This window comes from Pomacea canaliculata, linkage group LG8 (genome assembly GCF_003073045.1).
Source record: "Pomacea canaliculata isolate SZHN2017 linkage group LG8, ASM307304v1, whole genome shotgun sequence".
Classification (NCBI taxonomy): Eukaryota; Metazoa; Mollusca; class Gastropoda; order Architaenioglossa; family Ampullariidae; genus Pomacea; species Pomacea canaliculata.
The window spans coordinates 17,685,670-17,961,542 of record NC_037597.1 but is presented as its reverse complement, the minus strand read 5'-3'; the positions used below and the strand labels follow the sequence as shown (position 1 = coordinate 17,961,542).

The window sequence follows — 275,873 nt, the reverse complement described above, 5'->3', positions numbered from 1 at the left end:
TAGGCTTGATTATTCTAAAAGGTTGTGATTTCTCGTTTGTAATGCCAGTTTCTGTTGAGGCAATGTACACTAAACATACGAACAGCAACAATGTCTTATCTCTATGGCGGACGCTTGTCGGTTAGAACACCACGCTGTGCAAGTTTCAAGACTTATCAGCTATCTCGGACTCTGTCCCCTGAAAGCTTTTGTGATGAACTCGAGACTTGAACCAGTTGTGTCAGCGACAACATGTTTTAAAGTCTTTGGCCCACACGAGGCAGAGTCTGTCTCATAAAGAACATCTACATTATATTTAAAAACTTGTAACTGAAATATATGTGTTGTGCCGTGAACAATAGAGACTGTGGCTGTTACTGTTGGTAACAATACCCAGCATTTGCTAAAAACCTTAACTTTGAAAATTGACACATAACAAGCCTCCCACAGCACTTACAGAAAAGAAAAGAGCAGTAGCATATATTCATTTTTCATTCAGTCATGGATGCTACAAAGACGCAAGCGAGTGCAGAGATGATGGACGGCTGCTGCACTAGTCACCATGCAGCAAGCAGAGCCTGTGTTTGTTTACTTGTTAACAGATTCAGAACAAGTAATCGTCGTGGGAAATAGAAACTTACAAAGAACAGTAGAAGCCGGAACATGCAGTCAGTCGGGGCTGGAGGAGGTCTGTAGTCTTGTTTCATGTTAGCCTTGTATTGTTTTACCACGCTGTTGTCAAACATAATCAAGATCAACTTCATAATATGGCCAAAATGTGCTTCCGTGTTCTCTCTCTCTCTCTCTCACACACACACACCCCATCCTCCACAGAGAGAGAGGAAGAGAGAAGAAATATACACATAATTGTGTGTGTGTCCCAGTTATGGGTGAGAAGACAATGAACACCAGCGCCCTGACCTAAAAGAAAGAGAGTGTAACGTCTCTATTGCGGGAATTCCTGTTGCTAGGAAACAATGTCGCAGTTGTTCGTTCACATGACGGACCTCTAGCCAGCTGCTCCTGTTTTGAGACCAGATGGAATGACTTTTATCGGCTGAGCACATCTTTGGTAAAACCCAGTTTTTAGGAAATGGGTAATCTGAGTGCAACTGCCCACAGGGGTTAATAAAGTTGGTCATTGTCATTAAACAAGCAACTCTGGAATAAATTATTATTTCTGCCACTCCCACCTTTGACATAACGGTCTTCTGCAATATTTGCTCCCACAGTTTGGAATTCCCAGGCCTACACCATACACAGACATGTGGGACTTTCAAAAAATACCTTTAAGGGCATATTTTCTAAAAATACTCAACAGATGGACTCCTTTGAGTGAGCGTTCATATGTGTGCATATGAGTAGCTTCGAGTTAGAACCTGTCGCTGAACACTATTATTAAAACAAAGAAAAAAATCTGCGATAAACATTTCCACTCAATTTAAATTCATTTTCATAACAATCTTCTTGTTTACAATGATCTTAGAACATACTGTATTTACGGGTTTGTTTTGTTTTGACAATATGCGTAAAACAACTATAAAAAAGCAATTTCAACATTCACACAGCATTAACATGTGAGTAATTTACACAAGTATAATTATACTGCATAAATTTAAATGTTTACAGCTATAATTCTAACATGTTTTTATTAAGTTTGAATCGTGTACTTTCTAGGTCACAAATTTGTTTTTCCAAATGTTTCATTCAGTGAAGGACTGGGAACAAAAACAACCCGTTCTACAAGAGGTATACATGCTTTCTTGCCACATTTCAAGCATTTTTGTGAAGGAAATTTAGCTGAGATACGAAAGAAAGATTGAAGAAAAAGCAAAGAAAATCTATCCAGTTACTCGTGGGAAAAACATTTACAACGAAGCAGGCCTCCCCCCCTTTCTTCCTCCCTTCTTTGTGGCGACTGAGGGAAAGGATGGGATGGGTGGTGTAGGGGGATGGTGTACAGCATCGTGGTGCCAAACAGTGGCTTCTGCAACAGCAGCCACACGTGCACGCACACACAGACACGACGAGCTGGCAACATCTGAGCGCGGAGCTGACAAAGTCGACCATTCGCAGGTTTGGAGGAGCAGCCGACTGTTTGTCCTCCGCCATGGCAGCTGTAGTGCTGGTCCTGATGCTGCATGCCCTGTCCCTGGCCCTCGTTTCATCCGTGCCCGGGGGCATCTATGACATCACGCTGAACACAACGTCCGAGGAGGTGCAGTCCGCCGTGCAGAGGATCAACGATGTGTTTGCCGGTGTGGGCGACTCGGCGCCGAGGACAGTAGTTGAGGTCGTAAGGGCTCGCCAACAGGTAGGCAAGGCAACGGGCACAAGCTTTTCTTACAACTCTTTTCCTCTTTCGTGCCTCCCTACTACGCCGGTTTGATATTGTTTTCTATTTTTTTTTAAATCTGGACATGTATGCCTCGTTTTGAGATTTTTGCAAAAAAGGACAGCTGTTAGTCATAACATATCTTTGCTGTCAACGACGGCAGTCTATTGTTGGAGGAAAAAAAAAAAAGGAAAGAGATGATTTCTGAGGAAACATCATATCGTTTTCAACACTGAGGCCACCATGGTGAAGTCGTCTTTTATCAAAGTTATCGTTTTTATCTTCTCTGACAATTCACTTGTCATCGACGAATGCTGAGAATTGAAGGGACACTGCCAGGATCACGTTTACAGCCTCGCAGCTCATTGATGATTGATGATTGATATTGATGATTGATTGATGTTAATGAATCAGTTTTTTGTAAACTAACTTTTTTATGTTAGTGTTGTCTAACTAGAGTTTTTCCTTCATTTTAGATTGTTGCCGGCAGAAAGCTGTATCTTGACCTGCGCGTAACCGGTGGAGCCCAGGTAATGTTGCAAAATGTAATTTTGTACTTACCTTACCTGAGATGACGCTCAGGTAAACATGGTCGAATAGATCTCTTTGTCGGCAGCTGAAATTTATTTATGAAGTGGCTCCTCTCCATAAACATTTTAAAACTTCAAATATTACGCTCGAAAGAAGCTTAATCTTTATATTCCCGTCTTCTTCTGGAGGAAGCGTGTAAAGTTGAAAAAATACAAAAATAAAAGGCATTTAATGGGCAGACGACAATCAACGTCTGCTCCTTTGCATAAAACGAACATTTGGATGTTGCGCAGGACGAGATATGCAATGTTACCTTCGTGCTGCAACCGTGGGTTTCTCCTGCCCCGATCTTCACCCAGAGGCCCACCTGCTCTCCCATCCGGAGGTCCAACAGCCGGCCTCCTGTAGTCACCAGCAGACCGAGGCCACTGCGGCGAGTCTCGAACCGGAGGGTTCAGGACGCCCTCCTCTTTGCCGTCTGCGCCTCCGACTCGAACGCTTATGCACAGCTGGGGGACCTGGCTGGTGCAACCTATACTCGACAGGTACTGTCACTGTGAAAATATTTTCTGTATTTTGTGTTATTTGTGTGACGGGGTTTTGCTTCAGTCATGCTGTCATGAAGCGTAGCGATAATTTGACAAATTCCCTCACGTGTCGGGCATGTGGCGCAACCTACACGGAACAGCTCACCAAACACCTGGAAGTTTGTCACATACAGGGATATATACAGGTCAATAAACACCTGGATGTTTGTCATATATAGGTTTACTAGAGGAGAGAAAATTGAAAGACTCAGATTGCTTCATCTGTGGACACAGGTATCGGCTGGCATCACGTTTCGCTTTTTCAACGTGAAGGTTGTGACCACCTCCTGTCCTAAAACAAACGACCCTACCTGCAGGCGGCAACCACAATCGTCACTCTGCACACCCAGTGGACAGGTGAGTTGTAGTTCAATCTCCTTTCTTTGGGAGCACAACTTCAGGGAAGTATACACTTTGAACATTACTTGCTTCGTTAAAGACCCACCCGAAGGAAAAAATATTTTCACATAACTGAGTTGTCTTCATTATGTGAATTTCCATGTGACTAGCCCCCAGTCTCTAAGCTCCACTGTACAAACCTCCATACATTGACATCAGACCCTGTGCACAGACTAAATCACGTGATGTCAGGGAACAGGGCGACAGGGAACACAGGCTCTCACCTGTAGTTACTGACACTCGTACTTTAAACGAGTTTGGCCTCTTTTTTAATGTTTTGAATAATTGCTTGTCATAAGTAGAATGAGTTATCTGTTAAATAAATAAATAAATAAATAAATAAAATAAATAAATAAATGAATTCCAATTCTAACAAAGAATCGTAGAAAGCACATTTATTTGTTAAATTGCCTTCAGGTAGCTCTTTAAACTTGGAATATGTTGCAGTCAGTGATCTCTCTTGCTCTTAGTTTGGAATGGTCGTATACTAGTAAGCATTTCGTAAAGGACGATAGAAAGGACTATACCCTACTTCCGATTCATCTGCAACCAGGAAATGTTTACATTGATTTACACTTGCTATTATAGCAATTATATCAGATTGTGAGGCTGGAGGCTAGTAAAAAACAAACTGGGTTCATTTTTCAAGCGGTCTTTCTGATTACACACCCTCCCTTTTACCCCCGTGTTTGCCTTTCCACTCCGTGCGTGTGTTGCACGAGCGACAAGGTGCTTGAATACCTGTGTGAATCTTGTATGAGTTGCATGAACGAGAGAAAGAGAGGCGAGATAAGTAGACTATTGTCCTTGTTTATGTTTAACTAAACCTTCTCTTTCACTTTTATTTCACTCAGAAACTCTGCAACTTCGTGATTCAGTGGAGACCGTTGCAACTGCCAGGTTACACCGCCACCAGCATAGAGTGCTAGCCGGACACAGCCTTGACTTTTGTTTGTTTGTTTACCATTTGAGCGCGAGACCGAACAAACAGTGAATCAGGAACTGCACTGTCTTCACCTCAAGATGACTCCTTGCTTGCTAAATACTTGTTAAGACTGTCGTAGTATCTTGTTTCCCCTTCATCGACAGGTTAACTATTTCAAATGACATTTTTTTAAGTAAGCACAAAGAAATAAAAAGTCTTGAGCAGCTAGACGAATTTTTAAATTTCTATGTGCGTTCATAGTTGTTCAGTTTTCAGAAATTAGAAAGGACACTTTTTAGCTAAAGATATGATCTCCTCGTGACTGTGCAAAATTTATCTTGCAATAATAAACTTCCCCTTCAAGAACTTTACGACCCACGCCTTGTTTACATCACAGCAGCTGAAAAAAAAATGCTTAGCAATATCTCGGAGATGTCCTCTTTTTTCATTGTCATAACATCTAGCGGTTTTCTGTTATCTACTTTGGAGAAAAAACCATTTCGCTGAAATGTGTTCTTATCATTCCAGTTACAGTGGAAGTGAACTTTAAGAGTGACAAGAAAGGATCATTCTTGTCTTACAGGCAGCCATTGATACATTTTATTTTTTTTAATTTTGTGTGTGTGTTTTGTTTTGCACTGAAGAGTTGGAATTTCTCCACTGACTTTCTCGTTTTGTAGGTTTCTGTAGTGAACCAGGCACTTGATCTGTTCCACTATTTCTGACTGATTAATTTTTGTCATAAGGTTAGCGTTTGACCATTCAGATTATGGCATAGAACTCATACAAAACTAATTAGGATTTGGTTGAAATGTTTATCTGCCTACCGCAGTGGCGTAGGAAGATGTTCGGCTTGGGGGGCAATCCCTGCTGACAGTGAAGGTTCGCGCTCGCACTCGCACATTTCGTAAAAAAGGATTGGGGGGGGGTACTGCACGCACGCCGATCCTGTCGTCAGAGGTTAGAGCCTCCACTTGCCAGGGCCCGCTTTTGTGACGTGATGACCGTTCCTCTCTACCGTTCCCCTTTTTCTTCAGTCTTTGCTCTTTGTGAGGAATTACGTCTCAATATTGGGGGGGCAAAAGGATATTCCTGCCCCTGCTATTTTCCTTGGGGGCGGCTGCCGCTGCCCCCGGTTCCTACGCCACTGTACCGTGTATACCCTCACTGATCTCGGTAGACTAGCAGTGCAGTCGAAGGTTTGAAAGGGGGGTGAGTCAATATACTAAACAGTTCACTACACTTCCCCACAGTCCCTACAGTACAATAACGCTCAACTTTATTTATCCTGGAGGGCAGCAGGTCTGTAAGGAAACATGCAAGAACCACACAACACAGCATCACAACAACAAACAATCAACAATCAACAATCCGATGCCACATTCTTACCCATGTCACACCAGCCTGACTGCCGCTAGTCACGAGACAACCTCCGTCAGAAAGATTTTTGTTGACATCAGGTATCTGAGTAGCTAGAAACCCTGTGATGTCAACATTACTACAATGTACACACAGGTAACCCGTCATTGAGAGACCCACCACCAACAATATGTTACCTCAAATAACAGCAGCAGCATCAGCAGCAAGAACAACAGCAATTTTATAGCCGACAGCATAACATAAACATAAACATAAACAATTTAACAATTGGCTTAACAAAATCTCTGATACACAATCACGACAACAATGCAGTATCATTTTGTTGACATCAACACCCTATAGTAGCTTTTATGGCACAGAGAGATAAAGAAAGAGACAGAGAGAAAGAACAAACAAGAGACAACTAGCAAAGTTGTTTCTATGCTGACACCTGCCACTCACGGTCACTAAAGTCGTCCAACACACGTGGCTGCTAACCAAGGTAAACTCAGGTATCCACCTGTGTTAATGACAGGCTGTCGTCAGCAGGTGGTCAACTCGCGGGTTGCCGACAGGATGGGCGGAGGATTGGGGAGGGTCAGGTGCAGCCTTTACTCCGTGCGTTTTTGTGGACGGTGCTCACCACGTGGTCGTGGCGGTTAGGACAGGTCGCAGTGTTTACACAAGAGTTAAGATGAAAGCTTCAAAGTCCGACCTCAAAATCCACTTCTTTAAGAAATATCTTCACAATCAAGCAGACTATTTCTCACACTCCTGAGATGTTAATCTTCATGCATGAAGGCTCGCATCTACAAGGGGAAACACGCTCTGCAAATTCTGTCATCGTCGTCGTCATCATCATCATCTGCATCATCATCATCACCATCATCCATCAATCATTACCATACATTAGTAATCCCGGTAAGTAATTCAGCCATTATTATTTTGAATATATTGTTGTGACAAAAGTAGTCTTTGCCAATATGGAAACTTGATAATTTCCCCTATTTATTATTTCTTTTCTTTTCCTGTTTGATTAATCAAGAAAACTCAATCCTAAATTGTTTCCTCACTTGTTTAGTCATTTCCGGAGACTCAAAACCGAAACTGTCTGTCCTCTCCCTGCAACGGTCACAAAAGTTTTATGATATTATTTTTTTTCATAAAATATCTCTTCCACATGTGCATCATTTGAGATTGTCAAACCCAAAACTAAAGTGCAGAAGACGCAAACTGTCTTGTGGAGGGAAGTGCAAAAGGTTGAGTGAAAGGTTAGTCTTCGAAGAAGGAAAGGGGGATCACAAGAAGATAAAAAAATGAATACGTTGTACTCCTCAGATAACTTTGTTAACCGGGAAGAAAAATGCTTCGTGATCAGGTAAAAATACTGGGAAACAGAAATAAACAATGACATTAACCATATCAGGAAAAACAATCCTTACAAGGAAATAACTAGGGGCTGCCCTACAACCACTTCATGCCTGCCGGAACTTGACGCCATTGTTGTCAGACGTTAGTGACGTGCGCCTATAAATAAAGCGTCCTCGTTGTACACGGGCAGTGAGCTGAAGACAAACACCATCATTTACCAGCTGACATCAGTACAACACAGAACACAGAGAAAAATGACAGGACTGTTGTTGCTGAGTTTGTTGCCAGCCTTGGCAAGTGCGCGGTTTGGGGTAGCGGGTGGTAGAGTGGACGTCACCCCGGACTTCGACTACGCACCGGTGGCCTTTGCTGTGCAGGCTATCAACGACAAGTTCCTTCGTGATGGAGACACAGCCCCCCGCCAGCTGGCAGAGATCGTCAGTGCCCAGTCACAGGTACAGTACCACCCAGGGAACAAATATGGCTGCCGTGTAGTCTCCTCCCTTTCCCGACGTTGACCGTTAATGTGTGTGTGTGGGGTGGGGGGGGCACAGTGAGGACTGACTGCCTCCTTTACTTCGATGTGGTTTCATCTACATTCTCCTTCCTGTGATCCTAGATAATCCACAAATCAACATTTTGTCCTCTATCGTTACCTCTCCCATTTGAACCTTAGGGTATGGCACCAAAAGTCTTAACATCTCGACTTTCGAAAGCTGGGTGTTTGTTTTCTTAGTTTTTAAATCTGAACTTAATGTTGTCAGGACACTGTGACATGATTTCTATTCTTGTTAGCAGAAAAATATTGTTTGCTGCAGGTTGTTGCTGGACAGAAGCTGTATCTTACCTTGCGTCTCACAGGAGCTGAACTGGTATGTGGTTTGTTTATTTATTACACTCTCCAGTACTCTCCCGTAAGATGTATCTACTAATAGGGTGCATTGTCGATCAGTTTCTTTGTCTTGTGTCTGAGAATTTAGTGAAGTCTGATCTTGGTAACATAACTAATATTTTGTGGGGAATATCATCAATAGAGAGTTGTGGCCAGACTTTGTAATGGTAATGGCGATCGCCTCGGTAGTGCTCCACTGTTCCACACCCTAGGGAAACCTAAAAGTAGCCGTTCAACCAGGCAACTTTAAATGTGCATTGAAAACAAATATCTTCCTTAAAATTACTTCTATCCAACAGTCCACACAATGCTAATTTTTTCTTCACACCCTTCCCCTCATTTCCGCTTATTGCTACTGTCCTACTCTTCCTTTTGCAAGATCATGATACTGTACTCTGTCCGTGTTACTTGGTTCCTCATACATGCACCAAATTGATGAATATAATATAATACGATATGTATACATCAAAATATACAAATAGTCAACCAGAAAAAACACAAAGCTTTGTCACATACTTAATCAACCTATAAAAAATCCCTTTTTCTCATTTCTTTATTTCTCATTAAACCCAAACTCTCGAGATTAATATCCAACACCAGGTCGAGGACTACAAAAGACCTTTTGCTGTCACCAGGCGTCATAATATGCATATCATTATTCATCACAAATGAGACTTTTCTCATGCCTCTGACCTCCGACGACGAAACTGCGAATACAAGCGTGACGTCACCAACTGGAAGTTTCGGACTGAGTGTCAGTCTGTCTAGAACAGGGAAGAAGTCAGACACTGAACGAAAAGATAGCAAGATGTCGTAGTGGCAGTAAAGATAAAATGAAGAGCTAAAAAAAGGTGACAGGAAGCTGGCTGGCTGATAATAAAAAGCTAGGACCACTTTCTATGATTTCGGGGAAAAACCGTTCTACTTCCGGCTGTAAACAAAGCGCGTGCTGCTGAACTGAACACTACAGTCACAACTACATTGTATTTTGTTGATGTTTATTTGTACATTTGAGGCTGCCACCACTGGATACTGTAAACTCTCGCAGACTAGTAGTTCACAATAATGTTTATAACATCTATTATTCAGTAATCTAATTATATTCGTAATCTAAAGAACTGCATGTCACTGTTATTACTTCAAATACATTGGCTACAGCAATGTGTGAGTATCATGTAGGTCGTGTGGTGTGACTTACCAGCATTACACAATAATGACACATTATTGTAGGACGACTACTGTAAGGTTGACGTGTGGTTCCGCGCGTGGCTGAACAACACCGACCGCCTCATCATCACCAGCGGCCCCACGTGCTCCAAGACTCGAAGCAGACGAGAATTACTCGGCGGCATCAGCAACCCTAATTATCTGAAGAACAGTCTCGACAAGGAGGTGTTCGATGCCCTCAACTTCGCTGTCTGCGCCATTAACGACGCCAGCAACGACCTGTTCTTCTCAAAACTTGGAGACACGTCCGGTGTGACGTACACACAACAGGTAACGGATGTCGCCCTGTGTGACGTACAGACAGCGGCTAACTGTTGTCGTCTAGTGTGTGTGATGTATGCGGCGATGTTGTCTTTAAAACACTACCAGGGTGAAAAATTATTTTTTAATAATTAGGTGAAACTCATTGCAGCATACTCTCTCCTTAAATCTGGGTGAATACATACTTTCTGGAGATAAACTTCTACAAACAACACCAACCACAGAAGACTGTCACAATGGTCACGTGACACGTGTACTCGGATTCGTCTTTTTAATAAGTCGCAGCTTCTTATTGGCTGAGGCCTTCATGTCTTAGTTTCTGACCTAGTCTGTGTATGGTGATGTTTGTAGGCCTTTCTCTCAAAAACGAAAGGAAGGTATTCATCCTTTTATGGGGAAAAAGTATCTTGCACCAAACTTTACATAATCATTAAAAAAACGAGCATCACACTAGTTCATTGACTGCAACTGAGGGAAAAGAACTTGATATTGGGGCGACATTTTGCTACATCAACCATCAAACTTGTTTTGATTAAATTTTTACCAGGTCTCGATCGAATAAGATGGAATGATTGACACTGAAAATGTGAATGCTTAATGTAATGTCCATACACGTCATGCAGGAGAGATAACGCAGTCAAACTGCGGGGGTTCAGGTATGATTATCTGCCCATACCTGTGTAACTACTTATAAACGTCCAACAGTTATGTAGTCAATAACATATGAGAGCAAAATGAAAAAATGATGAATACAACTCTGTTGGCTACAGGTGACTTCAGGGATGACCTACCGCTTTTACAAGGTGCCCCTTCTGACGTCATCATGCAGGAAGCAAGCCAACAGTTGCCAAGAGACCGACCTCTCGACCTGTGAGGTTTCTGATAACGCCAGGGTTAGTGACGTCAGCTCCTGATGTTTTATTCTGACAATAGACAGCAACACCTACACAATGTCTTTGACATTCACACTAGAAGTGCCGGGATGTATTAATATACGATGAGGACCATTTTGTTTATTTAGATAATTGACTTTATGTTAACGGATGTGGATGATACCTTCTGACAAAATTTCGTATCTATGTCTAGCATTTATGAATAAGGATAGTGATGTTTCGTTTAAGAAATTTGCGAAACATTTTATTTTCTGAGTATTTGTATCTTTTCAGACCACAGTCTGCACGTTGACTGTCCAGTCTCAGCCATGGCTGACTCCTGCTTACACCTTATCGGAAAATAATTGCAAGAAAATGCGATTCCCAAACAAGGGAATGTAGTCAGAGAGTGGTGGACACCAATGAAGTCAACAAGATCAGCATTCACTTTTGCTCTATTTTTTTCTTCACCACAGTTGTAAGAAGAAGACATAAATGGCTGGTCTTTTGATAATGATGATATTGTTGATTTAAGTATGTCTTCAGCTTTATTTTGCGAGGCCATGTTGACGCATGTCGGTACTGTCTTGTCACGAGGTGATCTTAGGAATAAAGAAAAGAAGAAAAAATGGTATTTTGTAAACGTGTTTGTGTGTGTGAGTGATAGAGAATTTGAAGAGGCCTTCGGTCCATTTCCAGGGGTACAAACAGTACAACAATAGGATATAAAACAATGCAAAAAGCTATGCAAAATAAATTATACAAATTTAATATTCTTTGCTAAAGTGTCGCGTCTGGCGAAACAGTTTTACACACATCACACAACGTTTGACTCCCACGATAGACTGTATATACTGGCACAATGGCACAATGTCACAGCTCGACTCTCGTCCTGATGCTGCCAGCAACATTCATCGCAACTGTTCTGGCTCCAGCCTCAAGACATGACAACCCGCTACATGATGTGCAGTGGTCGTAGATATACTTGTAATGTTGTGTAGCTCTCGTGTTGTTGTGTGTACGAATGGTGTCTTGTGTCTGACGTCTTGTGTACGTCATTTGTTTCACGTCACTTGAGGCACAAAAAGACGTCATTTATGAAAAATGGAGTTGCTCTAAAAATGACGAAGTGAGCGGGAAAACAATGGTCTTGGTCCGCCATCTTTATGACTCTCTCAGTGACATTCTCTGAACTTGTGTCTCTTCGATTCACCTACAAATCTCTTCATCCTCATCGTCATCTGCGGGGGCTCGGTGTGTGTGTGTTAGTGAATGTCTGTGTGTGTTAGTGAATGTGTGTGTGTGTAATACGTCATGCGTATGCAAGGTAAGTGTACTTTCATTATATTACAATAATATAATGTGACGGCACCCAAAACTTAAAAATTAAACAATATTGTGAGGTAATTTTGAAGTTAAACATAATGACATTATTGTCTCGTTCGATCACGCCGCATGCTTGTTGCCGGTGGGGATCCTGGTGACGTCAAATCGTGGCGTCCATGTTTGATACAAAGTCACTGGTCTTCCGTGCTCCGTGCGAGATCGGAAGTAGCGTCCTCAGCCATCTGCTGTATCTCTGTGTCCATTGTCTCTCTGTATCCGCGAGCAGAGTCCGGGTTTCACATCCGTAAAGCAGGGTCAGTGCCATGAATGTTCAATGTGACGTTCGACCTCAGTGATCTGAATACATCACAACTGATCCCGGGTCCGATTTCTGCAAACTCTTCATCTGCTGTTTTCTTCACGCCAGAAGGTGTTCCAGCAAGTAAAACGAGTGGTCGTAGTTATGAAGTCTTTTCCCCAGGGCAAAACATAGATTTCAAGGAAAAGCGTCTTGTTTCAGAAGTCATAAAGCGATGTTCAGGTCCCGTAGACATTATTTCATGCTTCTTTATACTAGAGGACCTTTGCCGCCGTTTTTAAAATACTGTCCTGGGTTAAAACATCATCTTGGGGTCTAGAAACCAAACGCTTGGTATTTGGGTTTCCCATGTTGCCCCCAGGCAACGCCTTACCTTTGTGTAATAAATAAGGTCCCTGGTCTTGCACAATAAAATTGAGTTTTGCTTTATATTTTGACACCTGCTCCTGTCACAAGACACGTCTACGACAGGGTTGGTACTAATCGCAGGTAAACCCACACATGTTGACGTAGCGACCGCCTACGACCATTGGCCATTGTGTACCTAGTACTGCCAGTAGGATGGGACGGAGATGTGATGGGTCAGGTGCAGTCCTTATCTTTATGTTTGTGTAGGTGCTCATGGCAAGGTTGTGGTGGCGAGGACAAGTTGCCGAAGATAGTATATCCTAACTCTTAGTGTCATTGGTAACATTCATTCCCTCCCCCCATTTCTCCCTTTCTGTACTCTTCATATCTAGGGTACAGGGCACAGATGAAAACAATGTGTTAAAAGATAAAAGTTTTAAAATCTATGTTTGATGTAGGTTGATAAAAATTAAGTCTTATTTTCGAAGTCGTTAAAATTTACGATTTTATTTAGAACCCATTTTAATGTTAAAGGTCAGTGGTTATAAATAATGTCATATTTTACACATTATAGTGACATTTTATGAAAAATAATTATTGGGGTTTCTAATTATTACCTTATTTACTTGAAAACTACAAAATGTCGCTTTAGAACCCGTTCACACAAAAAGAAAGAGTTTTGTTCTTAATTTAAGTGCAGAAAGTTATCACTTATGGCCTGTTTTGTGATGCGGATATCATGTCATGTACACAGCAGGTCGTAAAAAGAGCAACAATGAAGGTTTCAAGTCTTTCTGTAAAATCAACATCTCACTGACCAGAAAGACAAAGGAGGAAGCCAGACTACAACAAAAAGCAAGTAAGAAAAAAAATCTATTTGGAAGCCACGACCTGAACCACAGTCTGGCCAAAGAAAGTTTGCAACATACAATCACTTCATGCCTGTGGCAACATGTCCAGTCGCTATCTGTAAGTCGGCGATAAGTGGCGTGTGGCTATAAATACAGGGTCCTAGTGGTGAAGGGACAGTAAACCCAAGACAAACGTCATCATCTAGCAGCTGACAAGTACATCACCCACACAACAAGAAATGACAACGCTGTTGTTGTTGAGTATTCTCGCAGCCCTGGCAAGTGCTCAGCTGGGGTTACCCGGAGGAAAAGTGACCGTCACAGTGGAACCTACCGCCGAACCTGTTGTCTTTGCTGTGCAGGCGATAAACAACCAGTTCAAAACCAACGGGGACGCAACTCCACGCGAGCTAGCGGAGATAATCAGCGCCCAGTCACAGGTACAGTCCACCTCGGGGCCCTGATATGGGGCACCTGTATCCTGTAGTTTCTCCTTCCTTTCAATGATCGCGACTGTTGGCGAGTGACACATATTGAGGACTGAACGCACTCTAAAACTCATTTAAAAATATTCATTTCACTAATTTAACAGCTGTGGCTAGCAATCCTAAATAATGTGAATAAAAACTTTGTCCCATATGGTTACCTATGGCAGTTGAGAACATCTGGTTAAAACTATAAATAACTATTTCCTCTTCCTCAGCGACAAGGACCATTGATGTGAAATCAACGAACAGTTTTACAAATAAATGTAAAGTAAATGGAATGAAAAAAGTAATTATATAAGAAGCAGTTTAGCATCATATAATCTTTTGTAACATTGATTAGCTATTTTTTAAAAACTTACATTTCTAAGTTTCATAGACTCTAGTTATAAGGAAGCATTCATGTGTATTTTGTTGAAGTATGATACCCGATAATTCTACAAATCTTATTTCTCGTAATGTCATCTCGCTAGTCGCATAGTAGCAAGAGGCATGTTGCTAGTAAATGTCACACATACTACATGTTACTCTTGTTCTAATTCACCTTCGTTTGGTACACGTGGAATAACATTCAAATGCCATGAAAAACATCGAACCTACATTGCTAACTTTGAAATAGTAAATTCACAACAAACTCTAAAGAACTGAAAGAGAACAGGACGCAAATCTCGTGTTCTGTCATCAACAGCCTCCCGTCGTGGTCTGCTAACATCAAGCTGCGGATGTTACAATTCCGACTTCAGATTTCCTCTAACAGAAAAATATTGTCTGTTCCAGGTTGTGGCCGGACAGTTGCTCTATCTCAACCTTCGTCTCACAGGAGCCCAATCGGTATGTTATTTACTTTTTATTTATGACAATCTCCAATAACAACTTACTTTCTTAGATTATGTTCCAGGAATTCATGATCCGAACTCTTTCTAGAGTCTGAGTGTTTATTTAATAACTCTAATATTGTCCACATTATAAACATTTCTAACTTCGTTACGTGAATATAAGTAAATAGATTAGGCCTAATCTCGCAATCGTAATCAAGGACCGATACCCTAGCGAAACCTAAAAATAGCCGCCAGGCCAGGAGCCTGATGACTGCTCATCTGTGTAATGTACAGAATAATCAGTCAGTCAACGAAAAGACGGTGAAACATCTCGGTTACAGTAAAGAGAAAGGGAACACGAAAAGAGAATAAAACTGAGGGGACAGGAAGACCGTTAGCTGATAAAAAGAAAATATGCTTGAAACACTTTTGGTGAATTCTGCAAAAACGAACTGTTTGACGACATTGTCAAGGTATAGGCTATTAGAAAGAATACAATCCGTTTGTCCTCGACTTAATTACAGTGAGGGCGATTCAAAAGTAGCCGGTGTCGTCCGAGAGAAATGGAAGGGCTACTTGTGTCCCCCAACACCTGTAGCTTGCATTTTCTTGTCTTTTTTATCTTGATTCTATTACCACTTCGCTTTCATATGTATTTGTTATTTATAATCTATAGAGACAAGTAATAATTTAATTGATTCAAACATACTGCGTACAGAAAGGTGTCTGAATCCTAATGTGACAGTATCTACGTCCTGCAATGTGGCTTGACAGCAATACAGATTTTTAACGAAAAGAATATTTGTCTAAACTGTGCACACCATATTGCAAAATAAGTCAAAGTATATCTATATAGTCATCTATATACTTGCGTGTTCAAATGCAACACACACACACACACTGCCAGCACACACAATATATATATAATGCTATCTTTCAGGACGACTACTGTAAGGTTGACGTGTGGTTCCGCGCCTGGCTGCATGATGCCGACCGCCTCATCATCACCAACGGCCCCACGTGCGCCAAGTCTCTCAGCAGACGACAGATGGCCGGTGGCATCAGCGACCCCATAGCTCTTGGGACAAATCCCGCTAAGGAGGTGGCCGATGCCCTCAGCTTCGCCGTCTGCGCAGTCAACGACGCCAGCAACGACATGTTCTTCTCAGTCCTAGGCGACACGTCTAGTGTGACGTACACACAGCAGGTAACTACGTCAGTCAGACAAGACTTGCAGACAGCACGTAACTGGTGTCGTCTAGTGTGACGTACACACAACAGGTAACTTTAGACATCCCCACTTACCTACATACCCAAGAAGTAACTATTATTATTATTACACAACTGTAAAGTCCACTGGACGATGAAAGATGTTGTAGATAACATACGAGGCCAAAATGAAATATATTTTAATGAAACTGTTGGTAACAGGTGACTGCCGGCATGACCTACCGCTTTCACAAGGTGCCCCTTCAGACGTCATCATGCAGGAAGCAAGTCAACAGTTGCCAGCAGACCGACCTCTCGACCTGTGCGGTTTGCTGCTAACGCCAGGGTCAGTGACCTCAGCTCCAACTTCTGCTTTCTTCTGACAATAGACTGCAACAACTATACAATGTCTTTAACATTCACGCTAGAAGTGTCGGGATGTATAAAGATATTCTGAGAACCATTTAATTTATTCACACGTTCAGCTGTTAGCGGATGTATACATTGCTCTCTGATAAATTTCATGTCTTTGTACAATGTCTATGAATAACAAAATTGTTTCTCGGCTTATAAAAGTGATATCCTAACAAGTCATTTTTCTAACTTTATTTTGTTTCAGACCACAACTTGTGATTTGACTGTCCAGTCTCAGCCATGGCTGACTCCTGCTTACACCTTACTGACTATGAGCTGCCACTAGATGCGCTCGCAACTCGGAGACCAGGGGTCCACTAGCCCCGGTCACCTGCCGGGACTGTAGTTAAGGGAAGGTGGTCACACGGAGGTCAACAAAAAACAGTCCGCAACTTTCTAAGGGCACTGCTCTGCTTTCCTTTTTTTTTTTTTTAGGTCACAATTATCTAGATAACAGTTGTGGTCGAGGATAAAGCCTCAAAAACCTGATCTGTTGGTGTCCCTGTAAGTGACGTCATCAACGGTACTACAGTACGTCTTCAGCTTTGTATTGTGAGGCCATTTTGAACCTCAATCCTCTCGGTCATGTTATTACATTATGAATAAAGAAACATAAGAAAAAATACTTTATAAGCATATGTGTTTCTGCTCGTCCTTTTGTCTGTCTGTGGGGGAATGAGAGAGAGAGAAACTAGAAAAATAGAATTCTGTAGACCGTTGCGAGATAAATGAATGAATACTCTTAATGATCTGAATAATGGCGTTGGTGTTGGTAGTGGTAGTAGTAATAATAATAATGCAAAATTTGTAAAGCTCATGCTCACACTCCTAAGGAGTATGCTTAAGAACAAGGACGAAACATGGACACCACCAAGGAACAGGAAAACAAACAAATAATACCTGACCTACAAAAGAATAAACAACAGTACTAATGAAGATAAAAATCAAATAGACGAAGAGGCACCACATAACAAGAACAAGAACTGAGAGTAACATGATATTGCAAAAGGAAGTGTGTGAAAAAGCACTAGCATTATGGGAAAGGTTGTGAGTACTGTTTACGGAAGAGATGAGTTTTCAGTGCTCGTTTAAAGGATTCAATAGTGGGTAGGTGGCGGATATGGAAAGGGAAAGAGTTCCTTAGTCTCTCTGCAGAAAAACTGAGCATCCGGTGTCCATATGTTGTTGTTTTGGTGACAGGAAGAGTAAGGAGACGATCATCAGACGAGCAGCGGAGTTGTCTGGCTCTGACGTAAGGGAAAAGAATTCAGAGAAATAATCAGGGCAGGTGCCACGTGCCAGCAAAGACATTAAAACACAGCACGGACAGTTTGTACTGAGTGCCAGAACAGATGGGAAGCCAGTGTAGACAAGGAGAGGGGTGGCGTGGTCCCGTTATACACTCTAAGCACCAGACGCGCAGCAGAGCTCTGTAGTTCAGGTAGTTCTGTAGTTCAGATGATGTCTTTGCTGACTGTAATCAGTCCAGAGATATAGGTCGGGATCTTTCTGTCTTGACATCAAAGTGTATTTTTCTAAGTTTGTCTTCATGAACTGAAAGGCAAGACTTTTTGCCGGAGCCACGATTCATATCTCGAAATATTTTGTTCCAAACTTGTCTATGGCAGCTGAGAAAACGCCATCATCATAGATGAAAAAAAAACTACATGGGTTGTTGGCCATGAACTTTCTTTGCTATAACATCTGGCTGTTCGTAGTCACAGTTCTTTCATAAAGCTGACATAAAGATTTGAAACTTCTTTCTTTAAAAATCGCTTATGTTCATTATTTTGATGTGTATCAACTGCAAAGACGCCATGTGGTCTTAAATACATGCACAAAACGATAGAAGAAAGTAAAGATAAAGCTGTTGTAAATAGGTAGTACTCGGGAACTAGAAATTTTTTTAAAAGAGGTCGCTTGTGGCACTACTGTAACCAAAGTGCTGATACTTTCAAACACGCGGCAGACAAGTGTCTGATAAGGACAGGGAGAGTTGTAGTCTCTCTCCCCCTCCAATAACAGGGAAACAATAAGATGAAAAGGAAAATACGAGGATAGAGATTACTTTATCGGATATCTCAGTCATCGTGGGCACAAGCCTGAGATTATTATTTTTTCCTCCTAAACTGGTAACCAAGCGATGACGTGTGCAGTGCCACTTCTTCATTGACTGGATGCCTGACGAAGCTTTTGCACTCTTCACCTGTTGTTTCCTTCGTGCCAGATGTTTGAGTTTAAAAAAATTATGTCAACTTCAGGGCTTGCACGCCTACCACTCTCTGTCACTTGATGCGTTTAAGATCAAGTGGCTCCTACTCCGTAGCGACGCGAGAAGGTCATCTGCACTGGAGGTAACCGTGTACTGCCGGAAGTACGATAAGACGGGTGCAGTCCTCATCCTGCACCTTTGTGGACGTCCTCATCGCAAGGTTGCAGTGGCTAAGACAAGTTGCCAAACTTAGCACAACCTCGCTCACTTTCCTAGTGAACGTTCATCCCCAACCCTTCTCCCAACAAAAAATGCTGCACGTGAATACGATGTACTTAAACAAAAAAGTAATGAAATTGTTGTTTATTGCCGTCTAATAAACGTGAGATCGTTAACTCCAATGTTCTTGAAAAAGTTTATGACAAAGTCGCTATTTTATTTGATACGTGTTGGTTGTGACCTACCCCTGTGCTAATATAATCTACGCACAGCGGAGTTGGTGCAGGGCTCGCAAGTTGTGGCTGATGTCCACCCAGCAATTCCCTCCTCTGTCTTCACGCACTCTGGGGTCACTCGTTCCATTTGAGAAATAGTTTCTTGGCTGAAGCGATTGCCTTCTTGAACTCCTCCGTCTGTCGTGTCAGGAACAATACTAGTTGAATGTCTTTAGACCTGTGGGTGAGCAAGCATCCATGTGTTCCTGCTCGCATCTGACTTTCGGTATCTATGGTAGCCTTGCAATACGAGGGTCATGTCCAGTCAGTGTGGGCAGTGTCTGTGTTTGTGCTAGAAAGGGAGTAAAGAAGAGACAGCTAGCGAGAAAGAGGAGTATATATGTATGTACGTACGTAATGAAATATCTGTAGTGTGTACAGAGGCTTTACGAACATGTCATTTATTCCGCCTTCAGAAGTATTGCCGGACGAAAAAAACAAGGGAGGACGTCGAGAAAATGACGAGAGCAAAGGACGACGGATGAGAGAAGGAGCACAGACATGCGACGCAGCCGAGTCCATAGTGAAAGCATTAAAGGGTTGCGCACCTGCTGACTGTTCCTGCCTTTTGTTCGAGTGTTGGGTGTTTGTTGTCGCCACTCCGTAAACCCCACCGCTCTGCCACACCTATTGTTTGTTCAAAGAACTTTCACGACGTTAGCGTACAACCACTTCATGCTTACTGGCACTTATACGGCCGTTATCTTGTAAGTAGGCGGTGGTGGCGTGCGCCTATAAATAAAGCATCCTCGTGGTGTACAGACACTGAGTCCAAGACAAGCGCCATCATTGACCATCTGACATCAGGACAACACCCAACACAACGAGAAATGACAGGTCTGTTGTTGATTCTTCTGCCAGCCATGGCGGCGCCTTTGTTTCTGGGAGGTGGAGTTGCTTACACTTATCTAAGACTTACTGATGAGCCAGTGGTCTTTGCTGTTCAGGCAATTAATGAGCAGTTCAAAGCAAAGGGGGACACAACTCCACGCCAACTTGCGGAGATCGTCGACGCCAACGAACAGGTAAAGTACGGCTTTGGGCGCAATGCATACCGGGTGATCGGCGACTAAGCCATGGATAAATTGTCCTAACTCGGGTAATATGTCATCGGGTAAAGTAAATCTTAGATAAGAACTGACTCTCGATTCGATTCAAAAGTAGAACAATAGAAAAGGAACACATAATAACATCAGTGTTGTCGCATGGTTATTATACTCACGCTGTTCTCATGGTCCTTCTCGTGCAAATATTAGATAATAAAAATATTATTTTGTCTTTAGCTAGTAACAACTGACCATCGGACTTAAAAGGCTACCATTCTGATTTTACTTAACCTTTTATAGCATCCTGTAGTCTAAGATTTAATTCCATAAAAAAGTATTAATATTCACCCAGTCTGTGTAAATGTGATTCAAGAAAACAATGTTTGGTCTCAATGTCCCATATCACTTTGTCCCTCATAGTGAGCACTCGTCAGCGATGTCAGGTTCTCTGTCTCGGACAAATGCCGATAATTTCCCAAGGCTAATAGATATAATGGTTTGAAATGGAAAAACCTACTCCATATGTTCTGTACCGAGCCCAGGGCAGTTTCTACCTGTGAGGTCCAAATGAGGGCAACCGCCCCAAACCACACAAAGATTATTTTTTTCTCAACGGCAAAAGTTGGTTTTGTGACATTACATTAATAAACAAATTTAGAAACGAATAATAAGTCAGACTTCTGACATGTGTTAACACGGTCTCTACGTGACAAGACAGAAATGTTTTGTGAATAGAAATTTAATGGCGTGTCTGCTGCAGGTTGTTGCGGGAGAAAAATTTTACCTCACTCTTCGGCTGACTGGAGATGAGCAGGTAGGTCTGGGTACTTGGTGTGTGATTATCTTTCACATGGAGTGAGAGAAAAAACAGTGGGAAAGATAGAAGAAAAGAGAGACAAACTTATTGGATTTACGTCCTTCTGTATGATGCGAAGGACAGTAGTCACAGTGGTGGTTGGTATGATGATAATAGAAATAATGATGATGAATGATGATGATAAACGATGATGATAATATTTTTACTATTACTACAGAAATTATAGACAAACAAAAATAAAATAAAATAAAACAAAAAACGCAGAGACTTTTAAGGTTTTCAAAGCTGAAGGGTTATGGGATATTTCATTAGGGCTATTGTCAAATGACTTGACGCCTATGAACTTTGAACTTTAGCTTCTTACTTTATGATTATGAAAATAATGCCCCATACATCTACCCGGGGAACCATTCAGGACGACTACTGTAAAGTTGAAGTGTGGTTCAGCGAGTGGCTCACCGGCGCCGACCGCCTCGTCATCGTCGACGGCCCCTCGTGCTCCAAGTCTCTCAGCAGACGACAGCTTGACGGCGGCATCAGCGACCCCATCGTCCTGGGGACCAGTCCCGACAGGGAGGTGACCGCAGCCCTCAACTTCGCTGTCTGCGCCTTCAACGACCGATGCAACTGTGCGTCCCTGTCGGTGCTGGGCGACACGTCACGTGTGACGTACACACAACAGGTAACTTTAGACATCCCCACGTACATTGGAGAAGTAAAGCAACGTGCGTTTATTGCAGGTATGAGTCCAGATGTAGTCGATACCATATGAGTTCAAGCTAAAATATGTTTGAATATAATGTTGGCAACAGGTGACTTCTGGGACGACCTACCGCTTTTACAAGGTGCCTCTCCTGACGTCATCATGTACAAAGCAAGCCAACAGTTGCAGAGACACCGACCTCTCGACCTGTGCGGTTTCTTCTGACGCCACGGTTAGTGACGTCAGTTCCTCCTGATGTTTTCTTCTGACAACAGACCGCAACACCTGCACAATGTCTTTGATAATAACCATAGCAGTGTCTGAATGTATCAAGATACGCCGAGAACCATTTTATTTATTTATAAATACAATGAAAGTTAAGCTGTTACTGGAAGTGGATAATACCTTCTGATAAAATTTCACTTCTATGAATAACATCTATAAATAACATTTCTAAGTACGTGGTTTGTACAAATAATTTTCGAAACGACTCGTTTTTTTCTGAACCTCTCTGTTTCAGACCACAACTTGTGATTTGACTGTCCAGTACCAGCCATGGCGGACTCTTGCTTACACCTTACCGACGATGACCTGCCACTAGATGGCTGGCATCTTGGAGACCAGAAGTCCATTAGGTCTTGTCAAGACTGTAGTTAAGGCAAAGTGGAATCAAGTGAAGTCAACAAGAAGACCCTACAACTTTTAACAGCTTTCTTCATCTTAAGGTCAAGATTAACTGGACCAGAGTTGTGGCCGAGGATAAACCCTGAAAAACCTGATCTTTTGATGTTGTTAACAGTCCTGCTGTAGTCTTCAGCTTTGTATTGTGAGGAAGCTTTGATCCTCAATCCTCTTGTTATCACCTTATGAATAAAGAAACAGAGAAAACAGTATTTTCTGCGCATTTGTCAGTGTGTCGGTCTGATTGTCTGTTTGTTTGTCTGTCTGACTGCCTGTCTGTGAATGAATGAGGGAGCAAGATATATATAGCTCGTTGTCCAAACAGTTTTGGGAAATGATTTTCTCCTTAGGGATGAGAGCAGACGATAGAACTCACATACCGAAGACAATCGAATGACCACGTTGAATCTTGTTAAAACCTTCAGATGGCAGATGGCAGATGGCAGACGTGTTTCTATGACAATAATGCCAATACTCAGCCCTAGCTGCCCTTACAAATTTGGTCACATTAAATCATACATATTACAGAATGTATCAGAAGACACCATAGGGTCAAGAATATTTACAAAAATAAGACAACGAGAAGTCCTGGAGAAGGTGGCGACTGCTTGGTCTATCCAGTTGTTCTTCCCGACGACCAGTTCCATCACAACATTTCGTCAGCTGGTACTAAATGAACGAGGTCGACTTGATTAGTAGTTCTGTCATCTTTTCTATATTTATATAGTTACATCACGATATTTGTGATTTGTCAATTTTTTTCTTTGGGGTCTTTGCTGACGTCGTGTCAGGCTGATCCAAACGTCAACTTTTCTTAAAATAATCAAGAATCATTAGCATGAAATGCTGCTACCCCAGTGGCTGCAACCCGCCGGTGCACGCCACCTGTGTTGACGCAAGGCTGTAGCCTCCACCCGAGGTACTGCGGTCGTGAGTGGTCCAGACACGATCGGTCAGGGGATGCAAGGGAATGAGGGGAAGCAAGGGGAGGAGCTGCAGTCTGTGGACGGTGCTCTACATGTGGCTGTAGTGGTTAAGAAAAGTTGTCACAGATAACAGACCTTTGCTTAATTTCTTAGTGAAAATTCACTAAACCTTTGAAAAGTGTCGCAGGTCCATACTATCAGCTTTGGAAAAAAAGCTTTTTAAAAAATATTTGACTGTTATTGTCCAAGAAATGAAAAGTCGTTACCTAAAGTTTTTTTTTGTGTGTCAAAATAACAGTTTTCAATCAGTCCAAAGTGAGAATAGCAACCATAGACAACTTCTTATTTACCAAGGTGAAATAGGTCTGGTAAAAATGTCAAAAGTAATGTAAACAAAAAACAACAACAAAATAAATAAATAAATGTGCCGGGAAGCAATGCAACTCGTCAAAGAAGCAAAGTAAGACTGTCCTACAATCACTTCATGCTAACCCGAAACTTGTTGCTGTCGTCAGTCTCAGACAGTTGCTTGCTCCTATAAATAAAGCGTCCTCGTTGTACACGGACAGTGAGCGCGAGACTAACGCCATCGTCTACCGACATCATCTACCGACATCATCTACTGACATCAGTACAGCATCTAACACAGAGAGAAATGAACGTTCTCTTGCTGCTGAGTCTTCTGCCAGCTTTGGCAAGTGGTCGAGTGGGACTAGTTGGGGGTAAAACTGATGTGACGGTGGAGCCTACCTACCAACCTGTTGTCTTTGCTGTGCAGGCGATAAACAACCTGTTCCGAGCTAAAGGGGACACAACTCTACGCCAGCTAGCGGAGATAATCAGCGCCCAGTCACAGGTACAGCTTCTGTGTAACCAGTAGTTTTCTCTTAGTCGCTTTGTAGATCGTTATGAAGGGATTGGAATTGGTGTTTTACGCCGTGCCAGCAACTAAAGCAAGCCACCCAGCCCTGTAAACAGATGTCACGTGCAGATAAAGAACAGCGTGCCCGAGACGAGAGTCGAACCCAGGACAGCCAACCTTCACTGTATCGGTGACAGGCGATAACCGTTGCGCCACCGGACCGCCTGTAGATCGTCATGAAGACTGACTGATGTAAAATGTTCTAAAATGGTCTCAACAGTTTGTCTCCAGTGACATGGCCTCTCTCTCTCTCTCAGCAACTCTACAGCAACACTAAAGCTACACTTTCTCACTAGCATCTCGCTGCTCTTAAATGTGCTTACAAGAAATTTTAAACATTATGTGTTATGTCACTCGTATACCATTAAGTACATTATAGGATTCAAAGGATTTAGTCTCGTTAGTAGTTAACTGAAAACTACTCTACACGTCTGCTGCAGGTTGTTGAAGGAGAAAAGCTCTACCTCACCCTTCGTCTCGTCGGAGCTCCACAGGTATTTTCTGTATTTGTTTCTTGTTGCCTACACTGCCTGGTCAGTCATACTCTACAGATTCGCCTTTCAGTTGATGAGAGTTCGCTTTTTCTGTATGTTTCGTAACGGAAAACTGATGAAGACTGATTTGATAACCATAAAGTCATTTAAAATCAAAAGAAGGTGTGTGTAAGAGGGAGAGATGATGTGAGTGAAGATAATCAGCTGCTAAAGGTATTCAAGAAAGAGGTGGATCTTACAGTGTGTGAGTCCTGCTCAAAGGTATGAACTTTGTCATTTGTCCACCCTGCGCTCTTCACCCGGGGTGTCATTTAGGACGACTACTGCACGGTTGACGTGTGGTATCGCGTGTGGCTGCGAGACGCGAACCGCCTGATCGTCACCGGCGGCCCCACGTGCTCCACCCGCGGCAGCAGACGACGGACACCCGGTGGAGTCAGCAGTCGACAGATACCCGGTGGAGTCAGCAGGCCTGTAGCTCTGGGTAGCAATCCTGACAGGGAGGTGCTCAATGCCCTTAACTTCGCCGTCTGCGCCGTCAATGACGCAAGCAACGACGTGGTTTTCTCGGTGCTGGGCGACACGTCACGTGTGACGTATACGCAGCAGGTAACTGTTGATAAACGAACAGCAGGTAACCGTTGGTTATCAATGTGGGATACTCACTATAGGTAAAGTTAGTTTCTGGTGTGGTAAGTATTAAAGCAGGTTATTGTTATGTCAGTTGTGACGCACACGCATCTGTTAATGAGATCACGGCTGTGATTGGTTAGAAGGCTTTAAAACACGGTGTCTTGACGTCATATTGGTGCTACATGTTGACTGAGAAATGAAGCAGAAAATGATGCCGAATCGGCATGGACAAGGGCAAATATACGTTTCAGCCTTCTTTAATTCAGACTTGACAGTTTACATGTCTGACTGATGTTGATAATGACAGATTTAGATGACAAGGCGCATGGACATTTTTATTGAAAAGTGATTAAATGATTGCTGGTGAAATCTATTTTGTTGGCTACAGGTGACTTCTGGGCTGACCTACCGGTTTTACAACGTGCCCCTTGTGACGTCATCATGCTGGAAGGAGGCCAACAGTTGCCAAAGGACCAACCTGTGGGCATGTACGGTGTCTGCTAATCCCAGGGTTAGTCAACTCCTCTTCTGTTAGTTTAGTCTGACAACAGACACAGAACACCTATACAATGTCTTTGACATTAATGCCGATAGATAAAGAATGTGTTGGGCTGGACTTTAACGAAACGAAAATAAAGTTCCTGCTACTTCAACGGTTTTGTTCCAGACCACAACCTGCGACTTGACTGTCCAGTCCCAGCCATGGCTGACCCCTGCTTACACTTTGACAGACAAGAGATGCATCGCGACCAGTGTGTCTCCAGGCTGGTGAGAGTTCTGAAAGAGCAGATGGCCTCGGAAACATGGCGTCTGGTCCTCATTGGTGTCAGGTCATCGACACCATGGATACAACTGTGTCTTCAGCTTTGTCTTGAAGACCTTTTTCCCGCGTGTCAGTGTTCTCTGATAAGCTTATGAATTAAAATAAAAAGAAGCATGACGATTACAACATTTTCTTAAATTGAGACAAAAATTTGAGAATGAGAAATTGAATGAATAGGTTAGCAGCTGGGGACAGCCCTCCTGTACGCAACATGAAAAATAAAATGGGGAACATTACAAACAACACAAATACATTCAACAGATGCTATGACCTTTACATTACATCTCTTGTACACACAGCAAACTTCGTAATATTTGGAACATAATAGCTGAAGTGCATGTAGCAGGTACAATAATATCTAGAACACTACACACACGTAACAGGTACAAAAACATCTGATGTATCACTGACAACTCTAAGATACACAAGTACAGTAATAAACGATGGTGGTGGTGACTACCATCTTTGCACATCATCTTTGACTCTCAACCAAAAAGCCTTCAACATTTCACAAATTTACAACGCTCACATTTAAAGGCTGGTGGAAGCTTCGAGCAATAGCATCCTCCTGTATGTGCAACCTAAGTATATGGGAGGATTCATGTTTCTAGATGAGGGGGAGAGAGGAGAGGGCAACCCAACTTTCAAATTCGTGATGAGCGCGCTGTCGTGTGCTTAACGGGATGAAACGTAGAGTTGGCCAAACGGCTCACGCAAACCACGCGACATAAATATTCATGAAGGGGGCACTAAGGGTATTCAGTTGGCGTCAACTGTTAGTCCCCAGGAGTGACAATCCCTCATCGGTTTTTTTAAAACAAATTCCCCGACGAACATTTAGTAAGAAAGGGTGTCCTAAACAGAAACATAAACTCCATCAGATCAGTCAACGTCAACTACTTACTCTATAAGTCTTCTGAGTTGCGAGGTCAAGAGTCCTCTTCACATCATTGGCACATCATTGGTACAGATGCTTTAGGACACTAACAGCGTTACTGACAGTTTACGTCAACCAGTTATATCCTTGCTCTGGTTGTTTTTTTTTAATAATAATAACAACAATAACAACAAAAACAAAAACAACAACAAAATAATTTAAATCATTTTTCCTTGGTAAGGGTAGAAGTACTCGACATCTTAGCAAGGGAAATAACTCCTTAGTGTGTAAATGGTGAGGGTCTCAGTGCTCTCCCATTATACCAACAGTGAAGGATGTGTTCAAACTGTTCCTGTTCGATTAAGTCTTTCAAATTCCCGTTTTGATGTGACACATCATCATTCTTTTGTCTAAAAACTGTAAGCTTGTAAACAACAACTGGGTAAGTAGTGAAAGACCGACTACCACACTCAATACCACAAATCTCTCTTTGTTAACGCTGTGCTCAATATCAACACCATCAAAAAGAAATCTCCGGGCTGCTCATATGAATATGTATTGCCATCAGACGACAAAAGCAGTTATAAGAAAGCACGTCACATGGTACACTTGTAAGAAGTGGGAAAACCGTTTTGATATAAATGGTTATAGTTATCCATGCACTCGTTACACAGAACGTCCGAGCGTGACCGTGTGTTGACGTCACGCAGCCCCGAGTGCGTGTCCAATGTCCTCTGCATTGTCTGCCCTCCATCGGAAGTAGATTTCCGCTCAGCACGTGTGCTGACAAAAGACGTCTACTGTATCATCAACGATGCACCTAGAAGACATTAGGTTTAATCCCACCGGACGGATATTTCCGCTCAACAGTGAATCTTTTTCCGAAAGCAGTAATATGATATGAAAAATACCCGGTCAGTCACGTCTGATTTTTTTTTAATTTAATTTTATTTTGTGGGTAGGGGTAGATCTAGCGGAGGGCTTAAGTATCACCGGCACATCTAATTGTTTGACTTCAGATGCACACCCTAGACGTACCTGAGTCATTGCTGCTGACGTCAACCGACACTTTAAAGTCGTGCGGCGAGGACATTGGAAATAGTTGTGGTGGCTGATCAACAACAATAATAATAATAAATTTACAAAGTCTTTCTCTTCAGTGAAGGCCAACTTATGCGTAGGCTTCAAATGCGTTTTACAAATTCATTCGCCATCACTTATCTCTCTCTTTGCCATTCGCTCTCGCGCGCACGCACACACATACACGCAGGCCCGTTCTTACCCCCCGCGGGGCCCGAGGCATAGGGTATGTGCGGGGCCCTTGACACCACGATCGCCACGGTTGTTATTTAATGAAATGTGCGGGGCCCTAGGCAGATGCCTCGTCTGCCTGCCCCTAAGCACGGCCCTGGCTGCAGTCATTGCCCGCTTCTGGACAATACTCTGAAGTCAAAGACGGCCCGTTGACAGTTTCATTCTTCTATATTTAAAATAATGGCTTTAAAGTGCGAGAGAGATAAAAATTAAAAAAAAAAATAACTTGTACATTAAATGTTGCAATCCATCGACTGTTCTCTCACTGTCTGTCGCCAATATAAAGCTGAGAACATTTCGATTGATGTTTTCTTCCCTGACTATCACCCACAGATGAATAAACTGCACCCATAAACTTATTTTTATATACAGAGGAGAGAACACTCCACAAAATGCGCTTCATGGGAAAATTTGGAATCTCTGTCCAGCTGTTATTATCGACTGACCCTGCATTTCAAGTATTACGATAAGTAGTTATGATAATAGTCAGTTAATGAATATATAGCTAATATAAATAAGGTTGAAACTGTTAATTAAGATCAATTATTGAATGACTCATTTTCTTATTGGTAATTTACTTTATTGACGATTTCATTATGAGTTTGTTACTTAACAATTGGCTAATAAACAGTTTCCTTATTAATATTTTTATAGTTTATAATTGAATTAACTTCACTGAAACAGACTTCAATGCTGCACGATGAGAAAATCTTTGTTGTTGTTGTTGTTATTTTTTGGCATTCTTCACATCCTTGACATTCTTCGCGTCACTAACGGTCGCAATGGGAAGATCATAGCATGACGACAGTAGATGCTTTCAAATAAACAGTAAATGATAGAATAAATACATTATTAAATAAATACATGTTAAAAGACAGGAGAAATTTAGTTGTGAAGACTTGTCCAGCGAAAGGAACACGAATTGTGTAGGAGAGAAATGCCAATACACATGTTGGTGACATATAACACCTGGTGTCCTACGTCTCGACCGTTTCATGGGGACATCTAGTATACCTCCATGATCATATCTGCCATCTTGTCCGTAATTGTCTTTCACAACTGTCATCGTGATAGTCATGATGCCTGTCATCTCAACGTTCATGTGGATTGTGTATGTAAGTTGCGAGGTAGATACTATTGTCTATGTATGTTGCTCGGTATCTAATATTTGTTATCAACAGGGGGAGGTCGTCAGCATGACAGTGTCGGCTGTCTCTTATTAATTAGTCATGCTAGTGTATCAGACAAAAGCGCAGAATCACAGCTGTCTGCAGGACAGAGATCCTTGTGTTCAGGCCTTGTCGATGATCAGCTGTATTGTACACGTGTTCAGAGTGTGAGGTGCAGTGTACGAGAGAGAGACCGTGTATGTTTATGTGTTAGAGAGACCGTGTATGTATGTGTATGTGTATGTGTTAGAGAGAAAGAACACAATTCTCGTGTCGTGAGTGCCCCATTGTCGGCATGTAACCTCCCGATTATTAAGCCTTCCGACACAAAATTGATGTGCCATAGGGGACATAACGGGAGCAGGAGAAGGGCCTGGTAAGGTCTCGAGATGAATCACAGGTGTCTAATCAAATCTCCTCCACAAATAATAACCCAACACCGCGCCTGACCACCTCCACAAGTTTCCACCATCGCATTGCGGAATAAACAAAGCCCTTGTCGCCACATCACTCACCAGTCCCCCACTCATACTCTTCACCCGAATAAAAGTCCTGACGTGCGAGACAAAGTACAGCAAGAAACAAATTTAATAAATATACAAGAGATGTGAAACACATACACACAACAATCTGGCTCATCGGTGGTATCCGTATTTCCAAATGTTTCTACTACTTAAGATGTCTTCAGCATGTTTTTATTAATTACCGTTTCCCAAATAAAAAAAAAATCATTCACATTGCATTTGATATTTTATTTAATGAGCACCAGCCCAACATATTCATTGCAAAATATCTCAAAAAGAAAGCTTGCAAATTCATGCTCTAATAAACTAGAACTGAGAATGTCATGTTTTTATCATAAAAGTCAAACAGACAAAGCAAAACAATGTATCTGCTGAAAACTGCATGTTTCATTTTATGAACACTGCAAACATAAATTTTCTCAATTAATTCAGAATAAGAAATTCTTACTTGCAGATATAAATTATTCAGTCATTTGGAGCAATTTATCCTCCAGTAGGAACAAGATCTTTATATGCATATCAAGCGTTACACAATGTAATAAAACTCATTAAAAAAAAAAAACAGATTGCAATTATCGTGCCATCAATTGCAATAAGCAAAAAGAATCAGGAAGCCAAAAAACATTTTATACAAAAACATTTTGCCTTTATTAGGTCTATGTCAATCGCACTACTCTGCAAACATTAACATTTTTTAAAAATCAGTAAAACAGTTTCCATTCAATAAATGTAAATCACTATATCTAAAACCCACTGTTTTAGATACTTTAAATAAAAAGTAATACTTTCTGTTTCAACAAATGTTATAAGGAGAACTTTATTTTGCAGCAAAACAAATAATTTGAAAAAGAAATAAAGACAGAACAATCAAGAAGAAAATAAATACAAGGAAAATTCAACAAGAGAAAACCAAGAGGAGTGCCTCAATGTCTACAACATAAATTATTATTTGCCCCCTTTAACTCTTTGACTTCCTTTCCATCAATTACTATTTTCTTCTCACCCACACACACAACCCCAGCTCCCATTCTTTAATTTTAGCACATTAGCTGTGATTAAATAATACAAAAAAGTTGAATATACCTGTATGTGTCAATATGATATACTTTAAACAGCTACAAATTTTAATCATTGCTGAATTTCTTACAGCCAGGGGATACCTGTATCTGATGGAGGACAAGTCCCTTAAAGCAGCTTTACACACACTGCAGATAAGGTTTAACCTCTCTCATCTCTGTAGCTTATTTTATGCATTTCCAAATACTCTGCTCCCAAATGGTCTCTTGAAGTGAACTGAGGAGGCTTGGGATCACAGGGAATCACAATGTCATATTTTAAGCCAAAGAAATGACCGGAAACAGCTTTACACAAACTGCACTGGTGAGGTGTAACACAGCAACAAATGAGAATGTGTTGTTTGACATTGCATGACCTAACTGCATTACAAATATGGCACTAGGAAGGTTAACACCTCTAGGGATCAGCCTTCCTCTTTTCAAAATAGATCATCTAAATTCAGCTTTTCAAAATTTGCAAGGATGATGACTTGATAAGAACTTCAAAGCAGCTTTACCTAGCATGCACGGGTAACAGTAAACACCATCATAGGTCATCATCTGTGTTTTTAAAGTAAATGCACTCCTAAAAGAAGCTTTACACACAATGCACATGACACATCGCTGTAGATAAGCATGTGCATTTTCTAAGAAGGTGAGGACTTCAAAGCAACTTTAGAAACTTCACAAACTGGTGAGGTTTCAAATCATTGTGACTCACCTTGTGTGTTTTGAAAGTAGAAAAAGGTCTACAAAAAGCTGTACATACATGTGCACTGGTAAGATTCAACATAATTATGAATTAGATTGTGTCTTTTCAAACCAATTAAAGAAGTTAAAAGCAGATTAACACACACTTCAATGGTAAGATTTGTTATTTCTGTGGACCTGCATATGCTGTTTCAAATGAAATAAACTTTTGAAGGCAATGTTACACACACTGCACTTGTGAGGCTTATCAATGTGAACCTGCATGTGTTGTTTCAAAGCATCCGATTTTTTTAAGGCAGCTTTACATATGATGCACTGGTAAGGTTTCTTGTTTCTGTGGATTTGCCTTTGTTGTTTCAAATAGGATAATGTTTCAAATACAGCCTTACAAACCCTGCACTGGTGAGCTTCTCATCCCTAAGAACCTGCATATGTCGTTTCAAAGTGTATGATCTTTTAAATGCACTTTTGAGGCTTCTGATCACTGTGAACCAGCATATGATTTTTCAATTCTGATAATCTTTTAAATGCAGCTTTACACACACTGCACTTTTGAGGCTTCTGATCACTGTGAACCAGCATATGACTTTTCAATTCTGATAATCTTTTAAATGCAGCTTTACACACACTGCACTTTTGAGGCTTCTGATCAGTGTGAACAAACATATGATTTTTAACTTCTGATAATTTTTTAAATGCAGCTTTACACACACTGCACTTTTGAGGCTTCTGATCACTGTGAACCAGCATATGACTTTTCAAATGTGATAATCTTTTAAATGCAGCTTTACACACACTGCACTTTTGAGGCTTCTGATCACTGTGAACCACCATATGAATTTTAACTTCTGATAATCTTTTAAATGCAGCTTTACACACACTGCACTTATGAGGCTTCTGATCACTGTGAACCACCATATGACTTTTAACTTCTGATAATCTTTTAAATGCAGCTTTACACACACTGCACTTATGAGGCTTCTGATCACTGTGAACCAGCATATGACTTTTCAATTCTGATAATCTTTTAAATGCAGCTTTACACACACTGCACTGGTGAGATTTCTTGTTACTGCGAACCAGCATATGACTTTTCAAATTGGATGATGTTTTGAAGGCGGCTTTACATAAACTGCACTGAGGAGATCTCTCTGATCTTTTGAAAGCAGCTTTACATACTCTGCACTTTTGAGTTTTACCAGTGTGGTGTGACATGTGTTTTTTGTGCAAGCATGAGAAATGGAATGAAGACATACACACTTTGCACTTTTCAGATTCAATATCCCTAGGATGGTGTTTTTCTGACTCAGTACTGATGCTAGCTTCTGTCAAATCTACATTTCTCTCATGCTGAGGACTTTCAGTCACAATATCCGTCACCTGTGTATTTTTACATCCAGCAACATCCACATCTTGAAGTTCAGGTGATGATATGCATGCTGATATATCTTTATTTTTTCTGCAATTCCACTCCACCTGCTGTGATACACTCTGTGCCTTCAAGTGCTCCATTATTGTGGACTGAGTGTGTGATTTTGTCTGCTCTGACTTTACTGCAGAAACAACGCCTTGACCAGAGTGATCTTCATGCTTGACCTCAGAAGTGACTGGTCCTTTTGCATCCTGTGTCTTCACTTCATAAGTATCGCCTTGGCAGTTCCAATAAAATTCATTATCACTCTCAAGTTGAGAAACTGCATCCTGGCCAGGCCATGATCTCTCAGTCTTTACTATATGATTATGCTCAGTCATATGTGGCCATTCTATCTTCACAATGTGAGTGTGCTGCTGTTCAATTTTAATGAAAGAAGTGGAATCTTGACAATTCATCTCCACTTTCAGAACATTCTCACACCTCAAGTTTGTCTGTGCAGCTGGATCAATTTTTATATTTGGGAGTTCTTGGCCAAAGATACTGTCATGCTGCATGAAATCATTCTGTAAACATTTTGTCTCATTATAATCAGAGCAAAATGAACTTTCTGCTTTAGGTATTACATTATTGCTTAAGTTTTCTTGTGCCTCAGCGATATATTTCGTTTCAGTCTTTATGAGTGTACATGGGACCTGCATCTCGCTCTTTATAGCAAACATATCTTTGTGCTCTCCAAGAATTACTGATTATATTTATTGTCTTTTGGGGAAAAGTACTTTTACTCTTACTGTTGACTAACTTTCCATGAAGCTCAAGACCTCAGCTTCATCAACTCTAATGTTTCTAGTGACAATAGAAGACCTTCTGAAGTCTGTTGTAATATTATCAGACCTGAAACATGACAATTGTAATGATTCAGTTGTCATGGAAATTAAAAGCAAACATTTAAAAGCAAGGGGGATTTCACTTAGCCGCTCTCTCTGTTAAAATGAAAGAAGAAAACTTTTACTGCTGCGGCTTTTTTGAAACACGTATATTGTAACTCAGTAGGAAATTCAGTAGAATTACTGTAGAATTACTGAATTTTACGCTATTTTTATCTAAAATTATGTGGTACTGGCTATATTGAATAAAACCGTCGCCATCTTTAGAGATCTAAAGAGGGTTGGACAAACTGCTGAAAATCAAGGCATTTAACCTCTCAGAACAGAAACAAGAAAGTAAAATAAATAAATCATGTCTGTCCGTGCTCAGAAGAAGAATGAGGCATACCGTGTAGTCAAGGTAGAACTTGGGGACGTAGAAGTGAAGTCACACCATGAAACGATGTCGCTTGAAGTTTGAAATAAGTTTCAAATCACTAAGAACAGCAACTCCGTATTTTCTTTTCACGAGAGTTACCGCCCTTGTGTAGAGATTTGTATAGAGCTCCGCGACGATGCGTATCACGTGGTACACAATTTAAAATGGCCGTGACTCGGGTGGAGGACAAAAAAGTCTCCTTGCCATTGTCGGAAGTATTGAGAGCTCTCGGCATTCGCGCTAATAGCTCGACAGTATTGACAAGAAAATAACTTCGTCTGTCCCACAACAATCAGTGTCGTATACGAATTAAAAATAAATGCGATCGACAGTGGTGACCCATACCACCTGCCAAAGCACCTTTTTTCCATCGACCACGACGATTTGCCGTGCACCAGAAATGAAGATATTGTGGAGAACCTTGGTTTTTCCAGAAATACTTGATGCTGTATCAAGTGTAGAGAAATCTTCGCAAAAACAGAATATTTCATGGTCAAACTAATTCCATCGATTCATAGGATGATTTAGTCCTCTATCGACGATTAAGATTTCGATATACTGACATCCTGGCGATCGTCGATGACATACAAGGAGACTTAGTAATTACAAATCGGGGGCGCAATGTCACACCTACATTGCAAGTGTGTCTTGCTCTTTGTTTTTATGCAACGGTTGATTTCAGAATATGTGTGTGCGTGGTCTGTGTGTGTGTGGTCTGTGTGTGTGTGTGGTCTGTGTGTGTGCAGGCGTCTCCCAAAGAACGGTTGGCCGCATTACTAACCGAGAAACTGAAAATAATACAAACTTCTTGTGTATCATATACAGTTCTTAATTCACTCTTAAATGTAATTGACAGCACATGGGACCTGTGCCTCCATCTTCATGGAAGACTTTGTGATGTCCTAGAGATGTTTGATTAAACCCATTGACAATTTGTTCAAGTACTTTCTCTCTTACTTCTGGTTTACTTCTCATGAAGCTGTACACAGGACCTCAGCTACTTCCAGTCTAGTTTCTTAAATGATATTAAAATGCCCTCTGAAGTCTGCTGCACTCACTCCGGTAGAGATATTCCTGCCAAAGTTGCTGAAGAGTTGGCAGAGTGTGGATGTCACAGACATTCTTCATACAAGATTTACTTCACTACTTAGTCCGGACGCACTAACCTATCTTCTCTTTGTCAAACTTTGAGAACTTCATCATACACGCCATCTCTCTCTTACACTTAAACAGGCCGGAAGAAAATCGGAATAACCAATAGATAGTTCATATGTGTGACAGAGACATAGGTAAAAAGTCAAGGTAAGCCCGTAACCTTATGAAGGTATGGATGTGAGGTGTTCAAGACTTCGCTTGTGGAAGCCCTCTAGGGAGTCAGGTACACACACCTCAGCTGGTCACTTGAAGTAAGCTCGCTGCATCACACGGGTATCGAACCGACATGGTTTGAGCATCTTTGGGTTTGGACATCGCTGCTGTCATCACCAGGCTACCTGCATTCCCCGAGACTGCACGCAGTACCTGCTGGCGGAGAATTCCGCACGAGCATTCACCGCCTATAGAAAAGCTAGGCGTGACAAAAGCGTGACTGCTTCAGAAATACAGGAGATGCTCTGACTGAGCCTCTTCCCATCTCTCTCTTTATCGTTATCCATCTATCTGGCTATCTGTCTTTGTGTGTGTGAGAGAGAGAGGGAGGGAGGGAAAGAGCCAGACAACCAGATAAAGAGGATGTAGGTGTGGAAGCAGGGTGGGGGCAGTGTATGTAGATTCTGACCTTGAAAGAATTCTACCCGACGCTCCTTAAGCCGGAGATATGCAGTTAGCAGCCTCACATGCTCTGTACCTGTCGACTGCCTTCTACCTCACCTGTGGGGCTGATGGGTGCTCAGCACTGATCATTCCCCCCAACCACCACCATCACCTTCTGTCATTAAAAACTGCGGGCGTAGAAGGGAAGGAGAGAGAGACAGAGGAAGGGATGAGTAGTAGTTCACTAGCGCTCCCCTTCCCCCCACAAAACCCTCCCAGGCAGGCGTTTTCGTTCATTAGAATCTTTCTACTGAAAAAGCGCCATCTATCTGACGCCGATAACTGTTATTGCAACTCACATCGCCGTCCGCCAGGGCTCGCTCACAGACAAGTGCATGCAAACACACAGCCAGACCGCGCCACGACTGTCCTGCACGTGCTTCCGACACAAACCAGACCTTCGGCCGACCTTGACATGGTTAGGGGGGCGGTCAGCGGCCTCGTTAGGGGGGAGGACCACCCAGAATGCGCTGAATGGGCCGCAGGCAAAGAACAAGATTCTTCGGGAGGGAGGAAGAGAAGGACCATTACTAATCGTTCTTCATTAACACAGGTAGAATCCTCTTTTTTTTTTCATGCGTTTAGTATAGCACAGTGAGAGAGAGAGAGAATGGAAAAGGAAGAACAATATATATTTAGCATCAACACAGGAACAAGAAAGGGTATGACCAAACAGATGTTACCTGTTTGACGAATAAATCTCAACAGACAATAAAATGGAGGACTAAGTGACAGTGAGCGGATGGGTGGAGCAGATGATGGAGGGATGAAGAGACACAAGAGCGAGCACTTGCATTCCGAAGACTAATGAGTTACATCCCTTTGGTAACTCATGGTGGAACATTCTGCTTGCTCGCCTGCGACCTGTGGTAGCATCGCGCACCTGGACAAAGGACATCGATGCGCAGGAGCATGAAAACATGGCCGACACGTTGGGCATGCGACTTTGATGACATCTCTGATGATTGATGCTGACAATCAACAACATGAGGTGTTGGGTTCTTTGCTGAAAGTTGGAAGATTCTTGAGTCCGCCATGTTTCATAAACAAATTGACCCTTCGGGACGCAGGTCACAGACATTCATTAAATGAAGTCAATGATTATTCCATGATTTTAAGCAAAACAATTCAAAAAATCAATTTCTATCATTTAACTTCATTTACTCTTCCGTTGATTCTCAACATAAAATAAATTCCCAATTCAGCTTTCTACAGCACCCTATGGAGCAAAGACTTTACATTATCGTAATGCTTCATGCTTCATCACTACAAAAACGGACATTCCCACCCCCAAAAAAATCTCCTATTATATCGTTTAGTCAAAATATTAATCAGACAGATATTGTAAATGTGTTTTTACAGATGCTGAATATATTTGTATGTAATTTTGATGCTACATTTGATTATGCTTTAATACAGCTCTATTGATATGATTAATTGTCGAGCACATGTCCACTAGAGTTAGTTACGCGCGTGTTCATCAATTTCTCAATAACTCTCAAGCGAAAAATATAAAGGGGGAATAATGTGAAACTATAAAATATTCGCACTAGGAACACTCGTAAAAACTGCCCACCGCCACCCGACGGGTACCGACCGATAAAAGATTGAACAGCAGGTGGCGTTAGCACATCAACAAGGAAGACTGACAAAAAGAAAACAAAGGTGGGAGGAGAAAGAAAAGGAAAAAGCCAGCAAAGGCCAGCAGCTTCTGTCATCCACAAATAATGTCCCCTCAGCCTGGCCCGGAGTTTGTTTTGCTCTCATCAGCTCGGAAATCGCTCATGAATGCAAGAATTGGTTGCAGTCGAAAACATGGGAGGTAGAGCCACACTAGAGTCGGAAGTGACCTGCGTGACCTGCTCAATGCCTCACTTGTTCTCGTCAATGTGCGTGTTTCATTCACAGGAGCATAAATCAGGAGGTCAAGATGTTGGCGACGGGGGGAAAATCCCTTTAACGGAACCACGCATGTTGGGAATATAATAGAGACTGACCAAAAAAGGAGCTGAACACATTTATGCCCTTCCTTCCATAACTAGCAAAAAGTACATATTTTGGTTACTTCGAATTATTGTTCCTTAAATAGGTCACACATGTGAATGTCATGTACAAATTCAAAATTGTTAAACCTGCGGCATACATAGAGTTAGTGGTGAGTGGGTGGGTTTCAGTCCAGGCTTAAACGCTCGGAAAAGGAAACAACAATCTGGACAATAAGAAGCTTCTAGAGCTGATGATGGAATGCTTTCATCTCATCATTCTTCTCTTGTTTTCCTAACAATCGTGCGAGCGGCTGAGAAGGAGAACTGCGGCACTTGTCGGACCATTACCACGTGAGGGAAATAACACTTTGTATTAGCTCCAATGGCGAGATTAATCTGCCAGGCGTGTAAACAGCCTGGACTCCAACACGAGTAGGTGACAGCGATTTCGGTTGAGCAAACACTGTCGGAAGTCGGTCCCCTCCAGCCATTTAGTCACGCGCTTCATAAGAAAACACGTTGGGAGGCGGCGAGCAAAGAGACGGGAGGGTCGGGACAAGAGCGAGCCGGACAACCAGGCGCCGCTGAGAGAGGGGTAGAGGGTGGCCTTGTAGTGGGGTACTTACCTTGCGGAACCCAGAGACTGAGAAGGAGGGGCAATAAACAAGATGAAGTGGGCCCCCCACCCGACAGCTATCGACAGAGAAATATTGAGCAGCAGGTGAGGTGAGAAGAGTGAGGCAAGAACTGGCACCACAGCTTGGTCATAAACCACGTCCACTCAGTCAAATTTTGTGGCCGCTGACGATGCATTTTGATATTTTCAAATTTCTTTCTTTTCTTGTGTGTATTTATCTAGTTGTCAAACCTATTTCTTATCTACCCCTCTATAGACACCTCTTGAACTAAAAGCCAAATTCAGTTGATGCCGTTTCTCACCAACTAAAATTCCTTTCCCAGCGAAACATATCTAACAGCCGGATGGCTTGCTTTGCTGTCGCAGGTTCCCAATGACGATGACGACGACGACGACGATGACAAGTGTGCTTGCTGAACCCTGCCTGGGCGCTTCTTCTGTTGTGATGGTCTCAGAGACCTCCATCTGGATGATCCCTCCCCATCCCACGTGAACCTACCATGTAGATGAACTCTCCCCTTCTTGACGGTCTACTGGCGGTAAGCAACTGGCAACTGTTGTTGCTTGAACATCAGCAACACCTGTCAGACTCGTCTGTGGATGTTTTGATATCCGCACTGTTTGTTGCTTGTCTGGACATCATCGCTATCTGTTGCTGTTTGGATGTCAGATCTGTTGGCATAATGTACATCTGTGGTATTGTAGTGGATGAAAAATCATGGACAGGAGCAGACTGCCGCCCTTAGAACCCTGTTTGGATGGTAATATTACTGGTATCACCTATTATAAACGATAGCGGCAGGACTCGGAGACACGTGACTAGGTGCGATACCACGTGTCGGGAGGAAACAGGATGCGCACGCACTACCTCCAGAACACATCACAACACACCCGGGATGTGTGTGAGGGGTGGAGGGTAGGGAGGCGAGTGGAAAATCCCGCAAAAAACTGAGTTGACAGGTGTACTGTTGCTCCACTAGCGAAGGAGACTGGGTGGTTTAATTGTCATAAAGTCGGCAAGATGTCAGGTAGGGTAGGGGGAAGTTACGCAATAGCTCTCAGTAAACAACTCTAATCAACCAACCACGGAGATGGGAGAGAGAGAGAGGGTATGTGCGTGAGAGAGATAGAGACGTCTACAGACACAAGAATAAAAAGAAAACAGGTAAGGCGAGTAAACATTACAGGTAATTACACAAAAACATCGACGCAATAGCTCTGAAGCAAAAGCGAAAAAAAAAAAAATCACAACGTGCAAAACAAACAACACCCCTCCCTATCAAACGGCTCTGGAAGTAATAGTCTGTCGTGTAAATAACTGGTCTGAATGTTATGTTGGGCCCAACCTGCTTTAATTCACTGGCCTTAAACTGGAATGGTGAGCGCCAGCCCTCACAGTGACAGCGCCCCTTCATCTCGTCACAGGTGTGCAGCACGAAGGGGGCACAGGTGCGGCACCCACAAGCTCACCTCCAGCAGCAACCGCCTCGTCAGACGACGACTGGAATGGCCGCGGTCGTAAACGAGATTTAAAACGTCACTAAAGAATTCTCGTAGAGATCTTTCCCTTTTCTATCGTCTTCTTCTCGTCCTTCTCTCGCGGCTTCCTGTGGAGGGATGGGAAGAGAAGACAGAGAGAACAACTCAACTGGTTCGACTTCTGCATGACCTTTATTCTTCTTTTTTCGTTCCCAAATTACAAAGTTGCATTCAGAGAGTTCTCGACTTTATTAAATAAAAAATGAAAAATTTTTGCATCAACCAGACATTTTATTTAACATCTCTAGATGGAGTCATCCTCGAGTTCAATGCATTTCTTAAGGCGCTTAATCCACTTGTTAACGCAGTCAACAAAATCTGAGCAGCCTACATTTCATCCTCGGCATCAATAAACATTTATAAGACACCATACAAAAAACTGATCAATTTAACATTAGAAGGTTAGACAAGTACAAGAATTTTATGAAAACAAATATGGTGTTAAGTATACCTGACTTATCACCATATTCGCCTACAGACACATCCTCAACATATGTAATAGCAATTTTACTACACTCTTAGAGCATGTCTGAGTAATTACTTATCTAAATGATATATTAGAATGAGAAAGTTGATTATATTTTATCAAAGCACCGCAGCAGACTCACGACAGACACTCACACACAGGTGTGTAATCACTGCCGCTACCTGCTGCAGGTGCGAGCATCACTTCACATTAAATGATGACGCCATGCAGGCCATGTACTGTCTCAAACTCTCCATCCCAGAAGTTCAATTAAATTACATTCGCTGCTCATACCGTTACAAACACTTTGTCTTAGAGTAGGAGCAGGTTCGCGCGCACTAACGCCTCCAGCGGAGGCCGCAAGAGGGCGCGCAGACCTGGACCCAGATCAACAGAATCCCGACAGCATCGCCACAATATTTTCACCTCCGTACTGCGCACAAAGCAAACTGCGAGTTCGCTATTTTTTTTTTTTTTTTCAGTTTTCCATGCAGTGTACATCATCACACCGGCGCGATATTCGCCGGCACCAGTTCGCTTCCATTTGGTGATGGCAGGCCGTTTGCCACTTTCTCACGAACGGTGTAGGTAGCATTTAGCGGGTAGAGTGCTGCACCACCCGCACTATGTACACCCATGGACGTGTATAGCTGGATTGCTGTCTGTCTGCCAAGACCAACGTTTAGCCTCCTTGCGAAGTTCTCCACTGTTAGTCTCGGGGAACCTAAACAAAGAATGTGACTAAACCGGAAGATTTGTAGTATCCTGCCTCGTTTTAGTAGTTAAGTGGAAAAAAAATCGTCTGCCGGTAGTCCAGTAATATAAGTTCGTGGTACACAACTCGGACTATGTACACACGAGTCGTATTTCCTACATCACTACACCAGTAGTACTTCTACAGCTCTACACCACACCGCACCATTCGTACTACAAACAGCTTTCCAGTATTTGCACAGCGCTAAACCATTCATGCTGTGTGTAGCTCTATGCCATCTTGCAACACTACAACAATCGTGTTTCGCACTAGTTCACTGGTTCAACACTACACCACTTGTACTTTGTACATCACTACATCACTCGTCGTTCCTACAGAACTGCACCACCCGTACATCCTCCCATCTTTGCCACTAGCTACCCGGGTGCAGACAGGCAGACCAACAGATGGCCGCACGGACACCAGTCCATGAATGTCTTGCATTTGATGCACGCTGCTCAAGGATGCAATTTGTGTATTGTGTAGTCTGGTGGCGGAGAGAACTGTGTAAACACTGCAGCTTTTATTGATCTACCAACTGGATTATTTACCCGCCATCACAAATAACTGTTGCGTCAGCCGGCACTTGGACTGGCGGAGTTCTTCAAACTGTGCCAGTCGGCCGCGCTTTCTTGTAACTCACCTTGTCTCCGAAAAAAATAGTGCAGATTCCAGAGTCTGTTTAATTGCACCGACCATCAGCATCGGTCATTTCTAAAATAAAACTAGACAAGACACAACAAAGAGAAACCAATTACTCTAGTTTTTTCTGGATTAAAAGCTTCGTACCTCTGTGTACCAGTGCACTGCAGGCATTTTTCTCTCTCAAAATTTAAGGTCTGCACGAGTTTTTAACCTGGACGGAATGCATTTTTTTCTGTGTCAGCAAGTCTGAAACGTTCGGGGAGGGGTTGCGGTGGGTTCTGTCTTTCGTCTTCTTCTCCAGGTTTCTCTCTTGGACGGTGACACGTTGTTCGTCTTCGATCTAAACTCTCTCACTTCGCCAGTTCAGCCTGTGCGCCTGTCTTTCCAAAGTGGCTGGGCCAAAAGTATAAAGGACGAAAGAGGACAGGTTAAGATGCAGGTGTTGGCAGAGACAGGACAGGTAAGATGCAGGTGCTGGCAGAACATTAGCTTAAAAGCAGGCAGTGGAGGGCATGATCTGCCTGCTACACTGCTTCTTGCGAACGAACTCCCCCAGAAAAAAAAAATCTCTGAGGAATAATTTTCTACGGGACACAGGAAAGAAAGTGAGCAGCTCTTACGGGTAAAGCAACACTTGTCTGAGCTCGTGAAATGAGCCACCCCCCATCTCTAACTCTCACCCTCCCCACAACCTCTGCGCACGCGCTGACCTACTTCTGCAACTCCTCTTATTAGCGGATGAAGTTTTTACAAGTTATTAGAATTGTGCGGGCTGACGGCAGTCTGAAGCGGATTTGGCGTGGGATTAACGGATGCAAGATGCACATGTCATCGGTTGAAAAGACACAAGCACTTACTTTCAGCCAGCTGACCTTTTTCAGCGCAGTTACCGCCCCTCCCACTACTTCCGCAAATCCTCCCCCCGCTTGTTAGCCTGAAGTAGAGGTCTGTGGGGCTGGCGGCGGTCTCAAGCAGATTTTGCGAGGGATTAACGGATGCGAGACGCACACGTCATCGGTGGAGAAGACAAAGACCTTTCTTCGAGATAACCTTTTCGACGTAATTACTGCCCTTTCCTCTACACCACCATTATCACCCCACCCTAACCACTCCCCAGTAGAAATCAGTCCTGGTCACGGATGTCTGGGTCCCGTGACTCCCACGTGACAAAAGCTGCCCTGAATTGTCATGGTGGGGGGGGTGGAGGCTACTCCTGGTGCACCCCATGACGTCATCTGACGGATGGAGTAGTTTACCTTTTCTTCTGTGTCGCAGATAAGCTCGAGGAAATAAACACACACGCTGATTTGTTTACTCGCCAACAGGAGGTGCACCAACAACATACCTTCATTACACAGATTATGAACAAAACAGCCAAGCTTTTTTTTTTCACTCTGCGGGGTTCCCACCCACCACCCCACCCCACCCCCACCCCAGAAAAAAACCCAGAGCACTGTTCTTAACGAATGTGAACGTTTGATCAGAGGGTGAGCAGTATGTAGGTCTCGAGCTGATGGGCTCGCTGGAAGCACAACAGTGGATGCGCCTGGTTCCACGCATCAGTGCTTTGGAAGTAGCTAAGTGGGATGATTAAAAGGCTGAAATGTTTGAGAGGGTGCAGATACCCACCCTGCTGTTAACTGTCAACAGTGTGAAGAATGAGGCGACATAACAGGAAGTGACATCCTTACCCCTGAAGGTCTGTCAAGGTGCCAGGCCCATGACGTACTTCAGTTCGAGCCCAGGTGACCTAGTCTCATGACTGTGTGGGTGTCGATCACAGATTACTTTAAAGGTTTAGTGAGGTGGAATTTTTGTTTTTTCAGCTCAAGATCTAGTTCCCCAACTCTCAGCAAAGAACCCCGTCCCCAGCTTTGTTGGCGAGATGTATCTACAAACATCTACATCATCATGCAGAGAAAGAGGTCAACAATGAGTAGAGTAGGTGTCCTACATTTCGAGAAATGGTATCTTACATCAAGCTTTATTTTAAAAATTGCACCGACTAGATCTTTAAGCCAGTAGTTGAGACAGTAATGTTACACTAGTCCATAGCCTGCCAAATGTTTTCTTTCCACTCACTCCTACTCACTCGCTCACTCACTCCTACTCACCCGCTCACTCGCTCACTCGCACTCGGACACAGAAACTCACGCTCACACAAAGTGCACCCAAAGCTCGTGTCAGTAGGTCAGAGCTGCTGACATTATATAACTCCCACACATATACACGCACACACCACCCAAGAAGGGTACACCCAGACCCGTGCGTCCTTCTTCACATCCGTCACGTCATCAAGTGGTCGCAGATCGGAAACATCAGGGTAGATCATAACGTCACCTGATGACTGTCGGTTCCGGGTAGGTCGCACTCCATTTCCAAGGGTGTGCGTCTGCGTGATTGGGAAGTGTTTTTTTTTTTTTTGCAGGATAAACGTTAAAATTCCCACGTGGAACCTTTTAACGAGATGCTTATTGAAGACCTCCATCTGTTGTGGCGAGGCCGCAGGTACTGGCGTTGTTTGGACGGAGAACTTTCTGGCAGCGTGATGACGACTTGCTCGCATTCCGGCCTTGTGTACAGACATTCCTCGCTAACCAGGTTCTGACGAAGCACGTCAGGTAGGCGTCAATAAAACAATCACAGGGCTGACCAATCCAACAAATTGGGGCACAGACAGTGTCCTGGATTCTAGACTCACCTTTTCCACCTTTCTTTCCGTAGAAGGTGCACGCAGTCTGCTGCCGCTGTGTTTATACTCCACCTAAAGAAGACGAACAGTGAAGACAACGGGTAAGTTAGTCTGTACGATCGGCCAGGTAGATAGAATGAACGGTAGAGTGATGGGTTAGGTGAAAGGTATAACAGGTAGAAGATGAGTGGCGTGCAATGAACCGTGATCAGACCAGACACCCTACTTTCAGTTCTGTTGTTGTTGTTGTTGTTGTTGTTGTTGTTGTTGTTGTTGTTGTTGTTGTTGTTGTTATAATAGCAAAGAGGATAATGATAATAGTGGAGACATCAGCATGAGTACACAGACTCCAGACCACAGGGGCCAGCAGACGCAAAATCGCCACGTACCTCTACTCAGGGTACAAACAAAGGACAGAGAATCCACGTTGATATTTAAAAGCGAACATTATAAAAATATATATTCTAATGTACAAACCTGTGCAACACTCCAGACAAATGTACACAGTACTACAATACTAACCTGTTTTATATATATATGTGAGAGAGAGAGAGACAGAAAGAGAATGATAACAGGGAATGGTGCAGGCGCTCACTCTTCCTCCAACAACCAGCCAAAAAACAAAAACAAAGAAAAAAAAAAAAGAAAATCCCAAAGGCACTCCATCCGTATCAGCTTCAGTTAATTTTTGAAAATATGGTGACACAAAGAAACGCAGGTGACCCCTTGCAGCAGGTGCAGGGCGCTGCGTCCAAAGCCTCGCACGTCTAACACATCCTGCACTCTGCCGGCACGTGCAGACGAGACTGAGACACCTTGGGCGTCTGGACTTGCTTGAAGTGCAGCTCCTCTCAGCCGCTTTCTCGCCTCCAGTTCTCCTCCCTCACTCTCAATGCATCCCCCTCCCCATCCTACCAGCAGCCTGGTAAAGCTTGGTACAAATCCTGCGCGATGCCATGAGGCTCAGCGAACCTGTGCAACCTGTTCTGAGCACCGAGCTCAGACAAAGAGAGATTGGCTACCCCCGAGGTAACACCAGAATACAGTTCATAGGCGGGACGCGGATACAGCGAAGGCTACAAAAACAAAAGCAAAACAAAACAAAACAAATACACATCCTGAGTACAAAGTTTCATTGTTTACAAGAGTTTAAGGTTTGGATTGCTGCCTGGTAAAGAACTTTCTCGAATACATTTTACGTCCTACCTTCAACAAGAACAAAACATTATCTGAGCCCCTGAAACTGTTTGACTTGGTATTCAGCCATGAAATCGTAGAGAATTATATAGAAAACAAATTAAAAAAAAGATTAAATAAAAGAAAACTAGTTACTCTTGAGCTCGCGGACTTGTTACCATGACATCACTCTGGCAGCGAGTTATCTGACCCCAGACAAGCATGGGAGGGTCAGACAAGCCTTGAACACGTGATGTCTCTATTTCCCAGTGACCTACAGAGACAAGTAGAAGAGATGGGAGGAGCAGGCCGGTGTATTCCTTCTGCCACTTCGGTCTGTAATCAAGTGCGACCTTTGCCCTCAGTCAAGTGCGTGGCCTAATTTTACATCTTGTCTGCCGCACCGCCAGGGTGGGAGGAGGGGAGGTTAATGTTCTGGAATCTTAAACCCCGCGGGCGGAAGTGCAATCGCAAACTGTAATCTTCAAATCCTTGCCCTGTGCACAATTGTTATCGACTGCAGATGAACAAAATGAAGAGAGAGGGAGAGGGACGGCTTGCAAGGTATACGACAGTTCGGAACGAACAGGTAGGATGCTAGCAAACTGATTTGTTGGACGATGGGGGCTGTGAGAATGAAAATCGCGGAAGAAGAGAGAAAAGTCAGGTGGTGGTGGTTGGAGGGAGGGAGAGAGGAACAAAAACATAAACATCGACACATACATATTAAACATAGACATCGATATAGGTGTAGACATAAACATAAACACTCATATCTACGTAGACATATACATAAACATAGACACAGACAACTGCCAACAAACACACACGCTTGCGTGCACTGAGAGAGAGAAGGAGGTGAGACCGGGTGTGTGTGTGTTGGGGTGGGGGGTTGGGGTTGGGGGGCGGGATGAGGGCGGTGGCAATGAAGTTCTTGCGGTGAACAATCTGTGAGGAAAGTTGTAACGGCCGAAAAATAAAATGAGTATCAGAAAGACTACCTTGACAACAGTGGGAACACAAAAAGTCAGTCATCCCAAGATCCAGTCTGGCAACACCCTAGCGGCGCACACTTTGTCCGGTTTGGCCACGTGACCCGGCTCGATGCTGCGACCATCCTTCAGGGCACCTTCGAGGACACCGACAGCCGAGGTTGCCAATGAAGGAATCTGTGTCTGTGGTAAGGGGAGGGGGGGGATGCTGACCTTCCCACGCCGGACTTGCCTGCTGCCCCTGGGGTGTAGAGTGAGAGTGTATATCGGCTTACACCCCAGGGGCAGACGGCTTTACGTCAATACAACATGTGCACTGACACATGCACAGTTTGTACACCGACTCATCAACAACGTGTCGGACACGCCAACAATATATACAGTGATACTTGAGCAATGTGTACATTTAATTGAACTGTCTCTTTTGTTTGTCTTTTGTAAAAAAAAAAAAAAAAAAAAAATCAGCCGAGACATCATTACAGTTATAGCCTATTAGTTTAAATCTTTATTCAGATTCAGTTGTGTTCTTCTTAAATAAACTTTTTCCTACATCCTGTGTTGGGTGCCGGCCATCCGACTTCCGCCAAAAACTGTCGCTGAAAGTGTTAAGCGTTGGTCCCTGATTCCACGCCCCTACCAAGTTAACGAATTTTTCATTGTCCCCATTCGTTATCTAGATCAAGAGACATCATCATCATTATCATTTTTTGTTCTCTCAGGAATGTCCATGATACGCATAAAATTCAGACGCCAGAAAGTATCTGTATTCATTGCTTGATGTACCCGTCTTGGAAAACCAAACATCCCCGTTTTCAAAAGCTGGCACCGCGGAGAACGGAGCGGATATGAAGGACGGGTGAACGACGGGGAGTGTTCTCTACAGTGACGTCATAAAATCCTTGTCAGGTGCGAATTCATGCACACGCCCAGTACATACTAGAGGTAACGATATGAACATACCAGGGTTCATAGGCATGCCTACACGCTGCGAGAGAAAGAAGACAGGTAGGGGGGAGAGATAAAGGTAGAAAAAAGCGAGTGAGAGCCAAAGCATGAAGGAAAAAAAAGCAGTAAAAAGAAATGAATAAGAAAACGTTTTTAAAACAAAATGAGTGTTGAGGGGCAAGGGTTGGGGTTGAGGAGGCAACATAAGCGCAAGCAGCGCGTGCTCGCTAGCAAGCAAGGGCATTAATTCGAACGCAAAAATTGTCACTGCGGATTTACGTCCCCTGAAGGCGCTGCCATGATCCTCTGCTACAGGTGTCCTGACTCTGATCCTGCTTTCATGATGTAAAGATGATCCTTCTTTTATACCCCTTTCCACATCTCTATCTTTCTTTTTTCTTCTTTCCCTTTTCACTCCGAATTCAACGTCTGTGAGGGTAAGTAAGAGACAGAGAGAGAGAGTGTCGCTGGGTGCGTGCGTAGGTCTATGGCTGTTCCTGCCTGTGCGCGTACTGACCAATCGGAGAACCTTTGTGTGGCCTCTCCCCTCGCACAGCCCCTCTTACTACCGCTAAACACCCTACGACGTGCAAAGTGGGAGTGGGGGGATAGCGGGAGAACCCAGGTAGCTGGCTGCAGCTAGGTGGAGGGGAGCTAAAGGGTGCGTTCAGCGTATAAAGGGTCCGAGCAGCCGACATTTCGTTAGATGCCGGTTCGGCTGACGGATGCAAAGTGTGGGAAATAGCTGCCATCAGAAAGATCATTTTAAAGCTTTATTCATTCAAGTATTCCAAAAAGTAATCTTTTAGGATTAAAAAACAAACTCAGAAAGCCAAAAGGGCAGTGCTTATACTGGCCCGTAGTCGTTCGATTCTGACCGAAAAGGAACGGGCAAGCGTGTGAAGCAGACGACATCCTGTGACGCAAGCGACTGCGAGGCTAGCCGAGACTACCTGGTGCCGAGCGCTGGACTCGCGGCACGTTCACCACCTCCATCACCTCTTCACTGATTTCGTGTCCACGGACTTTGAGTCTGAGTCATCAGTCCGAAAGCGTTTTTTTTTTTCTAACCCCCTTTTCTTTCTTCGTGAATTATCTCTAACGACCTCATCACTGAAGTATAGCCTTATCATCTTTTGTGAAAAGGGGAAGGGAACCTCTACAAAGTTTTCTTTTCACAACAGGGCAGAACACTTAGAGATCGACATTGACAAACGTTTTTGTCACTGTGACTTTTGTAGCGATTTCTGCCCTCTCCCCACCCCATGAACACTTGTCACACGTCGACTAGTGAGCCAAACAAAGGGCAGGTGAACCGGCAGTCAAGCAAATAGTGCTGCTACTCTCCGCCGCAGAGACTCCCCTCCGTGTGCATCTGGCAGACGACTACCGTCGCAAGGGACGCTACAATGCTTAGACTGATGCTGATGATGTTCCTCCCTGTGTCGCTACGAGCCATGGTCCTCCTGCCGCCACCTGGTAAGACAACTGAATTTTCTTTAAAAGAAACGGCGTCAGAATTGTTTGACACACATGCTATTGAACTTACAAAAATTTTTGACACAATATATCCTTTACTTCAATGAGTGATAATTGTTTAAAACTGTTTTGTTTGGGAGTGGGAAGGGAGATGAGAAGGAAGCAGTTGGTTGGTCCAAAATAATGCCACACTGTAAGTACAATCACACAACTTTACAATACACTTACATTTTTTAAAGTTTAATTACAGCTGTAATTTCCGATCTCTTATTTTGCAGACAGAAAAGATTTTGCTGCGGAAGCTCGGGTAATGACAAAAGTACAAAACTTGGCCACAGGGCTTAAAGGCCATGAAGGCCTTCACACGAGGGTAGCCGATGCGTGGGACCTGTCCTCACTGGACAGCCTGCTGTCCTCGCAGCTCGTGCAGCTCAACCTTGACCCGTACAATGACGTCATGGATGATATCGGGGTGTCTGCCTCTATCGGCGAGGATGCGGCTGTGCTGCTGTGTCTGAAAGCAACGCCTCTGACGACGGTGTCAAGCACAAAGGTCATGTAGACATTTCTGACAGTTTGGGAGGAGAGTCTGCAGAAAATGACGAACTGTTCAGGTTGATTCCTGGAATACACGTCCAGACTAGAGACTTGGGCGGTGTGAATGACGAACTGAACGACCTCTCCGCCACATCCCCAGTGACCAGTGAGCTGCCGCAGAAAATAAACAGCCAGAACAAAGCTCGTGGGGAGGACGCTGCGACTGAGACTAGCTCTTGGGCTGGTGTCAACCGCGAAAGGACAGAGAAACGAAAATGATGAGGACGATGGTGACGTCACTATAGAAGAGTTCGTTCGTCTCACGGAGGAGGCAGAAGACAGCTCTGAGGTATGTCCGCATCCTTTTCTCCACACTTATCTTTCGCGTTAATTAAATTAATGAAAGCCTTGCTGGTTATCACAGTTCGCCATGTTGGACAAATTTTTGATTTCATGCTCTAGCTTATCTTTCTTAGGAACTTGGATCTTGGCAACTTTGAGCACGGCCTCTCTCTCTCTCTATTTCTTTCTATCATATATATATAATACTCACTCACACACCCATATATATATATGCGGTAATCGAGTGGCTCAACATGCATAGGAAGAAAAACAATCCTCTGCGTGGCAACCTAGCTAACATAGTTGAGACTTAATGTAGCAGATAGGCAAACAGATAGGATACATCGAGTTAGCGAGTTAATGTGTAGCTAACGCGTAGATAGGACGTGAAAATAACTAGACCGCATGTAAACATGAAACGTAACACTGTTCGGGCGGTAGCCAAAACGGACATAAGTGTAATCTGACGCAGCGACAATACGCAAAGTTTAAAAACAAAAAATGAAAATAAAAAGCGCGATGCTTTGTGCACATTGTGGCACTGGCATGTGCAGAGTTCAAGTTTATCCCGTCCTGGACACCAGGTTACTCGTTGTTATTTGGGTAAACTTTTATCTGTAACTGTCATTTTCTGCCTCTTCTCTCTTTCTTTCTCGCTCACGTGCACACGCACGCACACACATACACACACCGACTGCGGGCTGCCGTCAGGGTAACCCAAACTACGAGAGATAACCGTCCGCTCGCCGAGTGTTCCCTCATCCCTTCCCCTAACCACCACCACCATCACCCAGGCTTGCCCCCTCCCGTCTCACCTAGATTCGCTTGCTTCCACTCTTGTTGAGTCTGCGCTTCTCCCAGCCGCGTGCACTTTCATCTTCCCTCCCACAACGCCGCTCGGGAGAGCATCCACTGCCACTCGCACAGACCTGGGGAGGTAAAATATTCCCCCAACTCCAGGGACAGGTGGTCCCTGGGTCTGCTGCAAGGGGGCCACATCAGCCAAAACGTACCTCTCCAGGTCTGCGCTCTCAGTCCTGTCTACGGGAATGTAGGAATCAAGGAGAATGATTAAGAAAAAAAAAAACGGTAGTGTACGATGCTAGATAAATTCCGGTAACGGCAACTGTAGCGAGGAGATCTCCTTGCCTGAGTGGGTGGGAGTCGGGGAGGGAGAGCTGTCTGTTTATGATCAATTATCGCCAGTCCTTCTTTGCATAGGCAGATGCGCTGTCCACTTGAAGTCATCTAAACATTAAGTTCCACAAGGTTAGGAGAAGAGAGGATGGAACAGAGGGGTGAGGTACATGAGGTTCTGGTCCAGATGAAACTAAAAACCAACAGACTTGCTGGAACCAGTGCATGCAGAACGCAAGCCACCAGTCGCCAGTCTGAGAGGTGCGAGCGCGCGCTTCCAAGTATCAGGTCTTACCTGTCTCTACGTGTGTCAAGGTGTGCGTGCGTGCGCGCGTGCGTGCGAGATGGAAAGAAGAGATAGAAAGATAAAGTGCACGTGTTGTTTTCAAAATAAAATCTTCCTGGATTCCTGTTTTTGGCTAGACAGGGTTTACTATCGTTGAAAACCGACTTTTATCGGCATCCGTCATTTTCTCCTTTAATCTTCCCTACCCACATCCTGGATCTTACATCATCTCTCTTTTTCTTTTGTCTCTCCCTAAGAGTAAATGACAATAATACCGTACTCCCTTTTCGTTTCCTGGGTAGTGCACCTGATAACCTCTTGTCGGTGCCAGAATATTGTCTTCCGTACCCATCAATGAGCAATGATCAAACAAACAAACAAATAAAACTGTCTACTTTGTTACTGACGTAAGCGCATGCGTGTCACTATAAACTCCTCTGATACACTAAGCAGCAGCGTATCATTGGAAACCATCTCCGTGAGTCGATGGAAAAAAAAAAACTGGGGCAAAAGCAGATGAAAACTGAAGGAAACAGAAGATGATTCCGAGCTGCTCCGACAAGCAGGAAGAAAAAGGAGGGTGGGGGCCATCCAGCGATAAGGTGTGCCACGAAAGACAAACAACCCGCTCAGAAAGTACAACACACCATTCCCTGCAAGAAAGCTGGCATCCTGGAACTTTTGTGACGCAGCGGTGACGTCACTGGTCCGTGCTGTGTACAGCCTTTGTGGCAGACCTGACAATGCTGACGTCATCTGGTCGACTGTCTATACAGCCTTGACATTATCCTGACGCACGCTCTAACTGGTTGTTGATATAGAGCTCGAGGAAGCCTGGGTAGTAGGTGTGGTGGGTGTGGGAGGCGGATGGTGGGGACAGCGCTGTCATTTATCACGTGGCAGGCATGGAACGGTGGTTGTTGGCTGCATTCAAATTTTCTTTCGTCTGTTCTTCCTGGAGCATGACTTCACACAAACAATTTTTTATATTTTTTATCCTTTATTCTTCCTTAACACACGTACGCACGCACGCGCGGGCACAAACACACACATACACAAATTTTATCTGACCCACGACGGTCTGGTGTGCAAGATGCAATCTGTCTTCCCCATAAGAGTAGATGAGAGATATGGAATTTTTTAGTTAATCTCACAGGCTGCTGTATAGTGCAGAGCGCCGTGAGAAGGAGCTGGCATGGTGGCGTCAACTGTACACACCGACGTATTCCTTAGACCAGAAATATATACGAGTATATTTACGAACATGAAATCCAAAGTCACCTCAATCCAGAGGCGTGTGTACACCAAATATTTAAAGATTCCTTAGGCTGTGAATATCTTTCTATTTAAAAGCGAAGTCAGTATTGAAGACTTGTTGATCTGGCGAGTACCAAAATGTATAAATAAATGGTACTGCCTTTGAAGAAATTGTACATTGTGGACCCGGTTTACAGGCATTCTGGGTAGGGGTAGGGGGTACTAGGGTGATACGGCAAAAATATTGCTCGCCAGAGGGCGTGCGTTGTGCCTGTAATTACGCTTGCCTGATAAACAAGCCCATAAACCTCACTCTATGATTAATCAAGATGCCTGAGCCGCCGATGAGGTTCACCAGTGTCCATGAAGCAGAGCAAGGTTCGCCTGGATGTTGTGCAGCTCTGAGAAGCGACAACGTGCAGCATGACAAACAAACAAACCAACAAACAAACAAAAGTAAAATATTCAGCACTTTTCCCTCCGCCACACTCCCACCCACTCAGTCCTACACTGGCACAATTTTGAGCCACAGCAGTGGCGCAGAAACTCTAATGATCCAAGACAGTCGCAATGCATGTATTCATTCATTCAGTCGTGAGTCGCAGAAGAGGAAGACAAGAAATCGGCGATTTAACCGGCTAATAGTGACGTCACTGGGGTGGGATTGGATGCCCGGGGCTGCCTCTGACTAACCCTTTTGCGGACGTCAATCCGTGGTGCACCTGCCGGCCGCGGACCTGGTGCTGGTGCTGTGGTGATGCTAACCTGCTGCACCTGCACACCTCGCCAAATCCTTAACTACGTGTTTGCGACTCTTTTGAAAGAGAGCTTCGGTGCACTCAGCGACCCTCGGGGACTACGTGACTCCGTATGTGGCGTTACACTTGGACGTACCCGTCGTGACAACATGATACGAAAGGTATCAAGCTGTCAACCATAACAGCAGGTGAATATTATATTAGCCTCCACCGAGTGAGACAAGGTGTCGCGGGACAAAGACGAACGAGACGCAGTGACAATGCGAGGCTGAGGTCAAGGCACCGAACCGCGCGTCCTGTCGACCAATCAGGATCGATAAAGCTTTTCATTTCTTCTGAAAGAAGAAAGAATGGGAATCTCATGTCAGATGATAGATTTAATTATTCGTCATTGGAAGACTGAAGGTATCTCTTGCATTACATGTTCGTTTGCGAGCTAGATTCACTACATCCTCACCACAAGCAGCTTCGACGACGGCACCTGTAGCCAGCAAGGTCAGCAAGACACGAACGTTAGTGTATTTTTATTTTTTCGTGATCGGAGGGCAGTGATAGTTTACACTAACACGTGAAATAGTAGCTACAGCCAAGTTAAGATTTTACCTTCGCTGATGCCCCCTTCACCTCCCCTCCCTTGTTCTTCCCAGTCCAACCCTCTCAAACGCAGTCACACGCATGCGCATACACACACACATGCATGCATGCGAACTGCCCACACACACGCACGCATGCACACTTCTCACACACGCGTCACGCACATGCACGGTGTGTGCTCGTGAAGGAAACCGCCTTGACGAGAAGCACGTAGGCGAGTGATAGTCGCGATGATTCAGTCGACGAGAATGAGATCATTGGCGGCATCGCGTGCTGGAGGCGACACAGGACTTCACCTGCTTCCTTTAAACTCCTCAGCTCGCCGGCACTCGACCCCCGGTCGGTACAAAGTCAAGTGTCCTCTCTGACAGTCGAGTACCTATACGCAGTGAGTGAACAGATTATAGACGAAAGATGAATGAAGTGTAGGGGTCGGGGTGGTAGTCTCTGGATACAATATGTGTGAAGCCTGCGGCCATTTTCTAGAACGGATACTCGGCGACAACAGTTCAAACTGTTTACAGAAATCAGAGAAATAACAAGTGTGAGAGATTATCCCCGCCACTCACAGCACAGTAGTTAGTGTAGACGGCGGGGAGGACGCCAGTCACTCTCCCTTCTACGGTCTTGGTTCGCCAGACAGCGGCTAATATACATCTGATCGAACTAATCATTCCCATCCGACCCCAAAATAAAGAAAATTATGCTGAATTAATAGAATAATGGTACTATATAGCTCGAAACATTTCTGGAAAATGTCAGTAAAAATGTCAAAATTCGTCAAAAAAGACCCCAAAAGAAAAATTAAATCTCCTTTTTGCGATATCATGTCAGCACTCTGCTACCTGGCTTGTCTCTGTTCTCTTCCTAGTCTCTACATACCCACGAGCATCAACTCCAAGCAGATTCACACATCCCAACACACACACACGCGCTCCTCGTTTAAAACTATTGCTCAGTCGTTCTTTTTCCCTTTATGATGCATCTTATCTGATCTGGTTGAGAAACTAGACTAAATAACTCGCTGGCATTGCAGAGCCAGCGGCCAAAACAAAGATTTACACACCAAGCTCTCGCTCGTCACCACACTGCCTTGTGAAAACAGTCTTGTAGACGGCTCACAACACAACACAGACTGCAGGTGTGGGGCCAGCCATCCAGACACACAGGCGGCGAGCTGACCCACAGTGTTGGCAACTTGAAGCTCTCAAAGACTAACCACAGATTATAGAGCTCAGCATCATCTATCGTGTTATCTGCGGTTGTAGCATCCGTTAAGCGCGCCACTCTAGCCTCGTTACTATCAGAGAACTGCGACGTCGCAGAGGAAAGACAGAAGATTGAAATCACACAGCTTGCCCGTTAGTCTCTCGTGACGTGTGTGGGTAAGGACACTTAACGCACTTCATTTGAACCCTTTTGGGGGAGAGGGTGACACCGAAAAATGAGTCATATCCGTCAATTTTTTTCCTTTGTTGAGAATGAATTAGATAATCTTGTTCTCCCCACCACCGCCCCTCACACCACCACCTTTATTGTTATACTGTTTTGTTATCACATGTCCGATCTTACAGTATCTGACTCCATTTTTAATACTTAAAGAACGCGTTCACAGACGTGCGCTCATATTTAGTGACGATACAGGTGCGCTAGATGTACATCATGGACGCATCAGAGTTTTCTTTATCTTCTGTGATTAGGTTTAACGACGGCACTTAGATAGTACAAGCGTACATCTACAGGAGAAGAAAGGATAAATAAGATCTTGATAATCTCGATAACTAGAGACAGTAAATACACCAAAATGACGCGACAGTAACTCACTTCCATTTTAGACGATTCCTAAGCTCACCAGCCTTGCGTGTCGTTAATTAGCCTCGGAACCATGATGATCGCATTTCCGCCGTGTGAATGAAACTTTTCTAAAGCATTTTTTAAGTATCTAGTGGTATAAACTTTTAAACATCTTTATCGGCAATAAAAGAGCTGTACATTTTTGCTGATTTTAGAATGATAATGTAAACTTTTCTTCCCATGCTCTCGACATCACTTTTTGATAATCAAAGACTCAGGGACTAGGAGAAGCCAAGTGAGGTCAGAAATAATGCTAATGACCCTTCCAGTCTGGGTCAAAGGTCGCTGACAGGTACTAAGTGTCGAGTGCTACCCTCTAAGAATTACAACCTGTACTTGGAGAAAATCGTAGCAAGGGACTCTGCCAGTTCATTCCAGTTCCATTCCAACGGTATGTAGGTCGGGGTGGTATCGAGTACACTGAGTAAATTGCGGGTGTCGGCCTGGACGCCATGATGCTGGCTCTTCATTACGAAAGCGAGGCGCCATCACGGTCATACGATCTGACCAGGCGTGGTGCGCAGCGCCGCCCATGATGATAGGGGAGGTAACAATGGGATTATTAGGCTTGATGACGTCTTCTGTCGCACCCACCATGCACTCTGAGAGTTATCTTGTGTGTAGACGTGCTGGGCTCGGATGGCCTTTACGCACAGGTGTAGGCGAAACAGAAGCCGAACTCACAGATCTTAAACTAACGGCTGACAATTTTTAATTTCTTATTTGCGTGTTCGTTCACTTTTCGACTTCTATATGATTGTTAAGCAACAAATAGCTGGGTGAGTTCTGTCCATTAAAAGGTCCCGACTGCACATGCAACACAAATGTCAAATGAGAGGCGAGTCGGTCAGTATTACACCCTAACCCTAACTTACACTAGGTCAAACCGCTGACCCTACAAAAGAAACTCTAAACAAATGTTTAGGGCTAAGGTGTGAGGTGGAGGGAAATAAAAAAAAAGGGAAAGAAAATAGGAACAAAGAGTCTCCGATGAGTGATGAGAGGAGAGAGAAAAGTTGGGATAAACCAAGAAGACGTTTACGTGCCAGAGAACAATAAATTCATCGTTGATCATATATTATTTATATTTCTTATGCTATACATTTGCTTAGCAAATTTTTTGCTTGCTCATAACTTTGATAAGAGTACACCTGAGCCTAGACAAAAAAGCGAGGCGAATGCGTTTGTACCATAGCCGCTGGCAACAGGATATCTTCAACCTGTAAAAACCCCGCGGCTCGTATTTTTTAATTTTTTTTTTTATTATTAATTTCTTTTTCGGCGGTGGAGGGGGAACGGGGGTCTAGCCGAGACTGGAATTCCGGGGAACCATGCATCACGGATGGAATCAAAATCGCTGTCTGTTGCAGATACCAGATCCCCTTCATACGACTACGATGACTGAGCCAACCCTGGAAGGTCAGGACACAGCTCTATACCCTTCTGTCGGTGAGTGGTTTTTGTTTTTTTTTTCTAATCTTGCTGCGTACTCAAGTCTGTCGCAGCATCTGTCTGTGCATATCACACCTTTGTACCTGTCACTTTCTCCCTGTTGTAGATTGTTTATAGCTGAGTGTTTAGTGCTCTTTTCTCAATCTAATTTCATATTCCTGTTTGCCTGCGCGCGCGCGTGTGTGTGTGTGTTTGTTCTTATGCGTATTAGAGCATTTGCGCGTGTATGTATATATTGAGATGCAAATAAATTTGTATAGGGTGCACGAAATTGTCCCTTGCTGATAAAGATTATCATAATCTACAAATGAAGGATGCTCTTTATGTGTAAAACTTTTCCATGAAAGTAAAATCTTTATGACTGTAGGGCGATCTACACATGGACGCACAGAATCCCGAACGTTTGTGATTATTAAAGTGTTTCGTAAGAACGATATACAAAGATGATGACACAGTAGTGATCACCAAGAGGCCATCACGTGGAGAGTATCACACAAGACGTAAAGACGAGTGACGCCTCGAACGTCACCATCACAGTGCGGTGTCTGTTATTTCTAAAACTGGTCAACAGCGCATTGAGCAGATGAAAATTTAGTTTCCAGATTTAACTGTTGAGTGAACCAGTGTATCCATATGCCTCGGTGTTCTTCAAACTCCGCCTATGTAGGTGTGACTAGACACAGGTATCCCTGTGCGCCACGACAACCCACTCCTACGTCTGGACGTAGTACTTACTCCATCACGGCAGCAGTTGTTGCGATGGCCATTACGAAGAGAAGACAGCGGCTGCCTGCTTAACGATCTCCAGTAACCCTCTATTTTCCAAGTTCTCCGTCAAGCCGGGACTGGGCCTCTCTACGGCGCAGGTACTTGACCGTCAGAGCCAATCAGCGTATCGGGGCACCAAGGGATGAGTCGAGCTGCAGTCAGGGCACAAAAAAAGGAGAAAACCTCTACTAAACGTAGACCACGTAGCATGCTGCAGGACGGGAGCGGAGCGTGTGACGTCACTTCCGTTACTGTCATAGGCCAGATCGAAAGAGATGACGCGCGCATTTTGTAGCTTAACATGTAGGTAAAGCGAAATAAGTCAACAATAGGAAAAAACAACAACAAAATCAAAGGGCGAGATGACACGAGATGTAATGTCTAAGAAGCGGTTACTGTAATGTCATCCATTACCTTTCCTCATTCTGGGTGTAGTTAACGAAGTATGACTGCAAGATTGCAAGAACACACTTTGAAGTCACTGAGGGTGGGGTGAGGCTTTCATGATATCCAGATGCGAGGCACCTGTCATGATGGCCAGGTGATCGTCAGGCCCTTCCACTTACCTTGCGACTGAGTCATTTCGCGGCAATAGCACAGTCTGGAGTTTAGGGTGATGCAGTGCTTTGCAAATAACAGTCTGGATTTTAGGGTGATATAGTGTTGTGCCAGTAACACAGTTCGGAGTTTAGGGTGGCGCAGTGCTTTGCAAATAACACTGATCGTGTTTTTTAGGGGGATTCGGTTGTTGTGTCCAAACTCCGCAGCCGGACTTTGAATGCGATGCAAAGTTCTAGCTGCATAGAGGTCTCTTCTTGGCCACATGAAGTTACTCGCAGTGTTTTAAATTCGGTCTGTCTACCTGTCTTCTTACATGTCTACCAGAGACTTCCAAACAGGTCAGTAATGCTGCACACACACGACGTAGGAGGTTTGGGAGCGGGGGAGACGAGAACGATGAGAGTTTGTTGTGACGCACATGAACACTTACTTCTTGCAAATGACCGAAACTAATGGCCGCTCGCTGCCTGCCTCTTGTGGTAGACTAATTACACTCATCACCAGCTTGTGCGAGCTGAGGGTAGGAAGGCGATGGGGTAAAGGCTAGGTAAAGGGGAGCTTCTCCAAGAGCAATGTTAATGACCCATCAAGGGAAGAACACAGAGCCAGCTGTTGGTGGAAGAGGAAGGGGTGACGGGAAAACACAGTAACCTGAAAGAAGAAAAACTAGAGAATGCAAGGGGGTGGTAAAGCATTAATGACAAAAGATAGCATAACTCTTTCAGAAGAAACTTAAGAATGGGTTACAGACACTGATGCTCACATCGTGCTTCTTCGTTTTAATACAAGAAAATTGCACAGGTCTTTTTTTGTTGCAACATCAATTTTAATTTTAAACTAGCGCCCACGTTTCAGAATTTTATTTAAAATATCAAGGATATCAAAGAACCTGAAAACAAACATTTGCCAGAGATCATCACCGGATACACTGCCGTGTCGTCCCAGGGGTTCTCGACCCTTAAACATTATATACGCTGCAGATGGCGTCTACTAGCTTCCTCATCCTGCTTGCGATAAATCTCTTGACAGGGACAACAGAACATTGCTAGGCACAAGCTGGCCAAAGTCATTTCTAATCTCATGCAATAACAGCAAGATTACTTGCAGTTCAGCAGTAGGTCGTTCACCTCGTGGCGTGCAGATTAGAGAGTTCCTCGCTGCCAACGTTCGCCTGCCCTGTTTGATCCTCCAGCGTGTCTGTAGAGGCTTCTGTTCTTCCAGTCCGTCACTACAGGTTGTAGTTCTTGTTGTCACTAGAAGCCTCCATTGTCACTAGAGGCAACCGGTCTTACGGCCGCTGCTTCATACAATATAATCGCAATATCCGTTTACAGTTTGGTGCCTATCGACAGCTCCCCTCATCATCCGCACTCTCTGTCGTTAATATACCCCGGTGGTAAGCACTGCTCTTAGGCAAGCCAGTCAAGCGCTACACTCTCTGTAGCTATCCGTCCGCAGTTTATACATATATGCAATTCCGAGTGGTACCCCCAGAAGCAAGAATAATCAGACGTTTGAAAATTATAATAATAAAAGTAGAGTATCTTCTAAGAAAAAAGAGCGAAGCTTTGTCCCCTGAACGAATCATTAACCTGCATTACTGACGTCCATCTTACTTTGTACCAGCCTTCAGCATCTCTTTTCTCTCCTTAGGAAACTCGCACTGCAGGCCGGTAGTGACGACCCCCCTAAAGGTCAAATGTACTTTTGTCTACCCAAGCAGTCCTCCGTGTTAAGAAGACTCGGTCTCTCTCTTTTCTTCTCTTTCTCTCTCACCAAATTAAAACCCCCTGCCTGCCCACACTTCTCACATATTAGTAATCGCAGGATTTAAGTGGAACCGAGGCCAAGAGGGTCAAGTGGGTCGAGTGCAGAAAACGTGGACCTGCTGATCGAGCATCCTTGGTCTGGCCCACAGCTTCCTGAAGACTCGCGGCCCTTCCGTCATGGGCGACAGTGCGACTCACGGGCAGATAAATTTACGCCTGAGGTCGATAAGCCGAGAGCTCGGGTGGTAAGGATCTCGCAACCTTAGGTTGAGACCTTGATAACAAGGCCAAAAGACGCACTAAAACGATCTTTGATGCTTCTATTCTGGGCCCACTCGTTACCACGTGACTAACAGGCGTAGCATTTGAAGGAGACGAAACGACTTACTTTTGCCTCGTCTGCGGCCTCTTCCCTCCTGAAGGTCGGGTCAAAAAACTGTGTCAGTGTGATCCACTGAGACAATGACCCCTTTCCTGGTACCCTGACCTCCTCCTGCTGTGCCACTAATTTATTTCTTCTCGCGCCCTGCTGCTATTTGTCTGCCACGGATAACTGATACCTTAGTTCTCGAAACCCGTGCTGTATCTCTGGCGCAAGAATTTTCCGTGCCAAGTTGTTTTATTCTGGCTTGAGTCACCGTCATGTTCATCAATTCACTCCGCCAGCTTACGAAACAGTTAATTAGAAGTGCAGAATAATGGCATAGACACGACAGTTCAAAGTTGCAAATTCCAGCAGATTTTTAGTTTGCGCAATCATTTTCAAAAGAGTGTATATAATTCACTGCCATTTTCTGTCTGAGAGCAACTCACTTTACAGCCAACCAGCAGGGGAAACTTTATCCCCCAGAACAAAGAACAAAATTAGATTATTAAAACATTCAGGGCACGTACTACAGAATATGTCGGATGGAACTCACATACCTTCTGAATATTTGCCATAGCAACAGCGACATGTTGTAATCACAGCCCGGATGTGGCCGCGCGCTACCCTGGTCATCAGCAACATTTCTGACGTGCGACCGGCCAGACGAGCCTTCAAACGTCGTTTCAAGATGGCTTGCTAGTCTTCTTGCTTCGTCGCGCACTGATGAAGCTTGAAATTCGGGTATCTCCCGCTTTTCATCAGATGCTGTAGCAGACATGATCTCTTCTCCACTCGCAGTCCGAGCAGAAGGTAGCATGCGTCATAAGGACGTCATTAAATGACGTCACTTCTACTGAGGTCACGTCTCGCTGACGTCAAGGCTCTTAGGGGCGAGCACTCCAGACTCATGGGGCATGACGCCGCAATCTAGGAGTTGTCCACCTTAGATATGGTAACTTCGTTCTCAAGTTGTGGTAACCCTCTCAAGTTACTCACATCTCATCATTGAATTAACAGAATTTTTTTCTTAACTGGCATTTTTTTACCCGAACCCTCTTTTAAAGAAAAAAAAAGTCATTTAGGGTGATGACTTATTCAGGAGTGTACCGAGGACCTAGTGCATGGAGAAAGGAATTTCTCTTCGTTCTTTAAAACCGTCGCATTAACACCCACGCTTGTAACGGGGGTATGATGACACTAAAACTTTGTATAAACTGAACGATTTAAAAAAAAAACTAAAACTAAGTTTTTCTAAAAACATTTTCTAAACGGGTCCTACAGAAGCGTTATGAGCGGTGCACGAAAGGCTGTGTGGTGGAACCCTTGCAGGGTGGAAGAAGGAAGGGGGCCGGTGAGAATGTTAGAAGGGGAGGTGAAAGGGAGGGAGACCGAAGAAAAACGCGGGTGGGCACGTGCTGGCGATCTACCGCACGTCGGCGTCTTATCGCCAGGCATGACGCGCGCATCAAAAGAATCTCATTAACTTCCGGAACGACACGACTGGTGATAAATCGGGACAGCCGCAGCCGGCCTGCACGTGCGGGGACGCGTGGCGCCGGCACAGGTGCCTTGTGCCGCCCAGTATTATAGCAATGAATTTCATTCAGACCACTGATCAAGTACTGGTGGATAGACAAACTTTCTGGAGCTGCCAGGCAGCCACCTTACCATTTTAAATGTCGTTTAAACCAGATGCTGTAATCAGCATAATCAAGTCTTTTTTAAAATCTGTCATCCATTACTTCTAGACCTACTTTTGTCTTTGTGTATTTTATTAATCCTTGAAGATGACTGAAGCGAGAAATGTATCTGCAGAAGTGAAGCTATAGAGAATAATGAATATTTCTGTTCCGAAAAGTGACAATTAAAAATAGTCATTCAATTTAGACTTGAACGAAACAAAAGCAAAAAAACAGAAAGAAGATTTTATGTATAGTATCCAGTACAAAATCCACCTCCCAACTCTTCTTAAATTTTCCTTACTAAATTTTATCCTAACATTATATTGCTACTGTTGTTAGTTGTCGCTTGGTCTCTGACAAAAGAGCAGCACCTGATGTACAGGCAGAAAGGCAGGCAAACTCCCAGAGTGAATCAAGGGAGGAGGGAAGGGATAAAGAGATGTGGCTAAGAAAGGAATGAGGTTTGTCGGAGAATGTCCAGACAGGGTTGGTGAGAGTGGCTCGTCTAAACCCACATCGCTGGTTGCACCTTTCACCACGTGACGAGACTGAGTACGTGGCGCTGCCACACCTGTCAATTTAGTGGCCATCCTCTGAGGGGTGACGTGTGAAGACAGCAGACGAGAGAACCGTAAAGGCAGCAGCTGGGACCACCAACGCCAGTAACGGTTTAGGCGGATGAGGGAGGGACAGGGGAGCCAGCAGGGTGAGGCCAGCGCCTCATTGTAATTTAACGAGTCTGTGATGTCTGAGGAATTTGGAAATGACTTGACCTCGTGCTCCAAAAGCTAAGACAAGGATGGCGCTCACGTACCTAAACACACACGCGAACGCACGCATGTGTAGAAAGTCTACAACTATAATCACTGAATAATATGTTTATGCAAGAAGCGCGTGAACAGTGATAGCAGAGGAAATGAATAAATAAGTTAATGATTTTTTAATAAATCACGTGACGTATATTCGCTTCCGTTGCAGACGACGAGGACCAAAACTGGAGGCTGGAGAGGTCAGCAACGAGCGTAGACCTTGACCCGCTCTCGCCGACGACCCGACTTCCAGGAAAGAGGCGGAAGCGGTCTGTGGCAGTCAGACGAGGGCTGCGGCAGCAGAGTGCTCCCCTCGCATCCTCCAGTGCACGTGTGGGCAAGGTCGGCAATCCCGCGGTGAAGGCCAACGTGGAAGTGCTGGCGGTGGTGGATAACTCCATCTACCGGAAGTTCCTGGCCAAGGACTCCAACAACCGCGAAGCTGCTTTGGCCAGAATGAGGCGCTACTACGGAATCGTCTTCGCTATGGTCAGTTTGAGCCTCGACACCTTTTTTTTTTTTAACTAAATGCGGTCTTCCACATCCAGTCAGCCAACTGCTTATATCGCATACACTTAGCAGCGCCACCACGCACTCTTCTTTCCACAATTAGGCTTTTGCTTCAGTCACTCTCGTCTCCATCTTCGACTCTAAGAGACCAGTCAAATATCCTTTTCAACGAGCTACATCACTGGTGTGCAATCATTATGGTGTCCTTAAGTTCATTAAGAAATGATAGCAAAGTCCTCATTTCTTACATTTTTTGCCAGCCACTAAAATATCAATTGTTTTTGTCTCCTCTGTTTGTCTGAATATTAATATTTATTTTGTTTTTCTACACATAATCTGGAGTCTGTCTTCATCAATGTCGATGTTATGTCAGTAGGGATTCCTAGTTCTAAGAAACTGCTGGTTCTGTAGTACTTCAGGACAGACTCTAGTCAAACTTTCAAGACCTCAATCTTACGTTCTTGCCCACCCAGGTGAACCAACGCTTTCAAACGATCGACAGCCCTGACCTGTCCATCACAGTGACGATGTCCGGCCTGCTAATTGCTGAGGTGAGTGAATACAAGGGTCAGGTTAATAGGACTTCCCAGTTACCTTCTTGTTGCTTTCGCTCCAGGAAGAGCAAAGAGAAGCTTTTGTTTCCGTGCCACAGATGAAACCATTTAATTGTCATTGTTATCGTCCTTGTTAAGAATCGTGTGGTAAGCAAACTGTAGTGATAATATTATACAAAGAAACCCACTTTCGTGTCCCGCAGTATCAAACACAATTTTTTTTTAAAGAAAACGCTGAAGGCCACTGGTTCTAACGGCAAATTATTTCACTGTAAATTTTGTGAGACCTGTAAACTTTCTGAAAAAAAAACCTGAAGAATAAATTCCAGCAAGCAACAGTCAGGTATTTGATATACATGGAAGAAAACTGATATTTTCTTACAAAAAGACTTGCTCAGCTTGAAAAGTCAGCTAATTATCTGTGACACGCTGGGAAGTTAATGGCTTGGGCATGCGCAGGTGACTCGAGAGGTCGTTTCTCGCTGGCTTTGAGGTGCGCCCTCTCCAAGTTTCGATTCTCCATGAATCGAAGTTGGCTCGCCTCCAAGCACATTATTTTCAGATTTCCAGTAAAACAAATCTGCTCAACTCACGTTCGTGCTTTAACTCAGACTGTGAGATTTAAGGCCCTTGCTCTTGTGAGTTCTAGTTTTCTTAACTAAAGCACTTAATGATTACCGTGCTACACGCAGGCAGAGGCTGGAGAGACCGAGAAAGGGTGTGTAAGAGGAGGAAGATAAAGAACCAGAAAGCAGGCAGAATTTGGTCTTTGTTACCACAAACCTTGGTCTATATTCCAACAAGCCTTTGTCTGCATTTTGTATTCTGTATTCTGTATTCTGTACTTCTTCTAGTCAAAGCTGAATCTCTACTCCTTCAAACTTTAGTCTTTAATCTGTACACCCACAAACCTTTGTCCGTATTCCAGTCATCCTGCATTCCCCATGTCAAATGTCAGCCTGTTTGCTTGGGTGGGCGCCACAGAAACAAATACTTAATGCCTTGCCATGTAAACAAACAAGTTTATTTTTCAAGAAAGCTGTTTATGACTGCATGCGGACTTGAAAAAAACATTCAGCACTGATGTCTTGTAGTAAACGGGTGCAGTTTCCAAATAAAACGGGGATGTGCATCGATAGATAGGTGGGAAGGCAGAAATAGTGTTAAGTCTTTGGAAGGACAAAGAGAAGTAAAACAAAACAGTCGAAAGCAGAGAAAACTGAAGAATTGGATGAAACTGAAACCAAAGAGAGAGACCAGACCTGCACTGATAGCGGACAACGTAACGGGCAAAATGGCGAAGATGCAATAAGTTGTTTGTTGGATAATTACGCAGACACCATCCCTTCTATCTAAACTGCCATTGGCAGCATGCCGGGTGCATTCTGCGCCTACGATTTATCTCCCTTATCTGTTTACGACAGCATCACGTCACGTAACAAACTCCTCATGGGCGTCATCTCTGCGCTCCTAGGAGTTCAGCGGGTAGCAACCTTTTTGTTTAATGCTGCAGGTCAGAGTTCACGTCTAGCTCCGCTTGAACCGACCTTGGCATTTTGCATACCGTTCTCGTGGAAAACGAAAAGCAAACTTTGCGTCCATGTCGTTTGAGATCTTTCCTGAAGCTGGCATCTGCGATTCTGACTAGTTGTCTGACTAACTGTTAGTGATTATTCGTTATTCTTCATTAGTGGACGACCTGGGTATGAAGTGTGCAAACGCACATCACGTTGGCTTTTTCTTAAGACTTTAGAACGCGTCCTACCGATGGAATGATTTTTTAAAAATCTGAATGTGGTAATGAAGTGAAACAGTCATAATTGTTCTTAAGAATTTTTTCAGTCATTTTCTACCTTGAACCCGAGATCGGGTCACTTTCTGTCTCACACTTGCCACTGACAGGAGTATCTATTGCAGACCCGGGAGGACTCCCTCTGGCTGGAGCAGCTGGTGGACTGGAGCACGGTCAAGGAGCGCGGGCGAGCGTCAGTCAACACAGACAAGGCCCTCAACAGCTTCCGGGCCTGGACAAAGACACAGTTGTCTTTCCTGCCCAAGTTTGACCACGCCATGGTTTTCTCAGGGTAAGGCGCATTCTATCCAATCTGTCCATTTTGGGGAATTTCTGAAAGAGGAGTGTAGTTCCCTGCAGACTGTAACTGGTTTGTCTGTATGAGACGCTTCCTCCTAGCGGTGATTTCGCTCTGGAGGATGGGCGGTGCGGGAGGATGGGAGAATAGCCACCGTCTGTAATCCCATCTCCCTCCTTTTGCTCAAATGACTTAGAAAGGTGAAAGGTCAAGGAGTTTCAATGTTTCTGGCTGATGCTGCAGTTTGTCTTCTGCGATTTTCTCCTTTCTTTACATCCGCTTTCACTCCCACTCCCCAACCCAACGCTCTCTCCTCCTCCTCCTCCTGCCACATTCCATTATTTCAGCGCAAGACACGCGGCCAGTAAACAGCGTCATTGCCCAGGTAGCAAGCGGCGCGGATGCTGGCGGGCAGCCAGCATGGCCGTGACGTAGACAGCACCCACCAATGACGTCAATATAAACATAGAGCAGTTAAAGACGTCATGGTCTCGCGTCGCCGTCACTACGCATGCGCTATCAGAGTGGATCTCTCATTCCCGACCCCTCACCCACGTTCCACTAGCTTGCAACTGTAGGAACCAATAGAAGCTCTCTGGCCGTTTGTTTGTAATGTACCCGTCTACTACCTTCACTCCTCTTGGCTCCACAGGATTTCCTCCCTTGACTGTTGCTGCCTCACTGAGCTGTCTCCTTGTTTGTACTATACGTTGCCGTTATGCTCTCAATAATACATAGCGCCCTAAGGACAAACTCGCTGCGCTTTACATATCTCAGAATCCACAAAAACTGTCATTAATTAATAAATATAAACAAACCTCCACAAAAAGACAGCATCATATCAAGTCATGGGAAGTTTATTTTACGGTTGTGTGGTGAATGTGTCTTCTACAAACATTTTCGATTTCTGACAGCGACATTCTTGTATTTCAGATACCGGTTGACCAACAAAGAGGGACGAGTGACCTTGGGTGGTGAGTATCGAACCTGTTGCAGTCCTTTCTTCTTTCTGTCGTAGAGTGACGTTTCCTGACTCAAAGATACCCAAATTCGAAATACGTTTAGATGGAAGCACATTCCCGCCAAAGCAAGCAAGCAACCAGTCAACCAAAAAGAGTTGTGTTCCTTACATGTAACTCATTTCATGCAATCTACTAACGAGTCAACAAACCCTCAAACTCTTGCTACCTTCATCCCCTACCTCACCCACAAGACAGAGGCAAAGCATGACGTCACCGTCACGAGATCACATGATATAAAATTACTTTCTAACACTCTTTCAGGCTGTAGCTATGTCAATATGACCAGACAATTAACCGTAAAATGAATAATATTTGAATTCAAGTATTGGGGAGTGGGGTTTAATTCTTGTTTGATTCTGCTCAGGTAAAAATTAAGAATAAGAATATTTGAAATGAAACATTAGTTGTTATTTTTTTTTAAATTCATGTTTGACTTTGCGCAGGTAAAGCCTACATGGCAAGCATCTGTGACATTCAGAACGGATTTTCTATCTCCATCGTCGCCGACGAAGGTGACTTTCAGTGCATCAAGATCGCAGCGCACGAGCTAGGTCATAGGTTAGTAATCTTCGCTAAACTTTACAAAGTGAACCTTTACAGTAAAATGTCACAATCATAAACACAAAACCAGATTTTTAAAAAATCGCTCAATGCGAAATGTCAGATAAATAAAAAGAGGATGATCGAGCGGATGGTTGAAACAATAAATGTGAAGGGTAAGGGAAAGTAAGGTCAGGGATCGATGATGGGGAGGTGCGTGTGGATTTTGTAGATTCTTCTGTATCTTGTTGTACATTATCCCCTACCATCACACCTCTAAAGTCTTAATTAACAAAAAACTTAGCTTCTAGCCAACCGGCAAACTCGTTCTTAATCTACAACCGCACTTCTGGCTGCAGCCTCGGGGCTTTACATGACGGGGACCCCGGGGCCGATGCCTGCAGCCCCCAGGGCAACTACATCATGGCGCCCTACTCTGGTAACTCGCCGGACAAACTCAGAAACGCGTTCCGGTTCTCGCCGTGCTCCATCAGTTGGATGTACACGACATTGAGGTAAGCTTTCATTCCATCTCTGTAGCATACTTCCATTCCTTCTTTTTTTTCCCTTCCGTGCTTTTTCCCCTCATCAGCAACTCGACGCTACATTAGCACGCACAAATCGTGTCGATTACACAAGCTCTGAAAAAGACCTTTGTATGAGTTCTTCCTCTAATGGTTGGAGGGGTTTATCAGCGAGATTGGCAAATTACTCTAGAAAACTACAACAATAAACACCACACACGCGCGCGCGCACGGGCAAAGGCACACGCCAAAACAGACAAACTTGATACACAGAATGCAATCTGAGGAACAATCTGCAGAGAGCTTGTTAAAGTGCAAAGTGTCAAACAAATAATTTCTACTATTGTGAAAAGAAAGTGACATCATGTGTGTGAAAGTCAGTCAGAGATAAGTTCTCTGATTCTTCGTGCCACTCAGTCTCAACAGAACGATGGAACCAATGTCTGTTGCAGATCCGAGAAAGCTGACTGTGTCCGAGACAAGGCCAACGTGTTCTACAGTTATGACCTCGCCAAAGCTCCGCCTGGGCTTATCATCTCTCTTGACCAACACTGCCAGATGGTCTACGGTCCCAAAGCCACCTTTTGTCGAGTACGAAACATTGTCATTGAGGCGAGATGTAATGGTGGCACGACACATCGTAACACGGTGTCATGTTGGCACACACACATATATATAAATTTTAATGCACACAAGTAGTGCTACCGATTCGCTCATCTTAATAATGTCACAAAAGAGCAGTAACAGCCTAACGTGGCTGAAAAAAGTTTGTAAAAATTAGGATTTCGTTGTTTCATTTCACACTTGCTTGTCGCCTTATCTTTCGCGTGTACGAGGCACATGCTTGCATCATTTTTTCTGTTTTATTTCTGCAGCATGATGCGAAAGTAAAAGAAGTGGTGTGCGGTCAGCTGTGGTGCCGACATCCCGATATGTCCAACGCATGTCGTACCAACTCCTACTTGAGTGCCTTACCCGGCACACGATGCGGCGATGGCAAGGTACGTAACTCGCGTATGAGCGGCATGAAGGCGTCATGGGTTTGCTCCCTTTAGTCTTTTCTTCCGCGCTAACGCCCTTCTTCCTGGCTTACAGTCTATCTTTTCCATTTGTTTTTATGGCGACTCCTTTTCTACCAAAAATGAATCTAGAAACTTTAAAGATTCTATTTTTCTCGGCAGCCAATCGTTTCTAGTTTTAATTTATTTTACTTAATTTAAACCCTGCTGCATAGACATACCAACACTTTCACATATGAAAGAAAATTATCTTCTGTAATATTCCCACATTTCTGGGTTTTAAAAAAATACAACAGTTTTGTCTCGTCACTTTTTTTGCAGTCCTGTCATCTTGGGGAATGCCTTCCAGATGCAATAATTCGACAAGCAAACAACGAAAGACGCGACTTTTCCGGCATGTCTACAGAGACCTTTGACTCCATTCCCCGAACTTTGCACTCGTCTGCTCCTACTCAGCACCAGACCTCAGAAAGAGGACGAGGTAGTGTGGCTACAGATCCGTTGCTAGGCAACGCCAACGTGATCCCGTCCCTGCCGCAGCCCGTGATTTCGGGGAGGGTGGGCAGGCCGATACGGCCGGAGATCATTCAAGCGAGGCGGCGGCACACTCCTGTGCGCACAGAACGGCGGCGACCAGGGAAATCACGACGCAAAGGTACGAGCTGCACGTGCACCACGCGGTGACTGATACAGCCACGCGTGCTTAAAGATTATTTAAACACACACACAAACATGCGGTCAACCACAATCCCCTGATCTCGAATACCACAGACTCTACTACCCATACCATTCTTGCATACTACAATGAACATACCATACAATCCTCCCTTTTCGTGCGGTAATCTCTGGTTGTATGCTGTCGTTGTAGGACGATGCAGAGGTGAGCAAGCAGACGCCAACATGGTCTACTGTCGAGGTCTTGTCACCTTGAACCCCGGTGCTTGCAAGAGGCGTGACGTCAGAAATTACTGCTGTCGCACGTGCTCCACGCTAACCGCTAGCGGCATCTAGTGGCACAGCGATGAGGCCACAACAAGCAACAACCAGTACCAAAGAGATGATTTTGATGTCAAGGGCGTGTTTGGGAGCGGCAGAGGAGACACTTTATAACAATGGACACGAAAAACAGCCACGAGTTGCGTGTTTACCTGCTAATTATCTACGCAGCTGATTTGCGTAGCATAAACACTCCCTTTGTTCTGGGTGGCCACATGGGCTGCTTTAAACATGACGCAAACTTTTTATTGTTTGTCTCGTGACTGCACCCTTGCAGAAAAAAATGGAACTTTAAGAAAAACAGAGAACTCTTTTAGGGACTGGTCCCACAGCGGTAAGCTGGTGCCGACTCACAGACCTGCTGACAACCATATGCGCCAAAGATCGCCAACATCTGGTAGCGAACCGGGAGCCTTTAGCCAACGACCAGAGAGAGCGGGTTGAGAAGTTGTTATCGGGTGCCACGTGGAACAAGAGCACTTTTACTGGTAAAAAATGATAACGGACAAGCGTAGTTTTTAGATTTCAGAAATTTCTAGCCTACAGGTTTAAGAATGGCTGTGGCTACTGTATTCATAACAAGACTGAAGTAGCCCCATCTTCATTTCCCTCATTCGCCTCTAACAACCTTCCCTTCTTTTCTTGGGTTAGATTATCTGCTGCATGCTCGTGTGGTCGTGGGTGAGGGTGGAAGTGTCGTGTGTGTGCTTGTGTGCCAACCAGTGACTTCTTTTACTTTCGTCGATTTCAAAATGTACCCATACTTGTCCCGTGGACAGTAATCGTACATCGCGAAGTGACATATAGTAGCCACGCGAATGGGATTGTCTCACTATTGTGATGATTTGAAGTGTATGGGCATTTGTTGCTTCTTGAGTGAGCTTGTAATAATTCAGGTTCGAGCAACGTCCGGTGTTTTCCGCACAATCACCAACACCACCTCACTCTGAGGGAAATCGGTCTAGTGTGGTCTACAAATGTCTGCAACCTCGAATAAAGCTGCGGAGGGTTTGGTAGCGGCCTTTACTGTCGTCCTTCTCATCATTTTCTCTCTCTCCACACCCCACCACCAATCCTGACCACCTGACCGATATTCCCTTCTCATCTTGTCCCCTCTGGCTGCTGGCACCATCGAGGCCAACTCTCCGTCTGTTGTCTCCTAAAGTCAGCATGTAGTCACACGATCACACAGTCAGTCCATGATCTCTTACCGCCACAATCAACCTATGGCGCGGGCTGTCACACACCACTACACAATCACACACAACGAGGTGAAAATTGTGACGTCAGGTTTGCTTAAAGATTATTTAAATTAACACGTGATCACAGTTCTCCCATTGGCTGAGGCCTTCACAGCGTAAATATATCGACGTACAAACCTGACGTCAGCATTGTTGACCTTGTACCGTGATTGGTGATGTTTGTATGTGTGTATCTCAAAAACTGAAGGAAGAAAATTCACCAGGTTTGGGGAAGAAGTATTTTACACTAAGTAAGACACGACATTTGCTTTGTGTTAAATAATCAGAAAAGCGAATGCTGCGTTTTGATGAAAAAACAGACTATGAAGGAACTTCGAAAAGTTAAAGCACGAAGGTGGAATGAAATTTGAAAAACAGAAATTTTAAGCAATTGATGATACTTTTGTAACAGTATTCTTGTAACTTTTAAGCAGCCTGGTTTCTGGCTTTGATGTTTTAAATGATGTGTGTTCGGTTGATTTGTGACTTTTTAATTTGGATTAATTGTATAAATGCCATGATGCGCGAGTACTCGGGAATGCTTGTGCCCGCTTGCACTAGTTCCTGACATTCGTTTTTATATCTCCGTTTTTCCCTCATTCACTGCCATGGAAGACTTAATTACTGAAACTATGTACTAGAGTTCTGTAAAATATGTGTTTGATGGTATTCTACACTATTATATATTGCAAACATATGTACATCTTAGCATTATTTTGTACAGATGAATTTTTTGTGCATAATAAGGTGAAAATAATGTATCTACGTTGATAAGTTTGCTGGAAATTAGGAACTGGCGTCACACATTCCTTTTCTGTTCATATAATTAAATCTGTTGATCGCGTGCATGGGTGCCATTGTGCTCATGTGTGCCAGCTCTGTCTCCGTACCCAAACTGTCATTTAACCCCTTTGTGACGTGTGTGTGGGGGTGTGAATCGGGGGGTTGGGGGTTGGGGGAGGTTTATATGTGCGTGAGAGAGAGTGTCTGCCGGGTGAAAGAACTGATTAACGATACAAATATTTTGTAGTTAGCTCAGTTTAAAGATGCGCTTGTGGAACAGTATCAGTTCGTGTGTGTGTCCGCGTGCGTCTGAATGTGCACCCCAGTGCTGTCATTGATATACTTGTATACATAATTGCATATAACTGCCACTTATTTTGACTTTACCTGTCTCGAACACGCGCACACACACACACAAACACACTTTCTAAGATGATAATAATCCTGTAAAAATGCCGTCCATGTTACTTTACATGTGAATGTTTATCTGAGATATATATATATATGTATTTCAACTAACAGTTATTCATTTTGATACCTTTTTATATTTTTATAGTAGAATACTCGTGAAGGAGTGCAATCGTGACTGTCCGTGTGATGTCGTGAACAATGAACATTTAGTGTCTGTGTGATGTTTGTGCATTAAATTTTCTGAAAAGCTCCATGGTCTTTGTTTGTGCTTTGGAATGTTTCCAAGTTTGCTTGGTGGGCTGACTGTCGTGTTGGAGGCAGTAGGAAGTGAATATTATCTAGAGTGTTCTCCGCAGATAAAAAAAAAAAAAAAAAAACTGTGTCAGATGCGAGAGCAATGAACTCTAACTTCCAAAGCTCAGGTGTTGTTGATGAATGGGAAAACATTTGCAGGACGTGTGCATGCATATTTGTAAGTATTTATTTGACATTTACATAGAACAAGTGAAATGAAAAGTGGGAATGTAAACATCTTCATGACATTCCCCGTTCAAGTTAATATCACATTTAATACATACAGATAATGTCACGTGACGTCTATGGTCAGAGGAGATACACAGAAATCTCAGGTATACTTAGGCTTACGTGCTGTAGCAAAGGGCTGTAGGATGCAATCCATGTTATCTTCAGAATAACACTTCTGGTGTAGACATTAAAGCTTTAGAAGGAATACAGCTTTTAAAGTAGTTGAAGGTAGTCTCCTAATCAGTCACCAAATTGACCCCAAACCATATCCAACCGTTTTGAGGTTTGGGACCGGTTCTGTTCTTCTTGTAAACGTCATTGCTGTCCTCAGTCATTGATCTTCACCATTGTAGTCCAGCATCTTCGAATCAAGCTACCCCACGTCGAATTTTGCGTGCAAAATTCGACGTGGGGTAGCTTGATTCAGTGTACGGTTTGTTTCCAGACACAGGATGGACGGCACTTGGAACGTTTTATTTCCTCCATTGCATGCATGACACTAAATATGACACACATATAACGGAACGCTGTCAAACGATATTTCAGCTGACAACTGTATGTAACGGTTTTCCCTCTCGTCTTCTCGCGACCCTCCGCCGACATCGTGACTCTCACGGTGTTGCCCACATTCCACGCAGGTCCAGGTGTTGACCAGGAGAGAAATGTTTATAACACAATATCTCCCTTCTCTCCCTCCCAACGCACCCCACCTCCTACCCCGCGCTTATCTCTCAAGAGAAGTACTCACGTGGTAACTTATTTTTCGCCTGGTGTTGGTGCTTGATCACACCTCTTGTTTTTTCTTTCATAGTCGGTGACCGAGAAATAACAGGATAAGATGTTTGTTATGAAGATGATAACACTACCACTAAATCTCTTCCGCACTCCACCTGTTTGTTGTTGCTGTTAACTCCCCAATGTCCGGGATGTACGTTCACAAGTCAGTCGGATATATTCTGTGTTTGTTGGGACTTCTATTCGTAGACAGTCACTGCTTGTAATATAGATATTGTTAAATTTTATTTATCAAACAACTGAAATTGTCGATAAGCACGCTATTTATGAACTTCTGAGGAGCTTTGTAGAAGGTTTGTTGTACATTTGTAATTTATGTCTCTTTTAATGTTTGGTGCTCTCAGTGTTTCATGCAAAAGACTTTCTTGCTGACCTTGTGATCACGTGACTCCCCCTCCACGTGACTGCGGACTGAAACTATTAAGAGGCCGGACCCGACGGGTGGGAGACAACTTGCGGCGAGAATCCAGTCTGTCATGTGACTGCAAGTATTATGTCTGTTGTTTATTGTGCATGGTCGCCTAGGACTCTTTCTCACATTTCATTTTCTCTTGAATGTGTCTTCTTCGTAGTCTGTATGGACAGTCGGGTGTATAGATGTGTATATCTGCTGCACGTTGCTGGATTTAAGTTATGCATGACATTTCACATGGTGTGATGTTCAGTGCGTTTGATGTGCGGTGTGGTGTTGAGGTGGCGCTGCTGCATGCTCTTTGTGCGCCTGCGTGTGTGTGTTAGTTCGTCATCTTCACACGACCTGTGTGTCTGTGATCTACCAGCATCACGTGACTTGTACGTCATACTAGCCAGTGGCCACAACCACGGACGTGTATAGGTGAACTGCTGTCTGTCTGCCGAGACCAACGCTTAGCCTCTTGCGAAGTTCTTCTGTCTCGGTGAGCCTTAACAATGAATGTGACTAAACCGGAAGCTTTGTAGTCTCATGCCTAGTCTTAGTAGTTAATCTGAAATGTCAATAAACCGGAAGCTTTGTACACACCTGCCTCGTTTTAGTAGTTAACTGGAAAAAAATCGTCTGTCAGCAGTCCAGTGATACAAGTTCGTGCTACATCTCTCGAGCCTGCATGACCACTGCAGTTCACAATGGCTTCCACGAAATATAATGAACTCATCTTCTTCGTCAACGGAAAAAAGGTATCTGACTTGTTTCCACATGCAAATGTAAATCACACAGTCGGCAAGTATGTCCGCCTGTCTCTCCACTCATTTCACAACGGAAAGAGGATGACTGCAGCGGTAATTACATTTCAAACCTACATCAGTAAAGTGAGCCGGAGCTTTGCTCATTTTTAGTGCTCATTCAAATAGATTATTTGCATTTTACAGGGCAAAATGTTTCTTTTGGTTCTCACGAAACTGAAGAGATGTTGTTGATGTTACCTGCTTTTCTAAACGCAATCACGATAGGTAGACATGTGACATAATCACAATAACTAGACGTGTGTCTATCCGCGTTACCTTCTTCCTTTAGGACATAAAAATGCAATAATTTTACTCTCACAAAGTTGTTCCAATTTATTTCAGAATATTGTCTGCAATCCAGATCCGGAAGTGACTTTGCTTCAGTATCTACGAACAGAGCGTATCCCTTCTGTGTAATTACCCATTAGTCCTTTTGGTAGCAGGGTTACCTGTGTAGGGTGGCTTGGTCACGTGATGCTACTTGCTCTTCCGACGTGTGCTGCACATCACATCTAGAGCCATCCCATTGCATATTCAAAGTAATAGCGTCCCTTAATGTCAGTTGTCGCCATTTTATGCTTAATTTAAGAGTTTATTCAATGGAAGTAGTAGTAAAAGTACAATTCACATTTTTGTCTGTCTGTTGCTATTATTAGTGCGATCTGTAAGTGGAGATGTGAAAAATGCGATGTTATCATGTCCCTCAACTCATGATCAGTACAGTTAACCGGAAGCAAGCTGGGCTGTGGTGAAGGTGGCTGTGGTGCCTGCACAGTCATGGTGTCCGTGTGTCCACCAGACGGCAACAGGATACAGTATCCTTTTTATCTTCCACCCGCTCTCCACGACTGCGTACTTCCTTCGTCAGAACAGACCAAACTCGACCAGAACACTCTGCGCATGTATCTATCTAAAGAGGAATACTTTGTGAAAATTTTTACAAAGTTAAGATCGTTTAGTGAATGATTAATGATAGTTTAAATAAACCGACGCGTTCTTCTTTAAAGTAGCAGCCAGTAACGGTTACATCTTTGAAAATAATGGCTTGATAAGACATCAGATGGTCTTTGACCAAACAGCTTCAGTGCAATGTGATTACTCAACCAGACTCTATTTTTTCGAAGACAAATTTGAGTCGACAATGCCACGTTGCACTCTGTGTCCAAGCTTTGCCTAACAGCTCGGGAAAAGAACAAAGAAGTAAACCACAATTACACACACACCTATCACACACTTATCAGCTGCATGAGATAATGCATGTTTTTGATGAATGGCACTCGTTTTCCTCGCTCAGTCTCTCAGTCATTACAGTGCCAACGCTTGTCTGTTGCCCGTATGTTCCCTCCATGGCGCGGCTGTCACCACAGTGGAGGGAATCGGAAGTCTGAGAACGAAGCTTCATCCTGTGCAGGTGAGATTCATCCTGATTGGTCAGTTACAAAACTGGATTGCTTGAAAGACGTCGTGATTAAAGGTAGTTTAGGTGCATGTTAATTATGCGTACACTGAGAGGAGTTGTTAGTATTAAATCGAAAAATTTTTCTTTAACTTTTATAGTTTTAAAAGAACTTGGTGTTTCAGGAGAGGATAGCATCAGCTCACGGAACACAGTGTGGCTTCTGTACACCAGGCTTCGTCATGTCCATGTACACGCTGCTGCGGAACTCATCCACACCTTCTCTCCATCAGCTGCACACAGCCTTCGATGGTATGATGGTGTGATGGATGGTATAACGAACGGCACGAAAGATGGTAGGAGAGATGATGGTGGTAGAGGCAAGAGACTGGCATGTTATGTGGCATGAGTGTGGCATGATAGATGGAACGATGGATCACGTGACAGATGGCATGATCGGTGGGTTGGTAGAGGCATACTAGCCTGTGTGCAAAGGGTCATCTAGGTGCACATGGCGTCATTAAGGCACAGCTATTTAACAATCAATATTTCATTAATTAATTATTAATTAATTAGTATTTTATTAGGTAATTTTTTTCATTTTATGTCACAGGAAATCTCTGTAGGTGCACCGGGTACAGACCGATACTTCAGGGTTTTAAATGCTTCACAAAGGTCTGTTCCCTTATTTTGCACGAATATTCATTGCTCTTTTATACTTTTTTAAATTAATTTAACTCGGTTTTCTTGAAGTGCTACTATTTTTTCTGTTTCTTCCGCATAAGGCACTATTTGATTATCTTTTCGAATATTTGCCTCTTGAAATGGACTATTTACATTGACAGTAAAAGATGTTGCTTTATCATACTGTTACTTTGCTACTCAGTGCTGTCGACAATTGTCTGTCCCTTTAACCAAAAAGAACAAGTTACCCAGTTTAATTTTTTTAAATTTCTCTTCCAGGAAGGATGTGGCAAAGGAGCGAACTGCTGCATGAATAAAAGTTCGTGTAACATCTCGGAGAAGAACTCACGCCTGAGTGAAGTTTACCAAAATGGAATCCAAAATGGGATTTTAAATAATGTAATAATAATAGTAAATAAAGTTATTTTCCCCAGTACGAGGAATTTTTATGAAATGTTAAATTAATCACAAAAAAACTTCTATAAGTAAATTTTTTTTTAATTATGTGTTATTTTTAGCGTCATTCTCTTATCATCCTAGAAATTCTGTCACTTCAGTGGTTATATTTCTAGTGTAACGATGTTGTACTCCACCCGTTTAAATTTCAATAGTTCACTACAGTGTCCTCGTTTTCAAAATCACGTGGTGTTTTTTTTTTTTTTACAGGAAGATGACCATGTTGAGAATTCCTACGATCCTACCCAAGAACCTATCTTTCCTCCGTTTCTCAAGGTGAGTTGTAAATAAATTCTATCACAGCAAAATACATTCTCACCTGTGTCTCCATTGCCTACACAGACTTGCAAACAATACACGAGCATCTTATGTTATTAAAATACTTTGTGAAAACTGGGCAAAATATTAACCTCTGACACTCTGTAGTGCTATGTACTGCTGTATACAAACAAATGTCTCTCCATGTTACCTGTCCACCAGCTACAAGGGAGGAAACTGCACAACCAGTTCCTGCAGTTCGTGGGGCCACGCGTCACGTGGTATCGTCCCACTTCTCTCGCGGAACTTCTCGAGATCAAAAGGAAAAATCCTAACTGCAAAATTGTTGTCGGAAACACGGAAATTGGTAAAACTTCATCGACATATTCAATCATATTTTATCTGCTCCCTTATACCTCGAGATTCCCACAATTTTTCTTCTTCAAACACCAACATTTTACATTAATAAATATTTCATTGCATATTACAGAGTACCAGAAATAGTAATGTGATCATTTAAGACCTGAGGTGAAATAACATATTCTGTACATTCAGGGTATACACACCCTGTACATTCAGGGTATGTAATGCATGTAATGTATGTAATGCAGGGCGGCTCACGTATCATTTTTGAAGGTGGATCTGCTTCACGCGAACCGCACTGAAACTCCAGAAAACCTGAAAAAAAAACCAAGACCAGAATAGTTTCAGGACTTATTATTTTAAAGGTAAATACAGTAATCAGAACTCATTGTTGGAACACTTTTACAGGCATTGAAACACGGTTTAAGAAGCAGCTGTACCCAGTGCTGGTGAGCACTACTCATGTCAAGGAACTCAACTGTATCGAGCAGGTTGATGAAGGCATCAAAGTAGGAGCTTCAGTGACACTAGCAGCACTTGACAACGCCCTTAAGGACGCCATCACTTCTCTCCCAGGTGAGAAAACATTCACCTTTTATTCTCACCTTTATGTGTTGTTACGTCACCGTCTTTTGTTTGCCACGTTCACGTCACCGTCATATTTGTCCTTTCTGACCTCCCCTTGCTTGACCTCCTTCACATCATCGTCACCATTATCGTCATTACTGTCACCTTTTTTTTATACTGTCATCGCGATATTTTTATTAATACTTGAGAATTATTTCAGGTTAATAAAGTAAGAGTGGGCTCATCGAGCAAGTGCTGCTTTATTTTCAGAGGAGACAACCCGTGTGTTTACAGCTTTTGTGGAGATGCTGCGATGGTTTGCTGGAAATCAAATACGAAATGTGGCGGTGAGTTATTAGCTCTGACGATTCCAGGATGGTTGTACCTATAGTGTGTCTTGTCTTGTCTAGCTCGCTGATATAAAGTTGCGGCACGCTGTAATAAAGCTTGTTACAGTCACTCATCTTTAAGTCATAGAAAACCATCAGGAGTTATCAACTGATTGACGCCGCCCTCCTCAGTTTTAAACCAAACAACTAAAACAATTCATGACAATAAAAAAAACGTGCAGATTTGAGAGCTTATGAAAAAAAAAATCGAAAATACATTCAAAATACGTATACGGGATCGCCTCAAGAGTACCAATATGGCGGCTTGTTGACTTCAAGCAGAGCCATCTACAGTCTATCCATTATTTTCAGAAGAGGAGCCTAGTCTTTAGCTGCACATTTCGTTTGACATTGCACATTATTTATAAACTTACTTCTTGACACTCCTACATATTATTTCAGAAAGACAACAAAACAGACATTATAGTTACGTGTTTGTGCAAATGAAGATCATGGACATCTTGCAGTCTTGATATTCTGGCATTTTCTGAAATGTATTGTTCTGGTTTGGGTACATAAAGTGCAAACATAGAAGTAGTCTTGAGATTTCTTACAGTTCCACTGTTTTGATTGTTAATGCGACCTTTTTTCACATCGGTGGCTGAAGTCCCTAGGTGGCAACATCATGACCGCGAGTCCAATCTCAGACCTCAACCCACTTCTGCTGGCGTGTGGCGCTGTCCTGCAGCTGGTGTCTCAAGGTAAACACTCGCAACACTCGCCCTTTGTGTGTTTCTTGTGTAATGGATGTTGTGTCATTCCTTGTTGCCTGCAAAGTGAGTAATTTTTTTGTTTACATACTCTGCCGTCAAACAGTTCTGTAAACAGACGTATGCCACGTGACAGATGACCTCACAAATATTACAATAAAGAACATGAGTCATGTCATGAAAATGTAAACAAAGTAAACACAGGGTTCTAGGTTCTTTTTAAATGCTTGTGTACATGATGGATAGATTCTCGTTATCTCGCCATCAAATGTTGGGCTAAAGTGGAGAATGGCAACAGAAAGTGGGTATCTGATCCCCAACTGGAGGAGACATCTGCTCTTTCGCGAAGTGTAGCGAGATGGGAGGCTGGCGAGCAAATGAGATCATGATCTTCCATTTCAGATGGCACGCTTCGCACGCGAAAAATGGACCCGTCCTTCTTTGTATCATACAGACAGACAGGGGTCCTCCCGACAGAGATTCTACTTTCTGTTTTAATACCTTTCTCCAAAAAGGCAAGATCTGTCTGTCTGTCTGTCTGCCTGCCTGCCTGCCTGCCTGCCTGTCTGTCTGTCTGTCCTTCTGTCTGTCCTTCTGTCTGTCTGTCTGTCTGTCTGTCTGAGCTTTAAGACTGTTAGAAAGGTCAGTGTAAAATTAGTTTTTATGCAGATTTTGTAGATTTTATCTTCCTCTTTCGTAAAATACAACAGGTATAAATGTGTTGCAGAACGAATATTTCTTTGGGTACAAACAATCCACCCGCAAGGAGGACGACATCGCCATCGTGAACGCTGGGATGCGGGTGGAGCTGGATACCCTCGGCACAGTGAAAGACCTCGCGCTGGCTTTTGGTGGGATGGCTGCCACCACCGTCATGGCAACGAAGACTATGAAGCAGCTGATTGGCTGGTTAGCATTTCATTCCTCCTTTTACTGTGACACAGCGAAAACGTCTGCTGCTGAAACGTCATCAGTGACGTAAGCAATTGCAGGTACAATCGCGGTCCACGAATAAATCAACGATCAAAACTTTCTGTAATTTCCAGTACCTGGAGCGACGATCTGCTTAGAAGGGCCTGCGAACTGTTGACCTCTGACCTACCACTCCCGCCGGATTCCCCTGGAGGTGTGGTCGAGTACAGGCGAACCCTGACTCTAAGTTTTTTCTTCAAGTTTTATACCGCGGTGCTACAACGACTGCATCAAGAGGTCAGAACCCACGAGGTCATTACCATCCCTCGAACACGTGACAGACCTTCGTCATCAACTTATCCCACACGTTGTGCAGACAATCGCTAATTTCGAAAAATGTTTCATGCTAAATGTTAAATATTAAATCACTAAATTTTATTGTAATCTAAACGTAAAGTAATTAATATTTTCTATAATTTAATAAATTAACTTAATGCGTAATCTCATTCTTATGATGTAATTCTTCACAACCCTCTGAAAGGACTGTTAAAAACTGTCATGCCAAATCACGCTGACTACATCCATAAAAACGAGACGATGATTCGGTTGACAAAGGGTGTGATGACAAAGGTTGCTGTAAGCTGTGCCGATGCCAGCGCTACTAAACCTTTGGAAAGGGAGCCTTTGGAGGCAGTGCAGTGGTTCGAGGCTGGTTCAGACGCCCAGTGGCCAGAGGATGCTCTGAGGCTGCCGGTGGTTCATCAGTCCGCCTACAAGCACGCCACCGGCGAGGCTGTGTACGTGGACGACATGGCGCCACGGCGAGGTGAGGGCTGCTACTCTACATTTTTCCCCCGTTTAAAAAAATTATTTCACTGGCAAGATTTGATCTCATTGTCACAGTAACTATAATTGGTGACGCGGTGAATTTTTGACAGGTGAGCTGTACCTAGCTTTAGTTCTGAGCACCAAGGCAAGAGCAAAGTTGGAAAGTGTGAACCCAGAGGAAGCTCTGGGTATTCCGGGTGTCGTGGATTTTGTGACTCACAAGGATGTCCCAGGCGAAAAGTTTTTTGGAAAGGACCCCACCCTACCACAGGTTGTGGGCGAAGGGTTGGATGAAGTCTTCGCATCGACAGAGGTGAGAGAGAGAATATTTTATGGACGAAAAATAAATTTCGGTTGTTTTGTTATGTTTTGTTTTCTTTTGTTTTCTTTTGTTTTCTTTTGTTTTGTCTGTTTTGTTTTGTTTGTTTGTTTGTTTGTTTGTTTTTTTGCCGGCAAGTTAATAATTCTTTGTGAGACTTCGTAATGACAAATCTCCATTTTCTTCTGGAGCCGTTCTTTGGTCTACTGATTCTCGAATGAGACAGTCAGTACAGTTAGACAACCTGCTGATCGACATCTGTGCTTTTTTCTGTTATGGGGATTGAGAGTCGGTTCAGTATTTTGTGTTTTTGTTGTTGTTGTTTTTTTTATGTGCACAGTGTTTACTTAAATTTGAAAGTCCAAGAATGTTTTAGCGTTGTTTCTACTAGTGTACACCTTTCAGGTGCTGCACCAAGGCCAGGTGATAGGAGCTGTAGTGGCCGAGACACAGGTGCAGGCTCAGCGAGCGGCGCAGGCTGTGAAGGTGAAATACATTGAACTGGAGCCAGTCATCACCATACAGGTACGTCTAACAGCATCATCATACAGGTACACTGACATTCAAACCAAACAGGCATTCACACAGCACTACCATGCAGGTATCGCTTACACTATTATACAGGTACGTCTAATGTCATCATCAAACAGGTATTCGCACGTCATCCCCATACAGGTACATCTTGTCTAGTAGCCATACAGGTATATTTAACATCAATGCCATAAAGACATTTTTTTTTGTAAAATTTGGTTTACACTGTTTGAAACTGTTGCTCGGTAGATCGGAACCACTTTGATGAATTACCACTCTTTCTCCCAACACAGGATGCCATCCAGAAAAATTCATTCTTCCCGTTCCACCCCACCATTTGCAGGGGGGACGTGGAGGTGGCGCTGTCGGCGGCGGCTCACACATTAGAGGGAGAGATGAGGGTCGGCGCTCAAGAACATTTTTACCTGGAGACGCAGGTAACGCGAGCGTGTCCAGGTGAGGACGGGGAACTGGAGGTCTTCTGCAGCACCCAGGCTCTGACTCAGCTCCAGGTAGGCTTCCTGGAAACTCTGTTCGTTGGCTTGTTTCACAACATGTCACATGACTCTTTGCTTATTATTGAGTAATAATAATGACAATTAAATATGTTTGCCTTTTTTCAGACCTCCATTGGTGCAGTGCTTAAATTGCCGTTAAGCAAAATAACTTGCCGTGCTAAAAGGCTGGGTAAGATATTACCTTCCTTTTTTAATGATGTAGGGTTTAATGACAGTTCCGTTTAAATGTTCAATATGAGGTTCAATAACGCCATCAGTCAGACTGTTAATATTTTTATTTTTCGGAAGCTAGTTTGTCCACTCGGTAATAACCATGAAAAATACACACTTGAAGATATCAAAAGCCCTAGAAATTTTACTTGAGATTTGCACAAAGAAAATAGTTAACGCGCATGCGAGAGAGAGAGAAAGAGAGGGAGAGGGAGAGAGAGAGAGAATGAATGTGTGCGCGCGCGTTATTTCATGTAGGTACATGTTTATGTATGTCATAGTAACTATTATCTCCGACGAAAGCTTGTTCATTCGCTTGTTTTCAATGACAATACCATGCACATTATTCAGGAGGAGGTTTTGGGGGCAAAGAGACACGTCCCAATGCTCTAGCATTGCCAGTTGCAGTTGCAGCCATGAAGTAAGTTCAGGATCTGTGTGACTAATTGTTGTCCTTCACAAAATTGAACTGATTAGTCCTTAATTATATCCGAAGCATGTTCAGACTTCATTTTCATAACTTGAACTGGGCAAACTTCCCGAGTAATAATTGTCCCCTGTGATTATTAAAGTTGGTCGTTTGTCATTTATCTCAACTGTGTGGTGTGTAGGCTCGGCCGACCTGTGCGCTGCTCCCTCAGTCGTGATGAGGACATGATGATGACGGGTACACGCCACCCGCTACTCGGCAGATACAAGGTGGTTCTTCACCTGGCAGTTTACTTTTAAAATGCTTCTTACATTTATGTGCCTTGCTGTTATTATTTTTGTACGAGTGTCAATATGTACAGAGAGATGTGCGTGCGTACGTATCATGAAGGTTACGTCACAGTGATAGCCGAGTGGTTGAGTGCCGCCATGTCATAAGCATGGTGACGTATGTTGCGTACGTTACGTAAGCACTGTACGAGCACTGCGCGCGCACGCTTGTCTTATTCAGACACTGGCCTTGATTTTTATCCCATTGTAACCCAAGCGGTAAACCTTTCTTCACTCGTTCTGCAGGTGGGCTTCACATCCAAAGGTATTCTTCAAGCTTTGGACGTTGAATACTTCTTAAATGCCGGGGCTTCCGTTGATCTCTCCTACGACGTACGTCAGATAATACTGTTGTTGTTGTTTGTTGTTGTTGTTGTTGTTGTTGTTCAGAAACTCATACCACAAGTAACAAATGTCACTAAAATGCAGATAATATGTCTAAGTAAGTCGTATATTGTGTAATTCACATAATGTGAAACAGAGTATGATTAAATATATACATATGAGAGAAAGAGAACTTGCAATGATGTACATGTGCATGTCTGTGTGCATGTGCGCTTTCATGAATATGCAAATGCAGACTTCTATTGAGACCGGTTAAACATGGCTGTAACTTGTCCACTGACCATAACTTGTTGATTGTGATGGGTTAAACATGGCTCTAGCTCGTCTGTTGACCACAACTTGTCGACTGAAGCTGCTTAAATATTATAGTGACTTGTTACATTTTATTGCTTTCAGGTATTGGGAAGGGTTGTTCTAGATACAGACGCCGCCTATCTGATACCTAACTTGCGTGTCAAGGGTCACGTCTGCAAAACAAACCTCCCTTCCAACACTGCCTTCCGTGGCTTTGGCCACCCTCAGATGCTTGCTGTTGTGGAGACCGTTGTCAGCCAGGTGGCTGCCTACCTCAATCTTCCCGCAGAACAGGTGACTGATCGTCTGTCCCAAGTTTCTAGGGTAGTTCTTTCTTCATCTGGCACCTTTTTTTATTATTATTTAATCTACCTGTAATCAGAGTAGTCTGTGTGTTGTCATGTACAGATGTTTGTATATTCACACTCTCCACGACACACAAAGATCTACACTCCATGGACAACACACACACACACACACACACACACACACACACACACACACACACACACACACACACACACACACACACACACACACACACACACACACACACACACACACACACACACACACACACACACACACACACACACACACACACACACACACACACACACAACACACACACACACACACACACACACACACACACACACACACACACACACACACACACACACACACACACACACACACACACACACACACACACACACACACACACACACACACACACACACACACACTACACACACACACACACACACACACACACACACACACACACACACACACACACACACACACACACACACACACACACACACACACACACACACACACACACACACACACACACACACACACACACACACACACACACACACACACACACACACACACACACACACACACACACACACACACACACACACACACACACACACACACACACACACACACACACACACACACACACACACACACACACACACACACACACACACACACACACACACACACACACACACACACACACACACACACACACACACACACACACACACACACACACACACACACACACACACACACACACACACACACACACACACACACACACACACACACACACACACACACACACACACACACACACACACACACACACACACACACACACACACACACACACACACACACACACACACACACACACACACACACACACACACACACACACACACACACACACACACACACACACACACACACACACACACACACACACACACACACACACACACACACACACACACACACACACACACACACACACACACACACACACACACACACACACACACACACACACACACACACACACACACACACACACACACACACACACACACACACACACACACACACACACACACACACACACACACACACACACACACACACACACACACACACACACACACACACACAGCACACACACACACACACACACACACACACACACACACACACACACACACACACACACACACACACACCACACACACACACACACACACACACACACACACACACACACACACACACACACACACCACACACACACACACACACACACACACACACACACACACACACACACACACACACACACACACACACACACACACACACACACACACACACACACACACACACACACACACACACACACACACACACACACACACACACACACACACACACACACACACACACACACACACACACACACACACACACACACACACACACACACACACACACACACACACACACACACACACACACACACACACACACACACACACACACACACACCACACACACACACACACACACACACACACACACACACACACACACACACACACACACACACACACACACACACACACACACACACACACACACACACACACACACACACACACACACACACACACACACACACACACACACACACACACACACACACACACACACACACACACACACACACACACACACACACACACACACACACACACACACACACACACACACACACACACACACACACACACACACACACACACACACACACACACACACACACACACACACACACACACACACACACACACACACACACACACACACACACACACACACACACACACACACACACACACACACACACACACACACACACACACACACACACACACACACACACACACACACACACACACACACACACACACACACACACCACACACACACACACACACACACACACACACACACACACACACACACACACACACACACACACACACACACACACACACACACACACACACACACACACACACACACACACACACACACACACACACACACACACACACACACACACCACACACACACACACACACACACACACACACACACACACACACACACACACACACACACACACACACACACACACACACACACACACACACACACACACACAACACACACACACACACACACACACACACACACACACACACACACACACACACACACACACACACACACACACACACACACACACACACACACACACACACACACACACACACACACACACACACACACACACACACACACACCACACACACACACACACACACACACACACACACACACACACACACACACACACACACACACACACACACACACACACACACACACACACACACACACACACACACACACACACACACACACACACACACACACACACACACACACACACACACACACACACACACACACACACACACACACACACACACACACACACACACACACACACACACACACACACACACACACACACACACACACACACACACACACACACACACACACACACACACACACACACACACACACACACACACACACACACACACACACACACACACACACACACACACACACACACACACACACACACACACACACACACACACACACACACACACACACACACACACACACACACACACACACACACACACACACACACACCACACACACACACACACACACACACACACACACACACACACACACACACACACACACACACACACACACACACACACACACACACACACACACACACACACACACACACACACACACACACACACACACACACACACACACACACACACACACACACACACACACACACACACACACACACACACACACACACACACACACACACACACACACACACACACACACACACACACACACACACACACACACACACACACACACACACACACACACACACACACACACACACACACACACACACACACACACACACACACACACACACACACACACACACACACACACACACACACACACACACACACACACACACACACACACACACACACACACACACACACACACACACACACACACACACACACACACACACACACACACACACACACACACACACCACACACACACACACACACACACACACACACACACACACACACACACACACACACACACACACACACACACACACACACACACACACACACACACACACACACACACACACACACACACACACACACACACACACACACACACACACACACACACACACACACACACACACACACACACACACACACACACACACACACACACACACACACACACACACACACACACACACACACACACACACACACACACACACACACACACACACACACACACACACACACACACACACACACACACACACACACACACACACACACACACACACACACACACACACACACACACACACACACACACACACACACACACACACACACACACACACACACACACACACACACACACACACACACACACACACACACACACACACACACACACACACACACACACACACACACACACACACACACACACACACACACACACACACACACACACACACACACACACACACACACACACACACACACACACACACACACACACACACACACACACACACACACACACACACACACACACACACACACACACACACACACACACACACACACACACACACACACACACACACACACACACACACACACACACACACACACACACACACACACACACACACACACACACACACACACACACACACACACACACACACACACACACACACACACACACACACACACACACACACACACACACACACACACACACACACACACACACACACACACACACACACACACACACACACACACACACACACACACACACACACACACACACACACACACACACACACACACACACACACACACACACACACACACACACACACACACACACACACACACACACACACACACACACACACACACACACACACACACACACACACACACACACACACACACACACACACACACACACACACACACACACACACACACACACACACACACACACACACACACACACACACACACACACACACACACACACACACACACACACACACACACACACACACACACACACACACACACACACACACACACACACACACACACACACACACACACACACACACACACACACACACACACACACACACACACACACACACACACACACACACACACACACACACACACACACACACACACACACACACACACACACACACACACACACACACACACACACACACACACACACACACACACACACACACACACACACACACACACACACACACACACACACACACACACACACACACACACACACACACACACACACACACACACACACACACACACACACACACACACACACACACACACACACACACACACACACACACACACACACACACACACACACACACACACACACACACACACACACACACACACACACACACACACACACACACACACACACACACACACACACACACACACACACACACACACACACACACACACACACACACACACACACACACACACACACACACACACACACACACACACACACACACACACACACACACACACACACACACACACACACACACACACACACACACACACACACACACACACACACACACACACACACACACACACACACACACACACACACACACACACACACACACACACACACACACACACACACACACACACACACACACACACACACACACACACACACACACACACACACACACACACACACACACACACACACACACACACACACACACACACACACACACACACACACACACACACACACACACACACACACACACACACACACACACACACACACACACACACACACACACACACACACACACACACACACACACACACACACACACACACACACACACACACACACACACACACACACACACACACACACACACACACACACACACACACACACACACACACACACACACACACACACACACACACACACACACACACACACACACACACACACACACACACACACACACACACACACACACACACACACACACACACACACACACACACACACACACACACACACACACACACACACACACACACACACACACACACACACACACACACACACACACACACACACACACACACACACACACACACACACACACACACACACACACACACACACACACACACACACACACACACACACACACACACACACACACACACACACACACACACACACACACACACACACACACACACACACACACACAACACACACACACACACACACACACACACACACACACACACACACACACACACACACACACACACACACACACACACACACACACACACACACACACACACACACACACACACACACACACACACACACACACACACACACACACACACACACACACACACACACACACACACACACACACACACACACACACACACACACACACACACACACACACACACACACACACACACACACACCACACACACACACACACACACACACACACACACACACACACACACACACACACACACACACACACACACACACACACACACACACACACACACACACACACACACACACACACACACACACACACACACACACACACACACACACACACACACACACACACACACACACACACACACACACACACACACACACACACACACACACACACACACCACACACACACCACACACACACACACCACACACACACACACACACACACACACACACACACACACACACACACACACACACACACACACACACACACACACACACACACACACACACACACACACACACACACACACACACACACACACACACACACACACACACACACACACACACACACACACACACACACACACACACACACACACACACACACACACACACACACACACACACACACACACACACACACACACACACACACACACACACACACACACACACACACACACACACACACACACACACACACACACACACACACACACACACACACACACACACACACACACACACACACACACACACACACACACACACACACACACACACACACACACACACACACACACACACACACACACACACACACACACACACACACACACACACACACACACACACACACACACACACACACACACACACACACACACACACACACACACACACACACACACACACACACACACACACACACACACACACACACACACACACACACACACACACACACACACACACACACACACACACACACACACACACACACACACACACACACACACACACACACACACACACACACACACACACACACACACACACACACACACACACACACACACACACACACACACACACACACACACACACACACACACACACACACACACACACACACACACACACACACACACACACACACACACACACACACACACACACACACACACACACACACACACACACACACACACACACACACACACACACACACACACACACACACACACACACACACACACACACACACACACACACACACACACACACACACACACACACACACACACACACACACACACACACACACACACACACACACACACACACACACACACACACACACACACACACACACACACACACACACACACACACACACACACACACACACACACACACACACACACACACACACACACACACACACACACACACACACACACACACACACACACACACACACACACACACACACACACACACACACACACACACACACACACACACACACACACACACACACACACACACACACACACACACACACACACACACACACACACACACACACACACACACACACACACACACACACACACACACACACACACACACACACACACACACACACACACACACACACACACACACACACACACACACACACACACACACACACACACACACACACACACACACACACACACACACACACACACACACACACACACACACACACACACACCACACACACACACACACACACACACACACACACACACACACACACACACACACACACACACACACACACACACACACACACACACACACACACACACACACACACACACACACACACACACACACACACACACACACACACACACACACACACACACACACACACACACACACACACACACACACACACACACACACACACACACACACACACACACACACACACACACACACACACACACACACACACACACACACACACACACACACACACACACACACACACACACACACACACACACACACACACACACACACACACACACACACACACACACACACACACACACACACACACACACACACACACACACACACACACACACACACACACACACACACACACACACACACACACACACACACACACACACACACACACACACACACACACACACACACACACACACACACACACACACACACACACACACACACACACACACACACACACACACACACACACACACACACACACACACACACACACACACACACACACACACACACACACACACACACACACACACACACACACACACACACACACACACACACACACACACACACACACACACACACACACACACACACACACACACACACACACACACACACACACACACACACACACACACACACACACACACACACACACACACACACACACACACACACACACACACACACACACACACACACACACACACACACACACACACACACACACACACACACACACACAACACACACACACACACACACACACACACACACACACACACACACACACACACACACCCACTTTATTCTCAGAGATAAAAAAGCCTCAGAAAAAAACATTATTCACAGCTAATACATGCTACTCACTTTTTTTTAAAGGTGAGGCTACTTAATATGTACAAGAAAGGGGACATCACACATTACAATCAACGGCTGGAAGAGTGTAATCTCAGAAGGTGTTGGGACGACGTGGTGCAACAGAGTGATTATCAACAGAGACGCAGAGAGGTCGAGCAGTTCAATAAGTAAGTTTTTTTTTAAAGAGAATATTGTTTTGATATTATTATTATGACAATTTTCTTAGTGTAGTCTTATTGAATGAGATATATATTCTATTTTATCTACATGTCCACAACACGGGACATTAATTCTGTGTATTCTATTTCGTACGTCCAAACTCAGATTTATTGTTCCTGCAGACATGACCCTTGATAGACAAGTTGTAGCTGTCAGTCTGCCTAGTATTAGCTCTGTAAAGACGGAGCCATCGTTCACATGTTCTTCTGTCCTTCCTATGTTACCCATGCCTTGTTCTTTAGTGCTAAGAACATGCTACTTAGGAGTGTGAGTATGCGCTATACAAATTCTGAGTTTATTATTATGAAAATAAATGGCCGAGAACATACAGACATTAACCTTCTTGTCACTATAATAAATGTTTCAGAGAAAACCGCTGGAAGAAACGGGGTATTGCCGTAACACCCGTCAAGTTTGCACCAGGGACCAATTCATCTTTCTTCTACCAGGTAAAATTATTTCTAGTAATGACTAGCATCTTGAAACGCACACAGCTTAACTTCGCTTCAAAGAATGTCTATGGTCCTTGTGCCTTACTTTGGTTCTGTTCATGACAGGGAGGCGCCTTGGTCAACATTTACTTGGATGGTACAGTGACGGTGGCTCACGGAGGTGTGGAAATGGGGCAAGGACTACATACAAAGACCATACAGGTTAGCGAGGGACAGAGGGAAACACTGGAGAGGAGAGAGAGAAAATATTGTTCTGTGATATTTCCATTGTTTTGTTGAGCGCATACCAATATTCAGCGTGGGGTATAGATTATTCAACATTCTGTTTTTCCCAGACCGAGTTTTAAAGGCATCTGCAGTTGGTGCTTCCTCGCTACACTATGCATAAATGATTCATTAAGCTCAAGTTCCCTTGTGCTTTGTTTTTTCATCTTCTTAACACACTACAAAATGGAACGGAATATAAATTATACTAAATGACTTTCAAAAAGTGCTGACTTTATTATAAAAATGAGTGGGTTTTAACCAAAGTTGGGTTTTACTGAAATGTGAGCTCTGTAATCAGGTTGCTAGCCGAGTACTTCAAGTACCAATATCGAAGATCAGAGTGGATGAAACATCAACAGCAACTGTTCCAAACGCTTTTGCAAGCAATGCCAGTGTGTCTTCAGACTTGTATGCGGCTGCTGTCATGGTGAGTGGTGAGACTGTACAAATAGCCTAAAGTCATCCGAAAAATTATCAGCATTCTCCATTATCTGGACATGGCAGTGATCCAGCATAAGTTTCCAACCTCTGAAAGGAAAAGTTCACCAAGAAATTACAGAATTTCTTTGTTCAGTGTTCATTCCCACCTGATCCATGTCTCAGAAACATATTAGGTGGACTGTAACAAAAACTAATCCATGTCAACAGCAAACATGCTTATGTAAAGACGGACGCCACCAGCTCCTGACCACCCGTGTTAATAGTGTAACAGACTTCCTTCTTACTACTAACATATCAGTAACAACTCCACACACGTGGATATTTAGACACAAAATGTCATATTCCTGTAACATTAGTCTAGTTTGTGTTTTCATTGTGTAGGATGCCTGCAACAAACTAGTTGAACAACTGAGACCTGTCAAGACTCAGATGCCAAAGGTTACCTGGGAGGAACTGGTGAACACTTTTTTTAAACACATATCACCCAATATCAATTCAGACTAAAAATAAACTGTTATATGAAGTGTACATTCAGTTAGAGGCAAGTATTATCAGTTTAATGTCAGCTCACTGCATTAGCTAAAAGATTCATTCTGGAAAAGACCTGTCTGAAATCATTTTCAGGCTGCTTAAATGTTGGAAAGATTGTTCTAGTACCATTAGACCTTTTGCTATGACCAAGCTTAAAGCTCTACCATACTAACAAACACAAATATTAATAATTGCTTTATTCCAAAAGAGATCTATGTGATTCTATGTCATAAATAGCCTTGTTCTAATTCATTCATCATACTCATCTTTTGAATTTTCTCTTCCAACATTACAGATCAAAGCAGCACACCAGGCAAAGATTAGTCTTTCTGCGACTGGACATTTTGTGTAAGTATAAGCAATACAGCTATCATGAGTTAGCCATCAGTAGGCTTTTTAATGTTTTTGTTTGTGATATCTCATGGTTTACAACAAGAACTGTAAGGATTATTTTTATTTTAATTGAAAGAATTATCTTCCTGTTTTCTTCTTCTGTATGTACATGGACAGACTATTGGACACTTGTTTCACGTACTTTCAGTGCTTGCATAGTTTGGAAAAAGAAATTAAATAACTTTATAGGTAAAATACACATAAGTAGTCATACACATAAATTAACAAAGTTTGAAGCCTCCATTATAAAACAAAATTAAAAAAACCATGTGAAGTATGAAACAAAATCAACGACTAAAACACCTCAAAGTTACGTGTTTGTGTAGAAGTTCTAAGATTAAACTTGTAAAAATGACCAAGTCTGTATATGTGTTAAAAAAAGGAAAGACACCGCTTTATGAATTTGAAAAAAAATTTTACTCAGAATAAATCTCTCTATGCTGAGAGCTTCAGGATAAAAACCAGTAAATATTAAAAGACCCACAAAACATGCTGCCTCATAGTGTCCTCTGATATGAGGTACAAGAGTATATTTGATATAATGATAAAAAGCAAGCAGCACTTTTCCATTGGTATTTTGTGAAGAAGTGTGTTTTGACAATGATGGCTGTTCCAGGAGCAACTCTGATCTCGACTATGACATTCTGACCAACACAGGTCGTCCCTACAGCTACTTCACCTTTGGCGCTGCTTGCTCTGTGGTGGAGATCGACTGTCTTACTGGTGATCACCAAGTGAGCATATCTTATCCATCATCAAGCGTAAAAAAATAAACTAATTTATACATCTTGGTGACTTCGCATTACATGTAGGTAGACTGCTTCTTATAGCATCAATATATTAGACGACAGTTCACCAAATAAATCACGATTCCTATAGCAATCCATTTATTAGATGACAGTTCACCAAATAGATCATAGTTAAAATGATTCTTTTTGGAAAACCTCATTTCAGGTGTTGTCCACAGACATTGTGATGGATGTAGGGAAAAGTCTTAGCCCTGCCATCGACATTGGTCAGATAGAGGGAGCTTTTGTGCAGGTCAGCTGCCTCGTGTCTTTTTAGTTCTGTGTATTTTTAATGGTATGTAAAGAAAAAGATATTTGTCTTATCAGGAAATGGACTGGTCTGAGCACGAAAGCATAAAGACAATGGTGACACGTTTTGGCTAAACACAAAGGTGTTTGCAAACAACAGCTTTTGGTATTTACAGGGTTATGGGTTGCTAATGTTGGAGCAATACATGGTACAGCCAAATGGAACTCTACTCACTCGAGGACCAGGCACCTACAAGATCCCTAGCGCAGGAAACATTCCTCAGCGTTTTAATGTGACTCTCTTGAGGGAAAGCGGCAATCCAAGAGCCCTCTATTCCTCCAAGGTGGGCATATAAATACTTGGGCACTAACCACAAAAATCTAATGATGTTAAATGTCGAAATTTGTGAAATCCTTGAAGTACTACTAACCCAAGTTTGTCTTATTTATGCCTTGGGTATTACAGGGTGTTGGTGAGCCCCCACTTCTGTTGGCCATGTCTGTGCTGATGGCTGTGCGCCATGCAATCACAGCAGCCCGCATGGATGCTGGTCTGTCCCCTCTTTTCCCTCTGGATACCCCAGCCACACCAGCACGCATTCGTATGGCTTGTGCTGACCACTTCACAAGAATGGTTAGTAAAAGCTGGAATTTTTCTGTAAAACTGAAAAAGCAATTTTTGTAGTGCAAATACTTGTCAGGATCAAAATATCTCTCTTGTCTGCATCCTTTCAAGTTGCAACGTGTGCACCAAAAGTTTAACCAGATGATGCATCATTATATTTTTTAAAAGCAACAATGATAATAGCACATAATGCAACCTAGTCTTATAATGCATTAAGAAAACACAAAATGGTATATTACTTACCAAAAAGATAATTTAAAAGTGGTTGCTTGGACCAAGAAGGAACAGTCTTTTTGGAAAAAAAACCCTTTAGATACTGACAAGTGTTTGACCTTTGAAAATGGTTAGTTTAGAAGGGATAACATAATTTTGTAGACATTTCTTATCTTTACTACCTGTGCTTACTGTGCGTTTCCTTGGGATTTCAGATTGAAACTACCAAAACAGAGAACAATATCAAGCCATGGTTTGTTGACTTGTAAACCCTTCACCTGATAAGTTACTGGATGAAGTACCTTGGACATCACAAAGTATACCTAGGTTTCGTAGTGTGACTTCTCCGAAACACTTTCTGACTGTCCAGCAGTATGATGAAATACACAACTCTGGCAGCCAACTAAGTGTTTCATGACACCCCACTACAGACTTGCTAAAAACCACTACAAAATCTTAGCAGAAGTCAATGAATCTACTGTCAACAGCCCATCAAAGATTCAAACAATACCATTGTCAGCAGTTGCAACTGTAAAAGCCACAATGGTAAAAATGCAAGTTAAATATAATTATTTTGTTGTTAGAACAACAAAACACATTTACCTCTACCCCTACTCCCTTTCAAACTATAATTAACTTGGTCTAAGCACTAGTCCAATAATCTGTAGCAAAACTGTGCTGATCTTTGATTAAATCTTTTTGTTAATTTCCCAACAGAAGTTATGAGGAACTGTATTTTGTCAAACATGGTCAAACCTTGTTAGTAATCATTATTTTCATTCAATTTAGGTGAACCATGGAAAACCAGATTTGATTTTGACTGTCATATTTTGTAGAATCTAACTTTACTTATTTTGATTCTTCCTTTTACTGCTTTCACCTTCCTATGTTTTGCTTCTTCCCCCAAAACCAATTCATTTTTAAAAAGTACATAAAGAAGTATCCTCACACTTGTTTGGAATGCACATAGTAAGACACTAATTTGAACAGCAAACCTTTAACATAAAAACGTTTTCCAAATTGTACTGTTTGGGTTCACTTGATTGAAAAACTTTGTATTAGCACCCTTCACAAGGACTACATGGACAACACTAAAGGCAACTGAGAATACTTTTCCTCCTATACTACTCCCTCCTGTATGTTGGGGCATGCTGCCTTAACTTAAGCTAAGGTAACCAATTCTACCTCAAGTATCTATAGATACGCTCACAGATCTAAAAAAATCTGCAAGAAAAATGTGCTAAAAATACAAGAACAACTAAGAACAGAATTTATGTAATATTTATATTAAATCCCTGGCAACTATTTGTTTGCTTGAAATAATCCAGCTAAAGTAGATGTAAGCAATTTTCTCAAATAAACCATAATCATAAGCCCAATGCTACAAAACACCATGTGACTTCAGAAACTAACTAAATTCCTCATGTCTTCACCAGTGACAGCAAATTGAATCCAGTGTTTCTGTGATGGAACACAAAATGTAAAAAAATAATTCATGTTTAAAATAATTTGTGTCATCTAATTTGTAGGGGCAGGGTTCTTGAGGGAGGTTTAGAGGAATGTGTTTGTCCAAGCAAAGGTTCGTGTCTGTGTATGGACAGACACATGAAAAGTCACATAAGGAAAATGCACGGCACCCAAAATACATGTTTAACATGCACAAAAAAGCAGTATCCTGTAGTGAAGGACAAAAAATATTGTTTGAGTCTAATTTTAATGACCACATTTTAAGAAACAATCATCCACCATATCACAGATCTGATTCCAAACAGACTGCAACAGATACAGAATAACAATAAAGCACATAATTATATTTCGATTGATGGAATTAACTGACAATATTTCCAAAAGGGGAAAATAAAATATCATGTGAGGCTTTATAGATGGTGTTCACAGAAATTGCATTTTCAATGCTAGCTCAGTAATACACAACAGAAGTCTACCTAATGATCACATTACCACATTTTTTGTTTGTCCTAAGGCAATGAGAATATGCAAGATTAGTCACAGGTAATAATCACAATTATAAAAATAGATGAATTATAAAAAAATTTATTATTTCCAAACAAATCTGACTTAAAGTGCTGAGCAATAAGAAAAGCAATCCATGTAAACACCACACATGTAAATACACACACACACAATCAGAACTTCGTGGTCTAGCTACTTTGAGATTCATCCTCAATAAGAAGAAAAGCCAAGACCATATTCCCCATCCGTCTGCCTTTTGGCAATAAGTTATTACATAAACCAAACATCAATCCCTCCAAACACATATAATTTTATAACCACAAATATTCAGCTTTGTACCCTGTAACAATCTGCATGGTCCAAGAATGCTGACAGCTCCAAATGTGAGCTTGATAAGCATTTGCAGTTTGTTTATGTGCCCTCTAATGTTTATGGCATGTTTATGTATGAAATGATGTGCAAGTATTATATAACAACCCCAAAGAATCCTGTTTCCAGAAGCCTAGGCATAACAGCTCCAAATACATGTACATGATATGTTGGATTCGTGGCTTCCCTGGTGTTAGCTAAAAGCTCTCTCTTCCTGTCACATTTATGACCTTCCTCATATTATGTCCTTTTCTCTATATCCTATTAATTCCTTAACACACAGATCTGTCAAAATTCTATACTTTGTATAAATTAAACAATGGTATTGACAAAAAAAAGAAAGAAACAGAATGCAATGTTCTATGGTTATTTGGAAATGTTAATGTCAATGTGTTTCAAAACTCTGTTGTGGCGACGGACCAAACACTGGACTTTTCTCACATTAACTGTACCAGATCAAAATTATGAGGCAGCACATGACAAAAGATGCAATAATTTACACAACATAGAAAATATCACTTCAGATAAATTTTCGTGCTGGGAAGGACAAGGTATGGGAAATTTTAAAGATGATAAATCTTATGAAAGTCAGAGATGGGAGGAGTGGAACAAATCACAAAATGCACAGTTCAGACTGAGGCTAACGATTATGACTCTTGTAGACTGTGGGCTGGTGTGAACATCTCCACTAGCTGTTGTTTCAGCTGCTCATAGTGACCATGGGGCAGCTGGGAGTCAGCAATAATGGCATCGACACATTCTTCTGTCAAAGTCTCATATCCTTTCTCCTCTGGAATCAAGCAGCCAATCAGTGAATCAAGTCATTTATTATTATTTTGTTTCCTCCTTCTGTAAGTTTTTATTTATAACTAATCAGAAGTTTTATCTCAACAAGCTACAAACAAATAATAATATCATCATAAAACCATCAAATACAAAAATCACATGCATCTATTTTACAAGGCCATGAATCACATTGACTTGTGCTGTTCAGGAGTTTCTATGACCTAAAATCACCTACAAAAGATTCCACGACAATAAACCCTTCTTTGAAGCACTCTTGAAATGCATGCGCACCTGTCAAAAAATGCCAAATTTCCCATCTAAACCAATTAGTGGCTAACATAGCAATGCTCCTATGCTTTTGCCATGTTAAGAACAATCTCCCTTTGTCGCTACCAGAAGAACTCACAATAGAAAAGTGGAGTCCTCGTGGGTGCTATAGCAGTTACAGGAAAAGAACACGCTATGAAATGTGCTTTTATAACAATTAAGGTTTGATGAGATTTATACTTCTTCACAACACTTAAAAGTAAGTTTTATTGTGCACCTGATCATGCATTAAGCTTACCTCTAATAGGCAGATGACCAGCAAGCTCTATAGAAGCCACGTTAAATTCTTCTGCTGACTTGGTGCCTAAAACATAGGAAGATTGGTACAAAACTGTATCAACTGTTTTATGCTGGTCACAATCATATTTTAAATAATTTTTTTCAAAATGCAATCATTGGCCTTTTAAAATCCCACTGAAAAAAAAAATTGTATTGAATGAGGATACTTGTTTTATTGTCTAAATACACACATAACCACGCCACTGACTATTCAAAATGTCGTATGCAGTTTATACTTAATGCTCATGAAAATATTTATCAAATTTAAGAGAAAATATATACTTTTTCACTGACAGTTTTCCAATTTGCAATTTCCATTTTCAAGTTATCCATAAGATTTAAAATAACTAATAAGCCTGAAGACTGCATCAGATGTCATTCAAAGATCTTAAATTCATCAAAAATAGACCTAAATTTGAACATGCTAATAGACTATATTCCTTGCCCACCAATAAATTTGCGACGAGGCCAGATAAACACACGAACTGTAGTGTTGACAGAATGTCGCTCCTCCCCAAACACCACTCCTCTATTAATGAAGAGGTTATGCGCAATATCAGCCTTATGGAAGAAACTGCTTACTTTGTACACATGTCTGAATGAATATAAAAAACAAATTTTATGAATCCTCTTATTTATTACATCTGATATGCCAAGCCATCTTTTTCATGATAACATAGACATTTGTGGGTGAAAACTTAAATTCAGTCTATCTGCATAGTTCTAAAACTATTAAGAGAACAAACTTTCTTATGTGCACCACACAAATAATCACTCTTATTTTGAAACTGTACAAAAAAGCAAAGATTGGGTGAAGAAACTTTTCAGAAATAATTTGTCTAAAATCACCATATGAGGAACAAAAGAAGTATTTCCAATACCTGTTCTCTTTCACACAAGCCTAGAAAAAAGCAGCTAAACTCACAAGAAATCTGGTACCCAAGTCTACCTGCTGAGGTCTTTAACAGTTGAATTATGCAGCTGGAAAGCAAATCCAGGAACAGGGATGGCCGTCATCTCATGCAAGCCTCCCACAAGATGTTGTGCAGGCTATTCAAATTTTCAAGGAAGGAATACTTGTTTTCACATTGTATAATGCATAAATATCACATTTGTATGTCACACCACACTTTCATCACTTCTAGTCCTTACGGCTCATGTTAGTAATTATATCAAGCTGTGTTTCCAGTAATACTTACCTATCATGTTATTTATAACTTACTTGAAGTATAAAACAAATTTAATAGGCTTTTTGTAAACACTGCTTGCTTTTTTTATAATGTTCTTCTCAAAGATGACATTCTTTCAAATAAGTAAACTGTACTAAAATTTCTATAAACAAAACAATGGACTGCAAAGAATTTTGATCTTTATTAAGAACTTTGAGCACAACTGTCAGAATTTAATCTTTTCTTTAGTACTGAAGAGGGGTAAAAAAGAACTACCAATAATAAAGAAAAGAACCCTTCCCCATGCTCATGTTCACAGTTTTCTTTCTCATTGTGATTGACACATTTATCAAGAGGTCTGTTAAAGCTGCTTATATGTTAATTTAAATCTGTGCAAAATAAAATGAGAAAAAACAAAAAAGCCTTAACAAATCAGATCGTGCTTACACAGTGATCAATTATCAACTCATGTTCCAGATAATAAGCATGAAAATGGAGGTGGTTGACAGAAGCAAAGGCACACAGACTGTTGAAGCCAATCCGGAATCCCCTAAAAAGTTGAATAACATAAAAATTTCACTTCAGCTGCCAAAAAATCTGATTGTAAAAAGAATGATTATTTTCCTCATTAATGTGTTTTTCTTGGAATTTCTACCTTCTTGTATTCCGAGATAAGTCTCTGAGAAGACCAGAGAAGCTAATAGTTAACACTGAATGAAATCTTCTTTAAGTTATATTACTCTGCTACTGTGCAGACTTCCTCAAAATGTTGCTTATAATTTTACTTAACAAAAGTCAAATAAATAAGGGTATGATCTAATGCTAGTTTAAACAAATTCACATGAAAGATATAGAAAATATGCATTTTCTGCATAGCAGTAACTACCACAAGAGACAATAACTGTAAACACTTGTTAATACCTGTGTTTACTAAGCAAAATCATTTCCAGACATGCTTGTATAGAGGACTCTGTCAACATCTGGAAGGACAAAACAAGCTTACAATATTAAATAAAAAGAATTATTCCCAAAGTACTCTAACAAATATGAAATCCATCTTTCTTCCTAATCAAGCACCATCTTCTTTTGTGCACTGTAATGACTTTATTCAATAATATTCAAATCAACTAGGCAGGGTCTATGACCTGAAGGTTAATGCACTTAAAACTTGCAGCAAATGGTTTAAGGCATGCTGGGCTTTTACTGGCCAGTACTCCCCCCACCTTCTATCCCTACAGAACACATCTGATTTGTCAAAACTAAAAGCAGTGAAACAGAAAGGTCAAAGTTACACTGTTCTACGACTCATTTATAGTTCACTGTCCCTATGGGCACTTGGCAATGGGATATTCAACTTTAAGCATGTCAATATGAGTATCACTTACTTGAGTTAAACAAGCATCTATATGTGGCACAAGCAGTACATGTCCATACTCCATAGGGCTGACATTGATGATGACAGCATTTCTGTTACAATCTGTTTTACTTAAAATCTGTAAACAGATCATGCTAGAAAGAATGTAAAGTTATGGGATAAAATATTTCTTGTATTTTCATCTGTATGTTTCTTCCTTCAATCTTTAAGTACAACAATTTTCAGAATGTTAGACAGTAAAATCACCAAAAGGGGAAAACAACATTTTGGGGTTTTCAGTCACATCGCCAAACTTAATAATCATATGTTTATTCATATAGCGCTTTTCACCACCATTAAAGGTAGGCTCAAAGCACTTTACTAAAAAGAAAAACACACAAACATAATAATAATGGATGCTGGTCTCAAAAAACAATCACTGAAAAATAGCCTAATTCTAGCAGTAAGATCACAGCTTAGTTTTACAATCACTGGGAAATAGCCAGATTCTGATCAAGAATTTCCGAACCGAAATACAGGAGGCAACCATCAGCATGTTGGGGTAGTTAGAGACTGTTCACAATCGCTGGCCTCCTACGATTGAGGAGAGAGAGTTGTGGAGGTCAGTGAGACATACCTGTCCACTAGCTGATATTAAAGCATGGCTAGCCTTCACGCTCCTATGTATGACACCTTTGCTATGCAAGTATTCAAGAGCATGCAGTACACCAAGCAAGATATATGTGATCGCTAGCTCTGGCAGATCGCTGTCAAATCAGCCATGCAGCAGGTGACGATAAGAACCATAGCCCATAACAGGCATGACTGTCCACAGTAATGTGGGAGAACAGTCTCATAATGTTGCTGCTTGGTTAATACAACTTCTTTCTGTACATAAAAGTACTCCCAATCAGAGTTTTCTAGATCAATCCATTTCACAGCCACCTGCAGTTCTGCTGGCGAGTGTTGAGCTAGATGCACTTGTCAGTGGTTTAAAGATAAATCATTAATGGCTCCTACATCTCTCTTGCTGTTAACTCCCAGCTGTTACTAGCTCATCTCCAAGTAAGCTAAGTAAATTCTTATAGATACAGACCTAATCGAAAATTTCATCACAAAGTATATTTAATAGTCTAAAGTACAGTAGGTACCTGTGAATCAGACATGCCATTGTACATGACCTGTTTTGCCTCAAAACCATCTTCACTGTCCACTTGCTGGGCTCCATCATGAATTCCATCTTCAACAGTCTGCAACAAGATTCATAACGTAAAATCTACTAGCACCAATCAATTTACTTACTGCATCAATCTAAAACAACTGAAACAGAGATTAAGAAAGACAGGAGGGTAAATATCTAAATTCCAACATACAGCTGTATTTTAACTCTAAAGATTTAACTCATTGTAAATAAGCATGTTGCTACTGTCAGCATACAGGGGATGGAAAATGGGTTATAGGCATTTAAAAGGCTATACATTGGTGATTTTGCATCACTTTATTTCTATATCATTCCACCAATGTCTTTCTCTTTGTCTGAGAGTATATGGGTCTGTTTTGGTGTGATGTGAAAGTTATTTGTGTACTGTATGCCAGACAGAGCTTGTGCAAGTTATATGCTCTATAACTGTACTCATTTCACATTGTACACTTTGTCACTTTGTTCTCTCCTCACTTTTATTCCACTATTTTCACATACTCTGTTATTTTAGTTTGAACAAAGGACCAAAACATAAAATTGTGTTATTTTAGTTTGAATGAATGACTCAAAACATAAATAATTGATGTCAATGATTAATGACATGGATGGGTGTGAATGAACAACATGATGACCATTTACAAGATATAGAGTTTCTAGCACATTATCATGTTTTGGTAAAAAATAATAATTAGCTTGTTTTATATATTTCAAACAATGTTTTAGTCATTAGCAATAGATGTTTATAGCATCTGATATCTCAGAACTGAAAATAACATATGCTAGGTTCTTTTAATTTTTTTCCAACAACACATAATAGATTTCAAAGGAAACCCTACACAAAACTGATTTAGCTCTTGAATGTAGCTGTTCCTTTTTTTCATGATCAACTGTTCTCCAGTGAAAAATGTGTAAGTCACTATAAAAACATCAATAATGTGCACTGATTTTAAAATCAGTATTTCAGACTGGCACCATGATGTATGTAATGGGAGACTGAAGAAAAAAAAAAAAGCCTGAAAAAAAGAGACTAGATACCAAAATCACTGGAGGAAATCTACAAAACTGATATGTGCACTGACCAAAGACAATGCAATCATAACGCGAACCCTGTGTCATTATATCTTGTGAGCATCCTCCCTCTCATCCCATTAAGAAATGATGGTCTCATAACTCACTGACCATACTTTGGGTTTTCTTCCTTGAATTGTCTACAGACCATCTGCACCACTCACAATGATTTAGATAAAGTCTTTTTCCTAAAATAAAACCAAAAAAGCATTAAGTATTTTGTCTATGGTCTTGAAGTAAATATTTGGGAAATCTTGACTTACTTGGACATTGTTTTTTCTCAATCTATCTATTGTGTAAATCTATTAGAAATTCTTATACTTAAAATGGTTAGGGTTATGGTTAGAATAGCTTGAATAATTAAACACAACAAAGAACCTGTCTCTTCCTCAGTTAATTAAAAAAATCTTTTTCATTTATGTGGTAAAAGGGAGCATTAACATATAATAGTCTTAAAGACCAACCTGAAGCTGAAATTTACAGGTTAGGTTTATATCACCTATATCTACCGATATCTGCAAAAAATGCAAACCATTCAGGTTGGTCTTTAAATTAATCATATAGCAATTTCATGCCAATAATCACTCAGGGATTCTATTTGTGTAAAACAAATATGTTACAGAGATGGCAAAAACATGAAAGCCAAAACAGCTTTTCTTTAAAACAGAGTACATCTTTAAGCAGTAACAATACAATTAACAACAACCAAATTTTAAAACTCATATATAGCTTCCCATACTTTTTCCCCAAGAATATTTTAATCAACCCATGTTGCATTCTGACACATTAACTTCCATAGAGTGCGTTATTTGCTGCCTATCAACAGCTGGGCTTGGAATCCTAAGGAACGAGACTGTGGATCAGCCAAACATGGGTCAACCTAGAAGACTAAATGTCAAAGCACATCCTTCAAATATGCCCATGTGGCAACAACCTAGAGAGAATAATGTGATATGGCCAATGGGTTATCCTCTTTAAATAAAGCTATATATAAAACAGCAAAAGAGACCAGAATGAAACTGAAATTCATAATGGCTAGCCTGAGAGTACAGGTGGCCTTCCAGCTATTTTGAAAATATTATTCAAGAACAGTTACTCAAGGGAAGGAACAGCTACATTCAGCTGTAGAATCAATTAACATGTTATGATCTTTCTCAGACATGACACCAAAATTGTGTTAACAAAGGTCAAAATATGCAATGCTTACCTCACACTTCCTCAGTGCTGACTGACAGTTTTTACGCTTTAAGTAGAAGACAACTTCTTTTTGATCTACCCATGTAAAGTTGAACTCTGAACCATTAAATGGTTGATTGATGCTGCGTATGTCTTGAGGCTTGCGGCGTTCTTTTGCTCTTGGCAAGTTAAGCTTTTTGTAATTTACAAAAAAATGTTTATAAAACATATTTATTGTACTTTACCTATTCTAGCAAATATTTTAACACAGCAGTTGCATTCCAATAATTTTTCTCAAAATGAAACATTATTTTTCATCAAAAGGAATAGCTAACCACAACAAATCTTGATGTCATTGCAAAACTTGTGCATACGACTGTTACCAATTTTTTTATGGCAAGGGTGCAGAAAATCTGATTCGGTTTGTCATACTATTAACATGGATCTCAGACAAATATCACCTACCTGAGCAACATAATGTTTGGGTCCAGGAATAATACGAGTAGTGATATGGTCAATATCATAACGGAAAACTCCATTTTTCATAGCCGCTTCCCATCTCTTCCGCAATTCTTCATCAAACTGAATTTTCAAAGGTTTTTTAAAAAAACAAGAAAATCAATACACTCTTTACTCTGAAGCTGAACCCTCACTTGGATAAAGTAGAAGGAAAAGTCATTATATATTTCAAATCTTTAACATAAGAAATCACATATTCACTGAAGCTTGACAACAGAATAAATAAGCTCATGACCTGTATTTGCACTCAAAGCACCCTTAGAATTAAATATTAAAATTACTTTAAAATCCCTCATACTTTCTGCACAAACAATTCTCTCAGGACATTTTTCATTGTGCATCATACCTGGCTCAGTTCAAAGGGCTCATCTTGACTCCAGCTGTTTGTAAGATGGATCAGATCTTTTGTGCTGTATTCAAATACATTACTCATCTGCAATGTAATTAATTTACATTACAGATTCTTGTCAAACTCACAAATTTAACAAATTATACATTGGCATACTTTAAAAGCGTGGCAAATCATGAATGTACTGTGATGTATGCCTATGAATCTTATATTCACAAGTCTTCTTTACAAAACAGGTTTACAGACCTTTGCTGCAGTTAACACAATTTTTCTAAGCAACATTAATTCAGGTGAGAGCAAAAGCTTGTTACACTATTTGAAACAATAGCTTAATGCTTCAAAACTATTCTGCCCATGCAGGAATGTTTTGTTGAAAGCATCTGTCATCACATGACACCAGGCTTGTCACCCAGTTAGGGAAAATATGCAACTATAAATTGTACAATGGAATATTTATAACTTGGGTGGTAATAAATATATTAATAGGTGTGGATATTGACCGTATAAAACAAAACTACAAAACTATTCAAACCAATAAAATTGCTAAATAGCCTCTTAGCTTGCATAGCAAATAATAATAATAAATGCAACATTTTTAAAGCGCATACTCACACTACTAAGGAGCATGCTCTTAGCGCTTAAAAACAAGAATGAAGCATAGCATACAAGGGACAGGAAAACAAGCAAATAACATATGAACTATAAAAGAATCAACAACCGTACTAAACGAAGAATAAAATCAAATGCAGAAAACAGAAAGAGGAACCAAATAACAAGAACAAGAGCTGAGAGTAACATGATATTGCAAAAGGAAGGGTGTGAAAAAAGACTAGAATTATGGGAAAGGTTGTTAGGAGAAATGTTTACGGAAGAGGTGCACATTTCAGGGATTTAATAGTGGGTAGGTGGCGGATATGGAAAGGGACAGAGTAAAATAGTAAAATGATGGTACATTAAAAGGTTATCTGATGCTTTCCTACTTTCATTACATTTGAAAAACTAAAGAGGATTTATAACTATAAATTTTTTTGTAGGGGGGTAGGTGGGTGTTAATATTTGCTGTTTCCTCTTGTATACACTCATTTCTACAAATTGATATTCCTGTAGTAAATCTCTAAACTTTACAGCATGTACACAGCATGTCAACCAACACCTAAAACTACTCACGTTCAGGTTGTGTGTTCGCTGCACTGCTTACTTCTGTTAATCTGAGGTTGACTCATCAAAACAAATGGTATATCGAATATCGATATAACTTCAATGTTATTGCTAATTCATCAACAGATGTCCACAGCGTAGCATTCATGACGAAGCAATTTGTTCTTATCTAGCGTAGCTCATTTGTCTACGCAGAATTTATATATTTGGTTAACAATGAGCAAAGGGAGAAAAAAAATTAAGAATTGACAGGACCTCCTGACAGAAAAAAAAATTTTTTGTTTGACAACAAACTGAACAGTTGTGCGACCGGAAACGCGTGGTGTGTCTGCCATTGCGCATGCGCCAGTCTTCAAAAGAGTTTGTAGCGATAGAGCCTATCATACGTCTGTGGATAGAGTGAGTGTGTAAAGCTTTACTATTTTGTCAAATAATATTTCCGTGCTCATATTATATTACACAATCCAGCTGCCAGATTTCTCGTATGCCGACAGTAATATCCTATTATTTGTCAGTCGATCAGTGCGCTTCTTTCATTTTGGTATCTGTGCTGGTCAACCACCTAAAAGCAGTGGTCACGGAATTCATTTTAAATATTTTAAATGCCAGCTACAAAGAAGAGACAGTGGCAATGGCCAGACTGAAAATAGCATCTGGGCAGCAGCACTACCGAAGAGGCCCAACCCTGTAAACATACATCCAGAGGGGTAAGAAGTGGGGTAGGGGAGGGCTTGTGCCGAATTCGAGATTTGAACCCAAATCCACGATCCACGGTGTTTTGTGTCATCTGATCGCGCAAAGTTCATTTGAATAAATTTAATATGAGCACACGCACATGTCCAGAAACACATACAACTACACACGCGCCCACGTATGCATACACGTTCAACTAACTCGGATTGGACTATTTGTATTCCGGACTTGCAAGGGAAGCAACTGGTGTAGAAGCCGTTGATCTATTATATCTAGTACATTCCCCTTAACCATGTACATGTACAGTGTAGTATCCGTTTGTAATTATCAAAAACGTGTCAGCTTGACTGTTTTTTAAAATCTAATAAATACGACTTGCTGACCGAACGTTGTACCATCAAAGAATCCCCAAAACGTGTTGACCTTACACTAAACAAACTTGGCTACGAAAACGTTTGTTTATAACAACGAACAGTGAAATCAGAACTATTTGTGAAAGTAAAAGGCTGTTAAAAGATCATGACCGTCATCTAAAATGCTTAGTAATATTTATCAGCAGGTTTTTGTTACAAGCGAATAATTCTTTGAAGCAACATAATTTTAATTTAAACAACGAATTTCCGGCGTTGCGAAGATAACGATCACACGAAACCCGATAAGTGATGTGGGTCAGTAGGCTGCTTAAGTGTGAGCGTTTTGGCGAGGTCAGGTCTTATAAAAAAAAAAAAAACTCTGTCTGTATGCCCTTATTCTCTTTAGTTTAACTGACTCGGGATTGCTTCATTTATGTTGTAGTTGTCAGGGTATCAGTTGCGCCGAATCGTCGACAAGGACATCGCAGCTTTGCTGAAATGACATCTCCGGGTACGACGCGACTTCTGAACGCTGGAAATGAGGGTACCCTGGCTTTGGCACTAGCACTCGGACATGAACTGGGCATTTGGGATCTCCTCGGTTCGTCAACTCATCCCATGACCTCAGCTGAAATAGCCGAAAAGGGAAAACTTAAGGAAAGGTAATCTGTTTGATGAAGACCATGATATTGTTGCCCATTTTTAAATTATAATGTTCTCTTCTAATGTACTATTCTTTCTACGGCAAAACAAGAATCGTATTCATTTCCTAATTATTAGTTAAATATAAGTAATTAGAAAATTGCCAGTCAAGTTTCCCTGTATAGAAAACATATGATTGTGCGGGTGGGGTTGATAGTTAAGCAGATGTACAACTGATCGAACAGTGCTCCGCTATTTAACACGTGAACGAATTCAAAACAGAAACAGATAAAACTTCACAATACACATGAGGGGGAAACAAATCGAAAATTTGGTAGAGAGAGAGGGAATGCTAGGCCACATGACCTCTCTCACCCATCCCTGCTTCATGGTTCATGTACGGACTGCCTCTGCGAACATGCGTTCGCGTGCGTGCAGGCCAGTGGGTATTCACGCTGGACGGGGTTTTCGTGCCCTCGGTGACCCGCCGTGTGTGGTGTTGCGTCAGTCCGCACTCTTCCTCCGAAGTCGCACCTTTGCAGCGGAACTAGCATTTTCCCTTTCTTACTATGATAGATATGTAGAGCCTGTCTTACTGTAATCTATAATCAGCCGTCAAAATGCGCATTCTAGAATGTGGTATAGTGCCGATCGTGCATATACGCTCAAAGGTACCATCCTCATTTTGTATTTGCGCTCGATTTTCTTCGTAAGTGCGCATTCAGTTCATCCCAACAGGACTCAGTTGGACTCAGTACGGCGCTACCTTAGACGCCATCATGTACTTAACACCACGTGATCATACTTATCTATACTTTGTTAGACATGTCAGTGGCAGGATCTAGGCGACCGAGAAGTCAGCCGCACTACTCACAAGCATATATTGTGGCCCGATGACACTTTACGATGGACAACCGAAACTGGTCTGATGGTAGCCCTGCCGACGGGTATTCTCAAAAAAAAAAAAGCCTTTCTTATTGGTACACCTGCGAAGCCCGGATGCAGTACGCTAAAGATATTCTGTTTAAAAAAAATTAGGAATTATTTTATAGTCTTACACCCCGTGGGATTCTCAAAAAAATGTTTTATTTATGGATTTGTCATTTACTTGGACTGCATGTTCTTACCAGCTAACCCCTTTGCATTTTATAGACTCAGATGACGGATGTTGAAAGTATACACGACCAAGAAAATTTCAGAGTATTGAACTGAAATGGCGTACAGTTTTACGCCAAGTAATAGCAGAGTATTTTTTTTTAAAAACCTGAACAAGACAAAAATGAAAGAATCTGTGACAATCGAGGAATTTTTAATTCAATAAATAGACAGGTTTTTGTTGAGGCAGAAGTTTGAGAATAATCAGAACCACCGAACTCGAGTTCTCCAGTCTGTATTTCACAGGTGTTCGAACTTCCAGTTTCTCTGACAAAAAGAGAATTGTACTGTGCGGTATCGAGCTCAACTTTCTTAACCGATTTTCAGTAAGCTCACCACGCAGACGCGACCAGATGGTAAACAACAATAAAATGTTTATTGCGTCTTTTCGTTGTGTTACCACCGTCACAGTGTTATGATAATCATCACGATGACGCGGCTATATCTGAGACAGACTTGCTGGACGAGCAGATGAGTGGATGGACTTTTTCAGTGCCAGCAAGCAACAAAGCCAAACTAATGTCTACCCAAACAAGGTCATAGTAGACCTCAGCCATGCCGTCTACATGTTCTTCGATCCTTGCTGGTCTTCCTTCTTCCTGCTTTTCAACTGATTGCCGGTAACAAAAGGCGGGTATGCTGATGTTATTCGAGGAGGTCCGCGGGGTTTTTCCCAAGCGTGTACATGGCTGACTTACCGTGGGACGAGGTCGTTGCACATGTGTACTTGCAGTCTAGTGAAGCTGATCCACAGCTTTGCCGCATGCCGTCACACTTCGGTTAGCAGCTGGAGCAACCTACCCGGGTTGCATTCATAGACATCGGACTAGGCTTCTCCCTTTCTTCGCCCCACCCCATTCCGTGTGGGAGAGGGAAGGTGGAATGGGAGAAATGGGATTGAGAGGCTGTCTGTTTACTACCGCTTAATTCTGCGCATGGCAGATCATCAAACATCCATCAAAATGAAGATAAATAAAATGGATAAAAGATGAGGAAGCGAGGCTATCAACGCGTCTCCCGTTTCAAGTCTTTCGCCATGGCAAACCCTTTCTTGTCTTTGCAGGTAAGTATCTGAGAAGCCATGTCAGGAAATGAGCTTTGCAACGATGGTGGGTTCCCATCACCTGCCTCTAAGCTCCTGGCTCTTGGGAACTGGCATTATGTCTACACGGACTAAACTGATGTAGGATGAGAGTCGCACCTGGAAATCCTAAACGCACCAACCACACCTGCGCGCTATCCTTGTTTGTGTGGGTCTTTTTGGTGACCTGAATAGCCCACATGCAGTATTTTTTTCATTTGATAGGTGTGAAAGCTTATTGTTTATTGATTTGTAGGCCTGTTCATTGACCTAAACTGTGCAGCCTGTTTAGTGATATGGACTGTATAGTGTAAGCTTGTTTGATGCGTTGTAGAGGCTTTCATGCTCGATATTTTCATGTCGTCTGGGGGCGGATGGGCAGCTGTTTATGACTGCGGGGCCCATCTCTTCTCTCTCACTGCCCTACCTTTCCCAGCCTTCTATGGAGTCAGGTACCCCTTCCAGACAGCTGGGTTGACTGGGGGAAATTTTGTTCCGCTACACGGGTATCGAACAGCCACGCCTCTCCATTCAAACGACAATGGTCTAAGCACTCGACTTAGACACTTACTCCTCTGTCTGGTATACGTGCACACAATATCTGGTTCGATACCCACAGCGTATTTCCTTCAGCTGTAGGATGGGTACCTGACATCCTTGGAGGGTTGGAGAAGGTAGGGCAACTATGGAGAGGAGACGGGCACCGCATCTCATTATTGCTATATTACGTTGGTCAATGCACAAGTATTGTATATTCTAATTAAAGAGGGATTTAGCCTCTCTTACACACGTTCAATGGGCACCTTATCTTCCCTGAATCTTATTTTTCTTATATTGTGTGGTCTTCCAGACACAAGCCTATCATCCTCAAAATCACAATAAACAGCGCTTCCTTTCAAATTCATTCTTATTTTAGCTTTTTTTTTTAACAGAAAAAAATCCCTCTTTAGTTACAACGTTAAAGTGCAAGCAGATTGCCAAAACAAATATACGAAAGTGAGGAAGGTTTCGTGAGTTTAGGTCTGTTCCCTTATGGGAAAAGTAGATCAGACGGGATCTCAATAATAAAATAACTTTTTCTTAGAATGTCCTGAGCTTTTAAATGTTACTCGTCAGATGATCGAATGTTCTCCCGAAACTCTCTGTGCTTTGAAACTCCCTACTGCAGCCCACAAGGAAGCTGCGCCGTTGTGTATAGTACAGTTAGGAAATAAAGAAAGAAGAACAAAGACGTTTCAGAGGTCCACTCACGGAAAAGTTAACGATCTTCCTTAACCTGCTTTGACCCCTGGCTATCAATTCGTTCTTTATCTTCAGCGTTCGATCCACAGTTGGTCTGCTATGTTGTCTATAGTGGCATCCAAGAAATCCACTTTTCTGAAACATAGATATTCACTCACTCTTAAGAGAAAGACAGCTACAATTCTGGATATTTTTAGTCATTACAGCCTGGTCTATCACCGCTATCACATATATATATAATCTATATCAGCGGACATTGCATCTTTGAATTTTTTATATAATAAACTCCCATTGTTATTTGCGGCATGAAACATTTTAGTCAAAATATGCTCAGAATATAAAGGAGCAGGCCAAGGGCAAGTTGGCTTTTTGTGGGTATTTTTGTGTACAGATAATGTGATATCAAAGCTCATGAGACATGGCCACTAAGGACCTCACGTGAGGGTGGTGTTTGTTGCTGTTAAACTTATCAGGTGTTAGAGACGAACAGAAATAGTTGATTACCACCCCCCGAGCTTAATATAACTCTTCTTTTTTTTTTTTCCACCGTCGAAATGTACCCCCTGTCTGGAGGTCTATGTAAGTGAACCATGATAAACGTTCCGGCTTATGTTGTAAATCCCTGCTGAATACGACTGGGGGGAACCCCCTAGATTTTACATAACTTATCTATGGTGGGATCATGTATCAGGTTCTCGTGCCCGCTGTAGGTAAGCCGTACAATGGGCAAGAGAAACGCAGAATGTGTGAATCACATCGATAAGCAAAAGGAAAGGAAGAGTGATTGGAGAAGAGGAAAGGAAAGAAAGGAAAACAAGAAGAAAGCATAGTTCGTCGCTAAGAGAGTTGGGCCTGCGATAGCTTTCAGACAACAATGTACAACACATCACATGTGCAATACGCAGAAATCAAAACCTAAGTTTATTTATTGGTAGAAACATTAACATATTCTTGATATTTGACTCAAACATTGTATGTAAGAATAAGCGTGTGAGAAAGAAGAAGAGAGAAAGTGTGTGTGTGTGCGCTCGCGCACGTATGTGTGTGTGAGAGAGAGAGAATCAGATATCGACCAAAATATCTCGAGAAGTATTTTACCCAATTATATTTCCCATCATGTGACGCCTCAGCATGTCATGTCAAGATAATTTCAAGAAAAAGGAAAGAGGAGCTGTGACATTTGTGTTATCAGGTGGAGCCACTGTCGACTCAGAACAACAAGCAAGCCAACATGAGTGAGGAAAATGAGTCGAACTGCTTAAATGACTTGTCATCATTAGAACATGTATGACTGGAATATGAACAGGGGACGTGCAGAGATCCGCTTTACCCTTCCACATACCGAGAAGTGTAAACAGAAGTCGGTGGGTACGTCAGTACTCTGTGCTGACCTGACTTGGCGCGGAGCGACCGTAAGCTGAGTATTTAGCTACCTTGTCGGGTGTCGCGTACCCTGAACCAGCAAGGCAGGGTTTTCCAAAGGCTTAGTTACCATCCTCCTACCTTCTTATCTTCCCCCCACCAACACACACAACAACCTTTCTTACCTGGTTTAAACCCACTGCATGCACCCATGCATAAAGTTTTTTTTTTTTTAAAGTTTAACTATATATATCATGCAGTATTGCTGGCCTCCTGCTTGTCGACCTTACAGATTTGCATACGGGGGTTATTTCACGCTGTAGGTAGAGGATCCAGTTTGTCAGGTGTGCCAGGTGTGTTATCGCGATGTTGACATGCTGGGCCTTTCTGGCTTATCCGGTAACTGAGAACAGTTATGTGGGAGTCGCCAGGAGAGCTCAGTGGGTTGTCCTGTGGTCTGTTACACATCCACGTAGAAAAATTTGCATCACTTTCCACTGTGCAACAGACCATAGAAATCAACAAGCACAAACTGATCTGTTTGACCCACCGTCTTGACACAGCTAAACTTACAAGGCAACAACACCTCGTGACCTGAATTAAATTTTCCATGAGCTGACAGGATCCTTGAAACAGATACAAGATTCTCTCCATAACATAGGGACACCATGGTTTCTCCTGTCCCCGCCTCCACTGACTACATCCAACTCGTCATTGGCTTTCCGCATTGACTAGATGGCTGATCATCTGGATGAAAGGACCTCCTGTGTCTAGCATTGTGCCAAGAAGTATGAAGTCGTTTGTAGACAGGATCCACTGACTTATTCTCTATTCCAAACGTTTACACAGGAAACGCCTTTTCATAACGAAATCCTGTCAACAAACCGAGATCCGTTAACAAAATGTTAGTTTTCAAATTCTAAACGGAAGTAGTCAATAGTCTGATGATGTGAGACATTTGACTCATCGTGCCTCACCAGACGTTTCTCCATCGGATGTTCCTGTCTGCCGGAAGTGACGTTTTCCGCTGACTCGTAATGGACAACCTTGGCGCAGAAAATGTGATCGCGGTGTACAGTCCTGCAGACATGGTTTTTTTCGCATTTTGTTACGTGTCTCACAAAGAGTTTTCGCAGGAATCGATTACTCACCCTCAACCCGATCCCCCTTCCCATGAGACATTCCCATCTGTCTACCTTCATGAGGAACGAAGGGAAGGGTTGAAGGCATTATCGTCAGATAATTCACAACCTTGCGTCCGCTCTATTGGTTGCTTATTAATTTGAGAGGTATAGGAGTGGTGGAAGATTTTATCACTTTTCATTTATGTTGTATATAAATATAAATAGATAAAATCGATGCCAATTGCCTCGTATCACTGAAAGTTTTAAAGGACAGAGATATGTTTAGGGCGGCCGTGATTCCCTGGCAGTAGCAAGAACACCAACTCCTGCAAATATATTTAGTTATATAGTTCAGAAAAAGCTTTCTCCAAAGACATGAAATATGTTTGTTTTTGTTTTGTTTTTGTTTTTTTGTTTTGTTGTTTCTATTTTCATTGCTTTCTTTAGGATACAACAGAAACAAATCCTGTCAGTCTATTAAATCCTGCAGTGCTAGTTTCGTAGAAGTCGCTTACAAAATAAACTGCATGCTAATGTTGCTTTGACATTTTCCTTAAGCAAGAAAGGAACTTGACCAAAATAAAGTGACGCCTGGACATCATAGGTTATTATTTCGGATATGCCACTTGCATTTTATGGATTACTGCCGAAAAAAAAACTTTTTTTTTTTTTTACGAGATCGGCTTCGGTTGAATGGCGCGTTTGTTTCGAAGTATTATCCCCACCACCACCACCACCACAAAAAAAACTATAATATGTATATGGTGCTAAACATCTCCAAAAACAAACCTAGTTGATTATTATTTTCATGGTCCTTCTGTCTGGAATTTTTGTTTTTAAAACTTCCAGTTTCTTTCGGTGAATTCTTACGTGTGAAGAAGATTCTGATGTCAGTTGATTTTTAAAACAAAGCAACAGCAAAAGCAAAAATAATCATTCCACGTGCATGAGCATGTGCAGGCGCGTGCATGTGTGGAATGTGTACTGTGACAGTTTGCTTTTGCTTTGCCTAATTTTAGATAACCTACTTTCATCTACAGAAAAGGAATGCGCTGAGTCGCACGGAGCATCGCATTAGTGTTAGAAGCAGCTCGGGTCAAAGGTTAGCAGTAAGTCACGTGTGAAGTGATGTCGGTAAGCCCTAACCTTATGGGCTTAATATTTCCTCAAGTCACGCGAGCGAGGGGAAAACCCTAGCCCTTGACATTCCGGAAATTAGTATTTGAAGAAAAAAAAAAGAAAAAGAAGAAGAGGAAAGAAAAGTCGTTAGAAAACGTCGTCCGCCACATCACGCTTAGCGACAAGCGATGTGAAGGACATCCTCAAGAACACATGCCTGACATAAAGCAGGACCGTTTCCTGATAGGCGTGGTTACCATGGCGGCGGGTTAAGGGAAGACTTTGCGCGAAAGCCCTCCACATCCAGGTCTAAGAATTTCGAGAACTTCTTCATCGTGTCATCACGTGGTTTAGAGCCGTGACGCTTGAGCCTCAAATTACCCTCGTTGTGAAGCTGTCAAAGAGTAGAGAGAGGGGGGGGGAAGGTGATGATGAGGGAGGATTAAGGGAAGGGGGTCGCAGACGGAGGGCAGGAGGTGTATGCTCAACACGCCAGATTAACGAAAGGAATAAAATGTTGCTAGCTAAAGATGCTCTCCCAGCCAGTCTGTCTTCCATAATGTTCCGTTATCTTTCAGTTTCACTTAACGCACATTTACAAAGATCGTTTACTTTTCCAGGATTTGTTCATCTCTCTCTCTCTCCATAATATTGCACTACGAGCGTTAATATTTGTCCATGGCACATTCTCTCACCCTCTCCTCACACACACTCAATCATCCACGTACACTCGCGAGTCTCTTTTCATTTTCAATTCTAATACACTGATACTTGCGAGAGATTTTGCGGACAAGCGTGCAAAAGAAGAGGAAAGAGGAAATTCAATCTAAACAGTTCACTGCGAATCACTGATACTTATTACCAGAAGGGGTTTTCGAGAGGACTTCAAAAGAAAATCAGCAGGAAACGGATGGCTAGTGACGGGCTTTGAAATTGTCCCTTTCTTCGTCAGACGAGAGATCAACTGCTTGACATCGCATAAAAGGACCTAATTACAGGGAGCAATCCTCCCCCTTTGGTGGGCTTGAAGGGGAAAAAATAACAAATGAAACTCATTTGTAGATAAGTGGCCTAAAGTCTTTATTTCTTTCGGTTTTTTATCTTTCGTTTTTTTCTTTCGTTTTTTTCTTTCGTTTTTTTTTTTTCTTTAATTTTTTCTTTTGTTTTATTTTTCTTTCTTTGTTCCTTTTTTGATACCTCTATCTTTACAGAGCATTGCACGAAGTGAACTTCCCACATGCAAAGTCCTGTTCCCCACCTAGTTCGCAAATGCCAATCACATGGCATATTTTAGGAAAGGGTAATAGCTTAACTAATCTTCATTAAAAAAAAATATATGTGAGGAGACAGTCTACTTTCAGATAATAAAAAAAACTCCTGATAATATGGAAGTGCACTTGCATACAATTATTGCTCAGCACTGTATGGATGGACCCGTGCAGAGGCCAAACAAGAAAGTTTGTCGTGTGTGAGTTCCGCATGTAAATAACCGGGGCTTTCTTCTAAAATATATTCTCAAAGAACGCACTGATTATTCTTGATTTTACTCCCACGAGGAGTGGGTCGTGTGTGTACAGTACACTTCGTGCTAGATAACTAGTATATTGAAAACAATTCCCCAGCCCCGGCTACAAAAGCCTATTTACAAGTAGTGCAGGCAGTGCTGGGTTTTTCCGCCCTTTCTCGTGATTATCACTGCAGCTTTTGTGTTTTGCTGGTTTTTTCTTAATTTCTCCAACAGTTTACCGTGCATAATAGTGAACTGTTTGCCCAGCAGAGAAAGTTCAGAGGAATGAATTGGGGCGAATAGCGTCCATAATAAGCGAGCAAATTAATGGAAGTAGAAATATTAACGATAGTAGTAGTAGTAGCTTCAATAGTAGTAGAATAGTAACAGTAGTCATAATAGTAACAGTAGCAATTAGTATTAATAGAAGTAGTACACATTTTATGTATATTTTGTTGAGTCTGTTTATAATGCTACTTAATCAAACAATCTGTGAATTGATTCAATTTTTGTTCCAATGCGGATTTACCTGGTTATTTTGATATCAAATTTTTTTTGAATTGACAACATTTTATTGTGTAGTAAAAATACTCTATTTTCAATTTTAAAGGTAAATAACTGTGTTTCATTCTTTAGAAGATAGTGAATAAAGCTGGTTTTTATTTTCAAACTATGAATCACCGAAGAGAGATTTTAAGAGTAGAATGTGGTTTCATGGATTTTTGTGTAAATACGAACGACCAGATGCAATTTTGAAAAAAAAAGTGTTGTATAAAGTACTGGTGTCCTACACAAGGAGGAAGTAGTGAAGCAGTGATACAACTAATGTAGCTTTTCCTGGCTTACCGGTAGCTCGAGCGTCCATGGCTCATTATCCTGCTTCACTTCCTGTCGTCAGCAGCACACCACCGGCGAATTTTGAGAAAGTTTTCGGGACATTGAAAAACCTGTGGATTTTTTACATTTCTTTCCTTACTTTTTTTTAATTGACTCTTGTGCTTTGCAAGAGGACAATTGCTTAGCTAACATTACTAGGGATTTTTATGTTATATTTATGTTTTCTTTAAAATAATCAGTATGATTGTGTTGTCGGATGGTGTCAAGATGGATGAAAATAGGTGTTCGAAGAAATAATTTTTTGTTCGTTAGTCCCATACGACTTAGGGAAGAAATAATTACATTATACGAAATCTCCATAACTCTGTGTGTGAGTGTGTGAGGGGGGAGAGAAAGAGAGACGATATATCTGTCTTTGAAAAAAAATTATAAAAAGCAATGTTCACAACAGGACAACACATACAAACTTAATTTGTGTGTTGTAGATAATAATGAATTATCTTCATATCAAACTAAAATGTCACTGTGCATGCTAGTCCGCGAAATATGCTTTGGGAAAAACTAAGGACATTTTTCTTCCCACGTCAATGAGAATAATTCATTATCACGAGAAAAAATATCACAGGCACGAGACAGACACACGTGACCCAGCACAGTACAGCCCCAACTGGAACGTGAGAAGATCAAGTGTCGTCGTGCTAGTAACCATGAATGAATTTACTCGTTTGGAAATTTTGTATTTACGATATTAAAGCTCACGTTCCATTCAGTTTAATAATATAATATGGAATTACTACTGTCAGCGCCGCACGCTTCAGTCGCCGTTGTAACCTGACGTCATTTCCGCATTAGCATGCGCGACGCCGTTTCATTCATGACCGTCAATTCAATGAAAGCGGCGTAACTCGAGATCCTGTCTGGACTTCGATTACCGTTCCAAAGAAAGGTGCCACAAACTTGGGCTTCTGGGCACATACGCCGTTGGGAAAACCCACCCTACCACCACCACAACCCCACCCACGCCCCCACCACACACACACTTGAATCACGCCTACATCTCGCGCCTATCACGAGCTCCTTTTCCTGCTGCCGCCGCCAGGGCTTAAGGGGCTTGTGTCTTGTGGGCGATATCTGTGGAAAGATAGAAAAAAAACCGCTGACGGGATATAGTGGAGAAATGTCCGACATGGCGTGCAGTCGACAGAAGTCACGACAAGCTGTTTGGGATCTCTCGTCTCTGACAGACACGGGTTGAGAGGGCTGTTGGGCTCATTAAGGAAGTCAATCAAACTTTTCCTCTGGCTTCCACCAAACCTAGCTTGATGAGCGCATTTTGTTTTGACAGTTTTTAAATTTCTGTAGAAAAGGAATGTGTATCACTTCAGCAAGAATGGATGTCTTGGCGTCTGGGGTCGTTTGCTGATCGGAGCATGTAGCCAAAGGGATGTCAGACTTGACTAGCTTTTTGAACAAGTATTATCATATAGCCTATGCAAACCAGAAAATCCGAACTACACAAACCGTCAAAAAAAAAAAAAAAAAAGGAAACACTAGCTGTGGTGAGAAATGACACGGAAAGTTCTCAACAAGTGTCGGCTGATGGATAGAGATGTAAGTCACGCGAGCATCTACAGTCCAAAGTACATTGGGGGACAGAGAAATCGGAAAGATGTTGAGCTAGTGATACTAAGAAGATGGGTAAAAAAAATCCGATTTTAATTCTTTCTACCCAGATTGGAAGCCAGGCTGTACTCCCCTTTTGGGAAGGTACGCAAGCCATAAATCTGGACAAGATAGTGTACGAGGAACAACATCAGGTGTTATATTGGTGTTAACATTTGCTTAAAGCCTCCTATTCATAGAAACCATTCATATGAATGTTTTATGCTGACTAAATATCAGGTAACTGCTGTTTTGAGGCTTCGTTCACCTGTCCATCTAAACGACGTGTACATGAGTGATCAGGGGAGGCGATGAGAACGGAAGTAAAGGGTTGGGCGCCGTGCATTACATGCCGCGCCCTCGAAACGGTTCACCGCTTCTATGGCAGAAAAACATTAATTGAGCCTTTCCCTTTCGCTCTGTTCATCTTTTTTTTTTCTTACTTACACACGATTTGCCTGCTTTGTCAACGACGAGTCTCTTGCTGATGAAGTCAGCATAACGGTCAAGTACGAGACCTGTATTGTTTGACCTCACCTACAGATGACAATACACAGCAACTCCTGTCGAAGGAGGGTGCCCCATATTTATCACTTGTTTGTGAACTCAAAAGTAGAAAGCGGGCAAAGTCACAGCTGTGCATAACTCAACTATTCTGTAGTTAATCGGAGGAAAAGGGTTGGGAGGGGAGAATTCGTATCATTTCCGGCTTTTCCTCTTTTTTTTTTGAAATGGCGCTGGCTGCAAACATTATCTACTAGTGAAACAGAACTGATCAGGTTTTTCCCAGGGAGGCTGAAGGATGTGTGTGGCGCTGAAACTGTTTCCTCTTATCAGAACAAAAGCTTGGCTCGAGATGCGGTGTCTCGTTTACCCCGAGAACCCACTTTTTTTTTTGCCGTCAATCGAACTCAGTACATGTACTCAACTCGATGTGTGCAGTTCGTTAGGCAAGGAAGTCTTTTTTATTTACTTATACTAAGTTTCATTTTCAAACACGTCGCCTTACGTTGCTGTTTGTAGACATGGGCAAATGCTCTTCAACGCGAACATCGATGATTTGTTTTTATTCTCTGCCTCAAAGGAAGAAATTGGACAGCAAGAAGAGGAAGAAGGGGGAGAAAATGAAACAGAGGAAAAGGGTGGGGAGAGAAAGCACGCGTCTTCTTTATCTGAAGTTTGTTAGTCTAAATATTCACATCCACTTCTTCCATCTGTACTTATTTATCACACTGTGTAATATTACATCACATATTGTGTCACTTTACTCAAATTATAACCAGTCAAAAAAGTCCCCACTTTTCTTTAGTGTTTGGCTGTTGTTCTCCGTTTTTTGTTTGTTGGGATTTTTTTGTTTGTTGGTTTTTTTTTGTTTTTTTTTTTTTTTTGTTTGTTTTTGGGGTTTTTTTTTGTTTGTTGGTTGTTGGTTTGTTTGTTTGTTTGTTTGTTTTGTTGTTTGTTTGTTTGTTTGTTTTTTTTTTTGTTTTGTTTTTTTGTTTTGTTTTTTGTTGTTTTTTTTTTTTTTTTTTTAACAGATACGTGCGCGAATGGCTTGGCTGCATGGTTGCAGGGGAGGTGATCCAAGTCACGCGGGATAACCCCCTGCGCTACTCCATCCGGGAGGATCATAAGCCAGTGCTCAGCGACATCAGCATCGGTTCCCGCCTTTTTGCGTCATATGCCGTTAGATATGACGCCGTCAAGGATTGCTTTCGTCAGGATGGTCCGAGCGGTCAGTGAGCATTAGTGTTAGTGAGTATTAGAGCAGCATTAGTAACCGGATAAGGTATCGCTAACATGATGGCAGAAGTTTGGTATTACCTCCTTGTATCAAATATTAGATGGTCACAAAGTCGAGAAAAAGACAGTAGACAGTGTCGGAGACTGAACATACACAGTGAAGATTTACATTGCGAACTTAATATTTGATTCGTAGACCACAAGCACATGGAAAATTATTACCGCACCTTCATAATGTCCTCCTTCACTTAAAATCAGCTGGTATTCGATAAAAGTTGAGCGTAAAAATATTAAAGGTGATTTAATTTTTAATTACACGTTATGGAATGCAAATAAGACTTGATAATTCTTTTAGTAAATTTACAGACGAAGTGCACATTGCCAGGGATATTGCAGTGTTTTGTACGTCTGCAGCACTTCTATTTGTCAAATAAATTAATAACATCATTAGAATCTTCAAAAACAAAACTGGATTTTTCAGTCCCATTGAATTGTTTGTCATTCTGCTCCAGGAGTGAGTCACACTCAGTTTCCTGGCGTCTTCAACGTGTTTCATGCCATGCGCACGAGTACCTCCACCTCAACTGTGAATGAGATGGTCGCTGTGCAGGACGGACTGTCGAAATTACTTGGCATGTCGAAATTTTACTTTGGCATGATTAACATTCTGCTATTGTTAAATGAGTTCTTGGGGAGGTTGAGTCAGACCATTGATTTCTCCAACCAGACCCTTACTTCGACGCCAACATTGTGATTTTATATAGTTGGCCATCATCCAGTCATAGCTTCTGACAGAGATTTATACATTTACCAATAATGCACGTGTTGTATCCTCTAAGGATCGGTATTTCTTACACAGAATACTTCCCAAAAAGTCCACTCTGAGAAAATAAAAGATCATCATAAATGTTACTGTTTCTCTTTCCCAAAAATGAGGTATTAACTATTGTTGAAGTTATTTTTTTATGTATGTATTAAAAACGTCTTTTTCTTCCATCCCAGACCAAGGAATCGAAGTGGCTGAATTCGGGTGTGGCACGGGGTGCTGATTCTTGAACTGGCTGGCCGCTACCCAAACAGCCGTTTCCATGGCAGCGATATATCCCCGCATGGTCTGGCTATCGCCCGAGAAAAACTTGCTGAGAGTGGACTAAGTAATGTCACGTTGTCCCTCGCTGATCTTCACAGCCTGCCTGGGCGATATGCACGGCAAGTTCGACTGGGCCTTCACTTTTGATGTAATTCACGATTTGCCGCATCCTCTGAAGGCGCTGAATGAAATCCACAAGGCGCTCAAAGACGGAGGCTGGTTCGTGATGGGAGACGTCCACAGCCCCGGGGACAGGTGCGCCGTCGCGGGGGATGATGGGTCCATGGTGTTGTACGGGATCAGCACGTTCCTATGTCTGCCAGCGAGTGCTGCTCCAGATGGCGCTTTGGGGCCAGGGGCGGCGTGGAGCGTCCAGGAAGCCCAGGAGCTAATTGCTCAGTCGAACCTGACTTTACAGGAAACGGTTAGCAACCAACCCTACTTTGCCTTTCATGTGTGCCGAAAAGTTGTCTCGGACTAGTCTTGCGGAAACCACGAGGCGAAAATTCGCAACTATTTGGTTTGACTTACAACATCCAGCAAAAGCATCTTATATGATTTTTGGAGCTGCTGGTCGAGGAGAAGTGAGGAGTATGAAACCTTGTTCAGTCTCAATAATCAGTTCACGCAAAATGTCAAAGGGATCTTTCTTAAAAGTGATCTAAAATCGTTGGCGTTTACTGATTCGTCTAAGTCGATTTGCTTTTTTTATAAATAATTATTATTCATGATTTTTTTCCCGACCTTACCCTTTCATAGTCAACTCTGCTTTAATCAGGTCTGTGAACAACACTGCTAGGGATAGACCTATTGGTCTATGTTGTTATCACACAATTCAAACTCAGGAAATGAAGCATTATAAGCATACCCCTGATAGGAACTGTTACCTGTTCCTGCTCCGTCAGTCCTTGTAATAGCTTTGCTTTCGATGGCAACTGTACTTTTCCAAATTTTAACTCTACTTGATCATGTCATTCTCTGACACAATTTATGGATATGTTTGGTGGAATTGACACTAACAAGGAGAAAAAATAAGTAAAACACTTGTTCATATTTAATTACCATTTAACCTAGATTTTACATACTCTTTTATCTCGCATATTTGCAAATAAGGTATTTTGTCTTTCTACATATTTATGCACTTATACAATTTTGCGTAGAGTACTTTGGCATGAAGTACACCGACACCAAATTAAATGACAATGTTTTCTAAACTTGAAGCCTGTTGTCTGCGTATTTTTCGAACTGGAGAGTTGTTTCATATATACACAAGAGCTGCATGTTGGAAAGGTTAGGTGTATGTTTGTCGAACGCGTCAAACCGTTTGTCAGTAAACATTGTCTGATTGAGCGAGTAAAACATCTGTAAGCCTTGTCTTCCATGGTGTTGTGCGTGCATCTGAGAATGATCATCGCCATATTTTCATGACAAGCTTCGGGGGAAAAATGATTAGCAGGGGTAGGGGATTAAACAAGGAAAATCTTGGCAACGACTTTTCTACAGATCTTTTGAGTTCTCTCTCTATGCATAAAAATTTATAACAGCAGAGCACACAGTCCAGCAAACACTTCAACAACTGGGAAACATTCTACGCTGTAGTAGTATCCGTACACCCCAACAGTCGTAAACCATTGGTCGCAATATAAGTCCACACCAACACTTGGAAAAACTTGGGATTTTCCTTCCGTGCTGTTGTCTTCTTCATCTTCGCTTCAACCGAATTTTAACATGGTGTGTGTTTTGAATACGCGCCTGTCGCATTCAGTAGTAAACAAGTCTGACCCTGGTCATGAGAACTCTACGCCGTCCGACACGCATCACTCCGGCTCTGATGCTCGGACCCTCTGGACCCTCGCTCGTCGCGCACAACCGGAAGTCAAAGAGAGAGAGAGAGAGCAATGACTTTTATTATCTGTAAGAGTCTCTGTATGATTATTCTATGAGGAAACAAAGAAAAGTGGGCACTGCGCCAGCTAGCTACCCGCTTTCCTTCCGCGCCTCCTGGGCTTGGTGGGGGACGATGTTGTGACCACTACGACCCCGCACCACCTAACCCTTGAGTTCTTGTCGACGAACTTTCTACGAACTTCCTCTTTCGGATTCCTTTACCTGTGGTGGGCCAGGGAATACCAGCAAAAACCGATAAATTTGGACAAACAAGCACAACATCATGCGGTAGTGTGTGCGATAACGGACGGTGAAGGCCAGATACTCTCAAACATCAAGAGCACCCCCTGAAACTGTGTACGGAACTCGGGTATCTCCCTCTGTACGCATTCCCCGCAAAAATAAACATGATCTGAACACTCTGTTTTCTTTAGGTATATGTACTGACCCAACTAGACTACCTGTCTAAGTTGGAAAGAACTGTTCATCCTCTGTGGTGATTTTGTACCGTGGGCAACGGTTTACCAAGAGGGAAGGTTCGAAGACTGCAGCTAAACAAAGGATGCCTTCCCGCTGAAAAACGCCAGGCAAGTCGAAAAGGGAAACCATCAGACCATTTCAATGTAAGCGATGTGAACTTTGGACGGTGTTCATTAGGTTCACTTAGTTCATCACTTGCTGCCTTTGTTTTGTCGGACCTCATCGGCGACTTCACAAGCGCGCAATCCCGGAAGTACAGCTGGCGTCAACGTTGATTGGCCTTGTCCCGCCTTTCAGCTGGGCACGAGCTAAATTTTTGTGACCTTATAGGTCATTAAGTGCAGTGGACTGGGCCTGTGTAAGTAATGAGTAATAATGCTCCCATATCAACTATGCACACAGTGCATTCCATTTGTTGTCATCATTCATCTCCGTCTTAGTTCACAAGACCTCAGCTACAGCCATCTGAGCACGCTGATTTTTAATTACATTATTTCAATCACTCAAGATGCTAAACGAATTAATGTTACATTATGTAACATGAGGCACCGACTGCAGTGCTAGGCAATACGAAGAATAGTTATTGTAATAATTAAAATGTACAGCAAATAAGCAATAAATATCGTAAGTAGAATAGCTTGCTTGAGATAACGGACACTCCCTAAAAAAAAATACGGTCGCAAGTGCGTCATCTCTTATAGAAAAGCCTGATTGTTATTTATTGAGCTTTAGAGATAAAGAATTCACGATGTAGGAATGTTACAGGCGGTTGTCTGTCGCGAGATGCATGGAAAATTACTGCGGCTGACACTAGGTGTCTTGTGTCAAGTGTACCGTCCTTGTCACTGGCGCCAAGCAGCATCCGCCATGATGTTGACGACAATTAATTGTCAGCTGCAGCAGGAAACAGCAAGAAATTAACTGCGTACATCGCAGTTCCGACAGTGTAGAAAATGTTGTCCGGGTTAGGCTGGGCACTAAAAGTAAAGAATTACATAATAAGGAGGGATGAAGGGAAAATTCGGCCATTGCCATCGAGAGCATCATCAACATTATATCTAACGACAATCGTTATCAATATCAGCTCCAGTTATTTATACGCATATGGTATGCAGCTCTCCAGTCCGAAATAAAACCTCATGATCAAATCTTTGAGCCCACGATCGGTGGAGGTGGGAAGGGGGGATGCCACAGTCCAGCATTTTATAATGTCGACATGCAATCAAGCATGCATGCACGCACGCACGCACACAAACGTGCAGTCATGCCCGCGCACACTTTTTCATGAATACACTCGTGTCTGGGTACATACATCATCATGTCGCAGCTCAGGGTGAGACAGGAATTCATGCCAAGGATGTCTCTTTATCAAACTACAATTTTTTTAAAAACAAACTCGAGTTTTATGTCAGCAGTATAGACCTGTTAACAGCTGTACCATTAGAGTATATCAGAGATAACGGTACACAGATCAGCCGCGGGCAGGAGCAAAGTTAATCTGCATATAATTAACCTCATAATTTGTCATATGTGACAAGCTGTCGCCCTGTCGTATGTTGAGAGAATATATATATCCTGACCTTTCCTCATACAGAATGTCAGATCCGTGTTGCTTGACTACTGTGGTGGTCGGTGTCTACACCAGTCTACAGCTTTGTTCTACTGCCTACACGTGTGACCTCTCATCAGGTTAAGGTAAACACTGATCTGAACGTGCGACCTTTCATTGGCATGCACTGCCTGACCCGCAGGTGTTGGGCTTGCGACAGAAGGACCTTCCTTATGGTAGATCCGTACCCCTTACCAGGATCGGTCCCACGCATAGTCTGCGTCATTGACCTTTAACCTCGCTCCCCCTCACCTCCCACGGGTGCACTGCTAGCTCCCACCTGGCAGACACTGTTGGCCGGATGGTGTGTGTTTTAGTCTGTGTAGGTACGTGAACATCCATCTAGAATTAATTAATGAATTCGCTCGTGACACTGCAAAATAAATTTAAAGTATATTGACACAAGATCGTTTCTGACCGTTAGACTATGAAATCACGTGAACAGTCTTGGTTATGACAATGAACATACTCGCCTTTACAGTTATGCAGGATTTTTTTCTGAGGGATTGATCGTTTTTGGGTAGGGCAAGATAGATTGTAAGCCAAAAAAAGAGGGTAGATCCTTATACGGGTGCGGGCTGAAAGTTAAGACGGAAGGAAATAGGAAAAAAACAAACCTCGAGCTTCTATCGGGCTGTAGGCTCATGACGATAGCAAGGATTAAAAATTGTATTTTTGGAAGCTCTATCTTCTAGAGATATTTCAGAAGTATAGCGTATTTTAGTAAATATCATCAAGTAGAAGAGTTTTTTTTAAATATAAATTTCTGTACACTCTAAGGGTATTTACTGAAACTCCATCAGGTGTAGAAGTATTTTCGGAACCTCGATCAATTATTTTAAGGAGTTCCATCAAGACTAGGGGTGTTTAAGGACATTTCATCAAGTCTAGAGATATTTTTGAAGCTCCATACACTTCATCCTCGCCTCTAGGGTATATGTCGCCGATGATAAAATCCAGCATTTCCTGGTGTTTGACCGAGCTCGGTGCGGTGTTGAACGCATGAAGGATGTGTAAACGTGATCTGGCTGGCCGGGTTTCCCCTCTACGCAACCAATATATATTTCCATGTACATCCGTGCCCTGCGCCACGGCCTGTTATTACCTTACCATGTAAATCCGGGACCCAGCCCCTCTCGCCTGACCGATTTCAGTTGCCGGTGAACGACCTGAGGAACTGTAAACTGTAAACTGTTGTGTTTACCCGCCTCCTGTTGTGTTATCATGAGAAACGGCGTGAAAGTGCACTCAGGTCCATGACTGCGCTCTCGTTTGGGGAAAGGGGTGGGAACTGCAAAACAACAACAAAAATAGAATGTTTAATTCCCCTCGACCAGAACCGGGTGTGACCCAAGGGTGATCAGCTCGGATTTGAAGGAAACGAGGAAGAGATTGGGGATATAGTCAAGCTGACCCAATCCTCGAGTGACAAACATTTTGCGCTTGATGAATAATTAATTCTGTTTAGAAATCTGTGACTTGGCACCTCTATTCAAGGAAATCTTTAATCGGGTAGAGTGTGGGTTTAATGACGGGAAGTAGGCTTGATCAAAGTAGTGGTGGTGCTGGGCGTCGTTTGCCCGCGACCAGATATCTGTTTGACTAAAGACAGATTAGTCGAGGGGAGGTCAGAGGTCAAAAGTTATGGTCAAAGAACGCTTTTTGCGTTAGCTGCTACACAAAACGCATCGATCAGTGTGATCAGGTTGTATTAAATATTGCTTTGCGTTTCATGAAATCATCGTCAAGCTATGATGTTTCTTTTTACGCAACCCTTAAGTTCCTGAACCTCCATCCACACGATAGCTATCTCCTATTCCGACAAATTTGATGAATGTCCATTTTAAATGATAGAACCCAGAAAAGCCCATTAACGAGCCCTCTGATCCATTTTTTTTTTTTTCCGCTTTTCTCAAATTTGTTGCAAACGCGCGCCCTGGTGGTAATAGGGTTTCATGTGGTATTTGGTCAGATTATGAGGAGTGTACATGATTAATTGGTTGTCGGCTATGTGGCTCTGTTCTGATGAACTAATTCCTCTGAGACACGCCAGTCCCACTCCCCAGGTGCTGTATTGCGACAAACATCATCAGAGCATGTCAGCATCAATGCAGAAGGGAAGAAGAGGAACGGAAAATGCGCCAAACCTAGACAGAAAGGGGAAGTAGGGAATAGTCCGGCATTTATGTCAGATATTGTCGGAAGAGATCTGGTCTTTAGGAGTCACTTGAGCTCTCTGAATGTTTAACACATTTGGGAACCAGAGGGATTAATCGACTTTTTTCTGTCACATATGTGGAAACTTCACATGACTATACGGCTGGTAGGGGGTAACAGATGAGACCAGTGGCCACGAGGACAGTAGACTGTAAAAAGAAGATGAATATCTATCTATCTAGCTACTTATTTATTTGGCATGCACACGCAAATCACACACACACACACATGGACACACACGTAAAATGTCGCTCGCACATGCTCTCTCACTATCTTCTAATTTCTGGAGCTGCTTTTTTTTAAAAAAAGATGCGTTGAACATTACTTCGAAAGACGACTTCATAACAACACCGTGGCAATCAGCAACAGTCACTGACAGTCATTTTGAGTGGGGTGGGGGAGGAGTAGGGAAGGTCACAATTACAGCCTAGCTGCCTGTGTATCACACTTGACCGATTGTGTTAAGACCAGTCCTGTAACTGGGTTTTACCGGCCTACTCACTGTCCCCAACACCAGGCCCCGGGCAAGTTACCAACAAACCACTTCACCAACGGCTCTCTTTTCCTATCCACGCACTTGTCACAACTGTAGGCGAGACAGAACGCGCTCCATGCTATCTGAACTCTCTACTCCTGTCACAGCTGTTCGTCCGCTTCACCGTATTATCCAGGTCAACTTTGCAAAACTTGTCAAACCTGCATGTGCCTCCATGTATGCCATGACATTACGAAAAAAAGAGGATAGAAAAGCTGGTAAGTGGGTGGGAGCACCCTAGATGCCGTCTCCAAAACAATCTCAAAATGTCGCCACACCCTATCTAGACTAGTCTGGGTGTCAGTACGCTAGCACCGGCCCCTGACTAGCAATCACTCTTATCTAACGATCGAATTATCTTTCATAGTCACGGGTCTGTGTGTATGCCTGGAGGGATGTTCCTCCGAGGTGTATGCAGCTACGCGCAGGCATAGTAAAGAGATAAGTTTGTAAGGTAAGAATAACTCTCGCGTTTTCAAAACGAAGATACGATCATACCAGTGAATTAAAACAAGTCAATCTGAAAAAAAGCAGATTGTACATAAACTAGCTGACATGAGTAAGTATTCATACAATTAAATACGTTAGATATGAGGCATAAATGGTACATGTAAGTGCTGCTTCCTATACGCGAGAAACTCGGCTCATCTCATCAATCCTTTTCTGTTCTCTCTAGTGAGAGGCGGATGGACCTAGTGCAGTGGCATCCGAGCCTGAAGCCAGCCTTCTAGCCTGTTTGATACGCAGCTGACCAAACTGTGAATTAGGTACCTGACGATCGAGTGTATGTGTTTGTGTCTTTTATTGAGATGAAATAAGTTAGATTAACCTCAGCCAGCGTTGCAAATATTTGTATGAATACAAAGGACGCTTTGGGACTTGCTGATTGTTTTGTTTTCTCGTTCGCTGGCAGTTTCGAAACAAATGCTGTATAAATTGTCACACGAATTATGTGCTTCACAAACACTAAAAGCAGTTATTTAAAAAGAAAGTCTGTTCCAGGTAACACAAAATGCACGCCACTAATTGTGACTTGTCGATGAAAACCTACTTTCCATTTTTCGTTGATTACACTGAAAGTGATTTGTTTCTATGTGTCATTTGAGTTTCGGCGTACAAGTTAATCTATTACAGATATATGCCCACATGATAAGCGTAGTAAATTTTTACATTAAAAAAAAAAAACCTTGAACAAACAATTAAAACTGTTTCTTTTCTCGTTGCCTAGGTAATAACACTGAATTGCAACTTCCAGGGTGTTTGAATTTTTGAATTTCAGTTATAATGAAACAAAAAGACATCTAAGCTGGAGTTACCATCGGATTTACCACTGACACTTTTTTATTATTTAACATTTTCCGAGCCACATACTTTCCTTTGCGGGTAAGCCTTTCATTGTTAACTGCAGCTTACAGCAGCGCCATGTAAGGACGAAGGTAAATCGGGGGATTCCCCCTTGGCTGCTATTTTCATTGGTTACTGTAGTCACATGGTCCACGTCAGGGAAGTGTGTCGTTAGCAAGCGTTCGGAATTTCCATATTTTCCTTTCGCTGGAGTATAACAGCGAGTACAGTCGCATTCTAACTTCAGTTGAAATCTGGAGCTGTGCGTTTACTGACTCAGACTTAGAGTTGAAAGTGTGTCTTAGCTATTGTGAATCAGTGCATTTACTACAGAGTTTTTTTAAACATTATTCAGCCCGACTGCGAGAGAAGCGCAGCGCGATTCAACATGGCGGACTTAGAGCAGAATGACCTAACTACAGATGGAGCAGAATGGAGTAGAAGGCAACACTTCATAAGCTCTGACCATGGGTCGATTTCTTCTCAGTGTGAAAAACAGTTTGCAAGCTACACCGAACGTGTGGATTCTGGTGTAGGAGAGAGCCTGCGGTCGCACGAATTTTCTTCCATTACCGAAGACTTTAACGTGTCCCAAGCACTACGCCTGCATAGTAGTTTCAGCAGCCTTTCTATCAAAGACTCAGAAAAAACAAAGGAAGCTGCAGAAGACAAGTGTGATTCTGGACTATATTCTGTAGAGGACAATCGTATTTCTTCACCAATTCGAGTTGCATTTCCTGAAGTCACCCAAACACATTACGACAGTGAACTCAGTTGGCAGGAGTTGGAAGAGTTATTTTCGCAAGACGAGGACGGCGATACGTAAGTAGTTTGCGTGTTATTTCTTTATCGTAATAAATTTAGTGCATAAGTGTGGAAAATCAGTGCAACACGTTAATGGTCATTCATTGTGCTATTTGCATAAATGTAAATGCTTAATATCAATTACTGTTCGCTTTTTTGCTAAGTTAGACCGTACTTTAAGACAGAGCTATGCATGGTGATATCTGGCGTTCTGAAGGGTGCAAAAGGTCGATTGTATGCCTGGGCGGTTATTTGTGGGTCGGGCGGAATTTACGCGTGCACAAACTGGGCTGATCTGGAAAGTACGCTGACGTCATGGAAGGGGATTCCCCTTCCAGTTCTGCGCACTGCACGGACGCGTGATCACTTGATCGCGATTTTGGAAGGTGACCCGGGCAGCCTTACGAGAGAATAGCGAAGCTTATCTATCTGGAGCTGTAAACGCTCGCTATTTCACTATATGTCAGTTAAACCCCGCGGTTTCTTTTTCATGGGATCGTACACTCTAGAAGTTTTGATTTATTGAATAAACAGTTGTGGGCATAAAGGGTACTACAGAATCACCAAATTTTCCAGCGGTTATTAATATATTCGCTGATCTCATTACTTGAGAATCACAAAAAAATGTATGTAATAGGAATTGAATTCTTTGCCTGTTTTTACAGTAATGCATGTTCACATTTTAGCAATATATTCAACATCACAATTATTCTTGCAATTTTTTTTATTTTACAGGCATCTTCATATGAGTATTATACATCTTTTACCTGAAGTTTCTCTCCGTATCATCTCCATGGCGCCTTCTCATGATCTTATCAACATCCCCAACAATTTGCGTCAGACACCTTTGCATCTGGCTGTGGCCACAAGACAACTTATTATTGCCAGACGCCTTATGGCAGCAGGAGCTGCCCTTGACTTTCCTGACCATTGTGGCAACACAGCTTTGCACATTGCTTGCCGGGAAGGCATGTTGGATATGGTGCAGCTTCTACTGCGCTCTGTCCACTATGATGAAACACTCATGAATGCATATGAAATTCCTTATCAGCGTATTCCACAAGACCTCAGTCTTCGAAACTATGATGGTAAGTTGGTCCTTCCAGAAAATCTGTGATTTAATAATAATCTGTAGAGCATATGGAGTATTTTTACGATTCCTGCTCACATGCACCCTTCTTTGTAAAAGTATTTTGCTATAAGCTGTAGGTGAAGACAAATTATTTGTCATGTGAGGAAGTCTAACATGGTGTGATAACAGCAGAAGGTGCAAATAGAAGGTAGTTGTACTTCTGAGGCTCGGTGTATTTTTTTTTTCTTCATCATTTTCGCTTAACCCAAGGCATCAGTAACTTATAATTTCCTTTGATAGAAAGAATCTTACAATATTTCTTTGTGATTTTCACCATCCCTTATTTTGTTCTTCATAAACTATGCCTTAACAGACCTGCTATTCCTTTTCAGGTTACACATGCGCTCATCTAGCACTTCAAAATGGCCATTTACACATTCTGCACTTTCTTTTGACCAAGGGAGCTGATGTCAATGAACAGGTAAATTTCCTAATTCTTTTAATCTGTTGAAATGTGATTCGAATTTTTTTGGGGCAGGGGGATGGGAATGAAATAGGGATTTTAATGAGATCAAGATATTATTTTGGACAAGCATTTCCTAGCAACATTATCTTTGTTATTTTTTAATTATTTACTTGTTTAATTTACTATTACTACTTCAGAATCCTGAAAAAGTTTTAAATGTTTTTATCTTCTTACACAGGATGGCAAAAGTGGACGAACATTGCTTCACATGGCTGCAGACCTGGGGTATGGAGAGGCTATGGATGTACTTCTTCGTCATCGGAATCTGAACCTTGATGCTCGTACATATGGGGGCTTGACAGCCGTTTTCTTAGCTCATGGTCGTCATCTAAGTGATATGGTTGAGCGACTCATCCGTGCGGGTGCAGACAGTACACAGCTTCTGGAGGACTCTGGTGACTCAGCAGATGAAGAAATGGTGAGTAAGAATGTGCTGAAAATGTAATGCCATCTTTTGCTTTTAGCTAGGTTATTTGAATTTTGTCAGGAAAATTTTCCCCACCTCCCCCTATTTGTGGTCTTAAAGAGCATGAAACTGTTTCAGTTGTTTATATCTTGTATTAGGGATTTGTTTGTATCTGTTGATAACTGAATAACTGAATTGAAAAAACTTGATTTATTTCTGAGATTTCATGCATTGCATTCTTTCTCTGTTTTCTATAGGCTGACTGCCTGTATGATGACATCTGTATTAACGGTCAACCTGTTCAACTCAGCTGAATCCTGATATCTTCAAACTATACTATATAAGAAAGAAGTTATCAGCCCATCAAGGATGGCACTGAGCCACCGTCCATTCCCCCAGCTGTTCTCCAATCCTTTCCAGTTAATACATATCAGTCCAGCAGGTCAGAGTTCCTGGACCAGATGTGGAATCAGACCAGTTACAGCCTCAGAGCAGATTAAAAGGATGAGCATCTGTGAATCTTTGGGTGATTGGACTGAGCTGTACGAGAGGATTCCGTCCAATGCTGAACACTGACATGACAGCTGTGGTGTGGTGATACAATGAGGACAGGGCAGAACAATATTGATGAGAAAAGGTGGTGGTGGAAAACAACTTCCTAGTATGGCCAGCCATGTTCCATGTTCTTAGGGCAGTATTGAATCAATTTTTGTGAAGCAGATTTGTTGATTGTTGGATTCAAAAACATTGCAAGCATATTGTTTTCTATTATCTTTAATGAGCTGCATTCTTGGCAGCTTTGTGCATGCAGCCTGAATGAACATTCTGTTGGAGTAATCAAACAATGATTCTTCAGAGGGTGCTGTGGCTGAATTGATTTGTTTAATTTTGTTTACCGAACTCTTAAATCACTTCAATGCTTTTCTGTCTGACCAAGCTAAATTAACTGGAAAGACTGTCGATCTTCTAGTTACAATCTGTAACTGGAGGTACCATTTATTGTTTGCTCTATTCATTTGTTTCAAATTATAGTTTTAAATTCTTTGACATAAATAGGATGACAGACTACAGCAGTAAAAATTTCAGTTGAACAAAAAAAACTTTTTCGGTTAGGTCTGTAATTGATTTTAGGTGAAAATAGAGGTTACAGAGCTTTTAGCTATTCCTTTGTTTGTAATAATTTTGTTTCAAACATCAATAACCTAAGTGCAATGAATATGATTTAAACATAGTATTTTTTTCTATATGTAGGACCACTGAAATGGAGAGAAAAATAAAGATGAACATGGTTTATCTTCCAGTGTTATATCAGTGATGATATTTGATTGCATGATTTCAAGCATTTACACACTTTAATGAAAATCATGGCATCCGAGAGGACCAAGTTTTCCAGGTGTGATGCTTGATCTCATTTGCATCTAGGAGAAACCTGTTCATATTTTTCTTTCTGAAATTCAGACAGTAGTTATTGTTTATTAAAAGATAGGCATAAGATAAATGGAAACACGAAGGGAATTTTTTTAATTAATAGCAGAGAGCTCAAAAATGTCTTGCCAAAGCTCCACTCAGCATAAAATCAAATCTTATGTCTGTGATACTGCTTGTTTAGAATAGTCATGAATTCGATGGTGGGGAAAATCCTGCTTGTTTTTGTTCCTTGCTTAGAAAATGTCATTATTCAAGTGGTGAATTTGTACTTTATTAATTTGATGTTAGAAGACTAGGGTTATTGACTGGGATCACAGATATTGCTAGGACAGCCCTTCCTTACACTGGACCAGCAGCAACTAAATGATAATTTATCCACTGGTGCAGATACGAAGCTTTAACTTTTATTTACTTTAATAATTTGTACACTTATTCTTTAGTTGAAAATTAGCACTCTTTGCTAGTGGATTTGTATTTCAGTTGATAAGCTTACGTATTTATCTTTCTACTGGAAACTGTATTCACTGCACAGTCTGTATACATCAGGGCTTCATAGCCAGGGAAAGTGTGACTGTGGTTGAGGACTGTTCATTGCTTTAGACTGTACATAAGCTCAGTAGTGCGGCTGGCAGTGAAATTTCTGTTGGTCAGCATAGTTGGCTGTCGTGAATTGTGTGTAGTATATGTAATCAGCAAGTATTCTGTTATCCTAAGTCTTAATTTATTCAGTTTGGGTTTCGATGCTCTTTCATGGAAAGAAACTTGAAAGTGGAAATAAAATGTTCTTTGCAAAGTTCACATTGCTTGTAATAAGTCTGTGCGTAGCTGTGTTTGTGTGTATGCATTTGCGTGGGAATGATTGGTTTCATCACTTCAGATTAAAAGATTGGTGCATACACAATCTGATACATAATGCTGAAGATGAAAATAGATGGTGAACTTGCTTGTTACAAGCATGTAGCTGTGTGGACCCCTCACAAGAACTTCAAAGTACATGCGGAAGTGTCAAAATCGTAAATACAGAACTTTCATGCTTCATTAAATGCAGCCAGGCATGCATAATCTTGAAAGAAATTCAAAGTTATGGCAGCTTGACCAGCCATCCTATCGGATCAAAGAAATGTACTTTTTAAGATGGGCAGAGCCTTAAAAAGAGAAAATATCCGTCCTTCAAAAACTTAAGCTCCAAGAGTGTAATTCCAAGGCATGCATAATAAATGTTACAGCAAAAAGGAACATAAATAAAAAACCAAGCAAGCAAACCCGCATTAAGAGCAAGTATTCTAGAAGAGAAAATAGAAATATCTGCTGAATGCAAGCATATGACATTCGGTTGTTTTTGTAATATTATTTCTTTAATGCTTGCAAGATTGACAAACAACAAAAATGAGAAGTTTATCCCAGAAGTCAGAGAATCAGAACGAAAGGTTACCTAACTTTAAGATGAATGATAGTAACAGCCGCTAGCATACACTTGCCTTTAAAAGTAAAACAGGGCTGTTTTCATGTTCGGTCCCAGCAGTCTTACCCCTCTCTCCCTACCAAAACACACACACACTTAATTTCCACTCTTCATCCTAGCGGTCGTTCTGTGCGCAGAGAACGTACCCTGAGAACCAAATTTATTTTTCTGGAAAATCGCAGAACAGGTGTGTTATTCTCTTCGAGTTGCATTCACCTGAACTCGTCCTCGCCTTGACCCGCAAAGTCTTCGCGAAATAACCAGAATGGAAAATATATCACTTATGCTAACGAAGATATTGAAATGTCAGATCAATTTTTATCTTGTGTTCGATGAGGTTAAAAAAACTGTCCAAAAGGCTCCCTGTCTCTGTCAGCCTTCACGCAGCATACACGGACTGCGCATTGTAAACAATGTAACGGCCTGCACTCCATGACAGTTGTGACGTAACGGCGCGCGGGGTTGTGGGAAGGGCTGCACTATGCACAGTGCAAGTCAAACTTTGTTTCTCAGCTGGCATGTCTTCCACTCGTTAACAGCAGGCGCGGTGTATATGAGAGGACAAGCAGTTTTGTAATAATTATCTCCTTTTTGCAAGCTGGGTGAAACAGTGCAACATCTCAACAAGTTCACGAAGTTCAGCTGGTGTGTTGGGGAGAACGTATCAACAGCTATGATCCCCTGGTCATTAGTGACATTAATTAACTAACGGTCCTCCTCCTCTCACACATACTTCGAGGAGCTGCTTTCACCCACTCATCCTCCTCACCAAACATTCATTTCATCATAAACTTCTGATATGTTTTCGGCAAATTTCCCATTTTCTTTCTTAGAAACATCACTTCGCAATATGTATTTCGTCTGTCAATGAAAGTAAACTTTTTCTAGCGCATTTAAAATACAGAACAGATTGAGTACTTGGGGTAAGTCATGATCATGGTCCTCCCAAGTTTAAAGAAAATCTTGAAAATCCAAAGAAAGAATTTGTGCGAAATATTAGCTATGCGGGTGTTTTTATTTTCTTTTAAACAGTAGTGAGCGTCTGTAGGCGGTTTCACAGAAACTTTGCTTGTTCTGAACGCTTTTCAGCTCTCGACAATTGTTTGCATGATGAAACTGTTAACTTATTTCAATATTTCTTTCAGCAATGGATCTGAAACAGCTGTGGAAATTCTTTGGTCCACTCCGTGTCGTCATACGTGACCGAACAGCTGTATAAAAGCTTATACGCGTTTATTTTAAGTTTATATTTAAATATCTGTGTTTTACTTTCTTTGTGTCTGTAAAGAGGCTTGCACCTACTTTTACGTGGGGAAATGCGTTCTACAAATCTAATTATTATCATCAGTAGTTACAGAAAGTGGTTAAACTTAAATTACAAAATTAAATAAATGTGCGTATAAATAGTTCCTTCCTCCATCCTAACAGTAAATGAGGCAGAAAGCAGACGAAAACATGGGAGAAGACAAAGGTTGTAGCCATTCCCGGACTAGATTTCCCCAATAAACACCATAGAGTCCTTTCTCGGAAATCGTCCAAGTCACCGGTACATGTACTTCGAAAGGGGGCCAATCACGTGTAGCAGTTCTTTCCAATTAAAAAGAAAAGACGACGAGTCTGGTGACCTTTAAAAAGTTTTTCTTACAGGACACCAGAGTCAGTTAAATTGCTGCACACACAAAGACGAATGCGGGTGATCCATACCAAGGACCAGCTCATAAGCAGCAAATTTATTTCAAATTTAAAAAATATATTTAAGTATTTTTGGTCACAGGTGGATGTGATGCACTTAGTTCCGAAACCTCAAAATTTGTTTATGATGTTATGACAAGTAAAATATCTGACCTACTGTACTGACTGGGAGGATCCATCATCACCAATCTGACATGTTTAGGTCGCAAAGATTGGAGTTCATGAAACTGAGGTCAGCAATGAGGTGGATGACATGGCAACTGTTCTTTGTGCATACAATACAGTAAGAGCTACAATACATTAAAACTGCAAGAACTCCATGACTATGTACGGGACTATCATTAGAATCTAACGTATTTTGTACGAGCAAATGTATTATAATAAGTCAGACGCAACAAAAGTGGTCCAGGAGAATACATTAACGATACTGACAGTTCGTGAAAGCAAATCATATAATGAAGCGAAAATAAAACTTGCTTTGAGTTGTTTCAGAGAAACATCGCCCTTGGTGAAGAATTCAGAGGGTACAGCCTCTCGTGTTTTTGCTTCTTCCTTTGTCCACTGTGCGAATACTTTGTCTATTCTTGAATTTTGTCTAACAGGCAAAACAAATCACTGACTGCCATTTTCTGTGACATTACTGAGAAAAGATGGTTTCGGTACTAGAGAAAGGAAACCAATCCGCCAACACACTGGGTTATGTAGTAGGTTCAAATCATTTTATGTTTTACTAATATGTTGTAATAGTTTAACGAAGATATTCTCTTACTCACGCAGTCTCCCAAGGCCTAACTCAAACCAAAAATTCGCTTGTATCTAGGTTAATACTCAATCCAACAACATCAAAAACGAAGTTGAAGATGGCGCATTTTCTTTAAAACTCATTGATATTCTCTTTCCTGAAGATTTGTTTCTCTTCAGAAAGTTTCCCTTTGCTTTGAAAGTTATACTTATCATTACTTAGTTTGGAGGTCCGGTTTTGAGGAACGAGCGTTAGTCCTTTTTCCAGATGTTACTTGCTGCTTGGATGAGAGTTTTCTGGTAGGATGCAGTCTTTGCTTAAAGTTCTAAATTGTTTTGAAGCGATGGTTCTTTCTCCTGCTGCAGCAATCTGTTCTTCCAACTGCTGTAACTCGTCTGTCCTGAAGGATTTGTTCTCCGAAACCTGCCTTCAGGACTGTCTCTTTGAGCGTTTTATCATCCCATTAGTGTTTTCCATGCGGATGTTAATATGCGTTAATATATTTATCTGTCATCAGAAAGAATTCTTTCCATCCTATTTTCGTTTATAGTTCCATCTGCGTAGTGTTTAGCAATGCATTGTTTTCGTAGCCAAAGATTACAGGTTAATTTTGACTTGAATATCAGATGAAATGGCGAGAAGAACAGGACGGAAATTCTTTTTCTTGCGGCTGTGTTTCTTGTGTGTCCGCCCCTACAATTCCAGCCAATCGTCGTTGGGAGATCTCTGTCTTACCCTGTAATATCCGGAGTGTTTCTTAGAACGCCCGGAGATCAAGGAGAAAGTGATGCAGTGATAATGAAACTGGCCAAACCAGGGATGCAGAAAATAGCATTCTAAACTTAGACCAACTGTCAACAAAAATAAATCAGCTAGTGACATTTTCCTGAAAGAAAAAACATAAATTTTAGTTTTTCAAGGATGCTGCTTTGATTTTGGATGATGATAAAAAACAAGATACGAAGGTTAGGGTTCACGCTGGTCAATAGGTCGAGTAGATACAAATCATCAAAACATCAGTCTTTTCGTCCTTCATTCATTGCGAGGATCATTTTCGTGATAGCGATCCGTAAGAAAGCTAGCTGTGGAAGCCGTAGTCATGAAGCAGGGGTAGGTCACTACTCTAGGGTCACATGGGAAAATCAAGAGCAAGCGTCTTGTCACCGGTAGCCAGACCCCGCGAGTATCGTTTGATGCTGCTGTAATCCAGGGTATCTTTGCCAGTGATTAATAACATCCACTGCGTAAATAAACATTCGTGGGATCTGGATACCGCTTTATACGTAGAGGGACAATGAAGGCCTGTCCTTGGTCTCCCATCGTTGCCCCGTGGGTAGGAAAAGACGGAAGAAATGAAGATGGACCGCGAAGTCGAGTGCCGAGACTTGGTCCTATAAACGGTCCTCTTGATTTCCTTCCGACACACACACACCTCTTCCAGCTTGCTTTTTAGGCAGACCTCGTAAGAATACATGCAAGTGTAGCCGACAGAGTGGCTCCTCCCTCGTGCCATCGCCTTGAACATCTAGAAACGTCAGACAGTCACGACAGGCAAACAAACAGGTGACAGCGAGGTTATTGACGTCATCAAAAGTATGGCGCCTCCTGTCACCTCCGTGAGCCATGTGACACGTTTTTCTGACAGTTACATCAAGAGGGCTGGAAGTAATTTCGTTTTAAAATTAGAATGGGTAATGACGTATTGAAACATCCATTGATTGCAGACGACACCGTGAAACGTAAAAATGAGTTACCGTGCAATATACGCCTTAGTTTTGGTTTCTTGGTTATTTGTTTGTTTTTGTTTTTTGTTTTGTTTTTGGTTTTGTTTTTGTTTTTGTTTTTTTGTTGGTTATTTTTTTTTTTTTTTTTTGCTTTGTTTTATTTTTGAGGAGAGTTATATGACTGCAGAAGTCGTTTAAAAATAAAATGCTATTCCTCTACTCTCTGAGGAACGCAAATATTTGCCTTGAAAGTTCTACAACTGACAACACTATATCAAGCACAATAAGAAGTCAAGCTACCCGGGTTTTCTTTAATAATGACAAGAGAAGTTTCGGTCTGAGGCAGTTTCTTTTTCCGCTCATGAAACCAGTAACCGAGACCCCATGCATGGTGTCAACACCTGCCATTGTGTTATTACAAACCTACAAAATCCAAAGGACGTTTCGCACCACCAAAGCTACCAGCCGGAAGTAAGCAAAGCTCCGACTTCCAGCGACTGGGTGGTGGTGTGGAAGGAGTTCCGGGTGTATCAATGTTGCTATTCGTTGTTTCTGTTACCCGGCCGGTGAGCTGGTGTTGAGAAAAAAAGGGGGGAAAGAGTATGCATCTGCCCTTTCCTTTTTTTCATTTTGCGTCTAACTATTTATTCCTCGCGTCCCGCTTATTCTTTGCATCCTTCTTCCAAACCCTCTTATTGTCATTTTACGAAGGGGTTTATTCGGGAAAATGGTCCCGTTTCATTCCCCTCGTTAGTGAGACAATATTTTATGAGCAAGATTTATGCTTTTTCGGGGCCTTGTTCTGTACTTATTTTTCTCCCTCATGACCATTTGTCTCCTGCATGACTTTGTTTTGTTTTATCATCAAGACTATGTAACATATAAAACACAACTTTCTTCAACTATCCGCTCTCTGTGTGACCTGTGTGCCCTCGGAGTTCGTGCTGACTGATGTCAATGTGATCAATAAATCCTATTTACGCCAGGCTGCTAGCACTATGTGTGTCGAGAGAAGAATGATGTTTTGAAAGGATGAAGGGAGTGTGTGGAGGTGAGGCAGGCTCACAGGTATGGATCCAAGTGTTGAGGACATTGGCACATGTGTCCATGTCATCATGCCCGGCTGAATGTCAATATTGTCAATGTACTTACCACTTTATAACTTCAGATGGCTTTCGTGAGCGCTTAGATTATCTCCCAGCACCCAAGCAAGTACGAACGCACGGAAATGTTTTCATAATTCGGAAAGTTATCGAACCCAACGAACAATTGAGTCATGAATAAAATAAACGCAAGTCTTTTGTGCATTTTCTATTTTTTAATTTTTTTGTAATTTCCTTTTCCTTGTCTGTTTGCATGTTTCAGGCTTAAGCGGTCTCGTCCACTGATAGGATAGTAAGGTACAGGTCATCCAATAAACTTTTCAGGTCGTTGGGGAATGAGGTGTTGGAGACCTTACTTTTCTTGAGTTTTAGGTAAGGGCGGTGCCCATCTCCTCTCTCTCCCTGGCTTACCTTCCCCAACCCTCTATGGAGTCCATTCCCACCAGCTGCATGGACTGGGGGGAAGTTTGTTTTTTTTTGGTTTGTTTTTTGTTTTATTTTTTGTTTTGTTTTTTTTTTTGTTTTTTGTTTTTTTTGTTTTGTTTTTTTTTTTTTTGCTGCTCTGTGGGAATTGAACCTGCTCCCTCTCCGTTCGGATCCAGCGCTCTAGCCACTCGGCTATCCGCTTTCCCATGAGGAGTGGAGTCTGTGAAAGCAGCTCAGACCACGCACATTGTCAATGCTGTACTTCACCTGTACACAAACGTGCGCAGCTGGTCGTGTCAGTGACACGGATGCTGGTGCAGCTGTTCACATATGTACATAGCCGAGCATCTCAGTGACACTGAACTTCTTCCTTGTATTATTTCGCAGCAGTCTCTTCATTGCATTAGATATACAGTATCCACAAGGCTGCTTACATCCAGCCATGATCAGTCGTTTAGCGTGATTCATCGTCAGGTGTCTTAGCACACTGCACTTCATTGGAAATACAGTCAGACATGGAGGATGTTGTTTCTGACCTGTTCACCTCTGCCGTTAGCAATACAGAGAAAAACCAAACCGGACAGACAGACATGCAGACAGACACGCGCACACAGAGACAGAAGAAAGGGTGACAGACAGAAGGGAGAACATTTCTCTCTGCAGACAAACATACCTACAAAAAAAACCCTTTGAAGTATAGTTTTGTTGATGAAAACACAGACCGCATTTTATTTCTTTGAAAAAAGAAAGAAAGCAGGAAGGAAAGAGAAAATTTACAGACGAAATGAAACAATGCCTACAATAGCATCTGTTGTCATCCACAAACAAGGACAACGCATGACAGGAGTTTAGAAATACACCAGTTGTTTGGGGAAAAACATCAGGTGTGAGGCAACAATGACTCACCCAGAACCACGAGCCTGTATAAACCTATGATATCACATGAACCTCACACCACACGGCTATCAAACTACTCAGTCTCCTTCCTTCCTGAGCAAAGACTGCTAAGCTTTTTTTAAAAAAAAAATTTATTATCACTAAGAATAATTTGTATTTCTCTTTAAAGATCTGTTTTATATTAATGTGAGCTTATCGTGAAATTCGCTATATATCTATATAGTGTATGTGTGGCACAAGAGGTCTGCACATGTTTTGCAACCAAGTGGGATGACATTAACCTCATTCCCTTCTTGTACCCGACTGAACGATTGCCTAATCTTTGACCTCCTTGAGTCACCGGCCTGGGGCAAAGGCAGAGGTTATATATTGTACACGTGTTGAAATACACTTTTATTACAGTCTATAATCGTATCTCCTGGAGTACACACTAAAGTGCTTCACTCACACTACACACACTCAATAAATCTTGATATAGCAGATCCAACAATCGTTCACAAATCTGACAGTGTTTAAAAAATGCAATATAACTTTCTTTAATATAAATGAATTTACAGTTTTATTTACCAGCGTATCCACCCGGCTATAGCTGATTGGGGTACATTTATTTCGTTTAATTCGCGTAGAAAAAGTGCTTCAAATGTTTGTGGCCTCTTTTGTGTGTATTTAATTATTTTTAAAATAATTTTTCAAAATATTGTAGATAGCTTCATTTACAAAAATCATTACATTATCCGATTCAGCATTTAGGCCAAAAAAACAAAACAAAACAAAAACAGAAAGATAAAACAAAACAAAACAGAAAGATAAAACAAAACAAAACAAACAAAAAAAAAAAAGAAAGAGAGAAAGAAATGGCAAGTGTTTTGATTTCTGAAGCCAGCGCCGTAAATCGACATCTGCTCCTCATTTGTGACATGCCGTCAGCAAAAGTCCAAAGCTCATCGGGGTACACAAGCGGGGTATTTCCAGTATATCACTGTACCCGTGTAACCACCCTGACAACAAAGCACTCTCGGCACTGCGGGGTCTTTGTCCGTTGCCTCAGTCGCCAGCTAGTACACCAGCACTAAAGTTAGTGTCATAGTCAGCAGCTATTGATTAGCGCGGAAAAACCCAGCCACCCAGGTGAGCTTCGTCGAAGTTTGATATCAATGCTTGTTTTCTTTTCCATTTGTCATTGGCGATTGCGAGAGAACTTTGGAAGAGGAAAGTGGAAAAAGAGAAGAATTAACGCTCTGGATGAGACCAAAAAAAAAAAAAAGGAAAGAACAAGTGAAGAAAGAAAAAAAAAATAAACAAAAGTAAAGATGATGATAAATGCTCAGTCCTGATCTTTTTTGCTGTTGCTGTTTGCTTTATCATTTATTAATTATCGCAGGTCTTGGCGTGATCAAGGACCTTAGTGCACGCATGGATGCAGTGACTGGCGGCAGTTTGCAACATCACCGGGCCATCTTGTGACGTCAGTGACGCCGGGATGCTGCAGACCATGTCCTCCGCCCTCCGCCCCAGACATCACGCGCCCCGGGGAAAACCCAGACTCTAATCTTCTTCGCACACCTGCGACAGCATCCTTTGTGATGGGCGAGGTGACTGGGATGCCTGCGCGACACGTGACCTGACAAAGACCTGCCAGTCTCCCGTCGCACCATCAGAGAGAAACAATTGTCCTTTCCCAGAAAACAAATCAACTGAAACTTTAGCCGACATGAAGTTTTGCAGTAAAGCAGGTTATGTCCTGTTTTAAAAAAAAACCAACAGAACAATGTCCTACTGCAGTTTCCTTCCTGACTTCAGTTTGTTAATATTTTATTGGAGTTTGAAATAAAAATATATTTTGCAACTGTCTAATGCTGATGTTATGTTGGGTGAATTTAGAGTTGTTAAATTTTTGTTGCATGTGATTTCAGGGTTTTATTAGTGGTTGGAGTTGACTTTGAGCCTTCAAAGGCAAGTGTTTGCACGTTTGTATCTTTGATTTATATTGGGACTTTTTTCTGTCTTTCATTTCCTTAAAGATGACATTCCACTTTACCTGGAGCTTTTCTTTCTTCTCTTTATCTCTCTACAGAAGGAGGAACGAGTGGACGAGTGGCAAGGTTGGGTCTTACTTAGTACAAGACTAATCGCTGGCACCTGGAGATAACCGTGACGCTGGTCAGGTAAACGCGGACACACAGACACACACATGCACACACACACATGCACACACACACACACACACACACACAAACACATGCTTGCGAGCAAGCACGCGCACACACACACAACCTGAAGGACTGAAGTTTTCCAGGCTGGGTTTTTCCGCCTGTTGTCATGGCAGGCTGCGTGGCGGGTCAGATTCCTCATCTCGTTTGCAGGACCTCGAATATTTTACCAGCGTATCCATCCGGCTATGGCTGATTGGGGTTACTCCCTTTCCTGTGTGCATTTATTTCCTTTAATTCGAGTAAGAAAAGTGCTTCAAATGCCTGTGGACTCTTTTTCAAGAATAAACTTACTTGCGTGGAGAAAACATGTCCATGTCTCTCATATCATAAGATCTGACATCACAACTTTTAATCCCAACTTCGTGATTGCAAAAGTTTTGTGGATCAGCTAATCCTCAAATCTGTCCATGGACTGCAGCTGCACGATTCAGTAAAGGCTGTGAAATTTCTCTCTTCGTTTGAAAAACGATTTTTGCATGGCTGTTACGATCTTTCTTTTTTTTTTTTTTTTCTCAAACACATTTGACAAATAACTGTGTTCGCGTAAGAAGGGTCTTGAAGATTGATGATGATTTTTTTCTGATCTTGTAAGGTTCGCTGGTTGGCCTGAAGTCATGCTTCAGTAACATTTTGAGCCCACACCCTAGTGCGGTGACGACATCACAGGAGGGAGGGGTAAACAGTCCCAACACTCCCCGTGTCCCCAAAAGAGAACAATGTAGCTAAGGTCATAAATATTTACTATCTGGATGAAATATTACTTTCGAGGCATTTTCCGGAATACTTACTGTGTAAACGTATAGTTGGAAGTCTTCCTTACCCGGACTAGGATTTCAAATATTGTACAGATAGGAAGCTGAAACTTTGCAGAGGTGTGTGTGTGAGGGGGGGTGCTGATTGAGTGGAGGTGAGGGGGTGAAGTGAAGAAAAGAGAGAAAAAAACTAAGGTTCACGAAAGTAGAAATTAAATGATGAAAACATTGTGACCAGGAGAGAGAGAGAGAAAAGATAAGAAGTCCGTGAAGAAAGATTAATTCTCTATCAGATTTTTTTTTTTTTTTTTTTTTTTTTTGCGATTTGCTCGGTTTATTCCGGTACTTGCTTTGCTAAGATCGTGTTAAGTTTTGGTTTTTTTTTTATCTTACACCAATTTTCTTGTAAGGCACGAAAAGACTTGCGTTAGATACAGAAGAACTAAATCATTCCTTGAGCGAGGTGGTCGAACCTAAAAACTTTTGCTTATCAACGAGATATGCCCTTTAGTCTGATCTGAACATCAGTTTGGGAGGAGGGTGAGGGGAATAGTAAAAGGACATGCTGAAACACATTGATCCAATGTTCTACTGGCCCCGCCATTCACAAAATATTTTTTAAAATTTCCCTTTGTTTATCAGCAGCAGTTTCTAGTTCTAAGAAATCCCACCAAGCCTGCTTAGGTAAGAAATGTTCCGAATCACAAAACAAAGTGGAAAACAATCGATGAGGTGGACAATCGATACAGTCAGCAATGCTGATGTCGCCAGGGACTCGGGGATGTCGATAAGAACACATCAGCAGAGGAGTGGTGAGGAGCTAATTGCACTCAAGTTTTCCTGCTTTTTTTTTTTTTTTTTTTTTTTTTTTTTTGCTTTTTTTTTCGTTTTTGTTTTTGTACTTGTTTCGTGACAATCAACAAAATCACAAAATTACGATAAACAAACATTGCTACGCCGCTCCCGAGTAAGCGATAATAACTTAGTAGGTTTTTTTTTTATTAGCACAGTTTACTGTTTGTTCGTTAGTTTGTCAATCCATGTTCTCTCATTCTCTTTTTTCCCCTGTGTGCGCGTGTGTGTGAGAGAGAGATTTCTGTTAAATCATACCCAAACCCGTGCGAAACAAAAAATTTTTTAAACGCTGGAAACTACTATTGTAGCTTTGCTCAATGTTTTCCCGAGCAAATACAATCGACGAGGACTTACCCACAACCCATGCACATACATGCAGTGCACTCACTCATGCACAAGACGGGGAAACAAAGATCGTGACAAGGGGAGAAAGAGTGGTGGTTGGGGGGAGGTAGGTAAGGGAGGTGGTGGCCATGTCTATATTAGGAAAGTCTGTTTTTACCTCGCGAGAGGACTGACGCTCAGCACGTAGGATGCAAATGGAGGGAAGGGCTTGGCTGGCAACAAAGTGTTTTTAAGAGGAAGGAATGGGAAGCGATGCGAGTGACGGGGATTGGTGGACGGACGAAAGGGTCGGATAGCAAAAAATATATATAACATAGGTAGTCGTCTACTGTAGTTCGCATGGGTCAGTGAGCACTCATCCTGCTGCACGCCAAGCAGCGTATCCACTTCACTTCCGTGAGTGAGACAGTGTGTGGGTGATAGAATTTTCGGACTCTTTTTATACTTTTATGACAGGAGGTAAAGGGAAGGGGATAAAAATTAATTTCCTAACCGTTTGAATTTTTTGTATTTTTTTTTTCGGGGGGGAGAGAGAAAAGGGCGAGGGAGACGATGTGTTGAAGACAGCACTGTTCTCGGGGTCAGCCATTTTGTGAACATGTTAATCATCTTCTCTCCCTCGTAGCTGTGCCATCCTCAAGCCACTGAAGGGAAGGACGGAGGGTGGGGATCAGACAATACCCATTGTCAGCTGTGGTAACCCTCAGCCATACGGGTAGCGAACCTGTGAACTGTTTCTCTAGCTATAGTCTGCTACCCGTACCCGTTTTCGATGGAAACGTCGCACAAAACGCACCCCAAAATTTCAATGTCCGGGAAGAAAATCAACTTCTCTCTTTCGTAAGCGACTATTGTCGATAACTTTCCACAGAAACACGCAGTGGGTCTGCTTCCTGTCTTTTACAAAACAGTTGGCAACACTGCGCCATCAGCACAATATTATAACGAGCTGCGAGCACGCATGTATGAGTCATGCCTTGTTTTTGTTTGTCTGCTGTTATTAATATTGCTGCTGGCCTTGCTGTTGTCATGTCAGCAGGCACACTTAAACAGAACTTTTAAACTCTAGCCCTTCCCTTTTCATACATACACACAAGCAAACAAACACACTATTTTTCGTCCCTCACTCAAACCCTTTCAACAGTCCTCAACACTAAGAGTCAATATTGTTAAACGAAAACAAGAGACGAACCTGGAATAAATATTCATTTGCAGATGCTGTGATGTGGAGGAGGGGGAAGTACGAACTTCAACGAATTTATCAAAACAGATGACGATTTTTCATTCACCTCAAGCTGCAGTATTTCAGTGAAGGTAGTATTTCATGAATCACGTGATAAACGCGTGCACGTGGTCTGTAATTAATATGCTCACTCCCTGCATTCATTAGTTCAGCTTGCCCACGCCGGGTGCACGGTGACAACATCACACCCCCCCGTTAGATACGTCATAAATAAGGTATTTGTGTCTCGGGCGAGCGAACGTTACAAATTCACACTGACGTCAAAGGGCCCCGCGTATGACGTCCGCGCGTGGCTAGTCGAGACTGTGAGGTTCGTCAACGTTATTCTTTCTAAACCGTCTCACGTCAGTCACGTGTCATCTCGGGCTGTTTTCTCCAGTCGACCCTCCCGCCCTTGTTAATCGACGTTCACGCGAGGAACAACGAGCAGGCAAAGCTTAGTGCAGCCATGCAGCTGAACGCGAGACTGTGCGCGCGACCTGCGTGAACTAACCTACTGACGTCAGCAGTCGGGGGAATTCCCTCCTTCTTTCCGCCATCTGTTTGTTTGTGCGTCGGGGTAGGTGGGGTGGAGTTAAGGAATATGGAATAACGTTTCCGAGTTTCTGCAAGACATAAAAGAACTGTAGGTGGGCGGGGGTGTCGGTGCGTGTGTTGGGGGGGAAGGGTGAAGGGAGTCAACAACTTGTTATGTTTCATTCACAAGGCTCGCAAAGAATAGAATCTCTCATGAGGAGGGAAAAACCTTGAATTATTTTAACACAACCCAGCACGTACCCTTAGCTACAGTGACGTCAGGCGGGTGTAACTACGCCCACGAGGTATCAGGTTTTACTGGTGTACACAGGCGAGGCAGAGTAAGGATTAATTGATATTCTCTTTGGGGGGTCTGGAACTTATCTCTGTAGCTGTTATCTCGGACACGTGGCTCCAAGAACATGCATGTTGCTAAATTCAGGCGCGATTATAAAATTGTGATTTAAAAATCCATCCTGAATTTGAGAAAATGGAAGAATTCAAGGGTTTAGGAACACGATTTTCTGTATCCTCTTTTCTTTTTTTTAGAGAAAGTGTGTGTGTGTCTTATGTAAGTACGCATGAATATTCATGCGTGGTGACACTCGCAAACACAATGATAGAATGGTATTGAACTTATTATTATTTTGTCTATCCTTCTCTGTAGGATAAGGGTCGTGAAAGAGATTAATTAATCAATCAATTCCCCTCAGAACAGGCTTTTAGTGTCCTATGAGTATGGTGACAGTGCCACGTACAACCATCATCATCATCGTCGTCATCATCATCCACGGTAATCAAAGTTAAGATGAAATGGCGACCTTAAAATCGAATTGGTTGGTGGCCACGCAGGTTCCTTCTTACACAGGTTTCTTTGGATTGATCACTCCTTGAGTTGTGACTGCAACCAACATCTCACTCGCTTCCGTTCAAACTCATCGATAACATCGCTGTCTTCAATGTCAAAAAAATAACAGCAACAACACCCACAACGAGAATGGCAACAAAGAAAATGGAAGTCTAGGAGAAAATGAGGAGGAAGTCTCGTACATAGCTGAGACTGAGGATAGTATTTAAGGACCGGTATATCAAGTAGACACAAGCACATTTATAAAAAGCCTATATACCACTTAGACAAAGGCCCTTTCACATTATATTATACTAGTTGGACACAGATACATTCACATGGGGCCTATATACCAATTAAACAATGGTACATTCACCATGGGTTTATTAACTAAATGGACACAGACACATTCACAAAACGCTTGTGGTACTTTCAAGCAGGAATTACATATCGCTTAAGAGATTCGGATGTAAAGACCTCATCAGATATCTTTTTGTTTCATGTTTCTATACAGCAAGCAGACAAGGAAAATATGGAGGCAGTAGATCCGGTTTGTGAAGCTTTCAAACCGCGCGATGTCGGGAAAAGTGCACACACACAATTGTCGACTTTCTTTTCCATGGAGGGTGGGCAGAGAGGGTAGATACAGAGAGGCTGCACTCCTTTGTCCTTACTTGTTAAGAAAAGTTGCTTCCCTCCCTTCGAAACGTGATGCTACCAGAGTGCAGCCTCTCTATATCTACCCTCTCTGGAGGGGTCATGGAAAGACATTTCAGAAGTTCACGAACCAGTCAGTGTCAGAAGTCAAGGTTAGATTAAAGAGTTGCACCTCGTGACTAACCGACCAGGCAGACACGGCCACCAAGCCTGTCGTGTCCACGTTCAGCATCCACCACGTCATCATCGTCTGGAAACGCGTCTCCGACTCTCCGTGCTCCTCGTCGCCCAGGTAACGCAGCACCTGCGCCCTGACAACAGCCTCAGAGCCACTTCCGGTCACGTGGACGCTGGACGCCGACGCGAACACTTCGCTCCGCGCGTCGTGGGCCAGGCGCAGCCTCAGTTTCGCGCTGGAAAGCACGGCGGATGTGACGTCACTGGCGTTGCCGGATACCGAGCTCCCTGCCCGCTGCTGCAGCACGCGCTCCCAAGGACGAGCGTCGACGTACCAGGCGACGAGAGCGGAGAAGGTGGCGCCACTCAGCGCCGTGAGGTTACTCACCAGCAGCTCGTGCTGCGTCACCGTGCCCGTGGTGTGTACCATCCGCCACCGCCATCTGCTTCCAGTACAAACAATCATGAACAAATCGTTAGCCGTTGTATCGACCGTATTCGATCACGTTCTACTCCCATAAATAAACGTGAGCAGGTGTGTTTTGTCACCGGTGAGAATGACTAGTCGCATGATTTTAAAATAGCTTTGCTGTGGAAAAACAGTTTTCTTAACACTGGAAATTATGTCCTTAACAAAAAAATAAAAACTGTAATCTTGCTTGATGATAATTTGTCTGTAAAATGAATGTCATTATGTCTAAAGCTATGTAGAAATCTTGTTAATGATAACGGCTTAGTGCCGAGATTTTCTCTTTGTTTCTTCATAATGTTGTTATTGTCGTATTCCTAATAATTAGAATGGGACTGTTTTATCGTTTAATAGTGTTGAAACTAATCAATCTATTTTAATTGAACGCATATATCTAGTGATCATAAAGAACCGGCAGAAACAAATTGTGATAAGCTAATTTTCTCTGGGTCTTATTGTCTGTGTGTGTGCGTGCACGCATGTTGCAAAGTGGGCGTGATTGTTTGTACATGACGATCCTAGTCTTACAAAGATCTACTGGCCTGGTATCCTCGTGCAAGAGAATGTGGTCGTCATTGTCCTCCGAGAGAGGCGACAACTGCATCAGCAGCTGTGCAGCGAGGTGGCCTCCCCTGACGCGCACGACGTCAGCCTCCGCCGCCAAGCTGCCCACGACGACCCTGACGCGGTGACCGTTTCTAACGGACGCCAGCAGCTCATCCAGAGAGCCACGCACCCACTGACCCTTTGGACCGTTGGTGTACACGTGACGCCAGCAGGGATCCGCCACCCAGTCCAGCGCTGCATGGTCCACGTTGGAGCCCCGACTGACCAGTCCACCCAGCGCCCAGCGGGAGTTATACCGCTTTCCCGTCGTGCTCCACGACGACAACCACCGATAAGGTGTGTCCTCCAGGAGGGTCACGTGGAAGCCGTTGCGGTGCTGGCCCACGTGCAGCACGCTGTGACCGGCGACCCATCTGTCGGTCACACTCCAGCGAACGCCGTGAAGGGAGAAAGCGTATCCTCGGTCACGCATGACTGCGCGCACTTCCCGTCCCATCCCCACTGCTTGAAGGAGGAGAGAGATGTTCCTTCCTGCGGTTGGCTCCCCCGTGACGTAATGCGCATACACGGGCCACAAGGGGTCGCTGAAAGCTGACCCTTCCACGTCTTCTTCGTCGCGAGGGCAATGACCTCCACCAGAGTTGCAGACGGTCCAGGATTTGGTAAACCAGGCCACCGATACCTTGAAGTGCCTGCTGATCACGATCCTGGCTCCGCCCACACTTACCCCCAGCGCATGAGCGTGTGACGTCGTACAGGCCAGCACCTCCCACAGGCACTCGCCCTTGTCCTGGCCAGGAAGAGGGCAGGGGAAGTAGTTCAGAACCGGCAAGGTCTGCACGCAGACGTGGTCTCCCACCACTACTGCGTTGTCTGCCTCCACGACCACAAAACTCCCGTCCTGCTCAAAGACCAAGCAGGAAACCAATAAATGGCGAAAGATTTTAAGGTCACTGGGTTCCTGCAGTGTCGAGTTCCTTCCAAAATTTGGATAAAAACTTACGTCGTACAATGGAATAGGTGTGGAAGGGGAGAAGAAGGTGAATAGGGGACATGAAACGTTATTCCTTTACAAAAACAAAAAGTCGCTACAGGCATCCCCATGAAGAAATGCAACAAAATAGAAACAAGTGTACTTAGGAAGAGCTCTTGACAAGCACTTGTCTTAAGTTACTAGTTACAACGCTTTACTACTCCTCTACCCTGCTTCGTTCCCACCCATGTCGTACTAAAATATTGGATGAAGAACATTGAAGAACATTGGGATGGGCCGGGAAGCAGAGTCCTTACCTCAGCGCCGTCCACACGGCTCAAGGATGTCCGTACCACGGATCCCCTGATGATGGCGGTCCTCAGCGCCGACAGACTCCCCGATACCTGGTCGCCATGGTGGTCGTTCTCGTAAACTTTCGTCCATTGCTGCTCACATATTCCTGAGGTACAATATAATCCAATGAGTTCGAATCTCCTCATTCTCATGGGGAACCGAAAAGTCGCAGGAGAATCTAGATCGAGTGTTCTGTGTCTGTTACACAAAATTATTTAGCATTTATTTGACTTTTATTTTCATCTCGTTAAAGTTAATACATCATAAACAAGCCCATGTAAGTCAATGCATTACTGTCGAGTACAGGTTAGTCTAAGAACTACCCCTTTACCCAGCCCCGAAGCGCAGAAAGGAAGACCATTCCATGGCTTGTCATCTCCGCCCACAAGAGTCACGGCCACCAAAAACCAGCAACGCCAGCTACAACGAGTGTTACCACGTCGCAAACGATGGAAAATCCTCATGGCCACCCTGAGTGTTACACTGAGGACAGAATTAAGTCCTAGTAAGGAAATGTGGAAACTACAGCCTTCATTCTTCACGTGATGTAGGAAGTATTGACACTATTGACACTAGTTTCTGTGGTGCGAAGAAATGTGGAAACCTATAGGTCTCTATAGTTATACATGACTTTCAACATCTCCTTACATTTATATCCTTCATCATTAATGGCTATTTATTGGCTCTTATAGTCAGATATACTGTCAGTTTATAAGGATGCAACTCACGTACCTTCACGTTCTGTGGCTTACATGTGTTGAGGTCAATTAGGAGGAAACAATGGCGGCTCTCGTCTTGTCCGACATGTCTCGTCGCATTGTTGATCAATTCCCAGTTTCAGATTTCGATAACATTTCTGAAAATATCCTGAAGGATATGATGTGGTTGTTCGTGTAAGTAAATGAGTCAGCGGCAAGACATTATTAACGTCCTTGACAGTCCCATCTCACTCTGAAGCAAAGAGGTTAGAGTGGTTCGTGCATCCAAAAAGGCGTGAAAGACGCCGTCTGGTTTCGTTCTGCTCGCGTTGTCCCGCCTGAACACATGCCTGTCGGCACTGTCGTGTATCCAAGAACTCAGACTTCAAATTGTCACACGATTTGTCGCCAGCCCTATTACACCCTGTCCTGCTCTTTATAAACCCGAGAAACACTAACCTGGTTGCCAGGCGCTCGCAGTGAGGTTCTTGTCCGCCACTGACGTCTCTTGTCTGGATGGCCATAAAGACAGACAGGCTCACGAGTGATGAACTTCAGTCGCACAGCCCTGTGCTTCTGAGTTTGTGACACGAATTTTAATACCAGTGTTTTTCTCCTCTTTTTTTAAAGGTCTGTAGGCAAGGGCATAAATTGTAGTGTCCCCTGAAAACATGATCGACGAGATGTGCAATGACTGTCAACTTTGACCTCGCGACCAGTGACATTTCGCTCAGGTTGTCTTTGGACATATTTTGTCTCTCCTCTCATCTTAACCCCGTCCGTCTTCCGGCATAAATAAAATTGTCTTGTATGATAATATATTTATTGCATTGTACTATATAAATTAACACATTATATTGTACAGCATTTATGATAATTTACTGCATTATATTGTATTGTATAGCATGGTTTTATGATTATTATGGTTATTGTATTGTTTTGTAATGTGCTGTATTGTAATGTATCGCATAGCATTGCATAGAATGTTATTGTAATGTCTTTTATTGTGAATTTTTTAAATTGTATTTACTGCATTGTATTACATTGTATTGTACTTCTTATAATGGATTGCATTATAAAGTATTGTAATGTAATCTGTTGTACAGTGACGTGTTGTCATGCATTTGTTGTTATGTACCTCATCCTAATGTCTTTATTGTATTTGGTGTACATGATTATATTGTGCTGTAATGTACAGGAATATAGTTGCTTTGTTTATTGTAGTTGTTGTATTATATAGTGTTGTAATATAATGTAATATCGTATTTATTGTATTATTTACCATCTTTTCCTGTCACTACTTCCTCCCTCCGTCCACCCCACAACACTTTAAAGAAAAAAAAAATACTCGACTTCAATCACTGGGGAAAAGAGTGGTATGCAACCAACCAGTTTTATTAGAAAGAATATGTCTGTCCCACCATTTTATATATATTACAAGATATGCGTCATGCCAGGGACGAGGTCTTGATTTGCTGTCAGTCATTTCCAATGATACTTGCCGATTCTCATAAATCAACACGCACCACCATAGCTAACAGACTTCAAAATTAAGACTCGTATGCCTAGCAACCACACTTGCGAATATAGTGCGACTACATTCAATATACATTGTGCAATACTCGTTAAACAAGTTTTTTTAATATCTGATATTTGTCCTGGGCACGCGCAGCACACACACACACACAGAAGATCCTTCCTGACGTTTTCCATGTGAAAATAGTTGCTACCTTTGTCTCGTGTCATCCAGCAAAACGCAGAATATGTTTTAAGAGGATGACACCAAACCACTGGCGTCTGTCAACCTTGGGCGCCGCCCTGACGTCATCAAGATGTTCTGACGTCACAAGGCACGATCTCTGTTTGTAACGTCACAGCATCAAGTACAGACGTTTGTCACTGCAGTGCCAACAGCTCGGGGGCTGACCTAGACGTCTTCGTGGTACACGCAGTGGGAGGGGGGATGTTTGGGAGGAGGGAGGTAAGTTCAGCTAAATCCAACCACTTGATGTTTCTGATTCAAACTGTTCCCATTCGTCGATCTCACTGTCGGCATCATCAAAAGCATCCTCGTCGTCGTCGTCGTCATCGTCGTCTTCAAAATCATCATCATCATCATCGAACTGGGCACCTGCGGCCAACAGAAGTCGTACCACACTTGTGTGGCCCCTGCCCCACGCAATGGTCAGCGGTGTGTGGCCGTTGAAAGACCGCCGGTTGACGTCAACGTCCGGTCTCTTCAAGAGCACCTGCACAAGCGCAGTGTCGCCACTGTCAGCAGCATGGTGCAGGGCCGTCCGGCCGCTCTTGGCGTCCTGAAAAACAGAACCGCACCACGTCACACGATCCCTCCAAGTCCCATTGGACTTTTAACGAACCACATCGAGGAACACGTTGCAAAATAAATAAAAGCCTTTAGTAAAGTCGCATGACACTTCTTATATATCGTTTTAAAACAGTTTGACCGGACTTTTACAAACTTCGGTGACGAACACATGCACCAAAGAAAAAAAAATAAATAATAAACATCTGGTTAAAAAAAAAACATCGAACTTTTATTTATCGATGATTTAGAACAAGGCCCTGGAGTAGTTTTGGAGATTATTTAAAAATCAATTTAATCGTCCCATTAGCAATATCCTGAAGATATAACTCTTGTGATTCGTTTGAAACAAATGTTGATGCTCACACGTGCGTTGACATCTGCTCCAATGACCAGTAGGAGGAGAGTGAGGGCAGACTCGTGGCCCTGCACAGCCAGGTGCAAGCAGGTGAAACCTGAAAGACAAACCTTCGTGACAGGTGAGCTGACCCAGGAAAGCCCGCGAAGCGGACTGCGAAAGGAAAAACCTTTTGTGCACAGGTAATTATTCCTAGTCTGGAATTACACTTTCCAAGTCTTTTAGAAATACATTTGTTTCTGTGCTCAACCCTCACCACCCTCTTCTCTTTCTCATCATCATACTATTCCCTGTGGGTTTTGTTGCACTATTTTTAAAAGGATCCTCGTCTGGATTATTATTTAACGATTTCTCCAGATAATCACCTTCGTAGTTCCGTAGTTGCAGATTCCGGGAGATGCCTCGTTGCGTCACCATGGTCTCAGACCCTCCCTCCTCTCCTCCTGCCCTCTCCTCGCGCGTGGCAGGGGACACCAGCATCAGCGCCGCTAGGAGGTTGCCCCGCCCACAGGCCACGTGCAGGGGCGTGTTCCCCTGAAGGTCTCGCCCCTCCAGAGAAGCGCCGGCCAGCACCAGCGCCTTGATGACGTCATATTGGGACGTCACGACCGCCAGGTGCAGGGCAGTCTGGGACAGGTAGTTGGACGCGTCAAGAAACTCCTGGGTGGCCGTGTGGTAGGGAGGGTTCCAGGCCAGTTGATGCAGTAACGACACAACCAGCTCGGCCTGACCGTGAACAATTCCGTTGTGCAAGAATCTGTTAAATTGAAAATTGAAAAAAAAAAATGCATCGAGTCACGTGCTGTTGATTACAGTGCTCTCCAGCAGAGCGACAAATTAAAAAATAAAGTTTTAAACGGCAGGATACACCAGATTTAGCTGTTTAAACCTTCAGTTTACATTTTAAATTTATTTTCTAATACCAACAGCCCTAATTCAAAAATTATCTTAACACTATTATCCCCACTCCCACATCTGCCACAGTGTTCATTCAAATAATCACATAAATACAGAAAAATGAAAATCGTGTATGGCAATTAACTGCAAAATCTTACGAAACTATCACATGAAAATGCAGAATTCTACGGGAATGACTTAATGGCATGAAAATGCAGAATCTTTAGAGAATGAAATGAAAAAGATTTGACATACGTGTCGCCATCCTCATCTCTGATTCCCATCAAAACAGCGAGAAACTTGGGCGTGTCGCTGCCTGCCACCCGAGACCGCTCTGTCCTTTGCACGCACTCGGGTGTTTGCTTTCCACCCTGCCATTCGGGATGCGTTGGCTCTTCTGCAGTTTCCGGCCGTCCGACATCGCGTGTGACGTCACTTCCTTCGCGATGCCTTCCATTGCCCGCGTACAAGCAAGTGTCGGCGGCAGTAGTTTCAGTCATTTTTTCTCGTTGCGTTGTGTCTGCATCTGGATGCTGTGGACACGGACAGTTCTCTGAACTTTCTCTGCAGTCACTGTCACTTTTCGTCTCCGTCTTTGAGCAAGGAATGACAGTTTCATCTCTGCGATCGTATTTTGTGTTTCTGCTTCCATTTCCTTTGTCACTAGAAACCGCCTGAATTCTTTCAAGTATACTTCCATGAATGTGTTCTATGTTTAGGGTTTCGCTTTCTGAACATGCAGTAGGGTTTGGGAAAGTAACTCCCTCATCTTCACAGCTGTGTACATTTTTCTCCTTCCCTCCGTCCCTGGACAACGCGAGGCGAAGATCGCTGAAGCCTGACCGAAGAGAAACAACTTGATTCTGAAAGATCTTGGACGCCGGCGAGGCGGACTCGTCCACCGAGCAAATGCCGCTGTCAAATCGGTCGTCATCGTCGATGACCTGGCTTTCATCTTTCTTCTTCATCTCCTCGCCTCTCCTCTCCTTCTCGCTGACCATGGTGTGCGGAGTGCCTGCGGCGTCACCACACACACAGGCGCACCCTGGGATGCTGGTGCTGATGTCGGACCTGTAAACCATGGTGTCGGACTGTGTCTGACAGGCCCCGCTGTCTCGCCACTCTTTATAATCCAGCCGGTTCGGGTCTTTTTGCGGCGCCGAATTTTCTGATGGTGTCGCGTGCCATGAACTGCGGCCGGAAAAACTGGCAACGAGCTGTCCCTCTTCTGGCCAGGGTGATGCGCATTCGGTAAGTTCCGTTGCCGAGTGGCAAGAAAAACCGCTATCGAAGACGAGTGCGTAGTGATCTGCGTCCCCTGCCTGATTTTCTTGTTCCGCGACGGGAAAGGCGGTAATTTTGGTGTCAGGGTGTTCTTGTTTCTGTACAGAGAGGTTGTCGATCGACTTCCCGCCATTTCCCCAGAAGTTGGGAGGGTGTCCGGTCCTTTGCGCGTGCTGCACTTTGTCAGTCTGTGTGTCGGGCTGACAACCAGAGCGTGGCGACAGGCCCGGGGATTCCCCTTTATTTCCTTCTCTAGCCTCGAAATCGAAAACTCCACTTTCAGCTCCGCCTCGAGCGGCGATGTCGAAACCTTCAATGTCGGCTTCGTTTCTTTCGTTACGCCTCGCCATGTGGGAAATGCTGGCTGACACCCGGCTTCTTGTGCCTGAAACTTCTATTTTCTTTCTTTTGTGTGAACGTCAGCTCAAGTGGTTTTGCGGAAATCGTCACCACACATATCCATGCTTACCACTCGCCTTCCTTGAATGGGGTAGTGGTGTGGGGTGGGGTAGTTCTCTTCCCCCCAACATACATACACTCCCTCGTGTCAAACCCACGTGCCCAGGTCTTTGCACCTTAGATAATATCTTCACGGAATCCAAGTAGATAGTCGCACACTGAAAGTAAGTGTGCACTCGACACGAGTGCTCCTCGTGCGCTGTAGCCTCAATAGTTGACAATCGTTGACTTGTTCACACAGCTAACCCTCAACAAATAGAAAGTGAGTTCACATCCCGCGTGCTCATGTCTGCAGTGGGGGGGGGCTTTCTCAAGATTGCTGATGTTGATAGTCTAAAAAACAGCTGTACAAAGTCTTGTGGTTTCGAATTTCGCGAGTGATGATGACGATAATAAATCGGTCAGCTGTTGGGGGCTTTTACTATTTATTTTGAAAAGTTGCTGAAGCTGAAAATTCCAGCGGTGTGAAAGCATACGATGATTTGGATGACTTGTTGAGCCCGAATCTTTGCAGGGGACGACCCGACCCAAATAATCGTTGCTCGATCCAAACTTGTGGGACTGCTTTTCTGCCAAGTCACTCGCGAACATCAACCTTGCTGCGCGACATAACTCAGGACATCAACAGTTACCTTCACGGCGCTAATTTTAGCTTGCCAAGCAATTCACTGTGGCGTGACCATGTTTCTGTCTCCGATTAATTTCAGCAATTAATCTGATTTTCTTTCGAGGTGCAATAGTAATGATCAAGTTTCGCACAACTTCTCAGCTGGGGTTTTGTATTGACGACAACAGCAACGTGTGGTCCTGTTAGAAGCGTGAAATCCGTGAACAGTTGCGCGAAACTCGAAAAAAAAAATAATAAACACACAAAAAAAACACAAAAAATAAAAAAGACAAAAATAAACCAAAAAACCCCGACGATGAAGTACAAACAACCCTGATGACAGTACTCGCCCTGAAGTACTCCACCTGTGCAGGTAAATGCTGTTCAGTTAAAAATTAGCCACCGGATACCAGCTTATCTGTAGCGGTCCACCCCTACGTCTCGACATCGCTCCATGACTACAATAGTAGTCAGTCATGTTATGTGACATTGTCAGCTATGCTGCCATCTGTCACCTTCAAGCTGTGTCGCTCTGTCACAGACGAGTCACACACATCCACCTTGAAACCCTCGCTCTGTTCTGAAAACCGCTACAGGGCTCCCGCGTGGCCAAGGAGCACGGCACAAAGGCCTAAGCCTGGAATCCCTTCCGAAACCCTGGAACAAATGTAAACCGCACGAACCCTTCCTAGACCGGCCTGTATTTTTATTTTCTCTTTCATTCGCACTGTGCGTTCTTCCCGCTGTTTCGGCCCAGCAGAAGGATGATAACCAAAAACGAAAGAAAAAACATCAACAACAAAAAAATACTTCACCCTTCTCATCGGCGCTCCCCCTGCACGAGATACCTGTCTGACACTGAGCCCCGAGTCCCGTGCGTGACCTTAATGATTGTGGGGGTGGAGGTGGGGTTCTGAAAGCCCAGTCTCGACACAAGTAGAGATCGGGGAGTAGCGACAGTGATTAGCTGCCTAGAACTCACCCACGGTCTGCCAGTGTGTTTCTAGAGGCTACGAAGCGTTGTTCCGGCGGTTCTTAGAAGCTGCTGAGTATCCAGTTCGAGTCTGGCGTGGGATCAAACGCTTTGAGCAGCTGTTGGTGGCAGGGTGGGGATCGCCAAAGCTCGTCTGAGAACATTCGTTGCAGTAAGGTGCAAACAAGCGACAACCTGTGGTGTTTCTGGTTCAGCTGCTGTTTTAGGAAGCCTGTCGCAATCATTAAGATGGTGATGTGTTATTGCTGCAACATACATACACACATATTATATTTACGAAGATTTTCATGACAGGCTCACATTAATATGTCACACAAATCTGTAAAGAGCAATGCAAAGTTTTAAATGATTAAGATAATAAAAAATGTGTTGTGCACAATTATATGCGTTCATCCGCGTCCATAAATGTGTGAGTGTGCCCACAAGCATGCATGCCTCGCACTATGAACGGATGTGAACTTGCTGAAGTGTTTGTCTGCTAGTGCTGTTGTTTCCGCCTGCAGAGCGTGGGGATTCCCCACTAAGCGGTATCGAGGCCGCCGCCGCGCCCGCCAATCAGAACCAGGAAGAGCAGCCGCGCGCTGGTTGGCGGTGACCTTCTCAAGGTCGCAAACACCTCGCGCATCTTCCAATCGCTGCACGCTTTCTGCGCGGTCAGCAAGTCGCCGCCACCTGCTCTCCACAACACTCGATAGTCTCGTCTACATAACGCAGGCTGCAAAGATTGTTCGTTGTAGATCCGCTGCAATGGATATATTTTACATTCAACAGCTACTGTCGGTAATAAATCTTATCGCACACCACTAGACGGGATCCAGTCATGGGACGCATGGCTCGCAAACAAAAATATCTTTTTGGGGGGTCTGGGATTTTCAAACCTGATACTCGTGGTGCGGTGAGCGCGCATAATTTGCACAGTTACAGCAGGATGAGGATCTGGGTTCTGCCCGTGTACACGGAGCTGAGCAGGATATACTGCATAACGGAGCTTCTCAGAAACCATGTGCCCTGTACACAGCAAGGACATGACCTCCCGTGTTTACATTTGAGCTGCTATGCTCTCTGCACATTCAGTAGCCTTAAAAACCAATGAATATTCGATGCAATGCATACCAGCGCGCGGACACACATTTATATATGCACGTGAAAATACAAACACACGCAAGATAATACATCGCAATAATACACTATCCATCATTTCCTCAGTTCTCTTGATTGACCCGACGGCCAGGAAATTTCGGACATCGGGTGGTGATTGGGGAGCACCTAAACAGATAAAACAGATAGCAAGGTTCGCCACTTAGGCCTGGACCCCGTTATAATCTCTTTGCTAGTCGTACTAAAAAAAGCGGTCTCTGACCTAAGGGAAGTAAATGCTCTATTTTATTTATTCTTAGTTATCTCCCTTAACACGACAGCCTACTTTTCAGCCAGTTGGGCCACTTCATCTTTTCATCACACCTACATGCTAAATTTTTTGTAACTTTATATTCGTTAAAGTTTGTTTTTGTCTTTTTCAAATCGTGATTGTTGAAACAGAACTTTTACAGCTCCTTGAATCATTTGCAACACGCGATAATTACATTTAAGATGCTGTTCACTGTGACTGTGTTCGCGTCTATTTCATAGACTGCGGTTATGTGATACAAATGACCTGACAGTCTGTTTTTCTTTTCTTTTGCTTTTTCTCTTCCTTACCTTTCTCGTCTCTTCCCTTTTTATCTGCAAATGACTAAATACTGAAGTGGAGACGAAAAAGAGAGGAAGCGAACTTTATGAGCCATTTTGTGGACAGGGGGGCTGCTAGTCACTGTAGCCGGAAGTTGTGAATTGAGTCCATTCTCTTGAATTTGATCAGAAGAGAAGGCAGCCTCCAGCTCTCACTCAGTTACTCAAGTGTACAATGCAAAGTCGTATCTCTAGGACTTCTGTCGGGATACAGACGACACCTCTACGTAATCATTCGGGAGCACTGATATAAATGAAATTAAAAAAAACTTAACCCCTATCGGAAGCATAAAATGTTAACCTGTAAACTTGTGATGAATTATTTTTTTTTTTAAAGGTCATTGGTTGTAGGCTTTATTTACAAGTACAGAACAATGACTCTCGCTATCTCACTCTTCTACCTCACCCCACCCCCACAACCCAGCACAACCTTTTCATTTCCCCCCCCCTTCCCCACACTCACAACAGAAAATATGAAGCCCAGCGGACCTCTCCTGCACCCATTTACTACCGAGGGGAGACACTCCTAATATTTCGTTTACTGCCTTGACAGACACATTTCATCTTCTCTGATACTTCCTAGCGAGCCGTATGACATGGTTCTGTTCCTTAGGAAATGGAGATTTACGGCGAGGTCTATTGTTCCTTGCCACGCGGCTGTATCTGCACTCTCCCCGCCGATGCAGTGGGATTGAACACGACTCTCGATCGCTCCGTTCAGTACCTCATACATCTTAAGTGGCGCGTGAGGGAGGTGGCGTAGGCGGGGGCCGGGGGCAAGGGGGCCGGCTCTGGTCACGTGACCGTCCCCAGCCTGCCTGCTACTCGTATCGGGAGTGGATACTGCTGTTTTCTAACCACGGATCAATTAGTGATCGTCATCGGGAGATTCGAACGCGTGATTTTTTTTTTTTTTTAATCGGGAGAGACTTGCAAGGTATGAGTACAATACAACCAATCTTTGAATTTCTGTTCTAGAAGGTATTGCGTTCAAAGGTATTGCATTTAAGCTCGTGTTCAGTTCACGGGGCGAAGAACTAAGTGGCCCACGACAGCTTAACAAGTCTCGTGAAAATATTCTGAAGTGTGGGTAGGTGTAACAATGCTTTGATACATGGTCGGGTGGAACAATGGTGTGCAGGAAACGCTTCGAGTCGACCCGGAGTTTCGATCTCGGGTGGTTTGACAGACATCGCCCTTGTCTACGCGAGCCTGTGAGTGACGTGCCTGCAGCAACCTGCGTCAGCCACCCGGACTTAGCATCGAACCAAGAAACAGGCTGTTTTGGTTTTTTCCGCTTTTTGCTTCCCTCCAACTCTTCTGTGAGCTTACGGAATGGCCAGTCGACCTTCGGCACTGCCACTGCACTAATTAATCAAGACGCAGACACGAGAAACCATATCAAAAGTGATTTCCAAAAGACACTGGATCGCCGAAACTAAAGATTGTATCTAATCCTTCAGCAAAATGAAATCTCATCAAAGCCCAAGAAAAGAACATTGCGTGGGGTTTAAGGAATGAAACATCGCGGCAGCAAGAGCAAACTTTTGCAGACATGTACACACATACTCACAAAGACATCTGTGAGCCAACCACAACGAAAACCACGACATCGGCACCGTGAGGCAGCGACATCACAAGCACTGCAGCATGGGAAAGGAAACTCAGTTAAAATGGCCAATACGACTGGACATACTAAAAATCCACAGACTGAACCTGCCACCATCATTGTTCGCCGTGGTGGTAAAACTCAATCTTATTTTCGGCCTCTGCCTGAAACGATTCACCGCAGACCGCACGGTGACACCGCCGTGCCATGGTGTGTTGAGGCTTGCGGCAACATCGCCCTCGAGTCCCACCTGATCGTTGTCGGAATTCCTGAAGGCGTCGTTGAACTCCCGGCCTTACAGTGCAAGACTCCCACGAGTGAAGTCACCGCGACGGAGTGTGACGGACAATCTGCAGCAGACGACAGCGATGAGATCGATGAAAGCTTGAAGGACGTACAAAAGGTAACGGATGCGGTGCTGGAGAGTCAGAACGATGGTGCTTCGGCCTCCTCACGCACGTCGCTGGAGGCGCTGGTTCGCATCGTGCAGGAGTTGTCGAAGGTAGCCGAGGACCTCCGGCTGTGTCGTCTGTCTGCCGAGCATCTTGACCACGATACCACACAGCCCGGCGAGAGGAACAGCAAACTTCTTCCTCAAACGAGAGAGCGTTCACAAAGAACAAAGATGTGCATGAGCACGCGTTGCACAACTCCAAACCACCTGGATGAATGTTCTGTGGAAACGCTTAGAGACCAAGAGGTTTCTCCTAGCAGCGCTGCCGCTCTGACCTTTGATCTGTCACCCAAGCATGTCGGCATCAAAGCAGCGGGAGATGCTCTTCTGTTGGAAGAGGAGCAGACGTTCCCCAAAACGTCTTCGCTTCCAGCCAACGATTCATCCTCAGAAAACTTTCCCTATTCATGTAGTGACGATTCTGATGTGGTGGACATCGATATCGACGAGTACTTTGCCACTCTGCAGCGAGATGTTCTTCATGAAGATTTCCCCACATCTGAGAACATGCCACGTCCGAGAGATGCACCAGCACGTTCTGTGTATGCCAAACGACATGCAAGTGCAACCTCCTGTCGTCCGAGTCCGCGGCTGGTGTCGCCAGGCCCCGGAATGAAGCCCAACCCACGTCATGGGTCTAAACCAGCGAGGAACTATGACAAGTGTCGAAGTTCTCATGACTGTGAGTCTGTTCTTCATGTTTGCCCATCAGCCTGTACGCGCGGATCTTCTGCCAAGGAGTCTAGTAACACTGTTGGGCATCAAGAGCAGTTGTCTAGTGTTCTCAGAAGTGATGGGAAAGCTCCAGGAGCTGAAGTCACGCAACATGGCGGCGTCGGTCACAAACGACCAGGACGTGCGCATCATCCAGTGCAGGTAGTTTTATTTTGTTGGGTGTTGGGGTTTAGAGTTTGAGTTTAGATGTACGCTTTTATTTTGGTAGAATAATTGAAAAAAAGAAAACGTATAGGTAAAGGGAAAGTTTGGTAGTTAGCAGTAGCATTAGCGTGAGGTTGTTCGCGCATAGAAAAGGCCAGGGCAAAACTTCGCAGGAAGAATATAGTCGCGTAAAGGTTTCCTACTTTGGTATACAGTATACTTCCAATAGTCTTTACTAATAAACTGAAATGTGAGCCATCCTCTACTCTCTCTCAGCATTAGCATATTTCTCTCGAGGCCAGCATCTTTCTCTCGTGGTTAGCATCTCTCTCTCGGGTCCACCACCTCTTTCTGGGAGTTAATGTCTCTCTCTCTTAGGGCCAGCATCTCTCTTCCGGGGCCAGCATCTCTCATCCAGACCGCGCGGAATTTTAGCTACCTTTAGCGCATCATTTTTCTCTTCTCCCAGATGGATTGCTGCAACTCTCTATTTATCAATCTCCCTAACCGCCTGCTAGAAAAACTTCAAACGCCCCAGACTAATGCCTCATTGTTCTCCGTAAGCGAAAACTGGACCATGCTATGCCCTTTCTCCGAGCATTTCACTTGCTCACTGACTGATGGCCACACTGATCTACCCGTCTTTACGACCTTGCCCCAACATGTCTTGAGCTACTGTCGGCTGACCACCCGAGTCGGTCTCTTCAGTCTCCTTATGTTGACCTCCTCTGTGTGCCACACATCAGACGGGAAAAATGTGCAACTTCAAACCCATCTCTTTAATTAATATCTTGTGTAAGCAAGAATTGTTCCACCTACTCCTCGTTTTTTTTTCATCCACGAACTTAACGTTTTGCTTCTGTTCAGTATGACCCGGATATAGAGAAGTCGCGAACCTTCAACTATCAGCGAGGAAACGCCTTCACTAAGGTCAGCCGGTGGCTCAAGCCGCTCACCAGAGGACTCAGGACGCTGCAGGTCAGTAGTAATTAATGCAATATTCTTCCCCTTTCTCCCGCGACTCATTATGAGGGATTCGGTGTCGCAGCGGCTTACCCAGAGGAGCAGCTGTCCTGGGCTCAGATTTCTCATGAGGCTACACGTTTCCCGATCTCATTCCTAAGCTATTACACAAGACATTTTCTTAAAACGTCATTGCTATGGAGCTTCAAGAACCTATCTGCTAGGTATTACAGTCCCACCATTAATTATACCATAATATAGCTCGGTATATGCCGAAATACAGACAAGTCAAAATTAACATAAATGGAGGAAGGGGGAAGATGTTTCACACAGAGCCACCCACTAAGACTATATCACGGCGACACAGCTAGGACTGTAAACAGATGCCGCATTCAGAGAAAGAACAGCAAGGCATAAAAGAACAAACAAAATCTGCAAATTATTTCTCATACCCCTCGTTAACCCTCTCCATAGGCGAAGACTTAAAATAATCTGAGTTTTCAACGCCTGCACACTGCACGTGAGACACTTCGGCCCGCTAGCTGTGGACTGTGTCGTTGCAGGTGCACTACGCACACGCCAACGCTGAGCACAACGACCGGCTCATCTTCGCGCATTTACTTCGCGCGGCGCACGTGCGCAACGCTGCCGTGGAAGAAGGGGTGTACGTCACGGAGAGACGGCTTTACGCCCGTCGCCATGACAACACGCCGCACGCTACCACCTTCTACAACACCGATGACGTCATCAAACGCGCGCTGAAGCGCGGCTCACGTGCCGCCGCAGACAGGTAAGCCAAACACCTGTCCTCTTACCTCCCTGTCCTCGAAAATCGAAGACGTGCTTGATAACAATCATCGAATTGAGAACGTCATCAAGACTGAAGTGACGTTACTGACAGTTATGTAAATGCGCACGTGTGTGTGAGCGTGTCTCAGGAAATGAGTACGTGAGGAAAGCGGGACGGGGGAGGATTTGGAGCTTAATGACTTGATGCTTCTCACACTTCGTCTAGCACTTGGGCTCAAAGTGGAACGGTTAATTCAATAATCCGATTGACGTCTATAATCTAAGCTCTCCTGTCGATACTTAAGTGACGAAAGTTCACACACTCTTCATGTCTGAAGTAGCAGTACAGTGTAATTTTTTATGTGTTCTCTCTTTCAGACACAACACGAAGCCATGAGTTCTGAAGGAGGAGGCATGAATTACATGTCAGCAACGCTGTCTTTGGGAAATGATTCCCGACGATATCAACCTGCTGATGGACCACTGTTGGCATCTCGGGGTGAATCCTGCTCATCATCAGCGTCTGTGCACTGGAAATAGGTTCTTGCACTTCCAGAAAACAGGCGACAAACTCTAGGAAACTACAGGCTGCCTGAGGCAGGGACTGGGACAGGCACTATAAAAACTTCAGGCTCTATGGAATGTGGAAAGCTATGAGCTCCCAGAGAACATAGGACAAGCTGGAAAACAATTGGTTTGATCAGTGGCGATTTCACAGAAATTGTAAATTTCTCAAGAAACTGTAGTGAAGTGGGCCCACAAAACCAATGACCAGAACAATAACATCATTTGGATGCTTACAGAAATGATGGCAGTAGTGGTGGAATAAACAACCTATTAACACAGGATATGGTTGACCACAAAACCAATACATGCCTGTCGCCTATCTTACACAGCAACAACAGATCGAAATTTTTGTTCTGTTATCTAAGACAAAGAATAGCGGACAGCCGGACAAAATGCAAATGCTATGTAAACTTGTGTGTGTGTGTGTGTGCTTTTGAAGTTAATGTGTAAGGACACAAGTTCTTTAGAGGCCACCATAATAGAACAGCACCAAAACACAAAATGTGCCAGATACAATATATAATCAACAAACGTTTATTTTGGTCTTTTGAAAGCTACCTGATGCTTAACATGCCTAAAAAAAAATTCCTGAGTAAATACCAGTGACAATAGTATGTAAACCAACAGTATAAATGCTTTGTCATATCATAAATTGATTGGTCATTAAGGGCCAAACTTTTAGTTCATGGCAGGAAAGAATGGTTAGACCCCCAGGGAGGGAGATAAGGTGCACACATGGTGCCGGCTACCCAAGTGATCATTCTTCGCTAATGCTTCCATCTAGCCCGAAAAGTACTCTCCCCTCCCTCTGCTGGATTGAATCCATTCTTTCATGCTGTGGACTGAAAGTTCAGCCTTTAAACGACATTCTATGTAGCAAAATACAACATCCAAATAAAAAAGTACAACAGCCTATGTACCATGTATTGTCTATGACAAATCACCATTACTATTTTCAAAACATCCACTGATTGTAAGGGGAGATGGGAGATGTCATGGTTTTGACAATAAAGCAAAAAATTACATGGTCCTCAAAAGAGATTACACATTTGTACAAGTTATTGTTACTTTAGTTGCTGAGAGTTGCAAAAAGGTTGTCATGCAACCTTAACAGCTAGATAAAAACATACAAAAATTAATTTAACAAAACATAACCAAAGCACCAGACATGAATACAGTTAATAATACGACTTGAAGGTTTACATAGACCAGCTGTCCTTCTCCAGATAACAAAACCTTTATGCGAAGGGGACATTTCTCAGCTTCTGCAATTTTAACATAGTTAAATTACTAACATACAGGTGTTAAGATGCAGCAAAACAAGAACTTTGTGATTTGATGCTCAATCACTTAACAAATGTAGCAGCTTCAACACTGCTAGGACAACTATATAGTTTCACAGAAACAACATCAATAAAAGGCCTCCTGAGCTAGAGGGATATTGTCAGGGTTAGGAATCTACACTGCAATAACATTGTTAGGATGCTATAGCATGCTGTTAGAAACCTATACTGCTAAGATGCAGCAAAACAAAAATTTGTTGTCAGGAACCTGAACTGCTATCGCATTCTTACAAACCTCATTTTTCAACCCTTTAACTTAGTCTGAAGCCAAAGTTTGAGCTGGGGTTTGCAGCATGGTTCTTCCTAGTTAAGACTTAAACTGACTGGACAATTATCTTCAATATTTATATGATGGTCTACTAAAACATCGTTTGTGCACCAGATCCATTAATATAATGAGCAAAAGATTTTTAATACAATTTAGAAAAAACATATACATGGGATATAAATAATATTCTAATAATACAATTAACTGTATTCTCAATAAACTAGATACAGGAATGTTTTCTAGCATAAAAAGATATAATTTCAAATGCATTTATGCCTAAAAAGTGTCTGCCATAACAAATTAAATTCTGTACATCTGTAAAATATGTACAAACAATATAGATGTAGATACAAGGAGATCCAAATTTAAAGGCATCCTATAAAACTTGTATATTACTTTTATTATTTCATTTTACTGCAATCACACAATACCAAGATTTGTCTATCTATACTAGAAAACACATTTTATCAAAATTTCTTGGTAATTAATAAAAATTCAATGAAATGTTGACTAGATTTTGGGGTCTGACCTGCTTTCAATTTATGTAGGTAGTTTTCACAAGAAATGTATAATTTACATAAAAAGTTGGTAAAGTCTCCCCTAAGTGAAAGAAACAAGCAGATTTTGCAGGGTTTTTTCCTAATAGGTTAACAAAAGGCAAACACTCTCTTCCAAAGGCAGAACTACTTTATAGTATACTGTAGTTTATTTGCAAAATTAAGTGAGCTGAGGACATCTATATGTCCATGTCATGTTGCACTTTAGCCTTTTCCCATAATGGAGGTTTGCGTGACAGACCACTAGAAAGTGATATTGCTTTAATGGTTCATATGCACAATAAACACAATTTCTATTTTCTAAAACAGATGAAAACTATAGTTATCATGAAATACATTTTTCTGCTTCTACCTGTCTGCTCTTTATGAGGTTTGTACAGCCTGCTGTATTCAACATTGACCAGATTTAAGGCAACAATTTTCCAAAACTGAATATACAGATTACTGGTAACTTATTAAAAGGTTTGGGTAAAATAATTTGTACAATTTTAATGGGCTTAAAATCTGAAATATATGTTATTTTAAAAGTTGTTCTTGTAGAACTGACAAAAGTTACACATTACGATTAAAACTACATATGTAAATAAAGTAAAAGAACAGAATCATGAATTAGATAGTCTGTTACAAATGTGAAACAATAACGTTCCCTGTGATCAAATGAGATAAAACATGATAACTCTGCGTTTATTTCAATATTATGCTTCAGAAACTCAATGCAATTTATTTAGAGGAAAAGGCACCATTAGTGTCAGCCAGTTACATGAGGTCAACTGTGTTAATCCTTTTTGATGCATGCAAAAGTCATGATCATGAGCATTAAAAGCAAAGAAACATAAACCAGTTTTAAAATTTTGCTTCTGACTGAAACTTTCTTTGGTACGCTGATTTCAAGACTAGAAACCCCAGTCAGGACAAGGTGAAGGTGAGACAGGACTAGCCATTTCAGCTGCCCAGTCCAAGACCTTCACATGTCCTGGAGGGGTCTTGAGAGTGTCTGGAGACTGCACAGATTGGTCTGAAGCTGGCCACTCAGGTGATGGATTGGCTAATGGGGTAGACACTTCTGCAGCCCAGTCCAGTACTTTAACGTGTCCAGGTGGAGTGGACATCAGTCCTGGCGATGACTGGTCCCTCCTACTTCAGCAGTTGTGTCAAGTAAACCTACCTTCTTAGTGCCGCTAACTTCCCTCAATTTGTGCCGGACTGGCCATTTGTCTGCATCCAGAGAAAGTCTATCAATGTTATGTATGTCATTCCCTAAAGATGTTTTCTCACTGCGTTTCTCCTTTGTTTCTCTCCTCGACCTTCTTGGCCTTCTGCGTTTTTTTAATGTTTCACTATTTGCTTTATTTTTATGCATCTCAGTGGAGGTTTGAGTTTGCAAAGGAGACAGCTGTAGTCCTAAAGCAGAGGATGACACCAGAGATTTATTTTTCCAGAGACCCCCACCAACAGTCTTAGAAAACCCAGATGTAGACTCTGCATCTTCAAACTCTTCTATCACTTCTGACTGAGGAGGGCACTTGATGTCAGTATCCCACACTTTCCCATGGTGTGCCGTGTATTCTGTATCAGACCTGTGTCCTCTGCCTCTTCCTCGCCCTCTGCCCCGTCCAACAGCAACTGAGGCACCACGAGTGTCATGCATACCTGAAAAAAGGTTCTGATGTAATCATTAATGTTACCATTTACAAAAAAAAGAATTCAACATTTTCTTTTTAGGCCCTTGGCCACTTTTTGGAAAACACTGCATAAACTAAGCTTTCCTAGTTAAGGCCAACAATACTTAACCACTGACGTCACAAAAGTGAACACTAAGGTGGCTATGCAAAAAAAAATATGTTCACATTTAAATAGGAGATGATGCAAATGTGTGTCAGGTTCCCCTTTGTTTCTATGCATCAATAAAAATAGTGCAGTGTCTACATAACATATGAATAACATGGCTCACCTTTGAATAAAGGATCAGGTGGTGGAGACGATTGTGAAAGCCTGCAAATGTTGCTGCTACCTAAAGTTCCTGGCTTCTCCTCTCTGCACCTTTCTCCTTCAGAAGATGAGAAAACTGTCGTGGCACAAGGGTGTTCTGTAATCTTTAAGCCTCCATTTGTCTCTGCCTTTGCATCCGTGAAGCTTTCAGCTCCATATCTTGGTGGTATTTTTAATTTCAGGCCTGGAGAACTTCGATGAGAGAGGTGTTGTGCATTATTCCTTGAGGAAACTTGCGCTGATGGCATTACTTCTCTATGATGTGCAGCTTTTATGGAAGTGTTTACGCTTCTCATTTTGCCCTCATCACCACTGTTTTCTGATAATGATTGACTATCAAGATTTTCCTTACGAAAGGAACTGCTTGAGAAAAAAGAGGCATGCATGTTGTTATTCTGGCCAAGATAGTGATTGATCTGGGAAGTAACCAACGTGTCAAATCTTGATCTTTCACTCCTTGGCCTATGCTCTTTTTGAGTACATATTGATGAATGTTGGTCTAGTTTTACATCTAATGTGGAACTCTTGGTGGAATCGCTATTTTTTATTGTCGCTGCACACAAACTCATGGACAAATCAGTGTCTTGACCACACGCCAAGTCAAGTATAGCAGACCCTTTTGATTTCTGAGTAATGTCTTCAGTGGTATTGGAAATAATATAGTTTCCCTTTTCCTGGGTTAAACTTGCGAGTCCAGGTCGAATTTCTCTCTCATCTGTCAATTTCCTTGCTCTACCTCTTGCGCGCCCTCGTCCTTTAGAAGGTACTGTAATTTCTAAAACAGCTGCCATTTTTTTTTTTGGAAGGGGGAGAGAGTCTTCAGGTGAATTATATTAAATACTGCTCAACGGTGTCAACAATGTGCCTGCAAATTAAAAAAGAATTTAAAATGTACCTTCATATATTTGGTTATCAAAAAAGTGTTATCAGATAAAAATGAAAATCAAGGATGTTTTTAAAAGTAAAAATATGTTAGAATTAATATTAATAATATATTTTTATACACTGGGCTTTTTTTCATCTAAAAATTCATAATATATATATATATTTTCCACTGATCGAATTTCGCAGAAAATCTGTGAAGAAGCATAGATCCATAAATCATTTTTCCCATTAATTTCTTATAAAAAGCCACGAAAGGTGAGGCGTGAAGTGGCAAGGGATTACTGTATAAGCAAAAATCTGATGTATTTCCCATCTCAAAAAGGTTTCATGCTTTAAATATATCACCAAAAGAGTAAGCAAAACAAACACAAGATTAGCCAAATTATATATATACACTAATGGATTACTTTTCTCCTGTAAATAGAGGTATTAACATGGGAGCAAAGAAGAGTGGTTGCAAGCTGTTTATGTGGGTGTTGAGCATAATGGCTACTGAGAATGTCCTGTAAATCATATTGCATCGATGACATATCTGTGAATAAATGGTTTCTACCATTTAACATTTTAAATGTTGACGTAATTTTTGTACTAACCCTGTATCATTAATCATGGGGATTATGAAGCTTTATACTGAAAGCAGGTGTAAGAGACCGAAAGACAATACATTGGTAAATGTCTAAAACTGTGAATTTCTAAATTTGTGTACTATAGTTGCTTGCACTAATACTTCCGTTTATCTTAATACGAAAGAAAAGTAATACTATCTACAAAACAAACCTTCTATTATGACTAAATCTGAGCCTATTCACACCTTCGACCTCCTCCTACAAACGGCTTCAATTATTGAAACGTGAGAACTCACTGGCCTCTTTTTGTACAGAAGTGTATAAACTGATGAAACTGTAACATTATTTTTCTTTTATCAACTGTGATAAAAAGAGTCAAAGCGACTATCTGACAAACAGTAAAATTCTTTGTTTGCATCACTAACTTATATTATTCATCCATGGTTAGCATCATAGACGTAGATAGGTTTGTGGTTTGCATCGTACTTTAATAACTTTATATTTACTTTTTTTATCTTCACAAAAAGCTTTCTCGTCAAGAGAAACAAAACGTGATACCTGTTGTTGCACAGCACAACAAATTATTTCATAATCTATCATATTTCTCAATAAAAATACAAAGTATAACCTGCAAGCGATGCTCTTCACTGCCATTGTTGTTTGTTGGTGCGACCGACTTTGGTTGGACCAATCACATCACTTCACTGAGTAGGCGAGACTTAAAAAACATTTTTTTTCTTTCTCTTTCACATACAGTTCGGACTGGCCTATGTGGTGTCCCAATTTTCGGGATAACTGAAAGAAATACTAAAAGTCACTAAAAACTAGATGGAACGGACCGTGAAACTAGCTATTCTGAATGATCACGTGGAACCCCAAAGACGTGCTATCATTGGTTTATTCAATGTAAATACAGATTCATATAATGTACATATGTGTATGCACAAGTTACAAATTTTCCTGGAGCTAGGTTTAGCAGTCTTAAACATCTGTAGTTTGTCCAAATCACTTGATACAAATGCTTGAAATCTGGCATCCGTGTATCAGTCATCAAAAAACGTTTTAGATAGTATTTTTTTAATGTGTCAAATGTATATATATACACATACCATTCTTACTGTCCTTTTATTTCTTATTGCTTTCAAGTTTGTTGATGACATGTTTTAGCGACTATAAGTTTGTTTTGTGTGCATCATAGTATGTCATTGTTAGCTACAGTTTCTAAATATTTTATTTTCCTGTGTTCTTATTATTTATTTTGTTAGCAGGGAGAGTGTAACCTAGCTGTTTTGGCTGTTATGATGCACAAGTTAGATGTTGAAATAATAAATAGGTCAGTTGCTCAAACCTTAAAACTCAGAAGACAATGAAGGGATGTGTTAAAGACTACAACTTTTATTTCTGTCACCGCTATAGCAGCAAAAAAAAAAAAAAAAGATGAAGTTTTATCATGTTGTATTTACAGTAATTTTTCCATGACATCAACATTTACTGCTTATATAAAGTTAAAATGATAGACATTTGTATCTTAAAGTACTTCGCAGTTTCAAATTTACAGCTATATAATTATTTCTCTGGTGAAATAGTACATCTCCTCAGCCCTTGCTCTCCTGAAACAAAAAATAGTCTTTTTTCTAGCATAACGAAATGGAATGAAGAAAATAACAGATGAAATACAGATAAAATTGTTTATACCTGGGTAAGTTTAGACATTTAAGAATATATATATATAAAGTCACAAAAAATGTACACTTTCGTATGCCATTTGTCTCGACACTTGGAGGCTTAATCTTCTCTGGAACTTAATTGGTGGTCTTGTGAAGAATCACCATTCACGCATACAGCTACGACCATATCTCCCAAGAAAATTATTGCAGGCCGGGAGAGTATTCTGCAGCCTGTTCTGGAATGGTACGTCTAAGATAGCTCTGTTCGTTAACTCTATATTTTGTGCCTAGTTCAAAGTCTAAAGTCACTTTTTTCCTGTCTGAATAGCTGCTTGTTGCAGTCATGGTCTAGGGATGGATTTGATTATGGTTTGCATATCCGTGATACAGATCCCATTGTCTTCTTGCTTCTTCAGCTTTGTAGTTAAAGCAGTGGAGGCCTGTGCTGGTGGTTGTTTCTGTCCATTTGGATATTCAATGTATATTCCTGCTCCATCTGTCCCACTTGCCTCTGTGGCTTATCCATCTGTGTAGGCCTGTATCTAAGTTTTTTTTTTAATTGTATCTGTCATCCAGCATTTTTTAAGATTCTCTTGCATTTTAGGCAAGATGTAAAAGTGGCAGAAATATTGTTTTGATAAAAAAATAACAAAAATGTTCTACCAAAAAAACTTGATAAATTTTATATTTGTGTCATGGTTCATATTTAAACTTATTTATAACCTAAATTCATAAAATTCAAACCAAGTAACAATTTCTCTAAATATATTTCACAATCCCACAATGGTTTTCACAGTATTAGCTCATGCATACTATCCAAAATTTATGACAACATGCTCAATTATCTTCTCAAACAGAAATCATGAGTTCATGTACACCCATAATATTCACACTATGTTCGTAAAACGATCCACACAGGCCATTCGAATTCTATCTGGTGTAGCTGGTATATTCATATCATAGACTGGGTCAAGCCCCTCATCTTCACGCGCTGCTTTGATGGCATCACATACAGCAAAGAATACGGATCCTGCAAGCAGCATAGCTGGTTCACCAATACCCTGATCGACAAAAAAAAAGAAAAAAATTTTGTTCAGAATGGTTCATCAACTTTTTGCTATTATATTATTATTCCGGTAATCACAGAAAATTTATGTACAGACAAAAATTTGTAACATGAATCATTCACACCTGGCTCTTTCTTCTTCAACACAGAAAGTGCGATCTATCTTGGTCTTGATGCTGTGCCTTATAAGATCCCATTGGCGAAACCAACATCACCTTTGTCCTCCATCAGGAATCTGGGATTTATTGACACTGCAGACATGACTCTTGCTAAACAAGTTACAGCTGTCTGTCAGTCAGCCTATTATGAGCTACACAAGATCAGCACCATCTGTCACATTCTGTCTACATACGCTACCAACACTCTTGTCTATGCATTTGTTTTACCCAGACTTGATTTCTGCAACTCCTTGCTTGCTGGCTGCCCTGAATATCTTCTTCACAAGCTCCAGAAAGTACAGAACTCTGCTGAACATCTGGTGCTTAGAGCTAGGAAACCGGACCATGCCACCCCTTTCCTTCGTTTTCTACACTGGCTTCCCATCCGTTCTTGCATCCAGTACAAACTGTTCGTGCTGTGTTTTAATTTCTTTGCTGACACATGCCCTGATTATTTCTCTGAACTGCTCTTCCTTTACATACAACAACATATGGCCACGGGATTTTTAATTATTGTGCAGCGAATCAATGGAGCTCTCTCCCTTTCCATATGCGCCACCTACCCACTATTGAATCCTTTAAAAGTGCACTGAAAATGCACCTCTTCCGTACATTACTACTAGCACCTTTCCCATAATGCTAGTCTTTTTCACACCCTTCCTTTTGCAATATCATGTTACTCTCAGCTCTTGTTATTTGGTTCATCATTTTCTGTATTTGATTTTATTCTTTGCTTAGTACAGTTGTTTATTCTTTTATAGCTCATGTGTTATTTGTTTTCCTGTCCCTTGTATGCTGTCCATGTTTTGTTCTTGTTCTTGAGCGCGAAGAGCATACTCCTTAGGAATGTGAGTATGCGCTTTACAAATTTTGCATTTATTTTTATTTTTATTATTATTATTATATATTATACAAGTAGAATTGGTTACTTCATGAGGAAAAATTCTCAACTGCTAATAGAATGTGAGAAAATATAGCTGCATGTTGGTGATTTAGTAGCTGCCTGACTGATAAACACCAGTCTGCAGATGTCTAACTAAAGCATTAAACCTTGACTTATAACTGGGTATTTAGACAGCAGCCAAGAAGACAACAAATGTTTGCAAAAAATGCCAAGCACATGACGAAAAGATACCTCTGATGAATAGAAAGCCCTGGTATTTCCACTGTCTTGGAGAAGGCTGACATTGAAGCTTTGCGGGATGTTGCCCATAGAAGGGATTTTATATGTGTCACTTCCTCTGGTCAGCAGAGTGCCATCAGGCTGTACCACATGCTTTTCCAGCATGAGTATCCCATATCCCTGGTCACAAGCAAACAGAAGACCAGCATTATATGCTACTTGCATATATGTATTAAACACCACAACCTGGTGAAATATGACATAAAGAAACTGCAATCTTAACATCATGTTCCAAAGTAGATTTTAACTCAGTGTTTTTATCATGATCATCATTTAATTGCATGATGAACAAACTCATTAATGGCTCTATTACTAATTTTCAAACCTCTCACCTGCATGAAAGCACCTTCTATCTGTCCGATATCAATGGCAGGATTCAGACTCTTTCCCACATCCATAATGATGTCAGTTCTCAGAACCTGGATAGTAATAAAATAAAATGAAACTGATTAGCCTAAAAGCTTTTCGTTTGTTTTTGGTCCCATGCACCCATGAATGTTTCTATTGCATAAGATGGAATTTTGCACCGATTGTGGCTGTGGTCTAGTTCAGATTGTTTTATACTTTTAGTAATACCTGGTGATCTCCAGTAAGACAGTCTATTTCCACTTCTGTACATGCTGCTCCAAAAGTGTAGCATGCATAGGGACGGCCAGTGTTGGTCTTCACATCATATGAAACATCAGGAGTCCTAAAACCAACAAAGCAAACACAATCAATATGTATGTATATATGTATACACAACTACAAATATTTTTAAGATGATGTCCTGACAGCAGAGACCGCTGAACTGAAATCTTACTATCTATGAAATGTCATCATTGTTATTATTTGTGCTTAGCAATGAATGTTGCATCGATGTTATTGTTTTGAACAAAAACAGATCTCTTCATGCCTACCTAATGATAACAACTTACTTGTAAAACCCTGTTGCAGATAAACTCACTCTTGCATTGTATGCTGCTGCGATCTGTTGAATGAAATAACATCTGTGATAATACCTAAATTGATACTGATCTGTAAAGAAGTTAGTATGAAAAATATTGTAGATTTCATCATATGATATTTCCTGATTAAATATGATTAAACAAACAAAAGTTTTTAAACATATTTTAAAATGTATATCATGTCCTATCTATGGACATGTGAGCTGTGATGATGCATGACAAATAAGTAAGCTCTTCAGTTGTATAGTAGAATTATTATAAATATTAACAGATACAGTCGGACCTCGATAAGTTGACCTTCCCTAAGTCGAAAACCTACTTATATCGAATTAATTGTTAGTTCCCGGCCAAATACCTGCGCATATTGCGCCATTTTCCCTAACTCAAAAACTCCGTAAGTTGAATTTTTTTTCGAGTCCCTTTGAGTTCGACTTATCGAGGTCCGACTGTATTAAGCAGTAGTAAAATTAGGTCATGCAGTTTTGGTAGGGCATGGGAATAAGATTTAAAAAAATGTTTTCACTGAAGGCATCTGTAAACAGCTCACCAATTCTTCCCAGCTACATCCAGGATTTTGCTCTTGAATTGGCTTCAGTCGTTCACGAAGAATGTTGCATGCATTCTGTTCACAAAGATAAAACAAAAATCCAACACAATGAAATAAGCAAGCATGATGACAAAATGAAAATATTAAAACAATTTTACTCAAATATACTGATAACTGAGAAAGACATGCTTTACTTGTTAGACTAGATGACTAAAATAACCAACACATTCTGAGAATCTTTTCAACTGTTTACTCACTAATACAGCAACAACATAGAGGTCAGAGGAGAGGCTGTCAGCGGTAGGTGATGCATTGGGTACCACACTGGTTGATGTCTCATTCACTCTTATTTTTGATGCTGGGACTTGAAAAACATTGCTTGCAATCTACAGAATATTTTAGCCAAAACAAATCTTAAAGAAAAAGCTCATCCCAAAAAATAGGCATTATATGCAAAATAAGATATATCAAGAATTGCTTTTTTTCTACCTTGTGTCACCTTTCTTGCTCTGCTGCACAAAAAAGGCAAGAGTGTTTAAAAAGTTTACAAACCTAGCTGCCAGACTGGTTAAACTGAGAAAAGCTCATCGTCTCCAAAGCCTGCTTTAACATAAATCATTTCTGACAAAAAGCACACTGAAAATCTCCAAAATAAAAAAAAAATGAAAACTTTCTGCAACTGACACTTCACAAAATGAAATTAAACTAGCCCATGTCTGCAATCTGAATGGCTCATTGGCATATTGCTCTTTCTCAAGTAAATTTCCAAATAAAGATTACCAGTTAATTAACAGTAACATGAAAATGAGATGCTACAAAGGCTTCTGTTGTCATTTGAGTAGATGATTGTTGTTTAATGTGTACATAATAAAGATAATCTGGCATTTGCTACACTTTTCTACAGAACTAATTTCTTCATTTAAGACATGGCTAAATTTGTAGCATAGCTAGCAAATGGAAACTTTAGTTCTAAGAAAAAAGATAGCAGATATAAAATAGGTCTTATAACAATAACACCGAAATAAATGTACATTTGTAAAGAAGTATTTTATAGTGGATTTCCAGCAACTGGGTATTCAGATTTCATTCTGTTAGAAACATGCTAATTCAAGTCATTTTTTATGTCCATCATTCTTATTTATTTACAAACAGTTTCTCTACCAGCTGGCAAAGATATTCCAAAGGTAAAACTGGTCCTCAGCTTCTCACCTGCTTAGTTTTTGTGTGCAGCCCTTGTCCCATCTCTACCCCTCCATGGGCTACTAAGACAGTACCATCTATGTATAAATTTACCAAAGCACCAGCCTACAATTAAAAAAGAAATTCCAAATGTTTTAGCGATTCCTCGAGTAAGATATATGACAGTCTTCAACACGCAATATTAGGAGATGAACTTTGCAATCAAAGAACTGTATTTGTTTAGTTTCTATTCTGTTGCAAGTAAATTAAAGGCACACATTTTATAATTTCCTGCCTGCCAGTATAGGTTTTTCCTGTTCCTCTGTAACAAGGAAAAGGGCTCTTTTTCTGTAGTTCTCCTTAGTCTAGCATGGTAATGACAGAGTATGGGGATCACAGCCCAAAAAAACTCCTTTACCATTGATAATGCTGCGCTATATTTTTCACCAAAACATGCAACAATAAGAATTGTTCTTTATAACACAATACAAAAGTGGATGCAAATACTGTAAGGATTCTTGTTTCCCCTGTTTTCCTAGAAATACATTCACTGTAGTATTACAAAACCATCTTACAAATTTTACTTACCTGATTCTGGATTGGTAAGAAGAAGCCCAAACCAAATTTACTGGGAGACAAACAAATTCCTCGCTTGTGCCATCTATTCTCACTTAAAAAAAAATGATATACCACTGGATGTTGCACTTAGATGTGTCTTCACATGAAGAGAAAAATATCTATGATATCAGCTATCTCTTTCTCAGGTAATAAAGTCTCCTAAACTTTAATTTCTACACAAGGCCATATAAAATTTGTATCACTGATTTTGTTAATGTTTCTCTGTTCTGATTATTTCTCTTTAAAAAAAAATCAGCAAATATGAAAAGTTGTGTAGATTATTGTTGCTAATGTTTTGGAGACCTTGTAATTCTGTATCAAGTATCAGTTTATTAACAGCTAATTGATAGCATTCACAAAAGTTAATATTACCTGTTGAAGAGATTTACTTGTCGCCGCCTCTGGTGGAAGTTACTCTGGGTTATGACTTCCTCCCAACATCGCTTTATATTACACTCCTCCAGGACCTGATTGTAGTGGGTTGTATCCCCATCTTTGTAGAAGTTAAGCTCTCTTAACTATGACAGTCAACAGGAATGATGACAGTGTCACTTTCTCGAGCAATTATTGTGTACATAAGACCTTCCTTCTTTAATTTCAAATGATCCACAAAAACTGTCTAATTCTCAATGATGAATTTTACATGACATACACACAAGAAAAACTGAAGTTTTACACTTCTGAACTAGCCATATCAGAAAGAAGAATGTGAGATACTATGCATCTCACTCTCTCGATCCTTATAGATATATTTTTTTTTTTCATTATCAATTTTTTCTAAACAAATTTTTGATCTCTTAACAGAATGGGGAGTTAAAACTTGATGACATAAGCATTTAACAGATATTACAAACCTGTATGAAAAAATTTTTATTTTGCTGTTAGATCCCTTCTTTATTCACAATACTGATGAAGGCAATTTTTTTTAACCTGTATGACTCTCACCTCTTCAAAATTCATGTTGAGATATGTAGCCACCTTGTACAAAGCTGTCTCTATCAAAAGCATGGCTTCCGGAGTACCAAAGCCTCTAAAGGAAGATCTAGTAGGAAGATTTGTTTTGCACACCTGCCCTCTTGCCCTCAAGTTTGGAATCATGTAGCAGAAATCAGAGTCCACAATAGTCTTGTCAAGGACCTGGCAAATAGCCAGAGATAACTTTAATCACACAAATAAGATAGGTACCAGCTAACAACATTTTTACAAAGCAGATATGGATGCAAAGAATGTAGAACCGCATGAAACACAACTATACATAAACTCTATATAAAGAATAATAAATAAAATAAAGAATATTTAAAAATCCCATTCTTTTACTAGAAACATTAAAGTATACATGCTTACCACTTGTCACCATTAGTCTTTAATTATTAGTCTTAAGATACATGTGTTTATAAACATCAAGAAATAGAATGAAACAAAATTATAACTGCAGGTGTAATGATGAACTCATAAGGCAGATGTGGATGTCAAGGCTCCTTTCATAAAAATACAATATGAATTAAAGGGGCGATCAAAAGTTGATAACTTATGTTTCAGTCATAAAAGTATATACACAAGCCTTAACTTTTCTAATACTATTACTACTGTAATTAGGTTTCAACTCTCTTTTTAATGATAAAAATTGCCTGCATAACATTTACTCACTTTATATGAAATATCCACAGAACATCCACCATTGAGAAAGAACTGACAATCCAATGCTTTAATCTGACCCAGTGATGAAAATCCAATCTGTGTTTAAAAGGCAACATAAATATTAATTGAACATGCATACTAATAGCAGAGTTTTGGATAAAGATGGTGAATTTGCATGTGGATATGATTTGTAAACAAATGAAATCTGAAAAAATATTCAAAAAATGCAAAAAAAGATAGAACAATGCATATCACCAAAGAATCAAAGAGAATGAACAGCAAAGCAAACTTGTAATTCAAGAGTCTTAAGTAAAATTAGACCCCTGTGGGACCCCGGGGTATGCTTGCCTAGCAAGCATTGCAAGAATAGGGTCCCTGCCATCCAGCCAGGCATGTCGTAAGAGGCGACTAAGGTGGACACCTCACCTAGAGGTAAAATAGGTTGTGGTAGGGCTAACAACCCCACCATGTAAAAAAAAATCCTGTTACAGAAACTAAAACCAGAGGAACTCGTCACAGATGGCGAAGGTAATGAAGCACACCAGGAGACTGGACTAATGACGGACGACAGCCAAACCCGAAAGGGAGCTGGCGCCCCGACAGCGGATTTACTGAAGCCGAGGCAGAAGTTGAGGGTGGGGTGCTGGAACGTCCAGACCTTGTACCAGACTGGCAGGATGCTCCAATTAGTCAAGGAGTTTGACAACTACAACTTGGACATCCTGGGAGTCAGTGAGGTCAGATGGACCGGCACGGGAAAGAGGAGACTAGCGTCAGGACATACCATCTTGTTCTCAGGAAGATCAGACGCTCAGCACTCTGAAGGAGTAGCTCTACTCCTCAACAAGAAAACGGAAAAGGCACTGCTGGAATGGAAGCCTTATGGACCCAGGCTTTTGAGAGCAAGATTCCATTCCAAGTACACCAAGCTGACAGTGCTAGCCTGCTATGCACCAACAAATGACTCTGAGGCAGAAGACAAGGATGCTTTTTACGATCAGCTCCAGGCAGCCTCAGAAAGCATTCCAGCCCACGACATGTTGCTCATCATCGGCGATCTCAATGCCAAGGTGGGAAGTGACAACACCTGCAGGGAGCATGTCATGGGCAAACATGGAATCGGAACCATCAATGACAACGGAGAGAGACTGGCAGACTTTTGTGAAGAAAACAACCTACTGATTGGAGGCACACTCTTCCCACACAAAGACATCCACAAGGCAACATGGACATCACCAGATGGGATCACAAAGAACCAGATAGACCATGTCATCATCAACCGAAAATGGAGGAGTTCACTTCAAGATGTTAGAGCCTACAGAGGAGCAGACATTGCCAGTGACCACACTCTTGTGATAGCCACAGTTTCTCTGAAGCTGCGTCGATCACGAGGAAAACAGGCACGTCAGCAGAGAGTGGACTCCGGCAAACTAAAAAATCCAGCCACCGAAAGGGCCTTTGCTATGGAAGTAAAGAACAGGTTCCAGGCACTAGGAGACCAACAAGAGATGACCTTAGACGACTTCAATCGAGTCTTACAGGAATCAGGAGAGAAAATACTGGGCTTCCAACGGAAAAAGAAAGAACAGTGGATCAGAGAAGAGACATGGAAGAAGATAGAAGAGAGAAAGTCAGCCAAACAAAGAATCAACAGCACCAGATCTGAACGCCTGAAGGAACAACACAGACAAAGATATACAAAACTAAACAAAGAGGTAAAGAGGATGGCAAGAACCGACAAAAGATATCACATAGAGAAACTGGCAGATGAAGCAGAAAATGCAGCAAGTAAAAATGACCTGAAGACACTGTACAAGATAAACAAACAGCTAAACAACGGGTTTAAGAACAGTGATGTGCCAGTGAAAGACGTGAACGGTAATGTCGTCGAGGGAGAGGCAGGAAAACTACAGCGCTGGAGGGAGCATTTTGAGTCAGTTCTGAACAGACCAGATCCCCCTCAGCTTGCAGACATCCAGCCAGCAGCTATAGACCTTGACATCTGCACAGACCCACCAAGCCTGGAAGAAGTGACAGCAGCAGTCAAGAAAATGAAGAGCGGCAAAGCACCAGGGGCAGATGGAATAACAGCAGAGATGTTGAAAGCAGACGTGAATGTGACAGCTCCCAAGCTGACTGAAATCTTCAGGCAAATTTGGGAATCAGGGCAGGTCCCTGTTGCGTGGAAGACAGGGCTCATCTTCAAGTTACCCAAGAAAGGAGATCTTGGAGACTGCAATAATTGGAGGGGCATAACACTTCTTTCCCTCACCAGCAAGGTCTTCAGCAAGATTGTTTTGTCAAGACTGACGGCAACTCTTGAGAAAGACCTCCGACCACAGCAAGCAGGATTTCGCCCTGGCGATCCTGCTCCGAACACATCTTCATTCTGCGACAGATTCTGGAGCAGAGCAACGAATGGAACACACCGCTGTACATCAATTTCATCGACCTGGAGAAGGCTTTTGACAGCATCCACCGCGAGTCCTTATGGAAGATCCTGAGGCATTACGGAGTCCCTGCAAAACTTGTTCAGGTCGTTGCAATGCTGTACAGCGATTTCAAATCCCAGGTTGTCTGTGACACGGAGCTCACAGACCCCTTCAACGTCAGTACCGGGGTGAAGCAGGGCTGCATTCTGTCGCCGTTCCTCTTCATCCTGGCCATGGACTGGATCATGAAGACTTCCACCGACAGCGAGAGGAGAGGGCTCAGATGGACCATGACTATGACAGCAACAACAGCACTGGAAGACTTGGACTTTGCTGATGACATTGCCCTGCTGTCACACCGCCACCAAGACATGCAGGAAAAAACAAAGGCCTTCTCAGAAACAGCTGGAAACCTTGGCTTGAAGGTCAGCACAAAAAAGACTAACAGTATGAGAGTGAACGCCAGAGTCCAAGACAGCATCAAACTAAATGGAGAAGAGATTGAGGAAGTTGACAGTTTCACCTATCTTGGGTCCAAAATGTCAAACACTGGGGATGCGGAGGTGGAGATTCGAGCCCGACTGGCGAAAGCCAGTCAGGCCTTTGCCTCACTCAGGAGCACATGGAAGGCAAAAAACATCAGCCAGAAGATCAAGCTGAGAATCTTCAAGTCAAATGTGATCAGCACCCTCCTTTACGGATCAGAATCTTGGAAGATGACCAAAACCATCAGTAACAAGCTTGACGTCTTCCAAAACAGATGCCTCAGGCGCATACTTAACATCTTTTGGCCAAACACCATCACCAACGCAGAACTCCACGAAGAAGTGAAACCGAGTCCATCACCACGCAGGTTCAACGAAGGCGTTGGCGATGGATTGGACATGTGCTCCGCCAGCAGACAGCAGACCTTTCCAGAGTCGCCCTACGATGGACTCCAGACGGCCGAAGAAAACGAGGCCGCCCAAAGGAAACTTGGAGAAGAACAGTGGAAAGGGAGATGAAAGGAAAGGGCTGGACATGGGGTCACCTAGAGCGTGTTTCAGCCGATCGACATCGGTGGCGGACTCTGGTTGAGGCCTTATGTGCAACCTGATGCACAAAGAGGAATAGATAGATAGAAGTAAAATTAGAGAAACAAGCTATCATGACTGTCTAAAACCACAAACCACTATTTTAATGCTTTATTATGCATCTTATTTCACAACCAGCCATGTGAAAATAGCTGTCAATGAAATTTATCACAACCAACGGAGTACCTTGTACTTAGCAAGAACAGAATGCTTTTGTGATGTCATAACCATGTCTTCTTCCCGTGTCAAAATACAGCGGACAGGACGGCCACATCTGTAAATACAAAGATTTGTTCATTTGTGAATCCACCAAGAAAATTAACCCAATAACCTAATCATTTTTGGTAAAGAATAAATAAGTTGGTAAGCAACCTTGCTTTCAGATAATTTATGTTCTGCTTTTTAATGTGGTTCTCCAAACCAGCAACAAGGGAACAAACTTGTCAGGAACATGCATTAATAGATTTTTGCATTTATTCATCATCCATGATTCTCTATTTTCTACTGCGCATGCACACACACACACACATGCATGTGCACATGTTCAGTCACAGTTGCATTCAGCTGCTATTTGCCAAGGTAATTTTAATACAAACTTCACAGCAGCAACAGCAGCAGGCAGTGCAACAAGTGGTGCCCGTAACTCCTTGCCACCAAATCCCCCACCTATTAAACACAAAAAACAGTTCTCACTATTTATGATTGGGGTCATCTGTGCAAAATATTTGCCACTATAAATTCTAAGTATCTAATCTGAGGATGTATATAGCAACTGGTGTTTAAGCTGGCATAGCAATAATTTGAATGTTGGCATGTTTTACATTTTACCACATGTATAAAAATAAAATTTAAAATACTGCAGTCTTTTTTCTACCTATTCTCTTAGTGCGTACAGTCACTTTGTGTAAAGGAAGTCCCAGCACTGCTGACAATGCTTGCTGCAATAAAAAAAATTACCATACAAAATAATTATTTACTGCTGTTTTCCACAAATATGAAGTTTTACTTTAAATTGTCTTCAATGCTTACCAGACGACCCGACTAAAGGACGACAACTGCTCTTTTAACCATTTATTGCCCCTAAGCAGCAGGGTGGAATACATTTCTATGTACATGAATGAAAGGACAGAAAAATGAGTACCTGAACTCCAGCAGGATTTTGCGTGCTCGAAAAGACCTCTAGCTCCCCATCTTCTCCCGGATATACGATCACTGAAAATGTCTCAAGATAAAAATGTTCTTGAGCACCAACAGTGAACTCTCCTTCCAGGACATTTTCAGCTAATGCCATTGCAGTTTCCACATCACCTTTCTCAATGCATGGATTGTAATCAAAAAAGGATTTCTTTTCTATTGCATCCTAGACAGATTTAAAAAAAAAACTTGGATGTACTTCTAGCGAAAGGAAGTATTTGTCTACCAATCACTAGCAACATGACTCTTTTTATAAAGAGGGATCAAAACGACATTTACAAAAATGGTATCCATCTGTGAATCAAACCATTTTTAACACAAAGAAGAGATCAGACTATGAAAATAATGTACATGAATAAATTATCTAAATCTCAGTAAATAAAGAGATGCAGAAAGGTGTAGAAAATAAATGTAGAAATCAATTACAATTAAATGCATTACAAAATTTCTTTCATTCTTTGCATTCACATTCACAAAAAGTCTAAACATGGTCTACATACTTCAATTGTAATGATGGAATCCAACTCCTCATACTCTACCACCACAGCACTGGCTGCATTTTGAGCTCTGACCACTGTGTCTGCCAGAACTGCCCCTACTGGTTGCCCTTTGTATATAACCTTTGATTAAACAATTACAATCAAGTTAAACGTCTACATCTACAACAAATCTTTTTAAGCTTTAACACAGTTTAAGATTTCCTGTGACAGCAAGAATTTCTAGGTCCTCCAGTCCAGGGTAAATTGTGCACCCAAGCACACGTATGCTTGACCACATTTACATGTAGTTCTAAGGTATGAATGTGCTCAAATCAAACATCCTAAGCAGAAATGCTATATTTTTATCTTCAAATTAAATTACATGATTTTGATTGTTTTTATCTACTTTACAAAGATGAACATTTATCATGTTCCTAACATGTTTGCTGAAGAACAGAAAATGATAGTGTATCAAAGCATCTTATGCTATTAGACAATCACCTCTGAGATGGCAAACACTTCATCATCTTGAAAGGTACCCCACACTTTCTTCCCTGGAATGTCCACATGGGAAATAAAATCAACAACACCAGGCATTTTCAAAGCCAGCGAAGGATCCACATTTACCAGCTTTGCATGAGCTTTGCTGCTGAGCACAAACGCTATATAAAGCTCTCCTGCACAAATAGACATGCACCACGTAGTTTACATAATCTAATGATAGATACTAAAAAGGGAGTCAAATTTCAGCAGCACACAATCTATGATTTGAAAAACGAGGGATTAACAACTTTAGAGATCATTCCATCCTTCATTAATTTATTTTTGATAAACAGTAAGGAGCTACTGAAGCTCTTGTAAATGACAGGAACAGTATTGAAAAAAGTTTAATGAAAACAATTTGTACAAGTTTATATAATTTATAAGTTTGTACACTTTGCACAAGTTTGTATAATTCATACAAGTTTGAATAATTTGTTAAAGTGTGTGTGCATGAGCGCATGTACATAGATATGCAAATGCATCTACACACATATGTACGTGTTTAAAAATGTCCACAATAGAAACAATTAAAACGTTTTAGTTGCAAACTTAACATCTCGTAACACTTGAACAAAATGTTCAGCAAAAATCATAAATACATCATGTCAGTCACATGATGCCTTCTGTAGAAAAGTAGTTTTGATAGCAAGTCAACCATTTTATACACAGCTATTTTTATTAATGCTTCAGAAATGAATGAGTTTATGTATGTGGTGGAATACGCGCATCATTTCCCCTTTCCATTTTCAAGATCCATGCCTAAAAACATCACCATTTAAAGAAAAAGATAAAAATCATGATGTTATTTTGTATACAGATATGCTTAACATATAGTACCAGCTCTCCCAATGACTATGACCTTCATAAACATATCTGTGCATAATTTTAACATTTGTGCTATTGACCTCTTTCAGTGCATAGTGATTTCCACAGGCATAAATCTCAACAGCAGAAGTGGTGGTGGTGGTGGGGGGGGGGCATTCCCCCTAATTTGGTAGAACAGCATCTTGAGCTAAACTTTACCCAATCATCAGAAAAAATATTGCACCCCTACTAGACTTTTAAACAGAATATTGTACACACCTTTCATGGGAGCCATGTCATCAAGATATAGAGCTTCTCCAGTGGCCTGCTGGTAGGCAGATTCATGCACCAAAGGTCTTCTCAATGCATCATTTGGCAACTGTGTATCAGGAACAGGCTCAAACCGCTGCAAGCTTTTTACTGCTTCTCGTTCCAGGGGCATGATAGCGCTCATGTCAGTTGAACATATACGATTACTTGACACCTGCACAGATACATACAAAAAAGTCATTCATTAGCTCATGCAGCTTGTAAATTCAAACATCTACACTAGAATGAAACATTTAAAAAAATGATACCAACTTTCTGCTGCAGGTTGTGAAGAACAGTCAAGTAAAACTTGAAGAAAAAGCTGACTACTAGAGTCTTTCTGTACTGCACCATGTCATACTCTGGACCCTCTTTTAAAGGAAAGTCAGAGCTTAGAAGTGCACACGCCTGATGAAGAAGATCCTCATTCCATGTACTGTTGGGTATAGCAAAATTGGGTTATAAAAAAAGGGGGAAAACTGGAGGTATTTCTTTAAACAAGCATTGTAACTGATGCTTGCCCTATCTTTCAAACTAAATGAAAAATATACACTTAACAATATGAACAAAGACAATGTTCTCACAAATAAATTCTCTAAATTATAATAATGGAGAAAAAAAAATATTAACCAGCAATGTATATTTACATAAGAGATGTTGATTATATTCCACCACAGCCAAATAAATCCTAACCAACCCAGCTAAAAAAAACACCTAAGAAACAGTCATGCATCTTACATTTCACCGAATCTAAAACAAAGACTTGAACAATGTTTGTTTCTGAACAAGCAATAAAGCCTCAACTAAATTATTTTATACATAAGTGCTGTACCATTATTACACAAAGTGCAGCATCTCTCACCAGCCAATTAACTTTTCCATTGTATTAGCAGCTACAACAGTAGTGTCTGCCAAGCCTCCAAAGGCAATCACCAGTTTACTAACTCTGTCCCGTGTGTCCAGCATCACTTGCATGCCAGCATTCACAATAGACACATCACACTCTTTACGAGTAGCTTGCTGGTAACCATACAGATACTCATTCTGCAAAATCAGACAGAAAGAGCTGGTTCTTATAATTTAATCTAATTCCTCAGTCTTTCAGCTTACTGCCCTTTTAACAGTACAGAAACAGCTTTGCTGAAGGTTATTAATGACATTTTGTATTTGATGGATAAGGGGCAAGTGTTAATCTGCACCTAATTGGACCAGTCAGCAGCTTTTGACATGATTTATCTTTTAATCTTGCTTAGTTGCCTCAATATAGGACAGTTAATAGTATTTTGAGTTCTGCCAGTCTTTGGTTTGGGCAGTTCGGTGGCACGATGATAAATGCAGCCTGCCACCAATACAGTACAGTGAGGATTGGCTGTTGAGTTCAGATCTTGTCTTGGGCATGCTTTTTTCTGCGTGTGGCATCTGTTAAAGGGCTGATTGCTTTTCCATGATATAGCCTTAACTGCTGGCTCGATGTAAATATAATAAACACACGGTTATCTGTACATATCAAGTACAGTACATTTCACCTATTGTCAACTAATTCCTAAATTTAAACTACTATTTTGGGGGGTTGAGGGAGGTCTAGAGAATGTTTTTTTTTTAATAAATGAGACTTTTAAATAGAGATTTAAAATCTTTTGACACTGTTTTCAAAAACATATTAAACAAAATATTTATAAATACATAACATTTCAAAGCAAAAATTCAATCACATAACCTTGGAGACTTATGAACACTATTAATCAAAAAAACCCCAAAAAATCATTTTCACACATGCATTACCTGTGTAGAAAAGGGTATAAAGACAGACAGAACAATCTCATTTGCAGCAATAGCTGTCTGCTTGTTAGCCTTGAAAAATGAATGATCGATCTTCACCGTATGCCTTTCACCATCTGTTCATACAGACAACCAGTGTAACAAGTATTATAATTATATTAATTTTGTATTCAACAAATGCTGTCAAAATATATTACCTTGCATATTTGTTTAAATAAGCAGAACCAGATCGACTTACTTTCACAAGCAATACAGAAGTTCAGAAATAAAAACTGTAGAAAAAGAAATAAAACAATTCCGTTCTGGATATATGAAAAGTGGAGTAAGTTATTAGACTACCATTGCTATATAGTGTTTCTTTATGCTGGTGTTCCCTGGTGGATCCATATTTGTTCAAAAAGAAAATCTTAGTTATTTTGAGAAGGCAATAAATTATAAACTCATGAATTCAAGTATAAAGTACAATGAACTTGTACATTCAGTTCAATAATATGTACTGCTTTTGAGATTCCTGTATGCTATAATCTAACTTTATAATACTGATTTCTTTTTCTACTCATATATATATATTGTACAAAAATTCCTTCTGCTCGTCTTCTGAAATTAAATATTTTTATAAACATACATTGCTGTGACACAATTTGCTCTTGGTATTTTAAAATACCACCAAAGATAGTACAGCATATATATATATAATCACTGACAACACTCTGGTAAAATATGATGACAAATCATCATTTTTTACATAATGAGCAGCAGCAGTAGATTCATTACAATAAATAAATTATTATTACCAGTGTTTGAAACTTCAAGAATGGCCCCACAAGCCAGTAGCAAAGGATTTAGGTCTGATGTTGGGCTGGCACTCAATATGTTTCCTGCTATTGACTGTTGTAAGAGAACAATAGTGAGTATTATAGAAAATTGATAAGCTTATGATAATAAGCATAAATTATCTCAATTAGCTTATGATATAAGCCCCAGTTAACTGTACAACAGACATTTATGGTTTTGCTTTGTTTAAGACTCATCCAACTATCTTTAACTGCAAAAAAGTAACCAACTGAAACTAAATAAACTAAATAAAAACTGAAACTAAATAAACTTTAGAAGTAACCATTATTTTAAAAAAATTTCATACCAAAGCACTGGGTTGGCCATAGTTTGGATAAAAAATGTAAGAGGGTACCCTGGTATGAGATTGCCTGGGAAGGGTGGATGGTGACATCAGATTTTGTCCAGTTCATTTAAAAAAAAACTATCAGTAAAATGGACAGACTCAGGTATCCTGATCCTCAGTTCACTTGAATCACAAGAGCAAGGTTTTGCTTCATGTACACAAAGACCATCACTTCATAGAGAAGGAAAAAGACCTTTTTCTACGGCAACCTTCAAGAACTTCAATTAATAGACTCCTATCCATTCCAGAGCAAACTGACTTCTAATGCATTAGTTGCACCATTATTATTGAAACTCTTTACTACTCGTCCATTTATGTTTACTCACCGCTACATTTCTTATCTGATTTGAACCAAACCAAAGCAACATTTCCAAAAAGGCAGTAGCCACACGTGCTTTTTCCTCTATAAACAAATGAAATGATGGATTTTCATGTTAATTTCGCTTTACAAAGAAAGATTACTGCATGTCAAAATAATAAACATTATTACCACTTGATACCACCAACAGAACATATGGCCAAACTACAAGTAAAATATTTACTGAAAAGAGAACAGTCCTTTTCTAGTCATCTTTGAATATTGCTTTATTCCTGTCTAAAAATCACACACAAACTACCAATCAAGGTAAGAACTTACCTGGAAGAAACTCAACAACATCTCTCAGAGCTCTCTCCATAGATGCAAATGTAACAGAAGCACCAAACTTGATACCGGTCTCTTCTTTTTCTATTGCCGTGAGCTCCTTGACATGACATGCTTCCACAACCACAAAATTGAAAGACTTGTCTGAATGAGTTCCAAGGCCTGAAGAAAAATTATCACAAAATAGGGTTGGGTTGTCTTAGGTTGCAAAAACATTCACATTTCTAAAAAAAAAAAAAAAAAAAAAAAAAAAAAAAAAAAAAAAAAATGTGTAGCACTCTAGTAGTGTACTGAGTTATGTCTTTGTTTGTAGAGGGTAGGGGTCAACAGCTCCCAAGACTGTCCCTTTCTCACGCCAGCTGTATGCGTAATAGCCAACCTTGAACTACCCGCCCGCAGCCACTGGTGACTGGGCCTATTGTTACACCAGAAGTTACGAAGTTGCCTGAGCCACTTGGGGAAACCATGACCAGACAGGGCGGGGTCGGGGTGACCATGGGGGGATGAGAAAGGTTGTGACGAGACCTTGGGAAAAGGGGGTGGATAGTTCTGAAATGTTTGACAAGAGAGTGTATAAGTAGTGTAGCTTGACAGTTGAGAGAGGCTTTTTGGTTTGGAAGTGAGAGTGGAGAGACGGCAGGCCAGCCGCCAAGAGAAACTATGAATGAAATCTACAGTTGTGCAGCAATTTCCATCTTTGTTGTGTTCTTGTACGACTAGCCCACCCCTAAGTAGCCATCAGGGACTGATGTGTTGGTTACAAATGTTTGCAAATATTTATCAAATTTATATTTCATCCTACACACTTTTAGTAATAACACATTTATATTAGAACAAGCCTTGCCTATGGTGGTGTTGCCAACAATCAAGTGACAGTTTGGGTTGTCTTTCTTAATGTCCAGCAGTGTCCTGAGCGAAGTGGGGCGGTACCATGTGACTCGTGGTCCCACAAATTTCAAAGGCTGGCCATGGAGGTGTTGCCATTCTAACTGCCATAATTTTAAACAAAACTTGATTTTATTATTCACAACCATGCAAAAAAAGTGTCTCTGAACTATAGAATACTTTAACTTGAATGGCTCTAGTTTGTCACAACAAAAGTCAGTCATTCACAAGTGGAACTGCATTTTTAGTTACAAAATACTAAAATAAAATAAAAGTACTTGATGTCCATCTCTATACATTGTATCACATCAGATCTCTACAACTTAGGGCATAAATAAAGCAAACATTCTAAATCATCCTTACCATCAAGTAAGGGGGGAAGATTGGTTCTTGTGTAGGGTCATAGAAACAACTTTCATCTCCTCTTCCATCTATCTGAAAAAATACACCCTTTCCAAAGTATTGTACTCTTATATTTGAAGCATTAGACTGCTACATGCAAGCAAAACTTTGAAACTGCTCTCTCTATGGATCCCCCTTTCTTTCCCTTGCCACTTATTTGTGTATAATTATGTGACTTCTCTCAAAAAAGGAAAAAGAAATAATCAAAAGTCGTTTACTGTTTCTAATTCTTCATACATACACACACACATATATTATTCACAAATGTGTCCACAGGCATGCACACACACACACACTCTCACAAAAAGCAATAAAGTGACATACAGTCTTAACTGTTGAGTTTACATCTCTCTTCTGGCAGCAGTTTTTAGCCTTTCCACAACACTCTTCCTAGATCAGAAAAACATTCCCAAAAAATTACATTTTCCATGAGAACTTCAAGCACACACATGCACACACAGTTGTTATGCATGTCTGTGACCTTTCTATTGTTTTTAGAAGCCCACACGCACAGACTCTGAGTCTTCTCAGTCAACACCCTTTCTATCTATTGTTCCTTTTCAAAATTAGATTGAAGAAAACATGTTTACAATGGCCAAATCCATGCAATTAGCCACAACAAATTGGGGCCTCATGGGGACTGAGGCATATAAAATGCTGGTCAGCTAAGACTACCTGGTAAGACTAGTCAGTTTTGCCTCTTTCTGTTATAAATAATATTAACTATTAATTTGCAGTGAATGGTGCTTTAGTATGTCATGGTCAGACTATAGAGGACATCTATATAGAGGTCATCTCAGTGCACTTATGATGGGGGCTGCCACCTCCCCTAAACAAATCCCTCATTCACCAACATATGTAAAAACCTTTAATTTTCTCAAAGGCCTCTGAGAGAAGTGCCTCAGTCTAAAGGCAGTAAATGATAAAAGCATTTATTCTTAAAAGTATTTAACAAGTTATTGACACTAGTTATTACAAAATTTTGTTATCTGACCTCATGCATTATTATTATTATTATGAATACAAGCATAACTGTACTTGGTGTATCTTTAATACTTACCTCTGTGAAGCATCTATATCCTTCAAGTATGGGTCGATAACCAGTGCAACGGCAAAGATTTCCTTATAACAAAGTATTTCAAAACTTTATCTCAGTATGCGTATTACATGGTATGCAGGACTGCAATGTATAAAAAATTATAGAAATATATTGTTCCTGAAGCTTAACTGGAAGTTGGTAACTTCTGTGTGTTGCCTTGCTTCACATGCTGCTCAATTTAGAAACCATAACAACAAATAATTTACAACACAAATTGCTCATTTGTCTGTCAACATTTTAAGCAAAAGATGCATCATGGAGAAAAATCTGATATGTAATCTTTCCATGAAAAGTAGCACAACAGAAATAATATTGGGTCTAGGGCTAAAATAAGATGGCAATATTTTGATAAATTTCTCCATGTATTTGGAGCGGCTAAATCACCTCTCACCATGATAGTAAGAATCAGGTGTTAAAGGTCTGTATCTTGTTTCCAACATTCCTCTCTGGATGCAACACCTTTGGCAGTTCTGACCATTCTATGAGTACTCTGGTTTCCTCTACTGAGTGTGTTAGTGGATGCTCATAAAGGTACATTTGATGTCTACTCTAAAAAGGTGTGTGCTTGTGTATATAAGGCACTTTGAGCCTGGCTGGTACAGAGAAAAGATGCCATATAAATGTGCTGTATTATTATTATTATAATTATTACTAGCTTTAACTGAATTACTTAGTCAAAAATAAAGCTTGCTTATCATGACTATTTTTTTAAATAACATTTCTTTTACTCAATAACTAAAAACTAAAAATAGAGACCAAGGCAGTTCACCATCAAAAGCTGAGTTTAAATGGGAAAGAGTAGGCCTTGGATTGTTCCGCAGCAGAGTGTACATGGACATGACGAAACCTGGTGTACAGAAACCACACTGTGTTCCATGTGCTGAAGCTATCCTTTCCTGAAATGTATTCAACAAAAACAAAAGTGCAGCAAATTATAACAGTTTACACTTAAGGATTATGCTTCAGATTCAAAACGGACAATGATTTCTGCAACAAGTATGTTCTTTTGATTATTCTTAAATTATACTATAAGCCATTAAAATATTTCCTGCGTAGATTATGCTTCTTCTATGAGCTGACACTTGTATTTTTTTAACAGATCTTAGATGGTTACTTGTACTGGGTGCAGCAATGTACGAAGACTCCCAATCCCTTCTACTGTAGTGACAGCCATACCATGAATAGAACACAAGGGCAATAAACAGGCATTGACACTGTAATGGCTGTTTGAAATAAGGAAATGCAACATAATCTGTAAAATGACAATACGTGGCACTTCTGCACCAAGATCTCTTTCTCCTAAATCATGTGTTTATGATATAAATTACCATTTAAAAGTAGTCAACACCAAAACCTTTAACAATGTCCAATGTCGGTAGAGTATTGCAGTTAGAACTAATAACATATTGCTAAATATTTTAAGTGTTTTTGTTTATCTCATTGAGGAGGTAAGTACATGAGGGGGTGTGTATATATATATATGCACATTTTCACACATGGATTTTCATCTTAATAATTATACATAAAATAGTGATCTACTTTCACTATTTTATACATTTATCTCCTCAGCAGAAACAAATGCCTATGGTCAGAAAACAAAACAAATGGAACTGATCTGACTACAAGGAGATATAAACTACACAAACTATGTGATTTCAACATTTCTGTCTGCGGGTGAAAACACTACTTCCAAGTACTCTTAGCACCTCCGCCTTTAGTCTTAATGTGTTAAGTCCAAAATTAATTTGAAATTTAATACGCATTTTCTTCTAACATTGATTGATCAGACATTTAGTAGGACATAACTAACAATCATAAAGTGGTTAACATGATAATCTAAGGCACAACAAAGCTCACTTAAAAGAAATTCAAATATTTCAATATTTCAACCATGAAAGGATACTGGACTGACTTAGTATCAGGTAAGTACTGGGACACCATAACAGTACATGCCCCACAATGGCCTGATCCACAGGCTTTTTTTGTGCCAGTTAGTTGCACTGTAGAAATCAGTTTGTCAAGGTTTATATGCAACAAACACACAAGACTTCAAAATTTACAACTTTGCAATAATGTTGTCCCAGAAGATATTCCGTCTGCAATACAAAGCTGCTCACAGAGGATTTGTTACTTTATCTTTATATCTTTATCACAGGGGTGGTGGTGATGGTGGTAGTGCTGATGATTACTATGTTTCTTTACCCAAGAGCATATCTTAGCCACCGCTTTCTAACAATATAACTCCAGGAGTAAAACAACATCTAAAAGGTCTGGACACCAATCTATAACTTCAGAAACAAGATGCTTGTCTTTGAGTTTACCATGTTGCCCCAGGGCAAAAACTTTACTTCATAACTATAGCCCCTGGTGAGTGTAACCCCAATGATACTAATTAAAATGACAAGAGGGGTGAAGAAGATGATTTATATGATGTTTGGTAGTGGTGATAGTGGCTTGGACAGCTTGATAAAAAGGATGCTCAAATAAAAGTGGATGTATGTTCATGTGCATATGCATATGCATAAATCTGAGTGTGAGAGGGGAATTATAAGCCAAGTCTGTGGGCATGATCTGGTTAACACACTTTAACCTTCCAGCTAAAAACAGTTAGAAAGTTTTTTCTAACAAAAACAAAATATATATGGTATGAAGGTTGATCACACAGCCGACGTGATGACAATCCTAATAACGATGAAGGAAACTATTGCAGGTAAAATTACCTCTAAACTGTATTAACAAAGTACAGTTTTATTCATTTATTTTAGTAAGCTGGATACATTCACTTCTCAGGTATTGTATCAGTGTCATCTCAGGGTCTGGATTCATGAGCACCTTCTGAAAACAAGAGAGAAGAATTTAACTGTGTTATAGAACAATTTTGTTTACAATGTAAAAAAGTAGAATAATTACAAGTGTCATGCAAAGAAAAAGCTGTAAATGAACAGAATAACTTCAATTTTATGTTGTGAACGTCTTGTTTTAATACATCCTTTGATCATATTATGCAATATATAACATCTTGACATGTGAGTAGCAAATTTGAGTGTACATCATGTCTAGATACTGCCAATAATGAAATGGTGAAAATACATGTATCATAAGTTATATATACATGAATAAAATATCTTTTCAACAATTATTATTATTCAACAAATACATCCGCTAAAAGTCAAGTCCCATATTCAACCAGTCATAAATGGTTTATCATGGCATGTGAAGGGCAGAACACAACTCTACAGGTAAGCGAGGGAACCCTTGATGGACATCAAATGGTGTCTGAAAGAACTCTTCTGGTTGTTGAGGAGTACTCCCATAAGCTTTTCTACAGATTATATTCCTCCAACCCTTTACTCCAAAATAAGTCATACCACTAGAGCTATAGTCCTTACTTAAATACCTTTCTGCCATTTACAAAAAGGACAAGGTCTGCAACATCAAAGGTCGCCATCTTTCAAATATTCTGAAGGCTTGTTGGCTGCTAAAGCAAATTTTACCCCTTTCTGCAACAGATATGATGCTTTCTGAACACCAACAAAAATGAGGAAATTGGTATTTGATCTGTTTATACAAAGGTAGATGAAAAAACATCTTCGAGGAACATTTAAAGTTACATATGGAATGTCTCTCACAGACACATTTAATCTGTTAATTAGTTCAGACTGTGTCTTGCAGTTATAGTTGTTATAGTGTCTGCTATGAGACCAATATCTGCAAAGTGCAGGCATAAAGGTTTTGACCACGGAGAAGGAAGTGCTGATCATAAGCAGTTTCAGGATGTTCACCCATTTATGCTCATATGTACATATATAAAGCTGGGCAATTTGTGTCTTTTATAGAGGATTGGGCACCCACACATAAAAGCCTGTGTAACTATGTCTCTAATGAAGTTCCTTTGATGTGTGGTTTTGTTATACTATTAATTCTGGATATATATAATATGCAAAAATGAGCTCTAGAAAACCCAGTGTTACTTTTGATGATCATGGTGCTGGCTGATATGACAAAAATGATACTAGATTTGCTTTTTTTTTTTCTTTTTTACACCATAATTCTTGTAGAATATTTATTAACACTAATACTTCCAAGCACATTTTGGTAGCTCAAGTAACTTGGCTTTATCTCCACATTTTAACAGGGGATGGGGGATGATGGTGAATTACTCACCTGATTTAAAAGTACCAACTAAACTTTCTGATGATAGAGAAAGCATGTAAGATTTTAACTAGAAACATCAATCTATAAATGCACTTAACATGTTAAGTGTGGTATCGAACAAAGGGGGATGTGGTAGTTGTTCTTCCCGCATTTTTGTTTGTGTTTAACTCTTGACAGGAGAGACAATTTCTTCAGAGTTTACCCCCTTCGACTACTGACATGCGCACGACACGTCAAACGCCAAAATGGCTGGCGTCGTGTTGGCATTCTAAGTTCATAGTATGGACTTATCCACTCCACAGTTATCCCAAACGTAGTTATAAGGCAGATATTCTATGCATCTTCACGAAGAAAAAAATAACGAAAATTATCGAAAACAAATTATGCAATGGCGTGGTTAGGCAGAAGCCTTGGCGACAGTGTTTCTTCGTTGACGGGACACTTGTCTAGTCTCACTAAAGACATTCTAACAGAAGGAACTGAGGAAGTTAGCGGTAGGTATGAGATAAGTTTATCAATAAAGTATGAGAATCATGCATTTTCTTTAAAATATAATTCATTTATAATTCTGATTGTTTGAGCTTTCAAAGTGGGGACATGTTCCTCAGCATCCGTGACTCTTTTCGTCCATCAGTTTGGGGTGTTGTTTACCACTGAGCGAGACAGTGGTTACCATTATCCGTCTATGATGCTTTTGAGTGTTGCAGAAATATGTGGAAGAGACTGTTAGTTATTATCGATTTATATCCTCTACTTACATCGTTCAGGTGCAAGGGATTAACAGGGGATAGATTTTAAGTTGAGAGTTAAATTGCAGGAATCAAGTGAAATATTTTCCTGACAAATGGAGATTTCTTTGTGAATTGGTGTTTTGGGAAGAGATGATCTATTAACACGTTAGCTGGGAGTCTGTGCATATCATTACATTACATTTTATTTACCGTGTTAGTTCAGGTGATTTGGGTTTTTGACACTGAGCTGAGAGATAACTTGTGATTTTCACCTCACTTGTTTTTCTTATGCAATGATTTGCTGCATTTCTGTCTGCAATTTTTTTTTTTCGGTGTACACCTAACTTTGATGACTGTCCTTACCATAAGCTAAATCAACTACAGCAGCAGATGGCCCTTCATGGCTAAAAATGTTAAAAATTTTGAAATGGTCTGGATAAGGTGCATAAATCCCCATCAGTCTGTCATGGGACATAACAAAGCTGCCTAGTTAAGTGAAGGTTAAGGCCCTTATTAGACTCCCTTAGCCCTGTCCCATAATTCTGAGGTATGACAAAGCAATAGAAGTATTGCAAAATATGACTTACAAGGAAGTGGGGATAGCCATTTATACTTGATGGGGAATAACAGTACACTTAAGTCAGTAGATAATGATCTCACTAGTTATTTACAAAAAAACAAAAGACTACTTTCAAGGTAAAATACACTTCCATTCACATCATAAATGATACTGTAATTGAAATTGAAATGTAAAATCCAAAGGAGGGTAGCTTGTAACATTTTTAACAGGTAACTGGTCTTATAATCATGTGAACTAGTTTTGTTTACATTGCTTTTTTAACTGGTGATTACTAAAAATATTTAAATCAGCTTAAGACAAGAAATTTTACAGCTGAGCTAACGCTATTTACTTCAAGGTTTCCATGATTTAGTGCATTAGAAGGTTTGAATGGCATAATATGTATGAAACTTGTATGCTTAAAATCTCACAGAAAATATTGCATGTAATTTACACTTAATAGTGAAGAATTAATAATTTACCTGCTTCATTGTAAGTTTTAGAAACAGATCTACATTATTTCAAGCTTCAGGGCTAGTTAAAGAACTCAACTTCTTAAGCCTTAAATGGTGTAGACAGTGTTACCAATGTATCTTTATTCTCATTCTTATTTTTTACCCCACCCATGATCCTCACCACCATTTAGAAATTGATCAGTCACCAAACTTGCCTGAAAGCCACTGTTCTTTCTAACCCCTAAGAGACAGACGTGTTTTTTGGCTTACTCTACCCTTATCAGCACATCAGGGCAGTTGAACCAATATAGACACTGTGGTGTGTTGCCCTGTGCAGCAACAGCATATTGCAGCATTTATCACCAGTCCTGTCAGTCTGTGTATTTTACCCTTGATTTAAAGGTTTATGTCCTTGCTTGTCTGCTGATATGGCATGTTTGCACAAGCCAGGCATGGTCCAGGCAACATGGGTATTTAGGTGGATCAGTTTGCCTTTAGGATTTGCATGCCTTGAAGTTGAGAAACTGTTTGCACTTAAGTAATTGAGAGTGTCTTCCGAATAATCTAAACAGCATGTTTGAGACCTTCACACTTACTGAATCAATGTCAGTATAAAACAGTACTAATTATAAATAAATTTTGCATAAATTTGATCAGCTCATTTTTGAACTGCTTTGAAAGCAGTTGCCTTATGACTCTGGATGATGATGATGAAATGGATGCCCTTTATAAAATGGGAGGAGATGCAATCATTATGATTTTAAAATGATACACCGCATGCATGAGAATGAGACATAATGTTTCTTGAATCAAAACAATTTTTTAAATAGAAATGGTTTAACATACACTAGACATGTGTCAGCAAATATAAGAGTATTACTTGGATGAAAAAGTCATATTTGTTCTTGCTTTTTTGTGCCTAGGATAAATCATTCCATGTTTGGATTTATTTTAAAGCTTATTGATTTAAAGAACCTCTTGTATTAGTTTACATGATCTTGTAAATCTGTTGGATCTAATGTATGTTTGCTGTTCCCTCAGAGAAATGTGCCTTTGCATATAACAGTTCTAAAAGTACTTTTGCATCAAAATTTAAATGGTTCTATTTAAAAACTGTATAATATTGTCGTGATTCATCTTTTGTGTAAATGTTCACTAGAGATTTATTTCTTTCAGTGCAAATTAATTCAGTGTCATTAAGACTTTTTTTGTTAATAAATGGCTTTCAATTAAAAGCTAATCCACACAAATGAAGCGGTTTAAATATTTTATATAAGGTGCTAACAAGAATGTGGTCCATACTCAGGTAAAATGTTAAAAGCAAAATGATAAATTTGACAGAAAAAAACTTTGTTTATCTTAGTTCTTAGGAGCTAAGTAAGTTGTCAAGAGTATGGATTAACTCAGTCGGCCATTAATGTGACTATAATCATCATGTGACCTTTGGTCACTCCATGTTAAATTGAAAGCTGTCAGAATTATACAGTAAATCGCTAGTGCTCAGTAAGTTAATGTTCTTGCTGTAAAAAAGAATGAAGAAATCTAAATAATATTATATGTAAATTTTTCATTGCTTTCTTCTAGCAGTGTTTATGCAGTCTTTACAAGCAAAATTTTAACGAAAAATTGGGCCCACAAATAATTGTTCTATTGTACTAAGTAAAAAGAACAGAGGTACTTCGTGTCTTGGTGATCAGGGTACGCTAGTGAAGGCAGCAGAAATGCATGATCGATCTTCAAGTGTCAATCTGGAAGTGAATGATGGCTTACCCTTGTGGCTTAAACTGAGGCAAACATTATTTGGGCTCCAAACATGGAGGAGATACTTCAACAGAGGTCGTCATGGAATTAGCGTTGCTGTAATGCTCCAACAAATATCACTCTGTCGCAGTGTTTGCAGTCAGACAATGGGCGATCTTCTCACAATGAAAGTCAGGCCTTTTCCTTAGCCACATCAGCCTGGTGTCTTGTGGCCCAGCATTATGTACTCTACCTCAGCTTGTGCTGGCTCAGTTTGGCTGTGCATGGCACATCAGTGCAGGTGATGTTTCCTTGTCAGGGTTTACAATGTAGGCTGTTGAGTACAGTGCAAACTACTGCATATTCTTCTTTAGCAATATGGGTGAAGTAATGTTTTAATATGTAAGTACTTGCTAAAAGTAAGAAATTGGCTAAAAACCTAGAGAGAAGTTTAAAAAAAGCTCTGGCTTTGAAGAAACAGACTTTCTCCATTTTCAAAGAACTTTTTTAGGCTTGTTAGTTGGGGTGTGGCTGAGGAAATAAGTAGCAATAGCAGACATCCGAGTCACAACATATTTTGCTGCAGAATCCCTGTCACTATTTTTATTGCCATTGCATTAGATGGCTTTGAGAATTAATCGAGTCATTCTGGACTGCTTTCATTTCGGAATTTTAAAAAAACAAACCGTGCATGTGTGTATTCATGCATGCCTGCACATCATTGATATATAGTGATACATACCTTGAATGCAAACGTGGACTGCTTTTCTCAGTAAATGAGGACTTATACACTCTCTCTCTCCCCCACCCCCTTGTCTCATTCTCTCTGACTAGAACATTAATGCATCTATAAAAAAAAATCAGTAATTTGGATGTGATATCTTCATCTGTTGATAGTTTAGGTTATGATTGCATTTGGTCTCTGATGTATAGCATGCTCTTTTCTACTTCAGTGTAGCAGGACCGCATTTTTCCTTCCGCTCCTATAAGATTTTTCAACTTTTTCCTCATTGTAGCTTTACAAATATTTCAGGATACTTTTTTCTACACTATTTAGAAATAGTGAATGAATGTAGTAAAGGAAATAAAATTAATAAATAATAAAATTACTAATTTTTCACCTTCATATTATATGTTACTTTCACAGCTGGTGGCTACAATTATACTTTTAAGTAAAGGTATGAAGGTTTAGCTGTTATATTAATGATGTCAAGTGTTGCAGAATATTGTCCTCAGCATTAAAGAGTTAAGATTATTATGGTTCCTGAAAAAAAATTCTGAAGAAAGTTCAGTGGCACTGAAGCATAATATCAGGTGATGTGTTGAAGCATAGTATTGATTCAGGCTGTTAATGTCTGTGACATTGACACTATAGTCTTTACTATTTATGTTTGCTATATTAACATAAATAATGTTCCATTATTGGTGCTTAAAATGGGTTTGTCATCTGATGATAAGTGTGAAAGCTGTCTTCAGCACATGTAGAATTTTAATGTCTATATGCTTCAAAACAAAATTCTTAATCCAAGGTATAATTGAATAATTAATGAATGCTGCTGATATTTAAACATTCTAGATAAGAACACACACATATTACAAATACTTGTTGAGATATGGCAATGATTGCAGCTCTAGACAAATAAATCTGGTGTCAATCACTATGTGTTACCAAGCATTAAAGTACAAACTGTCGGGTTAGCTAGGCCACCTCTTACATCTCTCCTATCAGCATTGTCATTCACTTCCTCCAAATATGGTTTATCAGTCCTTGAGCCTCCTTGCAATAAAACAGGATTGGAGGGGTTTGGCTGTGGGCTGGGCTATTGCAGTCTCACTAAATGCGGCCAGGTGGGTTGACATTTTGCACAGTTGTGCCATCTAACAATTTTTATTCCAACTACTGACCACTTTGGCTGTCAGCAGTCTTTTGTATTTATGTAATTCTTCCAATCATATGCGCAGCTGCCTTACATGTTTCTAGTAGTGTGGCACAAACCAGACTTAACACTGTTTTCAGTTGCCATTCATCTGAGTGGGATTCAGATCCTGCATACAGTAGCATGGCTATCACGTGTTTGTCTGGCACTCAAAGCCATTGTTTGCCTTTTCAGATTATGCTACAGAACTGAATCTTGCCAAAGAGAAAATTCAGCAGCTAGATAGTGCTTACAGTGGCCAGAAATCTGAGGTAAGTTCCTAACTCTGTTCCTGTGAAATTAACATTTTCCTTGTTTGCCAAACACCTTCATAAACAAATAAGGGTGAAGATAGCAGTCTCAGAATCGTCTACCATGAGAAATATGTTTTATCCAGTAAGGCTTAAAGATAAAGTTTAGATGTCAGATTTAGAAGGAAAAGATCAGTGTATTTACTTATGACAAAGATTATCTACTTGAAATGGGTGTTGATTTTTTATTTGTTAACTTCAGAACGAGCGTTTAAAGCATGCTATTCATGAGCTGGAGGAAAAGGCAGAATCATCTGAGCTACAAATCAATGCAATTTCCAGAGAATATCGCAGTCTGCTAGAAGAGAAAGAGGTAAGCACTGAATCACATTTGAAGGAATAAGCAGTTGCCTTGTGTCTGTAAATAAAAAAAAAACAAACTCAGGGTATCTTTAGTAACACTTGGAAATCTGCATATTCTTGAGGTTTTCTTTTAAGGCATGTTCAGAATCAAAGGCATAACAGATATTGTAATTAATTTGACCATGAATGCCAGCAGAAATGTTGATAGCTGATTGAATTTTTAAGAAACAGATTAAGGTGTCTTCATACTAGCAGTTAATTGAATAGCATAATAGCATGAGAGTACATCATGTCCACTTTAGTGGGTACCCAGGGCTAGAGTGTTTGTCATGTGAACATGCTGTTGAAATAGTCTTTTTTTTTTTTTGTCATATATGGTATGTTTGAAAAACTGGTGGTTGTATGAAAAAGGTGAACCAGCTGTCAGCATTGTTTATAACATTTGTACTATTGACCCCTGGGTCCACCTTGTGCGGGAACTATACATCGATTTTTCTCTTGTCATGATGTTTACTTGCAGCACACACACGGCTTGTATGCAGTGCTCTCATTTTTCAAATGAAATGAAACCAGAAGAGTAAAGGAAAAAGAACCTCAGATTTAAGGCTTGCTTTTTAAGTGTAATTAAAAAGAAACACTTAGTTGGAAACGTAGATATATGTGAAAGGGTTTTCATTTCCAGAATAATGTCCTGAATCAGCATATATGAAACAAGTAGGTTTTAGAGCACGTTGGAGACTATATGGTAAAAGCATTTAATTTGATCATCCCCCTCCCCAGCACAATATTGTAACATTTGACTTTGTCATCAAAACATGTTCATTGGCTTAAAATCAGGGACATATCCTTTTGCTACTCGGGGCTTGAAGGTACTAACCCAGTTTGTGATGTTGAACACATAATAAATTCAACATTATCAGAGTGTATTCACATTTATGTTGGTCTTTGCTGTTGACTGAAAAGAGATATTTTCAAATTCTTAAAGGGGTTCTGTTGAGTGATTTCTTACAAGGTAAGACACAAATGTATGAGGTGGTCATAGACGTTTCACAAAGGTCATAAAATGGCATCCCTCAGTGTAGCATGCTGGGCTTAATTTTGTTCACTATTTTTATGATCTACCAGATGTAGTCGGTGTTACTTGTAAAATATTTACAGACGACACAAAGATATGCAATTTTCAGAACAACCACAATATTTTACAGCAAGGTGTTTCTCAATTTTGAGACAGATCAAAAACCTGGCAACTTAATTTTAACATATCCAAATTTCATACTTCACATACTAGAAAGCACTCTGATAACAGGTACATCGTACATTTGCAACAGCTTACCACATAGCCTTAGCCATTTGACACAAGTCTTGATTTTGTCCTAATAAAATTTTCTACAGATTGTTTGCATTTTTTTTTTTTTAAGCTGCCATGCATATTAATATCTTTCATACAGTTCTAAAATCAAACCAGAATATAATTGTTTTAGAATGAATTAGTTAATGAATTGGTGCTTTTATTATTTAAAAATTTTTTTGTGACACATTATTCTAGTGTCTTACTTATATATCAAGCTAGTGTTTGAGCTGTCATTTGATATTTCTTTAAATTACTCAGCAGTTTTAACAGAGTGATCTCTTGCATCTGTTTTTACAGTACACATTTTTAGGGAAGGTGTTGTTAATAACTCTAACACTCCTGTTTTCATGTCAAAATCTGTCTGGCTTAACTGTTCATATTTCAGAATTTTTTTTTTACCAGTGAGTTGACATTATTTGAAGGGGTTTTGTTTGAATAAAATATAAAGAGTTAGATGTGCTAACTGCTTGTGTTCAGAGCCTTTTCTATATGTTATGTACAAGCATTTACAAAATTAAGTGCTTGAGTAGGTTTTCCCTTTTTGGTCTTTGGAAGTCTTCACTGATTGTGTTTATTATTTGTTGAATTTAGAGACAAATCATGTAAAAAATAATTTTCTATTTTCTGTTTGCAGAGGGAAATCAACAAGCTAAAGCAACAGCATCATGAGCTTCTTGAGCATCAGGCCAAAGTAGCATTGCATTCATCACAAGAGGCTGAGGTCACATCAGCACTCAGCTCACAAGAAACAAGGCAGTCACAAGACTATCAAGATGACGGTAGGTGTGAAACATTTGTATGTTTTTAAGTCTCTAGGGTCCTAGGTGTTTCCGGTTCCCAGTCACTTAATCCCCAGACACTTCATCCCCAGACACTTAATCCCCAAAGCTTCATCCTTAAAATGAAATTTTAACTATAAAAATTATGAAGCCGGCAAAAAATTTAATTGAAATTCAAATAACTATCTTCATATAAACATCACAATAAGTTTTACAATTAAAATGAATATTGAAATACATTAATAATATTTAAATCATGCTATTAACTTCAGCGTCATTTGAACATCTACAACATTAGTTAAAGTATTTTAATTGTAAAACTTATTGTGATGTTTATATGAAAATAATTATTTGAATTGCAATTAAATTTTTCGCTGGCTTCATAATTTTTATAGTTAAAATTTCATTTTAAGGATGAAGCGTTGGGGATGAAGTGTCTGGGGATTAAGTGTCTGGACACCGGTGTTTCCATATTTTCTCCTGCCCTCACCCCCATTAACTAACAATGCAGAGACTAGATAATATTGAAGATGTTTTGATTTGGTGTTAAGAATTACCTGTAAGAAATCATGGCTTTTTCTTGGTAAGGAGTTCACTGGCAGAAAAGAATGCATTGTTGAAATCTACCTGACCAGTCTTGGCACATATTCTGTTGCCTCTGAAAGGTAACTTTATAAAGTAAATAAGGAAAAAAATTGTTGCTTTAATTTTTTTTTTATTATTAACAACATTCTGTCTTCCTCATCTCTTTTCCTTTTCTGTGTGTGAGTGTCTGTAAGAAAGAGAGTGGGAGTAAGAGAAAAATAATACAACAGTCACTTCAATTTTCAGTAGAGACTAGAATCAGAGATGGAGACAGATGTGTTATTGCTTTGATTTCAGAGTCTCATTTTTCAATGGTTTTCTTAGGCTTAATGCACACCTGTATTTGCCTTTGTGGAGGTTTTGGGCCAGAATTAATGGAATTTGCTGCTTCACGAAGTTTATTACATGTGTGTGTGTGAGAGAGAGATATACCAGTTTTTTGTGTAATTGTGAAAATGTTTTGAAAATACATTAAAAGCCAAAACCAGGCATGGTCATTAAAGAGAGGTAGTTTTCTTTAGATATTTTCTCATTTTCTTGACAGTTTTATTTTGCATTCTGATTTAACAAGTAGTGCATGGACAGTTAATACCATCTGTGCACACTTGTAAATTTAATGTTATACTGTTTAGGTAGTCAGCAGCTATTAAATCATCAGTTTGAAGTTCGTTTTGCAGACCTCACATTTCTGAAAGCCAAGGCAAATAATTTCCTTGACTGTATGCTGAGAGAGTATACAATCTATTTGATTCCTTTTCTATAGAAATTTCTGCAGTCAGAAATGGGGCAGAGGAATGTTTCTCAATGTTTTTTAACACCTTCTGCTACTTTGATGTATTTTATGATGCATCTCTCTGCAGTGTAATATATGCACAAAATTAGGCCATGAGGTTTCAGCGCTAGATCTTTTAGAATCCAGGTAGTCATCACAGGGCTAAATACACGTGTTTTAACATTTTATGTTTTGATGAGTGGTAAGCATAGAAACAGTTTCATCACAGAGTATCATAAACATAACGCGACATCCTTTTTGGGGGGCAAATAAATCTTTTAATATTTGGTAACTAGGGTAACTTCCTACCTTTACACAAAAAAATTGTGCACTTCAAAACATTGCAGACTGAACTGGATACTAGCTAGCATAGAATGCGTGGTGATTCTAAATAGTGTATTAGCACAAAGTAATTATACCATGTGAAGCTATATTCTTTTAAGTCTAGTATGCTAGTAAATGTTTGCTGGGAACATTAGTCACATGCTTGCAAGTACTTGATTAAGCTTCAGGTTTGTGGATCTAACATTTGCCATGTTTTATTTCATGTTTTTTCTTCAACTCACTGCATTAGAAATTTATGCAGTTGTTAAATAACTACCAGATGAGACATATCCTGGAGCTCAGTAATATCTGTGATCAATCTCATTGTCAGCCACATCATTTTAGTCACCTTTCTTATCTTCGTTATTAACCCCCCCAAAAAAAATGAAAAACATATACCTTCAGTTTCTATATTCTCATTTCCTCTAAATGGGAAAGATACTGCATGTTCGTACTTGTGAGAGGCTTAGCACTTATAGTTGGTACATGAGACAAGTCTCAGCAGTGTATTTCACAAGTCTTTAGTTAACCTGACCTCACCCTAAATTTAAGCGTTATCAGCCAGCTCATTTTAAAATTAGCAGAGTTTAAGTCCAAAGTTCGTTGAAAACCCACGCCAGCTTTTAAAACCTTGCACAAATCTTCTGGTCTTGCCCACCGCCCTTGCCTGTCAAGTTTTGAACAGGGCTGTTTGATTGAGCTTTCCCGCTCAACTCCATACCCAGCATGGTTTGGGCCTTATCGCTGGAGATGCCATTCATCCTTAGCAACTATCATGCAGTGGTACTTAGTGGACCAGTTGGGAACAACTGAAAGCTTTGAAATTTCAAGCTCGAGGGTCAGTTTAGGCCGTTATCAATTTTGTTGCAGGTTCTACACCAATACCACCCCTTTCCTCCTACTAAATTGGCCAGGGTAACTGTCCCACTTTGTACTTCTCCAAACACTTTCAGTAAAACAGTTGTGGTAATGTTAACATTAGGATTTGAAGCTAATGAAGTTTTGTGCTACCGTTTTAAGTGCTGGATACACAGTTGTGAGGTTTTGGGTGTAGGCACCTTTATTTCCTGTCATCACCAGTACATGGGTTCATAGTCTGCCTACTTTTTAGAGAATGACACCTCAGTTCTGATTTTGAAAATCTTTGCAGATTTATAATCTTTGTCAGACAAAAGAAACGTGCTCAGAAATGATCAAAAATACATATATGATAATATTGGTAATGCATAGTTGGTAAAAACGTCTTGTGTTTTAATGAAGTAAAAGTAAAATAGTATTTCTCATTGACTGTGTGTTTACTGGGTAACTCTATTTCACATTCAGGGGAGGATTTACTAAATTAGGACAAGTATCCAGAATAAGGTTGTAAACCTGTTTTTGAGTCTGGCTTTGCAAATTTGCAGTGACAAGGATATTGATTCTGCAGATAGCATGAGAAATTTATGATAGCCATGTCTGATAAGGTTGTAGAAGCTCCTTCCTGTGCTGAATATCTTCAATGGACAGGCAGTGTAGTGCAGCATGAATGGCAAGTAGAAATGTCAGTTGGCCTCCGATATTTCAGTGCATGAGTTTTAAACTATGCATGTAGAAAAGTAGAGGTCACAATAGTGCTAGTGATACAAGCATGATGGTCTTGAACATGGACATACAAATGGGCCTCTTTCTATGTTTCTGAAGAAACGTCTAGAAACAGCTTAGGGCAATTAGTCATCCAGATGATAGAAATTAAGAAAAATTTATAGTGGGTCCTGGAGGACTTTTTCCTTCCTTGTTTGTTATCAGTTAAACTCGAGCTTGAGGCTACCCACTGCTTAAACAGATTTAATGATGGAAGATTAATAAAACATAATCTTTACAAATAAAAATCCTCTTAAGAAAGTAAATACAAATAATGTATTATCTTTCAGCAATCAAGAATGATGAATAATCTGTGTTGGTTTGGTGTGACTTGATTGGCTGCCTTAAGAGTGAACAGATCTTGGATTGAATGTGATGTGTGTTGGCTCATTGAAGCAGGTTTCTCCCATCGGGTGTATTTAGTCTGTTAACTCTGTGAAACTTTGGCTGAAACAGTCAGATAAGAGGATTTTGCTTTGGTGATCTGCAGATCACAAAAAATGCAGATGCCTTTGAGATCACTTGGCTTAATTATGCTATGGGGATACATTTTAATGACAATGACTTCATGGGGAATAACTTAAGTCAGATAGAATCTACAACCTTTAATGTCCTTTTGTGGTTAATGCAGAAGACCAAAAACTTTTATGGTAGATTTACATACAGACTTGTATCAGACATGAAATTAAATTGAAAGTGGTTGGAGAGTTCATAGAATATAGCACTTATTAGTTTTTCACAAAAATGTGTTGTGACTTTGTGATCAATGGCTTTTTTTAAGATATAGGTGGGGTTGCTTTGTGTGTGCTTTAGAACAGAACATTGCTGGTTCACCCAGGTCTGTGACTGAAAACCTCCTCCTGATCACCCATCAGCAATAGGTACCTTACTTATCAGGGAGATAAAAAATAAAAACACCACAAGGAGATGGTTGGGCTCAACCTTTGGCAAGTTCATGGTTGTTCACTAAACATGTGATTCATTGCCAAATCCCACCTGACTGTAAAGCCATTTACTTTTACCCTTTTCACATGTAGATTCCCCAAACTCTGACCTGACTTCAGTGGCTGCAGCCAATGCAAGAGCTTCAAGCATAAGTGAGGCATGGATTTACATGTACTATTCAGATGTTGCAAGAGAGGAGGTTTTCATTCCAAAACTCATTCAAAAATTCTGATATTCTGAAGTTTGGGTCTTTCAAAGGGAGCAGACTAATTCATTCAAATTTTGTAATCTTGTAATAAACTTAACCCAACCATTTAAAAATAATTTTGCACCCTTATAAGCCTTTAAAAGTAATACTAAAAAGATGTAATGTTTTCAAGTGTCTAGCTTTTTTGTTGTTGTTTTTCAAAGAACATGCATTTGAAAAGAAAAAAAGCTTCATAGAGCGGAAAATAGTCTAGAATTGCTATTAAAAATGTGATCTTTGATAGGATACATTTCTATTGCCAATTTATGCATATAAAGGTCAATTGTTGAAAATCAAACCAGTGATATACTTTTCTATTGTACATTTAAGGGGCTTTTAGTTGGGTGATATGTTGTATTTTATATTTACACGTAATAGAGAAAAACAAAGGTTTATATTTCTCACTATGAAAATCATTTAAAATCTTCCATTACTTTTTTTTTTTTAAATCTCCAGACTTTATCTTGAAGATCTTAGAAACTTCGAGATTAGGAGTCTACTTGCTTTAAAATTTGTTAGCGCCACATCTGTCAAGCCACTCACCCTCCTACTGGTTTCCAGGAAAAGTCTAGGCTTATCTCAGCGACATTTTGATCGCTCTAACATCGCGTGCAGCCATGTTGCAAATCAATTATTTCTTTATGGGAGTGGTGTGTTGCACTGGTGTTGCATGGAAGTGATATGCATGCATAGGGATGTGTAATTTGCGGGTTTCACGCTGTGGAGAAAGGATGAACGAACAAAACACACACAAATGAATTCGTGGTTTTCAGGTGCCGCAGAGGAAATATTTTTAAATCCATCCTGATCAGTACTTATGGCAGACCAAGCTTGGCTGGTGACAACTCGGTGTCACACACTCTCCAACCACCCCGCCACCCACCCGATGTCGTCGAGACTTTTTTTGTGGTAGTCCCCAACCTGGGGTCACGTCTGCCAGCGTGTCATAAAATGGCGAAACTTTCTGGAGGGAAAGCGCGTGCGTGGCGCGCTGGGCCATCCACCCCTATCAGCTCCTTGCTCTAGGGCAACCGGACGCGTTGTTTGATAGCAGTAGCCCACTTATAATCATAAAAGGCCGCCCCGACGGTTTACTTGGTTCTGGTGCAGGCGGTGTTGAGTCACCGGGTACAATTTACCCAGCCCTCCTGTTTGCTTGGCCCTCTTGACAGCTAACGGTTCATATCGGTTTCAAAAAATTAAATCGGCGTTGAGCAGGGCATAGAACAGTAGTGACAGCTTGTAAGATGTGGAAATAAACTGACAACATTTCTGCATTTTTGTGTATATTTACTCGGGGTTTTATAATTGCATGATCTTTTGTTTGGACCATTCCTGTGGAGAATAAAGCAGTGTACATAATTTCCGAATTATTTTCGTAGGGTTAGTAGTAGTTATGCAATTCTTAATCTGACATGTTTCTTTGCCGCCGTTTATCCTCGATCTTTTTTATTAGCTTCTTGGACCTTATTCACGCGCAGCTTTTCCGGCTTTCCAAAACAAGATTCATGATTGTGGGGGTGAATGCCTGAGAGCTTCACAACAAGTCAAATAGCACAGGTGATGTTCTGTGCAAATGACATATGATATGGCGGCCAGTTTCTCGTATCTTTTGTTTGCAAATGATAAAAAAAGAGAAGTCTTTGAACTTTTAAATTTAGGGAGACAAAGACGCGCTTTAACCGTATGTTTTGAGTGTATGGCAGGCCTGTTGTCATTTTGAAAGTGTTTCAGCTTTAAATCAGTTTAAAATATCTAAAATGACTATTCATACACATATAGTTAACCAGCTGTATAGGAATTAAAGTCCAGATAAGATTAAAAATTATTTATTGAATGCATGTGACATGGTAATTTATGCCTATATATGTGTGTTGTATGTGCCAAGTGACATTATGCATGATGGTAGGCTTGCAGAAACTAAACAGCAAGAGTAAATGTTGTAATTGCCAGGCTTCATGTTACTGAGAACTACCTTGAGAAACATGAATACATTTTCTGATCAAAGTGCAGACTCCTTGTTCACAGATTTTTAACAGCATGACGTATTCACGCTGTAGAAGTGCCACCACACACAAAAACCAAATAATCCCTGTGTTACTGATACATTTGCCAGTTCTTTATACAGATAATCCTTGGGAATGAAATGGTAAATGTAGAATTTCTGAAAATATTTAACTGTAGTTTATCTATAATTTAGTTTTTCATGGTGACCTTTGGTATCAAATCTTGTTCTGGGAACTGGTGGAGTCAGTGCAGATGACCTTGGCCTAATTTTATTATTCTACAAATAACCATAAGGAAAACTGTGAAAACAACACTTTTTTTTTTATTTATGAATATTCACACCACAAGTGTTACCATGTTCCACTTGTAAACTACTGATTTTCACTACTAATGTCTTGTTTTTCAGTGTCTGCAGGCTACATAATTACTGCCCAATCTGTTTAGGCATTGCTGTGTTCTAGTTAATGAGTCAAGATATTGGACTTCCCAGTGGTATCCTTCAGATAATAAAATTTCTTCTGAACTTAAAACGCAAGGAGAGACTTTTACTCTGAACACATTTCATTTAGATAGTCACATTCTATCCACGAAGAGAGAATCATATGAAATCAGATCTGTATGTGTCTCATCATCATCATTGAAATCAGAACTAGACTTCTGTTTTAGAATGTCAGATTAAATGGAGCCATCTGACTGTCTTGGTAACAGTATAAAAACTGAGTACTAGACAAAATTTTGTATGTTTAAAATTCTGACAAGAGGGAACAGGCTTTTGAGAAAACTAGGTTTGTGTATTTATTATAATACTGAAGAGGTGTCACAATTTTGAAGTTCTGAGGCACAACTGTTAATGTTTTCCAAAGGACTTTAAGCATTGAAAAGGCTTACTTTAAATGTATGCCTGCACTCAGTAATATGCTTGCACTATTAGCTTCAGGTATGCATGCACTCCAGGTTTTCGCTATTCATGGGAGCTCTTGATCTGAATATGTTCCATGCAACATCATGCTGAAGTGGGGCACTTTCCACACCTTTAACCCCTAGGCTTTAGATTGAAGCACCCTCCTCAAACTTTCGCAAGAATGACGTCAGGCGTCGAGGGTTTGGTGGGATCGAGCAACAGAACATTTCGACGGTGAACTTACCAGACTGCTCAAAACGTTCAGAGAATTTACTGATACGTGGCACTAAGAACCCAGGCAGAACACCCGATTGCGATACATGTACTTGGGTCACAGTAACAGGCTGGTAAGCTCACAGGTGTGTCATGTGACGTTCCTTAGCATGGCGCCGTTCTACTACAATGTGCCTTTTGATTAAGATTAAACTTTCAATATTTTTAGCTAGCATTTTTCCGCCATATAGCACAGCGAGGTCTTGCTTGACAATGTGAAACCACTCCTTGTATTCTGGATCGTCGTGGGCGAGTATCGTGCGTGTGTTGGGGGAGGGGATGTGTGCGGGGTGAGGAGAAGAGTAGAGAAAAAGGCGAAGAGCTGGAAGGCTTGAAGGTTTGTTCTCAGCGGACAGTAAGAAGCCATGGAAGTTTTGCTCTAGTTACTCTTTACTGCGTTAAATGTTTCGCCACGTGTAGAAATGAACCTGTCCACGTGAGACCTCGCACGTCACACACCCATATCACAAGCTTCCTAGTGAAACCAAAGAACTATATGTACCGACAGGAACTGCACGCTGTCTTCGTCCAGGCATTTGTTTTTAAAAGCAAAAGTGCAAGGCATTTAAACTTGTTTTCTCATAGTTTAAACACACAAGCTGTACACTCTACGCGTGTTTTTTTACATTTTATTTTAAATCGTTAAAAAAAAATGACGGATCGGACTTTGAACGCTTGTTGTCACTTGTCTCAAGATAGCTTTGCATGAACTCTGTCGCCTATAGCATTCTATACCTTCAGTTCATAGCTGCGTCTTTCATCTGGAAGATGGGTCTTCGCAAAAGTCGTTGGTTGGCGAGTCAAAACCCTACCAGATGTGCACGTGCGTGGTCGGCACGAAGGGAGACTTGCGTTGCAGAGCGTGCATCACTTGCGACTAGGAGTGTGCGCGCCTTGCTGATGGCTGTTGAAATATCGTTGCGGCAGCGCTACCCGTGTTGGGGTGGCGGGGCTACCCGTGTTGGTGTAGGCCGCCCTGAATAGGCAGGAAGTGAGATATTAGATCAGGGAGCGTGTGAGGGCTTACAAAAGCCACCCGTCCAGCCCCCAACCCCTCATCCACCCCGATCTGCAGGTTACAGGGGGTGAGGAGGCCATTCTCATGCCCCATACTCTCTCGAAGTTACCGTTTGTCGACTCTGATTTATGCAAGCGTGGAGTGTGGGATATGAGTGGAGTAGGCTGGATGTGGGGAGAGCAACACGCGCGCTCGCAAGCGCGTCCACTCCGGGGTGGGGTGGGGGGGAGCCGGCCACTAGCAGGTGGTGGAGACTAGGGGAAGCCCACGCTCCCGGCGAGATTCGTGCCGAAAGACAAAAGGGTCGGGTCAGCGGCAGTTGCGAGATGTGACGAAGACCGCTCACAGGCGGGGAGGATCAAAAGGGACCAGACCCCGTCGAACCACACTACCGCACAGCGACTTGAGGTGTGCAAGTAGGGTTTACTCCAGTTCTTACCTTGGCGTTCTACTGGGACTGCTCATCAGCTAATCAGCTACTGGGGTAGGTAGGGTACAGACTTGTGTTCGTGCTTCGGGATTTGCCTAGCCTCCCTTTCCTCCCTCGTCCAGGATTCCAGGGCAGCCAGGAATTAGGGATGTGGGGCGGCTATTAAGATGTGTAGGCATCTTGGGAAGACCACCCACCTTCCAAATACCCCACTGACCACCAGTTTTTAAATAACGCTTTGACTTCTTTAAATTTTTGGATACCATTAACACATCTGCTGCCTCATGTTTTTCTGGTTGTTAAAATATCCTAGCACATCATAACTGTTTCTCATTAGATTGCTGTTATATTTTGTAATCACTTATTTAGTATAATTTTCTTAGTGAAACATATTTCAAACATGTTTATGCTTTTGCATGTCACACATTAATAAATCACATTGAAGTCTATTGTCTGGTGAATATGTGCACTATATATAAATGAATTATTAAATCACCTAGTCATTTCTAAGATGTGACAAAGTTTTCTTTTTCTCCCCACCTCTTTCTCTTATATTCTCTCTTTTACACAAAGAAATACCTTCACGCTTTATAGACATTAAATGTGTGAAGAAACGAACATGAAATTTGGAAACTGCGACTTTTTTGCGTGGAAAAGGAAGCTGATGTGTTATCCGGTATTGACGATTACACCTGCAGCTTATTTTGTATTCAGTGCAAAGACCCTGTAGTTGAAAAGGCTGATTTCCATTTCTATCCTTCATGCATTCTTCTTGCCTTCTGGAAAAGTTCTCTGTTTTGAATGAGTGGCTTGCATCTGAAATGCATTAATTCAATTACAGTTGTACTTTCTTGAGCTTTAAACCAGCAGTTACTTTTAATTGCACACTACTAGTGCTTATTAGGAGCTGCTAGCTGCTTGCATTGTTCGTTGTGTTTGGTAGGTTTCATAAGAATGTTTAAAATCTACATGTACCAGCAAACTCAACTGAAAATTGCAGTAAAGATAGTGCCGTGTGGTAGTTCTTAATGCATGCTTCTGATTATTATGAGAAAAGTACCTAGAAGGAACAAAAGACTTAAGTGTAATATTTAATAATAATAGTGACAAAACAGGTTTTATAGAGCACATCTCCTTAAGCTTTATGCACTTACCACAGACATACATGTGTGCACACACACATCTATATAACATCTACTCCCATATATATCTATATCATATTAGAAATTCATGAAGCACAGCATCAGGCTGAGTAAAAACACTTAACACGGAGATCATAAAATAGGAAAATGTAGGAAGTTTCAGGAACATGAAGGAATCAGCAGAAGATTCTTTCCAAGAAAAATAGCTACAAAATTGCAGATATCAGTTGCAGGAAAGATTGCATATATTATGAGCAGCAGATGTGTTTCTGCATGTCTGTGGAAGCCTTTAGCAAAGTACACAGGTTACTGTGGAAAATCAATGTCTGAACATAAACTGGATAGGAGATTCAAAAATCATTGTGAATGGAACAATGAAACCAAAGGCAGATACATCTCAACCAGAGTAATAGTTTTCTACACCAGAGTCAATTATATTTCAGATTGTCCCCTCACCAAGATCACAGGTTTCTTTTACCTTCTTTCTTATGGTCAGTTTACAAGAAGTTTCACAAGATGCACCTCTGAAGATCTGTGCAAATCTTTTCAAGAGATTTTGAGGGTTGTAGAATTATTTGATTATACCAGAAATTTTCATCAGGAAGATAGTGCTAGTGTGGGCTAATCAGAGATCAGATATTATGTTTGCCATCCAAAACAATTGTTTTATTTATATTCTAAATATAACTGGATTTATTCCACAACAAACGGTGTGCATTTGCAGTTATCTAGTAATGAAAAATCAGCTCTGAAGTTTCCCAAGGAGCATTCATGTGTGCTTCTAGATGTTGGAACACAAACACTCTTGCTTACAGTCTTCAGACACCTCATGAGACTGTTACTTTCTCTCACAAACTCCTTGGCAGATGTGCATGTTGCAGTCACCAAAGAAACAAACATGTCTAAAGTACTGTTGTTTTATTTGAAGAACTGGAGAACTGTTATCTAAGCAGGTTGCAGGTAACACACCTGCTGTACACACAGCATCAGCAATCTCAATTGTGAGAAAACAGAAGAAGAAAGCCAAATCTTTCTCAAGTACTTTGTGATCCCGTGGACATGAATAGAAGGAAGCTGCTGTGAACATGACTGAACAATTGGAGATTATTGTCTCTTGCAAGTGAATCGACCACTGTGAAAAATATGTATGGTTGGGGCACCCACATTTTTAAGTTTTGCTTGGAAGGGGTTAAAAAAAGGCAAAGCAAAGTAAACCCACGCAAACTTGTGCAGTAAAGTCAGCTACTATTACTTGCATAACACAGCCATAGTGGGTAAAAAGATGGCTAACTCCTCGAATATAACTGGCATAACACAATCATAGTGGGTAGAAAGACAGCTAGGTCACTGAGTACTACTAGCATAACACAACCAAAGTGCCTAGAAAGTAAGATGGCACATTAACTACAACTGGATGGCGCAGGTAGAAAGCTGGAGGCCCTCAGCACAGACCTTCTGGTCTAGTAAGGACTAAGAATTCCACACCTGTGGATTTCTTCGATCTGACTTCAACCTGTCTACTCACAGTTATGAACATTGCAGGGCTTTCAATGAGCAGCAGCTACATTTTGTCTTATCACCCGGCCAATGAAATGTTATGGTTGCAGAGTCATTAGCTTGTTTGGAGATCTAAAAATACCACTTGTCACTTCTGTGACTTTGTTCTTGAACTGCTCTTGGACTCTTAGAAAATTGGTCACTTCATCAGGGAAGCCTAGATAGCAAGAGTCCTGGCTAATGCTAAATGTTAGGCATGGTTGAATGGTCTGGGGAGCAGTCATCTTTAGAATAGCTTTTTTTGATAGAAGGGTTCACCAGATTTCATGTCATCAGCCATGTGTTGGGAATTTTCATTCTTGCCTCCTCCCAACAAACCCCCTACCCCAACCTTCTCTATCCTTTGGAGCAAAATGTGTGAAAGGCCCTTTAAAGTTGCATAGTACTAGGTAGTACTTTTTGGGGTGGGTGGGTTTTTTTTCCACATCCTTGACATCCTGGTGATAACAAATCAATATGTTCCCTTTTTTGCAAATGTTACAGGCTTTGATGGCTGGGCAACTGAAGAGTGGGGTGACTTTGATGACAGCCTACGGCTTCAAAGGGAGATAAACCATCTGCGGCAGGAGGTGGTGCGCCTGCATGCAGACAGCCAGCACTGGCGCTCCGTTGCTGGGCAACTGGTGAGTGTGTGCGTCTTGGTGCTGGGGCTTGTGGGTTCACCCTTGCAAGGAGGTCATATTGAGCCAACCTTATCAGTGGTGGAATCAGCACAATTAGCATATCATTTCCTCTTCCCCCTCCTGGCCACTGGTTATCCCCCTTAGTTTCATAGTTTTTGGGGGTTTTCATATAGTTTTTTTTTTTCTTTCAGTCCTTTTTGATTACTCATCTCCATATGCAGTATACAGTCTGTCTTATGCTTGAAGTAGGTGTCTTCCTCAGAATGCTGCATTTAGCAGAACAAGATTCGAATGCAAGTTATGGGTATATTATTTGGTTCCAAGGTGGTGTACAGTAACAGGAGTGGACTTAATATTCTGCATTGCTAAACGAAGGTTTCTGTACTGAAACATTTTTAGTACTAAAGAAAGACAAAATAATTAACATACTGGAACAGTCAACATACTGTTTTGAGTGTGGTGGTATTGCATAGTTCTATTTTTATTTATTAAAAATTATTATTGGTTGAGACAATTTGTTGTGTTTGCAATATTGTACTTAGTCTGGCAGTTTGTGAACAGTTTGATATTGTTGACACCTTTTCAGAGTTGCACTATTTGTGATCTGCTTTCAAAGGAAAACTTTCTTATCTCTTGTGTTTCTCAGTACCTGTTTTGCATTAGCATCAACTTGATCCAAACATCACTCTTAGTTGAAGGGAAATCATGGATAAGTTTGAAGACATTTGCTTTGTTGTACCAAAAATTTTACTTTTAATTAAAGAAAGTGTCCATCTTAATAAGACACTTCAATGTCTAAATTTATTAAAATAAAACACAGCTGAATACCTAAAATTTGAAAAGTTTTAAATTAACATTTCAAAGGTATATTTCATCTCAATATCAAAATGAGCCCTTGCAACACCAACTAAATTTTATTTTTTACTGTATGTTTATTAAGAATTTCGTTTGCTGACATTAAATGGTGTGTGTTATATTATGATAAATGTCAGGGTTCAAATGCTTCCTGATGTGTACTTCTTTTAATCATTGGCTGCTGCATTTTCATTTAGTATACTTTGTGTCTTTGTGGGTAGGCAGCTTAAGTCTTTCAAATGATTCACCTGCTGTCATGTAGTTAACAACTGTCTCAAAACACTGTCTTTATGCACCTCATGAAATTTATGAGGCATAGATTCATCTTTAAGACTTTGCTTGTACTTTCAGCAAATGCCACCTGTCATATTATTCCAGTGAAACTGTTTTCTCTAATTGGGGCTCCCACAGGATCTAAGTGTGCAAGTTTTCATTAAATTCAGTAGCAGCATTCATTTGCTGGTTACTTTGTAATAAAGGCATTAGATAAAGAAATAGAAAACTTCCTGTGCCATGATATTTGCAGAGAATGGTTAGGAGAGTTGTCTGCTTTAATACTGTTAGTCTTGAATTTAGATGGATTAAAACCAGCCTCCTGTGGCTACTTGTAGTATATGCAGATGCACTAGAAAGATGACCTGAGAAGTTTTAGCCTATGTTCAGTGTGGTTTTGACTTACGAGGGTGATTTATTCCTTAACTGTGGCTTCCCTTCTAGGGCCGCAATAGGTTATCTCTGTACTTAAGGAAGTCACACACTCAGCCAGCCATCTTGACCTATATTCCCGTTATGCTGTCAGAATGACAAAGACAACTTACAAATAGCATCCTCACATTATTTCTTACCTTTTATGGCATACAACACGTCCTCATATTTGGAACTTTGTGTGACATAAAGTCCTTTCAAACAATTCCTGATTTAAACATTTTCATGGTTTATCAGGTTAAAGCCACTGGCCATGCTCTTTGTACAGTTATCAGCATTAGTATCAGTAAAAGCTTTTTCCAGCTCCTTTATAATCTGGCCTTATAGGGATTCCAGCCCCACCCCACCCCACCCCCCCAAAAAAAACCAAAAAAACTTCCTTGGAGTGTTATCTAGAGATAGTCATAAGATTCATGGGAGGGATTCGCTGTTGATAACCTTCATTTTAAAGCAAAATTTTAAGAAGTTTATCTGCATAAAACTGGCCTGTTGCAATCTTGCGGTCCCATGAGAGAGAGAGAAAAGAAAAAAAGAAACAACCAGCTGACGTGGAAAAGAGTTATCAGAATACCTCTCACTGCTGGATTTGCCTTATGGGAAGATCATGCAAAAACCACAGGTTTTTGACCTGGTTGGCATTGATAGGCTAGCTGAGCAAGAATTTGTACACTACCAGTTTTAAAGTGGACAGCTTTTATTTCCCAGTCCCTGGCAGCTTGGTGGTTTGTGCTGAACTTTTTTTTCATTACTGTAGTTTTAAGAGGTATTATAACAGCTTGGGTGTGGTTCCTGTTCTACTGCTGACACAGTGCAGATGTACATACAGCTATGTGCATTTTTCAATGAATAAAATGACTTGATGGGCGTGACCAATCCTTCAGCAGCACAAACTGTATGGGGTTGGGGAGGCCACTAAATATTAAATTCATAGCAAGAACAGGTCTCCAGGTATAATAAAAAATAGGATTGCAAAAAAAAAAAAACCTTCACATTTCAATCAGTCCTTTTGAGGGTACACTTTGTTTCCTTGTCTATAAATGTGGTCAAACATAAGGGCGTTCTTTAAACATGAAAGAAAATATGAATATGATGTTAGCCTCTCTATTACGCTTTTCCATCAAATCAGCATCTGTTCTTCTCAGATAAGAGTATTCATTGATTGCTTTCTTAGTAAGGATTTGTCACAAAAAGATAAAAAGATAGAGCTGGCTAATTGACTTTTTGATGCCAAATTTATTCAGTCTATCAGAGAAGTCACACAGTCACTTTGTATTAGAGCAATTGGATGAATTTAGGTAGAAATGTTTGCGAGCACAAGCATTGATCAAAGCAATCATCAGCCTAATGGCTGTTTCCAAGACCTCATAGCTGACAAGTTGATGACTAACCCTAGAGGTGACTCATGTGGATTTACTGTTGTTGGGACTTGCATGCTTTTTGGCTGGAGGTGGTTATACTGACCACAGTGAAGGGAAAAGAGCCTACTTCTTCACCAAGTTGTTGTCATATGGCATCTTCTAATCCTGTGTGTTTCTGCTTGTGCACTGGTTTCCGGGGAAGTCAAGGGTGGTGATTTTGACTTTTTTTTCCAGAGTCAAGCTGGAGGAGTTGGATTGGACCAGCAAGCTCAGCATGAGATTCTTAACCTTCAGGCTAAAGTCAAGGTCAGTACAGTTTCCTGCACATTCTAGTCCCAGCTCGTTCTTTCTATTATAGGTGTCTTCAGTTTAATGAACAAAATCCATAGGTTGGTAATATGTTCATAAATGGTCATGCTATGTAGTGATCATTTGGCTGTCTTCTACTAAACTGTAGTTAAACCAGCTGTAAAGTGTTTTTAAAAAGAAAAAAAATTGTATTTCAATGTTTAAGATTAGCGCTTTTTTTAAATAAAGATTATCAACCTTTCAGAACAACTCTAACGATCTATTCCTTTAGACTGCGAAGTGAAAAAAAAAACCAATGAAAATTATAACAGACTAATTTTAATCTTCTTAATCTCTTTTATTATAGTTTTAACAGAAAGGTGTTTAGTCACCAAACATTGGTGTGATAAATATTTTTGTTAAAATATTATACAAAAAGAATTCAGGTTGGAGGAATGTGACAAGTAAAGACTGTTGGCCAAATCTTGATGCTTGACTGTGAGTAATGGCTGCTGATAAGAAGTGGGTTGAGTGTGCAGGTATAATGGATATGCAATTACCTGGTCAAAACTCAGGTAGCACACCTTCAAATTTAACAAGCTGCATCTTTCTCTTGTGGTACCCAATAAAGTTTGATAAATCCCAGCTGTGCCATTGTGAATTAGCCTCACAAACTATAGAGATGCACATTAAGAGAATACTTAACTTTCACTGTAGCACTGAAATGCTATTATGTAATTTAGTTTTAAGCAATACATTTTTGTTCATGTAGTTTGTGTTGAAGAGGTGTACAGAATTTTTCTCATAATTGTGGTCTTTCAGAAAATGCTTAGAGAGTGCTTGAAATTTTCTTAGCAAATAGTGCAGGTTTGTATAAAGGGATGGCAGACATGTTTGAGGAAAACAGTTTACAAAGATCGTAATAAGTGTTCAGAAGTGTCTTACAAGTTTCATTTAGTGAGGTACTATATTACAAGCGCTAAGTTTCTGTGAGCACTGTTTGTCCTTGGTATTTCAAATCCACCAGCCACCAATGAGCCATTCGTCTCAACATCTTTCTGGTGAGCAAGAGGTTGCCACCTGTAGGACAAAGTGGGTCCCATGGCAAGGTAGAGCTGCGTTATCTAGCTACATGTTCATCTGGAGCATAGATAAGGGGCCTTATCATTGTTGTCAAGCTGACGTGCAGGCCTGAGGTCTGCTGGGAAAAAAATGTTCTTGACTAGCAGCTGCAAGTGTGCATGAACTTGCAGGGGTGGTAGGGATGTGAGGACCATGTTTGAACACTTTTATTGATGAGCGGTAGAACAGTTCTCGCAGCTGAACGTAAGTTGGACAGAGTGATATCTTTATTAAAAAACCCAAACCACACTGTTTTTATGGAAAGTCAACAAGCATCTGATAGAGAAGGAACTAGATTAAAATTATTGCAACAACAATTTAATTATTTGATGATGTACAGAGGTAGTGGTCAGATAGCTGCTTCTGATGCCTTGGTTATCTGTAAAAACTAGTGGTGTGAGGATTATTTTCAGGAGCACGCTGATTTTGGATGTGGGCAACAAGGTAGAAAACAAGTGGCGGAAATGTTGAGGGTTGTATTGACAAGTTAGGGCAAGCTGTGGACAGTTGGTGTGCACGACCCAGCTAGCTTATCTCCCTGGCTTTTATTGACTTAAGCCCACGCTATAACCAGGTCCATGTGAGTGCTTTTGTGGCAGGGTTGTAAAGGTAGCATTTGCAGTCCTTGTAGCCCAGTTTTCACATGTAATGTATCTTTATCATGTAGAGATATGCATTTAATATAATTTTATGTATAGTTTTTTGGGATAAAATCCAGGAAATAGTAATGCAAGAATCATATACTTTCGTGCTTTTGTTGATTGAGATTCAGTGTAAATGTAAAAAATAAAATTGTCCTAGCAAGATTTTCAAAGCATGTGAAGAATGGCATTTCCCTTCCATTTCAATCATTCAGAATCAGGTTAAATGCAAATTCCTTGTGGGCATGGCAAAAGCACAGGCTTTTTAAATGGCTTATTTGCTTGCCACTTGAATCAGGAAGTAACTCTTTTCTTTGGTACCGCAATATTTTATCTGCTTACCTTTGATAGAGATGTTTGTAGAAAGGTGTGTCACTTCTGAACCCTGTTTTCCTTAGTCACAAGGAAGGGTCCAGAAAGAGAGCTGGAGAGTAGTCATGGTACACACTGGCAGATTCAACGTTTCTAAGTTTAATCACGTGTTCTTTCTGTCACAGGAACCGTTTAGCCTCAATTTATAGCCATACAGTTAAGTGAACTTGTGTGTGTGTGTGTATGAAATATTTTAGTTCATATTTCTTGGATAAAGTTCCAAATAACAGCAAAGTTGAAAATGGGTAGAAGCAAGGGTGCTTAGGAGAAGCTTGACAGATTTTAATGATCTAATTTAATAAGCTAATGGCTGCATTTTGAAATCATTAAAAATAAGAAGAAGACTGGTATTTTGTCTTTGTCAGGAACTGGAAAAAAATGCAGCAACTGCTAGAGAGGAGGCACAACATGAAATTGCCTCCCTTCAAGATGTACACAGATCAAAACTGGCCGCCTTGAAAAAGACTCATAAAGAAGAAATAAATCAGCTGAAATCGAAGGTGTCAGACTTGGAGCAACAGCTTGCTGATGGTGAGGATGGAGGGTTAATAACAACTTTCATCAATAAACCTGTTTCGCCTTACAGTTCTTTACTTGAAGTACACTACAGGCATGAAAAATAGACTAGAGTCCCAAGATATATTTTAAAGTTACATGAAATCTGTGATATATCAACATTATTTGAAATGTCAATATTAAAAATGCTCAGTTCTCTATCACTCTTTTTATCTCTACCCCCTTCACTCTCTCTCTTTTTCTCATCCTTTCTTTCAAAACCTTTTTGAATTTCAGCTACAATAAGAGATGTTGACAGCATGCGTGCTGCTGGCAGTTCTCTCTTGCCAGAATCAGACAGGGAGGAGTGTGATGTGTCTATAGAGTCTGTCACAATGCAGCTGGCAACACTTCAGGCTCAGCTGACCTCCATCATACAGGAAAAAAACAAGGTAATGTAAATCTCTTGTGACTTTTCATTTAGTTGCTTGCTTATTGTCTGCAGTATTTAAAAAGTCTTCCATGAAAAGACTTCAGGAATACCACCAGAGTGGGTCAATATGTTATTAACTGTAAAATGTTACATATATTAATGATGTATTTTTTTAAGGTTATCATTTTTAAAACTTTATTTCACACTCTTGTCTATGAAATAATAACATTAGATGAAATGTGATACTTTGTGGACAGCTTTTTGCTGCCAACAAGCACCTTGAGGGGCTGGTGGAGGAATTGCAGGAGGAGGTGGGCCAGCTTCAGACTGTAAGGGATGAGCAGGCAGCAAGAATAACAGAACTGCAAGTAAGCATCGGTCATCAGGCACAGCTGCATGTACAAGAGGTGAAGGTGTTACAGCACCACATTGAAGGTAAGTGTCAGCACTTTTAACAATTGAAGAAAAAGTAGAATGTCATACACATTTGCACCAAAGACCTTAAAACAGGGTTGGGTGTAGAATATGCTTATAGAAATATTTAACTCATGATAGTAGGGTACTAAGTGTACTAAGACCATCAGTGACTTGAAATGCTACTTGTTTATTACAGATCCCAACCAAAGTTTTGCTATTTATAAAACTCGAACCGTTTATCTCAACATTTTGAAATTTCTTTACTTTTACACTTTAGTGGTGGACTCATCGTGGATGAAATGAATTTTAAGATATCTGCAAAAATCGTAGCAATTTAAAACGCTATCATTAACCACTAGTGGAGTCTATGTGGACCACAGGTATAAATGCCACATAGTTAAGGATGAACTCCAAGAAATTAATATTGTGTCATTCTAATTTTTCCTCTCACCTTACCCATGAGTGCCTGACCTAACGGCATTTCTTATCTCTGTGTCCAGTTACTCATAGTGTCCCTTTAGAACCTATTTTGGTGTCCATTTACCCTTTTTTCTTCAGCTGAGAAAATGCCTCGTAGTGGTGAGCCCTACTAAAGTTTCTTCCTTATTGTACGATGATTGTATGACTAGAGACATCATTGTAAAATGGATGAACAAGGAGGGTGAACTAGTTTATGGCGAAAATTGGAATATGACTAACAATTTGAGTGCTTTATGGGTGGACTGATTTAGGCTGGTGTCTATAAAGCTCAGGATGAGCCAATAGAACATTTATGGAGCAAGAAGCATGGGAAAGCTATTTTTGTAAAAGCAATGCTCAAAGTTAGATTTGTGCAATTGAGGAGAGGGCTTTAATTTGATGATGCCACTGAATGACGTCAAAGGTGACCCAATGAAAAGCTATCACTACTTTCTGAAATATTTGATGTTTGGCTTGATAACTTGGAAGAATGTTACAAACCCTCAGAAAATGTGACTGTTAGTCACAATTGGTCGTCTTTATGGGCAGATGTCCTTTCAAACAATGCATTCCCAGCAAACCAGAGAAATATGGTATAAAAATCCAGGTCTGATGTGACAGAACAAGATCTTATGTTTTGAACTGCCAAGTATACACAGGAAGAAGACCTGATCAACAAAGGAAACAGAACCAGGGTAAAAGAGTTGTGTTGGACATGATCTCTGGGTTGGAAAATAGAGGAAGGAATGTAACAAGGGACATCTTCACTAGCTTTGGGCTATAGAGAAACTTCTTTCTAAGAAGCTTGCCTTGCTGGGGACCATTTGTAAAACCAAAAAAGAGATTCCATGTGCTCTTACAGAAACAAAAGAGAAGCTAACAAATAATACTCTCTTTGCTGTTCATGATCATGGGATGCTGGCTTCATATTGCTCAAGGAAAAGCAAGATAGTAGTGTGGAGTTCATGTAAAGCTTGTATGTGACTTGTGTGCTCAGAAGTAATCAAATTTCTTTCAGCCTGAATAATCTTGACTTTTGTTACAATAACAATAATCAAAATAATCTGTTAGTTGTGGTTTTTTTTTCAGATTTAGGAAGAAAAGTTTGACTAAATCTTCCAATACAAATCCTTCGTATCTTTTTGTAACATTACTATGTTTTTCCATGGTAATTTGTGGTAAATACTGATGACACTGATTTAGGTGTTTTAATAAAATAGGTATTGCATATTCCACAGTGTGTGTTTTCATGAAAATGAATGGCAAAATGGTATGGGGTTGGCTAACGCTATAAAAATTCTACGGCCATTAGAGGGTTAATGCATAGCTGCAAGGCTCTTCCATTTAAGAGAATAAATTAGCTTTTTGTAACTTTTTTTTTTTGCAGAGTATAAAGAGGAGCAGAATCGCCTGGTCCAGGGTGAGCAGCAGGTGGGACTCGACCTCTTTCTTGCCAAGCAGTGCCTTCTGGATCAGTTGGACGCCAACCATGTACTGACCACAACTTAGCTGCTATTTGCCCCATTGCCCTTCCTTTGCTTGGCCATATTAACAAGTTTCCATTTTTTCTGTGTTAGGGTTCGCTCCAGACTATAGCCTTTCATCAAAAATGAATTTGTGCAGCCACTTTTTTCCATCTGCATTTTTGTGGGCTTATTTCTGAACATTTGTGAGTTAATTCATCTGAACTCATGTTAATGCTATGTGAAATGTAACATTTGTGCCAGTTGAAGATATAGGAGGGACATGGCTTTGATCGGTCATAAGTCTTGTGATATGTTGTCTGAACCTAAAACAGAATTTCCCATTAATCTTCGCTAGATGGTGCAGTGAAAAAAGCCACTATTTAATTAACAGGCTTCAGTTTCGGATTATGTTCTCAAATAATAATAAACATGTACAAAGTAGGCATTGATGCATGTGTGCACATATTTGTCTTTGTTAACTAGCATGCCTACAGCAACCTATCTTTGCATAATCTGGCATGTGCATCTGCATATGCATGTATTTGCATGCTTGCACACACCACTTATACAGACTCGTACACTCTTACATTTCACTCTTACACGTAACACAAAAGTTTTCTGACATAGAAAGACAACTTTTATATTTAAATTTTCATGATTCTTCTATCACTGCCTCCTTTCTAGGCAAATTTCTAAGCATATATTTCATTCACTTTTTACTTATTACATAGTTTATAAATTACGTAACATATAACATACAGCATGTTTTGCTTGCAAAGCATAAATCTTAATGTAGATTTTTTAAAATATATATCAGAAGGAAGAAAATTTGAAAATCAAATCCTTGATGGACTTTGCCAGTTCTGGTTGAGCAACAAATACATATGTACCATTATTTGAAGGAAAGACAGTGCATGTGTGGGTACTAGTGCAGGTAAGGGCCACAACTCAAGGTTTTAAAAACTTTGGATCTTTAAAAATGCTGGACTTCGTGTTAAAGTATTTTGACAGCAGTTCTTTCTGGTTTCTATTTGCAAGATTAATAACAATGCCAAAGTATATTCCTGTGGAAATAGTGACTCTGGTAAAAGTGCTGTAACTTTAAACCCATATAAGAGCATTCATTGTATCATAAGTCTGAATGCTACTATATGAAGTGTAAACAAGCCTTTTTGTTTGAAGAAATAACAATAATTGAACTCGCAGACAATTTTGTTTAGAAGCTGGACATTTTGAGTACAATGTTTAGGCATATCTGTTCTAAGTTGCTATTCTGTTGCTGCCCTGTTCATATGTTCATATTCTGAAAGAACTTCTGGTCAGTGCATGGTGAGTGTTCTAACTATTCCATTAGGCTGTGAATGTATTCCTTTATAGCTAAAAATAAACAGCATGTTTTAAATGTGCTGTACTTTTATTTCAATTCCATACTCAGGTATAGTGCTGTGTATGACGTTGCTCATTACTTACACAACAGTTGAAGAAGAGATTTAACTTTTGCGTCTTCTTAAAGCTCAGGATTAGCAAAATTAAGTTTTTCTTTACATGTACTTCAGTTTAGTTCAGCAAGAAGATCAGAGTTGCAGAATTTCAATAATTTTAGGAGCTGTTGGTATTGACTGGATTTTTTTCAAAAGTGTTAGGGCATGCTGACAGGTCACAGACCTATTATGAAACTAGCCAAGACCTGCATGATGCCTGGCTTCGTATGCGAAAACCAAGGATGAAATAGCATATGGTAAAAAAGAAATGCATGCATGCATGGATTCATATAAGAAAAAACATAAGCAGCTGGCTTTAGCATCAGAGATGGACAACTTGCAGGCTGACATCCAAGATCTGTTGAGCAATGTATCCAGCATTCGGCAACAGTTGTCTTCACAAGCAGCAGAGCGCCAGGAGTGCCTGTTGATTGAGAAACAGGCAATGGCCAACCGCCTCTACTCTGCTGGCTTGCAGGTGTGTCTGCACAGCAGTGAACTTGAGAAAGGTGCTTGCAGCATCAGGCATGGTGGGCATGGCTTTATATGGTGACCAAGGAATCCCATCTGCATTGAAGAGCTAATTTAGTTTACAATCTAAAATTTCATGTTCTTTGGTTATCAACTGTTATTTTTTAAAAATTGCTTCATGCTCATGTTGTGTTGGCGAGGGCAGAAAATACATTAATGCTCCCATCTTGGTGTGTGTTTGACTGTGTGGGGTTTTCTCCCCTATCTTTTATTTAATTGGCATGAACCGTTGACTGTTGCAGGAGTCGAGGCTTAAGTTGGGCATTGCAGAAGCTAGCATGCATATGCAGGAAACATCTAAAGAAGCAGCAGATTTGATTGAGAAACTGGGAGACTCAGAGCAACAAGAGAAGACTGCTGGTGCGAATTGAGGGGAAAAAATCTTAATCTAATTTGGGAATCTCAGTATTGTTTTAAAATGGTTTTAAATTATTTTCTACTTTCTGGTATGTTATGATTCTGTTGACCTTACCTTTTGACTTGTAATATTTTATGCCAGATTGGTTTTACAAAATTTTTTCTTTATGAATTATGAATGAATTTTTCTTAATTGATCGGCCCTCATCTAGACCGCCTATTCTTTTCCATTCTGCACGGATATAATTTTGTGTTTCACTTTCACATCTCTCAAAGATTTTTTTTTTTTAAAATATATATATTTCATTCATTTTCTTTGTTAACAGCTTTTGTAGATGCTGTGGAGAAAGAAAATCTGTTACTGAGGGAGGAAAAAGTAAAACTTCAAGAGCAGATCGCATTGTTGGAAAGACAGGTGTCTAAGCAATTTGAAGACTGGAAGCAAAATCAAGACACTATTTCATCCTTGAGGCAACAGCTTAGAGTGAACAAAGGTAAAACTGCTGTATTGTTTTATATACACACAATGACTACTAAACTGTTATATGTGTTTTGCATAAAATAAAAAAATCTGTTAGTGATAAAACAACTCAAAGTCCTGTGCTTTTTTTGGCATGTCCATGTCGTGTAAAGCAAGGGGAACAATGTTTCTGTATTATGAACACACATCTTTAGATAAAAAAAAATGCATTAGTAGACACTTGTTCTTTCATTCCAGACAGGGAAGGGTATGAGTCTGAAAACACACTGGATCAAAGCTTCACATCTGGAAGTAATCACCTCAACCCAAGTGAAAGAGACAAAGGTGATGAAACATCAGACTGGCAAATTGAAAAAGAAGCTCTAGAGGATGTTTTGGTACATCTAAGGCAAGAGTTACGCCAGAAGGAAGAGCATATAATGCACCTCTCAGAAGGAAAAATGGAGAGTCAAGATGACAATGAGAGTAAAAGCCTGAGAGAAGAACTCGCTCTTTTAAAGCAGGAGCAGGATGCCATGCAGACAGAACTCTCCATAGTTAGAGACAGTGAGGAAATGCTGCAGCTTGAGTTGTCTTCTTTGAGGGAGCGAGAAGAAGTGCTACATGCAGAGAGGCTGGAACTTGAGACAAGTCTCGGCGAGCTGGACGATCAGTACCAGGAGACCACAAACCACCTCATTGCTGTCCGAGACAGCCTGCAGGTTCAGCTTGCTGCTGCACAGCTGCAGGTTTGTGCAGGTTGGATGTTTGTGTTCTCAAATGTGTGGACTTGCTTGCCTCTTGTACCTCTTTTTGTCACTTGCTTGTAGTTAGCTTGTTAGACCAATGCTTCACCTATTGTTAAGTAACTGCATATTTCAACCACTGTTGCTTGCTGTTGTACTTTGTTTTTCTTGAGCTGAGGCTAACAGGTTATGAATATAAAGTGACATATAAATTATGAATTTGAGGTGTACTTACATTAATAGATATGCTAGTAAGGCCACCCTGTATATGCTTGCATGTGTTATGCTTGCTGTTTTTAATGATATTAACATTAAGAAACTTCTTTTAGTACATCACAAGTTTCTAGGGTTTTGTGGTTATTTTTTATGGAGTGTTTGCTGATTTGGTCAGTTGATTAGGAATGCAATGAAGTTTAGAGATAAATTTTGTAAGTGCTTTACAATATGTACAAAGTAAAAGAAAAGTGAGAAAAATGGGCAAAATTAGAGGGGATTTTATGGTTTGGCGTATTAAAATTTGTGGTGTACATTGAAACAAAGGATTTTGGCTTCAGATGTAACCATTTTTGCTTCCCCTGTACTTACCCAAGCATGTTATTCTTTTGATGCACAGGTGAAAGAGCTTCAAGAAGAGCTAGAGCGCCTGCAGCACCAGGAAGGCCCAGTGACTTTCACCTCTGCTGTCCCAACATCTGTTAGAAAAACTCTGGAGGTTCACCACAAAGACAATGGTGAGCAGATGATCTCACCAACATCAGGCACCAACTCGCCAACAGATTCCTCCTCCTCTTCTTTTGAGATGGTGGAAGATCTTAAGCAGGAGTTAAAGAAAACACAGGATGAATTGGCAGCTTCTGCACAGCAGCTGGAGCTCAGAGAGGTTGAGGTCACAGAGCTGAAGGTCAAACTGCAGAAGGGGACCATGGCACTGAATGAGCTGCACATGGACAAGAGGGAGCTGGAGGAGGCCTTGAGGCAGAGGAAGGAGGAGGTGGAGGAGAAGGTGGCCAAGATAAAGACTTTCAGGGAAGAGAAGCTTCAGCTGTCAAAAGAAAACAAAGATCTCTCAGAAAGACTTCAGGAGTTGGAGGATGAGCTGGAGTCCTGGCAGCAGAACAACGAAGATGTACAGGTTGGGAAAAAAGATAGAGAAAGCTTAAGAGTCGAGCTTGTGTCTGCACAGACTGAGCTCTCAACCCTGCAGCAACGACTGGACTCCATGTTTACAGAGGCAGAGGAGCTGAGGGCCCAGTGTAAAAAATTACAGATGGAGAAGGACAGAATTTCTGAGGATATGGTGTCTCAGAGAGAGATGCTGTTTCGAGAAAAGGAAGCAGCTTTGCAGAAAATTGGACAACTTGAGTCTGAGATGACTGCACAAAAAGACTTGCTCAGTGCACATGCTATAAGTAGGGGGAGTGAACTAGAGAGTCAGATGATCAGCCTTAAGGAACAAGTTGACATGGAGAGGGCAGAGAAAGAACAGCTTCAAAAGATGGTATATGAACTTGAGAAACAGCTGACCAGTAGAGAAAACGTTTCTTGTTCTGAAAGGTCTGGTGAGAGCAGCACTGCAGAGGTCAGTGTTGAAAGTCTTCAGAGGCTGAATCAAGATTTAGTTCATGTATTATCTCGGCAAAAGATAGTATTAGAAAAAATGCAACAGATTTTCTTTGCAGGACAGGCTTTGGAAGAGATGACTAGTTCTGAGTCAGGTAATCAGGACTTGGTTAGTCAGTCCCTTCCTGGTCTTTGGGAACAGAACTGTCATTTGCTGAACTCTTTACGCATGCAGCTGGGGGTTATGGAAGAGATTACAAAGCAAGATGTGATTCAGATGAATGAGAGTTGGACGCCTGTTGAGTTAACCAAAGAATCATTAGTAACTCAACCAAGCTTTGCTGAATCTGACCAGGATGGTGTAAATCTTTTGACAAACAATCAACAGTTGCTAGAGACAGTGAGGGCAAAGGATGTGGAGATTTTCAACCTGACAGAATCTCTGACCATCTCCAGACTGCAGAATAAAGAGGTGGAGAATGCTGTTGCAGCAGCAGCAGATCGCCACCAAAGTTTAGTGCAACTTTTGTCTGAGCGAGAATGTGAACTCCAGGCACTGAAGGAAGACAACATTAGCTTGTTGTCTCTGTGTGAGGAGATCAAGGCTAAACTAGGTAATACTGAGTCCTCTGCCAACAGTTTGACTGAGAAGCTGCAAGATGCAGATAAGAAAATGCAACAGTTAAAAGTTGATCAGGCATCTGTCATTGAATGCTCTACACAGTCTCTAATAGAGGAAAATAAACAGCTTAAGGAATTTGCAGTGAAAGTAGAGGATGAGTTGAGTGCATTGCAAGAGAAGATAACAAGGATGGAAGCAGAACTGAAAGAAAAGGAAGATATTTTGTTGTGCCACCAGACGGGCATCCAAGAGATGAACAACAGATTTGAGGAGCAAGCAAAAGCATTAGTCAAAGAGAAGAAGAAGACATCACAGCAGGAAGATGTGATGGTCTTGCTACGTGAGACTTTAATTAAAAAAGACCAAGAGATTGAGATGCTAAAATCACAGCTGCATAATTCCTTCAGATTTCTCAGTCCTGAGCACCAGAAGATTATTAGGGAAGAACAAAGCCTATTGCCGTCAAGTCCAAGGATCAATCTGCCAGCATTGGAATTTCCACAGAAGCCTGCAATTGAGCTTAGAAAAGATACTGAGGACACTGAATTTAGTAAGGAGAAAGAAGATAAGGCAGAGATTGTGAAGGATGTAACATCTTATGCAGTTGAAGAGGTAGACGATGATGAAGAGATTTCCATCCAGGCTGTGGAAGACATGGCATCCTTTGTACAATCTGTGGATGACCTCCGCTTACGCTTACAGGAAAAGGACCAGATTATATCAGATCTTCAACAGCAAAACTCAAGATTCCTGCAGATACTAGATTCTCACTCTCTCACAGAGCACAGCAGCAAAGATGCTGCTAGTGTCCACAAGCTGGAAAGTGAAGTGAAGGCACTAAAATTGGAAAAGGAGCAGATGATGGCTGTGCTGAATGAAAAATCACGCGAGGCAAGTTCCCTCAAAGCAGAGGTAATGAGGCTGATGAACGTCATCTCAGCAGAGAAGTCAGTAATTGAAAAGCTCAAAAGAGACAATCAGGAACTCTCAGTGAGCAGAGTTCAGCAGAAGGATGACATCCTAGATGGCATGCACAGAGAGGCCTTGCAGAACCTGTCCCGTCTCGTGCGTGACAGGGAGGTGGAGATTGAGGCCCTCAAGCAGAAAAATGAGACTCTTATGGCTGTTCTCCAAGACCTAAATCAGGGAGGAGGTACAGGTAGTGCTGAAGGTTCAAATATGGCTGCCAGTCTTGGTACACACCTTGCTGACAAGGAGAACCTTGAGAAACAGCTGGCAGCACTTCAGGCAGAGCGTGAACAAATGGTGGCTTTTGTGAATCAGAAACATTCTGAGAGCTTAGCCTACCATGCTGAAATCCAGCGCCTCATTGCCTTGCGGTCGGAGGAGAACCAGCACTCTGAGCAACTTCAGGCAGAGTATGACAAACTCTGTCAACAGTTTGAGGATAAAACTCAGTCCCTCTTAAAAGCCCAGAATGATATCATCAATTATCGCCAGAAGTGTGCAGAACTTGAAGTGAAGTATGGAGAAATGCTGCAAAAGTCAAATGCCTCAGGAGCAGTGGATTCTGCAACTTACCATCTGGTGGAGGAAGAAAAGGACCGACTCGCCACAAAGCAAGATGAACTTCGGCATATGCTGCATGAGCGTGATGAGAAGATTCGGGCAGTGACACAGAAAGCTAATGAACTGGAGAATAGTCTTCTGACCCGAGACTCTGAGAACAATGCTCTGAAGAAACATGTAGACAGTCTCACTTTCCAGCTGCAGACCATAGCTCACCAGAAGGAAGACATAATCAAAGAGAAGGAAACTCTGGAAGAGAAAATGCAGCAGAGGGAGCAGGAGGTCAAGATGCTCAAAGACATAAATGACCATTTCACCCTAACAGTTCGAGAAAAAGAGTTTGAGGTGGCTTCTCTTCAGGAGAGGTTGCAAAAAATGCTGGCACTGGCATCAGAACAGCAGGGAGAGAAGACCCAGGTGGCACAGTTGCTGCAAGACCAAGAAGCAGCGGCTGCAGCAATGGGACATCTGCAGCAAGAGCGAGATCAGCTGATGCTTGCCTTGAAACAGCGGCAACAGGATCTCAACACAGTGCAGACAGAGGTAAAGGCTAACATACGTAGTAATCATGGCACACAAAATCCTGTGTAAATTGTTAAATAGCTTTGTGGTAGGAATTGCAGGACAGATTTCCTCTCCTTGTTAACAAGGCAAAATGCCTCAGGAAAAATGAAATTATTTTCAGTTGGTGCCCATTTTAAGTTTTCTTCTTAATTGTTTCACTTATTTTTTTTTTGAAAGGCATTTTATATTCCTGTTCTTTTGTTCTAGATGTGTTTTATCCTACCTTAAATTCTGATTGCAATTTGTGGTATAGGGATATATGCAGTTATTTGGACACATTACTATTCATTCTGGAAAAGGTTTTGCTAAATTATTTTTATGCTCTAATTTCAACCTTTTTTTTTTCTTTTTTTTTTTTTCTTTTTGTAAATAACATCTTTCTTTTTTTTTTTTTTTTTTTTTCAGAACCTGCGATTAAAAGAAAAAGAACATAAGTTAGGTCGTGAGGTAGAGAGACTCCGTGGTCACCTCCTCCAAGTAAGTTTATTTTTGTTGTTGCTGACAATATGTCCCTTTTGTAAGGCCATGTTTTTAGTTGAAAGCCAAAATCACTGATAGTTTCTTTACTAGATCAGAAAACAAAATAAAGCCATCTTTCTGGTAAAATTCTGTTGAATCTGATTCAGCAATACCCCCTTTTTGCAGATAGAGGAGGGTTACACACGTGAGGCTCTTGAGGCAGAGGAAAGAGAAAAAAATCTACGCAACAGACTGGCTGCTGCTGAAGAGAAACTTTTGTCCTCCACACACGATATACAGAGGGCCAGGTATGCTTGTCACTTTTACTCCTTTCCATTAGGAAAAGGAGCAAATGATGGCTGTGCTGAATTTCCATTATTCTCTTAGAAGAAGTAAATCAAACTTGAACAATGACATAGTATCTCTTAGGGAATACAAAATAAAAATATGATGTCATTAATTCTACAGCCAGCAGGCATCACAGAGGGTGGAGAACTTGCAGCAGCAGCTGCATGTCATAGCCTCTCAACGGGATGCAGCATACATGCAAGTGGCTGGTCTGCAGGACCAGTGCCAGCAGTACTCCACATCACTTTCCAACCTCCAGCTTGTTCTAGAGCAGTTTCAGAGAGGTGTGTTTCTATATGGGTAAAAACTTTATGATTTTGGAATGAAGATTATCTTCTGTTGTGAATGAGCAAAGTCTATTCTCTGTTGATTATTGTGTCAGTTTTACAGAGGAGTGCTTCATATGGTTATCTCAACTCTGTGTGTGTGTGCACTTATATCTACCCATACAGAAAAAGAATCTCAGGTTGCCATTGAGACAGAACATTACCAGAAACAAGCTCAGCAACTGCGGGAAAAAGTGCAGGACCTGCAAACACAGCTTCAACAAACCAAGGTAATCACAGTGGTGTGTCATGAAGGCAGACAAGTTATATGTCAAATTCTGGAGTCATAGGATGTTACACACACACACACACAAATGGAAAATCATTATAGGATATCATAAGAATCAAATTGCACAAGAAATCACAAAAAAAAACAGGAAAACAATGACATTTGCAAAAATTACTTTTGATGATAATAATCCCATAATAAAAAAATGATGATAATTCATGGAATTGAGGGAGGGAACATGAAAACCAGTAGGAACTATGCAAAATATGTAGAAGTTGACATCTGTGATAAATGATCTGTAACTTGTTTCTGTGCTGTCACACTTACTTGCAGCTGTATAATCGCTGAGTAATCACTTCTTCACTAATGTCATTCCTTCATTAAAATAGTATGTGCTGGTATCCAGAAGCATACTTTTTGGTTTCTCTTACAACTTGAAGTTAACACCATTTTTGGAGTAGATTTAACTTGAAAATACATTCAAAATGAAAATTCAGTGATATGATCTTTATAGGTTTTTCCATGCTCCCTTTGTTTTTGACCTCTGAAATTTTATGTTTAGCTTGATCTAGAGGAAGCCTCAGATGGTCTTGCAGCTGCATCAAGGCTTAGTGAACAGCTTGATCTGAAAGAAGAGGTTATTCAAACTTTAAAAGAAGAAGGTACTCTTAAATGCATCACACCAGACAGAAATACTGCATGACATTATCTAGCACTTGCCTTCACATCCTTCATGGCTTGTGCGTAATCAAATAAAAGTTAGACTTATTAGCATTTTACTTTTTCAAATACATTATTAGAGTGCAGTTGATCATCATTGAGTCTTTTAATATCTTCATACTTTTGATTAAGGAGACTGTAAGTTGATTTCCAATTTCTTGGTGAAAATGTTAATTCTGATTGTACTAAAAGTTAAGCAAGATTTTAAAATCAGTGCAATAAAGTAATGCTAACATTGTGTAATTTTTACATGTACTATTTACATTCTGTTTACATTGTTTTAACAGCATGTATGTTACAAAACTATTTCTGCCTCACTGGCTAAAATAACAAATGCTGTCACCAAAAAATACAGAAATTAAGTTTATTTTCCAAAAGAAACTTTGATTTTGGCTGGAAATATCCCAAAATGGGAGGAGAAATGGATTTGACTGATGTGACAGTCTTATTGAAACCAGTGAGGTAGTAATATCCATCTCTAACTACACCTGTACTTGTTACCTGTCTGTCCTGAGAGCTGCTACCTGCCCTGTTTGGCCCGGCTTTTGCGCCTTTTATCTTAGACTGCTTTACAACAATGTATTGACTTTCCGACTGATCTCAAACACTTTGCACAGGCTGTCTTCAGAATGACTACTGAAAGAAGTTTGGCGGCCGCTTGCTTAATTCACACCTGCACATTCTGGTACTGTTTCTTAAGTGCTATGTGCTCATCAAAGTGGATTACAGTCATTCCAAGCCATGTCTATTCAAAGCAATGCTCTAGAAGAAAGACCTGTATTATACAATCGTTAAGAGCTTTGTTTTCCTCTTCTTGCTATTGCTGCAACTTACTGGAAACTGTATATTCCATCTGTCTTCTATATTACTATAAAAGCTTCAGATGAAGTCAGCCAATTTCTCTCTCATCTTTCCACTGCAACTTGTGTTTCCATTTCCATGCTTTGAAGTACATCTGCTGGCTGCTTTTACCATCTTATTTTCCGGCATATAGGGGATAAAAGTAGGTGACAACGTAGGAAGATGAGCCAGGATTACAAGATTGTTGGGCCTGCGGCCCTAATATCAGCTGGTAATCCTGAGTGAGCTTGCCTCAGGAGGCTGGCTGGTATAACGGTCGTGAGGTTCCACATTCAACCGGGCAGACAGCTCTCTCTTCCTTTTCTGACCTTAGTGTACTCATCTGTGTGCTAACTCTTAACCTAGTCCCATTCACCATGTGTTGTGTTTTCAGATGCACATTTCATGTGCCTTGCATGATCATTGTAATTCCTTTTTTGTCGCTGTCAAGACTGCATATACATTTCTTGGAGTGTGGAGGTTTTCATTTTTCTTGGCATGCTGCTGTTGCTTTAACTTTTGAGTACTTTTAACTTGGAGCATTTCTCTTGTATCAAGCAAAATGGCGTTGTTCGATGCTTCTTGCGTTTCAGTCTATAATTCTCTATTTTATGGCTGTATTATTGTGCAGTGATGTTGCAGCATGACTAATCAGTGGCTTTTAGAGGACTCACATTTTCCATGCATGCCATTGTCACTTCCACTTTAGATACATTAGTATCCCTTTATAGTTTCCACATATATATTTTGTTTGCTTCACAGCTTTATTTTATAGCAATACTATGTTTACCTGTTCATTATAAGTGTAATTTTTAAAATGGTGTTGTATTCTAAATTATGAGGATGGTTTGGTAATTCAAAAGAATATTCCTGTATTGATTTAAAATCTGCAAGAGAATGCTATTGTTTAAATTATGCAGTTTTTATCACTTTTTGATATTGATGGTCTTATAAAGAAAGCATTCATATGTAGCCTACAAAAGCAAAGTAAAATGGGTTTGTTTTACTCCTTTTTTAAAATCCAATCTTAGATAATTTCTGTAAACAGAACAAAGTGTCTTCATTAATTTTGAAAGATATAGGAGAAGTAGGAAAATGTGGATATTCAGATGTTTGTTTTGATTTTTTTTTTTAGCAAAGAAGATAGAAAGATTGGAATGAATTGCAAGCATGCATGATGTGTGTTGGTGTTTGTCTAATCTCAGCTGGTAATTCTGAGTGGAGTTCTGCACACCTCAAGTTACTAGCCGAGATTACATAAATATCGTACCTAATCTTTGTCATGCATGGCTTGTTACAATCATGTCTGTGTTAGCTGAACTAACCCAAATATGTGTGTGTTTTCTTAACTCTGATCTAATGCAGAAACAGACTAGACAGTAAAACACTCTTATTTGCTATCATTAGATTTTGATTTGGTTGGTGCCTTTTTTAACCATTTGACAATGGCTGCTTCATGGCTGATTATTTCTTAGAAGTAGATAAAGTTCAGTTTTTTTGCTCTAACACTCCAAGATGGAGTAGATGTCTGGTGTGTTTGTGCTTTGCAATGATTTGACTTGTTTGCTTTGCAAAGTGAGTGTGTGTGCATTTTCTCATTTGTTCTAGCACTTTCTGAGAGCCTTTCTTGCTTTTGATCCTTTTGATAGCATGGGCCATGTGATAAAAAATTATGTCAGATTTTTTGTCCGCTTCTGGGTGAACTGATCCCTGTTCCTGCACATCATTTTCTTGGTTTTGTTTTTAAACTCCTTCTGGATGGTAGTATGATGGATTCTTCAGGTGGATTATCGATTAGCTGTTTTATTATTATTATTCGTTGTGGATATGTGTGTGTGGTCATGCATACAGGTAGAATTTTTTTGGGTTTTTTTTTAACCAACTCTAGTTACTAGTTTCCTTTTTTTCTGTAAACCTTTACCTTTGCGAACTGAATATCTTGTTATTGGCAAAAATTCTTTCCGATTAGATGTATGTTGAGTATTAGCTGTGAGTTTATTTCTACAGCAATTTCCATTCAAAGGCTGAATGGTCTTTTTTGTGTTCTGGTATTAGGCACAGTTTTAGGACAACTTGAAGGTTGTTTTCTACTTAGATAAGAGGACTGGCATTAGCTTCCTCAGTTATAACTGATCCATAGTACCTGCTACTTCTAGACAGTTTCATCTGTCTTCTCCAAAGCTTGGAACAGAAGGAAAATATTCAGGGCAACAAGATGCTGAAGTCCCTCATCTTTCTCATGTCTATAATCATGAAGTTCAGAATATTTCTGTAAATATGTACATTTTAGAGGGGGAAAATATATATATACTACATAGCTCATAACTTCCTAATTTAGAACTAGAAAACTAGTAAAACTGAATTACTGCAGCAAGTGGACATGGTATTATACAAAAGCAGAAACTATGATATTTTTCTGATTTAAAGTCACGTTGTTCTTTATCATACTGTAGAATTTTGTTAATAACTGTTCAGTTACCTGTCAGTTTTCCTAGTCACAATATGCAAGCTGCGTCGTAGATATTTCTCTTTTTTTTTCCACGAGAAAAGGGTGTTTTTCACCATTTGTAAAAATTATGGTGTGTATTAAAAGTTTATTTTTGAGAAAATTATTTTACTTAGATATATGGTTTTGCTGAACTTGCCGTGACATCTGACAGTGGTATCTTGTTATTATCAAGGTTATCTTGTTAGAGATGAGCCTGAGAAGTTTTTGGGCATCGTTGAAAACAGTTGTCAGCTAGCTGAGTTTGCAGTGCCATTCTTTCTGATGTGTTTCTACATATCTATTGAATCTTGCAGCATCATGTGCATGTTGTTGGTGGTCAGACTGTGAGTATTACATCAGGTACTGAGAATCTAACAAGCTTCAGTACCTTTTGTGATATTCTTAGTCTGCCATTTTGATCATCCAGTTTTATTATACTGCAGTTTCGTGATCATAATTAACAATTTTTTCTGTATTACTAACAAAGCAGCAACAAAGCATTGTGAAACTGAACACTTGTTTTAAATGCATCATACAGAGCATGGACTAACCTAATCCAGAACTGATCGAGTTTTTTATTGTAGAATTTCTTCTTAAGGAGACTATCGCTACATGACTGATTCTAGTTCTTTTAATGTAAAATCAGCTGTCATATTTAAAAGGCCTTTATTGGACTTTTTGAAGAAGTTTCCAAGTATTACATCTTGAAGCATCCAGATTAATACATGATGGTTAACAATGAGCAATAGCAGTAGTGCATTTGCATGTTTCTGTAATGTTATTTTCATATTATTTTCATCTGTATGGCTCCATTATTTTATTTATTTTGGTGGAAGAGCCTTCATTTTATAGTCACTTTTTTGCTTGGATGTAAGAAACTAATAAATCTTTTAATAAATCCCGATACAGCTACGCAGTTGTATATGTATCCTGCATATCATCATGTTCTCTTTTTTTTTTCCTGTGACAGTGAAGCAAAGAGAAGAGGAACTGAAAAAGGCTGAAGAAGATATTAATAAGCTCAGTTCAAGTACAGATGCTAAAGTTGACAAGTAAATAACTTTTCCCCATTTCAGTGCTATGTTTATGCTGTTTTATGTACTTATTAACCTGGTTAATTAATCCAATTATTCATTTGTAATTTTTTAATAGGACAAGAGCAAAGATTGGTAAAAGATTTGCTACCTTTGACATGTAATCTTCTCAAGAAAAGACCAAATGACTAGAATAGAACATGTTTTGGAACTAGCAATCACATTTGTTATTGTTTTGTATTTTTGAAATGTTGATATAAGCAAAGTAATACAGCATTAATCGAAATTTTAAGCCGCTCATAACAAATTTTAAAATCAGCTTTTTGTATAATGAGGGATAATCCAGTATCATATGAATGAAACAACTTCTATACAGGTATTAAGAAAAGAAATGAAAACATCAGATATTCATACTATGAGCACATAAAAGCATACTTCAGAGTCCTATGTTTGTGATTCTTGGTCTCATAAAGTATGGAATAAAACGTTTTTGAGGTTTGAGATATGTTAGCCCTATGAAATGAGAGCCCTATACACATTTCTTAAGTTCACTTTCCCCATTTATTGGCCTCAGAACTGCTGCCAACATTTTATTTCTTAAAGCATTGCAAGTTGATACAGTGGTCTGCCAAAATTTATAAAATATCAGAAAATATGGCAACATCATCAGAAAAAAGAGTGAAATAAATAGCTGTATAAGATCTGAAGAAAGTTGAATTCCATGACATCCTTTTCTGTTAATTTTACAGGTTAATTCATTATTAAACAAAGGAGAAAGTTATGGACTACAAGAGTGACCCTATTTAAAACCTCTGGGGCAATCATAACATCAGATTCAATTGGCTCTTACATGGACGTGTAGATGACAGCAATAGATATTCCTCATATAGTCCATTTATTAATATGTCAAAGTTTATTTCTACTAACAGAATTAAATACTTCATGATAATCTGTAAATACTACATATAATCTCTTGTTTTGAATTATCTGCTTTTATGTAGCAAATACTAGTACAAATATAGGTGATCTATTGGGTTATAATCCTTTATAAACCGATAGTTTTATTCAGTTCCATTCACATATTGATTCTTTATAAAAGAATGGAGCTGGTGGTCTGGGGCAACATTGCTGATATTAATATTTTCTTGAGAAGCTGTAATCATCCAAACTTAATGGACTGTCCGGTATTCAAAAAAGCTGATTAAAGGTCAGATTATAGCTAGTTTGTCAAAGATATATAGAGCAAATGATTAGGGAAGTCTGAAGAATTTGAACTGTAAAGAGTTCATGTGCAGTCAGGACCATAGGTAGCTCAATGATGTGTGAAGTTTATGTTCCACAGAAATAAGGAACTTATATAAAAGACAAATAGTTGTTTGAACGAAAAGATTTTTTTTTCTACAGAGTACTTATGAAAAACCTGATCCTGAGCTACTTTCATACTCCAGACAAGAATCGTATGGATGCCATTCACTCGATTGGGGGCCTACTGGGCTTCACACAAGAAGAGTTTAGAAAGGTAGGTTAGTTTATTCAAATACAATGTAGTCTTTTTGAATCTTAGCTGAACCTCTTGTACGTTTGTACTTGTATTTAACATCAAACCACACTGTTATCTTTGTGCATGCCCAGTCTTTTGTCAGTCAGTTTTCAGTCTTTTCACTCTTTCATCAATCTTTCTAAGGTGTTCTGTCACATAGTTGTTCTACAATCTGTGTTTTTTGTGATTGTCATTTTTTTTCCTTATGTAGGAGTCATTTTTTTCCCTGCATACTTCTGGATTATTATTCTGCATTTTACTGTCAATCCTCTTGCCCAGATTGAAGAGAGTCAGGGTCAAGGTGGCTGGGTGGCTAGCTTTCTAAAAAGAGCTCCTCGATCACATAGTACAACACCACCTTCTACACCTATACATAAGGCCAAAGATCCTGGCCTCAGCCAGGTGAGAGATATATATATATTTCTAAATAGATTACATATATTTTCTAATGTCCATATATCTGTTTTTAGCACCTTTTTCAAAAATGGTATTGCTATAGATCATAGAACTTTTTTTTTCTTTTTTCTGGAGTGTTTAATTTTGGCATTCTTACTAAAATGAAAAGAGAGTAGTAGAAGGAAAACTTAGAAAGCAGTATATCTTTGTGTTCTATTAAACCCTCAACACCTGTAACTTCTGTGGCATCAGAGTAATAATGCTTAATGCTCTTGGTACTTTAATGATATTAGGATATGTTTTATCTTTTTCAGTCATTTTCACAGTTGTTTGTCAACTTCTTGGAAAAAGAATCTAGTCCACCTCCAGCCCCTATTCGCCTGCCAGCAGAGGAGATGGCACGGGAAGCACAGCAGCGTCACCTTGGTGACCCTCGCAGCAAGCCAGTGTTTAACCCTTTCACTGCTCCGCGACATGTGTCCATGCCTTTATCAGTTGGACCTTATGCATCTACATCAATGTCACCCAATTCACACCTGCTGATGGCCCCACCTGGCTCCCCTACATCAAGTTTTCCTGTGTTCACACCATTCACATTTTCTGAAGAGAGCAGACAATCTGCCAGTCAGAGTAGCAGTGTTGGTGGAGTGAGCCGACCACCCCCCCAGACATCCAGTACTATTCTTAAGGATGTCCTTGGAAGCAGATGATAACTTCTGGGGTCTTCATTCTTTTTGTGTGTGCATGTGTGTGAGAGAGAGCTCATTCATCTCTGTTTAAGTATCTATTTGCCACAACAGAGTTTGATTTCATATTCATAATATATTACTGATAACAATACATCTGGTATTCATTTCTCCAAGAATGAAGTCTTTTGTAAACTGTGTACACGTGTGTGGGGAGGGAGCGTTTAAAAAAAAAATGATACTAGATTTCTTCCCTTTCCCTCATTCCCAAAGCACAACTACTTAAGACTCAGTAGAAAACAGTGTAATATTTTGTGGCTGGGAAATGCAAGTGGCTTGGAGGTTGTGCTTTCTTAAAGGCAAGTATTTAGCCTGCATGATACCTGTGATCACATGTGATTTTCTTCCCTTTTCCTCAAGGGCAAAATATGGAAATGCCTCCAGACATCATACAAGCAGAAGGGTGGGGAAATGCACTTTTCACTGTATTGTTTTACGTTGTTGTTTTTTAGTTCAGGGATGAGTGCTTTCTGCATTTTTTTCACAAATCATCTGCACTGCAGGCATGATAGGAGGCTTTATTTTTTCCTGCCAAAATAATGTACAGCTACTGTTTGCATTAAAAAAAAAACCAACCCTATCTCTTACACTTATTTGCGGTGGACTCGGTGCTTATAAATGCGTGTATAAAAGTTGCATTCAGCTTTGTAGTTTTGACCAAAAACCTTAAGTATATTTTTGCAATATGAGTCATAAGAAATATTCTATAAAAAGTAATTTTTAATGAAAGACTGTTATTAAGTATTCAATCTTTTATTATGACACTATATTTAGGTTTAGTTCAGAACAGGATTTTCTATGACATTTGCTCTGAAGTTTTGTTTACTAAATTTTCAAGTGCAATGGATACAATTCTGATGTGTTTCTTTACATTTTATTCATGGATTTTGTTTGCCAAATTCACAGCACCTGAGTGCACATGAGAGAAAGAGTGTGTGTGTGCATGGACATTAAGGCATGTATGAGAGGGAGTGGTTGTGTTTGAAACATTCATATACCATCTTGCATGTTTAATGGGGTGCTCGTCTGCCTATGTTCATTCATTTTGTTCAAGGAAGGAATTAAGCTTTTTCATATTTCAGTCCAACAACACATCCAAGGATTTTTCATACTGTTTGCCCATGCCTGTCTAGAAATCATTTAACTAGCATCTGCCTCTCACCATTGTCTAGCGAACAAGTGTCTACCTCTCAGTATTATTTGTCTCGCCAGGCTGAGAGGTAACTTGAGACATAAGCCAAGCAGATGTATGTCTTCAAAAAAATTCTTGCAACATACTTAAAAAAAAAAGGTCCTATTTAAAATAAAAATGCAAACTTGTACATATGTACTGACATATTTGGGGAATAAGCTGCAAGATATATTGTAGGAATGTGCATTTGACATGTTCTTTGTGGTAACATAGTTGTAAAAATGAATTTGAAAATCCACATAAATGTACCATCTTGCATGTTTTATCTGGGGAACAAGATTATTTATTAAAGACATTTTGTGAAAGTGACTTTCATGTGCGTGGAGTCTTAATATGTGTGTGTTTGTGTGTGATTTGGTTGGAATGCTTTAGATAACTGCTTTTCTCCACATAATAATAATAAATGCAAAATTTTTAAAGCCCAGGGACAGGAAAACAAATAGCATATGAATTATAAAAGAATAAGCAACCATACTAAATGAAGAAAAAAAATCAACTACAGAGAGCACAAAGAGGAGCCAAATAATAAGAGCTGAGAATAACATCAAGTTAGCTTGGGTGAACATGTCTGCTCATGGACATATTCAATCCAAAAGTTTCATCTCACAAAACAGGCGGGCTTGATAAACCATTTGCGCTATTAGTCAACTTACCGAACTTTATAAAATGTGAACTCTATATTATAGGTTTGCATTCACAAATACCATTACACCTTTTCTCCACTGCCATGCAAAACTACAAAACAAAACTAACCATAAGGTGAGGATGCTTCTGTGGTGACGCAACAATAAGCAATGTTGAAAATACTATGAAAAATGAATTATCAAGATCAAGATACGTGATAATTATTCATTATATATTTATCCTGATCAATCCAAGAAACTGTCCACAACAAGTCAAATGACAGGTTATAGCGATTTCTGCACTATTAAAACAATAATAATACAGAAAGTAATTTGTATCCAGTCTAAGCGTTTTCGTCATTACCACGACCTTGTATACACATACATGGTCATTACCCTCTGTCACGCCAAAAAAAAAAAAAACCCATCTACAATAAACTACAGTAGCACGAACTAATATCCTATACATGCACGTCGATCCTTGATAGCAGCTAGGTAGTCATAATAGAGCAAGGAGGCCGTGACAGTCATATGTTCAGTCCCTTCATCATACCTATTTATTTGCTTGGTGAGACGGCTGCAGTCGGATCAGAAGGACTAAGAAATTTTACAAATTTCAGTTAGTCCAGAGACTCTAGCGTCTCTGCTTCGCGCTATAATTTATCAGGTTCCTCACCGTGGGAAACGGAAGTAAACAAACCGTAAACAACTAACTGCTGCTAAATCGCTTGTGAAACATACCTGTCGTTTTCTCTGTAGGATTATTGGTGGAAAACTTCTGTGTACGGGAATCTTCTTGGCATCGAACTTAGGAAAGTTAACCTATCTTATACTGAGCAGTTTTCACTGTTTTTTTTTATGTTTTCGTTAAACAGTAATGATATCTGGGACCAAGATGTGTCGTCATCGGGCTTTAGCAGACGATCGAATTCACGTCCAGTCAGGTAATTCATGAACGGGTAATTCACTCGTCCGAATTTTTTTTCATAGCATATGAATAGTTTTTTTTAAAAAGCTTTTACATATAATGCTCAAAACTTCTCATTTATGCTAAAGTGCTTAATTGTGTGCTATAATTAGGGACGTTTAATCAATAATTGTTAATGTTAAACAGAATTCATAAGACAAATCAACATCCATATCATCCACCTGCACGTGCAACGCAACTGCAAAAAAAACAAAAACAAAAAAAAAACAACAACAAAAACCACGCATCTCCGCTTTGGTTTTATATTTGTAAATATTTCTTCGCCCACAGATCTATATATACCTTTATAAGTTTTTAATCTACCACATGTTTTGTATAATGCAGTCAAGGTTAATATATTTATAATCACAATAATTATAGATAAACACAATTTTGTTGTGATGTCACAGACCACTTGATTCTCTTTTGTGTTTGTTTTAGGTATACGTGGGCAGGGGTATTTGATACACAGTTGTATGGTGACCAGCTTAATGACCTGTGTATGCAGACAAAAGATAACCTTCTACAGCTTGCAGACACACTGAGGGACAAAGAACCGTGTGATGATTATGGGATAAGACACTGGCATCCAGCAACCCGACCAAAATCAAGTATGCAAAAAGAGCATTTTATTGCTATGTCAAAAGGTTCAGAAATGAATGATGAGCTTTTTTTAAAAACTTTAAATTTAAAATATCAAATTAACATCCATAAACCTTTGAATTTGGAAAGTTAAAAATGTTAAAAGAACTATATATTATATTTAGGTCATACATCAAGCCTTGTGTATTTTTGAGGATTATCATGCACACTTTACATTTAAAACTACAATAAAGTCCTTCTGCATTCAACCAAGTGAACTAAAACTTTTTAATTAAATAGCCACCTAGATTTACATGGATAAGTTGTGATTTAGTTTCTCAGGCCTTTCTAAGCTGTGAGCATAAAAATACAAACATATACTACATACATTTTATCTTAAGAATTCAACTGTTTTGTTATACCAAAGTGTACATATGTTGCTTAAACTTTTTTGAAATGTTTAATGACCAGACAATATGATTCAACCACGAAGGTCAGACAGTCATGGAAACATTAGTGTCATGTTTGCTAATGTGGATGATCCAGACTTACTTCTCCATTGCAAATCTGATGAAACATCATCTGAGATCTCAACTTCTGTTGGTAACATGCTTTGCATCCTTTTTTTCTGTGGTTTTCAACTCTTTTAATCTCAAAAGTTTACAAATTTATATGATCAACATATTTTTATTTTATTTTATAATTTTATAAGAACATTCATTGTAATGTCACTACAGTTACAATAAAAGTTCTTACAAAATTGTGAAATAATATCAAAATGAAATGATTCCTGTGAATTGATGGCAAAAAATGTCTCATATTAAGTAGTTAAATAGTTTTTTTGTGTGGGTGGCGGGTAGGGGGAGAGACAGACACCCATGCAGATAATGTGAGCAATAACACTTTATTGCAAAAGAAAGGGAGGAACCTTCAGGCCTCTAGCTGATGGTTGGCTGCTGTTGATAGCAAAGGATCATATGTCTGTCAGTAGCAGTGGTGGACTGGCCAGTCGGGCATTTGGGCAATGCCCGGTGGGCTGGTGGGCCTATTTTATTCTATAGAATAATATTATAGGCCTATTTTAGTGAGAAGGGCCGCTCTGTAAATAATGCCCAGGCCGTATTTTAATGAGAAGGGTCACTCTGTAAATAATGCCCGGGCCGCTTTAAAGCTTCAGTCCGCCCCTGGTCAGTAGAAATGCAGCTGAATATATGGAAAATGAACTGTATTTTTCTGGTCATTGATTTATTTCGTTTTGGGTAAAATCAAGCCTTTTTAAGTTGCCTCCAAATTAAAAATAATAATTATCATATTTAATGAAAACATTTTTTTATTTATCCAGTGCCTATGAACTTTTGCTACCTTTGTACTACTCTTGAAGAACATGAGAGGAACCACTTACAGAGAAAGGTACGGAAGTTAAATGTAATGGTTGCTTGCACAGTTCCATTTACCTCATGTTCCACTTACCTGTTTTGCTCTACCTTGTTGAGCTGCTACAGATCCTGCTGTATTATCAGTTGTACAATAGAAATATGAATCATTGATGTGCAACATTTTGTTGCCTGATACAGACATCGCCCTTTGTGTCTTTGTTCTCAATGAGAGAAAGTAAGTTACAAATAAATGCAAATTTTCAAGCATTATTTTTACTGGGTATCATCAGGTCAGGTCAGGTCAGTCCCATGCCCGGTCCGGGCGTAGGGGGGACCGTCCGGCAGCAGCAACAGACAGAATTTTCCACCCGGTCCTGTCTTGAGCAGATGAGAGCAGGTCTGGCATCTCGCGTTCGGTCCATTCTTTAATGTTGGTGACCCAGCTTTTCCTCGGACGACCACGACGACGGCTCCCTTCGAGGGTTCCTTGTAGGATCGTCTTGGACAGGGTGTTGTGGCGGGTGACGTGACCGAACCAGGCGAGCTTGCGCCGCTTCACTGTTGCCAGAAGGGGCTCATGTGGGCCCACGAGGGAGGTTACGGTGCTTCGTACGTATGCGTTGGTCTTGTGTTCGCGGTACGAGATGCGGAGCAGCTTTCTCAAGCACTTGTTCTCAAAGGCCTGGAGTTTCTTCTCCGTTGCGGCAAGCAGCGTCCAAGTCTCGCAGCCGTAGAGTAGGATTGACACTACGAGGGACTTGTACAGCCTGTGCTTGGTACTGAAGCTGATTGAGTTGCTTCGCCAGATCCTATCCAGCCTGGACATTGCGGATGTTGCCATACCAATCCTGATACGGATCTCTGCTGTACAGCAACCATCTCTAGTCAGGGTGGCACCCAAATACTTGAAGCTGTTGACCTCCTCCAGTTTCTGGCCGTTCATGACGATGTTGCTGCTGCTGTCGGTGGTGGAAATAATCATTACTTTGCTTTTTTCTGAGCTTATTTCCATGCCATAGGCCCCCGCTCGCCTGGAGAGTCTGTCCGTCAAATCCTGAAGTTCGTTGTTACTGCCTGCCATGAGGTCAATGTCATCTGCAAAGCGGAGGTTGCACAGGGGTCTGCCACCAATGGAGATTGAGGTAAGGTGGTTGTGGAGGGTGTCCTGCATGATTTTTTCAAGGAAGATGTTAAAAAGGATGGGAGAGAGTAGGCACCCTTGACGGACCCCGATCGTCATCGCGAAGAACTCGCCTAGGTGGTTGTTGAGTAGTACCGCGCTGGAGGCGTTCTTGTAGAGTGCTGCTACCATCTGGATCAGTCCCTCCTCTATGTTGAATGATCTCATGACCTGCCAGAGTCCATCGTGCCAGACACGATCAAAAGCTTTTTTGAAGTCGATGAAGTTATGGTATAGTTGACGTTGATGCTCCAGGTGTTTTTCTATCATAACACGGCAGTTAAAGATCTGTTCTACCGTGCTTCTTCCAGCCCTGAAGCCAGCCTGTTCTTCTGCCAGCAGTTCCTCTGCAATAGGTTTTAAGCGGTTGAGGATGATTCTGAGCATTACTTTGCTTGGGTGACTTATCAGACTGATGGTTCTGTAGTTCTGGCACTGCCGCAGGTTCCCTTTCTTAGGGAGTGGGATGATGATAGACTGAGCCCATTCTTTTGGCCATTTCTTTTCTTCCCATATCTTTTGACACAGTGTGGTGAAGGCCTTGGTTGTTGCATCTCCTCCATGCTTCAGCAGCTCAGCAGGTACGTTGTCCACACCAGGTGACTTTCCTCCCTTCAGACTGTGCATAGCTTCTCTCACCTCATCAGTGAGGACTGGCAGGTCTTCAGCCTCTCTTGTCCCAGTCTGGTGATGCTGGAGAATGCTGGTGTCTGGCTCGATCTTGTAGTTGTACAAGTCTTGGCAATATTCAGTCCAACGACTTAGTACAGCAGCGTTTTCCGTAAGGAGCTGTCCGGCGCTGTCTTCGATGACTGTGGCTGGTCGCTGCTGAGTCTTGGTGAGGGCCTTCAGTATTTCATATGCCTTCTTGCTGTCTCCGCTAGCCATGCCTATTTCCACGCTGCAACACTGGTCTTCGATCCAATCTTCTTTTGCCTCCTTCATCCTTGTTCTGATCTGCTGGTTGACAAGTCTGTACTTGTCTGCTGACGTCGGGTCTCGACCTCTCCCTCTCTTCAAGGCTCTCCTTTCGTCGCAAAGATCAAGGATGTCGTCTGTCACCCAGGGTTGTTTGCGCTTCCTCTGCTTCCCCAGCACTTCGTCTGCAGTAGAGAGTAGCACCTCTTTGATACTTCCAGCAAGGGCGTCTATGTCGCAGTCTATAGTAGCCAGGGCTGCAAATTTGCCCCCCACCTGGGCCTGGAAGATCCTCTCTGTGTCCGGATCTTTGAGCTTCTCAAGGTTGAATCGGATGCGAGGGCTCTTATTGTTGTCACGTCTCAACTTCACTTTCAACTTGAGGCTAGTGAGGACGAGGTTGTGGTCGCTGCCTATGTCAGCGCCAGGAAAGGACCTCGTTTGTGCTTTGTTGATGCTTGATTTGAAACGCTGAGGCAGCAAGATGAAGTCAATCTGGTTATGGACCAGACCTCCCGGCGAATGCCATGTTACAGTTCTTGACTTCTTGTGCGGGTGGAGGGTATTGGCAATGGTGAGACGGTGACTCTGAGCGAATTCTAGTAGCCGTAGGCCTCTTGCGTTGGTGTTGCCTAGGCCAAACTTGCCGACTGTTCCTGCCCATTGTTGGTAAGCGTCAGGGCCGACTGTAGCATTCCAGTCGCCAAGGACAAGCAAGATGTCTTTCTTCGGAGTTTTCTTGATGATGTTGTCCAGCTCCTCGTAGAATTCCTCAACCTCTTCATCTTCGTGTTCTGATGTTGGGGCGTACACTTGTATAATGGTAATGTTGTGCGGTCGAGCAGAGATTCGGATGGAGATAAGTCTGCTAGAGACTGGGGTGCAGCTGATGACAGTTCCAGCCACCTCCTTCCTGACAATGAAAGCGACACCACGTTCATGCTTGATTGCGTCTCCGCTGAACCAGAGCTTGTGGCCTTCATCTGTAGTTGACTCCCCGAAACCAGTCCATCGGACTTCCGCAAGTCCCACTATGTCCCAGCGGTAACGCTGTAACTCGTGTGTGAGTTCTTTCACTTTGCCGCATTGAAAGAGTGTGCGAACATTCCATGTTCCGATAGTAGTTCCTTGTGTAGGCAGCTTGATTGTAGACTTGGGTGTAGACTTGGTTCCAGTAGCACACTTGTCGCCCCCTCCCTGGAGACCACCAGAGGGGTGCGCGGTCGTTGGTGATCCGGGCCTCGACCGATCCGGCATGTTGCTTCTATTCTGTTTCGCTACCATTAGTCCTTTCAGTGGGCTTTGGCGAACTTGGTGGCGCCCATCTCCTCTCCAAGTATTTTATTGACGTGCATAAGAACACGTCAGCCCCTCACAGCGTTTGGCCCGCCAGCAGAAGCGGTTACCGGGGTGTGGCTAGGTTAAGGACCTGGAGCCAGCTGTGAGAGTTGATTGCCATGTGAGGACCAGTGCTCCCGTCTGTCCCAAGGGACATTGCTACCGGAAAGTCAAAGGTGCTTCCTCTACATAGACACCCCGGACACTTTCATAAAGGAGAGAAAATGACACATGACAAAATGACGCAAAATAAAGTGACGTCAGAACTAAATGACGGTCCTCCAGCCAAAGGTCAGCGTCTACACGCAATACAAGCACAGTCCGCAGGCCAAAGATCAAACATGTCATATAAGCTGAAATGCATTCTATAGCAAACATAGCTGCACATAACACATCCAACAGACGACATCAGTCCTATTGAACGACGAATGACCCCAGCACACACAAAAAGTTCACCGATCCAACGGACAAGAAGCTCACTGAACCGCGCCGCCGATCGCCAAGGCTGAAGGTGGACAAAGAATTACGACGAATTGCAGTCACCAAAGCAAAGAGGCACTACACTCTACACACACGATGGCAGGCCCATCAAAAATTATACATAAGCACAAGTCCAACACCAGGAGGATGTTAGATAAAACAAAAAAGACGACAGAGCTCTTCCCCTTCCAGCCAGTTGGCCAGGGGACATCACTCTCACTGGGTATCATATTTTCTTGTAATTATGTTTTTTTCCACTGCTCCTGCTTGCTGGGAAGATGATTTTTGTTTGTTTGTTTGTTTGTTTGTTTTTGTTAGAAGGTTCTTGTGCCCTCGCTCTTTGACACTTATTTTGTTCTTTCTGCAGCCTGCAAGCATGCAAGGTACAAAGTATAGAAAACCTCGTATAACTTACATTGCCCCACCCCCTAAGATAAAAAAGAAAAAACAAGATGTACCACAGGAATTAAATGCTATCTACAAAGTCACTATCTGGACTGGAGACATTCCTGGGGCAAGCACTGATGCAAATGTTGGTACATGTACTTTATAAATATATATCCATACTATTTTATTTTAGCTTTTAGCAGTCTTTTTCTGAAGTTCAGACATATTAGTTGTAGCAGAATTTTCCATCTTACAGTATCACTTTGAAATTTAGATCCTCATTACAAAATGAAATATTCAGCAGCTATGACACATTCTTGAATATTTATGTTGCCATGATCAACAAACCAGTGATAATATACTTCTCACTTTACGTTGCTGAAAAGTTGTTCTTGTTTCTTGTCTACCAATATCAATCTATTTTGGGGAGGCTGTTGGTGTTAAATTTTGTACAGTAAACAATTAGCTGGATCAATCCATTTTCTAGACTGTACTGTTCATTTTTTGTGTTTTTCTTGTAAATGCCTGGCACATGAATTTTTCTCATGAAACAATAAAGTTGTATTATGACTGCTTTTTTTCCCTTACAACAAAACATCTATTTTGTTCTTATATTAGGTGTTCATCACTGTAACAGGAGACAAAGGTGCACTGCCAAAGACCAGACTCTGGCACAAAAATGGCACATCCAAGTTCTGTTTTGTCAGGGGTTCCAAGGAGACATTTTTCATAAGGTCACCAAAACTTGGAAATCTACTTTATCTTACAGTAGAGGTGAATGTCTCTCCTTTTTTTTTATTTGATTTCTTTGTTTTATGCTTTAAATAATCATTTGTCCGTGAATCAGATTTTCATTCATTAGGAATTTATTTTAAATTCATGGAAATAAAAGAAGTAACCAAAGATGCAAAATGTACATGCATTTATTCTTCCATTCTAAGAAAGACATTTTCACATATAAGTTCTGTTAAAATTAAGTGTTTATGTATGTGGGAATTGAGAGGAAAGTAAGCCTCACCTATAATAAGCTAAAAAGCCATGAATAATCATAATCTTCTTATATTTTCTTTGGATTTTGTGATTAGCATGATGGACTGGAGAAACGACATGGATGGTACGTAGACCACATAGAGATTCAGTGCATGTTAACAAAGCATGTGTGGCTTTTCATGTGCAAAAACTGGCTTTCCATGCACCATGGAGACTTTAGAATAAAACGTGATCTGGAGGCCACAAAGAAAAAAGAAATTGTGAGAGGTGAATTTATTGTTGGCTTTTTCAGTTTTTTAATGCCATCATTATATAACTTTTGGCCTGTTTTGAATGTTGTCAAAGATAATGAGAAGTCCTTGAAATGTATGATACTGATTTCTTTATGTTTCTTTTACAGCACCAACATTTTTGCACATGACCTGTTATAGGCTTCTTTAATTATTGTCCTATTAAGAAAATAATATTTTTTAAAAGTTTAATAAGTGTGCTTACCTCTTTATTTGGACATGCATGGGGACAAACTAGACTGTAATTATTTGGGTAAAAGCTAAAGTTTTAAGATATAGTGTAGTTTATTCAGAGTCCTATAATAGTTGATCATTATTTCATTGTTTGCTTGCAGAGTTTGAGGTGACTGTTGTTACTGGCAGTAAAAGACTGGCAGGAACAGATGCCAATGTTTTTATCACACTTCATGGTACAGAGGGCGTATCTTCCAAGTATCATTTAAACTCACACAAACATGGAACTTACTTCCAGAGAAACAGTTCTGACACATTTAAAATCCGCACCCATGACATTGGTGACATAAAATCTTTGAGGTAAGAATTTATAGTACTGATGTGATTAATGATTGAATAATTCAAGCAATGCATTTCATGTTTGTGTGCACGCATATATGTGTATATTCATAAACACACACACAACATTCCCTTTCACACACACCTCAATTTCATTAGCTATGATGAATGATTAAAGAAATATTCATTATATTTTGTAACTTTCGTTTTCTTGTGTTTATCACTTTTCAACCAATGTAGTTTCTTGTTTCTCTCAGAGTGGAGCATGATGGCAGTGGTTTAGCCTCTGGCTGGTTTCTTGAAAAGGTATGTTGCTTTTCTGTAAAAAAATTATTATGAACAATAAACTTACATTTCATAAAACATGCATGTTAGCATGAATTCATGCATTAGAGTATTTCAGTCAGTCTTTAATATGCTGCTCACACATCACAATATGTGAAATGTGTGATTTGCAGGTAACACTGAGAGACATACATAACCCTGCTGCTGTTTGGTACTTTATATACCATGGCTGGCTGGCCAAGGATATTGGTGACGGACTTCTTTGGCGAGAGCTGCGAGCCAAAAAGCACCTTCCCAAAGAAGTTAAAACTGGTGAGAGATGTAAATTATGATAAAACTTTTAGGCCCATATGTAAAGGGAGGAGAGATGAAGATGTTCCAGAATTGCCAGCCTTTATTTTGCTCATCTTTCATTATGTAATGAACATTTCAAGAGTTTATCTGACCAGTGGAAAAAAAAATTAAATTCTTACTGTATGAATATTTACCTTCACCTTCTGACTGGTTATCATCATGCTACCTTTACTGTTAATGAACTACATCAAGTAGTCAGTCATACAGTGGATCTGATAGATTTAATGTACAAAGGATTAGGAGTGAGAATTTTTCATTCAACTATAGGCAAAAATAATAAAAGCAAACATTTCATCCATACTTACTGAGGATAAAGGAAAGAAATGCTGCTTCCACCAAACAGGTTATCCAAAAAAGAAGTGTAGGATATGTGTCACCTGCACTCTACAGTACCTTTCAGACGAGGAATAAAAATAAAATCAAAACACAGACAACAATTTAAAATTTTACAAATAATGTAATTTGAAATTAAAAGAAACACCAAACAAACCCAAATTTCCCAACCCACAGTCTTGAACACTTTCCTGGTCACAACACATCTAATGTTCCTGCTGAAAATAAGTTCCTTCCAAAGTCTCAACTTAAACAACACAAAAATCTACACTTGAAGGCAGCACACAGTTTCCACTTGACATTGACACAAGTATCCTCTAGCAGTCAAGCATGACATAAAGTTCCACTGGAGAATTCCCGGCGTATATGAAGAATAGAAACAGAGGAGAAAACACAAACACAGAAACACAGAAACCTGGAGAAATAAAACAAAAACAATTCTTTAAACAAATGCAAATTCAAAACTATTCATAAAATATACACAAATATACCACTCTCATCAGAACTCTCCTCATTCTCCAACATTAACCACAGGCTCACCAAAAATCATCAAAAATACTCGTTCACCGAAAAATCAACAAAGATGCACACTCACCTCAACAGGTTCAGTGGTACATAAAGTAAAGATACAAATCTGTCAGGATTTGTACAGTCCAGTCAGCACTACACAACAAGTCCGTTCAAGACTTGTTTACAAATAGAAAACCTCTTCCACTCCACAACACCAAGGAGACCTTTCTTCTCCCCACTCCCGTCAAGGAATAAAACCCCAATCACACACACACATCCAAAACACTACCACACTCTTTCCATTGTTCTTCCAACAAGCAACCTATCAACACCAAACTTAATTAAACACAGATCAGCCGGCTATCTCTGTATGGCTATGGCGCGGCACCCCTCGGGCTGTTGATAGCTGTCTTTACCACCCCTTTCCAATTACTTCTCTCTCTATCCACTTCCTAACTAAATTTTAAAAAAAACCATAAAAAAAAATACACAGCAGGTATGTGACAATATGTAAACTTTACTATTGCCGATAAGTGTTTTCAGGATTTTTATTCACTTTCTCCATGCTATTTATAAAAAGACTTGATAAGTCATAAATAAGAGTTTTACATAAAATGTGCTGGTATGATCAGCTTGTTTTTCTTGCAGTTTTAACTTGTTTATGATTGACAACTATTTTGTATCATGAATTATATAGGTTATGTGATATGAAGCACTTATTTTTAAAATACATGTTATTGTACACTGAAAATTTATAATGATAAATTTGTGTCATTTTTTCTAACTTTTTTCCCTGGATTGAAAATATCAAGGAAGGCCAATGTATCCACGAAAAAGCCAACCTGGTACAATTGCTGTCTATGCATGATTGAGTGATTGTTTTTTTTTCAATGTGTTTGATGTTTGATGCATGCTTTAGAAATGGAAAGGTCAATAAAGCTGTTGCATGCAAATAGATGAAGTGGTAAAAGTTCGATCAGTGTTTCACTGTGAACAAAAACTCTTCACCTTTCTCATTCCCTAATTAAATGAGGTGCATTATTATTGCATTTTAATTGTTCTATCCATTGCTTTGGTGTATCACTCATTAGATCTTAATCTTTTGATACTTGTGCACTTTAGAGTGAGTGCATGCCCTATGTAACACTGCTAGGAGTCTATGTATATCTGCACACCCAATGAGCATTACTTTTCATGGCTTTTGTAAGATAGTGCTCTGGCTGTCTTTCTATAGTGACAAAGGTATATTTGTTTACCTTTGCATAGATGAACTATAGCCTAGTCCTTCCCCTTTTTTGTTTTATGTATTTATTTTGTACTTGGAACTGATATAAATATTGTCAGACTTCAATGCTGTATACATTTTTTGTTTGCTTTTTTGCTATTATTTTCTATCACTAAATAATTTTTTTTTACATATGAAATTAGCTGATTTAAAGCAATAACGGAATATTTTTAAATGTGGTGACAATCTGTTATTTAAAAAAGGTCAAAATTTAAAAAGAGGGTTTGCTTTCTTAAAGGATTTTTACTTTGATTTTACACTTTGAATTTCTGTGTCTATAAATGAAGGCAATTTATGAATTTTGTCATTGAGTTATTACCTGAATTTTCATTAGAACAAATTCGATCATTTTCTGTTTTGCTCACTTTTCTTTTTAAACTTCACAGTATATCACTGTATATGTAGTATTTTCAAACAGAAGTTAACATGTGCTTAAATATAAATTTTAAAATGTGCAAAATGCTGTCAGCAGCATAGCAGCCACTTTTATAGCAAAGGAAATCTATTTTGCATTGTTTAATTTGTCTTCAGTCTGATATCTGACCGACATATATGTCTTTCATTTGTGTAGGAAACTTTGTGCAGTACCATGTGACCGTAAAGACAGGAGATATCCGCTATGCTGGCACAGATGCAAATGTATACATAATTTTTGTGGGGACCAGTGGCAAGACGAAGAAATTAATTATGGATGATTCTCGCAACAACTTTGAGAGAGGAGCACTGGAACAGTTTAAGGTTAGAATTGGTTGCCTTTCAAATTCTTCTTTAACTGATCATTGCATTGCAAAGGTCAGTCAGTAACTGAGTGAAAGCTGCCACAGACTTGTTAAGTGTGCGTGCGGCTCAAACATGGCTTAAAAGAAAAAGCTTTATGGACAAATATAAATTTAGATGCAATTATTGTAGTAATTTTTGTAATGCTACCAAAAAAATTTCTTTTCTTTCACTGCAGGTTAGGAAAAGAAACAACTTTTTCCTTTAATCGTGTGCTTGTTTTGTCTTCAGCTGCAAGCATTCAATGTGGGAAATATACAAAGTATTTTGCTGGGACATGATAACTCAGGACCTGGTGCTGGGTGGTTTTGCGAGGAGGTATATATTTTTAAACTTTCCAAACTGCATTTTGGCCTAAGGTTTACTTCAGTCCAAGGATATGTTGCATAATGTTTAATTTTCCTCTCATGTAAATCTTTGTGGTAGAGGCTGGCTTAGATGCCAGCTGAAGGCTGGTTGGTTGTCAGCACTGATTGATGCACAAGATTTTGTTGTCTGAAGGGGATGTAGAGGACTGCAGAGAGGAGAGGGCTGCACCCAATCTCCCACTAGGCAGTCCTCACCAGCACAATCAGTCCATGCACATCAACCCTTCCAATGGATGTAAAAGGGGAGGGAGAAGTGTAGCTTGATTGAATTACGGGCGCATGGTAGTGTAGTGATTAAACCCCTCGCTTATCAACATTACAGAGAGACCCTGGGTTCAGATCTCATCTCAGGCAGTCTCTGAATTGATTATCTTTCTCTTTGTGAGACCTTTTCACAGGGTTGGCCGTTAGGGCTTTTCTCCAAGTACTCTGGTTTTCCCTTTCCCTCTCCCTTCATGGTACAGAATCACTTCTAGGTGAAAGCACTTTCCTGCCATACCAACTAACCAGCTGGCATGACAGAAGTCAGCAGAGAGAGACTTTGAAAGACTAATTTTATTTTGAAATTGAAATTCACGTGGAGGGGTGGTATGTTCTGGCGGGATGTTATGCATTGAAAGGATGTGAATGTTATGTCTGCCTTGTAATTCTCATCACATATCTCTTTAGTACATATGATGGTGTGTAATTATGTCATTGTTGTTGATTTATTTTTAGAGGGGTGTCACATCATTAATCCATAATGGTCTCATTTTTTTTCTTTTTTACTGACAGTAGCTGAGCAAAAATGGTTAGAGAATTAAAAGAGTTCTGAAATTTTAAATATTTTAGTGAAAATGAACTCCTATATTAGTATCCCTAGTTACTCATTGTCATCTCATTAAATTAATGCTTGAATTTCAGGTAACAGTTCGCAAGTACTTGAGCAAGGAAGAAATCAAGGATCAAGTCAATCACCAAAAGAGACTGTGGGAACAAACTTATGACAGGCAGTATAATGACAAGTCTAGCAAAGACAAAGCGGAAATTAGCAAGGACAAGAGAAAACAGACCCTTAAAGATGAGTGGTTTGAAAGTGGCTTTGATAAAAGTGGCAGATTGTTGAAGACACCTGTCTATGAAGAATATTTTTTCCCATGCCAGAAGTGGTTTGCCACAGATGAGGCTGATGGACTGATTGAAAGAGAACTCCTGGTGGCAAAGAAAACTCTTTATTTCCAAGATCTAGAGTAAGGTCAAAATGACACTGCCATCTTCAGACTGTTCCTAGCTGTGAAAATGTGTAAATTTACATTATTTCATTGCTTATACAGTTTATAATGTCAAGAATACAGACCAGAAGCAGCATTCTGGTAATTAACAATTAATTAAATGTTAAATATTTAGTGTGCTGGATTCCTGACATTTGTGATTTACATTTTTATTTGAACCTTAATTGTATGTTGCAGCTCTTGTTATTTTTGTATTTTAAGATGACTCTACAAGAGTTAAAGAAATTTTATTAGCTGTAAATTAATAAAGAATGATTGTTGGTGCAACTTTCCTTTATCACAAGAAGATAATTGTAAATTTGTTTTCTTAGCCAAGTACAGATTTTGATAATATGCAAGATATGTCACTTTTGACATTGGTGGAATCACACTTGTTGGTGGTAGTTTATAATTTTCACATTAAATTAGTCCATATATTTTATGCTCAAAGATGTTTTCAAAATGAACCTGACAATAAACTATACTTTCTTATTTAAATCACCATCTAGATATTCTTGATGGTCAATATATCTATTTTTAGAAACAGATGTTCATGCATCAATTTACTGTTCTGTTTGGTTATTGTATTTCTGCTGTGTTAGTGCAATAATAGGCTTACTAGATCTCTGTTGTTATATTTTGACTTGTTGATGTGATAATTTTCATGCTCAATCACCTCTCCAACCTCCCCACTATTTATGTCTTTCAAGCAGGAAACCCCTGCCAAGTGTGTAATGTTTATAGCTGTCCAAAATTCTATCATTGCACTGAATGTGTTTTGGAGCCACTTTTACATACAATATTATGCCCTTTGCCTATTCCTCCAGGTTACTTTATAAGACTTTTATAAAACTAAATGATAGCTCATAGATATATTTTTACTTAATAAAGAAACAAGCAACGGAGAATCTTGTTTAGTCTTTTAATGTGTCTATTGGCATTTAAAATTTGTACTTTAATATTTCTGAAAAGAATCTTAGTTTATGGTGGTTGGATGTTTAACCCTCTGACTGCGATGGGTCACAATCATGGCTTTGCTGGCAGAGTATGATCAGCCCCGAACATATGTCTCTGCTCATATGACCTAAGAAAAGCAAACTGAATTTTCTTGGAATATTGCTGTCACCAGAATGAAAATATGCAATTTTGATCTTGATATCACCATTTCATTTCTTCCTGGGGAAAATAACAATTATTTGGGCTGTTCCTGTCGAACATCTGTTTAATCAAAGAAGAATTAAAGCCTTAATTGTATGGTGCTGTAGGAGTTGACGTGTTTCGTGTGCCTATCAATTTTCTAGTGACCAGTCCGATTTATATTATGGAACAAAAGCATTGGTGTTTTAGTTCTCCACATATGGTAGAAATAACATGATCAGTACACACAAAAATTTTTATTAGGTGTGAACAATGTGTTTCTGCATTTTCTTCTTCACTGTACTCTACTAAATTCCCTGATATGTAGATGTCACTCAATTATACTCTTATCAGAGAATGGAACATATAGTGTTACTTGATAAACACAAGTCTATACACTCACAGCACATGGAAAAGACAATGCTCAGAACTTATTATGGGAGTATTTCAATAAGACTATTTAGTCAATTATTTCGTGCATGCACAATACACACCACAGTACAGTGGTGGTTAAAGAAAAAAATGGAGGTTCAGTCCTCAAAACTCGAAAGACAGAGAATTGTAATACCAAGTGATATTAAGACCCTCATTAAAACGTTTCATATTCTGATGTTACATATTTTTAATGTTTTTGTTTTCTCAAATAGCAGAAGTAGTGGCTTTAGATATACTTCACTGTTTTTAATGATAGATCTTGATGTGAAAGTGAATTTTTCTCTTTTTAATTGTAAGCATTAACACTTTTGCATGCACTTTGCACATAAAAATTTACAAAATATAAATACACAAATGTAAATACTGCAAGAAGTACGTGTACTTACATAAATAGAAGAGGGCTCATAGGTTTACTGCGCCACACACCTCTTACCTAGGTGTACTTGCACACACACACTTCTCTTACATAGGTGTACTTGCACACACACACTTCTCTTACATAGGTGTACTTCTGCACACACACACACATACACTTCTCTTACATAGGTGTACTTGCATACACATCTCTCTCTGACATAAGTGTACTTGAAAGTACTGGCTTTCATACAAGCATGTGCGCGCACACTTGTATACACATTTGTTACACACACACACACACTATATGTCCTGTCTTGTAAAACAATAAATTGCAAACCACATATTTATTTGACTTGCTTGTATAGTTATTTGGAAAATATTACAGATACTGAACAAATCAATGTTCTGTTTACCAGAAAAATAAGCTTTTTCAGATGTGCTCAAATTTATCACAGGGGTTTTGACTGCATATAAAAGTAATACTGCCTGAGGCAAATGACTCCAGTTAAATGTAAATTAGTATATCTGGATAAACTATGAACAGCAGCCAGGATCACAGTATAGCTACATTGTCTTAAAAGCATGAAAAAATGTTGTGTGCTGGCTATGAATAACTATATACATCCTTTATCTGAGCACATAAAAAAATTAACAATGTACCATTCAAATTTTAGTATAAAGTGGCACATGTGGAAATTGTGATGAATCACTGGGAGTGATTTAATGTTCTGATACAATAGAATACCAAACAATCTTAATACTGCAGATGATAGATTCATAAAGTTAGGCAGGTAATGTATATTAGATGTGTTAAAATAATTGTATGGATGTAACTATTTCATCAAAATGATTTTTTTCATTGATGTATTATAAAAATTTGTATAAAAGGTTGTCAACTTATGAGATACCCTGTCTAATATCTGAGCTGGAAGGTGTCAAAAAGATTGATTTCTTTGTGGGTGTGACATTTCTAGCAAACATGCTTCATATGTATTGTAATTAGTGCTTCAAGCTTAACTGGCCTCTGTTGAACAACATAAACATATTAGACAGGATTGTTAAACCAACACAAAATAAAAGTAAGAAAAGGTAGTAATATGCTCATGTCATCTATTATGGCAACATATTTCAGAGAATTTTTAACACATGCATATAATCATATAAATGAGTATTCCACCTGGCCAGCATAGCTACTGAAAATTTATATTCATTCCTTACACATGCAGTGGCATAGGAACCAGAGGGAGCAAGGTGTTGGGGGGTAAGAGATACTGTGGGAGCAAGAATATCTTTTTGGAAAAAAGACAAATCTTTATGAGGGTAACAAAATATGCAAAAGTTACATTTTTATACATCTAGCCCTTGATCAATAGGAAAGAAAAAGTAAGCTTACCTTACTACAAAACAAAAGGCATTAATCAAAGAAGATGCAGGCTTTTTTTTTTTTTGGTACATTGACTTGGAAACCTTGAATGTGATTCAGGGCTTCTGCTAAGGCTAAATTCTTTGGGGTCCCAGGCACCCCTTCTTCAGATTTTTAAGGGGTCTCTGTTCTTTGCCCAAATTTGAAGGGACCCCATTGACGAAAATTGAAGGGGTCCTCCGAACTTTTAATGCGTACTGTATGCAATTTTTTGCGTAAGCAGAAGCCCTGTGATTAATATGATTATAAAGTTTATCTTATTCTGAATATTACATCATTTCTTGCAATTGTGATAACCGGGTGAGTAATTTTTTAGTGAGTTAAGTGTTGCTTTGTTGCTTAACACTGAGAGAAGCATATGTTGAGATGGTACTACTGAGTATGCATGTGTGTGTGTGTGCATGGCTGCACTCACACACACTCTCCTTTTTTCTGTAATGTGTGTTCACTATCAGCATGGAGTTTGCCCCCAACAGAAGTGAGCATCTTCCACTGACATGTATAATTTTGAATGCACTTAGTGAAAGTTTATGAGTAGTTATACACTTTCTGTCCCCACAATAGTTGTGTAAGAATTCTCATAAAATGGGAGTAAACACACAGTATTCATTAAACAGTGTTCTTCTGCAATGCACAATTTATCTATCTTCTCTCATAAACCTAATGACTATCAAGCGTACATACAGAGTATAAGACATCATTTATGCACATATGCTTAATACATGAGTTATCGATAATTAGTTGGCAGTTGTAGCAAATACTCTTCTCATCATCATTGACAATGCTTGAATTTGTATAAAATAAAGATTAAACTATTTTATCGCCAGATTAACACCAGAAAAAAGAATTAATTCCCTTTAACCAAGAGACTTCTCCTTTAATTTTTGTTCACTAAATGTTCACTAAATGTTCAGGCTAGCCTACAGGATGAATGACAGCGTCCTCCAAATCCCTTATGCTCACATGTAGCTTTCCTTTGAGTAGGGTGTTCGTTGGTCATGAGACCATAAGACATAAACAGAAATCCCATAAAAAGCTGATTGTAAATTTTTGTTATATTTTTAGATTGTGAATCTGAATTTGTATGATTAAAAAGGTTTACATTTAGTTAGTAACAACTTTAGGTGTATCTGTTCCCCATCTACCTTTACAGATTATTAAACAGTTTTGACTATTTGAATGTGTTTCATTACATAAATGACTATTTTCACACAAAAAGATTCATAAAAAGAAACAAAACATGACTGCATGCTACTTCTTGCTTCCCTTAACCACAAAATGTTTCACGCACAAAGCATTCAGCACCCTTTAGAAAGTACATCTAATGCAAGAATGTACTGCTTAACCAAGTTAGAAATTTGCTCAACCTTGAGGAAAAATGGTGAGGTAAAAGAGGTTTGTGACAGCCACAGATGTGTTGTTGCAATCCTTATGCCACTCAAAGTATTCTAAAAGCACCTTCATTTGTTGTTTGCATCATCTGATAATGATAATGTTTCACATTTGGATTTTCCATCTTCTTTTACCTTGTGTGGCTGCAACATGTGCATCAGAGAAAGGACTCCCTCTGTTAATCACAAGTAGTTTGTAACACATATGTAACTACTTAAAGAATTCATCATCAAATAGTTCTTTGTTTGTGTTGTTTGTCTTGCTACCAGAGGGGAGCCGCTGGAAGGCAGCATCATAACTGTCAGTAGTGCTTGCACTTGTAACTCGTCGTACAGCAGAGTCGTTGTCACGAACTTTCTTTTGGGGACTAGCTTCACCAGAATATATCCTTTCACCACTGTCTCTTTCATCATTGCCCAACCAAGAATCATCTGCAAATCATAAAAAAGTTTGATAAATTTTCAGTTTGTGCTTAGCATCTTACAATGTATTGGAATGTCTACTACTCCCTGACTAAAAAGTCACTACGTTAATCATAAAAAAAATGAAGGCAAGAAATCGTGTCTTAAAAATATGGAAAATGGGAGATGTTTTATAGTTTTCGTTAAGTTTAGTATTGCTGCTGATTGTGATTTTTGTCTCACAAATGGATCAGTTCATTATGTAACAGCCATGCACTTACTATCACTGGCATTGAATGCTTCATCCTTCTCTACTTCAATCTCTTCTTGCTCAGTCTGGTTCAGTTTTCTTGCCTATTGCACAGAAAGGGTAAGCATTGAATGATGAATGCCTTTAGAAAGAGAAATATACAACATAGATATTTAGACAGATACTGCCAAGTCACATGACAAAGATCCACTCTTAACTAACATTAACATCTTTTTTTTTTAATGCAAGCTCTTGTCTGTGGAGGTTTGTCTAGCTCAAAGCTGCTGGATATAAATATATAAATATACATTGAAAAAGTGTGTTGTCATGCTTTCTTTTTGCATTCGTTTGCCTGTCACCTCCACATGAATATCTGGTCTTAATTTAAGCTTGTTAATGATGCAAAGATGAAAATGTCAACTCACCCTGTCCCTTGCCCTCTGTGCACGTTCTTCCCTTATTCTCTGTTTTTCCTGAATCTCCTTGAGCTTTGCCTCACGTTTCACCTCTGCCAGTTTCTGTTGTTCGTCAAGCACCTGTGTAAAATAATGACTGGAATGGAATGACTTCAGTATACAATATAAAACAATATCTTTGTATTATATTTTACCATAAAACAAACTAAAAACTCAGAGTACTGTGTGACTGATCAAAGTCACAGGTCAGACATAGTTTGTCAAGAATGAAAAGTGAGTGTAGTTAAGAAATAAAGTGTATATTAAAAGGCGTTAATAAATTTTAAATATTTCTAAAGTGTGAACACTAATGTATTACCCAGAGAAGGACTTTTTATCATTCATCAGTGAGTAGTTTGTTACTTCTAGGAATAGTTAAACTTCATCTCTGTGTCCCAAAAATGACAGCCACTATTGATGCCACAGTTTTACTGATCCGTACTTTTTCCTGTTGCACATGCTGCTTCATCTCAAACTCCTTTGCTTGCATCAGTTCATGGCGCCTTCTTGACGATTTCTTCGATGAACTAGCTCGCTTCTGTCTCATCTGCAACATGTTCATTCCAAAAAGAAGAATATAAATTTGCAAACAGACTTTCTGTATTTTTGTAAAAGTCACCTCTAAAGACATTAATGTTTGTCTCTATGACTGCGCTGATCTTGTAACCTTGTTTGGCCAACATATGTAGTTAAATAGTAAGCTTTGTGTGGTGCATGCTTATACTTATATGAAAATTTTAGTTTGTAATATACAAAAATAAACTGCAGTTACATAAAAGAATATTTAGTTTTTGTTTAAAGACAACAGGTCTAAATGTTATGATGACACTATATAGTCAGTCTAACTGCAGAAGTAAACCTGTCATTCTGGGACATGATGTGTGCTATTTTAAACAATTCATTCGGACTGAAAAGGATATCAGCGGGCTAAACAGAGTACATCATAACATAACTATTTGCCACATGCATGCCTGTGCACACAGAATAAAGTACTTAAAATCCTTTATACCCTTTCTCTCTTCTCTTCTGCTTGTCTCTGCTTCTCTGCAAGCATTTCAGCTGATAGCATGGGCACATTGAGAGGTTCAAGAGTCTGGAGAGTGAAAGGTATTTGTTTTTGATATCTTGATGTCTATGTACAAGAGAAATCTCTACATCCATCAGCACATAGACAGAACTACACACATGCACACACTAGCTCTTTCTCTCTCTCTCTCAAACACAATACTCTTTCTCACTCTAAACTCCTATATTTATACTTTTCTTTTCGCACAGCAACATTAATAAGCATATACAGTGAACAAGACTTACATAGAAAATATACTAAGTAGACAGTGATGCTGCTGATGCATTAATGACAATATATATAAGTGTCTTAATAAACAGTATAAACATTAAATAGTATTTACATGATTTCATATGTCAAAGCTTACCTGTAATCGGCCAGGTCGTTTGGCAAATACAAGTTCTGTGTTTTGGCCATCCAGGGATAGATCAAATGCTATCCCTTTAGGTACTGAAATAAAAAGCAAGCAAAACATAGTCAGTTTTTTAATAGTAAAATATAGGCGCAATATATATATGTATTCAGTTTACTTTTTTGTTCTTTTAGGCATACAAGATCAATAAATGCTAAGTCAGTACTCTCTCTCTCTTTCTCTCCCTCTCTCTCACACACACCTACCAGGTGTTGTCTTAACTTCCACAGTATTGGCGTTGTCGTCAACACCATTCCTCTGTTTTTGTCGATTGTGTTTAATGTTTGTCACTTCGTGTCCATGAGGCTGAGTCTCCTTTGGGGAGAAACCGTTAATACTCTTGGGACGGCGGTCGTAGCTAGCATGGCCGACTTCAGTACCGACTGCCGATGATGCACATCCCATTCTAGGAGCTGCTAAAACTTCAAGTGGAGCCGTCTACAGACGGTGCTGAACAATACTTTAAATCAAAATATTTTCAGTTTTTATTTAAGCTTCGGTTCTGGGAAGTTTCGCTTGATCCATAAAATAATCTGATTATGATATTATTTTTTCCCTTCTCGATCATAGTGGCTTCCAGAAGACAACAGGCAACTTGTGAAGTTAAATTTGGTTATTTTGGACAAATTCAAGAAAATGTCGATCGGTCGTCTTGTGTCCCATCCTCACAAAATATATCATCAAGTCGTTGTTGTGTGCTGGAGCCAATTTAGATATATTTCATTAATTCATCTGCTGACTTTACAGTGGCACCAGACCTGTCTGAGCACAGACGCCACTCGTGGCAATGCTCGATCAGAACAAGCGTGGCTTTTGTGACGTCACGTTGTAGCGTGGCGACGTGTAAACAACCAGGCGACATCCGGTCTGTACGCTATGTAACGTCTAACGCTAATCACGTCGCTAATCGTTAAAAAAAAAATTAATAACAAGTTAGATAAGAATGAGTGAAATAAAAATGTTCATTATTTTGGGCTCTGGTTAATATGTAACCTTTTTGTACTGGTGATAGTTTATATCTGAGTCACTGTGACCGGTTTGACTATATATATAGATCAGAGAGAATTAATTTATTATATTTCATTAGTCTGTCAAATCTCTAGGAACGTCTGCTTATCAACTGTGGTGTAGGAAACAGGGGGTTAAGATGACAGCCCCCCTCCTCAAAAGAAAGATACTGAGGGGACAATAATTAACGGGAACATCGTTTTCTGTCAGCATGGATCGAGTTCCCCCTCCCCCTCTCCCTCTACCAAAAGCCAAACTTATTATCTTCATAGGTCACCGGTCATGATCTCTCTCACGGACATATACAGGTCTGTGGTCTCACTAACGATTTTTGTGAATGAGGCGACGGATTAATCGTGAGAACCCCTTCTTCTCCCTCCCTCCAGAGATCATTCATTTTCCTATACACAGAATTAATATGAGAGATCGATGGACGGGCCGGAGTTCTTCACACGGTCTCAGCCTCTCCAGCAGCCGATCCTACAGACAGCACATCGATAGTTGCGTGATCAGTAGACATGGTGCAATGAAAAGACTTCAGGAACTTCACGTTACACGGGGACTGAGCGCTTTATTGTAATCTTAGATTTGGGACTGGAATACTGGCCCTCGCCAACACAGATGAAACAAATCTCATTAAAGCTCATCTGCACAGGCCAACCCAATATGTCCACATCAGACGAGGAGATCATTTTCTGCCTCACGACAGGACACAAAAGGTTCATGCACCGACGGAAGCTGCACTTTAATTGTGTCATTCCAGCTGTTCTTTTGTAGGGATGTAGAACAGAGCACGTACCACACCCTAGAGGAGTGTATATTAACTTCCCCGGAAACTGAGGTGTGGCCTTTGTCGGTGTCCCTCGACATCAAGTTGTACGGATCTGTGGAGGATCTGCAGATCACTGCCAGTTCATCTCCAGAACTGGTCTCTAGACGCATTCAAGGCAAACGACGACGACGACGACAGCAACAACATTATGAATCACGAAACACATCTGCAATGGGACAGGGTATAAGCTATATGAAACAGAATATAAAATTAGTTCATAAACCAGAATAGTAATTTGAGCGATCGAGTAGCCTACATTTTATTTGTCGTTTGTAAGTGCAGTAATCTAGCATGTGCTAGGACTTTTTAAAAATACTTGTTTTCTCTTGAGATGCCGGTTGTTTTGAGCATAGAGACGTAGTAATGTTTGAATGTTCAAATAAAATCTGTCCTGACTATTTTAACAAAATGGTGGTAGGGGGATTTCATGTTTTAGCAAGCAACTAAGGCCACATCACGGCAAAGCAGCCAGACCTGTAGTGTAAACAGATGCCACACGCAGAGAAAGAGCAGCGTTCCCAAGACGAGATGTGAACCCACGACACCCAGACTATAACCGTTGAGCCCCCATCTCTTCCACCTATGAATGGGAATTTCCATATGAAGAAGGATGTGGCGGTACTAACACAACAGACTTTGTGGCGGTGTGATATGACATTGGCAGCCAGCCGGAAATAGGAAGGATTGCCCGAGTCTTTTTGACTGATCGCCACATCACCACTGCTGCTGTAAACGCTTCGAAATAGTTACTCTCGGAAATGCAAACTCGACTTGACTTCTGTATAAGGTCACAGGCATGCCTATTAGTGTACGTGGTGCGACTATATAGTTGTTCGGCAAAGTGTAACAGGGCTTTATAAAAAATACGTTATTTTCACTTTACTTATCCGCTACACTCAGCAGCGGCAGTGGCTTTGACCGCGCGCTACACGTGATGCACGAAAACAGATTGAAGGTTTCCAGTCCAATGGAGGCAAAGGTGCATGTTTAGGTGCAGCGTAGTGAATGCAGACTTGGACCTACTCTCTATTTTGAAAATATGTATAACTTACAAATAAAACAGAGTGAGGCAATGTTTGTCTATACAAATCTACTCTGTTTTTCCGATCCCAACTGAATTTTGCAGGAGTACTGATCTCTTTCGTCTACCGCTTTCCGGTAGACTGATTGAGATTCATGAAAAGTTTTCTTGAAACAAGTATTTTGCAACAATGACGTGCTATACATATCAATTGCTGAATTGAATATAGGTATGACTCAAAAATGAAGTAGTAATACAAAGAAAATACAAAGTCAGCAACAATTAAAATCTTAGTTGGAGTATATACATATGAGACGAAGACAGAAAAAAAGAAATGTGATGCCAGCACAATAATAAGTAAAAATAATCTTTTCTCGTTCAGCTTGATATTATTTTGTTATTGCTGTCATGTATCCCTTTAAGCAGTGATAGCGAAGCATTTCAGGAAAAATTGTTCTCTACTTATAGTCTCTTATCTGTGCATCCTAAATGATGACACTTCAACCTTTGACTCATCCCCTTCTTGAACAAGTCACCGTACTTTCCTGCGTCTTGTCAGTCATGATGACGAAGACCAGTGCTTGAACCAGGAAGGAAATGCATGTTTGCTTTCCAGCAGTTGTACTCACAGATTTCATAGAAGTCTGTGGGTCATCAAAATTATTTATAATTTTTACGAATGCTTTCGGTTTGAAAGTTTATCGTCTGTATGTCTGACCCTGGCCGAGTTGCAAAGAATTTGATTCTCTTTCACCTGCAAGGCCCGTTCGCCATCAGAAAATGTAATTGCTTCTGTATAAGAAGAGCAGAGAGGAAAAATTCTGCAACCCATTGCAGGCCTGTGGAAGGCAATGCAGTGTACACTAAACAGTAGTCGACGTGAATACAAAATTCTTGCTGGATGAAGCACGTTTCACAGCTTATTTAATTTGCAAGCTCATCAATAAACTTGAATCAATGGCCACCGCCAGCTTTGTGCGTGCGTTTGCCTTGTGTGAGAACGTGTTTAAAATTGCATGCTGACGTTGAAAGGAAGGAAAATATAACCTCTGATCAACGTTCCACGAACAAAAAAAAAATGTCCAAGGTTCATACAGTACGTGGACATAAGCTGCCTACAGTCGATGCTTGTCACAAGGCCGCTATT

At 40.9% G+C, this 275,873-nt stretch overlaps 17 protein-coding genes and 2 long non-coding RNA genes across 36 annotated transcripts; 12 read left to right on the top strand and 7 right to left on the bottom strand.

Annotated features, from left to right (window-relative positions):
• Nucleotides 1-1,963: 1,963 nt before the first annotated feature.
• LOC112570153 lies at nt 1,964-5,002 on the top strand. Its single transcript, XM_025248440.1, has 5 exons — nt 1,964-2,293; nt 2,791-2,844; nt 3,139-3,390; nt 3,667-3,789; nt 4,686-5,002. The coding sequence occupies exons 1-5, from the start codon at nt 2,090-2,092 to the stop codon at nt 4,758-4,760; spliced, it is 708 nt and encodes a 235-aa protein (XP_025104225.1). The 5' UTR covers nt 1,964-2,089; the 3' UTR covers nt 4,761-5,002.
• Nucleotides 5,003-7,639: 2,637 nt separating this feature from the next.
• Nucleotides 7,640-11,370, top strand: LOC112570150. Its single transcript, XM_025248437.1, has 5 exons — nt 7,640-7,941; nt 8,305-8,358; nt 9,609-9,875; nt 10,637-10,759; nt 11,033-11,370. The coding sequence occupies exons 1-5, from the start codon at nt 7,741-7,743 to the stop codon at nt 11,138-11,140; spliced, it is 753 nt and encodes a 250-aa protein (XP_025104222.1). The 5' UTR covers nt 7,640-7,740; the 3' UTR covers nt 11,141-11,370.
• A 2,373-nt stretch (nt 11,371-13,743) lies between these two features.
• Nucleotides 13,744-17,143, top strand: LOC112570155. The gene is made up of 5 exons (XM_025248441.1): nt 13,744-14,022; nt 14,845-14,898; nt 15,826-16,092; nt 16,317-16,440; nt 16,714-17,143. Exons 1-4 carry the CDS (start codon nt 13,822-13,824, stop codon nt 16,431-16,433), a joined length of 639 nt encoding a protein of 212 aa, XP_025104226.1. The 5' UTR covers nt 13,744-13,821; the 3' UTR covers nt 16,434-16,440; nt 16,714-17,143.
• Nucleotides 17,144-19,963: 2,820 nt separating this feature from the next.
• Nucleotides 19,964-22,673, top strand: LOC112570152. The gene is made up of 5 exons (XM_025248439.1): nt 19,964-20,239; nt 21,021-21,074; nt 21,493-21,759; nt 21,890-22,012; nt 22,301-22,673. The coding sequence occupies exons 1-5, from the start codon at nt 20,045-20,047 to the stop codon at nt 22,379-22,381; spliced, it is 720 nt and encodes a 239-aa protein (XP_025104224.1). The 5' UTR covers nt 19,964-20,044; the 3' UTR covers nt 22,382-22,673.
• A 1,304-nt stretch (nt 22,674-23,977) lies between these two features.
• Nucleotides 23,978-26,372, top strand: LOC112570149. The gene is made up of 5 exons (XM_025248436.1): nt 23,978-24,243; nt 24,750-24,803; nt 25,119-25,412; nt 25,825-25,947; nt 26,104-26,372. Exons 1-5 carry the CDS (start codon nt 24,043-24,045, stop codon nt 26,206-26,208), a joined length of 777 nt encoding a protein of 258 aa, XP_025104221.1. The 5' UTR covers nt 23,978-24,042; the 3' UTR covers nt 26,209-26,372.
• A 21,733-nt stretch (nt 26,373-48,105) lies between these two features.
• LOC112570135 (A disintegrin and metalloproteinase with thrombospondin motifs 3-like) lies at nt 48,106-73,313 on the top strand. Of its 2 annotated transcripts, XM_025248404.1 has the most exons (13): nt 48,106-49,708; nt 49,987-50,594; nt 57,844-57,922; nt 64,051-64,370; nt 64,865-64,942; nt 66,863-67,029; nt 67,969-68,009; nt 68,501-68,615; nt 68,957-69,112; nt 69,574-69,712; nt 69,997-70,122; nt 70,462-70,795; nt 71,009-73,313. In XM_025248404.1, the coding sequence occupies exons 3-13, from the start codon at nt 57,871-57,873 to the stop codon at nt 71,149-71,151; spliced, it is 1,671 nt and encodes a 556-aa protein (XP_025104189.1). In that variant the 5' UTR covers nt 48,106-49,708; nt 49,987-50,594; nt 57,844-57,870; the 3' UTR covers nt 71,152-73,313. The 2 variants fall into 2 exon arrangements, with proteins under 2 accessions (XP_025104189.1, XP_025104188.1); XM_025248403.1 differs by lacking the exons at nt 48,106-49,708; nt 49,987-50,594 and having other exon boundaries at nt 56,901-57,922.
• LOC112570156 lies at nt 57,954-62,239 on the bottom strand. Its single transcript, XR_003100594.1, has 3 exons — nt 61,948-62,239; nt 59,685-59,905; nt 57,954-58,845 (listed from the first exon to the last, which is right to left on the bottom strand). It is a non-coding gene; the product is annotated as an uncharacterized LOC112570156 (long non-coding RNA).
• A 2,098-nt stretch (nt 73,314-75,411) lies between the features above and the next one.
• LOC112570128 (xanthine dehydrogenase/oxidase-like) lies at nt 75,412-101,211 on the top strand. The gene is made up of 36 exons (XM_025248379.1): nt 75,412-75,787; nt 75,938-76,046; nt 76,437-76,494; nt 76,813-76,909; nt 77,397-77,505; nt 77,676-77,802; nt 78,104-78,165; nt 78,454-78,573; nt 78,841-78,906; nt 79,111-79,255; nt 79,660-79,827; nt 80,089-80,165; nt 80,815-80,908; nt 81,320-81,432; nt 81,645-81,826; nt 81,964-82,126; nt 82,445-82,655; nt 82,768-82,970; nt 83,382-83,501; nt 83,801-84,019; nt 84,131-84,194; nt 84,587-84,656; nt 84,847-84,934; nt 85,241-85,327; nt 85,736-85,927; nt 94,354-94,499; nt 94,919-95,000; nt 95,109-95,204; nt 95,569-95,697; nt 96,093-96,167; nt 96,538-96,590; nt 97,252-97,369; nt 97,590-97,676; nt 97,849-98,016; nt 98,139-98,306; nt 98,726-101,211. Exons 2-36 carry the CDS (start codon nt 75,996-75,998, stop codon nt 98,777-98,779), a joined length of 4,062 nt encoding a protein of 1,353 aa, XP_025104164.1. The 5' UTR covers nt 75,412-75,787; nt 75,938-75,995; the 3' UTR covers nt 98,780-101,211.
• Nucleotides 100,208-110,560, bottom strand: LOC112570143 (GDP-D-glucose phosphorylase 1-like). Of its 2 annotated transcripts, none has more exons than XM_025248427.1 (12): nt 110,246-110,560; nt 109,076-109,162; nt 108,676-108,792; nt 108,242-108,403; nt 105,917-106,015; nt 104,797-104,904; nt 104,333-104,391; nt 103,859-103,961; nt 103,192-103,292; nt 102,692-102,837; nt 102,202-102,267; nt 100,208-101,640 (listed from the first exon to the last, which is right to left on the bottom strand). In XM_025248427.1, the coding sequence occupies exons 2-12, from the start codon at nt 109,160-109,162 to the stop codon at nt 101,498-101,500; spliced, it is 1,191 nt and encodes a 396-aa protein (XP_025104212.1). In that variant the 5' UTR covers nt 110,246-110,560; the 3' UTR covers nt 100,208-101,497. The 2 variants fall into 2 exon arrangements, with proteins under 2 accessions (XP_025104212.1, XP_025104211.1); XM_025248426.1 differs by lacking the exon at nt 110,246-110,560 and adding an exon at nt 109,325-109,390.
• Nucleotide 110,561: 1 nt separating this feature from the next.
• Nucleotides 110,562-127,206, top strand: LOC112570146. Its single transcript, XM_025248433.1, is given in 7 exon segments — nt 110,562-110,635; nt 111,725-111,944; nt 124,549-124,745; nt 125,266-125,385; nt 125,756-125,794; nt 125,797-125,944; nt 125,946-127,206. Coding segments are annotated over 6 exon segments (1,047 nt in total). The 5' UTR covers nt 110,562-110,635; nt 111,725-111,780; the 3' UTR covers nt 126,325-127,206.
• A 6,865-nt stretch (nt 127,207-134,071) lies between these two features.
• On the top strand, nt 134,072-138,949 carry LOC112570145 (NF-kappa-B inhibitor alpha-like). Its single transcript, XM_025248432.1, has 5 exons — nt 134,072-134,737; nt 135,455-135,807; nt 136,184-136,272; nt 136,496-136,735; nt 136,981-138,949. Exons 1-5 carry the CDS (start codon nt 134,304-134,306, stop codon nt 137,035-137,037), a joined length of 1,173 nt encoding a protein of 390 aa, XP_025104217.1. The 5' UTR covers nt 134,072-134,303; the 3' UTR covers nt 137,038-138,949.
• A 14,168-nt stretch (nt 138,950-153,117) lies between these two features.
• Nucleotides 153,118-158,117, bottom strand: LOC112570138. The gene is made up of 5 exons (XM_025248418.1): nt 156,898-158,117; nt 156,497-156,648; nt 156,129-156,271; nt 154,814-155,739; nt 153,118-154,245 (listed from the first exon to the last, which is right to left on the bottom strand). The coding sequence occupies exons 2-5, from the start codon at nt 156,627-156,629 to the stop codon at nt 153,741-153,743; spliced, it is 1,707 nt and encodes a 568-aa protein (XP_025104203.1). The 5' UTR covers nt 156,630-156,648; nt 156,898-158,117; the 3' UTR covers nt 153,118-153,740.
• Nucleotides 158,118-158,221: 104 nt separating this feature from the next.
• Nucleotides 158,222-164,299, bottom strand: LOC112570131. 3 transcript variants are annotated; one of them, XM_025248387.1, is made up of 5 exons: nt 164,163-164,299; nt 160,697-164,030; nt 159,910-160,301; nt 159,553-159,641; nt 158,222-159,178 (listed from the first exon to the last, which is right to left on the bottom strand). In XM_025248387.1, exons 2-5 carry the CDS (start codon nt 162,073-162,075, stop codon nt 158,855-158,857), a joined length of 2,184 nt encoding a protein of 727 aa, XP_025104172.1. In that variant the 5' UTR covers nt 162,076-164,030; nt 164,163-164,299; the 3' UTR covers nt 158,222-158,854. The 3 variants fall into 3 exon arrangements, with proteins under 3 accessions (XP_025104172.1, XP_025104173.1, XP_025104174.1); XM_025248388.1 differs by having other exon boundaries at nt 160,697-163,029; nt 163,774-164,278; XM_025248389.1 differs by having other exon boundaries at nt 160,697-162,991; nt 163,774-164,278.
• Nucleotides 164,300-169,271: 4,972 nt separating this feature from the next.
• LOC112570158 lies at nt 169,272-171,813 on the top strand. Its single transcript, XR_003100598.1, has 3 exons — nt 169,272-169,433; nt 169,982-170,208; nt 170,586-171,813. It is a non-coding gene; the product is annotated as an uncharacterized LOC112570158 (long non-coding RNA).
• Nucleotides 171,293-177,168, bottom strand: LOC112570139. The gene is made up of 3 exons (XM_025248419.1): nt 177,011-177,168; nt 174,894-175,796; nt 171,293-174,592 (listed from the first exon to the last, which is right to left on the bottom strand). Exons 2-3 carry the CDS (start codon nt 175,720-175,722, stop codon nt 174,051-174,053), a joined length of 1,371 nt encoding a protein of 456 aa, XP_025104204.1. The 5' UTR covers nt 175,723-175,796; nt 177,011-177,168; the 3' UTR covers nt 171,293-174,050.
• Nucleotides 177,169-177,755: 587 nt separating this feature from the next.
• LOC112570129 (xanthine dehydrogenase/oxidase-like) lies at nt 177,756-206,098 on the bottom strand. Of its 7 annotated transcripts, none has more exons than XM_025248381.1 (35): nt 205,878-206,098; nt 201,605-201,707; nt 200,985-201,042; nt 200,111-200,207; nt 199,322-199,430; nt 198,977-199,103; nt 198,169-198,230; nt 197,433-197,498; nt 197,070-197,141; nt 196,666-196,810; nt 195,816-195,983; nt 195,505-195,581; nt 194,793-194,886; nt 194,002-194,114; nt 193,082-193,263; nt 192,493-192,655; nt 192,190-192,394; nt 191,065-191,240; nt 190,585-190,704; nt 190,032-190,250; nt 189,765-189,828; nt 189,487-189,556; nt 189,077-189,164; nt 185,395-185,481; nt 184,693-184,884; nt 184,120-184,265; nt 183,718-183,799; nt 183,160-183,255; nt 182,208-182,336; nt 181,951-182,025; nt 181,374-181,426; nt 181,033-181,147; nt 180,789-180,875; nt 180,409-180,576; nt 177,756-179,110 (listed from the first exon to the last, which is right to left on the bottom strand). In XM_025248381.1, the coding sequence occupies exons 2-35, from the start codon at nt 201,653-201,655 to the stop codon at nt 178,937-178,939; spliced, it is 3,930 nt and encodes a 1,309-aa protein (XP_025104166.1). In that variant the 5' UTR covers nt 201,656-201,707; nt 205,878-206,098; the 3' UTR covers nt 177,756-178,936. The 7 variants fall into 7 exon arrangements, with proteins under 7 accessions (XP_025104166.1, XP_025104167.1, XP_025104165.1 ...); XM_025248382.1 differs by lacking the exon at nt 205,878-206,098 and adding an exon at nt 202,460-202,554; XM_025248380.1 differs by lacking the exon at nt 205,878-206,098 and adding an exon at nt 202,372-202,527.
• LOC112570127 (centromere protein F-like) lies at nt 202,610-250,041 on the top strand. Of its 7 annotated transcripts, none has more exons than XM_025248373.1 (24): nt 202,610-202,856; nt 207,959-208,035; nt 208,277-208,387; nt 210,363-210,507; nt 222,812-222,951; nt 226,104-226,175; nt 228,658-228,823; nt 229,085-229,239; nt 229,478-229,655; nt 231,484-231,527; nt 233,387-233,521; nt 233,817-233,934; nt 234,258-234,425; nt 234,650-235,140; nt 235,751-239,392; nt 239,819-239,890; nt 240,059-240,180; nt 240,341-240,504; nt 240,673-240,776; nt 241,338-241,437; nt 245,794-245,875; nt 247,262-247,376; nt 247,677-247,799; nt 248,108-250,041. In XM_025248373.1, the coding sequence occupies exons 1-24, from the start codon at nt 202,751-202,753 to the stop codon at nt 248,501-248,503; spliced, it is 7,026 nt and encodes a 2,341-aa protein (XP_025104158.1). In that variant the 5' UTR covers nt 202,610-202,750; the 3' UTR covers nt 248,504-250,041. The 7 variants fall into 7 exon arrangements, with proteins under 7 accessions (XP_025104158.1, XP_025104156.1, XP_025104162.1 ...); XM_025248371.1 differs by having other exon boundaries at nt 231,484-231,587; XM_025248374.1 differs by lacking the exon at nt 202,610-202,856 and adding an exon at nt 203,729-203,789 and having other exon boundaries at nt 231,484-231,587.
• A 996-nt stretch (nt 250,042-251,037) lies between these two features.
• Nucleotides 251,038-265,796, top strand: LOC112570698 (lipoxygenase homology domain-containing protein 1-like). Of its 2 annotated transcripts, XM_025249269.1 has the most exons (14): nt 251,038-251,298; nt 251,763-251,932; nt 252,375-252,506; nt 253,246-253,313; nt 257,563-257,727; nt 258,201-258,356; nt 258,668-258,839; nt 259,198-259,396; nt 259,633-259,681; nt 259,834-259,972; nt 261,670-261,702; nt 262,714-262,880; nt 263,151-263,237; nt 264,191-265,796. In XM_025249269.1, the coding sequence occupies exons 1-14, from the start codon at nt 251,213-251,215 to the stop codon at nt 264,518-264,520; spliced, it is 1,953 nt and encodes a 650-aa protein (XP_025105054.1). In that variant the 5' UTR covers nt 251,038-251,212; the 3' UTR covers nt 264,521-265,796. The 2 variants fall into 2 exon arrangements, with proteins under 2 accessions (XP_025105054.1, XP_025105055.1); XM_025249270.1 differs by lacking the exon at nt 261,670-261,702 and having other exon boundaries at nt 251,039-251,298.
• A 999-nt stretch (nt 265,797-266,795) lies between these two features.
• On the bottom strand, nt 266,796-272,765 carry LOC112570699 (stress response protein nst1-like). The gene is made up of 7 exons (XM_025249271.1): nt 272,072-272,765; nt 271,821-271,903; nt 271,397-271,480; nt 270,830-270,934; nt 270,358-270,468; nt 269,964-270,036; nt 266,796-269,712 (listed from the first exon to the last, which is right to left on the bottom strand). Exons 1-7 carry the CDS (start codon nt 272,268-272,270, stop codon nt 269,492-269,494), a joined length of 876 nt encoding a protein of 291 aa, XP_025105056.1. The 5' UTR covers nt 272,271-272,765; the 3' UTR covers nt 266,796-269,491.
• Nucleotides 272,766-275,873: the final 3,108 nt, after the last annotated feature.

Excerpts from the sequence above, each read along its gene's own strand:
- LOC112570153 (XM_025248440.1), top strand. The coding sequence starts at position 2,090 with ATGGCAGCTGTAGTGCTGGTCCTGATGCTGCATGCCCTGTCCCTGGCC. Across the intron at positions 2,845-3,138 it reads GCGTAACCGGTGGAGCCCAG|GACGAGATATGCAATGTTAC; the intron begins GTAATGTTGCAA and ends GATGTTGCGCAG. Across the intron at positions 3,391-3,666 it reads GTGCAACCTATACTCGACAG|GTATCGGCTGGCATCACGTT; the intron begins GTACTGTCACTG and ends CTGTGGACACAG.
- LOC112570138 (XM_025248418.1), bottom strand. The coding sequence starts at position 156,629 with ATGAGGATTTTCCATCGTTTGCGACGTGGTAACACTCGTTGTAGCTGG. Across the intron at positions 155,740-156,128 it reads GCCGTGTGGACGGCGCTGAG|GACGGGAGTTTTGTGGTCGT; the intron begins GTAAGGACTCTG and ends GTCTTTGAGCAG. Across the intron at positions 154,246-154,813 it reads CTCTTGCACGAGGATACCAG|ATGGCGGTGGCGGATGGTAC; the intron begins GCCAGTAGATCT and ends TACTGGAAGCAG.
- LOC112570143 (XM_025248426.1), bottom strand. The coding sequence starts at position 109,360 with ATGTTGCTTAGAAAAATTGTGTTAACTGCAGCAAAG. Across the intron at positions 108,793-109,075 it reads AGCCCTTTGAACTGAGCCAG|TTTGATGAAGAATTGCGGAA; the intron begins GTATGATGCACA and ends TTGAAAATTCAG. Across the intron at positions 103,962-104,332 it reads ATTTTGCTTAGTAAACACAG|GGGATTCCGGATTGGCTTCA; the intron begins GTATTAACAAGT and ends TCAACTTTTTAG.
- LOC112570128 (XM_025248379.1), top strand. The coding sequence starts at position 75,996 with ATGGCTTCCACGAAATATAATGAACTCATCTTCTTCGTCAACGGAAAA. Across the intron at positions 97,677-97,848 it reads TAGAGGGAGCTTTTGTGCAG|GGTTATGGGTTGCTAATGTT; the intron begins GTCAGCTGCCTC and ends TGGTATTTACAG. Across the intron at positions 98,307-98,725 it reads CTGACCACTTCACAAGAATG|ATTGAAACTACCAAAACAGA; the intron begins GTTAGTAAAAGC and ends TTGGGATTTCAG.
- LOC112570127 (XM_025248371.1), top strand. The coding sequence starts at position 202,751 with ATGGCGTGGTTAGGCAGAAGCCTTGGCGACAGTGTTTCTTCGTTGACG. Across the intron at positions 234,426-234,649 it reads ACAGCTTAGAGTGAACAAAG|ACAGGGAAGGGTATGAGTCT; the intron begins GTAAAACTGCTG and ends CTTTCATTCCAG. Across the intron at positions 240,181-240,340 it reads CACGATATACAGAGGGCCAG|CCAGCAGGCATCACAGAGGG; the intron begins GTATGCTTGTCA and ends TTAATTCTACAG.
- LOC112570155 (XM_025248441.1), top strand. The coding sequence starts at position 13,822 with ATGACAACGCTGTTGTTGTTGAGTATTCTCGCAGCCCTGGCAAGTGCT. Across the intron at positions 14,899-15,825 it reads GTCTCACAGGAGCCCAATCG|GACGACTACTGTAAGGTTGA; the intron begins GTATGTTATTTA and ends GCTATCTTTCAG. Across the intron at positions 16,093-16,316 it reads GTGTGACGTACACACAGCAG|GTGACTGCCGGCATGACCTA; the intron begins GTAACTACGTCA and ends TGTTGGTAACAG.
- LOC112570152 (XM_025248439.1), top strand. The coding sequence starts at position 20,045 with ATGACAGGTCTGTTGTTGATTCTTCTGCCAGCCATGGCGGCGCCTTTG. Across the intron at positions 20,240-21,020 it reads TCGTCGACGCCAACGAACAG|GTTGTTGCGGGAGAAAAATT; the intron begins GTAAAGTACGGC and ends TGTCTGCTGCAG. Across the intron at positions 22,013-22,300 it reads CGGTTTCTTCTGACGCCACG|ACCACAACTTGTGATTTGAC; the intron begins GTTAGTGACGTC and ends TCTCTGTTTCAG.
- LOC112570699 (XM_025249271.1), bottom strand. The coding sequence starts at position 272,270 with ATGGGATGTGCATCATCGGCAGTCGGTACTGAAGTCGGCCATGCTAGC. Across the intron at positions 270,935-271,396 it reads CAGAAGAGAAGAGAGAAAGG|ATGAGACAGAAGCGAGCTAG; the intron begins GTATAAAGGATT and ends AACATGTTGCAG. Across the intron at positions 270,037-270,357 it reads CACAGAGGGCAAGGGACAGG|GCAAGAAAACTGAACCAGAC; the intron begins GTGAGTTGACAT and ends TCTGTGCAATAG.
- LOC112570145 (XM_025248432.1), top strand. The coding sequence starts at position 134,304 with ATGGCGGACTTAGAGCAGAATGACCTAACTACAGATGGAGCAGAATGG. Across the intron at positions 135,808-136,183 it reads CAGTCTTCGAAACTATGATG|GTTACACATGCGCTCATCTA; the intron begins GTAAGTTGGTCC and ends ATTCCTTTTCAG. Across the intron at positions 136,273-136,495 it reads GAGCTGATGTCAATGAACAG|GATGGCAAAAGTGGACGAAC; the intron begins GTAAATTTCCTA and ends CTTCTTACACAG.
- LOC112570149 (XM_025248436.1), top strand. The coding sequence starts at position 24,043 with ATGAACGTTCTCTTGCTGCTGAGTCTTCTGCCAGCTTTGGCAAGTGGT. Across the intron at positions 24,244-24,749 it reads TAATCAGCGCCCAGTCACAG|GTTGTTGAAGGAGAAAAGCT; the intron begins GTACAGCTTCTG and ends CGTCTGCTGCAG. Across the intron at positions 25,413-25,824 it reads GTGTGACGTATACGCAGCAG|GTGACTTCTGGGCTGACCTA; the intron begins GTAACTGTTGAT and ends TGTTGGCTACAG.
- LOC112570150 (XM_025248437.1), top strand. The coding sequence starts at position 7,741 with ATGACAGGACTGTTGTTGCTGAGTTTGTTGCCAGCCTTGGCAAGTGCG. Across the intron at positions 8,359-9,608 it reads GTCTCACAGGAGCTGAACTG|GACGACTACTGTAAGGTTGA; the intron begins GTATGTGGTTTG and ends ACATTATTGTAG. Across the intron at positions 9,876-10,636 it reads GTGTGACGTACACACAACAG|GTGACTTCAGGGATGACCTA; the intron begins GTAACGGATGTC and ends TGTTGGCTACAG.
- LOC112570129 (XM_025248381.1), bottom strand. The coding sequence starts at position 201,655 with ATGGCGACCTTTGATGTTGCAGACCTTGTCCTTTTTGTAAATGGCAGA. Across the intron at positions 198,231-198,976 it reads TTTAAACTCAGCTTTTGATG|GAAATCTTTGCCGTTGCACT; the intron begins GTGAACTGCCTT and ends CTTTGTTATAAG. Across the intron at positions 195,582-195,815 it reads TGTTGTTGAGTTTCTTCCAG|AGGAAAAAGCACGTGTGGCT; the intron begins GTAAGTTCTTAC and ends ATTTGTTTATAG.
- LOC112570131 (XM_025248387.1), bottom strand. The coding sequence starts at position 162,075 with ATGGCGAGGCGTAACGAAAGAAACGAAGCCGACATTGAAGGTTTCGAC. Across the intron at positions 159,642-159,909 it reads GCAACTACGGAACTACGAAG|GTTTCACCTGCTTGCACCTG; the intron begins GTGATTATCTGG and ends TTTGTCTTTCAG. Across the intron at positions 159,179-159,552 it reads GAGCAGATGTCAACGCACGT|GACGCCAAGAGCGGCCGGAC; the intron begins GTGAGCATCAAC and ends TCTGTTTTTCAG.
- LOC112570698 (XM_025249269.1), top strand. The coding sequence starts at position 251,213 with ATGTTTTCGTTAAACAGTAATGATATCTGGGACCAAGATGTGTCGTCA. Across the intron at positions 259,973-261,669 it reads TCCCAAAGAAGTTAAAACTG|GAAGGCCAATGTATCCACGA; the intron begins GTGAGAGATGTA and ends GAAAATATCAAG. Across the intron at positions 261,703-262,713 it reads TCCACGAAAAAGCCAACCTG|GAAACTTTGTGCAGTACCAT; the intron begins GTACAATTGCTG and ends TCATTTGTGTAG.
- LOC112570139 (XM_025248419.1), bottom strand. The coding sequence starts at position 175,722 with ATGGCAGCTGTTTTAGAAATTACAGTACCTTCTAAAGGACGAGGGCGC. Across the intron at positions 174,593-174,893 it reads ACCTGATCCTTTATTCAAAG|GTATGCATGACACTCGTGGT; the intron begins GTGAGCCATGTT and ends ACCTTTTTTCAG.
- LOC112570135 (XM_025248403.1), top strand. The coding sequence starts at position 57,805 with ATGCATCACGGATGGAATCAAAATCGCTGTCTGTTGCAGATACCAGAT. Across the intron at positions 64,943-66,862 it reads CCGGCCTGCTAATTGCTGAG|ACCCGGGAGGACTCCCTCTG; the intron begins GTGAGTGAATAC and ends TATCTATTGCAG. Across the intron at positions 69,713-69,996 it reads CCAAAGCCACCTTTTGTCGA|CATGATGCGAAAGTAAAAGA; the intron begins GTACGAAACATT and ends TTATTTCTGCAG.